At 38.2% G+C, this 252500-nt stretch overlaps 25 protein-coding genes, 2 long non-coding RNA genes and 1 pseudogene across 41 annotated transcripts in view; 14 read left to right on the forward strand and 14 right to left on the reverse strand.

Annotated features, from left to right (window-relative positions):
- Positions 1-23808, forward strand: part of camk2a (calcium/calmodulin-dependent protein kinase II alpha) — a 26630-nt gene extending 2822 nt beyond the window's left edge. The window contains exons 2-18 of the mRNA XM_037748373.1: positions 4130-4224; positions 6523-6582; positions 10464-10518; positions 10864-10929; positions 11013-11085; positions 11225-11327; positions 11480-11563; positions 11656-11750; positions 12508-12630; positions 12721-12804; positions 13001-13043; positions 13723-13757; positions 14816-14864; positions 15107-15182; positions 16960-17054; positions 17200-17428; positions 17792-23808. Coding sequence (XP_037604301.1) covers positions 4130-4224; positions 6523-6582; positions 10464-10518; positions 10864-10929; positions 11013-11085; positions 11225-11327; positions 11480-11563; positions 11656-11750; positions 12508-12630; positions 12721-12804; positions 13001-13043; positions 13723-13757; positions 14816-14864; positions 15107-15182; positions 16960-17054; positions 17200-17428; positions 17792-17795 — 1369 coding nt within the window. The 3' untranslated portion in view covers positions 17796-23808. The remainder of the gene's footprint in view (positions 1-4129; positions 4225-6522; positions 6583-10463; positions 10519-10863; positions 10930-11012; positions 11086-11224; positions 11328-11479; positions 11564-11655; positions 11751-12507; positions 12631-12720; positions 12805-13000; positions 13044-13722; positions 13758-14815; positions 14865-15106; positions 15183-16959; positions 17055-17199; positions 17429-17791) is intronic.
- A 798-nt stretch (positions 23809-24606) lies between these two features.
- On the forward strand, positions 24607-29082 carry rps14 (ribosomal protein S14). Of its 2 annotated transcripts, none has more exons than XM_037749434.1 (5): positions 24607-24732; positions 26451-26602; positions 27114-27275; positions 28350-28426; positions 28974-29082. In XM_037749434.1, the coding sequence occupies exons 2-5, from the start codon at positions 26454-26456 to the stop codon at positions 29039-29041; spliced, it is 456 nt and encodes a 151-aa protein (XP_037605362.1). In that variant the 5' UTR covers positions 24607-24732; positions 26451-26453; the 3' UTR covers positions 29042-29082. The 2 variants fall into 2 exon arrangements, with proteins under 2 accessions (XP_037605362.1, XP_037605360.1); XM_037749432.1 differs by having other exon boundaries at positions 24669-24806.
- A 21040-nt stretch (positions 29083-50122) lies between these two features.
- On the reverse strand, positions 50123-54582 carry c17h17orf49 (chromosome 17 C17orf49 homolog). The gene is made up of 7 exons (XM_037749662.1): positions 54279-54582; positions 53448-53542; positions 53159-53260; positions 52452-52681; positions 51584-51688; positions 50723-51409; positions 50123-50537 (listed from the first exon to the last, which is right to left on the reverse strand). Exons 1-6 carry the CDS (start codon positions 54297-54299, stop codon positions 51345-51347), a joined length of 618 nt encoding a protein of 205 aa, XP_037605590.1. The 5' UTR covers positions 54300-54582; the 3' UTR covers positions 50123-50537; positions 50723-51344.
- A 616-nt stretch (positions 54583-55198) lies between these two features.
- On the forward strand, positions 55199-59202 carry rnasekb (ribonuclease, RNase K b). The gene is made up of 3 exons (XM_037749219.1): positions 55199-55407; positions 58070-58152; positions 58475-59202. Exons 1-3 carry the CDS (start codon positions 55330-55332, stop codon positions 58617-58619), a joined length of 306 nt encoding a protein of 101 aa, XP_037605147.1. The 5' UTR covers positions 55199-55329; the 3' UTR covers positions 58620-59202.
- Positions 59203-60326: 1124 nt separating this feature from the next.
- LOC119476042 lies at positions 60327-67323 on the reverse strand. The gene is made up of 9 exons (XM_037749218.1): positions 67261-67323; positions 65193-65499; positions 64337-64396; positions 63837-63865; positions 63100-63141; positions 62566-62988; positions 61014-61247; positions 60503-60798; positions 60327-60462 (listed from the first exon to the last, which is right to left on the reverse strand). Exons 2-8 carry the CDS (start codon positions 65497-65499, stop codon positions 60538-60540), a joined length of 1356 nt encoding a protein of 451 aa, XP_037605146.1. The 5' UTR covers positions 67261-67323; the 3' UTR covers positions 60327-60462; positions 60503-60537.
- A 2139-nt stretch (positions 67324-69462) lies between these two features.
- LOC119476334 (titin-like) lies at positions 69463-107443 on the forward strand. 11 transcript variants are annotated; one of them, XM_037749753.1, is made up of 25 exons: positions 69468-69747; positions 70716-71013; positions 71253-71300; positions 71623-71685; positions 72171-72233; positions 73228-73290; positions 74260-74322; positions 79658-79720; positions 80330-80392; positions 80474-80526; positions 81693-81776; positions 83306-83389; positions 84919-85002; positions 90135-90218; positions 93652-93949; positions 94184-94246; positions 94352-94380; positions 94847-94930; positions 95922-96005; positions 99226-99309; positions 100277-100360; positions 103836-103919; positions 105436-105519; positions 106714-107007; positions 107172-107443. In XM_037749753.1, the coding sequence occupies exons 2-24, from the start codon at positions 70716-70718 to the stop codon at positions 106963-106965; spliced, it is 2259 nt and encodes a 752-aa protein (XP_037605681.1). In that variant the 5' UTR covers positions 69468-69747; the 3' UTR covers positions 106966-107007; positions 107172-107443. The 11 variants fall into 11 exon arrangements, 9 of the variants coding, with proteins under 9 accessions (XP_037605690.1, XP_037605686.1, XP_037605689.1 ...); XR_005203996.1 differs by lacking the exons at positions 94184-94246; positions 94352-94380; positions 94847-94930; ... (2 more) ...; positions 106714-107007; positions 107172-107443 and adding exons at positions 97935-97990; positions 98220-98282; positions 98388-98416; ... (1 more) ...; positions 102838-102899; positions 103004-103032 and having other exon boundaries at positions 93652-93896; positions 105436-105472; XM_037749754.1 differs by lacking the exons at positions 94184-94246; positions 94352-94380; positions 94847-94930; positions 95922-96005 and adding exons at positions 97935-97990; positions 98220-98282; positions 98388-98416 and having other exon boundaries at positions 69469-69747; positions 93652-93896.
- Positions 70853-76145, reverse strand: LOC119476335. Of its 2 annotated transcripts, none has more exons than XR_005203998.1 (3): positions 75901-76145; positions 75103-75604; positions 70853-70985 (listed from the first exon to the last, which is right to left on the reverse strand). It is a non-coding gene; the product is annotated as an uncharacterized LOC119476335 (long non-coding RNA). The 2 variants fall into 2 exon arrangements; XR_005203999.1 differs by lacking the exon at positions 70853-70985 and adding an exon at positions 73317-73348 and having other exon boundaries at positions 75317-75604; positions 75901-76129.
- A 2074-nt stretch (positions 107444-109517) lies between the features above and the next one.
- Positions 109518-136813, reverse strand: nup98 (nucleoporin 98 and 96 precursor). The gene is given in 36 exon segments (XM_037749752.1): positions 109518-111492; positions 112424-112535; positions 113480-113634; positions 114476-114717; positions 114809-115030; positions 115341-115387; positions 115389-115496; positions 115634-115774; positions 116762-116919; positions 117034-117318; positions 117787-118049; positions 118352-118533; positions 118625-118884; positions 119482-119614; positions 119706-119942; positions 122999-123160; positions 124244-124421; positions 124519-124657; positions 124824-124937; positions 125367-125466; positions 125766-125949; positions 126290-126406; positions 126573-126760; positions 126995-127128; positions 127380-127520; positions 127692-127784; positions 127959-128094; positions 128422-128559; positions 128983-129152; positions 129341-129524; positions 130487-130594; positions 130717-130865; positions 131340-131525; positions 131759-131854; positions 132062-132171; positions 136640-136813. Coding segments are annotated over 35 exon segments (5541 nt in total). The 5' UTR covers positions 132141-132171; positions 136640-136813; the 3' UTR covers positions 109518-111292.
- Positions 136814-140880: 4067 nt separating this feature from the next.
- On the reverse strand, positions 140881-141932 carry LOC119476026 (odorant receptor 131-2-like). Its single transcript, XM_037749202.1, has one exon. It carries the CDS (start codon positions 141930-141932, stop codon positions 140961-140963), a length of 972 nt encoding a protein of 323 aa, XP_037605130.1. The 3' UTR covers positions 140881-140960.
- Positions 141933-144744: 2812 nt separating this feature from the next.
- On the reverse strand, positions 144745-145837 carry LOC119475960 (odorant receptor 131-2-like). The gene has a single exon (XM_037749112.1). It carries the CDS (start codon positions 145835-145837, stop codon positions 144866-144868), a length of 972 nt encoding a protein of 323 aa, XP_037605040.1. The 3' UTR covers positions 144745-144865.
- A 2798-nt stretch (positions 145838-148635) lies between these two features.
- On the reverse strand, positions 148636-149743 carry LOC119475961 (odorant receptor 131-2-like). The gene has a single exon (XM_037749113.1). The coding sequence runs from the start codon at positions 149741-149743 to the stop codon at positions 148772-148774; it is 972 nt and encodes a 323-aa protein (XP_037605041.1). The 3' UTR covers positions 148636-148771.
- A 2813-nt stretch (positions 149744-152556) lies between these two features.
- LOC119475958 (odorant receptor 131-2-like) lies at positions 152557-153649 on the reverse strand. The gene has a single exon (XM_037749109.1). The coding sequence runs from the start codon at positions 153647-153649 to the stop codon at positions 152678-152680; it is 972 nt and encodes a 323-aa protein (XP_037605037.1). The 3' UTR covers positions 152557-152677.
- Positions 153650-156456: 2807 nt separating this feature from the next.
- On the reverse strand, positions 156457-157305 carry LOC119476034 (annotated as a pseudogene).
- A 3172-nt stretch (positions 157306-160477) lies between these two features.
- On the reverse strand, positions 160478-161463 carry LOC119475984 (odorant receptor 131-2-like). The gene has a single exon (XM_037749144.1). It carries the CDS (start codon positions 161461-161463, stop codon positions 160492-160494), a length of 972 nt encoding a protein of 323 aa, XP_037605072.1. The 3' UTR covers positions 160478-160491.
- Positions 161464-166008: 4545 nt separating this feature from the next.
- LOC119475972 (odorant receptor 131-2-like) lies at positions 166009-167113 on the reverse strand. Its single transcript, XM_037749130.1, has one exon. It carries the CDS (start codon positions 166978-166980, stop codon positions 166009-166011), a length of 972 nt encoding a protein of 323 aa, XP_037605058.1. The 5' UTR covers positions 166981-167113.
- A 3517-nt stretch (positions 167114-170630) lies between these two features.
- LOC119475973 (odorant receptor 131-2-like) lies at positions 170631-171602 on the reverse strand. Its single transcript, XM_037749131.1, has one exon. The coding sequence runs from the start codon at positions 171600-171602 to the stop codon at positions 170631-170633; it is 972 nt and encodes a 323-aa protein (XP_037605059.1).
- Positions 171603-181967: 10365 nt separating this feature from the next.
- LOC119475974 (odorant receptor 131-2-like) lies at positions 181968-182858 on the forward strand. Its single transcript, XM_037749132.1, has one exon. The coding sequence runs from the start codon at positions 181968-181970 to the stop codon at positions 182856-182858; it is 891 nt and encodes a 296-aa protein (XP_037605060.1).
- A 2577-nt stretch (positions 182859-185435) lies between these two features.
- LOC119475975 (odorant receptor 131-2-like) lies at positions 185436-186545 on the forward strand. Its single transcript, XM_037749133.1, has one exon. It carries the CDS (start codon positions 185436-185438, stop codon positions 186543-186545), a length of 1110 nt encoding a protein of 369 aa, XP_037605061.1.
- Positions 186546-188674: 2129 nt separating this feature from the next.
- Positions 188675-189637, forward strand: LOC119475976 (odorant receptor 131-2-like). Its single transcript, XM_037749135.1, has one exon. It carries the CDS (start codon positions 188675-188677, stop codon positions 189635-189637), a length of 963 nt encoding a protein of 320 aa, XP_037605063.1.
- A 7016-nt stretch (positions 189638-196653) lies between these two features.
- Positions 196654-197640, forward strand: LOC119475977 (odorant receptor 131-2-like). Its single transcript, XM_037749136.1, has one exon. It carries the CDS (start codon positions 196654-196656, stop codon positions 197638-197640), a length of 987 nt encoding a protein of 328 aa, XP_037605064.1.
- A 1525-nt stretch (positions 197641-199165) lies between these two features.
- Positions 199166-201329, forward strand: LOC119475978 (odorant receptor 131-2-like). The gene is made up of 2 exons (XM_037749137.1): positions 199166-199204; positions 200340-201329. Exons 1-2 carry the CDS (start codon positions 199166-199168, stop codon positions 201300-201302), a joined length of 1002 nt encoding a protein of 333 aa, XP_037605065.1. The 3' UTR covers positions 201303-201329.
- Positions 201330-207651: 6322 nt separating this feature from the next.
- Positions 207652-208733, forward strand: LOC119475206 (odorant receptor 131-2-like). The gene has a single exon (XM_037747682.1). The coding sequence runs from the start codon at positions 207702-207704 to the stop codon at positions 208671-208673; it is 972 nt and encodes a 323-aa protein (XP_037603610.1). The 5' UTR covers positions 207652-207701; the 3' UTR covers positions 208674-208733.
- A 6775-nt stretch (positions 208734-215508) lies between these two features.
- On the forward strand, positions 215509-216580 carry LOC119475979 (odorant receptor 131-2-like). Its single transcript, XM_037749138.1, has one exon. The coding sequence runs from the start codon at positions 215603-215605 to the stop codon at positions 216578-216580; it is 978 nt and encodes a 325-aa protein (XP_037605066.1). The 5' UTR covers positions 215509-215602.
- Positions 216581-220123: 3543 nt separating this feature from the next.
- On the forward strand, positions 220124-221133 carry LOC119475980 (odorant receptor 131-2-like). The gene has a single exon (XM_037749139.1). The coding sequence runs from the start codon at positions 220174-220176 to the stop codon at positions 221131-221133; it is 960 nt and encodes a 319-aa protein (XP_037605067.1). The 5' UTR covers positions 220124-220173.
- An 11962-nt stretch (positions 221134-233095) lies between these two features.
- Positions 233096-241009, forward strand: LOC119475218 (microtubule-associated protein 11-like). Of its 2 annotated transcripts, none has more exons than XM_037747706.1 (13): positions 233096-233406; positions 234122-234456; positions 234563-234658; positions 234948-235077; positions 235593-235679; positions 235814-235934; positions 237393-237540; positions 238072-238154; positions 238310-238461; positions 238672-238808; positions 238912-238990; positions 239601-239715; positions 240426-241009. In XM_037747706.1, the coding sequence occupies exons 1-13, from the start codon at positions 233187-233189 to the stop codon at positions 240580-240582; spliced, it is 1860 nt and encodes a 619-aa protein (XP_037603634.1). In that variant the 5' UTR covers positions 233096-233186; the 3' UTR covers positions 240583-241009. The 2 variants fall into 2 exon arrangements, with proteins under 2 accessions (XP_037603634.1, XP_037603633.1); XM_037747705.1 differs by having other exon boundaries at positions 233117-233406; positions 234119-234456.
- A 2024-nt stretch (positions 241010-243033) lies between these two features.
- LOC119476063 (late histone H2A.L3) lies at positions 243034-243785 on the reverse strand. The gene has a single exon (XM_037749247.1). The coding sequence runs from the start codon at positions 243729-243731 to the stop codon at positions 243348-243350; it is 384 nt and encodes a 127-aa protein (XP_037605175.1). The 5' UTR covers positions 243732-243785; the 3' UTR covers positions 243034-243347.
- A 986-nt stretch (positions 243786-244771) lies between these two features.
- zgc:152891 (uncharacterized protein LOC767741 homolog) overlaps positions 244772-252500 on the reverse strand; it is a 7840-nt gene continuing 111 nt past the window's right edge. The window contains exons 1-15 of one of the 2 annotated variants that reach the window (XM_037747620.1): positions 252490-252500; positions 251156-251336; positions 250787-251039; positions 249957-250038; positions 249514-249603; positions 249306-249421; positions 249027-249199; positions 248805-248948; positions 247786-247989; positions 247610-247696; positions 247324-247493; positions 246148-246266; positions 245972-246072; positions 245441-245611; positions 244772-245295 (exon numbers count right to left, since the gene is read on the reverse strand). The exon at positions 252490-252500 is cut by the window's right edge and continues 111 nt beyond it. In XM_037747620.1, coding sequence (XP_037603548.1) covers positions 245116-245295; positions 245441-245611; positions 245972-246072; positions 246148-246266; positions 247324-247493; positions 247610-247696; positions 247786-247989; positions 248805-248948; positions 249027-249199; positions 249306-249421; positions 249514-249603; positions 249957-250038; positions 250787-251039; positions 251156-251323 — 2058 coding nt within the window. In that variant the 5' untranslated portion in view covers positions 251324-251336; positions 252490-252500 and the 3' untranslated portion in view covers positions 244772-245115. Of the gene's footprint in view, positions 245296-245440; positions 245612-245971; positions 246073-246147; positions 246267-247323; positions 247494-247609; positions 247697-247785; positions 247990-248804; positions 248949-249026; positions 249200-249305; positions 249422-249513; positions 249604-249956; positions 250039-250786; positions 251040-251155; positions 251997-252489 lie in introns of those variants that run through there. The other variant, XM_037747619.1, reaches the window with a different exon arrangement.
- LOC119475166 lies at positions 249520-250241 on the forward strand. The gene is made up of 2 exons (XR_005203728.1): positions 249520-249904; positions 250031-250241. It is a non-coding gene; the product is annotated as an uncharacterized LOC119475166 (long non-coding RNA).

Below are 252500 nucleotides of genomic sequence, written 5' to 3' on the forward strand. Positions count from 1 at the left end.
AGTAATAGTATTAATATTAGTAGTGTTAGCAGTAGTATTAATATTAGTAGTATTAGCAGTGGCATTAATATTAGTAGTGTTAGCAGTAGTATTAATATTAGTAGTATTAGCAGTAGTATTAATATTAGTAGTGTTAGCAGTAGTATTAATATTAGTAGTGTTAGTAATAGTATTAATATTAGTAGTGTTGGCAGTATTAATATTAGTAGTATTAGCAGAAGTATTAATAGTAGTGTTAGCAGTAGTATTAATATTAATAGTGTTAGCAGTAGTATTAATATTAGTAGTATTAGCAGTAGTATTAATATTAGTAGTGTTGGCAGTAGTATTAATATTAGTAGTGTTAGTAATAGTATTAATATTAGTAGTGTTAGCAGCAGCATTAATATTAGTAGTGTTAGCAGTAGTATTAATATTAGTAATGTTAGCAGTAGTATTAATATTAGTAGTATTAGCAGTAGTATTAACATCAGTAGTGTTAGCAGCAGCATTAATATTAGTAGTGTTAGCAGTAGTATTAATATTAGTAATGTTAGTAATAGTATTAATATTAGTAGTGTTAGCAGTAGTATTAATATTAGTAATTTTAGTAATAGTATTAATATTAGTAGTGTTAGCAGCAGCATTAATATTAGTAGTGTTAGCAGTAGTATTAATATTAGTAGTGTTAGTAATAGTATTAATATTAGTAGTGTTGGCAGTATTAGTATTAATATTAGTAGTATTAGCAGTAGTATTAACATCAGTAGTGTTAGCAGCAGCATTAATATTAGTAGTGTTAGCAGTAGCATTAATATTAGTAGTATTAGCAGTAATATTAATATTAGTAGTGTTAGCAGTAGTATTAATATTAGTAGTGTTAGTAATAGTATTAATATTAGTAGTGTTGGCAGTATTAGTATTAATATTAGTAGTATTAGCAGAAGTATTAATAGTAGTATTAGCAGAAGTATTAATAGTAGTGTTAGCAGTAGTATTAATATTAATAGTGTTAGCAGTAGTATTAATATTAGTAGTATTAGCAGTAGTATTAATATTAGTATTAGCAGAAGTATTATTAGTAGTGTTAGCAGTAGTATTAATATTAATAGTGTTAGCAGTAGTATTAATATTAGTAGTATTAGCAGTAGTATTAATATTAGTAGTATTAGCAGTAGTATTAATATTAGTAGTATTAGCAGAAGTATTATTAGTAGTGTTAGCAGTAGTATTAATATTAATAGTGTTAGCAGTAGTATTAATATTAGTAGTATTAGCAGTAGTATTAATATTAGTAGTATTAGCAGTAGTATTAACATCAGTAGTGTTAGCAGCAGCATTGATATTAGTAGTGTTAGCAGTAGTATTAATATTAGTAATGTTAGTAATAGTATTAATATTAGTAGTGTTAGCAGTAGCATTAATATTAGTAGTGTTGGCAGTAGTATTAATATTAGTAGTGTTGGCAGTAGTATTAATATTAGTAATGTTAGTAATAGTATTAATATTAGTAGTATTAGCAGTAGTATTAATATTAGTAATGTTGGCAGTAGTATTAATATTAGTAATTTTAGTAATAGTATTAATATTAGTAGTGTTGGCAGTAGCATTAATATTAGTAGTGTTGGCAGTAGTATTAATATTAGTAATTTTAGTAATAGTATTAATATTAGTAGTATTAGCAGTAGTATTAATATTAGTAATGTTGGCAGTAGTATTAATATTAGTAATTTTAGTAATAGTATTAATATTAGTAGTGTTGGCAGTAGCATTAATATTAGTAGTGTTGGCAGTAGTATTAATATTAGTAATTTTAGTAATAGTATTAATATTAGTAGTGTTAGCAGTAGTATTAATATTAGTAGTATTAGCAGTGGCATTAATATTAGTAGTGTTAGCAGTAGTATTAATATTAGTAGTATTAGTAATAGTATTAATATTAGTAGTGTTAGCAGTAGTATTAATATTAGTAGTGTTAGCAGTAGTATTAATATTAGTAGTATTAGCAGTGGCATTAATATTAGTAGTGTTAGCAGTAGTATTAATATTAGTAGTGTTAGTAATAGTATTAATATTAGTAGTGTTGGCAGTATTAATATTAGTAGTATTAGCAGAAGTATTAATAGTAGTGTTAGCAGTAGTATTAATATTAATAGTGTTAGCAGTAGTATTAATATTAGTAGTATTAGCAGTAGTATTAATATTAGTAGTGTTAGCAGTAGTATTAATATTAGTAATGTTAGCAGTAGTATTAATATTAGTAGTATTAGCAGTAGTATTAACATCAGTAGTGTTAGCAGCAGCATTAATATTAGTAGTGTTAGCAGTAGTATTAATATTAGTAATGTTAGTAATAGTATTAATATTAGTAATTTTAGTAATAGTATTAATATTAGTAGTGTTAGCAGCAGCATTAATATTAGTAGTGTTAGCAGTAGTATTAATATTAGTAGTGTTAGTAATAGTATTAATATTAGTAGTGTTAGCAGTAGTATTAATATTAGTAGTGTTAGCAGTAGTATTAATATTAGTAATTTTAGTAATAGTATTAATATTAGTAGTGTTAGCAATAGTATTAATATTAGTAGTATTAGCAGTAGTATTAATATTAGTAATGTTAGCAGTAGTATTAATATTAGTAGTGTTAGTAATAGTATTAATATTAGTAGTGTTAGCAGTAGTATTAATATTAGTAGTGTTAGCAGTAGTATTAATATTAGTAATTTTAGTAATAGTATTAATATTAGTAGTGTTAGCAATAGTATTAATATTAGTAGTATTAGCAGTAGTATTAATATTAGTAATTTTAGTAATAGTATTAATATTAGTAATTTTAGTAATAGTATTAATATTAGTAATTTTAGTAATAGTATTAATATTAGTAGTATTAGCAGTAGTATTAATATTAGTAGTGTTGGCAGTAGTATTAATATTAGTAGTGTTAGCAGCAGCATTAATATTAGTAATTTTAGTAATAGTATTAATATTAGTAGTGTTAGCAGTAGTATTAATATTAGTAGTATTAGCAGTAGTATTAATATTAGTAGTGTTGGCAGTAGTATTAATATTAGTAGTGTTAGCAGCAGCATTAATATTAGTAATTTTAGTAATAGTATTAATATTAGTAGTGTTAGCAGCAGCATTAATATTAGTAGTGTTAGCAGTAGTATTAATATTAGTAGTGTTAGTAATAGTATTAATATTAGTAGTGTTAGCAGTAGTATTAATATTAGTAGTGTTAGCAGTAGTATTAATATTAGTAATTTTAGTAATAGTATTAATATTAGTAGTGTTAGCAATAGTATTAATATTAGTAGTATTAGCAGTAGTATTAATATTAGTAATTTTAGTAATAGTATTAATATTAGTAATTTTAGTAATAGTATTAATATTAGTAATTTTAGTAATAGTATTAATATTAGTAGTATTAGCAGTAGTATTAATATTAGTAGTGTTGGCAGTAGTATTAATATTAGTAGTGTTAGCAGCAGCATTAATATTAGTAATTTTAGTAATAGTATTAATATTAGTAGTGTTAGCAGTAGTATTAATATTAGTAGTATTAGCAGTAGTATTAATATTAGTAGTGTTGGCAGTAGTATTAACATCAGTAGTGTTAGCAGTAGTATTAATATTAGTAATGTTAGTAATAGTATTAATATTAGCAGTGTTAGCAGATATATATATATATATATATATATATATGTCTGTATATATATATATATAGTATATATATATAGTATATACAGTATATATATATAGCATATATATATATATATATAGTATATACAGTATATATATATATATAGTATATATATATATACATATAGTATATACAGACATATATATATATATATGTCTGTATATATTATATGTATATATATATATACTATATATTATATATATATATAGTATATACAGTATATATTATATATAATATATACAGTATATACTATATATATATATATATATAATATATATTATATATATATAGTATATATATATATATATATATATATATATATATTATATATAATATATACAGTATATATGTATATATATCTTGGAACGTGCAAAAACTTGTTAAATGAGACAATGTTATTATTTTGTAATTGTTAAAAGCTGATTGGTTCCTCCTGTTTGTTTCCAGGGGAGCGTTTTCAGTGGTGCGGCGCTGTGTGAAGGTGCTGTCGGGCCAGGAGTATGCCGCCAAGATCATCAACACCAAGAAACTGTCTGCCAGAGGTGAGGAGGAGGAGCCACGGCTCAGATCAATACATCACTGGATGTAAATGTGACCTGTAATTATTACCCAGAATGCCCTGGGAGGCGTCTCTCTGGTCCGAACTTCTGTCTCTGAATCCTTTAAAACACTCACTATTCTGGTTCTGAGATTTTCTTCGGTTGCTTAGCAACACCTTGTAAATTTGACAGTGTGTGTGTGTGTGACATCACTGCAGCAAACCAACTCTTCTCAGTAATAATAATATTTATAGTAATAATAAACCAACTCATCAGTTTGTACATAGATATATACACACGTATATATAGTATGTATATACTGTTTATACGTGGTTAAACCCGTCTGGTCTCAGAGGTTAAACTGGTCTCAGAGGTTAAACTGGTCTGGTCTTAGTAGTTAAACTGGTCTGGTGTCAGAGGTTAAACTGGTCTGGTCTCAGAGGTTAAACTGGTCTCAGAGGTTAAACTGGTCTGGTCTTAGTAGTTAAACTGGTCTGGTGTCAGAGGTTAAACTGGTCTGGTCTCAGAGGTTAAACTGGTCTCAGAGGTTAAACTGGTCTGGTCTTAGTAGTTAAACTGGTCTGGTGTCAGAGGTTAAACTGGTCTGGTGTCAGAGGTTAAACTGGTCTGGTCTCAGAGGTTAAACTGGTCTGGTCTCAGAGGTTAAACTGGTCTGGTCTCAGAGGTTAAACCGGTCTGGTCTCAGAGGTTAAACTGGTCTGGTCTTAGTAGTTAAACTGGTCTGGTGTCAGAGGTTAAACTGGTCTGGTGTCAGAGGTTAAACTGGTCTGGTCTCAGAGGTTAAACTGGTCTGGTCTCAGAGGTTAAACTGGTCTGGTCTCAGAGGTTAAACCGGTCTGGTCTCAGAGGTTAAACTGGTCTGGTCTTAGTAGTTAAACTGGTCTGGTGTCAGAGGTTAAACTGGTCTGGTCTCAGAGGTTAAACTGGTCTGGTCTCAGAGGTTAAACTGGTCTGGTCTCAGAGGTTAAACTGGTCTGGTCTCAGAGGTTAAACTGGTCTGGTCTCAGAGGTTAAACTGGTCTGGTGTCAGAGGTTAAACTGGTCTGGTCTCAGAGGTTAAACTGGTCTGGTCTCAGAGGTTAAACTGGTCTGGTCTCAGAGAGAGAGAGATTTCCTGTATTGTGGTGTATCTGAGGAGCCAGCAGGACCTGGGGCTTGTTAGCGATAGCGCTCAGAGCTACATCGGGTTGTTATAGCGCTGCTACTGAGAAGCTCCACATTAATATTCAGGGCAACACTTCATGACAAAAGGCATCGATATAACAACCATCTGCCACCGTTCATGATGAGCAATAATTCATAAGTTAGAGGAGTCAGAGTGTTCACTGAATAATAACATCAGATGACCTCTGATTTATACTGTTAGCACTAAAAATACACAACAATAACTTCATATCCAACACACAGCACCCAAATATCTCATGGAATGTTTAAATGAATGTCACACAATTCATCAATCAATACCTGTGATCAACGTTAGCATCAATACCTGTGATCAATACCTGTGATCAATACTTGTGATCAACGTTAGCATCAATACCTGTGATCAATACCTGTGATCAATACTTGTGATCAACGTTAGCATCAATACCTGTGATCAATACCTGTGATCAACGTTATCATAAATACCTGTGATCAACGTTATCATAAATACCTGTGATCAACGTCAACATAAATACCTGTCATCAATACCTGTGATCAATACTTCTGATTAACGTTAGCATCAATACCTGTGATCAATACCTGTGATCAACATTAGCATCAATACCTGTTATCAGCTTTAACATAAATACCTGTGATCAATACCTATGATCAACGTTAGCATTAATACCTGTGATCAATACCTATGATCAACGTTAGCATCAATAGCTGTGATCAATACCTGTGATCAATACTTGTGATCAACGTTAGCATCAATAGCTGTGATCAATACCTGTGATCAATACTTGTGATCAACGTTAGCATCAATAGCTGTGATCAATACCTGTGATCAATACTTGTGATCAACGTTAGCATCAATAGCTGTGATCAATACCTGTGATCAATACTTGTGATCAACGTTAGCATCAATAGCTGTGATCAATACCTGTGATCAATACTTGTGATCAACGTTAGCATCAATAGCTGTGATCAATACCTGTGATCAATACTTGTGATCAATGTTAGCATCAATACCTGTGATCAATACCTGTGATCAATACCTGTGATCAACGTTAACATAAATACCTGTGATCAACGTTAGCGTCATGTGATCAGTGATCAATGTGTTTGTGTTTTCAGATCATCAGAAGTTGGACCGCGAAGCTCGAATCTGTCGTTTATTGAAGCACCCAAATATTGGTGAGTACTACTACAGGTTCTACAGGTACTACAGGTACTACAGGTACTACAGGTACTACAGGTACTACAGGTTCTACGTGCTGCATACTACATGTACTGCATACTACATGTACTGCATACTACATGTACTGTATACTACATGTACTGCATACTACATGTACTGCATACTACATGTACTGTATACTACATGTACTGTATACTACATGTACTGCATACTACATGTACTGCATACTACATGTACTGTATACTACATGTACTGTATACTACATGTACTGCATACTACATGTACTGCATACTACATGTACTGCATACTACATGTACTACATACTATATGAACTGCAGGTACTACTGATTGTATTGCAACTGATACTAATGTATTACTTCTATCAGTGATACAGTGAGTACTACTGTTACTGCTAAGATTACTACTACTACTGCTCATTCTACCTCTTCTACTTGTACAACTACCATCAGTACTATTCGTTGTACTTCTACTTCTACTACCACTGCTGCTGCCTCTGCTACTACAACTGCTTCTGATAATACTACTAAAACAGTGTACAATACTATGACCACTACTCTTTCTACTGTTACTACATGTACTGTTACTGTGTTGTGTACTTCTACCAATGTCAGTACTCCTCTCTGTTGTCGGGCTCTTGATGATGATGGTGATGAATTATGTAGGTGTTGGCGTTACTAACGGCAACCAGAGTGTAATTACTAATTGATGAGGAGATGTAATCACCGTGGAGACGAGGTTTTCCTCCTTTAACACTCAACAGCTCTGATCACACAGCTTTTACTGCAGTAAAAGTACAAATACCACACAGTAATCAGACTCAATAATACACATTTAGTGTTTGGATAGCAGGTTTCACTTCATAGGGGTCAAAGGTCAACACCTACTCTGTAGAAATACTCATTTCTGAGTAAAAGTAAGTACAGTACCTCAAATGTGTACTTAAATACAATAGTTGAGTAAATGTATTTAGTTACTTTCAACTGCTGCTCAGATTGTTGATGAGGTCACGGTGTTAGCTGGAGGCTAACGCTAGCAGTGGGCTAACATAAGCTGGAGGCTAACCAAAGGAAAGACTGGAGGCTAACGCTAGCAGTGGGCTAACATAAGCTGGAGGCTAACCAAAGGAAAGACTGGAGGCTAACGCTAGCAATGGGCTAACATTAGCTGGAGGCTAACCAAAGGAAAGACTGGAGGCTAACGCTAGCAGTGGGCTAACATAAGCTGGAGGCTAACCAAAGGAAAGACTGGAGGCTAACGCTAGCAGTGGGCTAACATAAGCTGGAGGCTAAACAAAGAAAAGATTGGAGGCTAACACTAGCAGTGAGCTAACATTATCTGGAGGCTAACTAAAGGAAAGACTGGAGGCTAACGCTAGCAATGGGCTAACATTAGCTGGAGGCTAACCAAAGGAAAGACTGGAGGCTAACATTAGCTGGAGGCTAACATTAGCTGGAGGCTAACCAAAAGAAAGACTGGAGGCTAACGCTAGCAATGGGCTAACATTAGCTGGAGGCTAACCAAAGGAAAGACTGGAGGCTAACACTAGCAGTGGGCTAACATTAGCTGGAGGCTAACCAAAGGAAAGACTGGAGGCTAACATTAGCTGGAGGCTAACCAAAGAAAACACTGGAGGCTAACGCTAGCAGTGGGCTAAAGCTCCACATCTAAAATGTCCTCTTACTGTGTTGTTGGCTGCCAGAATCCAGCGTTAGCTAACGTGTTCAGAGTTATTCTGCCTCCACTTAACGCTCCGCCCACTAAACACGTCACCATGGTTACTAACAGAGAAGAGGGCTATAAATAGTAGTTTAATCTACAGCAATGCATCATGGTCTATCAGATCATCATATGTTTGTATGTTCGTTGCTGTGACGATGCGTTTTCCAGCTGATCCAAGAGGCTTTTTAAAGAGTTTATTTAGCTTCAGTACTGGAGTCATGTTAGGATGGGATCTCCGTGTTAACACCCGGACTAGAAACACCACGCCAACTGATCAATCAACCAGAAGGGAGCACTTCCTGTTTAATTCACAGTTAGTTTGTTCTTCAGCTTTAAAATCCTTCAGACAACAAAGTGAAACTAACTGACCAGAATCAGTCAGATGTTTAAATATGACCTCACGTGGACCGAACCGGCCAATCAGGAGGCTGCAGCTGAACCCAGCGTCCAATCAGAGCTCTGTGTGGGCAGGTGATGCTCCACAGATACCGAGGACTGTTACGTAACCGTGTGTGTGTGCGTGTGTGTGCGTGTGTGTGTGTGCGCGTGTGTGTGTGCATGTGTGTGTGTGCGTGTGTGTAGGAGGAGAGAGGGGTTTGATGCCTTCACCTAAGGACACTGTTGCCTAGCAACACACACACACACACACACACACACACACACACTTACACACACACACACACACCTGTGTGAAAGCACTCAGAAAGGAAATAATCAGGTTTTTCTCTCGAAACACTCCTACACAGTACAGCCGTGGGATTTGATTTGTGTGCGTCTGTGTGTGTGTGTGTGTGTGTGTGTGCGTGTGCGTGCATGTGTGTGGGCAGTAGTTATATATCCTATTATACAATAAAAGCAGAGTTTCCACATTCAGAACAGAAACAAACAAACAGTCAGACGTCTACAATCATCAAGTATTCAGACATCTTACTGCAGTAGAAGTATAAATACTCAACGTGTCCTCAGTACGGCCGTCAATCAATTACTATATATAATGACCATTAATCACAAATTAATCACACATTTTATATCTGTTCAAAATTTACCTTAAACTGCTAGCTTAGCCTAGCTTAGCATAAAGACTGGGGAGCAGCAGGGGGAAACTGCTAGCCTAGCTTAGCACAATGACTGGGGAGCAGCAGGGGGTAACTGCTAGCCTAGCTTAGCACAATGACTGGGGAGCAGCAGGGGGTAACTGCTAGCCTAGCTTAGCACAATGACTGGGGAGCAGCAGGGGGTAACTGCTAGCCTAGCTTAGCACAAAGACTGGGGAGCAGCAGGGGGTAACTGCTAGCCTAGCTTAGCACAATGACTGGGGAGCAGCAGGGGGTAACTGCTAGCCTAGCTTAGCACAATGACTGGGGAGCAGCAGGGGGTAACTGCTAGCCTAGCTTAGCTTAGCACAAAGACTGGGGAGCAGCGGTTGGGAACTGCTAGCCTAGCTTAGCTTAGCACAAAGACTGGGGAGCAGCAGGGGGAAACTGCTAGCCTAGCTTAGCTTAGCACAAAGACTGGGGAGCAGCAGGGGGAACTGCTAGCCTAGCTTAGCACAAAGACTGGGGAGCAGCGGTTGGGAACTGATAGCCTAGCTTAGCTTAGCACAAAGACTGGGGAGCAGCGGTTGGGAACTGCTAGCCTAGCTTAGCTTAGCACAAAGACTGGGGAGCAGCAGGGGGTAACTGCTAGCCTAGCTTAGCTTAGCACAAAGACTGGGGAGCAGCAGGGGGTAACTGCTAGCCTAGCTTAGCTTAGCATAAAGACTGGAAACAGGGGGAACAGCTAGCCTAGCTTAGCTTAGCATAGAGACTGGAAACAGGGGGAACAGCTAGCCTAGCTTAGCTTAGCACAAAGACTGGAAACAGGGGGAAACAGCTAGCCTAGCTTAGCTTAGCATAAAGACTGGAAACAGGGGGAAACTGCTAGCCTAGCTTAGCTTAGCACAATGACTGGGGAGCAGCAGGGGGAAACTGCTAGCCTAGCCTAGCTTAGCATAAAGACTGGGGAGCAGCAGGGGGAAACCGCTAGCCTAGCCTCTAGCATCTTTACATGTTGTATGTTGTTGCCTAACCGGCTAGTTATCAGTCCAACCAGAGTCACATACAGGTTCAATGAACTATTCTTTCTTCCTTTCTTTCAGTTCGGCTACATGACAGCATCTCAGAGGAGCTGCATCATTACCTCATCTTTGACCTGTGAGTGCTGCTCTATTCTTTTCCAATATACTATATATATATATATTAGGGCTCTCAATTGATTGAAATATTTAATTGTGATTAATCGCACATTTTTTATCTGTTCAAAATGAACCTTAAAGGGAGATTAGTCAAGTATTTAATACTCTTATCAACATGGGAGTGGACAAATATGCTGCTTTATGCAAATGTATGAATACCTTAATTATTATAAATCAATTAACAAAACAAAACAATGACAGATATTGTCCAGAAATCTGTTATCACGTCACATTATGTTCCATTGTTGACGGAGTCATATTAATTGAACTCGTTAATGTTTCCATGATGTGTTTTCTCTCTCAGGGTAACAGGTGGAGAGTTATTTGAAGATATTGTAGCCAGAGAATATTACAGCGAAGCTGACGCCAGGTAGGAAATACTCATCGATACATGTGACCCTGACTGAAACGAGATGTGCACGTGACCTCTGACCTCTGTCTCCCTGTGAACAGTCACTGTATCCAGCAGATTCTGGAGGCGGTGCTACACTGTCACCAGATGGGCGTGGTCCACCGAGACCTGAAGGTACCTGTCTGTCTGTAATGGATTTAAAAAGAACTGTGTTATTCTATAATTGTATTATATACTAGAGTTAGCATGTTAGCATCTGTCATGTAAACAAGTGGGCGGAGTTAGCATGTTAGCATCTCCTCTGTGTCTCCAGCCAGAGAACCTGCTGCTGGCCTCGAAGTCTAAAGGAGCGGCGGTGAAACTGGCCGATTTCGGCCTTGCCATCGAGGTGGAGGGAGACCAGCAGGCCTGGTTTGGTAAGACCTCACAGATACTAATACTGAAATACTATTGCAGTATTAGTACTACTAGTACTACTTTGATTTTTATAAAGAGTTTCAGGCCACAACAATGCTGAAAATAATATAATAACAAATCTGTGTGTGTGTGTGTGTGTGTGTGTTTACAGGCTTCGCGGGGACCCCAGGTTATCTGTCCCCGGAGGTTTTGAGGAAGGACCCGTACGGCAAAGCAGTCGACCTCTGGGCCTGTGGTCAGATTATATTCTGCTCTACTGTCTCCTTGTTTCCTTTCCTTGCTTCCTTGTTTCCTCTCCTCTCAGGTGTGTCTGTTTCTCCCTTTCAGGTGTGATTCTTTACATCTTATTGGTCGGTTATCCTCCGTTCTGGGATGAAGATCAACATCGTCTCTACCAGCAGATCAAAGCTGGAGCGTACGATGTAGGTCACATGATTCTTCACTTCAGTCACATGACTCTGCATGTCATCATGTGACTGTGACCTACTCGCTGTCTAGAGGACCTAAAGACCCTTTTAATGTCGTCATCATGATGACGTCACAGCGTTAGCTGGAGGCTAACACAAACACAACTTTGTTCACCTCATTTTCTGTGTGTGGAATTATTGAGCTAAGCTAGCTAAGTAGCCGGCCGTCCGACCAGCGGGCCGGTGGCCGACGGCAGCGCTGTAAAGATAAATTGAGGGCGTATAAATCTCTGGATGTCTATAGTTAACTATCCTTCAGTAAAGTCAGTCAGAAAGAGAGTCGGACAATATCGGAGAAGCGTTTCAGAGACGGAGAGAAAGGGTTGCTAATAGTTTAGCCTTCTGCTAACAGCAGCTAACGGCTCACGTTAGCTGCTGTTAGCAGAAGGCTAACTATTAGCAACATTTACTCTCCGTCTCTGAAACGTTTCTCTGATATTGTAGCTCTAGAGCCTCCAATCACAGTTAGTCATCTCTCATGTCTGTGAGATCTGGATTCAGACAACAACACAGCAAGAGGACATTTAGATGTGTAGCTTTAGCCCACTGCTAGCGTTAGCCTCCAGTCTTTTCTTTGGTTAGCCTCCAGCTAGCTAACACTCTGGCCTTTATTGATCCTCTACGTAGAACTGCATAGAGAGGGAGGACACAGCCACTGCCTCACTGTTTCCTTGCTTCCTTCCCTTCCTTCCTTCCCTCTTCCTCCTCCTAGTTTCCGTCTCCTGAATGGGACACGGTGACTCCTGAAGCCAAAGATCTCATTAACAAGATGTTGACCATCAATCCGTCTAAAAGGATCACAGCAGCCGAGGCGCTCAAACACCCCTGGATCTCTGTGAGCCTCTCCTGTTTATATATACTCTTATATTTATATACTATATACAGTATATATATAACTCATGATGATGTGTGATCTTCCTCCCAGCATCGCTCCACGGTGGCGTCCTGTATGCACAGACAGGAGACGGTCGAGTGTCTGAAGAAGTTCAACGCCAGGAGGAAACTCAAGGTAAGCCGAGGTCAGAGGTCACATGTCAGAGGTCAAAGGTCAGAGGCTTCAGTTTCTGATTTTCAATTTAAATTCCATTTTGTTCTTTAAACAGTTTTTGATCAAAACAAACTCAGATATTTGTCTTTTAATGTGAAAGTCATTAAATTCCTTCCTTCCTTCCTTCCTTTGTCCTTGTCTCCTCCTTTCCTTCCAGGGAGCCATCCTCACCACCATGTTGGCCACCAGGAATTTCTCCGGTAAGATCATCAGCTGCTTCCGTCTCTGACCCGTCAGTGTCGCAGCAGCAGAGGGTTAAACTCACAGAGACAGTAGCCAATCAGCTGCCGGCTTACTCACAATTATCAGGTTAACACTGTGTGTGTGTGTGTGTGTGTGTGTGTGTGTGTGTGTGTGTGTGTGTGGCAGCTGTCAGACCTATAGATAGCAGGGAAACCACCGTCAGACATGTTTCCAGCCGGATCAGAACATTAAAACTCTTACAACATGTCGACTTAGTTTCATTAACTTTACTAAGTTTAATATCAGTATTTGATTTACTTCTTTAATCTTTAATCTTTAATATGATATATGATATATTATTATTATTATTGTTATTATCTGAGAGGTGTAGTCAGAGTGTGAACAGACAGGAATGTGTTTATCTGTCCTGAGCTCTCTGACTGACCCTCAGCTGTCTCTCTCTCTCTCTGAGGCTGAACCAGCTCCGCATTCTTCTTCTTCTTCAACACTTTACTTTACTTTATCTACATTCACAGTTTTAACTTTTATTTTATTTTGAAGTATTTCCCGTCAGTTTGCTGAAGGGCACGTAGGCAGCGGTTGTCGGCACGATGCTGTCTCTCCTCTTCTCTGCGTTCATTCCTTTTTTTCTGACTCTGCTGCTTCTTTTCCTCTTCGTTTTCATCCCTCGTTCAGGAGGAAAGAGTGGTAAGAAGGCCGACGGGGTCAAGGTAACTACTATAATTCTTCTTATTAAAAAATATTATTATTATTATTATCATTATTATTATATCACTATTATTATTATTATTATTATTATTATTATCATCATTATAATAATAATAATTATTATTAATAATAATATTATTTTTATTGTTTTTGTTATTATAATTATAATCATTATTATAATTATAATAATTATGATTATAATCATTATTATTGTTTTTATTATTGTTATTGTTATCATCATCATTATTGTTGTTGCTGTTGTTGTCGTCGTTGTCGTTGCTGGCGTCGTTGCTGCGGGGTGTCGCTGTCGTTGTCATTGCTGTCGCTGTTGTCGCCGTCTTCGTTGCTGTCGCTGTCGTCGTTGCTGTCGCTGTCGTCGTTGCTGTCGTTGTTGTTGTTGCTGTCGTCGTTGTTGTCCGTGTCATTGTTGCTGTCGCTGTCGTCGTTGCTGTCACTGTTGTTGTTGCTGTCGTTGTTGTTGTTGCTGTCGTCGTTGTTGTCCGCGTCATCGCTATCGTCGTTGTTGTCGCTGTCGTCGCTGTTGTTGTCATTGTCGTTGTAATTGTTGTCGTCATTGTTGTTGTCGTTGCTGTCGCTGTTGTTGTTGTTGCTGTCGTTGTTGTCGTTGTTGTTGTTGCTTTCGTCGTTGTTGTCGTCGTTGTTGTTGTCGTTGTTGTTGTCGTTGCTGTCATTGTCATCGTTGTTGCTCTCGTTGTCCCTGTTGTCGTTGTTGCTGTTTTCGTTGTTGTTGTCGCTGTCATCGTTGTCGCTGTTGTCATCGTCGTTGTTGTCATTGTTGCTGTCGCTGTCAACGTTGTCGCTGTCGTCGTTGTTGTCGTCGTTGTTGTCGCTGTCGTCGTTGTTGTCGCTGTTGCTGTCGCTGTCGCTGTCGTCGTTGCTGTCGTTGCTGTCGTCTTTGTCGTCGCTGTTGTCGTTATTGTCGTTGTTGTTGCTGTCGTCGTCGTTGTTGTTGTTGTTGCTGTCGTCGTTGCTGTCGATGCTGTCGATGTTGACGTCGTTGCCGTTGTCGTTGCTGTTACTGTTGTTGTTGTCATTATAGGAATCATCTGAGAGCACAAACACCACCATCGAGGATGAAGATACCAGAGGTACACACACACACACACGCCGTTTACAGCTCAAATCACTGATGATTGACAGGAAATATAAAGACGCTTCAGCTGACGACTATACTAACCTGTCTGTCCGTCTACCTGTCTCTCTGTCTGTCTCTCTGTCTGTCTCTCTCTGTCTGTCTCTCTGTCCGTCTACCTGTCTGTCTGTCTGTCTCTCTGTCTGTCTCTCTCTGTCTGTCTCTCTGTCCGTCTACCTGTCTGTCTGTCTGTCTCAGTGAGGAAACAAGACATCATTAAGGTGACGGAGCAGCTCATCGAGGCGATCAGCAACGGAGACTTTGAGAGCTACACGTATGTAACAAGGCTCTTATTGTGAAAGTCCCCCAGTGTGTTAAAGTAGACGGAACATAACGGGACTTTTATTGTGAAAAAACTGTACTGACTTAAACCTGTCTGTCCTCTCAGTAAACCTGTCTGTCCTCTCAGTAAACCTGTCTGTCCTCTCAGTAAACCTGTCTTTCCTCTCAATGAACCTGTCTGTCTGTCCCCTCAGTAAACCTGTCTCTCCTCTCAGTAAACCTGTCTGTCTGTCCCCTCAGTAAACCTGTCTGTCCTCTCAGTAAACCTGTCTCTCCTCTCAGTGAACCTGTCTGTCCTCTCAGTAAACCTGTCTGTCCCCTCAGTAAACCTGTTTGTCCTCTCAGTAAACCTGTCTCTCCTCTCAGTGAACCTGTCTGTCCTCTCAGTAAACCTGTCTGTCCCCTCAGTAAACCTGTTTGTCCTCTCAGTAAACATGTCTGTCCTCTCAATGAACCTGTCTGTCCTCTCAGTAAACCTGTCTGTCCTCTCAGTAAACCTGTCTCTCCTCTCAGTGAACCTGTCTGTCCTCTCAGTGAACCTGTCTGTCCTCTCAGTGAACCTGTATGTCTGTCTATCCCCTCAGTAAACCTGTCTGTCCTCTCAGTAAACCTGTCTGTCCTCTCAATAAACCTGTCTGTCCCCTCAGTAAACCTGTCTGTCCTCTCAGTGAACCTGTCTCTCCTCTCACTAAACCTGTCTCTTCTCTCAGTGAACCTGTCTGTCCTCTCAGTGAACCTGTCTCTCCTCTCAGTGAACCTGTCTCTCCTCTCAGTGAACCTGTCTCTCCTCTCAGTAAACCTGTCTGTCCTCTCAGTAAACCTGTCTCTCCTCTCAGTAAACCTGTCTGTCCTCTCAGTAAACCTGTCTGTCCTCTCAGACCTGTCTGTCCTCTCAGTAAACCTGTCTGTCCTCTCAGTGAACCTGTCTCTCCTCTCAGTAAACCTGTCTGTCCTCTCAGTAAACCTGTCTCTCCTCTCAGTAAACCTGTCTGTCCTCTCAGTAAACCTGTCTGTACTCTCAGTAAACCTGTCTGTCCTCTCAGTAAACCTGTCTGTCCTCTCAGTGAACCTGTATGTCTGTCTGTCCCCTCAGTAAACCTGTCTCTCCTCTCAGTAAACCTGTGTGTCCTCTCAGTAAACCTGTCTCTCCTCTCAGTAAACCTGTCTGTCCTCTCAGTAAACCTGTCTCTCCTCTCAGTAAACCTGTCTGTCCTCTCAGTAAACCTGTCTCTCCTCTCAGTAAACCTGTGTGTCCTCTCAGTAAACCTGTGTGTCCTCTCAGTAAACCTGTGTGTCCTCTCAGTAAACCTGTCTCTCCTCTCAGTAAACCTGTCTGTCCTCTCAATAAACCTGTATGTCCTCTCAGTAAACCTGTCTCTCCTCTCAGTAAACCTGTGTCCTCTCAGTAAACCTGTCTCTCCTCTCAGTAAACCTGTCTGTCCTCTCAGTGAACCTGTCTCTCCTCTCAGTAAACCTGTCTGTCCTCTCAATAAACCTGTCTGTCCTCTCAGTAAACCTGTCTGTCCTCTCAGTAAACCTGTCTCTCCTCTCAGTAAACCTCTGTCCTCTCAGTAAACCTGTCTGTCCTCTCAGTGAACCTGTCTGTCCTCTCAGTGAACCTGTCTGTCCTCTCAGTAAATCTGTCTGTCCTCTCAGTAAATCTGTCTGTCCTCTCAGTAAACCTGTCTGTCTGTCCTCTCACTAAACCTGTCTGTCCTCTCAGTGAGCCTGTCTGTCCTCTCAGTGAGCCTGTCCCTCTGTGTCCTCAGTAAGATGTGTGACCCGGCAGTGACGGCGTTCGAGCCCGAGGCGTTGGGGAATCTGGTCGAAGGACTCGACTTCCACCGCTTTTATTTTGAAAACTGTGAGCTGAACCAAACTTCCTGCATGGTTGACTGTCTCGTTGTGATTTATGACTCATTAACTGATGTCCACGTAGAGACGAGAACAGGATCGTCCTCCTGTCTCCAGTCCCGCTCACCTGTCCAGGTGTCTCTGTGTGTCCTCAGTGTGGTCTAAGAACAGTAAACCGGTCCACACCACCATCCTGAACCCTCACATCCACCTGGTGGGAGACGAGGCCGCCTGCATCGCCTACATCAGAGTGACTCAGTACATCGACGCCAACGGGACGCCTCGCACCGCCCAATCAGAGGAGACCAGGGTGTGGCACCGCCGCGACGGGAAGTGGCAGATCGTCCACTTCCACCGCTCAGGCTCCGCCTCCACGCTCAACAAGTAAGAACAGATCAGAGGTCAGCTGATATTAACCTGTCCCTACGGAAGACAAGGGAAGCCTCTGGACGAGGACATCACAGGTTGTCCTCGTCAACATTTAGTGCAAGTTTGGAGCGTTATTTTATATATATATATGTATATATATATACATACATAGTTTTATATTTATATTTATACATATTTATTTATATATATACAGTATAAATATTTTCTACAAATTTTTAAAATATTAAAATATTATAAATATTTTTTTTTTCTTCTTCTTCTCCTTCTTCTTCTTCTTCTTCTTCTTCTTCTTCTTCTTCTTCTTCTTCTTCTTCTTCTCCTTCTTCTTCTTCTTCTTCTTCTCTGTCGTCCATCCAGCTAACTTCCAAAGCGGGCGGGTCTTTGACGGGTCCCCCGTTGCCTTGACGACTGATTGATTGACAGCAGGTCAGGCGTGTGACACCAGACAGGAAGTTTGAGAGGAGACGAGGGGGCGGGGCCAGAGAGCAGTGAACTGTACGATCGACCAATCAGCTTCCTCTTCTCGGCTCCTTTGGACTTCAGCCACGCCCCCTCGTGTGATCAGCCAATCAGCTGCTCAGATTGTAATAACGTGTGAAAACCTCTTATCTCCTCCGTCGGGATGATTGACAGGACCGACTTCACATCTGGCTCCCTAAAATACCTTTCATTAGTCTTTAATTAGTTCTTGATTAGTCTTGAATTAGCCTTTCATTAGTCTTTAATTAGTTCTTAATTAGTTCTTAATTGGTCTTTAATTAGTCTTTAATTAGCCTTCATTAGCCCATAATTAGTTTAATCCCTATAGTTAATTTCCCTCTGAAAACATCTCATTTTAAAAGCTCTTAATTAACAAATAAAGTAGATTTTTAAGAGGAACATTTTCCCATTAATAAATGCATCGTTAATTAATATGTGACACTTATTAATACACAGTATTCAGATATTTAACAGCTTTAACAGTTTAAAGATACATTAATGGACTGAAATGTATTAATGGGGTTTTAATAGGTCTTCTGCATCAATTAAGGGATTTTTAAGGGGTCAAATTTACCTTAATTATTATAAAATAATGTTACATGTTAATTAATTAATGGGGACTCTTTTATTAAATCGAGATGTAAGTTTAGTTGAATTTGAGGATAATTGATACGACGGCGTATCGGGCCATTGTAGGTCAAATAAAACATAATTATAGGATATTATTATATATAATAATATTCAGAGGGAGTACTGGATACTCTCTGAATATTATTATATATAATAATATTTGTTGTCTTTTGTCTCGTAAATCTTTAGTTTTTTGCAACTTTAAATTCAGAGAACATCCAATTTTTTTTTCTCGTAACATTGTTAGGTATTTTTTCTCCTTAATTTTTAGTTTTTTTCTCGTTAATTTACCACTTTAATTTCAGAGAATATCCTATTTTTTCCTAGTAATATTATATTAATGGCCCCTGTAATTTTGTTTTTTTTACCTACAATGGCCCTATAATATAAAATATATAATAATAATAATCTGTTGAAAATTCATGATGGATGCGTGAATTATTATATTATACTAAGAGGTTTTTTAATGCCAATAACTTAATATATTAGGATCCATTAATTCATTCATTAATATCCCATTAAAACACTAATAATGAAGTTATGACATTGAACCTGCAGCGTCTCTGAAACATCATGAAACAGATCAAATGTAATATTTAATATTTCTTAATATTCTAACGAGCAGTTCAGTGAAATGAGGTTTGGACGTTCATCTCTCTGCTTCCATCGGGCTCGGAGAGCGCCGCCACCTTCCACCGCTCTCCGACCTGCAATCTTCCATGAACAGCCACGCCTCCATCCCCCCGACAGGTGTCCTAACGAGGAGGGCCTTAACGAGGTACCTTAACGAACTGCAGAAGAAACTTTACAACATGTTTGTGAGAGGAGGAAGGAAGTAGGAAAGGAAGGAAGGAGACATGAGGAGGACAGACGAAGCTCCCTGATTCTGTTTTAGCTCCTAAATCCAAAATAAAGTTCAACCTAACTGAAGTTTAAAAAAAAGGATTTAAAGAATGTAAATACATTATTAATTACATTAAATTAAATAAAACAGAATCAGAGAGTCGTTTCTGGACCTCCGTTAGTCACATTGTTGGTCCGTTTGGGGATGCAGAATGGCGCCGACTCTTGATTGTTTTCAGAAGTAAAAAAAAATGCACAGAGTAAAATCAGTGATGCTTAGACGGCCAATCAGAATCACCGACACAATCACCTGTCATCTGTCACCGGGACCGACCTTCAAAACGCTCATCAGTACGGAGGCCCAGAAGGGACACAATAACTGACACAAGTTTACATGAATATAAAAAATTTTAATAATGTGAATTAAATATTTTATAAAACATACTTTTTTTTAAGGTTGTAATTGATTTTAGAGAAACAAACAGAAGTTGTTCATCCTTCAGATTTGGACATTAAACGGTGAACAAAAACATACATTTTAACGGTTATTAACAATAACTATATGCTAAAAAAACAAAAGACATGTATGTCTTCATATACGTTATGCTGTTTACATTTGAACAGAAACATGATTTAATTCATGTATTTCATTCCTGTTGGTGTTTCTTTTTTGCAAATAGTATTTTAAATTTACCACTTTAATCTGACAGAATATCCAAATCTTTTTCTTGTTAATTTACCAATTTAAATATCCGATGTTTTTTTGTAATTCTTTGGGGGGGTTTTCTCGTTAATTTAGTTAACTCGTTAATAAGTATTTTATTGATTTTTTTTTACATGAACATTGTCACATTTTGATCAACAAATCAAATAACTCCTATATGCAAAATAATAATATAAAAATAAAGTATTTACAAAATCATAATAAAAGGGACATAAATCAAACACATATTCCGACATTGATCTGCACCGTGATCTAGTCTCATTTACAAGCAGCAGATTAATGTTGAGACACTTCCTGTTGGTGTTTTTTTGTCTCCTCTGAGCCTCCGTACTTCAGGACACTCTGGCGGTGGTGTCGGTGTGTCGGCGGCGTGGTCGCTGTGTGAAACCTCATATCTCTGTTTGCTTTCCTTTTTTAATGATATATAATAACTGGTGAAGCCGCCCGTGTTCTGCGGTTCAGTCGGTGAATTCTGTTCCAGGAGATTTGAGGTTTTGTGGGAAACTAAATCGTGTGATTTGTTGTTGAGTTCTGTACGGAGAGCTCGTGTTTCTTCCTCCTCAGTGCTTCAGTGTTTCTGTACAGACGATGTGATTTTCTGCATGCAGGACTTGACTTTGTGTTTTGTGTTTTCTGCTTTCTGCCTTTTTGTTCGCCGGCTCTCCGGTGACACGACTCTGACTTGTTAGCTTTGTTAGCATTCCTCACCGGGAGCAATGGTGTCTGCTAGCCGCGAGCTAACAAACCGCCGGCTCTTTGATATTCTGCGACTTTTGACCCGTTGGTGTTCGTCTCAGAAGCTTCAAGCTGCTTTTTACCGTCGGGAGAATGTAGAACTTTGTACAATCACATTATTACTTTCATATTATTATTATAGATATATATGGTATTTGTATATTTAAAAGCTTTTTAATGTTGGAATCAGACGTGCCGTTGCTCGCCGTGTGTAGAGAACGCATCGTGTTTTATGAGCTTCATTCTTTTCTCAGTATGATGTGTATTATAGCGAGTGACTCCTGGTCCTCTAATAGCAACCGCTGAACGTGTTCGCCACAGCGCCGCTATCCTTTAATTTACTCCACATCTTGGTGCCATTTGGCGTCCCCGCTCTAATAACTGTTGGATTGGATGGATTATGAATTATTAATTCTATTGAGCTCAGAATCCGTCCGATCACTCGTCACCAGACTCTGTTCAGATTTTCAGTGATTTTAAAATCAGGATTTCAGGAAATCAGCTCCGACTAAACACAAATAATCATTTCAAATATTAATAGTATTCAGTTTTTTTGTTTTTTCTCATTAATTTACTAATTTATTCTCAAAGAATATCCAAGTTTTTTTCTAATTAATTTAATTATTTTTTCTCGTTAATTTACTACTTTATAATCAGAGAATATCCGAGACTTTGGCACGTATGTTATTTATTTTTTTCTTGTTGATTTATCATTTTGTTTTCAGAGAATATCCAATTTTTTTCTCGTAAATTTGTTATTTTTTTGTTTTTTTCCCGTTAATTCACCCCCAATTTTTTTTGTCACAATTTTACCGGAAATATTCGTATTTCTTTGCACAAATCAGCTCCGACATAAACACAAATAATGCATCTGAAATATTTATATTATTAATCAAATTAAAATATTCAGTCTTTCAGCTTGTTTAACGCTGTGATGTTTGAAACACACATTAAAATAAAGGTTATAATATTATAATATATATATATAATATTGAGTTTCAGCCTCATCATAAACAGTGTGAACACAGTCGGGACTCCAAATGGCGCCTGCAGAGTGAATGGCTGTTTTCTAGTGTGTGTTTTCTAAAGCAACAAACTCCACTTTGACCTTTTAAGACACTTGAAAGTTTGATTTATCCGTGCTGAGAGGAGATATCTGCGATGTCATTTTTTAAGAGTGTTTTTGGTGTTTTTGCTTGAAACTGAAACTGAAGAATCTTAAAGCAGATTTCACTTCGTTATTCTAATGGACAGATGTTGTTCCTGTTTTTACCAGATGTTCAGTGGCTGCTGTGTATTTTATCTTCATGACCTTAAAGCAGCGACGTCCAACCTGCAGACGACTCGTTCGTCTGCTGTTTGATCCACGGTTGGACGTCTACCTGCAGCCTCACCTGAGAGCTCGTTAGTCACCTGACGGGAAACAGCAGCGGGACGGAAACTGTTAGCATTGTTAGCATGGTTAGCATTCATTAGCCCCCCCCCCCTCTGGCCACAAGATATCAGGTTCTCAACAAGCTAACGTGCTAATTTGTGGCTAACAGCATGCACTGGTTACAGTTAGGAATGCTAAACGCCAACAGTGCTATCGAACTGACTCAGCGTCTTCACGACTGATACCTTAAACCTTAAAGTTGTTTGTTTTAAACTATTATTATTATTATTATAATTATTATAATTAATATTATTATTATTATAATTATTATAATTATTATTATTATTATTATTATTTATTTATTTAGTTTGTTTTTATGCACATAAATAATTGTCTGGCTGTTTCAGGAGCGTTTACGCCAAAAACATTTCAAAGTAAATTCCATAAATTTTAACTGAAGTCTGGTTTGTTGACAGAAACAACTAATCCCCCGACTGTATATATATATATCCTTTAAATGCTATTTTAAATCTATTCAATGTCACATATTTAATTTAGGTGGAAAATATAAATTAATTTTCTTTAGTTTTTGCATCAAAGTTTTGGAATATTAATAAATATATCGATCAGCCTTAGAAAGGGGGAAATATGTGTGTAAATATAAACTCTTAATGTCATTAAACCCCCAAATCTCTCAGAAATATGACATGAAAAAAAACAATATTTCATTATTGTATTTATTAATTTAAGTGTTCAGTTATATTTAGTGTCTCTGCTCTCAGGTTTATTATTTTTTGGTTGAGAATAAAAAAAAATATATATATATATTATTTTATTTTGAGATGAATTAAAATGTTAAGATATTTAGTCTAAAATAAATAATCTGCCTTAAAACTGTTGTAATAATAAGTGAGTAATAATAGAATGTAAACAGACAGGAACTCAGGTACCAACCAGACTCTGTACACTTTTTGGGGTATTTAAAGAAACGGCAACATTTCAGATCAGATTTATTCTTTAAAGTCTTCAGTTGTGTTTCTTTATTGAACCTGTAATTAGATTAAAGGTCGGTGTCAGTCTGAAGCTCACTGGGTTTATTGATCGGTTGGTTTTTTTCCTTCCAGAAACAGAAATGAAAATAAAAACACTTAATTAATTAATAAAATAAAGAAACATTCATGTTTTCATTTCTGTCTGAGGGAATAAAACGCAGCAGTCGGTCTGACAGGGTCCTGCTGTTTCCGGCTGTTTCCAGCTGTTTCCGGCTGTTTCCCGTCCACCATGTTCACGCTCTGCACAATCAATAATCAGTGATCAATAATCGGCTTTTTCTACTATGATGGATATTGTACTGTACTGTATTAACTGACTCCAGCGCTGCATGCTCGGTGTGAGAGAGAGAGAGTGATTTTAATCTTTTTTTCTTTTGTAGTTTTTTGGAGTATTTCTTCTTCTTCTGCATCGTGTTCAAAGTGTTTCTGTAAATAAACAGGTGGTCAAACGCTGCCCTCTGATTGGTCTGTTCTCACCGTCGTCAAACTCCGTAAACTTCATTTTATTATCACACAAATAAAACGTTCAATACTGCGCTTGAGGATTAATATCACTGATGCATTTTAAGTATATAACTATATTCACAGTGCACAATTTTATCCAAATAGATTATTTTCTACACACATTCTACTATAAATATGTATATATACATATATATGTGTGTACTGTATATATACATATATATTATAATTGTATAATTATGTAATATATTTAATTTTATATTATAATTATATAATATAAAATAAAATATATTACATATAAAATAAAATATATTTTATCTTATATTTAATTGAATGTGTTTTATATAATAATATTATTAATAATAAGTATTATTATTAATGTTATTAATAATATAATATTAATGTTAATATAATAAATTATTATTATTTATAATAATAATAATAATCTATAATATTAACACGTGAATAAGAAATAAAATAATTTTAATAAATAAATAATTTTGTTTTCTCTATATTCAGAGTGCGCAATTTTATCCAAATTGATTATTTTCTACACATATTCTACCATGTATATATATATATATACATATATATACACATCTATATATACATATATATGTATATATCTATATACATATATATGTGTGTACTGTATATATACATATATATTATAATATAATTATGTAATATATTTTATTTTATATTATAATTACATAGTATAAAATAAAATCTAATATAAAAAAAGATATATTAAATATGAAATAAAATATATTTGATCTTATATTTAATTAAATGTGTTTTATACAATAATAATAATAATAATAATATTATTATTTTATAAATAATAATAAGTTGTAGTTCCGGTAGAGACCACGTGGCGGCAGCAGCGGCAGCAGCAGCAGCTGGACCGGATGTATAAAGTGACGCGTCATCTTGTGCCCCGGAAGCGGAAGTTCTGTCCTTTTCTTGTTTCTGCTTCGTTTAGAGACACACAGAGGTGAGTTCTGCTCTCATTAAATCCACTTCAATCTGCCTCTCAGCTGAACATCCGAGCATCTAACGTGTCTGGAGGTAATCTATGATGACGCCGGGTCGTGTTCGCGGTGGAATTGTTTCTCTGAGTGAAGGTTAAATGTTGTTTTTAGAGGTTTTTAGTGTCCGTGTTTCTGAGTGAAGACGAGCTGCTGCAACAGGGCGCCATCTTCTCTCCTTATAGCAGAGAAACAGCGTTTATTCTGTTTGTTATTAAAGTCTAACGAGTCACAGCGACGTGGTTTATACCCTAGCAAGTAAACCAGGTGAAAACAGCTCAGGTGAGACTCGCTTTACTCTGGTTGGTAGAAGCTAACATGCTAACGTTAGCATCTCGCCACCATGTGACCTGATGATCCCGGTGGTTCCATTACCGGACACAGCTCCAGCTCATCTAAAGATGCTTTAAAGAGTTAAAGTTCAAACACAGGACAGGTAGAAGGCAGTCTGATGGAAGTGCAGGTGAAGCTAACTAACTTTGGTCTGCAGTGACAACACCTGCAGCTTCTCCATCCACAAGCTTTTATTTTGAAGTAATTGCTTTAAAGATGTTCAGTTTGAGTTTTATCTTTCTTTTATTGGGATCTCCATCAGCTGTGGCTGAAACCCAGCTGTTCCTCCTGGAGTCCACTTAAATCACTTTGAACTGTTGGGTTACATTTCAGTTCACAGTCACATTACAATCCTTACTAACAATAACTACAACATCAAAACTACACATACACAATACAACACAGGACCTATAGGTTCAGGTTAATACTATTCAGAGTAGAGAGGTAAATATGATTCATTAGTGGTTGGACCATAGCATATTATGTCAAAATACAACAACAAATACATCTTATGTTACCATAAATATTATCGAGACTTTGTAGTTATCCAACATTTGAGTTGTAAAGTTTCTCCGAGGGTGTTGTCCTTTAATGCATCTAATATAAAGTCCTCTGTCTGCGGTGATTAAATGATTATTTTGGGATAAAATCAAGCTGTAGTTTTACTTTTCTTCTGCTCTGGATGGATGTTCAGTCGTCTGCAGGTCGGCGTGTTTTTAAATGTTGATTTCACCCTGAGATCATAAACAGTTCAGTTCAGTTTATTTATCCTCAAGGGGGCAATTCATTTGTAGCATTCCCAGTCCATCCATTCACACAACAGACAACCAATAATAGGTTAAGTCAAAGGAAACATATTAAAGGCATGGGGCAGTTGGAGGGACAAATTACAATAAGAACCATATAAATACACAGGATTATGGTAATTAAATCCCCCAAAATAAGAAACAATAAATAAGAACAACATATCTTAAAGTTCCTCTAATAACAGTCATATAAAATGGGTATGGTCTGTTCAGCAGCGTAACAGCAGAAGGATAAAGGACCTGGAGTAAGGATTTGTTCTCCTTAAAGGTACATTATATTATTATAACGTCGGTCTGGACGCATCACAGAATTTAGCCGAAACGATGTGATCTGGTTGGCTGATCATTTTTTGCTTTCTCAGCCACCTGTTTCTCCCAAATTGTGCACAAGTCCTTCTGCTGAACTCCACTAATGTTGGAGCACACATTGACTATACTATTTAGACTATTCTTGGCCTTCACATAAATGAGCTGCTGCTGGATGAGATGTAATGTAACATGTTTGACTGTGATGTCTAACTCTTCCTCCTCTTCCTCCTCCTCAGACGATGGCTCCTCGTAAAGGGAAGGAGAAGAAGGAGGAGCAGGTGATCAGTCTGGGTCCTCAGGTGGCTGAAGGAGAAAACGTGTTTGGAACTTGTCACATCTTCGCCTCCTTCAACGACACCTTCGTCCACGTCACCGACCTCTCCGGGAAGTAAGTCTTCTTCTTTTGTTTATAACTCAGCGCAACATGACACGCATTCAGCGTGACCTCATCATCATCATCATCATCATCATCATATATCTCTGATGTCATCACAGAAAACCTTCACAAACAGAATCCTCATGTTTAGTCCAGTGATGGTTGTCTGTATGTCCACGGTCCGCTGCAGGTGGACCAGCTGCATGAACTTAGATTAAAACTAGTCCTGGTTTCAGACTGTCCGGTTAGACTGGTCTAATTAATCATCTGGTCTGTTGCATAAATATTAAGAGACTTATTGAGGTAGGAAAGTTAACCACCGCTGCTCCGTAGAAGGACCCGCTAGCTATTAAACTACTAAACTAACCAGCCGTCAGCGACCATCTCTGGAGCGGCGGGCTGCGACCACGCTTCAACTATCGCCATTTTCACTTGTACTAGTCAAACTACCAGAAAATGTCTGTTCTACTTTTCCATTTCTATGGTTTATCCATTACGTCTAGCTAACTCTTTGTGTTTCCAGGGAGACGATCTGCCGTGTGACTGGTGGGATGAAGGTGAAGGCCGACAGAGACGAGTCGTCTCCGTACGCCGCCATGTTGGCCGCTCAGGATGTCGCTCAGCGCTGCAAAGAGCTCGGGATCACGGCGCTGCACATCAAGCTGAGGGCCACCGGAGGAAACAGGTACCTCACTGTCTGTCTGTCTGTCTGCATGATTACCTGTCTGTCTCTACACCTGTCTGGTTCCTCAAAGAGTCAAACGAGGATTTTTTTAAAAATATCATTTTGTAGTTGAGCCTCGTGAAGTTTTGCTGCTTTTATAATGTCATGATAATAACTGAGAGCTTTTGACTAAACAACCAATTAATGAGCAGAATAATCAACATAATAATTATTCTGATTAGTTAATTAATAAACTAACATCATGTGGAGACGTAGACACTAAAACCAACATCTGGTTCATTAGATTTATGATTCCTGATTTAAATCTATAGTTTTAAATGAAAATTAAACATTTCTGTTTACCATCATATATACAGATAGATAAATAGATAGATAGACAGATAGAAATAATAAAAAATAGGGCTGTAAGAAAATATTAAAAACATTGAACATGGGGATATTGTGTTTTGTGACACTGTATTGATTTTTAATTAATAGTTAACATGCAAAGATGAACTCAGTCAATACTTGATTACATTTACGAAGTGATGCGTCCTCATGGAGCGGTTATGATGTCAGACTGATTAATAATCAGCTTTTATGATTACATAAAAAAATTAAACTACTTTTACTCAGATTTTCTAAATCCGATGTTTTTATAATGACAGTTTTCATAAAATGAGATTTAAAAAATCAATATATTGAATGGTAAGCTCTGTATCATGACACGCATCGTATCGCCAGATCCTTGCCAATAAACAGCCCTAATATTAATAATTAAAACAATGATTATAAAAAATATTTAAATTATGATAATGACTGGTACTAATAATTAAAAATATAATAACTAGTACTAATGATTAAAACAATATTTGAATATATTCAAATATTTAAAAAAAAATATTAAAACTATAATGAATAGTACTAATATTATCAATAATAATAATGATTAGAGTACAAATAATTAAAACAACAATTATGAAAAATATAAAAGTTATAATTACTAGTACTCATTATTAAAACAATAATTAAAAAAAGATCAAGTGTAGTTATTGATCAGTATTATTAACCGTTGTGTTGTTGAACCTGTTCCAGGACAAAGACTCCAGGTCCTGGAGCTCAGTCGGCTCTCAGAGCGCTGGCTCGATCCGGCATGAAGATCGGACGCATCGGTGAGTGTCTGTTACTAAACTGTTAACGTGAATGATGTAACCGGGTTGGTCTCGTTTCTATGGTAACGTCGTTCATAGATTTCTCCTGTGTTGATGTTTAACACTTTAAAGACCAACCTAACATCTATAGGATATATATACATACACACGTTATAATGCAAATTACCTCAAAATATGTTTATTAATAATTGTACAGCAGCAACATAAACGCATGTGTGTTTAATTAAAGTGTATTTCCATCGTCTTCTACTCCACTACATCTCACTTATCATCGCTATTTAACAACGCAGTTCCAGAAAACACACAAGAATAACAAGTATATGTTGCTGCTGTACAATTATGAATAAACATATTTTGAGGTAATTTGCATTAAACCTTGTATAAATATTCTTCTTTAGTTTTTCATAAGTAAATAAGTTACATTTCAGAACCTTTTAGAAGCTGATGATTAGAAACAAAATCCTTTAAAGTCACTACCAGTGTAAAGCTAAACGTGTTGATGTCTGACTTCCTGTTTCTTCTTCTTCTTCTCCGTGTGTCTGCTCAGAGGACGTCACTCCGATCCCCTCCGACTCCACCAGGAGAAAGGGCGGACGTCGCGGTCGCCGTTTGTAAACACGCACCAAGATTTTCTGACAATAAAAAGATTCAAGTCAGTTAGTCTTCACCGAGTCTCTGTTCACATGTTATCAATATTCATCAATAACATGGTTAATCACTATTTGCTAATATTATTAAACTAGATTATTTGCACTAATAATAAACTAAATTATTATATTTATAGTAATAAACTAGTTTATTTGCACTGATAATTAACTAGATTATATTAATAATATTAAATTAGATTATTTGCATTAATAACATTAAACTATATTATTTACATTAATAGAATTAAACCTGAACTAAGGACAGGAAGTGTTATATACTACAGGTAGAGTGACGCTCCAGGTGTTCAGATTATTGTGTCCAACCCCTGTAGGTGTAGATGAGGCTGTCAGCCAGCAGGAGGCAGCAGCAGTCTGAGTCTCTGATCAACATACCTGGAAGCTCAGAGAGACGGGGACACATTTAAAGTGAACACAGAGATGAAGCTATGACATGCTATACTATGACTTTTTTTTGCATTACTAATAAACTACATTAATATTATTACACTAACATAAACTAGATTATTTGCACTAATAATAAACTAGATAATTTGCATCACTAATATTAAACTAAATTATTTGCATTACTAATATTAAACTGCCAAAATAAAAAATTACTTGATAAATAAATACATGCAATTTCATGATTAATAAATGAATTTAAAAATAAAACAATAAATTATTTTTCAAAAAAAAGTTAATAAATTAAAGGGCAAATTAAATAGGAGAATAGATGGATAGGAGAATTAATACAAATGTAAAGAAGCCAATTAAAACGTCAATTTATATCACATTTTATCAATTAATTAATGCCTACATTTATTTTTTATATTATTTTTGGTACATTAAATGGCATATTTATTTATCATTTATTTTAGGGCTGTCAAAGCTAACTTCATAACGCTTTAACGCAAATTTGTTTTAATGCAACTAATTTCATTTGACATGCTATACTATGACTTTTTTTCACTAAATTTTCGAAATACTATACTATGACTTTTTTAACAATTTTCCGACATGCTATACTATGAGTTTTTAAAAAAATAAAATTCGACATACTATATTATGACGTTTTTTCACAAAATCTTTCGAGATACTATAGTATGACATTTTTTCACGAAATTCTTCGACATACTATACTATGATTTTTTTTTTACTAAATTTTCCAACATACTATACTTTGACTTTTTTTCATAAAAATGTCGTCAAACTTTACTATGACTTTTTTCGAAATACTATACTATGACTTTTTTTTAACAATTTATCAACATACTATACAATTACTTTTTTAATGAAATTTTTCGACATAATATACTATGACGTTTTTTCATGAAAACTTTCGACATACTATGCTAAGACTTTTTTTAATACAAATCTTCGACATACTGTACTATGACTTTTTTCCAAGAAAATTGTCGACATATTTTACAATTACTTTTTTTAATGAAAATTATCGACATTATTTTACTATGACTTTTTTTAATACAAATCTTCGACATACTGTACTATGACTTTTTTTAATGAAAATTATCGACATTATTTTACTATGATTTTTTTTAATGAAAATTATCGACATTATTTTACTATGACTTTTTTTCATAAAAATTATCGACATATTTTACTATGACTTTTTTTCATGAAAATTATCGACATTATTTTACTATGACTTTTTTTCATGAAAATTATCGACATACTGTACTATGATTTTTTTTCATGAAAATTATCGACATACTATACTATGACTTTTTTTCATAAAAATTGTCGACATATTTTACTATGACTTTTTTTAATGAAAATTATCGACATATTTTACTATGACTTTTTTCCATGAAAATTGTCGACCTATTTTACTATGACTTTTTTTAATGAAAATTATCGACATATTTTACTATGACTTTTTTCCATGAAAATTGTCGACATATTTTACAATTACTTTTTTTAATGAAAATTATCGACATACTATACTATGACTTTTTTTCATAAAAATTATAGACATACTATACTATGACTTTTTTTCATAAAAATTATAGACATACTATACTATGACTTTTTTTCATAAAAATTGTCAACATATTTTACTATGACTTTTTTTAATGAAAATTATCGACATATTTTACTATGACTTTTTTTAATGAAAATTATCGACATATTTTACTATGACTTTTTTTCATAAAAATTGTCGACATATTTTACTATGACTTTTTTTAATGAAAATTATTGACATATTTTACAATGACTTTTTTTAAATGAAAATTATCGACATTATTTTACTATGACGTTTTTTTATGAAATTTTTCGACATACTATAATATGACGTTTTTTTTCATTGATTTATCAACATACTATACTATGACTTTTTTTCCGCATGAAATTTTTCGACATACTATACTATGACGTTTTTTTATGAAATGTTTCGACATACTACTATGACGTTTTTTTTCATTGATTTATCAACATACTATACTATGACTTTTTTTCCGCATGAAATTTTTCGACATACTATACTATGACGTTTTTTTATGAAATATTTCGACATACTATACTATGACGTTTTTTTTTCATTGATTTATCAACATACTATACTATGACTTTTTTTCCGCATGAAATTTTTCGACATACTATACTATGACGTTTTTTTAATGAAAATTATCGACATTATTTTACTATGACTTTTTTTCATAAAAATTATCGACATACTATACTATGACTTTTTTTCATAAAAATTGTCGACATATTTTACTATGACTTTTTTTAATGAAAATTATCGACATTATTTTACTATGACTTTTTTCCATGAAAATTGTCGACATACTGTACTATGATTTTTTTTAATGAAAATTATCGACATTATTTTACTATGACTTTTTTTCATAAAAATTATCGACATATTTTACTATGATTTTTTTTCATGAAAATTATCGACATACTATACTATGACTTTTTTCCATGAAAATTATCGACATACTATGACTTTTTTCCAAAAAAATTGTCGACATATTTTACAATTACTTTTTTTAATGAAAATTATCGACATTATTTTACTATGACTTTTTTTAATACAAATCTTCGACATACTGTACTATGACTTTTTTTAATGAAAATTATCGACATTATTTTACTATGACTTTTTTTCATAAAAATTATCGACATACTATACTATGACTTTTTTTCATAAAAATTGTCGACATATTTTACTATGACTTTTTTTAATGAAAATTATCGACATATATTACTATGATTTTTTTTCATGAAAATTATCGACATACTATACTATGACTTTTTTTAATACAAATCTTCGACATACTGTACTATGACTTTTTTCATGAAAATTATCGACATACTATACTATGACTTTTTTCCATGAAAATTATCGACATACTATACTATGACTTTTTTCCATGAAAATTATCGACATACTGTACTATGACTTTTTTCATGAAAATTATCGACATACTGTACTATGACTTTTTTCCATGAAAATTATCGACATACTGTACTATGATTTTTTTTCATGAAAATTATCGACATACTATACTATGACTTTTTTTCATAAAAATTGTCGACATATTTTACTATGACTTTTTTTAATGAAAATTATCGACATATTTTACTATGACTTTTTTCCATGAAAATTATCGACATATTTTACTATGACTTTTTTCCATGAAAATTGTCGACCTATTTTACTATGACTTTTTTTAATGAAAATTATCGACATATTTTGCTATGATTTTTTTTCATGAAAATTATCGACATACTATACTATGACTTTTTTCCATGAAAATTGTCGACATATTTTACAATTACTTTTTTTCATAAAAATTGTCAACATATTTTACTATGACTTTTTTTAATGAAAATTATCGACATATTTTACTATGACTTTTTTTAATGAAAATTATCGACATATTTTACTATGACTTTTTTCCATGAAAATTGTCGACATATTTTACTATGACTTTTTTTAATGAAAATTATCGACATTATTTTACTATGACTTTTTTTAATACAAATCTTCGACATACTGTACTATGACTTTTTTTAATGAAAATTATCGACATTATTTTACTATGACTTTTTTTAATACAAATCTTCGACATACTGTACTATGACTTTTTTTCATAAAAATTGTCGACATATTTTACTATGACTTTTTTAAATGAAAATTATCGACATATTACACTATGACTTTTTTTAATGAAAATTATTGACATATTTTACAATGACTTTTTTTAAATGAAAATTATCGACATTATTTTACTATGACGTTTTTTTATGAAATTTTTCGACATACTATACTATGACGTTTTTTTCATTGATTTATCAACATACTATACTATGACTTTTTTTCCGCATGAAATTTTTCGACATACTATACTATGACTTTTTTTCCGCATGAAATTTTTCGACATACTATACTATGACTTTTTTTTTCATTGATTTATCAACATACTATACTATGACTTTTTTTCCGCATGAAATTTTTCGACATACTATACTATGACGTTTTTTTTATTGATTTATCAACATACTATACTATGACTTTTTTTCCGCATGAAATTTATCAACATACTATACTATGACGTTTTTTTATGAAATTTATCAACATACTATACTATGACGTTTTTTTATGAAATTTTTCGACATACTATACTATGACGTTTTTTTTCATTGATTTATCAACATACTATACTATGACGTTTTTTTATGAAATTTTTCGACATACTATACTATGACGTTTTTTCCGCATGAAATTTTTCGACATACTATACTGTGACGTTTTTTTATGAAATTTTTCGACATAATATACTATGACGTTTTTTTATAAAAATTTCGACATTTTAAACTGACATTTTTTCCATGAAAAATTTCGTCATACTATACTATGACGTTTTTTCATGAAAACTTTCGACATACTATGCTAAGACTTTTTTTAATACAAATCTTCGACATACTGTACTATGACTTTTTTCCAAGAAAATTGTCGACATATTTTACAATTACTTTTTTTAATGAAAATTATCGACATTATTTTACTATGACTTTTTTCATGAAAATTATCGACATACTATACTATGACTTTTTTTCATAAAAATTGTCGACATATTTTACTATGACTTTTTTTAATGAAAATTATCGACATATTTTACTATGACTTTTTTCAATGAAAATTGTCGACATATTTTACTATGACTTTTTTTAATGAAAATTATCGACATATTTTACTATGATTTTTTTTCATGAAAATTATCGACATACTATACTATGACTTTTTTCCATGAAAATTGTCGACATATTTTACAATTACTTTTTTTAATGAAAATTATCGACATACTATACTATGACTTTTTTTCATAAAAATTATCGACATACTATACTATGACTTTTTTCCAAGAAAATTGTCGACATATTTTACAATTACTTTTTTTAATGAAAATTATCGACATTATTTTACTATGACTTTTTTTAATACAAATCTTCGACATTATTTTACTATGACTTTTTTTCATAAAAATTGTCGACATATTTTACTATGACTTTTTTAAATGAAAATTATCGACATACTATACTATGACTTTTTTTTATGAAATTTTTCGACATACTATACTATGACGTTTTTTTATGAAATTTTTCGACATACTATACTATGACGTTTTTTTTCATTGATTTATCAACATACTATATTATGACTTTTTTTCCGCATGAAATTTTTCGACATACTATACTATGACGTTTTTTTATGAACTTTTTCGACATACTATACTATGACGATTTTTTTCATTGATTTATCAACATACTATACTATGACTTTTTTTCTACATGAAATTTTTCGACATACTATACTATGACGTTTTTTTATGAAATTTTTCGACATAATATACTATGACGTTTTTTTATAAAAATTTCGACATATTAAACTGACATTTTTTCCATGAAAAATTTCGTCATACTGTACTATGACTTTTTTCCAAGAAAATTGTCGACATATTTTACAATTACTTTTTTTAATGAAAATTATCGACATATTTTACTATGACTTTTTTTCATAAAAATTATCGACATATTTTACTATGACCTTTTTTCCATGAAAATTATCGACATACTATACTATGACTTTTTTTCATAAAAATTGTCGACATATTTTACTATGACTTTTTTTAATGAAAATTATCGACATATTTTACTATGACTTTTTTCCATGAAAATTGTCGACATATTTTACTATGACTTTTTTTAATGAAAATTATCGACATATTTTACTATGATTTTTTTTCATGAAAATTATCGACATACTATACTATGACTTTTCTCCATGAAAATTGTCAACATATTTTACAATTACTTTTTTTAATGAAAATTATCGACATATTTTACTATGACTTTTTTCCATGAAAATTGTCGATATATTTTACTATGACTTTTTTTAATGAAAATTATCGACATTATTTTACTATGACTTTTTTTAATACAAATCTTCGACATACTGTACTATGACTTTTTTTAATGAAAATTATCGACATTATTTTACTATGACTTTTTTTCATAAAAATTGTCGACATATTTTACTATGACTTTTTTAAATGAAAATTATCGACATTATTTTACTATGACGTTTTTTTATGAAATTTTTCGACATACTATACTATGACGTTTTTTTTCATTGATTTATCAACATACTATACTATGACATTTTTTCCACATGAAATTTTTCGACATACTATACTATGACGTTTTTTTATGAAATTTTTCGACATAATATACTATGACGTTTTTTTATAAAAATTTCGACATATTAAACTGACATTTTTTCCATGAAAAATTTCGTCATACTGTACTATGACTTTTTTCCAAGAAAATTGTCGACATATTTTACAATTACTTTTTTTAATGAAAATTATCGACATTATTTTACTATGACTTTTTTTAATACAAATCTTCGACATACTGTACTATGACTTTTTTTAATGAAAATTATCGACATTATTTTACTATGATTTTTTTTAATGAAAATTATCGACATTATTTTACTATGACTTTTTTTCATAAAAATTATCGACATATTTTACTATGACTTTTTTTCATGAAAATTATCGACATTATTTTACTATGACTTTTTTTCATGAAAATTATCGACATACTGTACTATGATTTTTTTTCATGAAAATTATCGACATACTATACTATGACTTTTTTTCATAAAAATTGTCGACATATTTTACTATGACTTTTTTTAATGAAAATTATCGACATATTTTACTATGACTTTTTTCCATGAAAATTGTCGACATATTTTACTATGACTTTTTTTAATGAAAATTATCGACATATTTTACTATGACTTTTTTCCATGAAAATTGTCGACATATTTTACAATTACTTTTTTTAATGAAAATTATCGACATACTATACTATGACTTTTTTTCATAAAAATTATCGACATACTATACTATGACTTTTTTTCATAAAAATTATCGACATACTATACTATGACTTTTTTCATAAAAATTGTCAACATATTTTACTATGACTTTTTTTAATGAAAATTATCGACATATTTTACTATGAATTTTTTTAATGAAAATTATCGACATATTTTACTATGACTTTTTTTCATAAAAATTGTCGACATATTTTACTATGACTTTTTTTAATGAAAATTATTGACATATTTTACAATGACTTTTTTTAAATGAAAATTATCGACATTATTTTACTATGACGTTTTTTTATGAAATTTTTCGACATACTATAATATGACGTTTTTTTTCATTGATTTATCAACATACTATACTATGACTTTTTTTCCGCATGAAATTTTTCGACATACTATACTATGACGTTTTTTTAATGAAAATTATCGACATTATTTTACTATGACTTTTTTTCATAAAAATTATCGACATACTATACTATGACTTTTTTTCATAAAAATTGTCGACATATTTTACTATGACTTTTTTTAATGAAAATTATCGACATTATTTTACTATGACTTTTTTCCATGAAAATTGTCGACATACTGTACTATGATTTTTTTTAATGAAAATTATCGACATTATTTTACTATGACTTTTTTTCATAAAAATTATCGACATATTTTACTATGATTTTTTTTCATGAAAATTATCGACATACTATACTATGACTTTTTTCCATGAAAATTATCGACATACTATGACTTTTTTCCAAAAAAATTGTCGACATATTTTACAATTACTTTTTTTAATGAAAATTATCGACATTATTTTACTATGACTTTTTTTAATACAAATCTTCGAAATACTGTACTATGACTTTTTTTAATGAAAATTATCGACATTATTTTACTATGACTTTTTTTCATAAAAATTATCGACATACTATACTATGACTTTTTTTCATAAAAATTGTCGACATATTTTACTATGACTTTTTTTAATGAAAATTATCGACATATATTACTATGATTTTTTTTCATGAAAATTATCGACATACTATACTATGACTTTTTTTAATACAAATCTTCGACATACTGTACTATGACTTTTTTCATGAAAATTATCGACATACTATACTATGACTTTTTTCCATGAAAATTATCGACATACTATACTATGACTTTTTTCCATGAAAATTATCGACATACTGTACTATGACTTTTTTCCATGAAAATTATCGACATACTATACTATGACTTTTTTCCATGAAAATTATCGACATACTGTACTATGACTTTTTTCCATGAAAATTATCGACATACTGTACTATGACTTTTTTCATGAAAATTATCGACATACTGTACTATGACTTTTTTCCATGAAAATTATCGACATACTGTACTATGACTTTTTTCATGAAAATTATCGACATACTGTACTATGACTTTTTTCATGAAAATTATCGACATACTGTACTATGACTTTTTTCCATGAAAATTATCGACATACTGTACTATGATTTTTTTTCATGAAAATTATCGACATACTATACTATGACTTTTTTTCATAAAAATTGTCGACATATTTTACTATGACTTTTTTTAATGAAAATTATCGACATATTTTACTATGACTTTTTTCCATGAAAATTATCGACATATTTTACTATGACTTTTTTCCATGAAAATTGTCGACCTATTTTACTATGACTTTTTTTAATGAAAATTATCGACATATTTTGCTATGATTTTTTTTCATGAAAATTATCGACATACTATACTATGACTTTTTTCCATGAAAATTGTCGACATATTTTACAATTACTTTTTTTAATGAAAATTATCGACATATTTTACTATGACTTTTTTTAATGAAAATTATCGACATACTATACTATGACTTTTTTTCATAAAAATTGTCAACATATTTTACTATGACTTTTTTTAATGAAAATTATCGACATATTTTACTATGACTTTTTTTAATGAAAATTATCGACATATTTTACTATGACTTTTTTCCATGAAAATTGTCGACATATTTTACTATGACTTTTTTTAATGAAAATTATCGACATTATTTTACTATGAATTTTTTTAATACAAATCTTCGACATACTGTACTATGACTTTTTTTAATGAAAATTATCGACATTATTTTACTATGACTTTTTTTAATACAAATCTTCGACATACTGTACTATGACTTTTTTTCATAAAAATTGTCGACATATTTTACTATGACTTTTTTAAATGAAAATTATCGACATATTACACTATGACTTTTTTTAATGAAAATTATTGACATATTTTACAATGACTTTTTTTAAATGAAAATTATCGACATTATTTTACTATGACGTTTTTTTATGAAATTTTTCGACATACTATACTATGACGTTTTTTTCATTGATTTATCAACATACTATACTATGACTTTTTTTCCGCATGAAATTTTTCGACATACTATACTATGACTTTTTTTCCGCATGAAATTTTTCGACATACTATACTATGACTTTTTTTTTCATTGATTTATCAACATACTATACTATGACTTTTTTTCCGCATGAAATTTTTCGACATACTATACTATGACGTTTTTTTTATTGATTTATCAACATACTATACTATGACTTTTTTTCCGCATGAAATTTATCAACATACTATACTATGACGTTTTTTTATGAAATTTTTCGACATACTATACTATGACGTTTTTTTATGAAATTTTTCGACATACTATACTATGACGTTTGTTTTCATTGATTTATCAACATACTATACTATGACGTTTTTTTATGAAATTTTTCGACATACTATACTATGACGTTTTTTTCCGCATGAAATTTTTCGACATACTATACTATGACGTTTTTTTATGAACTTTTTCGACAGACTATACTATGACGTTTTTTTTCATTGATTTATCAACATACTATACTATGACGTTTTTTTATGAAATTTTTCGACATACTATACTGTGACTTTTTTTTATGAAATTTTTCGACATACTATACTGTGACGTTTTTTTATGAAATTTTTCGACATAATATACTATGACGTTTTTTTATAAAAATTTCGACATTTTAAACTGACATTTTTTCCATGAAAAATTTCGTCATACTATACTATGACGTTTTTTCATGAAAAATTGTCGACATATTTTACTATGACTTTTTTTAATGAAAATTATCGACATATTTTACTATGACTTTTTTCCATGAAAATTGTCGACATATTTTACTATGACTTTTTTTAATGAAAATTATCGACATATTTTACTATGATTTTTTTTCATGAAAATTATCGACATACTATACTATGACTTTTTTCCATGAAAATTGTCGACATATTTTACAATTACTTTTTTTAATGAAAATTATCGACATACTATACTATGACTTTTTTTCATAAAAATTATCGACATACTATACTATGACTTTTTTCCAAGAAAATTGTCGACATATTTTACAATTACTTTTTTTAATGAAAATTATCGACATTATTTTACTATGACTTTTTTTAATACAAATCTTCGACATTATTTTACTATGACTTTTTTTCATAAAAATTGTCGACATATTTTACTATGACTTTTTTTAATGAAAATTATCGACATTATTTTACTATGACTTTTTTTAATACAAATCTTCGACATTATTTTACTATGACTTTTTTTCATAAAAATTGTCGACATATTTTACTATGACTTTTTTAAATGAAAATTATCGACATACTATACTATGACTTTTTTTTATGAAATTTTTCGACATACTATACTATGACGTTTTTTTATGAAATTTTTCGACATACTATACTATGACGTTTTTTTTCATTGATTTATCAACATACTATATTATGACTTTTTTTCCGCATGAAATTTTTCGACATACTATACTATGACGTTTTTTTATGAACTTTTTCGACATACTATACTATGACGATTTTTTTCATTGATTTATCAACATACTATACTATGACTTTTTTTCTACATGAAATTTTTCGACATACTATACTATGACGTTTTTTTATGAAATTTTTCGACATAATATACTATGACGTTTTTTTATAAAAATTTCGACATATTAAACTGACATTTTTTCCATGAAAAATTTCGTCATACTGTACTATGACTTTTTTCCAAGAAAATTGTCGACATATTTTACAATTACTTTTTTTAATGAAAATTATCGACATATTTTACTATGACTTTTTTTCATAAAAATTATCGACATATTTTACTATGACCTTTTTTCCATGAAAATTATCGACATACTATACTATGACTTTTTTTCATAAAAATTGTCGACATATTTTACTATGACTTTTTTTAATGAAAATTATCGACATATTTTACTATGACTTTTTTCCATGAAAATTGTCGACATATTTTACTATGACTTTTTTTAATGAAAATTATCGACATATTTTACTATGATTTTTTTTCATGAAAATTATCGACATACTATACTATGACTTTTCTCCATGAAAATTGTCAACATATTTTACAATTACTTTTTTTAATGAAAATTATCGACATATTTTACTATGACTTTTTTCCATGAAAATTGTCGACATATTTTACTATGACTTTTTTTAATGAAAATTATCGACATTATTTTACTATGACTTTTTTTAATACAAATCTTCGACATACTGTACTATGACTTTTTTTAATGAAAATTATCGACATTATTTTACTATGACTTTTTTTAATAAAAATTGTCGACATATTTTACTATGAATTTTTTAAATGAAAATTATCGACATTATTTTACTATGACGTTTTTTTATGAAATTTTTCGACATACTATACTATGACGTTTTTTTTCATTGATTTATCAACATACTATACTATGACATTTTTTCCACATGAAATTTTTCGACATACTATACTATGACGTTTTTTTATGAAATTTTTCGACATAATATACTATGACGTTTTTTTATAAAAATTTCGACATATTAAACTGACATTTTTTCCATGAAAAATTTCGTCATACTGTACTATGACTTTTTTTCCAAGAAAATTGTCGACATATTTTACAATTACTTTTTTTAATGAAAATTATCGACATTATTTTACTATGACTTTTTTTAATACAAATCTTCGACATACTGTACTATGACTTTTTTTAATGAAAATTATCGACATTATTTTACTATGACTTTTTTCCATGAAAATTGTCGACATACTGTACTATGATTTTTTTTAATGAAAATTATCGACATTATTTTACTATGACTTTTTTTCATAAAAATTATCGACATACTATACTATGACTTTTTTTCATAAAAATTGTCGACATATTTTACTATGACTTTTTTTAATGAAAATTATCGACATTATTTTACTATGACTTTTTTTCATAAAAATTGTCGACATATTTTACTATGATTTTTTTTCATGAAAATTATCGACATACTATACTATGACTTTTTTCCATGAAAATTGTCGACATATTTTACAATTACTTTTTTTAATGAAAATTATCGACATATTTTACTATGACTTTTTTTCATGAAAATTATCGACATACTATATTATGACTTTTTTTCATAAAAATTGTCAACATATTTTACTATGACTTTTTTTAATGAAAATTATCGACATATTTTACTATGACTTTTTTTAATGAAAATTATCGACATATTTTACTATGACTTTTTTCCATGAAAATTGTCGACATATTTTACTATGACTTTTTTTAATGAAAATTATCGACATTATTTTACTATGACTTTTTTTAATACAAATCTTCGACATACTGTACTATGACTTTTTTTAATGAAAATTATCGACATTATTTTACTATGACTTTTTTTAATACAAATCTTCGACATACTGTACTATGACTTTTTTTCATAAAAATTGTCGACATATTTTACTATGACTTTTTTTAATGAAAATTATTGACATATTTTACAATGACTTTTTTTAAATGAAAATTATCGACATTATTTTACTATGACGTTTTTTTATGAAATTTTTCGACATACTATACTATGACGTTTTTTTATGAAATTTTTCGACATACTATACTATGACGTTTTTTTCATTGATTTATCAACATACTATACTATGACTTTTTTTCCGCATGAAATTTTTCGACATACTATACTATGACTTTTTTTCCGCATGAAATTTTTCGACATACTATACTATGACTTTTTTTTTCATTGATTTATCAACATACTATACTATGACTTTTTTTCCGCATGAAATTTTTCGACATACTATACTATGACGTTTTTTTTATTGATTTATCAACATACTATACTATGACTTTTTTTCCGCATGAAATTTATCAACATACTATACTATGACGTTTTTTTATGAAATTTTTCGACATACTATACTATGACGTTTTTTTATGAAATTTTTCGACATACTATACTATGACGTTTGTTTTCATTGATTTATCAACATACTATACTATGACGTTTTTTTATGAAATTTTTCGACATACTATACTATGACGTTTTTTCCGCATGAAATTTTTCGACATACTGTACTATGACGTTTTTTTTATGAACTTTTTCGACATACTATACTATGACGTTTTTTTATGAAATTTTTCGACATACTATACTATGACGTTTTTTTTATGAAATTTTTCGACAGACTATACTATGACGTTTTTTTTCATTGATTTATCAACATACTATACTATGACGTTTTTTTATGAAATTTTTCGACATACTATACTGTGACTTTTTTTTATGAAATTTTTCGACATACTATACTGTGACGTTTTTTTATGAAATTTTTCGACATAATATACTATGACGTTTTTTTATAAAAATTTCGACATTTTAAACTGACATTTTTTCCATGAAAAATTTCGTCATACTATACTATGACGTTTTTTCATGAAAACTTTCGACATACTATGCTAAGACTTTTTTTAATACAAATCTTCGACATACTGTACTATGACTTTTTTCCAAGAAAATTGTCGACATATTTTACAATTACTTTTTTTAATGAAAATTATCGACATTATTTTACTATGACTTTTTTCATGAAAATTATCGACATACTATACTATGACTTTTTTTCATAAAAATTGTCGACATATTTTACTATGACTTTTTTTAATGAAAATTATCGACATATTTTACTATGACTTTTTTCCATGAAAATTGTCGACATATTTTACTATGACTTTTTTTAATGAAAATTATCGACATATTTTACTATGATTTTTTTTCATGAAAATTATCGACATACTATACTATGACTTTTTTCCATGAAAATTGTCGACATATTTTACAATTACTTTTTTTAATGAAAATTATCGACATACTATACTATGACTTTTTTTCATAAAAATTATCGACATACTATACTATGACTTTTTTCCAAGAAAATTGTCGACATATTTTACAATTACTTTTTTTTAATGAAAATTATCGACATTATTTTACTATGACTTTTTTTAATACAAATCTTCGACATTATTTTACTATGACTTTTTTTCATAAAAATTGTCGACATATTTTACTATGACTTTTTTTAATGAAAATTATCGACATTATTTTACTATGACTTTTTTTAATACAAATCTTCGACATTATTTTACTATGACTTTTTTTCATAAAAATTGTCGACATATTTTACTATGACTTTTTTAAATGAAAATTATCGACATACTATACTATGACTTTTTTTAATGAAAATTATCGACATATTTTACAATGACTTTTTTTTATGAAATTTTTCGACATACTATACTATGACGTTTTTTTATGAAATTTTTCGACATACTATACTATGACGATTTTTTTCATTGATTTATCAACATACTATACTATGACTTTTTTTCCACATGAAATTTTTCGACATACTATACTATGACGTTTTTTTATGAACTTTTTCGACATACTATACTATGACGATTTTTTTCATTGATTTATCAACATACTATACTATGACTTTTTTTCCACATGAAATTTTTCGACATACTATACTATGACGTTTTTTTATGAAATTTTTCGACATAATATACTATGACGTTTTTTTATAAAAATTTCGACATATTAAACTGACATTTTTTCCATGAAAAATTTCGTCATACTGTACTATGACTTTTTTCCAAGAAAATTGTCGACATATTTTACAATTACTTTTTTTAATGAAAATTATCGACATATTTTACTATGACTTTTTTTCATAAAAATTATCGACATATTTTACTATGACCTTTTTTCCATGAAAATTATCGACATACTATACTATGACTTTTTTTCATAAAAATTGTCGACATATTTTACTATGACTTTTTTTAATGAAAATTATCGACATATTTTAATATGACTTTTTTACATTAAAATTGTCGACATATTTTACTATGACTTTTTTTAATGAAAATTATCGACATATTTTACTATGATTTTTTTTCATGAAAATTATCGACATACTATACTATGACTTTTCTCCATGAAAATTGTCAACATATTTTACAATTACTTTTTTTAATGAAAATTATCGACATATTTTACTATGACTTTTTTCCATGAAAATTGTCGACATATTTTACTATGACTTTTTTTAATGAAAATTATCGACATTATTTTACTATGACTTTTTTTAATACAAATCTTCGACATACTGTACTATGACTTTTTTTAATGAAAATTATCGACATTATTTTACTATGACTTTTTTTCATAAAAATTGTCGACATATTTTACTATGACTTTTTTTAATGAAAATTATCGACATTATTTTACTATGACGTTTTTTTATGAAATTTTTCGACATACTATACTATGACGTTTTTTTTTCATTGATTTATCAACATACTATACTATGACATTTTTTCCACATGAAATTTTTCGACATACTATACTATGACGTTTTTTTATGAAATTTTTCGACATAATATACTATGACGTTTTTTTATAAAAATTTCGACATATTAAACTGACATTTTTTCCATGAAAAATTTCGTCATACTGTACTATGACTTTTTTCCAAGAAAATTGTCGACATATTTTACAATTACTTTTTTTAATGAAAATTATCGACATTATTTTACTATGACTTTTTTTAATACAAATCTTCGACATACTGTACTATGACTTTTTTTAATGAAAATTATCGACATTATTTTACTATGACTTTTTTCCATGAAAATTGTCGACATACTGTACTATGATTTTTTTTTAATGAAAATTATCGACATTATTTTACTATGACTTTTTTTCATAAAAATTATCGACATACTATACTATGACTTTTTTTCATAAAAATTGTCGACATATTTTACTATGACTTTTTTTTAATGAAAATTATCGACATTATTTTACTATGACTTTTTTTCATAAAAATTGTCGACATATTTTACTATGATTTTTTTTCATGAAAATTATCGACATACTATACTATGACTTTTTTCCATGAAAATTATCGACATACTGTACTATGACTTTTTTCCAAAAAAATTGTCGACATATTTTACAATTATTTTTTTTAATGAAAATTATCGACATTATTTTACTATGACTTTTTTTCATAAAAATTATCGACATACTATACTATGACTTTTTTTCATAAAAATTGTCGACATATTTTACTATGACTTTTTTTAATGAAAATTATCGACATATTTTACTATGATTTTTTTTCATGAAAATTATCGACATACTATACTATGACTTTTTTTAATACAAATCTTCGACATACTGTACTATGACTTTTTTCATGAAAATTATCGACATACTGTACTATGACTTTTTTCCATGAAAATTATCGACATACTGTACTATGACTTTTTTCCATGAAAATTATCGACATACTGTACTATGATTTTTTTTCATGAAAATTATCGACATACTATACTATGACTTTTTTTCATAAAAATTATCAACATACTATACTATGACTTTTTTCCATGAAAATTGTCGACCTATTTTACTATGACTTTTTTTAATGAAAATTATCGACATATTTTACTATGATTTTTTTTCATGAAAATTATCGACATACTATACTATGACTTTTTTCCATGAAAATTGTCGACATATTTTACAATTACTTTTTTTAATGAAAATTATCGACATACTATACTATGACTTTTTTTCATAAAAATTATCGACATACTATACTATGACTTTTTTTCATAAAAATTGTCAACATATTTTACTATGACTTTTTTTAATGAAAATTATCGACATATTTTACTATGACTTTTTTTAATGAAAATTATCGACATATTTTACTATGACTTTTTTCCATGAAAATTGTCGACATATTTTACTATGACTTTTTTTAATACAAATCTTCGACATTATTTTACTATGACTTTTTTTAATACAAATCTTCGACATACTGTACTATGACTTTTTTTAATGAAAATTATCGACATTATTTTACTATGACTTTTTTTAATACAAATCTTCGACATACTGTACTATGACTTTTTTTCATAAAAATTGTCGACATATTTTACTATGACTTTTTTAAATGAAAATTATCGACATATTATACTATGACTTTTTTTAATGAAAATTATTGACATATTTTACAATGACTTTTTTAAATGAAAATTATCGACATTATTTTACTATGACGTTTTTTTTATGAAATTTTTCGACATACTATACTATGACGTTTTTTTTCATTGATTTATCAACATACTATACTATGACTTTTTTTCCGCATGAAATTTTTCGACATACTATACTATGAAGTTTTTTTATCAAATTTTTCGACATACTATACTATGACGTTTTTTTATGAAATTTTTCGACATACTATACTATGACGTTTTTTTTTCATTGATTTATCAACATACTATACTATGACTTTTTTTCCGCATGAAATTTTTCGACATACTATACTATGACTTTTTTTCCGCATGAAATTTTTCGACATACTATACTATGACTTTTTTTTTCATTGATTTATCAACATACTATACTATGACTTTTTTTCCGCATGAAATTTTTCGACATACTATACTATGACGTTTTTTTTCATTGATTTGTCAACATACTATACTATGAATTTTTTTCCGCATGAAATTTTTCGACATACTATACTATGACGTTTTTTTTATTGATTTATCAACATACTATACTATGACTTTTTTTCCGCATGAAATTTTTCGACATACTATACTATGACGTTTTTTTTATTGATTTATCAACATACTATACTATGACTTTTTTTCCGCATGAAATTTATCAACATACTATACTATGACGTTTGTTTTCATTGATTTATCAACATACTATACTATGACGTTTTTTTATGAAATTTTTCGACATACTATACTATGACGTTTTTTTTCATTGATTTATCAACATACTATACTATGACTTTTTTTCCGCATGAAATTTTTCGACAGACTATACTATGACGTTTTTTTTCATTGATTTATCAACATACTATACTATGACGTTTTTTTATGAAATTTTTCAACATAATATACTATGACGTTTTTTTATAAAAATTTCGACATATTAAACTGACATTTTTTCCATGAAAAATTTCGTCATACTATACTATGACGTTTTTTTCATGAAAACCTTCGACATACTATACTATGACTTTTTTTTATAAAAATTTCGACATACTGTACTATGACTTTTTTCCATGAAAATTGTCGACATATTTTACAATTACTTTTTTTAATGAAAATTATCGACATTATTTTACTATGACTTTTTTTCATGAAAATTGTCGACATATTTTACTATGATTTTTTTTCATGAAAATTATCGACATACTATACTATGACTTTTTTTCCGCATGAAATTTTTCGACATACTATACTATGACTTTTTTTTTCATTGATTTATCAACATACTATACTATGACTTTTTTTCCGCATGAAATTTTTCGACATACTATACTATGACGTTTTTTTTCATTGATTTGTCAACATACTATACTATGAATTTTTTTCCGCATGAAATTTTTCGACATACTATACTATGACGTTTTTTTTATTGATTTATCAACATACTATACTATGACTTTTTTTCCGCATGAAATTTTTCGACATACTATACTATGACGTTTTTTTTATTGATTTATCAACATACTATACTATGACTTTTTTTCCGCATGAAATTTATCAACATACTATACTATGACGTTTGTTTTCATTGATTTATCAACATACTATACTATGACGTTTTTTTATGAAATTTTTCGACATACTATACTATGACGTTTTTTTTCATTGATTTATCAACATACTATACTATGACTTTTTTTCCGCATGAAATTTTTCGACAGACTATACTATGACGTTTTTTTTCATTGATTTATCAACATACTATACTATGACGTTTTTTTTATGAAATTTTTCAACATAATATACTATGACGTTTTTTTATAAAAATTTCGACATATTAAACTGACATTTTTTCCATGAAAAATTTCGTCATACTATACTATGACGTTTTTTCATGAAAACCTTCGACATACTATACTATGACTTTTTTTTATAAAAATTTCGACATACTGTACTATGACTTTTTTCCATGAAAATTGTCGACATATTTTACAATTACTTTTTTTAATGAAAATTATCGACATTATTTTACTATGACTTTTTTTCATGAAAATTGTCGACATATTTTACTATGATTTTTTTTCATGAAAATTATCGACATACTATACTATGACTTTTTTTAATACAAATCTTCGACATGCTATACTAAGACTTTTTTCGACATTCTATACTATGACGTTTTTTTCAAAAAGACAATTCGACATACAATACTATGACTTTTTTTCATGAAAACTTCGACATACTATATTATGACTTTTTTTTATAAAAATTTTGACATACTATACTATGACTTTTTTCGACATACTATACTATGAGTTTTTTATAAAACTTTTGACATGCTATACTGTGACTTTTTTTCATGAAAACTTCGACATACTATACTATGACTTTTTTTTATAAAAATGTTGACATACGTTGTTGTTTTTGTTTTGATGACGTTTTTTCATGAAAACTTTCGACATACTATACTAAGACTTTTTTCGACATTCTATACTATGACGTTTTTTCAAAAAGAAAATTCGACATACAATACTATGACTTTTTTTCATGAAAACTTCGACATACTATACTATGACGTTTTTTTATAAAAATTTCGACATACTATACTATGACGTTTTTTCATGAAAACCTTCGATATTCTATACTATGACTTTTTTTTATAAAAATTTCGACATATTAAACTATGACTTTTTTCATGAAAAACTTCGACATACTATACTATGACGTTTTTCCACAAAATCTTTCGAGATACTATAGTATGACTTTTTTTAATGACTTCTTTCGACATACTATACTATGACTTTTTTTTCATGAAAACTTTCGTCATACTATACTATGACTTTTTTCATGAAAAACTTCGACATACTATACTATGACTTTTTTCGACATTCTATACTATGACGTTTTTTTCATGAAAACCTTCGACATACTATACTATGACTTTTTTTTATAAAAATTTAGTTATATGACTTTTTTTTCAAAAAGAAAATTCGACATACTATACTATAACTTTTTTTTATAAAAATTTCGACATACTATACTATGACTTTTTTTACTAAACATTAAATGAAACAATCAAAAAAAACAAGAAAAGACAAACTATTCAGAGTTTTTAATTGACATAATCAAAACGGTGTTTTTACATCTCTCAGCCACTGATTGATAAAATGTTCAAGTGAAAAAGCAGGTTTTCTACCTCGCTACCATCATGATCGCCAACCGTCAGGAACACTGACGAAGATAAAGGAGAAGTCTGGTTTTCTACATATGTCTTCTCTTCTGGTCAGCAAATGATGATTAATCCAAATATTCACAGAATTGTTTCAGACATCTTTTGGACACACATATCAGATATTTACCAGCGTAACATCCGGGTCACAGCGCTGAGCTTCCAATGTTTCAACAAAAAAATAAAATAAATAAATACCTGGTGATGTTTGTTGTTGTTTTGAAGATATTCCCAGAATCCTCAAAGACTCTTTAAACATCTGGATGAGAAACTTTTTCATTTCCTGCACAATAAAAAAACAAAACAGATTTTAACCCGTTTGTTTCTTGAATCCAAACAGACAGAAATATTTTACATTTTCATACAAATCAAGGTGTTAATATTTAGCTTCTGTTACACACAGTACGTCAATATTGTCTTTTTGTTTTATACATTTTATATTTATAATAATTAATTAAAGGTACTTACGTCATCCAGACGGTTCGAAGAGTCTTTGAGGATTCAGGAAATATCTTCAGAACATCACCTCGGATTTCTTTAAGAAATCAGAAGATCAACGCCGAGAAACGTGAAGCTGGTAACAATTATTATTATTATTATGATGATAATGATGAGGCATTCAATTATTAAATCAAGGAAGAGGAGGAGGATGAAGAAGAGGAGGATGAAGAAGAAGAAGAGGAGGAGGAGGAAGATTAAAGTATAAACTGCAGGCTGATCAGTACTGAGAGCTCAGAGGAACTAATCAGAGTGATCAATCAGCTCATCGTCTCTCCAGGTTCATCTTCATCACTGATGTGTAGCTCCACGCTCTTCTTCATGATGATGATGATGATGATGATGAAGATGAAGAGCAAAGGATGAACAAACTGACTGACATGTTTCTGTTTCCTGTTTTCTGATCTGAGACTAAAACTGACTGAAACACAGAAAACAACAAACTAAAACTAAAACTGTTCACATCTGGATCATTTCTGGTTTTAACTTTGACCTTAAACTTAAGAATAAACACACGGATGTTAATTTAAATGTGGACAGACGACCGTCAGGTAACAGGAGCAGAATAATAAAGTGTTTGAGAGGTCAAAGGTCAGCGGGACAGGAGGGGGAGGTCACTGGAGTTCATGATGAGGCTGGAGTCCAGATTCAGGCTCTCTGAGGAGACAAACATTTACATTCATATACTGTTCACAATGTACTTAATACTAGTATTTAGTACTATTACTAATAATAATAATAATATGCTGCTTTATGTAAATGTATGTATATATTTATTATTATTATGGCGTTAGCGTTGCCGGTCCTCCGGTGTTACACGGTGACGCTCACCTTGGTCAAAGTTGAGCTTCTTGTTGGAGGAACCGTCTCCGAGTCCTTCGATGTCCACCAGATCGCTGTTCACGTCAGAGTCATTCAGAGCGCTGAGAGTCACGTCTGAGGAGGAGGAAGAGGAGGAGGAGGAGGAGGAAGAGGAGGAAGAAGAGGAGGAAGAGCAGGAGGAGGAGGAAGAGGAGGAAGAGAAGGAGGAGAAGCAAGATGTTTATTGTCAACATCCATTTAAGAAAAAACAATAAAGAAGATGAATATTAGAGTTTGTTTTATTTATTTAGTAGATTAGTAGGAGGAGGACGAGGAGGAGGAAGATGAGGACGAGGAGGACGAGAAGGAAGAGCAGCGTCTGTATTTTCTGATCGATTCTAATAAAACGCTGCAAAAATAAAAAATAAAATAATTTGATTCAGATTATTTTCCAGATGTTTATTCATGACATCACTGCGTCTCCGGGACGGACGGACAGTGAGTGGATTCACCATCCGTTTCTGTCCTCACGCAGCGGCGCCGCTGCGTGAGGACAGAGATGAACGGTGAGTGGACGGCGCCGCTGCGTGAGGACAGATGTGGACGTTGAGTGGACGGCGCCGCTGCGTGAGGACAGATACATACAGTGAGTGGACGGCGCCTCTGCGTGAGGACAGAGATGGACGTTGAGTGGACGGCGCCGCTGCGTGAGGATAGAGACTAAAACAACGCAGACTAAAACAAAGACTAAACGTATCGCTCTGCGTGGCACCGTCCAATCAGACGGAGCGCCAAACGTGTCGTTAGGAACCGATGAGCAGAACCCTCCTCGCCACGCCTACATCTGATCAACTGATGTCACTTCCTGTCGATGAAGTCACTTCCTGTCGTTTCTCACCTGCCGTCTTCTGCTTCTTGATGGGAGGGGCCAGAGAGGGGCTGTTCTGCATGCCCGTCGCCACGACGACCTGTGTTGTGGGCACGGCGATCATGGCGGGGGCGGCGGGCGCGGGAGCCGGCGCCATGGCAACGGCAGTCTTCTTCACGGTCTTCTTCGGGGACTCGGAGGAGATGGGGACTCTGCTGTCCTCGTACAGCTTCCTCTTCACCGTGCTCTTGATCTGAGCGCTGCAGGAGAAGAAGAAGAAGAAGAAACACGTCAACACATCTGTTCACATCTGTTAGAATAATGTGACCGCTAGCTGTAGCTGGAGGAGGAGGAGGAAGAGGAGGAGGAGAAATAAGAGGAGGGGGAGGAAGAGGAGGAGGAGGAGAAATAAGAGGAGGAAGAGGAGGAGGAGAAATAAGAGGAGGGGGAGGAAGAGGAGAAGGAGGAGGAGAAATAAGAGGAGGAGGAGAAGGAGGAGGAGGAGGAGAAATAAGAGGAGGAAAAGGAGGAAGAGGAGGAGGAGCTGAGTTAACGTTATCTGTCTGGTAATAAGTGAGAGAAGTGGGTCTGTATGTTCACTCCGTGTTCTGAGAGGTTAAATTACTGTTTTTATGAATGGAGTCTGGTGGCTGTGAATAAAAACACCTTTGAGTTTTCAGTTTGAAATAGCCTTCATTTTAAATGTTTACATGTTTAATTGAAGGTTACAGACTTACACGGTGCGCTCTTTGATCACCGTGCTGATGTTGTTGAGGTCGTCTCCAAAGCGACGCACCGCCAGACGCAGCATCTCGATCTCAGTCTCCGTCCATTTGGCTCTGAGGACGAAGACACAGTTCAACACACACAGAAGACGTCTGTCTCTGTCAGCATTAACAGATCAGCTGACAGAGAAGAAGAAGAGGGTGACTTTATCAACGACTGAGTTAATTGACAGGTCGGCTGACTGATTGTTTCTCCACTGAACACTGAAGAGAGTCAGATGAAGATGTGTCCTCTGCTCACCCTGCTGGGCTGGAGTCTGACACCGGGTGAAGCTGCATCGTCAACTCTCCCAACTTAGTGAAGGCAGCGCCTGCTGCTGAGAAGATCTCCCCCACCTGGAGATACACAAAATATACTTTACTGCAGTACTAGTACCACACTGTGAATATACTACACTACACGTTAACGTCCTGCTGCTGAGAAGATCTCCACCACCTGGAGATACACAAAATATACTTTACTGCAGTACTAGTACCACACTGTGAATATACTACACTACACATACAAGTACTGCATTCTTAACCTTACTGAAATAAAAGTATTAATACCACACTGTGAAAATAGTCCACTACAAGTAAAAGTACTGCAATCAAAACCTTACTGAAGTAAAGTATGGGAGTATTATCAGATAAATGTAAAGTACTTAAAGTAAAAGTATAGCTGTGTCAGTACACTGTCACCTGTTAAGGAACTAAAGCTTCAGGTTTCTTCTATTAAAGTCAGTTCAGAACCTCATCCACCAAACAGCACATTTAACATCCAACACAGACAGACAGTCTCTGGGTCACACCAGCTGTCTGGCACAACAAGTCAGCAGTGAACTCTAGATTTCTATTTCAACATGAAATGTTTGATACGCCGAATGTATCAGTAGACTGTATTAATCTAGGATTTGTATTAAGTTGAAGCACTTTGTTGAGATAAACATGTGTAGGTGAGCAAAGCTGTAGAATCAACAGGTTTCTGGGTGGAGTCTGGTGTGACCTGCTCTCTGGATTAGTTCAGGTTAATGCACGCAGTTTAATGCACGTGGTTTAATGCAATACTGTTATTAAACAGGTAAGAACTCACCTTAGCAGAGGCTGACGTCATGGTGCTGCAGGACTTCTTTAAAGTTGTTCTTTAATCAAAACAATGAGAGGATGCTCAGCTAGCTTCAGTTAGCTCCAGTTATCTTCAGTAATGTGATCTATCTGAGTCCTCTAGAGGAGTCAGATCACCAGAGAACGGAGCTCTGGAGGAAACACATCGATCAGAACCAGTTATTAGTAGTTTATAGAAACATATTGAGGAGAAAATGTGAATAATAATCAACAAAGGCAGAAAGGAGGAAAGAGGAAATGTTGCGCGTCTTTGGAAGTTGAACTTCATTGGTCAGTCTGACCGGAAGAGGCGGGGCTTGTTGATAGGGGACATTCTCATTGGTCGCTTTAGTCAGTCTGACCGGAAGAGGCGGGGCTTGTTGATAGGGGACATTCTCATTGGTCGCTTTAGTCAGTCTGACCGGAAGAGGCGGGGCTTGTTGATAGGGGACATTCTCATTGGTCGCTTTAGTCAGTCTGACCGGAAGAGGCGGGGCTTGTTGCTAGGGGACATTCTCATTGGTCGCTTTTAGTCAGTCTGACCGGAAGAGGCGGGGCTTGTTGCTAGGGGACATTCTCATTGGTCGCTTTTAGTCAGTCTGACAGGAAACAAAGAGTAAGAGGTAAAAGAGATGTCATTTAAGTGAGAGAATGTAATTACAATTATTATTATTATTGTTGTTATTATTAATTATTCATTTTTATTTTATTGTTTTTTTTGTTTTTTATTTATTTTATTTTATTGTTCCTGCCAATCTCCTGCTCCACACTCCAGTAGTCCAGTAGGTGGCGGTAATGCACCTCTAAGCTGGTTTGCCAACCGCCAATAAACACCAAAGAAGAAGAAGAAGAGGCGGGGCGTGTCGCTAGCGGACCATTCTGATTGGTCGCTGAGCTTCGGGTCCCGACCGTTGCCGAGTCTCCCCGAGTGAAACCGAGTGAGGTCTCTGGATCAGCTGACTGTGGATGGATCTCTTCTCTGTTTAGTCAATCAAAGATACATACAATCAGCTTCTGATCGATCAATAACCGACACCGACATGCCGTCGCTTCTGTTCTGCGGGCCGAAGATGGCAGCGTGCGGGATAGTGATCAGTATCTGGGGGGTCATCATGCTGGTAAGGAACAGAAACATAGAGATATAGTGATGTTCAGCTGGGAGGGGGGTGACTACTTCCTGGAGCTGCTCTGGTTAGCATGCTGTTAAGATGCTGTTTTTATTAATAAATCAACCTCAGATCCTTTTTTAGTTTTATTATTTGATGTATTAAAGCTCGTGAGACCCTAAAATTAATCAAACATGTGTCGCAACATAGTCATTTAATGTATATTACTCTCCAGTATATAGACGGCGCCCACGTAGGCCAAGCTAGATGGTATTAATGTGATCTAATGATCAATACAACACTAATAATCAATACAGTACTAATAATCAATACAACACCAGTGTGATCAACACTGGGACCCGTGTTATTAACGCTATGGAGGTGGCTAAAGTCTGGGTTTACACTCTAATGGATGGAGACACCTCTGAGGATCAGACATCAGTCTGAAACATTATTATTATTATATAATAATAATATATAATAAAATAATATTAACAATTTATAATAAAATAATATTAATTTATAATAATATATATAATAACATATTATTATTATTAATGTATAATAAATATAATAAAATGATATTATCAATTTATAATAATATATATAATAAAATAATAATATTAATTTATAATAATATATAATAAAAATAATATTATTAGACTATGTCATTTATTAACAGACATATTTCTGTATTTGTTTATATTTGTTAGATCACCATTTAAATGCTGATTATTTGATCAGCTGATGAAATGAACATTAAAGTATATTAACTTGTCTTCTGGTTTAAAACACATATTTTTTCCACCACGTTGAGACGTTTCATCAAAGAGTTCTAATTCAGGAAGTTGAGTGGCAGAAAATCCTGATTTAACTGAATCATGTGACTCTTTATTTAACCGTCATGTGATGTTCCAGAACAGGAAGTCAGTTTTTTCCACTGTGTGCTCAGAACAAACCATAAAACATACACGGTCAGATTGTAACATATAAGTGATGAAGGAGATTTTATTTACATTTATAAGAATATATAAATAAATATGAATAAATGACACACATTACTCTCTCTCTGTGTATACAGTATAAGAATATGTGCATAACGTATATATTATTTATTCTATTCTAATCGAAAACCAAATTTGCATTATCGCAATTATAAATTGAATATCTCATTTAATTGAATATCTGTTTTGAATTGTTGGTAGAACGAAACAGAATATTTGCAGACGTCACGTCGGACAGTTTTAACTACGTTCTGATATTTAATAAACTAAAATAATAGACTAAACGGTTTATTTCTTTCTTGCACTAACAGAAGTTTACATTTAATCCTTTTAAAGATATTTTATGATATTAATTTATAGATTAATCAGATATAGCATGAAAAGAAGAACATCATTTCACATATTTAAGAGATCATAAAACATATTTTATGTAAATGTTTATACAGATTTAATATATTAAAGTCTTTTTGTCTGAGTGGATATTTGTGATGTTGGGGTTCTCAGTGGTTACCAGTCGAGATCGGACAAGTTATTGATTATCTTTCCTGTTTTTCTTCACTGTTTCAGTTCTGATGTTGTTTTTTGACACTTTATTGTTGAGAACTATCCTATAAAACACTTTAAACGTTACTTTATTATTGAGAACTATCCTATAAAACACTTTAAACTTTACTTTATTGTTGAGAACTATCCTATAAAACACTTTAAACTTTACTTTATTATTGAGAACTATCCTATAAAACACTTTAAACTTTACTTTATTGTTGAGAACTATCCTATAAAACACTTTAAACGTTACTTTATTATTGAGAACTATCCTATAAAACACTTTAAACGTTATTTTATTATTGAGAACTATCCTATAAAACATTTTAAACGTTACTTTATTATTGAGAACTATCCTATAAAACACTTTAAACTTTACTTTATTGTTGAGAACTATCCTATAAAACACTTTAAACGTTACTTTATTATTGAGAACTATCCTATAAAACACTTTAAACTTTACTTTATTGTTGAGAACTATCCTATAAAACACTTTAAACTTTACTTTATTGTTGAGAACTATCCTATAAAACACTTTAAACTTTACTTTATTATTGAGAACTATCCTATAAAACACTTTAAACTTTACTTTATTGTTGAGAACTATCCTATAAAACACTTTAAACTTTACTTTATTGTTGAGAACTATCCCATAAAACACTTTAAACGTTACTTTATTATTGAGAACTATCCTATAAAACACTTTAAACTTTACTTTATTGTTGAGAACTATCCTATAAAACACTTTAAACTTTACTTTATTGTTGAGAACTATCCCATAAAACACTTTAAACTTTACTTTATTGTTGAGAACTATCCTATAAAACACTTTAAACGTTACTTTATTATTGAGAACTATCCTATAAAACACTTTAAACTTTACTTTATTGAGACAAATAATATCAAACAAAAGCAGCCGAACAAGAGCTTTGTCTGAATAAAACACTAAATATTAACAGTAATACTAAAACTAGAGAAACTAGAGAAACTGTTTGATCAGAGAATAAGTCGGCAGGATTATGAATCTGACCCGACGTTAACTCGGCCCCTGCCGTGGCCCCCGAGCCTCATGTTGAGCCCCTCTGTTCTGACCTGCTGTCGTCTTCGTCTTCTTCTTCTTCCAGGCGATGCTGGGGATCTTCTTCAGCGCCAAGTCAGCCGTGCTGATCGAGGACGTCCCGTTCACCGAGGAGGACATCCGTAACGAGTGAGTCGCTATGAACTCTGGATCTTTGAGTTCTACAAGCTGCAAAACAAACACCAGAATGAGCAGAATATAGTAGAACAGAGAATATCATAGAACACAGAATATTTGTAATAATTAGAAAGCCAAATTTTCTGACATTTTATAGACAAAAATACATTAAAAAAAATAACAATCTGCAGATTAATCTTAGAATATTTGTTAGTTCCGTCCCTTAATCGCCTCGTACCTTCAGGAGATATGAGTATTATTGTTGTTATTATATTATCTGATTTTTAAAAACTAATAAATCTGAATATTAAAACCCGTCTGTTCTCTCCTGCAGTAAAAATCCTCCTCAGAACATCTACAGTCTGTACAACCAGGTCGGCATCAACTGCTTCATCGCCGCCGCCATCTACGTGGCGGTGGGCGCCGTCTCGCTCTGCCAGGTCCGACTCAACAAGCGGCAGGAGTACATGGTCACATAAGCGGCTGCAGCCACGACCTCTGACCTCTGACCCCCCCGACCCGACAACCCGAGGACCCCGACATCGGCGCGAAAGTTTACGTTACACACAACTTCCTTTAGAACCGACCAATCAGCAAGCTGACGTCACCGGAGGGTCGTTTAAATGATTAATGAAGTGAGGGGCGGCGGTCAGACGTCACCGGGATTATTTATTGTAAAGTTACAACCGTTGTTGTTGTTTGTTGTTGTTGTTGTTGTTGTTGTTGATGATGTTGTTGTTGTATGAAGCGTTACATCATTCCTTTTAACGGGCGTCAAAACTCCTGCAGGTCACATTTATTTTATTAGATTTACATTAACGAGGAAGCAGTTATAAATGAATTCATCTCCAGCGAGTGCTGGTTTACAGAGTAGAGAGAATTTTAATGTTATTAATAGAAGCGGTGTCAGAAGGTTCAGATCTTCCTCTAAATGTTAAAGGAAACGTGTGTTCAGGCTGTTTGTCATTGATGCGACTGGATCAACTCAGACGTCTTGTTATGCTCCTTTGCAATAAAGTGTGTGTGTAAAAAAAATAAACCTAAAAGATTATTGTCTTATTAGAAACGTCTCGTCTCTTCATTTGCATGAGGTTTGGTCTGACATACATTTAAAGGTCCCGTATCGTGCTCATTCTCAGGTTCATACTTGTATTTTGTGTTTCTACTAGAACATGTTTACATGCTGCAATGTTAAAAATACACTTTAGTTTCCTCATCCTGTCTGTCTGAATATACCTGTATTCACTCTCTGAATGAAACGCTCCGTTTTAGTGCATTGCAACGGAATTGCGTTGCTAGGCAAACATGGGTCCATGTTTACTTCCTGTCAGCTGATGATATTCACATACACTGCAACAGGAAATAAACTGGGACACATTTAAAATGTTTGTTTAAAACGTGTTATGATCTAAATATTGTAGATTTGTGACATCACAAATGGACAGAAATCCTAACGACTTGTTTCAGACGCACAATTTCTGAATACGGGCTGTGTGTATTTCTCCGTATATTGAACGTTTCAATAGTTTAACAGTATTTATAAAGCACTTAAACCTGCTTTATACTATAACAGACATGACAATCACACTTTATACGATATGGGACCTTTAAGTGAAATATTAAGAGAATGATTTAAGGAAAAATTGGATGTTTTGTAGGGCTGCACGATGTTGGATATTGGATATAAATGATCATTTTTACGTTGTTCTCATTTTCATTGAAAAACATTGAAATGATTATGGTGTGATTTTTGTGAAGATCTGAACCAAACAAAGATGATTTCTTAACTCTGTACATTGTGATTTGTATTAATTTTAAATTCTATTTTGACACATTTCATGACTTTAGCGGTACTGTGATCCTCCTGTAGTGGACAGGAAGTGAAACCTGGATTTTTGGACAGTAAACTAACAATAAAGGCTAAAACTAACCTTTACTTTTATTCTCTATTATTTTCTAGATTTAATCCATTTAGTTGTTTGGTTTATAAAATGTCAGAAAATGGTGAAAAAATGTGGATCAGTGTTTCCTAAAGTCCAAGACGACGTCCTCTAATGTCTCAAAGATATTCAGTTTACTGTCAGAGAGGAAAGAAACCAGAAAATATTGGTGTATATTGTTTAATTGTCAAATTCAAAGATGTCAAAAATGTTTGTTCATGTGAAAATCTACATCTTCAGTTATTTATTTAGAACCATAGAAACCATCTCTATTACAGAGTTAAGCCACCAGAGAGCGCTGACAGGTTGATTCAGACACTGTGGAAGTAATTCAAATATTCAAATATGCTCAAAATACCTTCCAATATATTTATAAAAATATAAATAACAAAACAATGACCCCAGCAGAAGCCCCATTTTCGACTGTGTGCACATCTTCAGGTATTCCTGCATAATTCTACATCTTTAAAGCAGCTGTAATCTTTTTGATTTGATTTCCCTGTATTTCTGCATCTGCTGAGAGCGGTATTTTATCGAGGAGTCTGTCTTTAAAACCACCGTCCAGCTTGAAGCCAAACGCCTTCGCCAGAAGTCGAGAAGCCGCGACAAACGTGTGCACGCGTTGGTTGACCTCTGCTTCCAGCTGAGTCTCCTTCTTATTGGCCTTCATGATTCCCATAATCTCAATTCTGACGTTCTGGATGCCGACACTCTGAACCTGCATGAAGACAGATTGAAGTTAACAGTCAGTTTAGGACAAACCTTTAATAAAAGTGTTTTTTAACACCTAACAGCTGACAAAGGAAGCAGTACTGAGGCTGTTTTATTCTGGCCAAAATGAAGTCCAGATGTGCCTCTCTCCACAGACTGAACTACAAACATGGCTGACTTGTGGCTTGGAGAAAAGTCAAGCGGGGAGATCGCTGCAGGTACCGTGTCAATTTTGGTGAATCCAGTTGAGTTCAGCGTTGTAGTTCCGCAGTACAGATTGGTCCTCAGGTTGGAAACCTTAATGACATCTCCAACCGATAATCCTTCACATTGCTGGGTGGCTCCTTCATCCCACATGCAGATCCAGATGGAATCGGTGTCATCTTTTAGTTTGAAATCTTGCCTCTCTATCTTCTGCCGTTTGTGTTCCACCTTTATTTTTTTAACAGGATTAATCTGAACAAACCAAACGATTAAAACAAGAATTAGAAAAAAAGCCCAGAAATGACTTATTTTTCACAGACTTATTGGACATCAATGCAATGTTTGCCATGTTATGATTTGAGCATGTTGTTTATGCTAAATGCAGTACCTGTGAGGGTTTCTGGATCAATATCTCTCATTGTTTTGTGTTGTTAATTGATTTACAATTATAAATATCTACATACATTTGCATAAAGCAGCATATTTGTCCACTCCCATGTTGATAAGAGGATTAAATACTTGACAAATCTCCCTTTAAAGGGACTGTTTGTAAGAATCAGAAATGTCTTGTTAACAGCTTCACCTGTGTCCGTTAAGTCAACTAAAGTCAGCGTCCTGTTGCTGGCGCTTGTGCTCGCTCTACATAGACATGAAGGAGCATCGCTCAACACAGTGAGGAGACACACGTCAGCTAAAAGCACAATATCACTCTATATTTCAGCTGCTTGGCAGTAATGTTAGCTGACCAGACCAAGGTCTCTCCATGAATCAATGCTGATCCTAGTGTTGGCTTTTCCTGCCTCAGCCTCCCGACCGCGGCCGGAGGGAACGGGGGAGACGCCGGAGTTTTGGTGGGAGACGATAACGTTTTTCTCTGCGGAGCCCCGTCACTTCACAAGACACGGGAAACCTCTGTTGGTCTGGAGGAGCTGCAGCAGTTATTTCTGCACAAACGTCCACTGAACATTCACTAGATATTCTCAGAGCTAAACTAACTCTTCTGCAGTGTGGAGTGAGCAGCATGCACGTGAGAGGTGGAGAGAGAGAGAGAGAAGGAGCGCGGTGTGTGAGTGAAGGCAGTCAGAGGAGCAGAGGAGCAGAGTACAGCAGAGACTCCGGTCCTGGAGACCAAAGCTACGGTCTCCCCCGCGTCCTCCGACCGCGGCCAACACTGTTTAACAGCTTCACTAGATACAACCAAGAGGTTTTGGTGCTTCACTGGAGTTTGTGTTGGAGTCTGAGTCTGAACAGCGGAGACACACGAGAGACCATGAGACACACGAGAGACCATGAGACACACGAGAGACCATGAGACACACGAGAGACCATGAGACACACGAGAGACCATGAGACACACGAGAGACCATGAGACACACGAGAGACCATGAGACACACGAGAGACCATGAGACACCGACCAGCAATGATTTATACGTGGAAGAAGTTACAAACAGTCCCTTTAAGGTACATTTTGTACAGATAAAAAAATGTGTGATTAATCGTGATTAACAATAAATAATTAAAAACAACATAGTATAGAGAAAGTAAGTGAATTCTCCAGTTTAAACTCACCTCTGTTACGGTTCCTTCGACACTCACTACTGTCTTGTCAGCAGATGGTTTGACGTTTTCAACGGAGTAAATGGGACTCTCGGGATAAATTAGTTTCCGAGCTTCCATCTGGAGCTCCTCTGAGACGTCAACAGATTTCGTCTCTGACACGTTGCTCCTTGTGGTAACCTTAAAAACGTTGTCATCCTTTATTAGATTTCTGAGGAGGTAGGAGCTGTCCTCCTTGATTTCTTTATCACGATCTTTTCCATAAACCATCAGTTTAATGGTGCCTGTCTCATCAGCGACTGCCACATAAAAGAAAAACCTTTTCACTTTCTCTTTGGTTTGATATGTGCGCAGCCCGGATTTCTGAACAACTTTCACAGAAATACCTTCAGTCTCAAGAACTCCGCTGGTTTTCACATCACAGATGGATTTTTTCTGCGTACAAAGGAGAAAAAAAATCTCCATGAAAGAAACATGTAAACTAAACAACCGTAAATGTCAGAAGTTGTGAGCCGTGAAAAAAAAATTGAAAGAAAAGGTACTTACCCAAGGACGGTTTCTCGACTGGAAAACATCCGTGTTAGGTTCCTAACAATATAGGAAGGACAACGGAGTATTACGGCAACATTGAGGGAAATTTTTTTTCGAGAATAAAGTCAGAACTTTACAAGAAAAAAGTCGTAATATTACGAGAATGAAGTCCTAACTTTACGATAAAAAAAGTCGTAATATTACGAGAATAAAGTCTTAACTTTACGAGAAAGAAAAGTCGTAATATTATGAGAATAAAGTCTTAACTTTACAAGAAAGAAAAGTCGTAACATTACGAGAATAAAGTCGTAACTTTACAAGAAAAAAAAATTGTTATATTACGAGAATAAAGTCCTAACTTTACGAGAAAGAAAAGTCGTAATATTAAGAGAATAGTCATAACTTTACGAGAAAAAAAGTCGGAATATTACGAGAATAAAGTAATAACTTTACAAGGAAAAAAGTTGTAATATTACGAGAATAAAGTCATAAATTTACGAGAAAAAAAGTCGTTACATTACGAGAATAAAGTCGTAACTTTACAAGAAAAAAGTCGTAACATTACCAGAATAAAGTCGTAACTTTACAAGAAAAAAAAGTCGTAATATTACGAGAATAAAGTCCTAACTTTACGAGAAAGAAAAGTCGTAATATTACGAGAATAAAGTCACAACTTTACGAGAAAAGAAGTAATTTCCTTCTCCTCTTCCCTGTGTTTTATATTATATTATAGTTTATTTCAAAACTCTTACCTTGTCAGGTGTGCAGCTCTCCTGTTGATCTTTAAAAGGAGAAACAAACGTCAGTCGGTGTATAGTTAATCCAGTCAAACTCCAATCCTATTTCATCAATCAGCAGACTTTTAGCTAAAAAACACGTCCTGTTTAAATAACGAGCCGCGTACAGGTAGCGCTAGTTCAAATACATAAAAAAACTGCATCTTATTTTATTCAAATTAATGAATTTATTTATTCAATTAATTTAGTTCAGTTAGTTTGGTAAAATGTATTCCTAACAGTTTATCTGAAAGGGTTGCATCTGTAAATGTGGGACGGGGTGGACATGAGGAAGTGAAAACGTCTGGTAACTAATGTTAAATAATCTGTTGGTTTGTTTCCAAGTCTGACTGTTTGTGTTCACAGGTCTCTGATATTAACTTGGGGAGTATAATTTATCACTGATAGACATGTTGGATACAACTATGAAAACTAGAACCTGAGTTCCTTCATTGATAATAATAACAACAAATTACCCAGGACTTTAAACGGAGGTTTCAACACTTCATCCTTTTCCTCACGTTTCCTCTTCTTCCCTGAAAAAGAAATTTGAAAATGTAAATTTAAACACAAATTGTTCAGTTCTACGTCATCGTTCTCCAAAACAACAGAAAACAACACAAACAGATTTCTTCTATGACCGCTCAGCCAACATCATCATTCTGCAGTTGTATCTGTCACTTCTCAGATGGAGTCCATCTTTTTCAGAAATTCTTCTTCTTTCTTCTTCTTAGGCCTTTAAAGGGACTCTATGTAAGAATCAGAAATTGGTTGTTAACAGCAACACCTGTGGCCGGAGACGCCGGAGTTTTGGTCGGAGACGATAACGTTTCTCTCTGCGGATCCCCGTCACTTCACAAGACACGGGAAACCTCTGTTGGTCTGGAGGAGCTGCAGCAGTTATTTCTGCACAAACGTCCACTGTACATTCACTAGATATTCTCAGAGCTACTAACTCTTCTGCAGTGTGGATTGTGCGTGCAAGAACGTCTCCCCCGCGTCCTCCGACCGCGGCCAACACTGTTCAACAGACGGGCTTCACTAGATACAACCAAGAGGTTTTGGTGCTTCACTGTAGTTTGTTAACCGGCCGTCGGCTGTCGTCTTTGCGGTGTGTTTAATTGCAACTTTTTGGCAAAAACAAACGAGATGTGAGGCGACACAACAGACGGCCTTCATCGTCTGTAGTTCTCTGATATTGGGTTGGCGTGTCTGGACCCTTAAGTATTTCAGTCGATCAAACATCTACATCACCTGTAATCTAAAGAAACATCAAAAACTTGTTAGTCGAAAATACAATTCAAAACTGTCATCGTCATCGTATGAACTCACCCTGGGTCTCTTTCTCCTGTTCATCCTTCAGTTTGGCCACAAAGGGGCGCAGCAGGTTCTGGATTTTCTCGTCGTTCCTTGGTATGTCCTGCATCAAATCATTGATTGCAGAGATGGACTCTTTTAGTCCGTAATACTGAATGATTATTCCAGGCATCTTTTCCTTTACACTGCCAGACTTCTGACATTCGGGGATTGTTTCCAATAATTCCAGCATCTTTCTGTACTGTGAACGACCCAGCTCTTCCAGGATGGAGGTCAGAGCTCTTTTCCAATCCTTCTCTGAAATACCTGACATCTCTGACATCTCTGACACAGAGAGACGAGTGGACAGCAAAAACAGATAATAGTGAGTCATCAGAATCAGAATAAGGTTTATTGACAAGTAGGTTGTTCACATACAAGGAATATGCCTTGGTGTTTGGTGCGTACAGGGTCTGAAATTAGCACCCGCCAAATGCGGGTAAATTGTTGGCAGTGGCGGATAAAATCATCAGGCCATCCGCCACTTTGGCGGGCATGGAAAACACCAGTGATGGGAATAGAGAACCGGTTCCTAGTTCCTCGGCATCTCATGTCTCCGTGACTAGCGATTCCTCTTCGATACTTTCTGACAGTTACGCTGCACAATGAGGCATAAGCACGCCGTATTATGTTTCAATTTGTTTGGGACCGGAGACAGAAAAAAAACACTCAACAGCATGGCGCCGCTATACGACGGAGTATTAGGGCCACATTGAGGGGGAAAAAACTGAGATTTTGAGAATAAAGTCATAATATTACGAGAAAAACTTTGTAATTTAATGAGAATAAGGTCATAACTTTACAAGAAAAAAAAGTCGTAATATTACAAGAATAAAGTCATAACTTTACGAGAATAAAGTCGTAATATTACAAGAATAAAGTTGTAATATTACGAGAATAAAGTCATAACTTTACGAGAATAAAGTCGTAATATTACAAGAATAAAGTTGTAATATTACGAGAATAAAGTCATAACTTTACGAGAATAATGTTGTAATATTACGAGAATAAAGTCATAACTTTACAAGTAAAAAAGTCGTAATATTACGAGAATAAAGTCATAACTTTATGAGAATAAAGTCGTAATATTAAAAGAATAAAGTCATAACTTTACAAGTAAAAAAGTCGTAATATTACGAGAATAAAGTCATAACTTTATGAGAATAAAGTCGTAATATTAAAAGAATAAAGTCATAACTTTACAAGAAAAAAAAGTCGTAATATTACGAGAATAAAGTTGTAACTTTCAGAGAATAAAAGTAATGTCCGCCTCCTCTAAAGAGTCAGTTCCTCCATCAGGTCTGTGTGATTCTTTTTTCAGAATTAACTTAGTTTCTTGCTCAATCTCTTCCAGGTCCTGATTCTGATGATAATGTGGTGCTGATGAGCCAAAAGATGAAGTATTTGGATATTAGTGAAACTAAAGCAGAACTGCACAGGATGCTCCACGTTCCTCATTTTCACACTATTTACCTTAAGTGTACTGTGTACAGTACCCTCCCACCCCTGAAACATAGGGCTTCCCCAGAAGCCAATAATAATAATAATAATAATAATTCTAACACTGTAATTTACCATGCATATGTTTTTTATGTAAAATATATAAATCACTGAATGACATCAGATCTAAATTGTTATCCTTCATTTAGCGCAGAGATTTCAAAAGTGTCAGGTAAAGATAAGACTCTATCACAGCAGCAGGAAGTGAAACAAGTTCATTTCAGACTCTGTGTGCATACAATAAACAAATACATTAAGAGGAAATAAAGATACAGGCACAGTACTGCAAGAGTCAAGAACATAAACATAAAAATAATAAAACGATGCTATAAAAACACTATAACAAATATGTACAGAACAACTGTGTACGAGAGCTGCGCAGTTTAAAACAGGAACACAAACAGAATACAGCTAATCTCTCAGACTCACCTTTGAACCACGAGCTTAGTGTTTGTATGCAACGTGATTACAGATCTTATCTCACAGTTGAATCACTATTTTCAAAAGAAAGCAATAAGGTCTTAAAAGTCAACATAATACTCACTTTGTGCTTTTCTTTACAGCTCAACTCTTTCTTTGCTCTGAGTAATTTGGCGGCAAGATTTTGTCAACAATATTGACCTCAAATTTTTGAAACCTACCTGCCACACTTTTATCTAGAATAAATGCTAACATATATTTGGAGTCATATATCAAAGTCATATATTTTTTGTCTTTAATTATTGTCTTTGTCTTTATTTTTGGTCTAATACTTTTACTGTTAATCCTCAAAACATCCAGTTTTAAACTCAGACTCCCCTCCAGTGAACAATGGTTTAACCCGCTCTTTCCCGCCCATAAGGAGAGACAGTACTTTCCCTTCTATTGTTTTGTGCTGTCAGTAGTGTTAGTGAGTGAGCTAATGCAGCTCTCCACCCAAACAGTCAGCAGTTTAGCCTCCGTCAGTAATGGAGGAAGCATTCGTAAAAATACTACAAGTACAAGTCCTACATTTAAAACTTTACCTACGTAGTAGTATTGTAAGTATTGTAAGTATTGTACGGAAGCCCTGAGAGGCAAGTAAGAAAAACAATTATGGTGATCCATTTTCTAAGTCTGATCTAAATTGTTTTCTCTCCTGTGTTTATGACTTAAGAAAAGGAGGAATAAAAAGTTTGCCAGGATAATCTTTCTGAGTTGTTTATTTTTCATCTGATGGAAAACATGTTTTGGCAGGTGAATTTTTTGTTGTTGTGTGTTAATAAACAGATTACCTCTGTTGTTCAAATGAGCTTTTTCCAGCTTCGTCTTCTGACTAAGGTAAAGCCCTTCTTCAATCGGCACGATCTTGAGAAGGCAATTCACGCTGTTATTAGCTCGAGACTTGATTATTGTAATGCACTGTATGTGGTCTCCAGTCCTCCCCGTACTTTACTCGCTCCATTGGCTTCCAGTTTGCTTTAGAATCCATTTTAAGCTCTTGATGTTTGTTTTTAAATCCATTAACGGCCTCGCCCCACCGCATTTGTCAGAGATTTTAACTCTCCGCGAGCATAACGGGGCTTTGCGATCATCGGGTCAACTTTTTTTAGTCGTCCCGAGGTCGAGGTATGAGCTGTGGGGTGATCGTGCTTTTGCTGTCGCTGCTCCTAAACTATGGAACAAGTTACCCCCTGATATACGCACTGTCACCGACCTAGTACTCTTTAAATCTAAGCTCAAGACTTTCTTATTTAGATTGGCTTTTAATACCTATTAGTGCTGTGAAATGTTTCCTGTGCTTTTGATGTATCTTTTTATGATTTTATGATATGTTGTGTTTTTATTCCTGTTATTTCTTGATGTTAATGTGAAGCACTTTGGGTACCTTTTGGTAATTGTAAAGGGCTATACAAATAAATGTTGATTGATGGATTGATATCAATATCATGTTGTTTTCTGTCCTGATTTTGTTGTCTTTTAATCAGTTGGTCAGATTTTTTGTTGTGTTGGGTGAAAAAAAGCAGCACAGTTACTAATGTTTATTAATGTTCTCAAAATGTGCTGATTTATGTCAATTTTGTTGTATTATCATATATGTAACTGCAACCTATGGAAGCAAAAATAAATTAGAGAGGTTTGTTGTAATGAGATAATCTCATAGTTCTGAATATTAATGTGTTCATCACTTTAATTTTGCAGCTGGTAAATGTGTATTTTTGTACTTTAAATGCTGCTGGGTAGCTTGTGAATTTCACCAAAGTTGTATTTGAATCCATAATGCTTCATGCTTAATGTGTTGATTATATTTTGGAGTAGAAGTATAACGTAGCAGAAAATGGAAATACTGACCAACTCAAAATTGCAAACTTGAATAAATGTAAATAAATAAATGTATTTTTTTTTCCACCACTGGAAAACAGACTACTACGGACTCTTAGAAGAGATTATTCGTCTGACAGAAACACAACTGAATATAAAGAAAATCTTTCATTTTAAAATTAAACACATTCTTAGAAAAGATGATTAAAGTTGCAGAGAGTGGTGAAATTAAATTCATAGTGCAGTTCAGTACAGTAATAAAATCTAAAATTAACTTCTAAACTTCTAAATGCAGGACTTTTACTTGTAACTGAGTATTTTTATGGTATTGCTGCATTTACTCAAGTAAAATATCTGAATACTTCTTCCACCTCTAAACTACTAACTGACGTAACACAACTGAAAGCACAAGGAAATATACCACTATACATTCCCACCAAATGAAACTGAAAGTATGAGTTATGTTGTGGGTTTGTGGGCTAAACCATTGTTCACTGGAGGGAAGCTGTGTGTTTACAACTGGATGTTGAAGCTTAACAGTCAAAAGTTGGAAGATTGATGATGAGAAATTCACATATTTTAGCATTTATGCTGGATAAAGTGGGGAGGCGAGCAGGCTGTAAAACCTGATTAAAGTTGGTATCTGCCACACAAACAAGATCAGACATGGTGTTTTCCCGCCACTTGCACCTCCTCTCACATCCTCTTTTAAATTTCAAAGACGGTTCACGTGGCTGAAGAGAAGGACAAAGTGAGTATTAATTACAGACTTTACTGCTAATTTCTTCTGAAAAATGAATCTACTGTGAGATAAGATCTTTAATGACATTAATTACAGATCAAACTCTGTTGTGTTTTGAACAAAGAAAATGCTGACGAGTGCAGTTTGTGTTTCCTGTTTCAATGTTGACTGATGTGACTCGATAGTAGCTGTTTATTTGTCCTGTGAAGAGGCTGAGAATATTATGGCTGATGATGTTATGGCTCACTGTTTTTGTGCTTAACTGTACTGCTTTGTCTACATTAATCAACCTACAGTACAGGAACTATAAACTAAACAAACCATAAAACAAATTAAGCAAACTATAAAACAAACTATAAACTAAACAAACCATAAAACAAGCTATAAACTAAGCAAACCATAAAACAAACTGTAATAGAAACAGAGAGAGGGATGGTGGAAATGAAGTGCTGCAGAGCAAAGAATGGCCTCCAGAAAATGTTTAAACAATTATATTATAATTATAATAAGAATTTCTTTCTAAACACAAATGTGGTGTTTTAAAAGGGAAACTGTGATTCCTAATCAACAGACTGTTCATGAAAAGACAAAAGTTAAATAAAATTTTTTGTATCTGATATCTGAATATCTTGCAAACCTACTCAAAATTCAACCTGTGCTCTATTACTGCCATCTAGTGGGCACTTTGGCGAACACAACACATTAAATGAAGAGCCTGTCAATAATATTGGAGAATTGTTTTCTATATTTATATTAGATATATTATATTAGATATGGTGTATTGAGAAAATGAAATCAGTAATGATGTTGAGTGGTTATCAGAACTATATTTATATCCACAGAAGTTCTTTTTGAGGCGTAAATATTAATAAATGATATATTTTACCTGGTCAGTGTGATGTTTGAGTGTTTCCTCTGTTTCGGCTTTAATTTGCAAACGTTTTTTGTTCGTCCTCTCGTCTCTCGGTGTGTATCAGATGGCGTTGAGGACGTTAGAGGCGAAGTGGAAAGCAGCCCTGGTCTCCATCCTGGAGGAGCTCACCGAGCAAGAATTCAAAAAGTTGCTGTTCAAACTGAACACAATCCCTCAAGGTGTGAAGTTTGGCAAGACCAGACAAGATATCCCTCATATAATCGTCCAGTACTATGGGACAGAGAAGTCCATCTCTGTCATAGATAAAGAAATGAAGCTGATACCGAGGAACGACGCTGCAGTCCAGCAGCTGCTGCTCCCCTTTGTGGAGAAACTGAAGGCACAGCAGCAGAAAATCAAAGGTGAGTACGATTCATACGATTGAAGCTGTGAATGGATTTAGATTATTTCCCCCCGTTGTTTGATTCTTTAACATGAAATCACAGTGAATGTAACTGGGATGTTTGACACTTTATGTCAGAGAAAAAACGTTTACAAAGTGATCAAAACAAATCTGAAACAGTCAAATACATAACTGATAGTCGGCCACACAGCAGCCAACTCCGTGGTTTTCTTTCACTTTTTAAAATGTGTTTTTCAGAAGAAAAGAGCAAAGTTACAACTGACAAGAAGCCCAAACCTGCGGCTGGTAGGTCAACACACACACACACACACACACACACACACACACACATAGTGAAGATCCTGGTATCATAGTAAACTAGTAAACCTGATGAATCCATTGGTACCAACCATGTCATACTAGCTGGTCATGAAGGAGGTTAAATAACGCTCCAAACCGAGGAAAAACTGTCATGTCCATTTTCAAAGGGGTCCCTTGACCTCTGACCTCCAGATCAGTGAATGTAAATGGGTTCTATGGGTACCCACGAGTCTCCCCTTTACAGACATGCCCATTTTATGATAATCACATGCAGTTTGCTTGACCTTTATTAAAATGTCCTTTTCAGAGAAGAGGAGCAAAGTTGCGGCTGAATCAGGACTAGTGGCTAAGAAGCCAAAACCTGCAGCTGGTAGGTCACCACACACACACTCACACTGTCGTCAACGCCGATACGTCCTGTCGTCAACGCCGATACGTCCTGTCGTCAACGCCTATGCATCCTGTCGTCATCGCCTATGCATCCTGTCGTCAACGCTTACGTCCTGTCGTCATCGCCTACATCTCGCCAAAATCTAGTGTAAGATTGGAGCGTTATTTAACCTCCTTCACAGCAAGCTAGTATGACATGGTTGGTACCAATGGCTTCTTTAGGTTTTTTAGCTGATACCAGTATCTTTACTCCAGCTTTAAAACTGAGCCGCTACAATCTAAAAATCACATATTGCTTTTATTTGTCAAAGAGATTAGTGGCGTTCAAACAAATTTGCGTTATCGCGTTAACTTTGACAGCCCTAATAAATATCATAAATATACAATATCTAGAACACATTTAAATTGAATCCTAGAATCGTTTTCAATTCGTGTGTTTCACCTTTTTTAAAATGTCCTTTTCAGAGAAGAAGAGCAAAGTTGCAGCTGGATCTGGACCAGTGGCCAAGAAGCCCAAACCTGCAGCTGGTAGGTCAACACACACACACTCATACTGTCGTCAACACCTATACACACTGTCGTCAACGCCTATACGTACTGTCGTCAACGCCTATACGTCCTGTAGTCAACGCCTATACATCCTGTAGTAAACGCCTATACACACTGTCATCAACGCCTATACGTCCTGCTTCAACGCCTATACGTCCTGTCGTCAACGCCGATACGTACTGACGTCAACGCCGATACGTACTGTCGTCAACGCCGATACGTCCTGTAGTCAACGCCAATACACCCTGTCGTCAACGTCGATACGTCCTGTCGTCAACGCCTATACGTCCTGTAGTCAACGCCTATACACCCTGTCGTCAACGTCGATACGTCCTGTCGTCAACGCCTATACGTCCTGTAGTCAACGCCTATACACCCTGTCGTCAACGTCGATATGTCCTGTCGTCAACGCCTATACGTCCTGTAGTCAACGCCTATACATCCTGTCGTAAACGCTGATACGTCCTGTCGTCAAAGCCGATACGTCCTGACGTCAACATCGATACGTCCTGTCGTCAATGCCGATACGTCCTGTTGTCCACACCGATACGTCCTGTCGTCAACGCCTATGCATCCTGTCGTCATCGCCTATGTGCTGTTGTCAACACCTATGACCTGTCGTCATCGCCTACATCTTGCCAAAATCTAGTGTAAGATTGGAGCATTATTTAACCTCCTTCACAGCAAGCTAGTATGACATGGTTGGTACCAATGGCTTCTTTAGGTTTTTTAGCTTCATATGATACCAGTATCTTCACTCCAGCTTTAAAACTGAGCCGCTACAATCTAAAAATCACATATTGCGTTTATGCGTCAAAGAGATTAGTGGCGTTCAAACAAATTTGCGTTATCGCGTTAACTTTGACAGCCCTAATAAATATCATAAATATACAATATCTAGAACACATTTAAATTGAATCCTAGAATCGTTTTCAATTTGTGTGTTTCACCTTTTTTAAAATGTCCTTTTCAGAGAAGAAGAGCAAAGTTGCAGCTGGATCTGGACCAGTGGCCAAGAAGCCCAAACCTGCAGCTGGTAGGTCAACACACACACTCATACTGTCGTCAACACCTATACGTCCTGTAGTCAACGCCTATATGTCCTGTAGTCAACGCCTATACACACTGTCGTCAACGCCTATACACCCTGTCATCAACGCCTATACGTCCTGCTTCAACGCCTATACGTCCTGTAGTCAACGCCAATACATACTGATGTCAACGCCGATACGTACTGTCGTAAACACCGATACGTCCTGTTGTCAACGCCTGTACGTCCTGTCGTCATCACCTACATCCTGTCGCTACCGCCTATTCGTCCTGAAGTCAACACCTATACATCCTGTCGTCAACGCATATAGGTCCTGTCGTCAACGCATATAGGTCCTGTCGTCAACACCTATACATCCTGTCCTCAACGCCTATACACCCTGTCGTCAACGTCGATACGTCCTGTCGTCAACGCCTGTACATCCTGTCGTAAACGCTGATATGTCCTGTCGTCAAAGCCGATACGTCCTGACGTCAACGTCGATACGTCCTGTCGTCAACGCCTATACGTCCTGTCGTCAACGCCTATGCATCCTGTCGTCATCGCCTATGTGCTGTCGTCAACACCTACGTCCTGTCGTCAACGCCTACGTCCTGTCGTCATCGCCTACATCTTGCCAAAATCTAGTGTAAGATTGGAGCGTTATTTAACCTCCTTCACAGCAAGCTAGTATGACATGGTTGGTACCAATGGCTTCTTTAGGTTTTTTAGCTTCATATGATACCAGTATCTTCACTCTAGCTTTAAAACTGAGCCGCTACAATCTAAAAATCACATATTGCGTTTATGCGTCAAAGAGATTAGTGGCGTTCAAACAAATTTGCGTTATCGCGTTAACTTCTTTGACAGTCCTAATAAATATCATAAATATACGATATCTAGAACACATTTAAATTGAATCCTAGAATCGTTTTCAATTTGTGTGTTTCACCTTTTTTAAAATGTCCTTTTCAGAGAAGAAGAGCAAAGTTGCAGCTGGATCTGGACCAGTGGCCAAGAAGCCCAAACCTGCAGCTGGTAGGTCAACACACACTCATACTGTCGTCAACACCTATACACACTGTCGTCAACGCCTATACACCCTGTCATCAACGCCTATACGTCCTGCTTCAATGCCTATATGTCCTGTAGTCAACGCCTATACACCCTGTCATCAATGCCTATACGTCCTGCTTCAACGCCTATACGTCCTGCAGTCAACGCCAATACGTACTGACGTCAACGCCGATACGTCCTGTTGTCAACGCCTGTACGTCCTGTCGTCATCACCTACATCCTGTCGCTACCGCCTATTCGTCCTGTCGTCAACACCTATACATCCTGTCCTCAACGCATATACGTCCTGTCGTCATCACCCTCGTCCTGTCGTCATCACCTACATCCTGTCGCCAATACCTATATGTTCTGTCGCCAACGCCTATATGTCTTGTCGCCAACGTCTATACGTCCCGTCGCCAACACTTATATATATACACATACAGACACACACACATACATATATAGAAAATATGTATATGTAGAGAAGCTACAACAGAACAGACAGTATGTTACTATATGATAAATTAAAACATAATAAATGTATAGTATCAATAACACATTTAAATTTAATCCGTGGATCATTTTCAATTTGTGTGTTTAACTTTTTTAGTATGTAATTTTCAGCAAAGTTGCAGCTGACTTAGGAGCTGTGGCCAAGAAGCCCAAACCTGCAGCTGGTAGGTCAACACACACACACTCATACTGTCGTCAACACCTATACGTCCTGTAGTCAACGTAGAGACATTAGTGAAGTTTTACCTTAAAAACATCGACAGTGTTGTTTGTTTCTTCTCTTAAAGATCAACTGAAGAGCTGCCGACCTGACGAGGTGAGAAAGAAAACGGTTAATAACGAACACTCCACCTAGCTGCTGCTGTCAACAGATACATTCAAGCTCATATTTATTTGATCAGATATATAAAATATGTGTTATTTTTATACTATTTTGTCCTACTCGTCCTGTCGTCAACACCTATGCGTCCTGTTGCCAAGACCTATACAGTACATCCTGTCGTCAAGTCCTATAAGTCCTGTCACCAATGCCATTACAGTACAATCTGCCGTCAACACCTATACGTCCTGTTGTCAATGCCTATACGTCCTGTCGTCAACACCTATACGTCCTGTCGCCAACGCCTGCATCCTGTCACCAACGCATACGTCCTGTCGTCAACACCTATGTCCTCTCATCAACTTCTATGCACGCTGTCGTCAACATTGTTACATCCTGTCGTCAACACCTACATCCTGTCATCAACACCTATACGTCCTGTTGCCAATGCCCACGTCCTGTCATCAACTTCTATACAAGCTGTCGTCAACATTGTTACATCCTGTCGCCAACGCCTATACGTCCTGTCGCCAACGCCTACATCCTGTCATCAACACCTATACGTCCTGTCGACAACGCCCACGTCCTGTCGTCAACGCCCACGTCCTGTCGTCAGCACCCATATGTCCTGTCGTCAACACCTACATCCTGTCATCAACACCTATACGTCCTGTCGACAACGCCCACTTCCTGTCGTCAACGCCCATACGTCCTGTCGTCAACACCCATACGTCCTGTCGTCAACACCTACGTCCTGTCATCATATAAAACCATGGCTATAAACAAACATCATAAAACTGTTAGACACTGTCTCGTCTCTGCTCAGTTTATAAACTGTTAAATATAGTGTGGTTTGTAAACAGAAATAAATTGTCCTTTAATGCAGACACTCAACTATTTGACTACTTTATCAGAGTGGTTATTGTACTGGACCTTTCTTCTTGTCTCAAACCTTCATTATGAATGTAGATCTGTGTTTATCCAGGTTCAGAGTGCTGCTGTCCAGACTGGGAGGATTACAATAATCAGGATCAAAAGCACCAATAAGACCTACACTCACCTGTTGGTAGAGTTCAACGACCGTCTGCAGACTGTTTTTGTGACAACTCGACATCTGGCAAACGCATTTGGCTACGTAGCGAATGATGATTTCATTGAGAGATTCTCTTATGAAATACCGCTCACAGCCGAAGCAAAAGTACAAGGAAATAAAATTATAGAGATCAAAAACAGGTAAAAATGTTCTACAGATATTTGTAGATCAGGGTGATGTTGGTTTGTGTTTTCTTTGTCAGGTGGGCTACTCCCAGTGCTCCACCAGTGGGTGGTCCAGTTCCAGGTCATGGTACAACTGTCTGTCCTATCCTTTTTCAACTTGTTCTTAATAAAAGAGCCACTTGTGGCAGTCAACCCACTCCGACTGTTGAGGCCTTCTTAATCGAAGCTTGTGCTTCAACTGAGTTGGTAATTACAGGAGAGTTGCAGATATATTTCCACCAAGCTGTTCAGTTCAGTTTGTTACACATTAGAATGTTATTTTTGTGTTTCCATTAGCAAAAGTTGAGGGTGGTACCGATAGAACCTCTCCATTCTTGGTCCTGCCTCGGTCGAGGTTCCAAGCGGGCAGAAGGTGTAGTTAAAACACTTCAGAGGTATGATCACATTATCCCGTTGGAGGTGTAACAGGTGGTGTTTTTAATACAATCGCTCTAGGAGAGGGGATTACCAGACCGTTACATGGAAAACGCCGGTTACGGTTCAGTGACACGACAGAAGTTGCGCCCATAATTCACGCAAGGCATCATGGGGGCTACAGATAAGATGGATATGGACCTCTGATGCACTAGTCTACAAGAAATTAAAGGTGTGCATCAACCTTTACAGTCAGTATTTTGTAGCTAGAAAAATAAATCCTGAGATCCAAAAATACCATGAAAAAACTGTTTGTTGCTAATACTTCTGTGAACGTACAAATGCCTCAAAATTGCAAACTTGAATAAATGTAAATAAATAATAAATGTACTTTGTTTCTTTCCACCACTGATAAAGACCACAGACTACTACGGACTCTTAAACACATTAAAAAAGTTGATTAAAGCTCCAGACAGTGGTGAAATTAAATTCATAGTGCAGTTCAGTACAGTAAAATAATCTAAAATTAACTTCTAAAATTCTAAATGCAGGACTTTTACTTGTAACTGAGTATTTTTATGGTATTGCTGCATTTACTCAAGTAAAATATCTGAATACTTCTTCCACCTCTAAACTACTGACTGACTTAACACAACTGAAAGCACAAGGAAATATACCACTATCACTTCCCACCAAATGAAACTGAAAGTATGAGTTATGTTGTGGGTTTGTGGGCTAAACCATTGTTCACTGGAGGGAAGCTGTGTGTTTACAACTGGATGTTGAAGCTTAACAGTCAAAAGTTGGGAAAAAATAAAGATTGATGATGAAAAATTCACATATTTTAGCATTTATGCTGGATAAAGTGGGGAGGCGAGCAGGCTGTAAAACCTGATTAAAGTTGGTATCTGCCACACAAACAAGATCAGACTTTGTGCCCTCCTGCACACTGGCACCTCCTCTCACATCCTCTTTTAAATTTCAAAGACGGTTCACGTGGCTGAAGAGAAGGACAAAGTGAGTATTAATTACAGACTTTACTGCTAATTTCTTCTGAAAAATGAATCTACTGTGAGATAAGATCTTTAATGACATTAATTACAGATCAAACTCTGTTGTGTTTTGAACAAAGAAAATGCTGACGAGTGCAGTTTGTGTTTCCTGTTTCAATGTTGACTGATGTGACTCGATAGTAGCTGTTTATTTGTCCTGTGAAGAGGCTGAGAATATTATGGCTGATGATGTTATGGCTCACTGTTTTTGTGCTTAACTGTACTGCTTTGTCTACATTAATCAACCTACAGTACAGGAACTATAAACTAAATAAACCATAAAACAAACTACAAATTAAGCAATCCATAAAACAAACTGTAATAGAAACAGAGAGAGGGATGGTGGAAATGAAGTGCCGCAGAGCAAAGAATGGCCTCCAGAAAATGTTTAAACAATTATATTATAATTATAATAAGAATTTCTTTCTAAACACAAATGTGGTGTTTTAAACAGGGACTGTGATTCCTAATCAACAGACTGTTCATGAAAAGACAAAAATTAAATTAAATTTTTTGTATCTGATATCTGAATATCTTGCAAACCTACTCAAAATTCAACCTGTGCTCTATTACTGCCATCTAGTGGGCACTTTGGCGAACACAACACATTAAATGAAGAGCCTGTCGATAATATTGGAGAATTGTTTTCTATATTTATATTAGATATATTATATTAGATATGGTGTATTGAGAAAATGAAATCAGTAATGATGTTGAGTGGTTATCAGAACTATATTTATATCCACAGAAGTTCTTTTTGAGGCGTAAATATTAATAAATGATATATTTTACCTGGTCAGTGTGATGTTTGAGTGTTTCCTCAGTTTCTGCTTTTAATTTGCAAACGTTTTTTGTTCGTCCTCTCGTCTCTCGGTGTGTAACAGATGGCGTTGATGATGTTAGAGATAAAGTGGAAAGCAGCCCTGGTCTCCATCCTGGAGGAGCTCACCGAGCCCCAGTTCAGTAAGTTGCTGTTCAAACTGGACACAATCCCTCAAGGTGTGAAGTTTGGCAAGACCAGAGAAGATATCCCTCATATAATCGTCCAGTACTATGGGACAGAGGAGTCCATCTCCGTCATAGATAAAGAAATGAAGCTGATACCGAGGAACGACGCTGCAGTCCAGCAGCTGCTGCTCCCCTTTGTGGAGAAACTGAAGGCACAGCAGAAAATCAAAGGTGAGTTCATACGATTGAAGCTGTGAATGGATTTAGATTATTTCCCCCCGTTGTTTGATTCTTTAACATGAAATCCCAGTGAATGTAACTGGGATGTTTGACACTTTATGTCAGAGTAAAAAGGTTTACAAAGTGATCAAAACAAATATGAAACACACAAATACATAACTGATAGTCGGCCACACAGCAGCCAACTCCGTGGTTTTCTTTCACTTTTTAAAATGTGTTTTTCAGAGAAAAAGAGCAAAGTTAAAACTGACAAGAAGCCCAAACCTGCAGCTGGTAGGTCTACAAACACACACACACACACACACACACACACACATAGTGAAGATCCTGGTATTATAGTAAACTAGTAAACCTGATGAATCCATCGGTACCAACCATGTCATACTAGCTGGTCATGAAGGAGGTTAAATAACGCTCCAAACTGACTCTAAATGTTGGCGAGGAAAAACTGTCATATCCATTTTCAAAGGGGTCCCTTGACCTCTGACCTCTAGATCAGTGAATGTAAATGGGTTCTATGGGTACCCACGAGTCTCCCCTTTACAGACATATCCACTTTATGATCATCACATGCGGTTTGCTTGACCTTTTTTTAAAATGTCCTTTTCAGAGAAGAAGAGCAAAGTTGCAGCTGGATCTGGACCAGTGGCCAAGAAGCCCAAATCTGCAGCTGGTAGGTCAACACACACACACTCACACTGTCATCAACACCTACATGTCCTGTCGTCAACGCATATACGTCCTGCTGTCAACGCCTATACACACTGTCGTCAACGCCGATACATACTGACGTCAACGCCAATACGTACTGTCGTAAACACCGATACGTCCTGTTGTCAACGCCTGTACGGCCTGTCGTCATCACCTACATCCTGTCTCTATCGCCTATTCGTCCTGAAGTCAACACCTATACATCCTGTCGTCAACGCATATACGTCCTGTCGTCAACGCATATACGTCCTGTCGTCGTCACCTACATCCTGTCGCAAACGCCTATACGTCCTGTCGTCATCACCTATATGTTCTGTCGCCAACGCCTAAATGTCTTGTCGCCAACGTCTATACGTCCTGTCGCCAACGCTTATATGTATACACATATACACACACACACATACATATATAGAAAACATGTATATGTAGAGCAGCTACAACAGAACAGACAGTATGTTAATATATGATAAATTAAAACATAATAAATGTATAGTATCAATAACACATTTAAATTGAATCCATGAATCATTTTCAATTTCTGTGTTTAACCTTTTTAAAATGTCTTTTTCAGGGACGACGAGCAAATTTGCAGCTGACTCAGGAGCTGTGGCCAAGAAGCCCAAACCTGCAGCTGGTAGGTCAACACACACTGAGAATACTCTGACTGTGGTAGTGTAGAGACATTATTGAAGTTTTACCTTAAAAACATCGACAGTGTTGTTTGTTTCTTCTCTTAAAGATCAACTGAAGAGCTGCCGACCTGACGAGGTGAGAAACAAAACGGTTAATAACGAACACTCCACCTAGCTGCTGCTGACAACAGATACATTCAAGCTCATATTTATTTTATCATATATATAAAATATGTGTTATCTTTATACTATTTTGTCCTACTCGTCCTGTCGTCAACACCAATGCGTCCTTTCACCAACGCCTATATGCCCTGTCGTCAACGCCTATGCGTCCTTTCGCCAACGCCTATATGCCCTGTCGTCAACGCCTATGCGTCCTTTCGCCAATGCCTTTAAGTCCTCTCACCAACGCCTATACAGTACATCCTGTCGTCAACGCCTATGCGTCCTGTTGCCAATGCCTATACATCCTGTCGCCAACGCCTATAAGTCCTGTCACCAACGCCTTTACAGTACAATCTGTCGTCAACACCTATATGTCCTGATGTCAATGCCTATACGTCCTGTCGTCAACACGGATACGTCCTGTCGTCAACACCTATACGTCCTGTCATCTAGTCTTTATACTGTCGTCAACGCCTATGTCCTGTCGCAAACGCCTACATCCTGTCGCCAACGCCTATAAGTCCTGTCACCAACGCCTTTACAGTACAATCTGTCGTCAACACCTATACATCCTGTCGCCAACGCCTATACGTCCTGTCGTCAACACCTATACGTCCTGTCGTCATGTCTTTATACTGTCGTCAACACCTATGTCCTGTCGCCAACGCCTATACAACCTGTCGTCAACACCTATATGTCGCCAACGTTTGTTCGCCGTTACTTTGCAGTTTTGGATTAATAATACAAAACATAATCAATGAATCATGAGTTTACATCAACAGTATTTCACAACAATGACCGGCTTGCTGTACATAATCCCTTACTTATGGGCCATTTTCCATAATGAATACTTTTATCTTCGGTACTTTGAGTATATTTTGATGCTAATACATTTGTACTATTACTTTTAAATGCATATTTACTTGTAACATAGTTAAAAAGATTTCAGTATTTCTTCCACCACTTCCACCTCAAAATGTTCATGTTAGAGTCTTTATCTGCATGTGCGTATATCTGTATATAAATACGTAAATAGTTCAAAATATGTACTCTGTAAGTGTCTTTAAAACATTAACTCTCAATAAAATTACTTGGAGGAATTCTTCTAATAGTGTTTTTATCTTGTGGTTTGTTCAGATGCTTCCTTTCGGAGCTGTGAAGCCTCAACAGACAGTGACGCAGGAATCATCCATGCAACCAACTGGATCCATGGAAACTAAGGTAGCTGCAGTGACGTCTCTATGTTTGTTTACTTATCATCTAGTCATAACTGAGAATAGTAAAGGGACCTATCAGACTCCCCTAAGGTATCCCGTTTTCCACAACAGGATTTCTGTTAATCCTTTCAAAGTAAAAATCCTCTGTTGACATATTTTGTTGTGAAGGTCATCATCAATTAATGTTAACGAAATTAACAATTCAATAAAAACTCAAAAATGATCTCAATTAGAATTAAATAATCTTAATTGTTAAAAGATATAACAAAAACAGTCAAAAATTAAAGAATATTTTACTTCACTTACCATCTTTTTCAGGAGTTTTCAATAATATCTCATGGTCTCCACGTGTTTTTCCATCAGATTCATCAGGAGAATCCTGTTTGAAAATTACTTTCACTCAATTTAGATCCGTTTATTGAGTACACCTCGCTAAAACCAATGCAGTCTAAGACGGACTGTTTTCCTCCCGGAAGTCTGAACTGAAGCTTGCGTTTTGTCAACTTGTAAACATTTGATCCGGTTAGTTTTGGTTTCACATTGCAATGATGCTAGCGCAAAGAACTCGTCATGACATACCTACGTCCTGTCATCAACGCCTATTCATCCTATTGTCAATGTTGATACATCCTGTCGACAACGGCCACATCCCCCCATTAACACCTATACGTCCTGTCGACAACGCCCACGTCCTGTCATCAACACCTGTACGTCCTGTCGTCAATACCTATACGTCCTGTCGTCAATACCTACATCCTGTCATCAACTTTTATACAACCTGTCGTCTACGTTGATACATCCTGTCTACAACGCCCACGTCCTGTCATCAACTTCTATTCAACCTGTCGTCTACGTTGATACATCCTGTCGACAACGCCCACGTCCTGTCGTCAATACCTATACGTCCTGTCGTCAATACCTATACGTCCTGTCGTCAATACCTACATCCTGTCATCAACTTTTATACAACCTGTCGTCTACGTTGATACATCCTGTCGACAACGCCCACGTCATGTCGTCAACGCCCATACGTACTGTTGTCGATGCCTATATGTCCTGTCGTCACGTCTTTATACTGCCTTCAACACCTATATGTCGCCAACGTTTGTCGCCGTTACTTTGCACTTTCGGATTATAATACAAAACATAATCAATGAATCATGAGTTTACATCAACAGTATTTCACAACAGTGACCGGCTTGCTGTACATAATCCCTTACTTATGGGCCATTTTCCATAATAAATACTTTTATCTTTGGTACTTTGAGTATATTTTGATGCTAATACTTTTGTACTATTACTTTTGAATGCATATTTACTTGTAACATAGTTAAAAAGATTTCAGTATTTCTTCCACCACTCACACCTCAAAATGTTCATGTTAGAGTTTTTATCTGCATGTGCGTATATCTGTATATAAATACGTAAATAGTTCAAAATATGTACTCTGTAAGTGTCTTTAAAACATTAACTCTCAATAAAATTACTTGGAGGAATTCTTCTAATAGTGTTTTTATCTTGTGGTTTGTTCAGATGCTTCCTTTCGGAGCTGTGAAGCCTCAACAGACAGTGACGCAGGAATCATCCATGCAACCAACTGGATCCATGGAAACTAAGGTAGCTGCAGTGACGTCTCTATGTTTGTTTACTTATCATCTAGTCATAACTGAGAATAGTAAAGGGACCTATCAGACTCCCCTAAGGTATCCCGTTTTCCACAACAGGATTTCTGTTAATCCTTTCAAAGTAAAAATCCTCTGTTGACATATTTTGTTGTCAAGGTCATCATCAATTAATGTTAACGAAATTAACAATTCAATAAAAACTCAAAAATGATCTCAATTAGAATTAAATAATCTTAATTGTTAAAAGATATAACAAAAACAGTCAAAAATTAAAGAATATTTTACTTCACTTACCATCTTTTTCAGGAGTTTTCAATAATATCTCATGGTCTCCACGTGTTTTTCCATCAGATTCATCAGGAGAATCCTGTTTGAAAATTACTTTCACTCAATTTAGATCCGTTTATTGAGTACACCTCGCTAAAACCAATGCAGTCTAAGACGGACTGTTTTCCTCCCGGAAGTCTGAACTGAAGCTTGCGTTTTGTCAACTTGTAAACATTTGATCCGGTTAGTTTTGGTTTCACATTGCAATGATGCTAGCGCAAAGAACTCGTCATGACATACCTACGTCCTGTCATCAACGCCTATTCATCCTATTGTCAATGTTGATACATCCTGTCGACAACGGCCACATCCCCCCATTAACACCTATACGTCCTGTCGACAACGCCCACGTCCTGTCATCAACACCTGTACGTCCTGTCGTCAATACCTATACGTCCTGTCGTCAATACCTACATCCTGTCATCAACTTTTATACAACCTGTCGTCTACGTTGATACATCCTGTCTACAACGCCCACGTCCTGTCATCAACTTCTATTCAACCTGTCGTCTACGTTGATACATCCTGTCGACAACGCCCACGTCCTGTCGTCAATACCTATACGTCCTGTCGTCAATACCTATACGTCCTGTCGTCAATACCTACATCCTGTCATCAACTTTTATACAACCTGTCGTCTACGTTGATACATCCTGTCGACAACGCCCACGTCATGTCGTCAACGCCCATACGTACTGTTGTCGATGCCTATATGTCCTGTCGTCACGTCTTTATACTGCCTTCAACACCTATATGTCGCCAACGTTTGTCGCCGTTACTTTGCACTTTCGGATTATAATACAAAACATAATCAATGAATCATGAGTTTACATCAACAGTATTTCACAACAATGACCGGCTTGCTGTACATAATCCCTTACTTATGGGCCATTTTCCATAATAAATACTTTTATCTTTGGTACTTTGAGTATATTTTGATGCTAATACTTTTGTACTATTACTTTTGAATGCATATTTACTTGTAACATAGTTAAAAAGATTTCAGTATTTCTTCCACCACTCACACCTCAAAATGTTCATGTTAGAGTTTTTATCTGCATGTGCGTATATCTGTATATAAATACGTAAATAGTTCAAAATATGTACTCTGTAAGTGTCTTTAAAACATTAACTCTCAATAAAATTACTTGGAGGAATTCTTCTAATAGTGTTTTTATCTTGTGGTTTGTTCAGATGCTTCCTTTCGGAGCTGTGAAGCCTCAACAGACAGTGACGCAGGAATCATCCATGCAACCAACTGGATCCATGGAAACTAAGGTAGCTGCAGTGACGTCTCTATGTTTGTTTACTTATCATCTAGTCATAACTGAGAATAGTAAAGGGACCTATCAGACTCCCCTAAGGTATCCCGTTTTCCACAACAGGATTTCTGTTAATCCTTTCAAAGTAAAAATCCTCTGTTGACATATTTTGTTGTCAAGGTCATCATCAATTAATGTTAACGAAATTAACAATTCAATAAAAACTCAAAAATGATCTCAATTAGAATTAAATAATCTTAATTGTTAAAAGATATAACAAAAACAGTCAAATATTAAAGAATATTTTACTTCACTTACCATCTTTTTCAGGAGTTTTCAATAATATCTCATGGTCTCCACGTGTTTTTCCATCAGATTCATCAGGAGAATCCTGTTTGAAAATTACTTTCACTCAATTTAGATCCGTTTATTGAGTACACCTCGCTAAAACCAACGCAGTCTAAGACGGACTGTTTTCCTCCCGGAAGTCTGAACCGAAGCTTGCGTTTTGTCAACTTGTAAACATTTGATCCGGTTAGTTTTGGTTTCACATTGCAATGATGCTAGCGCAAAGAACTCGTCATGACATACCTACGTCCTATCGTTAACACCTATACGTCCTATTGTCAATGTTGATACATCCTGTCGACAACGCCCACGTCCCCCCATCAACACCTATACGTCCTGTCGACAACGCACACGTCCTGTCATCAACACCTGTACGTCCTGTCGACAACGCCCACGTCCTGTCATCAACACCTGTACGTCCTGTCGACAACGCCCACGTCCTGTCATCAACTTCTACACAACCTGTTGTCTACATTGATAAATCCTGTTGACAACGCCCACGTCCTGTCGTCAATACCTTTACGTCCTGTCGTCAACGCCTACATCCTGTCATCAACTTTTATACAACCTGTCGTCTACGTTGATATATCCTGTCGACAACGCCCATGTCCTGTCGTCAACGCCCATACGTACTGTCGTCAACACCTACGCCTTGTCATCATATAAAACTATGGCTATAAACAAACATAATAAAACTGTTCGACACTGTCTCGTCTCTGCTCAGTTTATAAGCTGTTAAATATTGTGTGGTTCGTAAACAGAAATAAATCGTCCTTTAAAGCAGACACTCAACTATTTGACTACTTTATCAGAGTGGTTATTGTACTGGACCTTTCTTCTTGTCTCAAACCTTCATTATGAATGTGGATCTGTGTTTATCCAGGTTCAGAGTGCTGCTGTCCAGACTGGGAGGATTACAATAATCAGGATCAAAAGCACCAATAAAACCTACACTCACCTGGTGGTAGAGTTCAACGACCGTCTGCAGACTGTTTTTGTGACAACTCGACATCTGGCAAACGCATTTGGCTACGTAGTGAATGATGATTTCATTGAGAGATTCTCTTATGAAATACCGCTCACAGCAGAAGCAAAAGTACAAGGAAATAAAATTATAGAGATCAAAAACCGGTAAAAATGTTCTACAGATATTTGTAGATCAGGGTGGTGTTGGTTTGTGTTTTCTTTGTCAGGTGGGATACTCCCAGTGCTCCACCAGTGGGTGGTTCACTTCCCAATATGGTACGACAGTCTGTCCTATCCTTTTTCAACTTGTTCTTAATAAAAGAGCCACTTGTGGCAGTCAACCCACTCCGACTGTTGAGGCCTTCTTAATCGAAGCTTGTGCTTCAACTGAGTTGGTAATTACAGGAGAGTTGCAGATATATTTCCACCAAGCTGTTCAGTTCAGTTTGTTACACATTAGAACGTTATTTTTGTGTTTCCGTTAGCAAAAGTTGAGGGTGGTCCCGATAGAACCGCTCCATTCTTGGTACCGCCTCGGTCGAGGTTCCAAGCGGGCAGAAGGTGTAGTTAAAACACTTCAGAGGTATGATCACATTATCCCGTTGGAGGTATAACAGGTGGTGTTTTTAATACAATCACTCTAGGAGAGGGGATTACCAGACCGTTACATGGAAAACGCCGGTTACGGTTCAGTGACACGACGGAAGTTGCGCCCATAATTTACGCAAGGCATCATGGGGGCTACAGATAAGATGGATATGGACCTCTGATGCACTCGTCTACAAGAAATTAAAGGTGTGCATCAACCTTTACAGTCAGTATTTTGTAGCTAGAAAAATAAATCCTGAGATCCAAAAATACCATGAAAAAACTGTTTGTTGCTAATACTTCTGTGAACGTACAAATGCCTCAAAATTGCAAACTTGAATAAATGTAAATAAATAATAAATGTACTTTGTTTCTTTCCACCACTGATAAAGACCACAGACTACTACGGACTCTTAGAAGAAATTTTTCATCTGACAGAAACACAACTGAATATAAAGAAAATCTTTAATTTTTAAATTAAACACATTCTTAGAAAAGATGATTAAGGGCGGCTGGTTAGCTCAGTCGGTAGAGCGAGCGCCCATGTAAATGCCAAGGCTCAGTCCTAGCAGCGGTGGACCCGGGTTCGAATCTGGCCTGTGGTCCTTTCCGCATGTCATTTCTCTCTCTCCCCCTTTCCAACACTCTATCCACTGTCCTATCAATAAAATGCTTAAAAATCACCCCAAAAAATAACTTTAAAAAAATCAAAAAAAAAAAAAAAAAGAAAAGATGATTAAAGCTCCAGACAGTGGTGAAATTAAATTCATAGTGCAGTTCAGTAAAGTAATAAAATCTAAAATTAACTTCTAAATTTCTAAATGCAGGACTTTTACTTGTAACTGAGTATTTTTATGGTATTGCTGCATTTACTCAAGTAAAATATCTGAATACTTCCTCCACCTCTAAACTACTGACTGACTTAACACAACTGACAGCTCAAGGAAATAGACCACTTTCACTTCCCACCACAAGAATCTTAAAGTATGAGTTATGTTGTCGGTTTGTGGGCTAAACCATTGTTCACTGGAGGGAAGCTGTGTGTTTACAACTGGATGTTAAAACCTGATTAAAGTTGGTACCTGCCACACTAACACGATCAGACTTTGTGCCTTCCTGCACACTGGCACCTCCTCTCACATCCTCTTTTAAATTTCAAAGACGGATTACGTGGTTGAAGAGAAGGACAAAGTGAGTATTAATTACAGACTTTACTGCTAATTTCTTCTGAAAAATGAATCTACTGTTAGATAAGATCCTTAATGACATTAATTACAAAACACACTGTTGTGTTTTGAACAAAGAAAATGCTGATCAGTGCGTGAAGCTATCAGCAGAATGTTCTGAGAGTTAACATGTTCTGACAGGGCCACTGTCACACAAGTGTGAACAGGTCTGTTCAGATCTGTTATTACCACCTACTCGACCCCTGGGATCCGCGGGGTCACTGAGCTCCTCATTAATAAACAGGCAGACAGATGTTAATAGCATGTACCTGAATCACGAATATGTAGGATATTACTACTGACATGCATGTAGTATTACGTCACAACGTCTGGGTATTAGCCGTGTGTTTACCACGTGTTTATTTGCATATAGATTGGGGAAGTGAGATCGGATCACAAGTGGCCTCTGGAGACACATGTAGAGTAGCTACTCTAATACCAGGTGTGAACAAACGTCCTGAAAACTGTCCACTTGTGATCCGATCACCGTTTCCTGTTTCAATGTTGACTGATGTGACTCGATAGTAGCTGTTTATTTGTCCTGTGAAGAGGCTGAGAATATTATGGCTGATGATGTTATGGCTCACTGTTTTAGTGCTTAACTGTACTGCTTTGTCTACATTAATCAACCTACAGTACAGGAACTTGTAACCCCCCTTTGTGATGAGAAATAATGTCATTTTTTCATGTGTTTAAAAGTGGAAGACTCTGAATAAACCTATACATAATGTATATACATATAGAAGGTATGAATAATTTATTTTTTATTATATTAGATATGGTGAATTGAGAAAATGAAATCAGTAATGATGTTGAGTGGTTATCAGAACTATATTTATATCCACAGAAGTTCTCTTTGAGGCGTAAATATTAATAAATGATATATTTTACCTGGTCAGTGTGATGTTTGAGTGTTTCCTCAGTTTCTGCTTTTAATTTGCAAACGTTTTTTGTTCGTCCTCTCGGTGTGTAACAGATGGCGTTGATGATGTTAGAGGCGAAGTGGACAGCAGCCCTGGTCTCAATCCTGGAGGAGCTCACCGAGCCCCAGTTCAGTAAGTTGCTGTTCAAACTGGACACAATCCCTCAAGGTTTGAAGTCTGGCAAGGCCAGAGAAGATATCCCTCATATAATCGTCCAGTACTATGGGACAGAGAAGTCCATAACTGTCATAGATAAAGAAATGAAGCTGATACCAAGGAACGACGCTGCAGTCCAGCAGCTGCTGCTCCCCTTTGTGGAGAAACTGAAGAAAAAACAGCAGAAAATCAAAAGTGAGTTCATACGATTGAAGCTGTGAATGGATTTAGATTATTTCCCCCCGTTGTTTGATTCTTTAACATGAAATCACAGTGAATGTAACTGGGATGTTTGACACTTTATGTCAAAGTAAAAAGGTTTACAAAGTGATCAAAACAAATATGAAACACAAATACATAACTGATGGTCGGCCACACAGAAGCCAACTCCGTGGTTTTCTTTCACTTTTTAAAATGTGTTTTTCAGAAAAAAAGAGCAAAGTTACAACTGACTCAGGCCCAGTGGCCAAGAAGCCCAAACCTGCAGCTGGTAGGTCAACACACACTGAGAATACTCTGACTGTGGTCGTGTAGAGACATTATTGAAGTTTTACCTTAAAAACATCGACAGTGTTGTTTGTTTCTTCTCTTAAAGATCAACTGAAGAGCTGCCGACCTGACGAGGTGAGAAAGAAAACGGTTAATAACGAACACTCCACCTAGCTGCTGCTGACAACAGATACATTCAAGCTCATATTTATTTTATCATATATATAAAATATGTATTATTTTTTACACTATTTCATCCTACTCGTCCTGTCATCATGGCCTATGTACTGTCGCCGTTACTTTGAGTTTTTATCTGCATGTGCGTCCATCTGTATATAAATACATTGATAGTTCAAAATATGTATTCTGTAAGTGTCTTTAAAACATTACCTCTCAATAAAATTACTTGGAGGAATTCTTCTAATAGTGTTTTTATCTTGTGGTTTGTTCAGATGCTTCCTTTCGGAGCTGTGAAGCCTCAACAGACAGTGACGCAGGAATCATCCATGCAACCAACTGGATCCATGGAAACTAAGGTAGCTGCAGTGACGTCTCTGTGTTTGTTTATTTATCATCTAGTCATAGCTGAGAATAGTAAAGGTCCCTCAGACTCCCCTGAGGGGTCCCGTTTTCCACAATAGGATTTCTGTTAATCCTTTCAAAGTAAAAACCCTCTGTTGACGAACTGTGTTGTCAAGGTCATCATCAATTAATGTTAAAGAAATTAACAATTCAATAAAAAGAAAAAAATGATCTCAGTTAGAATTAAATAATCTTAATTGTTAAAAGATATAACAAAAACAGTCAAATATTAAAGAATATTTTACTTCACTTACCATCTTCTTAAGGAGTTTTCAATAATATCTCCTGGTCTCCACGTGTTTTTCCATCAGATTCATCAGGAGAATCCTGTTTGAAAATTCCTTTCACTCCGTTCAGATCAGTTTATTGAGTACACCTTGTTAAAACCAACGCAGTCTAAGACGGACCGTTTCACACCCGGAAGTCTGAACCGAAGCTCGCGTTTTATTAACTTGTAAACATTTGATCCGGTTAGTTTTGGTTTCACATTGCAATGATGCTAGCACAAAGAACTCGTCATGACATACCTATGTCCTGTCATCAACACCTATACTTCCTATTGTCAATGTTGATACATCCTGTCGACAACGCCCACGTCCCCCCATCAACACCTATACGTCCTGTCGCCAACGCCTACATCCTGTCATCAATGCCTATACGTCTTGTTGTCAACGTTGATACATCCTGTCATCAAATGAAACCATTGCTTTAAACAGACATAACAAAACTGTTAGACACTGTCTCGTCTCTGCTCAGTTTATAAGCTGTTAAATATTGTGTGGTTCGCAAACAGAAATAAATCTTCCTTTAATGCAGACACTCAACTATTTGACTAATTTATCAGAGTGGTTATTATACTGAACTTTCGGCTTGTCCCAAACCTTCACTATGAATGTGGATCTGTGTTTATTCAGGTTCAGAGTGCCTTTACAGTCAGTATTTTGTAGCTGGAAAAATAAATCATGAGATCCAAAAATACCATGAAAAAACTGTTTGTTGCTAATACTTCTGTGCAAGTAACGTACAAATACCTCAAATTTGCAAACTTGAATAAATGTAAATAAATAATAAATGTACTTTGTTTCTTTCTACCACTGATAAAGACCACAGACTACTACGGAGTCTTAGGAGAGATTATTCGTCTGACAGAAACACAACTGAATATAAAGAAAATCTTTCATTTTAAAATTAAACACATTCTTAAAAAAGATGATTAAAGCTCCAGACAGTGTTGAAATTCACTTCATAGTGCAGTTCAGTACAGTAATAAAATCAAAAATTAAATTCTAAACTTCTAAATGCAGGACTTTTACTTGTAACTGAGTATTTTTATGGTATTGCTGCATTTACTCAAGTAAAATATCTGAATACTTCTTCCACCTCTAAACTACTGACTGACTTAACACAACTGACAGCACAAGGAAATATATCACTATCACTTCCCACCAAATGAAACTGAAAGTATGAGTTATGTTGTGGGTTTGTGGGCTAAACCATTGTTCACTGGAGGGAAGCTGTGTGTTTAGAACTGGATGTTGAAGCTAAACAGTCAAAAGTTGGGAAAAAATAAAGATTGATGATGAGAAATTCACATATTTTAGCATTTATTCTGGATAAAGTGCGGAGGCGAGCAGGCTGAAAAACCTGATTAAAGTTGGTATCTACCACACGAACAAGATCAGACTTTGTGTCCTCCTGCACACTGGCACCTCCTCTCACATCTTCTTTTAAATTTCAAAGACGGATTACGTGGTTGAAGAGAAGGACAAAGTGAGTATTAATTACAGACTTTACTGCTAATTTCTTCTGAAAAATGAATCTACTGTGAGATAAGATCTTTAATGACATTAATTACAGATCAAACTCTGTTGTGTTTTGAACAAAGAAAATGCTGACGAGTGTGTGAAGCTATCAGCAGAATGTTCTGAGAGTTAACATGTTCTGACAGGGCCACTGTCACACAGGTCTAACAGGTCTGTTCACACCTGTTATTAACTACATCCTCAGTGATCAGATCACAAGTGGACAGCTCTAAGTACAGGTGTGAACGCACTCAAGACACATTGAGGACCCATTGAGATCCGATCACTCAGACCACATTAAGAGGTGGTCTGAGTGATCGGATTTGGTAAAGGTTAATCTTTTTCTCATAAGTCCATAAAACTTTGTCCCACAACCTTTGAGTCTCGTCTCTGTACATTTTGGTAAATTCCAATCTGGCCTTCTTATTCTTATTGCTAATGAGTGGTTTGCGTCTTCTGGTGTAGCCTCTGTACCTTTGTTCCTGAAGTCTTCTGCGAACGGTGGATTGTGATACCTTCACTCCTGCCTTCTGGAGGTCGTTGGTGATGTCACTGACAGTTGTTTTAGGGTTTTTCTTTACGGCTGTCACAATGTTTCTGACATCAACTGCTGATGTTTTCCTTGGTCTACCAATTCGACATCTGTTGCTCATTACACCAGTGGTTTCTTTCTTCCTCAGGACATTCCAAATGATTGTACTGGCTATGGCCAATTTTGTGCAATGGCTCTGATTGTTTTTCCATCTTCTCTCAGCTTTAAAATTGCTTGCTTTTCTCCCATAAACAGCTCTCTGGTCTTCATGTTGGTTACACCTTTTTAACTATAAATGCAGTCTGCACAGGCTAAACCCAAACCTGAAACTGAGAGTAGACATTCAGCGCTGTTTATTGTTTGAATAATCAATGTAATAGGACACACCTAGGCAACAAAAAACACCTGTCAGTCACATGTTCCAATAATTTTGCTCACTTGAAAAATGGGTGGGCTCAAACAAAAGGCGCCATCTCCTAACTTGTGTAACAGATCCAGATATAAATACCTGGAAATAGAAGCTGAAATACTGATCTTTTGTCTCAAATTCATCTTTTGATGTCAAACCCAAATGTTTTCCGTGTACAGCAAGAACAAAGGAATTGGCCTCGCTGTTCCAATAGTTTTGGAGGGATTGATACATATATACACATACATGCATACATATGTTCGTTTGTTGTTTGCCTGTTTTGTTTCGATTTTGATGGGAAATAAATAATAATGTTCTCATTCGATGAGAAATAATGGCATTTTTTCATTTGTTTAAAAGGGGAGGACTCTGAATAAACCTATACATACTGTATATACATATAGAAGGCATGAATCATTTATTTTTTATTATATTAGATATGGTGAATTGAGAAAATGAAATCAGTAATGATGTAGAGTGTTTATCAGAACTATATTTATATCCACAGAAGTTCTTTTTGAGGCGTAAATATTAATAAATTATATATTTTACCTGGTCAGTGTGATGTTTGAGTGTTTCCTCTGTTTCTGCTTTTAATTTGCAAACGTTTTTTGTTCGTCCTCTCGTCTCTCGGTGTGTAACAGATGGCGTTGAGGATGTTAGAGGCGAAGTGGACAGCAGCCCTGGTCTCCATCCTGGAGGAGCTCACCGAGCCCCAGTTCAGTAAGTTGCTGTTCAAACTGGACTCAATCCCTCAAGGTTTGAAGTCTGGTAGGACCAGACAAGATATCCCTCATATAATCGTCCAGTACTATGGGACAGAGGAGTCCATCTCTGTCATAGATAAAGAAATGAAGCAGATACCGAGGAACGACGCTGCAGTCCAGCAGCTGTTGCTCCCCTTTGTGGAGAACCTGAAGAAAAAACAGCAGAAAATCAAAGGTGAGTTCATACGATTGAAGCTGTGAATGGATTTAGATTATTTCCCCCCGTTGTTTGATTCTTTAACATGAAATCACAGTGAATGTAACTGGGATGTTTGACACTTTATGTCAAAGTAAAAAGGTTTACAAAGTGATCAAAACAAATATGAAACACACAAATACATAACTGATAGTCGGCCACACAGCAGCCAACTCCGTGGTTTTCTTTCACTTTTTAAAATGTGTTTTTCAGAAAAAAAGAGCAAAGTTACAACTGAGTCAGGCCCAGTGGCCAAGAAGACCAAACCTGCAGCTGGTAGGTCAACACACACTGAGAATACTCTGACTGTGGTCGTGTAGAGACATGATTGAAGTTTTACCTTAAAAACATCGAGAGTGTTGTTTGTTTCTTCTCTTAAAGATCAACTGAAGAGCTGCCGACCTGACGAGGTGAGAAAGAAAATGGTTAATAACGAACACTCCACCTAGCTGCTGCTGACAACAGATACATTCAAGCTCATATTTATTTTATCATATATATAAAATATGTATTAGTTTGTATACTATTTTATCCTACTCGTCCTGTCGTCAACGCCTACGTGCTTTCGCCGATACTTTGCAGATTTGGATTAATAATACAAAACATAATCAACGAATCATGAGCTAATACTTTTGTACTTTTACTTTTGAATGCACATTTACTTGTAACATTGTTAAAAAGATTTCAGTATTTCTTCCACCACTAAAGCCTCAAAATATTCATGTTAGAGTCTTTATCTGCATGTGCGTACATCTGTATATAAATATGTAAATAGATCAAAATATGTACTCTGTAAGTGTCTTTAAAACATTACCTCTCAATAAAATTACTTGGAGGAATTCTTCTAATACTATTTTTATCTTGTGGTTTGTTCAGATGCTTCCTTTCGGAGCTGTGAAGCCTCAACAGACAGTGACACAGGAATCATCCATGCAACCAACTGGATCCATGGAAACCAAGGTAGCTGCAGTGAAGTCTCTGTGTTTGTTTATTTATCATCTAGTCATAACTGAGAATAGTAAAGGGACCTATCAGACTCCCCTGAGGTGTCCCGTTTTCTACAACAAGATTTCTGTTAATCCTTTCAAAGTGAAAACCCTCTGTTGACGAACTTTGTTGTCAAGGTCATCATCAATTAATGTTAAAGAAATTAACAATTCAATAAAAACAAAAAAAAAATTATCTCAGTTAGAATAAAATAATCTCAATTGTTAAAGGATAAAATAAAAAACATCAAATAATAAAGAATATTTTACTTCACTTACCATCTTTTTCAGGAGTTGTCAATAATATCTCCTGGTCTCCACATGTTTCTCCATCAGATTCATCAGGAAAATCCTGTTTGAAAATTCCTTTCACTCCGTTTGGATCAGTTTATTGAGTACACCTTGTTAAAACCAACGCAGTCTAAGACGGACCGTTTCACACCCGGAAGTCTGAACCGAAGCTCGTGTTTTTTTCAACCTGTAAACATTTGATCCGGTTAGTTTTGGTTTCACATTGCAATGATGCTAGCGCAAAGAACTCGTCATGACATACCTACGTCCTGTCGTCAACGCCTATACGTCCTATTGTCAATGTTGATACATCCTGTCGACAACGCCCACGTCCCCCCATCAACACCTATACACATGTCGTCAACGTTGATACGTAGTCGTATATACGTCGTGTAGTAGTCTCCTACGTCATGTCATAGTCGCCTATACGTCCTGTCATAGTCGCCTATACTTCCTGTCGGAGTTGCCTATACGTCCTGTAATAGTCGCCTACGTCATGTAGTCATCGCCTACGTCCTGTAGTCATCGCCTACGTCCTGAAGTCATCGCCTACGTCCTGTCGTACGTAAATAGCTCAAAATATGTACTCTGTAAGTGTCTTTAAAACATTACCTCTCAATAAAATTACTTGGAGGAATTCTTCTAATAGTGTTTTTTTCTTGTGGTTTGTTCAGATGCTTCCTGTCGGAGCTGTGAAGCCTCAACAGACAGTGACGCAGGAATCATCCATGCAACCAACTGGATCCATGGAAACCAAGGTAACTGCAGTGACTTCTCTGTGTTTGTTTATTTATCATCTAGTCATAACTGAGAATAGTAAAGGACTCATCACACTCCCCTGAGGTGTTTCGTTTTCTACAACAGGATTTCTGTTAATCCTTTCAAAGTAAAAACCCTCTGTTGACGAACTGTGTTGTCAAGGTCATCAGCAATTAATGTTAAAGAAATTAACAATTTGATAAAAACTAAAAAATGATCTCAATTAGAATAAAATAATTGTAATTGTTAAAAGATATAACGGAAACAGGCAAATATTAAAGAATATTTTACTTCATTTACCATGTTTTTCAGGAGTTTTCAATAATATCTCCTGGTCTCCATGTGTTTTTCCATCAGATTCATCAGGAGAATCCTGTTTGAAAATTCCTTTCACTCCGTTTAGATCAGTTTATTGAGTAAACCTCGCTAAAACCAACGCAGTCTAAGACGGGCCGTTTCACACCTGGAAGTCTGAACCGAAGCCTGCGTTTTTGTCAACTTGTAAAAATTTGATCCGGTTAGTTTTGGTTTCACATTGCAATGATGCTAGCGCAAAAAACTCTTCATGACATACCTACGTCCTGTTGTCAACGTTGATACAAACCATAAACAAAGTATAAACTAAGCAAACCATTAAGCAAACTATAAACTAAGCAAACCACAAAAAAAAATCTATAAATGAAACAAACCATAAAACAAACTATAAACTAAGCAAACCATAAAACAAAACTAAGCAAACCACAAAACAAACTATAAACTAAGCAAGCCATAAAAAAACTATAAACTAAGCAAACCACAAAACAAACTATAAACTAAGCACACCATAAAACAAACTATAAACTAAGCAAACCATGAAACAAACTATAAACTAAGCAAACCATAAAACAAAACTAAGAAAACCACAAAACAAACTATGAAGTAAGCAAACCATAGAACAAACTATAAACTAACCAAACTACAAAACACTGCTAAGCAAACCATAAAACAAACTATAAACTAAACAAACCATAAAACAAACTATAAATTAAGCAAACCATAAAACAAACTATAAACTAAACAAACCATAAAACAAGCTATAAACTAAGCAAACCATAAAACAAACTGTAATAGAAACAGAGAGAGGGATGGTGGAAATGAAGTGCCGCAGAGCAAAGACGAGAGCAAAGAATGGCCTCCAGAAAATGTTTAAACAATTATATTATAATTATAATAAGAATTTCTTTCTAAACACAAATGTGGTGTTTTAAAACAGGGACTGTGATTCCTAATCAACAGACTGTTCATGAAAAGACAAAAGTTAAATTAAATTTTTTTGTATCTGATATCTGAATATCTTGCAAACCTACTCAAAATTCAACCTGTGCTCTATTACTGCCATCTAGTGGGCACTTTGGCGAACACAACACATTAAATGAAGAGCCTGTCGATAATATTGGAGAATTGTTTTCTATATTTATATTAGATATATTATATTAGATATGGTGTATTGAGAAAATGAAATCAGTAATGATGTTGAGTGGTTATCAGAACTATATTTATATCCACAGAAGTTCTTTTTGAGGCGTAAATATTAATAAATGATATATTTTACCTGGTCAGTGTGATGTTGAGTGTTTCCTCTGTTTCTGCTTTTAATTTGCAAACGTTTTTTGTTCGTCCTCTCGTCTCTCGGTGTGTAACAGATGACGTTGATGATGTTAGAGGCGGAGTGGAAAGCAGCCCTGGTCTCCATCCTGAAGGAGCTCACTGAGCAACAATTCAGTAAGTTGCTGTTCAAACTGGACACAATCCCTCAAGCTGTGAAGTTTGACAAGACCAGACAAGATATCCCTCATATAATCGTCCAGTACTATGGGACAGAGGAGGTCCATCTCTGTCATAGATAAAGAAATGAAGCTGCTACCGAGGAACGACGCTGCAGTCCAGCAGCTGCTGCTCCCCTTTGTGGAGAAACTGAAGAAAAAACAGCAAAAAAAAAAAGTGAGTTCATACGATTAAAGCTGTGAATGGATTTAGTTTATTTCCCCCCGTTGTTTGATTCTTTAACATGAAATCACAGTGAATGTAACTGGGATGTTTGACACTTTATGTCAAAGTAAAAAGGTTTACAAAGTGATCAAAACAAATATGAAACACACAAATACATAACTGATGGTCGGCCACACAGAAGCCAACTCCGTGGTTTTCTTTCACTTTTAAAATGTGTTTTTCAGAAAAAAAGAGCAAAGTTACAACTGAGTCAGGCCCAGTGGCCAAGAAGGCCAAACCTGCAGCTGGTATGTCAACACACACTGAGAATACTCTGACTGTGGTCGTGTAGAGACATTATTGAAGTTTTACCTTTAAAACATCGACAGTGTTGTTTGTTTCTTCTCTTAAAGATCAACTGAAGAGCTGCCGACCTGACGAGGTGAGAAAGAAAACAGTTAATAACGAACACTCAACCTAGCTGCTGCTGACAACAGATACATTCAAGCTCATATTTATTTTATCAATTATATAAAATATGTATTATTGTTATACTATTTTATCCTATACGTCCTGTCGTCAACGCCTACGTGCTGTCGCCGTTACTTTGTAGATTCGGATTAATAATACAAAACATAATCAATGAATCATGAGCTAATACTTTTGTACTTTAACTTTTGAATGTACATTTACTTGTTCATCCATCCATCTTCAACCGCTTATCCGGGGTCGGGTAGCGGGGGCAACAGCTCCAGCAGGGGACCCCAAACTTCACTTTCCCGGGCAACATTACCCATTCCCAGGCCAGTGTGGAGATATAATCTCTCCACCTAGTCCAGGGGGCATCCTCACTAGATGCCCGAACCACCTCAACTGGCTCCTTTCGACGCAAAGAAGCAGTGGCTCTACTCCGAGTCCCTCACGGATGACTGTGCTTCTCACCCCATCTCTAAGGGAGACGCCGCCAGCCACCCTCCTGAGGAAACCCATTTCGGCTGCTTGTACCCGCGATCTAGTTCTTTCGGTTATGACATTTACTTGTAACATTGTTAAAAAGATTTCAGTATTTCTTCCACCACTAAAGCCTCAAAATATTCATGTTAGAGTCTTTATCTGCATGTGCGTATATCTGTATATAAATACGTAAATAGTTCAAAATATGTACTCTGTAAGTGTCTTTAAAACATTACCTCTCAATAAAATTACTTGGAGGAATTCTTCTAATATTGTTTTATCTTGTGGTTTGTTCAGATGCTTCCTTTCGGAGCTGTGAAGCCTCAACAGACAATGACACAGGAATCATTCATGCAACCAACTGGATCCATGGAAACCAAGGTAGCTGCAGTGAAGTCTCTGTGTTTGTTTATTTATCATCTAGTCATAACTGAGAATAGTAATGGACTCATCACACTCCCCTGAGGTGTCCCGTTTTCTACAACAAAATTTCTTTTAATCCTTTCAAAGTAAAAACCCTCTGTCGACGAACTGTGTTGTCAAGGTCATCATCAATTAATGTTAAAGAAATTAATAATTCAATAAAAACTAAAAAAATGATCTCGATTAGAATAAAATAATTGTAATTGTTAAAAGATATAATAAAAACAGTCAAATATTAAAGAATATTTACTTCACTTACCATCTTTTTCAGGAGTTGCCAATAATATCTCCTGGTCTCCACATGTTTTTCCATCAGATTCATCAGGAGAATCCTGTTTGAAAATTCCTTTCACTCCGTTTGGATCAGTTTATTGAGTACACCTTGTTAAAACCAACGCAGTCTAAGACGGACCGTTTCACACCCGGAAGTCTGAACCGAAGCTCGTGTTTTTTTCAACCTGTAAACATTTGATCCGGTTAGTTTTGGTTTCACATTGCAATGATGCTAGCGCAAAGAACTCGTCATGACATACCTACGTCCTGTCGTCAACACCTATACGTCCTATTGTCAATGTTGATACATCCTGTCCGACAACGCCCACGTCCCCACATCAACATCTATACAACATGTCGTCAACGTTGATACGTAGTCGTATATACGTCGTGTAGTAGTCTCCTATGTCATGTCATATTCGCCTATATATCCTGTCATAGTCGCCTATACGTCCTGTCATAGTCGCCTACGTCATTTAGTCATCGCCTACGTCCTGTAGTCATCGCCTACGTCCTGAAGTCGTCGCCTACGTCTTGTCGTACGTAAATAGCTCAAAATATGTACTCTGTAAGTGTCTTTAAAACATTACCTCTCTATAAAATTACTTGGAGGAATTCTTCTTATAGTGTTTTTTTCTTGTGGTTTGTTCAGATGCTTCCTTTCGGAGCTGTGAAGCCTCAACAGACAGTGACGCAGGAATCATCCATGCAACCAACTGGATCCATGGAAACCAAGGTAGCTGCAGTGACTTCTCTGTGTTTATTTATTTATCATCTAGTCATAACTGAGAATAGTAAAGGACTCATCACACTCCCCTGAGGTGTTTCGTTTTCTACAACAAGATTTCGGTTAATCCTTTCAAGTAAAACCCTCTGTTGACGAACTGTGTTGTCAAGGTTATCATCAATTAATGTTAAAGAAATTAACAATTTGATAAAAACAAAAAATGATCTCAATTACAATAAAATAATTGTAATTGTTAAAAGATATAACGGAAACAGGCAAATATTAAAGAATATTTTACTTCATTTACCATGTTTTTTCAGGAGTTTTCAATAATATCTCATGGTCTCCATGTGTTTTTCCATCAGATTCATCAGAGAATCCTGTTTGAAAATTCATTTCACTCCGTTTAAATCAGTTATTGAGTAAACCTCGCTAAAAACCAACGCAGTCTAAGACGGGCCGTTTCACACCTGGAAGTCTGAACCGAAGCCTGCGGTTTTTGTCAACTTGTAAAAATTTGATCCGGTTAGTTTTGGTTTCACATTGCAATGATGCTAGCGCAAAAAACTCTTCATGACATACCTACTTCCTGTTGTCAACGTTGATACAAACCATAAAACAAAGTATAAACTAAGCAAACCATTAGCAAACTATAAACTAAGCAAACCACAAAACACAACTAAGCAAACCACAAAAAAAAAAATCTATAAATGAAACAAACCATAAAACAAACTATAAAACTAAGCAAACCATAAAACAAAACTAAGCAAACCACAAAACAACTATAAACTAAGCAAGCCATAAAAAAACTATAACTAAGCAAACCACAAAACAAACTATAAACTAAGCACACCATAAAACAAACTATAAACTAAGCAAACCATGAAACAAACTATAAACTAAGCAAACCATAAAACAAAACTAAGAAAACCACAAAACAAACTATAAAGTAAGCAAACCATAGAACAAATTATAAACTAACCAAAACATGAAAAAACTATGAAGTAAGCAAACCATAAAGCAAACCATAAACTAAGCAAACAATAAAACAAAACTAAGCACACCTCAAAACAAACTATAAACTAAGCAAACCGTAGAACAAACTATAAACTAAGCAAACCATAGAACAAATTAGAAACTAAGCAAACCATAAAACAAACTATAAACTAAGCAAACCATAGAACAAACTATAAACTAAGCAAACTACAAAATACTGCTAAGCAAACCATAAAACAAACTATAAACTAAACAAACCATAAAACAAACTATAAACTAAGCAAACCATAAAACAAACTATAAATTAAGCAAACTATAAAACAAACTATAAACTAAACAAACCATAAAACAAGCTATAAACTAAGCAAACCATAAAACAAACTGTAATAGAAACAGAGAGAGGGATGGTGGAAATGAAGTGCCGCAGAGCAAAGACGAGAGCAAGAATGGCCTCCAGAAAATGTTTAAACAATTATATTATAATTATAATAAGAATTTCTTTCTAACACAAATGTGGTGTTTTAAACAGGGACTGTGATTCCTAATCAACAGACTGTTCATGAAAAGACAAAAGTTAAATTAAATTTTTTTTATCTGATATCTGAATATCTTGCAAACCTACTCAAAATTCAACCTGTGCTCTATTACTGCCATCTAGTGGGCACTTTGGCGAACACAACACATTAAATGAAGAGCCTGTCGATAATATTGGAGAATTGTTTTCTATATTTATATTAGATATATTATATTAGATATGGTGTATTGAGAAAATGAAATCAGTAATGATGTTGAGTGGTTATCAGAACTATATTTATATCCACAGAAGTTCTTTTTGAGGCGTAAATATTAATAAATGATATATTTTACCTGGTCAGTGTGATGTTTGAGTGTTTCCTCTGTTTCTGCTTTTAATTTGCAAACGTTTTTTGTTCGTCCTCTCATCTCTCGGTGTGTAACAGATGACGTTGATGATGTTAGAGGCGGAGTGGAAAGCAGCCCTGGTCTCCATCCTGAAGGAGCTCACCGAGCAACAATTCAGTAAGTTGCTGTTCAAACTGGACACAATCCCTCAAGCTGTGAAGTTTGACAAGACCAGACAAGATATCCCTCATATAATCGTCCAGTACTATGGGACAGAGGAGTCCATCTCTGTCATAGATAAAGAAATGAAGCTGCTACCGAGGAACGACGCTGCAGTCCAGCAGCTGCTGCTCCCCTTTGTGGAGAAACTGAAGAAAAAACAGCAAAAAAAAAAAAGTGAGTTCATACGATTAAAGCTGTGAATGGATTTAGTTTATTTCCCCCGTTGTTTGATTCTTTAACATGAAATCACAGTGAATGTAACTGGGATGTTTGACACTTTATGTCAAAGTAAAAAGGTTTACAAAGTGATCAAAACAAATATGAAACACACAAATACATAACTGATGGTCGGCCACACAGAAGCCAACTCCGTGGTTTTCTTTCACTTTTTAAAATGTGTTTTTCAGAAAAAAAGAGCAAAGTTATAACTGACTCAGGAGCTTTGGCCAAGAAGCCCAACCTGCAGCTGGTATGTAAACACACACTGAGAATACTCTGACTGTGGTCGTGTAGAGACATTATTGAAGTTTTACCTTAAAACATCGACAGTGTTGTTTGTTTCTTCTCTTAAAGATACACTGAAGAGCTGCCGACCTGACGAGGTGAGAAAGAAAATGGTTAATAACGAACACTCAACCTAGCTGCTGCTGACAACAGATACATTCAAGCTCATATTTATTTTATCAATTATATAAAATATGTATTATTTTTATACTATTTTATCCTATACGTCCTGTCGTCAACGCCTACGTGCTGTCGCCGTTACTTTGTAGATTCGGATTAATAATACAAAACATAATCAATGAATCATGAGCTAATACTTTTGTACTTTAACTTTTGAATGTACATTACTTGTCCATCCATCCATCTTCAACCGCTTATCCGGGGTCGGGTAGCAGGGGCAACAGCTCCAGCAGGGGACCCCAAACTTCCCTTTCCCGGGCCACATTAACCATTCCCAGGCCAGTGTGTAATCTCTCCACCTAGTCCAGGGGGCATCCTCACTAGATGCCCGAACCACCTCAACTGGCTCCTTTCGACGCAAAGAAGCAGTGGCTCTACTCCGAGTCCCTCACGGATGACTGTGCTTCTCACCCCATCTCTAAGGGAGACGCCGCCAGCCACCCTCCTGAGGAAACCCATTTCGGCTGCTTGTACCCGCGATCTAGTTCTTTCGGTTATGACATTTACTTGTAACATTGTTAAAATGATTTCAGTATTTCTTCCACCACTAAAGCCTCAAAATATTCATGTTAGAGTCTTTATCTGCATGTGCGTATATCTGTATATAAATACGTAAATAGTTCAAAATATGTACTCTGTAAGTGTCTTTAAAACATTACCTCTCAATAAAATTACTTGGAGGAATTCTTCTAATATTGTTTTTATCTTGTGGTTTGTTCAGATGCTTCCTTTCGGAGCTGTGAAGCCTCAACAGACAATGACACAGGAATCATTCATGCAACCAACTGGATCCATGGAAACCAAGGTAGCTGCAGTGAAGTCTCTGTGTTTGTTTATTTATCATCTAGTCATAACTGAGAATAGTAAAGGACTCATCACACTCCCCTGAGGTGTCCCGTTTTCTACAACAAAATTTCTTTTAATCCTTTCAAAGTAAAACCCTCTGTCGAACGAACTGTGTTGTCAAGGTCATCATCAATTAATGTTAAAGAAATTAATAATTCAATAAAAACTAAAAAAAATGATCTCGATTAGAATAAAATAATTGTAATTGTTAAAAAGATATAATAAAAACAGTCAAATATTAAAGAATATTTTACTTCACTTACCATCTTCTTCAGGAGTTTTCAGTAATATCTCATGGTCTCCACGTGTTTTTCCATCAGATTCATCAGGAAAATCCTGTTTGAAAATTCCTTTGACTCCGTTTTAGATCAGTTTATTGAGTACACCTCGCTAAAACAAACGCAGTGTAAGACGGGCCGTTTCACACCCGGAAAGTCTGAACCGAAGTTCGCGTTTTGTCAACTTGTAAACATTATGATCCTATTGTCAATGTTGATACCATCCTGTCGACAATGCCCACGTCCCCCCATCAACACCTATTCGTCCTGTTGCCAACGCCTACATCCTGTCATCAACACCTATACGTCCTGTTGTCAATGTTGATACATCCTGTTGACAACGCCCACGTTCCCCCATCAACACATATACGTCCTGTTGCCAACGCCTACATCCTGTCATCAACAGCTTTACATCCTGTTGTCAAAATTGATACATCCTGTCGACAATGCCCACGTCCTGTCATCAACACCTATACGTCCTGTCGCAAACGCCTACTTCCTGTCATCAACACCTATACAACCTGTCGTCAACGTTGATACGTCCCATCGCCAATGCCTATACGTCAATGTCGTCAATGCCTGTACGTCCTGTCATCAACGCTATACGTCTTGTCAATGCCTACGTCCTGCTGTCATGGCCTACGTCCTGTTGCCAACGCCTATACGTCCTGTCGTAGTCGCCTACGTCATGTAGTTGTCGCCTACATCCTGTAGTCGTTGCCTATGTCCTGTCGTAGTCGCCTATACATCCTGTCGTTGTTGCCTATACGTCCTGTCGTAGTCGCCTATGTCCTGTAGTTGTTGCCTATGTCCTGTCGTAGTCGCCTATGTCCTGTAGTTGTCGCCTACGTCCTGTAGTCGTTTCCTAAGTCCTGTCGTCAACGCATATAGACCTTGTCATGGCCTACGTCCTGTCGTAGTCGCCTAAACGTCCTGTCGTAGTCGTCTATACGTCCTGCCGTCAAAGCCTCCATCACAGACCTTGTAACATTGTTAAAAAGATTTCAGTATTTCTTCCACCACTCTCACCTCAAAATATTCATGTTAGAGTCTTTATCTGCATGTGCGTATATCTGTATATAAATACGAAAATAGCTCAAATATTTACTCTGTAAGTGTCTTTAAAACATTATCTCTCAATAAAATTACTTGGAGGAATTCTTCTGATTTTGTTTTTTTATCTTGTGGTTTGTTCAGATGGTTCCTGTCGGAGCTGTGAAGCCTCAACAGACAGTGACGCAGGAATCATTCATGCAAGCAACTGGATCCATGGAAACTAAGGTAGATGCAGTGACATCTCTGTGTTTGTTTATTTATCATCAAGTCATAGCTGAGAATAGTAAAGGACTCATCACACTCCCCTGAGGTGTCCCGTTTTCTACAACAGGATTTCTGTTAATCCTTTCAAAGTAAAAAACCCTCTGTTGACGAATTGTGTTGTCAAGGTCATCATCAATTAATGTTAAAGAAATTAACAATTCAATAAAAACAAAAAAAATTATCTCAGTTAGAATAAAATAATTGTAATTGTTAAAAGGATATAACAAAAACAGTCAAATATTAAAGAATATTTTACTTCACTTACCATCTTTTTCAGGAGTTGTCTATAATATCTCCTGGTCTCCACATGTTTTTCCATCAGATTCATCAGGAGATCCTGTTTGAAAATTCCTTTCACTCCGTTCAGATCAGTTTATTGAGTTCAACTTGTAAACTAACGCAGTCTAAGACGGGCCGTTTCACACCGGAAGTCTGAACAGAAGCTTGCGTTTGTCAACTTGTAAACATTTGATCCAGTTAGTTTGGTTTCACATTGCAATGATGCTAGCGCAAAGAACTCGTCATGACAGACCTACGTCCTGTCGTCAACGGCCTATACTCCTATTGTCAATGTTGATACATCCCTGTCGACAACGGCCCACGTCCCCACATCACACCTATACGTCCTGTCGCCAACGCCAAACATCCTGTCATGAACACTTATCCGTCCTGTCGCCAACGCCTACATCCTTTCGCCAACGTCTATACAACCTGTCGTCAACGTTGATACATCCTGTCGCCAATGCCCATACGTCCTGTTGTCAACACCTACGTCCTGTCGCCAACGCCTGCATCCTGTCATCAACACCTATACGTCCTGTTGCCAACGCTCACGTCCTGTCATCAACACCTATACAACCTGTAGTCAACGTCGATACATCCTGTCGCCAACACCCATATGTCCTGTCGTCAACAGCTACGTCCTGTCATCATATAAAACCATGGCTATAAACAAACATAATAAAACTGTTAGACACTGTCTCGTCTCTGCTCAGTTTATAAGCTGTTAAATATAGTGTGGTTTGCAAACAGAAATAAATTGTCCTTTAATGCAGACACTCAACTATTTGACTACTTTATCAGAGTGGTTATTGTACTGAACCTTTCCTTCTTGTCCCAAACCTTCATTATGAATGTGGATCTGTGTTTATCCAGGTTCAGAGTGCTGCTGTCCAGACTGGGAGGATTACAATAATCAGGATCAAAAGATCCAATAAATTCTACACTCACCTGGTGGTAGAGTTCAACGACCGGCTGCAGACTGTTTTTGTGACAACTCGACTTCTGGCAAACGCATTTGGCTACATAGCGAATGATGATTTTATGGAGAGATTCTCTTATGAAATACCGCTCACAGCAGAAGCAAAAATACAAGGAAATAAAATTATAGAGATCAAAAACAGGTAAAAATGTTCTACAGATATTTGTAGATCAGGGTGATGTTGGTTTGTGTTTTCTGTGTCAGGTGGGATACTCCCAGTGCTCCACCAGTGGGTGGTTCACTTCCAGGTCATGGTAAGACAGTCTGTCCTCTCCTTTTTCTTTTTCTACTTGTTCTTAATATACTGTAAGAGCAGTCAACCCACTCCAACTGTTGAGGCCTTTTAATCGAAGCTTGTGCTTCAACTGAGTTGGTAATTACAGAAGAGTTGCAGATATATTTCCACCAAGCTGTCCAGTTCAGTTTGTTACACATTAGAACGTTACTTTTGTGTTTGCATTAGCAAAATGTTGGGACCCGCCATCAAGATGGTGGCAAGTGACCACATGAACTCAAACTTGTTTGTAGGCCATGCAAACATCTTGAGACAAGTAGCCAGCCATCTTAGATTGATATTGTGTTTTAAACCTTTATTATCTTGTAAATAAATGTTTGTGGATTATACATGCTGGTCTGTTTAATGTTGTACAAGAGTGAATAATGTCAACCGCTGCTGTGTCAAGAACTCCAAAATCCTTCAACCTCTACTATCTATTGATATCGTGATTTTTGGTTCTAGTTATTAATTTAATTATTAATCAATGTCCATTGTTTAGTATACTTAATGAGACTTATCTATGAGACTACATAAATGTGCTATCATTTTCTCTTTGTTTCAGAGTGGTGCCCCGAGGATGATTTAATATACATTAAATCATATTATTCAATATATTAATAATTATTTGATAATTATTTACTTTTGATAGCCATTTTAATGTCTTTTTTGATCTTATATACCAATATAATTTGTTGCCTGTTATTATTAATATATATTGATAATCTATTAATATCAATTTTATTGATAATTATCTTTAATATTTTCTTATAACTAGACCAGCTCTTATCTGCATCCCCAACATTATGGTGCCCCGTGTGAGGCATAGTATTGTTGGTAAATTGTTCATAATTTTGCAATATTAATTTCAGCAACATTTTTGGTTAAACCGAAAATTTTGATTCCACTTCTAAACAAACCAAAAGTGTTTACATTCTACACCACTAGTCTTCCACAAGAGTAGACGTCTAGCTAATTCAAGTTAACCTACGCTGTAGAACTTGAAATAATTTTGGTTCAGCGTTTTGAATACCAAGTATTCAATGCAATCTAGTCAAGTTGTCATAATTTGCTGTTAATCTAAGTGTTCCTTTAGTGACAAAGCGTGCCACCGGCCCTGTGTAACAGAGAGCTTGTACCTGGCTGTGTAACTGCCAAGCATTCCAGCCTGAGTTAAATATAGCCTGAGATAGAGCCACAGTGTGCTACCAGCCTTGTGATATAAGTTTGCACCTAGCTGTTACTTCCACGTGTTCCAGTTTGAGTCACCTTTAAGAGACATCATCACAACTGTTACTGGCCCTGCATCTCAGTTAGTGCATGCTGTAAGTGTGTAAGCAAACACTGTTAATGTTTTGTTTGATGCCCACTAGAGTCACTAGTTGGTGCTGTAGCTACCGCTCGTCCACAGGAAGCTACCCCCCATAGTGTAGGCCAGTGTATTGTTGTAAGGCTAGTGTACCTCCCAAGTTACACTACAAGGTTTCTGCCAACGCAACACCATAGCCAACAACATTGTTTTTGTTTTGTACTAGACATCCTGTTTAGTTTCACCCTCCATTCCAGTGACAACAATGGAGAACCCCTGTGTAGAGCTTTTTATTTCTTCCCTAGCACAGAGCCTAAACCCTGGCTGCGCTGTATTCATAAGCAGGTGCAGGAAGGAAATACAATCGCTCCTCACAGACAGGTGTGATGCGCAGACCGCATCCAAAGACCCATTGTTGAAATGCTTGCTACTGATTTTCCACAGGCAAACAAGCCTCGCCATTCAGAGTAAAGCATCCCTGGAAAAGGAGGTAGATAACCTAAGAACGCAAAATGCTTGTCTCCTCCGTAACGTTCAGACAGCTAATAAGAAAGCCATGCGTTACTTAGAAGACCTGCATTCAGCAGTTAGATCTTTGTCAACACAAAGAGAAATTGTTAGGGCTTAGATTAGAACATCTCGCCCCACCAGTCTGTCAGTCATTGTGATTCTGGTAACTCCGATTCACTCTCCTCACTTGATGAGAGGTTAGCTCCCTCTCCATTCAGAAGTGAAGGATTTCCAACCGACTCAAAGTCCTTAAAAATGAAGTCAGCTGCTCAACCTCCACTGAAGAAAGAGTGAACAGCTACCTGACTTCCTTTTTTTCTGAAAAAGAAGGTGGAGTTAAAACACTTCAGAGGTATGATCACATTATCCCGTTGGAGGTGTAACAGGTGGTGTTTTTAATACAATCGCTCTAGGAGAGAGGATTAGCGGACCGTTACCATGATAAACGCCGGTTCCGGTTCAGTGACACGACGGAAGTTGCGCCCATAATTCACGCAAGGCATCATGGGGGCTACGGATAGGATGGATATGGACCTCTGATGCACTCGTCAGTATTTTGTAGCTGAAAAGAAAAATCCTGAGATGCAAAAATACCATGAAAAAACTTTATTTCTACTTGACTTTATTAAAAAATATTATCAACAAAATCATCAGGAAACATGCACACACACTCACGCACAAAGCAGAATCCATCCATGTAAACAACACTCACACACACAGTTACTGTTTCACAGGAGAAACAACAGACATCATATAGAGCGTTCTGTTGTTGAGAAACAGCTAAACTGATTTTACTTTGAAAAACAAATTCTTGGCAAGCCGACAGTTAATCTACAACAAAAAGAAAAAAAAAGACCAATCAATCAATAAGTGAAGAGTTTCTTTCCAAAACACTTTGCATCCAATTTATTAATAATTAAAGGTGGAGAATAAAAATGACCTGATATTCCCTGTTTGAGTTTCCAAAAATATACAATATTTATATAATTACACGCAGTGAAATCTCTGGTTGGCAGCTCGTTTTTGGAAGGAAACTCTTCACGTTACAAAATCTGGCAACCAAACTGTAATGAAGTGCTAATAAAAAAAATAAAATAAACACTTGTTTGTTTGTTTCGTGCACACACACACACACACACACACAATCACACACTTCTGATTTACATTCAAACCAAACGGAAAAACAAGAAATCTACAAAAATAGACCATTCGGCATTTTACACTTTGCATGTTGAGCTTTCCTCTGAGTCGTCTCCAAAACAAATGTGCACATCGAACCCGCTTGTACGACATCACCGCTCGCCTTTAATATTAAGATAATCGTCTTTATTCACATATCGACAGATGAACAGATGCTACTGTCACACTATACGCTAAGCTAACGGCTGTTTTTATTTACTTATATAATAAAACCAAATCTTTGAATGAAAATATAACATGTTTTTTTTTTGTCAGCTAATCAATAACGCGGCAATTTTCTTTGGGGGTCAGAGGTCAAACGAGGGAACATTTACACGCTCACATGCACAGTGTAGTGCAGTTACAAAAAACGCTATTCAAACATGGGGAGAAAGAAACTCTGTTAAAGAGGGAAATAAGTCTGTTTATTGGGGGAGAATTTCAAAATAATAAACAATAACAGAACTTGGAAATCACTGAAAAGTGGTCATTTTAACATTTGCAAGTTCTACTACAAATGATGTAGTACTTCTTAATTTTGGTGACTATTTGGTCTTTTTCCTGCATCCCATTTATTTCAGCATGGTATGAAAATCTACTAGAGACCAGTTCTACCAAAGAGTGATGTTTTCTTTGTTTAAATTAAATAATTTTTTGAGGTATAATGATCCAGAGGAAAAGTCAGAACACATAAAAACATGATGAAAAAAATATTTCTGCTTGTGACCCCGTGGAATCGTTTTATGACCGTTTTTAGGAGGGGCTGGACCCCATGTTGGGAACCACTGGTCTAAAAGAAGGTAACATAGTTTGCTGAATGTTTCGCTGTGATGTTGAAGTATGAGATTTGTAATTAAATGGGATAAAACGTGCAGAACCTCTGATGGTCTGATGGTTTAAATTAGGAGTAATTTCGTGTCACTTGCTGTTGTTTATCTTTTAAAATTCTCCCCTGAAGCGACAAACAGATGATGAGGAATGACGTATCGGAGCTTCGCGTCCGTTTTCTCCAACAGACGGCGTCCAAACGGAAGAGAATAAACTCCAACCTCCGCGGAAACAAACGACCGTAACTCGCCTCGGCTCCTTTTGTTTTTTTTTTGGAAAACTTTCTGCATCACAATTTCATGATGTTCCGAGCAGCAACACCTCTTTATACTTTAATCTGATGTCAACAACATCGTCTTCCTGTTCGCTGCTCTCATTGGCTGACGATGAGCTGTCGCAGGTACGACTGCGTGAGGCCTCGCAGCTCCTCCAGCGTGTAGTCCTCCGGCATCGGCAGGCGGGTGATGTGCGGCGCCAGCTGGCTGAGCAGGATGCCGAGGGAGTCGGAGGCGGCGTCGCCCTGCTGCAGGCTCAGCACCACCCGCAGGATGTTGGCCACACGCTTCGCCATTTCTGCATGGAGGGAGGAGGAGGAGGAGGTGGGGGTGGAGGGGCTTTGGTAAGAGGAGGTTTTGTGTCGTGGAAAGCGGCGGCAGGTTTTCATTCTCACCAAACAACAACAGCTGACTTCACCCACCGACCTGAGCGTCGGGTTTAGGAGACTTTTCGTTCACTGTGATCTGCAAACCAACTGCTACTCGTCCTGCTGTTGTCGCGAGGCAGGAAGACTCAATCCAAACTCGTCTCCTGGGAGATCCCTCGCTGTCGGGAAGAGTTACCGATTCTGTCTCCAGAATCTAAAAATCACCTCAAGACCATCTGAGAGCAACTACTCACCTCAAATAATCTCCCTCTTTCTCACTAATAAACTCTGTTTCTTACCAACGGATGTGTCATCAAGTTATACTTGGCACTCAGATATATCCATCAGAATCACCATTGATCCCGGGGGAGCACGCGCGAGTCAGAGGGTGCAAGCAAAACCCCGTGGCGCAATGAAAGTTAGATGGACTACTGGTATCGGTGCATCCCTAGTTTCTACTCACTGCTGCTTTAAGACAGCTTGGCCTGAGTTTTATAACCACCTTACATTAAACCATTGAGATCATGAGAACGTCGCAACGCTAGAAAACTCTCCTGATGTTATTCCAACATTGTAAATCTGTCTCCGACGGTGACATCACTTGTTGTTTAGTGGTTAAAGGTGGGCGTTAGAGAAGAAGGGGTGTGATGTTTGAGGGTTTAAATGTCCCTAAAGTCCAACTGACTGCAGCTTCAACTCAGTTTCTCTGTCTGTCCACCTGAAATCTGATCCTCACCTTCATCTAACACTCAGCCAATCAGAGGGCAGGTGAATCCAGCTGCTGCTGTTGTTTCCAGCCGGAGGGTAAAAGCTGCAGACTCGCGTCGCTGCGCTGCGCCGGTTAAACCGGCGTGCTCTTACCTGATTGGGCGAGGCGGTCTCTGGCGGCGCTGCAGGGCAGGAGCTCGATTCTGCTGCACAGAGACGTCACGTCGGTGTAGAGACGCTCCAACTCGTAACCGGCGTTCTCCATCTGACACAACACAAACACTTTATACTTCTACTCCACTATAACTCAGAGGGAAATATTGTACTTTTTACTGACCTACATTTATTTAACACCTCTAGTAACTTAACAGTTTAATAAAATAAGATGCATCATTAAACATCCATCATAACATCATATTAACCAACAATAATGATCAAACAATATAATAAAACCCTGAAGTGAATCATTCTGCATGAGGAGTACTTTTACTTTGGGACTTTAAGTACATCCTGATGCTAATATTTCTGTGCTTTAAGTGAATGCAGCACTTGTATTGCTGCAGTACACTGAGCAGTGTGGCTGCCAGTGTTTGTGTTTTGGCATCTGAATTTTCTGTTGATTCATATTTATTAACGCATGATTTAAATAACAAAGTCAATTCTTTTTAGATCACATTTGATTGGTGTTAAAGATAAGCATTGGAAGGTATCATTTAAAAAATAAATAAATTAAAAACAAAACAATTGAAAAAAAAAAACCACGTAATAAAAATAAATACAATTATTACTCATAATGATATTAATAACAATTACTACTACTAATAATAATAATAAAAAATATGACTTACTAATATTAGTATTATTTACAAAGTAGTTTTTGTGATCAAATTTCATTTGCGTTGGAAAGTATTGACAAAAAAAACATAATTCAAAACAAAAAAATAATTGCAAAAAATAAACCATCAAAATAAATTAATAAAATAAAAACATTACAATTTTACTCAATGATAATAATAATTATTGTTATTAATATTGATTAATAATAATAAATATGACTTACAAATAATATTCGCATTTATTAATAACAAATTGTTTTTTGTGATGACATTTTATTGGTTTTAAAGATATCATTGGAAATTATTAATTAAAAAAATCAAATCAAAACAAAACATTAATTAAAAATATAAACTGAACGGGAGCGTCTGTTACCTGCTGGATGTCCTGCAGCGTCTTTATGACCCGGATGTAGTCCAGGTAAACCCTCCCTGCCGCGTCCCAGTCCTGGATGGTGGCGCTGTGTTCAGGGACCGCCAGCCCCTCCAGGAACTCCAGCAGGTAGTCGTGGTTGTCGTTGATGATGCAGTCTACGGGAGGACGGGAGGGAACGAGCTTAACGGAAGAACTCACGGGAACTAAACCTTTACCGGGACTCACCTGAAACCACTCTTATTATATCTTATATTATATTATTGGAACGCCAATAAAGTCAGACAGGAAATGAGATGTTTTGAACAATTAAAATAAATAATAAATAAAATAGCTAGGTCTGTCCTTCACCAAAAATTACATTATCTTTATTATTTGATGTGCCATTTGAATAATTCTGTTTTATCTGTTTTTATTGGAGGATTACAGTTTAATTTAGATTTATTAATTGGAATTATTTAAATTTAATTGCTGCAAAAGTACCAAGATAAAAACACTTAGCACTTAAAAACGTAAAAAAAAAACAAAAAACTACTAATAACTATTTATTAATAATAATAATAATAATAATAATAATCTATGGTAATAAATCCAAATGAATCAGATTAAAAAAACACGCAGTCTGTTTTGTCTTCACTTTGGATCACTAGAAGTGTTTTCTGAGGAACCTTGATTATATATATTATTAATTATTAAATATTATTATATATTTGCTGCTTCCGTTATAAACTATAATTCTTACAGTCCTTAATGCACATTTTTAGATTATAATTTACAGTTTTTAATCGACATTTTTAGACTATAATTTAGTCTTTAATGCACATTTTTAGATTATAATCTAAATTCTTTGATGCACATTTTTAGATTATAATTTTCATCTGGTATTTATTTTATATTCTGTGTAAGTACGTTGAGAGAACTGCATAAATGTATAAATGTATGTATGTATGTATCTACTTGGTGGAATAAACCTCCTAGAGTCCCTCAGAGTGTACCGACCTGAGGCCAGGTGCTGGATGAGCAGCCGGTGACACTGGCTCCAGTACCCGGCCCGGTACAGGTGCAGGGCCTCCTGGTGGCGGTCGGCGTCGCGGCGGGCTCGGGTGGCCTTGGCGTCGTGGATCCACTGCTCCGGGATCAGCAGCCTCTCGGTCAGGAAGCGCTCCCTCTGGACCGACTGGTCCGTCTCCTGCAGGGGGCAGTGGAGGGTCAGCATCTCCCTCACCGCTCGCTCCCGCTGACTGAAGACACAGAATATATATCACCGTTAACCTCTTTAATCTGCAGGGAGGACGAGTTGTGAAGCTGAAGCCTGGAGATATTTTAACATACGTGTGGTCGGGGATGTGCAGCAGGATGAAGACGGCCATGTGCCAGAGGCCGGCGCTCTCCAGCTGAGCGGCGTAGCTGGCGTGGAGGAGTCCCTGCCGCGAGGCGCTCAGGTGGCTGTAGTGCAGCGCCTGCAGGACGCCCCACAGGTGCCAGCTCAGACGGTAGTCCAGACGCTCCCAGGTGACCGTCAGAGGGTCCAGCAGCTGCTGCAGGCTGTAGTGTCTGAACACACAAGAGACAACTGAAGCATTAGAGCATCATCAGAACCTCATCAGGGCTCGTCAGCCTGTTAGAACAGGTCTAGTTCTTTTTATCATCTCTATTCAGCGTGTTTTAAACCAATACTTCTTCACCGTGTCAGATAAAGATCAGGTTACTCTAATATTATTAGTGTTATACTGTTATGGCTGGGACGATCCACCTATTGATTCAATACTATCACCATACCGGGATGCTGATTCCATATGTATTGCGATTTAAAAAAAAATGAGTGGAAATGAATAACTGACTACACGACGTACGGCTGGTTTACCTGTCACTGTAGAGTTTGAGCAGGTGGAAGCAGAGGTCGTGCAGCGGACTGTTTAGACTCCTCCTCCTCCTCCTCCATATCCTCCACGTCCCGCTGCTCCGCCTCCAGGTACGGAGGCAGGGGGGCGCAGGCGTACTTCCCCCCCTCACATGAGCCCTGCAGGACGGAAACCACCACCACCACGAGTCTTTCTGAGTCACGTGACAACAACAACAACAACAACAACAACGAGGCCTGTGACAGCCGGTGACAGAAGACCTTCTGAGTAGACATGTCAAGAGGCAGCAGCTCACCTGAAAGGCGGCTTCGTATCTGGCGAGGGCGTCGGCCACGGAGGCGGTCGGAGGCAACATGAACCAGAGGTGGACGGCGACGCAGCGTTTCCAGTCCAGCTGAGAGCACACGTTCACCGAGGAGTCGGACAACTGCCACACCTGCAGAACGGAGAGGAAAACACCACACAGCATCAAGCTACCGACTCTCAGCTGAAGTCCAGCGGGGAAGCATTACAGACCTCCTCCAGCGGGTTCTGGCTTTTCTACGATATTTCATATCTATCTGAGTCATTTCCTGACGACGGTGATTAGCCCAATAACTGGATTTCGTGCTCAAAGTTAAAAAAAAGGTTGTTGGTAAAATGTAGGAATGCACCGATACCAGTATCGGGGATCGGGTCCGATACTGTGCTCATGTACTCGTACTCGCCAAACGGCTCCGATACAACGGCACCGATACCACTTTATGGCAGCGTGACGTTAACCTCTCGTCACCATCTTTCGGGTCCTCATGCTCCAGATGGGGAGCGCTGTAAAGCTGCGGCCGAGAGCCACCTTCACCCCGAGCCTTTCCAAGCCGACCTAGAGCCGGTCGCAGCGCACCGCCTCGTATGCGGGACTCCCCAGCCTGCCGTGTGTCGCTCACACCCTCCAGCTGGCTGTTAACGAGGGTCTTTAGGCACAGAGAAGTACTCATATCGGTACTCGGTATCAGAGAGTACCCAAATGGAAGTACTTGTACTCGGTCTGAAAACAGTGGTATCAGTGCATCACTTGTAAAACTGTGAATACGACGTACGACTGTAGGAGAAGCTTTTGTGTCTGAGCAGTAAACTGATAAATCTGTTTGTCTTTCTACGTACAGTAGTTAGCTGGCCCAACTTGTTGCATTAGCTAACTGAGGGTTTTCATTTTATTTATATATTTGATCTGGTTGCCATGGTGATGAATTACGTCTGACTAGTAACCACGCCCCCTTTCTCTGTTTGAGAAAGAACGTCAACCAAAAAACAGGAAGTAAGGCTGGCTGGAGGGGCTTTACAGCACTCAGACAAAAGTTATGTCTCTGGGTCGTTGTTGTTCATTTGACATCAACGTCTCGGTGAAGCCGGTCGGCGTCAGCAGTAGTACAATAAGAAATCTTACAGGTTTCCCGGCGAGCAGCGTGAAGATGCGCAGCCGTTCCTCGGGCAGGTAGCTGTCGGTCTGCATGCGGTTCCAGTCGACGAGCTGAAGGGCCAGCAGGTCCCGGCAGTACTGAGAGCCCATGGCCTGAGACAGCAGCAGGGACAGACGGTGGTCTCCTGCGGGACAAACGGACTCATGTTAAGTTTTCTATTTAAAATAAAATCAAATGTGATTCCAGTCGTGATTCAGTCGAACTCCTCCAGAACTCTGCTACCACCACACCTCCTCACCTTCCTTCTGCGCCAGTCGACACGCCTCGCTGGTGCGGTTGCCCGTCAGGTAGCTGAAGATGGCCTCCATGTGGCGACCCTTCCCCGCCAGCGCCACCTCCTCCTCCACCCTGCAGGCGGCTCCGCGGGACAGCCAGGCCGAGAAGGTCCGCCTCCTCTCCAGCTGCTGCTCGTACTCGCTGGGCGACGACGCCTCGACGTCTTCTGGCTCCTGATCGACGGGGCCCAGCCGGCCCCACAGGGCCTCGCACAGGGTCCAGACCTCGGCCCAGTAACCCAGGACGGCTGGAGAGGGGGGGGGGGGAAAGAGAGAGAGAGAGAGAGAGAGAGAGAGAGAGAGAGAGAGAGAGAGAGAGAGAGAGAGAGAGAGAGATGAAGAAACGGCAGAATCACGTCTCTTATAGGGACAGGAATTCAAAGTCTGGTCTTGGTGTGTCGGGTGGAGGGCTGCAACAACTAATTAATTAATTAAAGGTCCCATATCGTGCTCATCTTCAGGTTCATACTTGTATTTTGTGTTTCTACTAGAACATGTTTACATGCTGTAATGTTAAAAAAACTCTTTATTTTCCTCATACTGTCAGCTTGACTATATCTGTATTTACCCTCTGACTGAAACGCTCCGTTTTAGTGCATTTTCGACGGAATTGTGTTGCTAGGCAACAGCTTGGGTCCATGTGTACTTCCTGTCAGCTGATGTTGCCATTTCACTGAACCCGACGTAGAGTAACGTTATTTAAATCATGGACTTACGGTCTGCGTCTCCCTGCCTGTCGTTCAGTTCGGTGATCCACTCAGCGTACTCGTGCAGCGCCGCCACGCCGGGCTGCGGTCGCACCAGAGGGCAGGCGGAGGCGTCCGTGGTGTCGACGGTGCTGTGCTTCAGACAGATGTCCAGAGGGCGCTGCAGCACCGCCTGGCTCTCCTCATCCTCCTCCTCTTCGCTGGTCTTCAGCGCCGGCGGCTCCAGACCCACCAGCTGCTCCAACACCACCTTATAGGGGCTCTCGGTCAGCCTGAGGACAAAACACGCCGTCACTTCCTGTTACAGCACCGCTCTGAGTCTCTGATGTTAACGGATAACTCTGAGCTTAAGAGACGCAGGTTGCTGACCTCTGGGCTAAATGTATGAGGAGCTTTGTGATTAGAATCTTTGATTGTATAGATATTAATGGTGATGACACGGTAATAAAGGAAAGCGCGGTAAACGAGACGGGGTTAAAAAAACTAGAATGAACGAAAAGATATGATGCGAGATGAAAGAGATAAAACAGAAACACAGAAATAAAGATGCTTTCTTGGCTCCGGTGAGTCTTACGGTTTGCTCCTGGCGGGTTTTGGCAGGAAGCTGAAGTCAGTTTTGGTCAGTTCGCGGTGGTCGAGTCGTTTGGCCGGCGGCGAGCTCAGCCGGTGGCCGCAGTGTGCCAGCGTCCAGCCGGGACCCCAACCGACCCGGAAGGAGCGCCCCGCAAACAGCCCGGCGTCCATCAACAAACTCCCCTGAAAAACAACAACATGAAGGATCACTGAGTGTCACCACGGGAGCGGGGGGGGTCAGGGGTCAGAATACAAAAACACAAAACCAACCGACCTTCCCCTGAGTGACCGACTCCTTGAGAGGTACGGGCCCGCCCAGCCGCCGGACGCCAACCGTCCTGACCGAAGGCTCTGGAGTCCGGGGGGGCAGCAGGAAGGACGAGGGGCCCGGCCCCGCCCAGTGTGAGGAGCGGGGGGGTTCGACAGCTCCCGGAGACCCCCGGGACAGAGGAGGAAGAAGAAGAGGAGGACGAGAAGAGTCTGACAGCTGAGAGAAGAGGCCGGAGGTAAAACGAGCCTGAAGGAGACCGCCCACTGCAGAGAGAGAGAGAGAGAGAGATTAGATTTAGAATAATCATTCAGTCTCACGTCAGGATTTTATATATATATATATATATATAAATATATATATATATACCCCTACGTGGGTCGCGATCACACAACGCAGTTGGGGCGCACTGAGGACAGTCCGCCCCGGTGGACAGTCGCACCGGGAGCAAGGGGCCCCATCCCTCCCCGGCGGGGAGAGATGGTGCAGAGAGCCCTTTGTTCACGGTGCAGCGAGGTCCGGACGGGGAGCGCTGTAAAGCTGCCGCCGCGAGCCACCTTCGCCCCGAGCCTTTATGAGCCGACCTAGAGCCGGTGGCGGCGCACCGGGACTCCCCAGCCTGCCGTGTGTCGCTCACACCCTCCAGCTGGCTGTTAACGAGGGTCTTTTGGCACAGAGAAGTACTCGTATCGGTACTCGGTATCGGAGAGTACCCAGATGGAAGTACTTGTACTCGGTCTGTATCGGTGCATCCCTAACCCTGAAGCAAGTCACCTCTCCCCAGACCGCCCCTAAAGCAGCTTTCAGCCAAACGCCTCTGAATAAATAAATCAAAGAGGAAGTGGGAGGTTTGTGTTTCGTACCGGAGGGTCGGCTCTGAGCTCCCGGTAGGACGAGGCGAGGCGACGAGACGTCAGTGGAGACCTTCATCGCTCCCTGATCCTGAAACATGTCGCTCTCCTCCTCATCCTCAGCGAACAGAGACGCCTTCATGATCTGCCGACAAAAAACACGACAAGAGTCAACGGGCGTTTTTTTAAAATTCAACTTCCTGTTTGTGGACGAGGACCGCAGCTGCTCTTCGTACCTGGAGGGTGTGCGGGTTGATCCCCAGCGAGGACGCCATGTGGCCTGACGCAGAGACGCCGTCGTGCTCCGCGGAGATCAGCTTCCCGCCCGCCGTCGCGTCCATCTCCCCCGACGACAGCAGGTCGCCGTCTTCCTCTGCTCCCAGCATGCTCTCTGTCGGGAAGCTCTGGGTGATGTCGGCCATGTCGCTGTCCAACTCCGCAACGCCGCCCGGAAGATCCACGACGGCGGTGGACTGAAGACACACGGTAAGAGTCATAAAGTCAGAGACGTCTGAGGTTTCATGATTATGGAAGTTATGGACGACACATTGAATACATTTGTTGATTGTTGATAAACATCCTTTGATCTCTGGTCAGTGAATCCTGATAATAAAACTCAACTCTATTATTAAAATAACAGATTATACTTTAAATAGATTTACTAAAAATACAAATTGAAACATTAAAACTGCGAGCAGCGATGACCGGGCCTTCGCAGCTTTATGTGTGCCGGGGTTACTGGCGGGACGCCGGTCGATGCAGCCCTACATTTCAGTGACCATCGAACACTGAACGCACAACTTAGACGTTATTTCCTGCGTGGATTGAGTGGCACAGGAAATGACGTATCGCACATTTTTCATCACTTCCTGTCTCCACTATGTGGCGTTTAACATGCATTATGTTGCTCATCATCAAGTGTAGATTAAACAAAATAAATTTCATGTGAATCGGATGTCTGTCACATAACGCTGACTTCCTGTTGCCAGTAGGTGGCGCTGTGACTATGAGCCAATATTGCCGTGTAGATGTCCTCAGGCCTGGACTACTATGAAGTAGGTCAAGTTTTGGGGCAGATTTGACCAAGTACAGTCGAGTTACAACAGTTTTGTTGTTTAATGGCGAATCATTCAATCAATTCTCCGCCACGCCGCGTCAACGCCGTTTCATTAAAAACCTCAAGATGTGAAGAACTTTTCACCACAAAGGTCTTTAGATTGTACCGACCAAATCTGAAGTTGATCGGGTTAAATCTGTAGGAGGAGTTCGTTAAAGTAAAGAGCCTGGAAATAGCCGAAAATACAAACACAAATATAAAAAAAAAGAAATCACACTAAATTAAAAATGTCCGGTTTCCTGTTGGGTTTAGAGCATGGCCCCAAGAGACTTATTTTTAAGTCTATATGTGATATATGTGCTTAACAAATTTTGTACATCTAGGTGAAACGCCGTTGAAATTTTGTAGAAATTAAGAAAGAAAGATTAAATGTCATCTTCATTTTACTTTATTAGTTTTTTCGCTCATTATATGAAAATTAGTACAATTTATTTCACACATCTTGAAGCAGGTTAATGTCTAAAATGTGAACCCGCTTAACCTGATGTTAAATGATACAAACTTTAAGTAGAGTTGCTGACTCATTATATACTAATATACATTCTCTGTATGAATTCCTGAAGAACAAAAACCTTCAACAACAATGAAACTAGAAAACCTGATGAATCCATCAGTACCGACCTCTAGACCTCTCACAGCCTCATGAAACTTTACAGCCACAAACTAGAGACCTAGAGCATTCAGAGGATGGATGGATCAAGCTAGAGACCTAGAGCATTCAGAGAATGGATGGATCAGACTAGAGACCTAGAGCATTCAGAGGATGGATGGATCAAACTAGAGACCTAGAGCATTCAGAGGATGGATGGATCAAACTAGAGACCTAGAGCATTCAGAGGATGGATGGATCAAACTAGAGACCTAGAGCATTCAGAGGATGGATGGATCAAGCTAGAGACCTAGAGCATTCAGAGAATGGATGGATCAGACTAGAGACCTAGAGCATTCAGAGGATGGATGGATCAAACTAGAGACCTAGAGCATTCAGAGGATGGATGGATTAAACTAGAGACCTAGAGCATTCAGAGGATGGATGGATCAAGCTAGAGACTTAGAGCATTCAGAGAATGGATGGATCAGACTAGAGACCTAGAGCATTCAGAGGATGGATGGATCAAACTAGAGACCTAGAGCATTCAGAGGATGGATGGATCAAACTAGAGACCTAGAGCATTCAGAGGATGGATGGATCAAACTAGAGACCTAGAGCATTCAGAGGATGGATGGATCAAGCTAGAGACCTAGAGCATTCAGAGAATGGATGGATCAGACTAGAGACCTAGAGCATTCAGAGGATGGATGGATCAAACTAGAGACCTAGAGCATTCAGAGGATGGATGGATCAAACTAGAGACCTAGAGCATTCAGAGGATGGATGGATCAGACTAGAGACCTAGAGCATTCAGAGGATGGATGGATCAAACTAGAGACCTAGAGCATTCAGAGGATGGATGGATCAAACTAGAGACCTAGAGCATTCAGAGGATGGATGGCTTTCCTAGCTAGATTGATCAGTAAGGGGGTTTCTGCTCGCCATCCAATCGCTGAAAAATCGCAGAAATCTCCAAATGTCAAAACGTTTTTGATCCCAAATCGCAGCATGTCTTCTTCTCTGGTGTTCCTCAAGGTCTTGGTGTCTTAATGTGGTATTCTGGAGGATTATTGATCAGTTTATCAATTCTCCAGTGGTAAAATATGGTTAAATATAGCACCAAATCTGTAACAAATGGTTTCAACCCCAAAAAATTGCTGCAACAACTTATGAGACATAATAGAGCATGGAGATGATTATCATATACTTCTATCATCATGTTCTAAACCCTTATACACTATTTTAATTGATTAATTCATATTTCTTATTAATAACTAGAAGAAGTTGACACACAGTGCTGAGCTGCATCTCAGATTAATCTTCAGGTTCTCAGTTTTCAGATGATGTTCACCACTTCTATGTGACATCTACTGTTGACCTGCTATCTCCCCCTAAAGACCCCCCTAAAGAAACCCTAAACGGCTCTGTTGTGGCTCTCAGAGGGTTAAAGTATATTTATGTCACAATGTAAGGACACTTCTTTGTGACGGGTTAAAACTGAAGCAGCAGACGAATCGGATCGTCAGACAAAAAGGCTGATAAATATCTGACTAAAGCTGATAAATGAACCCAACAGATCAAAGTTGTTATTAACTGTTGGTTCAGCTGAGATGAAGAGCGTGAAAACTGGTTTTAGTGCAGAAACATCAGCACCAACACGCGGTGATAAACTCAAATCAGCACTATAATAAAGAGCCAACAGTTATGTTTTCAAAAAGGACCTGCTGGACAGATTGAAATGCTCCTTTAATCATCTCTTTGTGTCAGTGGGGAAGATGATGGTGATGATGATGAGTGTTGCTAGGCGCAGGCTGCTCTACCTGAGCCTGTGGCGCCACCTGCTGCTGGGACGGGGGAAGCTGCTGCTGCAGCCTGGAGGGAGGAAGTGACATCATCGTCTTCAGCTTCTTAGGGTCGGCTTTGGGCGGGACGTCCTCCTCCTCGTCGGAGTCCTGGAGGCCATATTTGGAGAAATGGGCCACCTGAGAGACAGAGGGAGAGGGAGAGCTACATGAGAAACACTTTTACCATAACTTTTGAACTCTTTATTTTAACCGGATGAAGGATTTTTAGTCGTCGGACGTCTGGATCTGAAGTTATCAGAGAAACAAGCCGAGGGAACATACACCGACATTCACACAGATACCGATACACCTGCAATAAGGAGACATTTATAGAGACAAAACAACTCTCACGTATGGAGGACGGAACCTGCCAAAATCAAAAAATAAATGAATAAATAAATAAATAAATGACTCAATAAATAACCAAATATGTCATTAGATGTAGCAAAAATAATAATAAAATTAATTAATTGATAAAATTCATATTTCTGTTTTATTTTGTTTCGTTATTTATTTATCTTCGTAGTAATTCCTTTATTTAGTTACTCTATAAATAAGGGATTTTTATTTATTTATGTATAGCTAGCATTTAGTCATACACCGTAATAAAGAAATGTAAAAAGAAATGTAGGTAGGTATAAAGAAAATAATACAGAAATAAATAAGTTTGGGGAAATAAATATGTTGTGAAATGCGCAGGGGAAATCATGCATAAATGACAATTTTTTTTTTTTAATTTTAGAAATACATTTGAAATAAATAAAAATAATTCCTAAAATAAATAAATACATGAATAATAAATGCAAAAAATAAATAAATAAATACATTTGAAAAATAATAAAAATAAATAAAGATAATTGCTAAAATAAATTCATACATGAATAATAAATTTGAAAAATAAATAAAATACATAAATAAATAAAAGGTTAATAAAAATTAATAGTAAATAAATAAGGAAATTAATACAAAGATATTCAAATAATAATAAATAAGGAAGCAAATAAAAATCAATTTCTGTCACATTTGATCAATTAATTAACGGCTATTTTTTATATTATTTTTGCTACATTTACCGACATATTTCTTTATTTATCGAGTCATTTATTTATTTATTTTTGATTTTGGCAGGTTCTGTCCTCCATACTCGCGGTCCTTCAGTGTTCCCCTGTCAGTTATTATCTGATGTAAATCAGTGTGTGAGCAGCAGCAGCAGCGACTGACCTCGAACACCCAGGATCCGGTCTCGGTTCTGTACTCCAGGAAACGGGCTCCCTGTTTGCGAGAGGCTTTCTCCAGCCGACCCTCGTAGTTCATCTCAGTCAGGCGCTCGGGGCTCCTGATCTGAGTGCAGGACGTCTTGTCGTTCGGCCAGACGCCGTCCAGAGTCACCTCCGCTCGCCTGCGAACGCGCAGAGAAGGAACAGAAAACAGGATCAGGACAGGAAGTGGATTAATGACATACAGTATAATAACCAGGCTGAGATCCCGTCTCTCACCTGTTTAGCCCCTCCCCCTCCGGTGGCTTGTTTTTGTCGTCCGGGTACACGATGACCTCTTTGCGTCTGAAGTGGACGATCTCGTCGAGGTTCAGTCCCGTCACGTTTACCTCGCCGGGGAAGAAGATGGAGCCGTAGCCTGTGAGGGCCAATAAGAGCAGAGCGGTGAGACGGCGAGGCGTTACAAACTCAGATTAACTGAGAATCACAATCAGCAGACGAGACGCTGAACGTCCTTTTAAAAGAGCGTAAATATATATTAAAGCTTTGCCGTCCGGTAGAAATGCAGCTCCTGCGGGCGTTACCTTTCCTGCCAACGGTGAAATTGTCCACCACACACTCCCCGTTGTCGTCCACCATCTCAGCCAGATCCTCCATGGAGGGGATGGTGTAATAACCAACACGGTTCAGAACAACGCCTGAAAAACAGGAAACAGGATGTGATGCATTTATTACTTTTTTCCCTGAAAGATAAATATGATTTTGGTTTTGCTGCCTGTTTCGTCCTCTAAATGTTCCAGTGAAGGAAACAGACTTTTCCACTACAGGAACTTAAAAACCCAGAAGTTAAAGGTGTTGCCATCGTCTCTGGTTTTTGTTTCCTGAGTTCCTGATCATATGAAACTAGAGAACCTGATGAATTCATCGGTATCAACCATGTCAGACTAGCTTGTCGTGAAGGAGGTTAAAGAACGCTCCAAACTTACGCTAAATTTTGTCGAGGAAAAACTGTCATGTTCAAAGGGGTCCCTTGACCTCTGACCTCCAGATCAGTGAATGTAAATGGGTTCTATGACACAGGGTCAACAGGTTTAATGTTAAAGGGTCCACAGGGGTTGAACACAGACCTGCTGGGTGAGGAGACTGCTGGGACTCCTGCTGCTCCTCCTCTCGGTCCTCCTGCAGAGACTCGTCCCCCAGAGACGCCGACACGTCCTCGCTGCTCAGCTGTGGAAAAACAACAACGATTCAACATTAAAGTTATAGACTGTGAACACTCATTCTGAGATTCTGTTGAATCGTTCAGTCTTGTTACTCCGATCTCAGTCAGGATTCAGTCGGACCTTCTGGACTCATGTTTTCTATCTGACGTGTGAAAACTTGACGTCTACGTTATCTTAAGATGACGATACAAACTCGTCTGTGTTTCATCAACAAAACATTTAAATATCTCGATGCTGCCTCTGTCGATCAAACAAAGATACACGTTGAACAAAGAGATCCAGATCAGATCTGTGGCTGCTGACCTCCAGTCCGCCGTTCCTGGCCGGTTTGTGCATGTTGAGGTCGCTGATGGTGTCCTGCAGGCTGGTCTGGATGCGGCCCTGCGGGATGGGCTTGGCGATGGGATTGACGTAGAACTGGGTGACCTCCAGGTCGTCGTCTGGCCGGCTGCTGGGACCCGGCACCTCCTCCTCCTCCTCCATATGACTGCAGACAGGAAGACAGAGGAGACGAATATTAACATTCATTTAAAACCTCATCTACGCTATCGTTAACAAAAACACTTGAATGAATCCATTATTGTACCAAAGAATAGAAGTGTCAAATATACACAAGGAAGTTATTTTCAAAATAAAAGCGGGCTAGTTGGGGATGACAGGTTTCCTACACATTTTCCATTTCAAAACTCCAGACTTTTCCAGATTTTTCAGACCATATTTGACATCTGCTGTGAAAAGACGACGGCGCTTTTCGCTCCTGCGTATGGCTTACAATTGCCGCCAGGTTTCACCAGTGTGTGTGTGTGTGTGTGTGTGTGTGTTAAGACCTGTGTCCGTTCTGTGGGTACTCTGGAGGTGAAGCGAGGTCGTCGGTCTCCTTGCTGACTGGACTGCTGTATTGACTGCTGTTCAGGTTCTTCAGCACCAGTTTCTTGATGCTCTTCCTGTAAATCAAACAAACTCTGACGGTCACTCTGCAGCCGTTTGTACTGTGACATCACTCTGATGTCACACATGAATGTACTCTGACAGAAAAGGGTTTAAACAGTGGAGCGCCTGCTGCTGGTGAACACAATCGATGATTCACCAGATGATTATCAGACGGGGTACCTGGGTATGAAGGCTCCGTTGGTGAGCGAGGGCTCGTCGTCGTCCAGGCCGTCGAAGAGCTGCGACTTGGAGGCCCCCGACGACGTCAGCGCTTTGGGGCGGACTCTGGTCGCAGGGCGAGGGGTCAGCTTGTAGTGGGTGGGCGTGGTCAGAGCCTTCTGGGCAGTCGGATTGGTCGGCTTGAGGCGCTGTCGGAACACAAACGAGTTGTGATTGGATACTCGAAAAGGTTTCAGCCACTAAATCAGCAGAACTACGCTTCGGTTTGATCAGCTTTATTATTGATTAAGAGAGCATCTTGATTAAATGAAGGTCAAGTAAAACAAAGTGAAACACAGATCAGCCTGCAATCCACACACAATGTCAAGAAAGTAAAAATGTCGGCTCCTGAAGTCAAATTAGCAGCTGCACGTCTCACTCACCTCCTCTTTCTTCTTGGGGTCCGACAGCGGGTTTCTGAACAGCGGCGAGTCTCCGTACGGCGAGTACGCCAGAACGCTGAGCTGCTGCTGCAGCATGGCCTGCTGGGCGGCCGCCCCGTTCGGATCTGTGAGAGCTGGAGGAGAAAAAAAAAAAAAAAAAAGAGAATAGATTTCACATAAAGAGTTGAGACAATAATGTTCCAATGTTTTGTATTCAGCAATTTCCCAATTTGGGAAATCCATCTATTAAAAAGGGCTGTCAATCGATTAATCACACATTTTTTATCTGTTCAAAATGAACCTTAAAGGGAGAGTAGTGGCGTTAAAACGAAACTTTGACAGCCCTAATATGAAACTGTCACACATTGTGATTCCAGCTGCTCACCGACGGGCTGTGGCGCTCCGAAGCCCATGGTGCCGGCTCCGCTGTTGAATGGGGACGCTCCAAACGATGACATCGTTCCCAGTGTGGTGCCCAGTTTGCCCTGGTTATTCCCAAACAGAGACGCCTGTCCTGCACCGACTGCTGAACACACATCGGACACACACACACAACTCTTCATTGGTACATGTGTGAGGATCATCGCTCTCAGGGGGAGGAAACACGGGAATAATATATGTGTAGCTATCAAGTATTCTTATTTCTACGTCTTTTGAATTTCACATCCTGGTTCCAGCCCTGTGGTCGCTCCAGTACCTGCTCCGAAGGTGGTTCCCAGAGCAGTCCCCAGTCCTCCAGTGGCCGGCTTGTTCCCAAACAGACTCCCTGCAGCAGGGTTTGCACCGAAACCTGCACCGAGTGAAAAACACAAACAATACTCAATAATGAAACTTATTAATGATTTTAGTGACATACATTTTGTGACTATTTCATGAACTGCTGTGCGACTGAGCTGCTATTTTCCTTTGCTGTGCTATAAATCGATCCGTCACCCGTCTCCACCCTGAACACTGGCAGACTCACCGAAGGTGGAGGTGTTGGTTCCGGTCCCCAGCGTGAGGGCGGGCTTGTTGCCGAACAGCCCGGTGCCGGTGCCAAAGGATGGGGCGCTGGTGGTGGTGGTGCCGAACCCGGCGGTCTTATTACCGAATAAACTCTGCTGCAGTAGACAACACACACACAGTAGCATTAAAATGACACTCGCACTCAGGTGTACAATAGTTACAGGTTTAAAAATGTTATCAGAGCTTTCAGAGTCTAGTCTGCAGGACGTAAACTATTCATTGACGCAGGTTGCTGATCCAACTTCTCCAAGGTGGTCTCTAGCTCTCCCGTCAGCTCCGTTCTCTTTATCCATCCATGGTCAGCTCCATCGGGGCCGTTTCAATGCAGAGAACATAGATGTCAGTATCTGGGTGCTCTACAGTCGTAGCGTCGGCCCATTAAACTGACTGAATGAAACTCCTAAAACTGGTCCGGTGTGTACCTGTGTGCCGACGTTTCCAAATCCAGTGTTGGGTTGGCCGAACAGCCCGGTGCTCGCCCCAAAGCCGGTGGCGGCGCTCGTCTGAGCCGTGCCGAACAGCCCGCCCGTCTGAGGCGCCGCCGTGTTCCCAAACAAACCCTGAATCACAGGAGAGGACTGGTGTGAAATCAACATTTGCAAATGCATGTATTTATTTACTATTGTAAATCAATTAACAACACAAAACAATGACAGATATTGATCCAGAAACCCTCACAGGTACTGCATTTAGCATAAAACAATATGCTCCAATCATAACATGGCCCATAGAACCCATTTACATTCACATATCTGGAGGTCAGAGGTCAAGGGACCCCTTTAAAAATGAACATGACAGTTTTTCCTCGCCAAAAATTTAGCGCACGTATGGAGCGTTATTTAACCTCCTTCACGACAAGCTAGTCTGACATGGTTGGTACCGATGGATTCATCAGGTTTACTAGTTTACTATGATCTTCACTCTAGATTTAAAACTGCAAGTTGCGTTAAAGAAATTAGTGGCGTAGAGAAACAAAGACTCACTATGCTGGCGGTGTTGGCCTGTCCCATCGTGTTGGTGTTGCCGAAGGAGAAGCCAGTGCTCTGTGTGGTGGTGGCCTGACCACCGAACGGCTTGAAGAGGCTGCTGGCCTGTTGCGTGGCCTGCGGACCGAACAGACCGCCTGCGGTCGCACCGAAACTGCCAGCAGCTGCTGGAGATAGGACAAGAAAACACAGCATGTTACTTCACTAACTCTGATTCATATTTTGGGTTGATATTCCCGAAGAGGTCGAGAGTCACCCTCGAATGTTTAAGTCGACTCTGGATCAGAAAAACGTCAACTCTGTGGTGAGATGATGAACTTCTGATCCAGCTTCTGTCGTCGTTGTCACCACTTACGTGCTGCTCCGAAGGTGCTCTTGTTCTGTCCAAAGGAGAAGTTGCTGTTGGGGGCGGCGGAGCCGAACAGGCCGGTGGCGGCGCTGGACGTCGCCGCGGCTGTACCAAACAGGCCGCCCGTCGCAGCAGCCATCGGGTTGGTCGGTCCCTTCCTGCCCGCCTGGTAGTCCTCCAGCCTCAACTCCTGCAGGGAGACACATGGGAGGGATGGACACAATGAGAGAAAGCAACAAGAAAAATCACATCATTATCCAAAAAAAACCTGAACTCAATTTTAAATCAGGTTTCGACGGACGGCTAGACGTCTAACTACACCGACTCATCTGTGCTGTTGTCTTTGGAAAAAACTAAACATTTTCCACAAACTTCGGCTCCACAAAGTTAATTTCTCTTTAATTCATGTCCACTAAATCCTCATGTTGACATGCAGACTATGGACCAGAAAGTCTCTTGCTTGTTGAGCGTTGTTTCTCGGCTGAAATTCCACATTTATAATTTCATACTTTTGTGTATCCGATTCTTAAGAAATGATGTAAGTTTGTAGATTCATCAGTAATAGGGATGTACATAATTAACCGTTTAACCGTTAACCGACATTAAGCTGCTAAGTTAACGCTCCCGGACGGTGAACTGGAGACTCCCGTCAACGAATATCTGTTGTGCTCCTGCAGCTGGTACATTGCTGCATGAGAGGCACAAATCTTGTTGGTTAACGGTTAATAATCGGTTAACGAGGGTCGGTTATCGGTTAAGACAATTTTTCAGAATTAGCATCCCCATCCCTTTCTCACCTTTAAAACGAACACCATGAAAATCGGTTCAGAATTAAGCAAGTTAGGTGGTTTTGTAGAGAAGTCTGAATCTCTCAGTACACATTCTATTTATTTCCTAGCAGATCTTGACATCTCCAATATGGTGACCGTGCAGACACATAGCGGCGCCTCTCATATCTCCAGAAAACAAGCAACAAAGCAACGCTAACATCACTCATCAGGTATCAGTCAAGTCGAGGAACTCTCTTTCCAAAGTTTGGTATTTCCCAAAAACGTTCTAGTCCCCGACGGGGCTGACGGCGATGGATGGATAGATGAATCCCTAAAAGAAGCAGCTGACACGTTGGTTTGTGTGTCGGCAAATCAAACTCACCTCCAGGGATTTGTTCTCGTACTCCTTCATGGCCGTGATGCACTGGTGCTTGGTGTTGATGCTGGTGGTCACGCCTGCTTTCACCATTGTGTCATTTCCTGTCGGAGGCTGAAGGAGAGAGAAAAGCGTTTTGGTCTCAGTTTCACAATTATCAGCCTTTTTTCTGTTTGATAATATAAAGTTAAAAACAACTACATCCTCACCGTTTTTACTATACTGTAAATACTCACATTGAATTTTACGGTCGTTCCTGGCTGCTGCTGTGGGGCGGTGAACCCCGAGCCTCCAAACAGGGAGGCAACACCGCCTCCGCCGAAAGGGTTGGAGGCGGTGTTGGTCGACCCGAACAGCCCGCCACTGCTGGTGCTCGTCCCAAAGCCTGGAGGACACGATGGGAGGGAGACTTCTTCAGAGCGTTCAGACGTTTCATAAGATAAACAAATCAAAACGACAGTGGGACTGAGCAGTGTGGAAACAGAACTGGAGCACTGGGTTAGTGGTATTTCACATTTGTTGTTAGTAGAAACACATTTCAAGCATGAAAAGGCTGCATCTTTTACGCTAGGTCATGATTCTTAAATAAGTATCACTCGGCTTTATATTGTTGGTACTATTTTTGTCTTTTTGCTTTCTGATCATCTGTTTGTGGCTATTGCGATGAACCAAACTGTTTTTTTTTTAGTTCAGAAAAAAATGTGTGAAGTCAAACTTATCATCTCTAATAACAGCTGTTACTGAGGTCCCTACTGGATGAATTCAGAAGCAGGTTGTTGTTACTGATCTAATCTGACGGAATAAGAAGAAGACCCATAAAAAGGGTGTGAAAATAGTGACGTCTGGGGGGTTTTCTCACTTCCAAACGAGGTGGGTTTCTGGGCACCGAAAGCATTGTTCGGCTGGGAGAAGAGTCCGCCGCTGGCGCCTGTTCCGGTGTTGCCAAACAGGCCGGTCGAAGTGCCAGTCGCTGCACCAAAACCGAAGCCAGTGCTGGTGGAGGAAGGTGCCGGCTGGTTGAAGGTGCTGGACCCGAACAGACCACCTGCAGTAAAGAGATTTATTTATACATCTATAACAGCTACCTTCTTTTCTACATTGATATGTATGATTTGTGTGCGTGGATATAATTAGCCAGTAGTTTAACTAACTTAAAACTAACTAAAGAACGATAAATGATGATTCAGACAGCTTGCAGGCAGAAACAATACAAACATCTGATTGTTTTGTGTTTTGTTTTTTTACGTAAAAGAGCGAATGAGACGAGAGCTGACAAACCTGGTTTAGTCTGTGTGGGACCAAACAGTCCTCCGGTGTTTGGGGCAGCCCCGAACCCAGACGTCCCGAAGCCTCCCGCTGTCCCGAAACCGGTGTCTGAGGAGAGGACGACAAGACACGGACTGATGCTTTAAATCACCGGCTGCAACTTCAGTCACCAGGAACACTGAAACGCTCTCTCTCTAAAATCTTTGAATAATCGTGATCTCAATAATGATCCAAATAATCGTGATTATCATTTTGACCATAATCGTGCAGCTCTACCTGGTTGTATATAAATAAATAAATAAATAAAACACTCACTTTGCTGTCCAAAGGTCGATGCGGTGCCAAACCCTCCCGTCCCTCCACCGAAGGGAGTACCAAATGACTTGTTGAACATCTTGCCCTGCTAGCAGGACCGCATAGGTCTTCTGTATGGAGACAAACACAAACTCCACTTCATCAACTGTTTATGACTGCGTTCCTACAGCAACTGTGAGAAAATATTAAAGGGGAACATGTGACAGTTTACATAAAGCAAAACTGCCACTTTAGATGGTACTTTAAATCAGATTATAAACACTCAGACACAGATTATAAAGTCAGAATTTAAAAGGTTCAGATTAAATTCCCCAATCAAAAATTTGGGGGGAGGTTGTTCAGACATTTAACATTCTTAACCACAAATTAAAACAGTTCCATGATAAAAACAAAAAAAAGAATATTTGATGCTTGGAAGCAACAAATAGTATGTTTAAAAAAACAGAGATGATTTTAGTTACAGTTAGTTTGGGGAAACAAAAACTTGCGTTGCTGGAAGTGAAGAGAAGAGACACTCAAACATTATTGGATTAAACATTAAAAAAGGAAAGTATTCTCAGAGCAGAGCTGTTCATGCATATCTGACTGGACCTGCTTTAGTGTGAAAGGTGCAGCTGTGTTATAGCTACCAGTGTTGGAAGAAGTATTCAGATCCTTTACTGCAGTAAAAGTACTAAAACCAAACTGTGAAAATAGTCCACTACAAGTTAAAGTCCTGCATTCAAAACCTTACCTAAGTAAAAGAATGCAAGTATTATCAGCAAAATGTACTTAAAGTATGAAAAGTAAAAGTATAAATGTGTCAGTAAAATGTTCCCCGTCAGTGTTTTCCTTTTATATCTGATGTTTCTGGTTTAATATTACTGCTGTAGATGTTTAAGGTTGTAAAGGAACACTTCATCCTTCTGTTTCACCTTTTTATATTAGCTGGTACATACTTTTACTTCATTGAGATTAAAGCTGTAATTTAATGAGAAAAAACTCAGATAGTCTCTGAGATTAAACTCGTGAATTTACGAGAAAAAAAAACATATTTTCTGAGATTAAAGTACCATATTTACTTCTGAAATGTAGTGGAGTATAAAGTACTATATTTACCTCTACTAGTAGAGTATAAAGTACTATAGTTACCTCTACTAGTGGAGTATAAAGTACTATAGTTACCTTTACTAGTGGAGTATAAAGTACTATAGTTACCTCTACTAGTGGAGTATAAAGTACTATAGTTACCTCTACTAGTGGAGTATAAAGTACTATAGTTACCTCTACTAGTAGAGTATAAAGTACTATAGTTACCTCTACTAGTGGAGTATAAAGTACTATAGTTACCTCTACTAGTGGAGTATAAAGTACTATAGTTACCTCTACTAGTGGAGTATAAAGTACTATAGTTACCTCTACTAGTAGAGTATAAAGTACTATAGTTACCTCTACTAGTGGAGTATAAAGTACTATAGTTACCTCTACTAGTAGAGTATAAAGTACTATAGTTACCTCTACTAGTGGAGTATAAAGTACTATAGTTACCTCTACTAGTAGAGTATAAAGTACTATAGTTACCTCTACTAGTAGAGTATAAAGTACTATAGTTACCTCTACTAGTGGAGTATAAAGTACTATAGTTACCTCTACTAGTGGAGTATAAAGTACTATAGTTACCTCTACTAGTGGAGTATAAAGTACTATAGTTACCTCTACTAGTGGAGTATAAAGTACTATAGTTACCTCTACTAGTGGAGTATAAAGTACTATAGTTACCTCTACTAGTGGAGTATAAAGTACTATAGTTACCTCTACTAGTGGAGTATAAAGTACTATAGTTACCTCTACTAGTGGAGTATAAAGTACTATAGTTACCTCTACTAGTAGAGTATAAAGTACTATAGTTACCTCTACTAGTGGAGTATAAAGTACTATAGTTACCTCTACTAGTGGAGTATAAAGTACTATAGTTACCTCTACTAGTGGAGTATAAAGTACTATAGTTACCTCTACTAGTGGAGTATAAAGTACTATAGTTACCTCTACTAGTGGAGTATAAAGTACTATAGTTACCTCTACTAGTGGAGTATAAAGTACTATAGTTACCTCTACTAGTAGAGTATAAAGTACTATAGTTACCTCTACTAGTGGAGTATAAAGTACTATAGTTACCTCTACTAGTGGAGTATAAAGTACTATAGTTACCTCTACTAGTGGAGTATAAAGTACTATAGTTACCTCTACTAGTGGAGTATAAAGTACTATAGTTACCTCTACTAGTGGAGTATAAAGTACTATAGTTACCTCTACTAGTGGAGTATAAAGTACTATAGTTACCTCTACTAGTGGAGTATAAAGTACTATAGTTACCTCTACTAGTGGAGTATAAAGTACTATAGTTACCTTTACTAGTGGAGTATAAAGTACTATAGTTACCTCTACTAGTGGAGTATAAAGTACTATAGTTACCTCTACTAGTGGAGTATAAAGTACTATAGTTACCTTTACTAGTGGAGTATAAAGTACTATATTTACCTCTGAGATGTAGTGGAGTAGAAGTAGAAAGTAGCAGAACATGTAAAGTACAAGTACTTCGTTACATTCCACCACTGATGGCTACTGAATAAAGTGTAAACTGAACCACATCACTGTTTCTGATGCAGCCAGCATCCTGCAGCTGAACTCTGGAGGAACACAGTATCACCACCAGCAGACCCTCTCTTCTGGGTTACCGGACTTCCAGCTCCACGTGCAGCAAACCGGGGCTGTGCCGTTAGTTAACACCGTTACCGTGAATCCAAACTACATCATAACATTAACCCCGGCTGGTTGGGTTAGTTTAAGCTGAACAGAGCTCGTCCCTAAACGAGTCAGAGCCAGTAAACACCAGTTATAACCCGCCTATCAACAGCTAGCAGAGTCAGCTAACATTCAAGGCCTATAGGAGGAGGATGGGACAGGGTCTTGGAGATGTGTTAACGCATGCGCAGTGGAACTCAAGCTGTTGGTTCAATTTCTAACAAATCAGGGAAAGAGGTGTCATTGATCCACAGATTCTATCCAGTGAAACATTTCTTACAGAAGTTAAAAAGTGACATATAGATGTAAATTGTTCATCCTGAAACTTGTGTTCATTTATTTTGCTCCTGTAAATTTACATGTGAATTGTGGAAAGATGTCAATTTATACTTTTTTTTATACAGATTTTGCACTGTACTATAGAAATATTATATATGGTTGCTACGATTACAGTGACAAAGACAGTAATGCATTTTTTCTTATTAATTTAATTTTAATTCTCGCAAAGTTCCACATTCACAAGTGTAAATTTAATAATAATAATAATAATGATATATTTTATTTATAAAGAGCTTTTCTAAAAACTCAAAGACACTTTACATGGATAAAAAGATCATAAAACAAGAACATCATAAAAAAGATATAAAACACAATATAAAAAAAAAAAAAAAAGCCTAATTTCTTTGTATTTATGAAAGAAATGGAATTATATCCATCAACAATTTCTTCCTCACAAAACAAAAAAGCAATAAAAACAATGAATGAATGCAATATCTTGCGTGGTCTTTTTTTATTTATTTATTTATTTTTTATTTTATGTTGGTTTTGTTTCATTTCTGTTGTCCTTTTTATGTTTGGCACAGCTTTTTGTTTATGTTTATGCTTCTTCTGTATGTAAATGTTTTTAATGTTTTCTGCTGTTACTATGGATACTGCCGAAACTACTGGTCATTTATTTTGTCATTGTATGTATTCTGCAGCTTTATGGCTTCCTATACATGATTGGCTTTTCCCAAAAGTTTCTCATCTGGGTAACTTCTCTCAAAAGGACATTGTTTATGGCGTTTATGGTCTTGTCATGGACAATAACAAAGATGACTTTCTGGTGAATAACATTCTCATTCTTGGAACATTTTATTTGCAAAAATCCAAGTATATGAAAGTGAAACCTGGTTTAATGTGTTTCATTCTGAATTTCTTTCTTACATAAAAGCCCTTAAAGTCATGAAAAACAAAAACGCATTGAAACTTCTTAGTATAATAGAAGAATATGAATTACAGGTACAGCCCTTAATTTAATTTATTAGTAGTTACATGTATAATTTTACATATTTTATTTGTTCTTGTTCTGTATGCACCTTGTCCTTTTACTTGAATGCAATGATCTATGAGCCATGTTGTTTGTAAAATTGAATTTGTTAAATAAATGAGTGCAGACCAGATTCTACTGCGCATGTGCAATACCCCCGGATATATGACGCGGTGATGACGCGTGTCCCAGCCTCCCTTATATAGGCCTTGCTAACAACATGCTAGAGCTAGCATAGCGAGCTAACAACATGCTAGCTCTGTGAATGAGCCGCACAGATAAAGATATCAACACGACAACTCTCCCCTGTTCACTGGCAGCTTTTAAATCAATACAAACTCACAACACCTCCAGACAGTCAGCCAGCAGCGCACAGTTAGCTGCTAACTAGCCTAGTTAGCTCTGATGCTAGCTGTTAGCATCGCTGCTCCTTAGCAAAACAAAAGCAACACAGACAAAGAACAATAGTTACTTTAACAGACATTCACCTTTAACAACTGTGTTCTAGGTGTTGGTTCTTCCTCCCTCAGTAGTAATGAAGACGCTGCGGAGTCTGAAGGATGAGAGAATCTTCAGCTGAACATCAACATCAAGCTAGCAGCATAGCTTCATCAACGAGGAGGGAAAACTAACGACCCGCCGACGTCATGACGCACTTTCATACGTCTGACGTCATGACGGCGCGTTGCGAGCAAAACCTTTTTTTTCAAAAGTTCAAGATTCCAGATGTTTATTGTCTCGCCGGTTGTTCAGGTATAAACGTGTTGAATACTCTTTGCTGGGAAGCTCCATTAAAATAATAAGTTATATTACAATTACATTTACATTACAATTATAAAAGGAAATACTTTGTACAAGATAGATAGATAGATAGATAGATAGATAGATAGATAGATAGATGGATAGATAGATAGATAGATAGATAGATAGATGGAGAGATAGATGGATAGATAGATAGATAGATAGATAGATAGATAGATGGATAGATAGATAGATAGATAGATAGATAGATGGATAGATAGATAGATAGATAGATAGATAGATAGATAGATAGATGGATAGATAGATAGATAGATAGATAGATAGATAGATAGATGGAGAGATAGATGGATAGATAGATAGATAGATGGAGAGATAGATAGATAGATAGATAGATAGATAGATAGATAGATAGATGGATAGATGGATAGATAGATAGATAGATGGATAGATAGATAGATAGATGGATAGATGGATAGATAGATAGATAGATAGATAGATAGATAGATGGAGAGATAGATGGATAGATAGATAGATAGATGGAGAGATAGATAGATGGATGGATGGATGGATGGATAGATAGATAGATAGATGGATAGATGGATAGATGGATAGATGGATAGATGGATAGATAGATAGATGGATAGATGGATAGATAGATAGATAGATGGAGAGATAGATAGATGGATGGATGGATGGATGGATGGATGGATGGATGGATGGATGGATGGATAGATAGATAGATAGATAGATAGATAGATAGATGGATAGATAGATAGATAGATGGAGAGATAGATAGATGGATGGATGGATGGATGGATGGATGGATGGATAGATAGATAGATAGATAGATAGATAGATAGATAGATAGATAGATAGATAGATAGTGATTTTATTAATCCCAAGGGAAATTCAAGTTCCCAGCATCACAGTTCCATAGTGCAAAAACATGTTAAAAAAGTTAGTAGTGCAAAGTACAAAGAACAAAAAAAATATACCAGATATAAAAATACAAGATGAAGAAGAAAAACTGTTAAAACTGAATATAGTGCAGAGTAACAGCTGTGATACACCACTATTAAAAATAGTGAATATAAAGTGAAAAAGTGAATATAGTGCAGAAGAGACTGTTAAAAGTGAGTATAGTGCATTATTATCTGTCCTGCAGACCGTCCTCCTTTGTCCCCCCCTCCCTAGAGAGGTGTTGTACAGTTTGATGACTCGGGGGACAAAGGATTTCCTGATTCTGTCTGTGGAGCACTTGGGGAGCAGCAGCCTGCCGCTGAACGAGCTCCTCTGTTTGGTGATGACGGCGTGCAGAGGATGGCTGGCGTTGTCCAGGGGCATATTAAGAACATATACAGTATAAGATATATTTTTGTGTGAGAAGGTGTCGTATGAATTATCTATTTAAAAGTCTGATGGTCTGGGGGAAAAACCTGTTCCTCCGTCTGCTGGTGTGAGTCCTCCTGGGGGGGGTACTGTATGTTCTACCAGAGGGCAGGAGGGACAACAGGCTGTTGTGGGGGGCGAGGGGGATGTTGACCCTGATGACCCTCAGGGACTTCCTGAGGCACCGCTGGGTGTACAGCTCCTGCAGGTCGGTGATGTGTTGGGACGAGCGCACCACCCTTCCCAGGGCCTTACGGTCCACGTTGGTGCAGCTGCCGTACCAGGTGGTGAAGCAGCCTGTCAGGAGGCTCTCTATGGTGCCCCGGTAGAAGTCCCTGAGGATTTGTAGTTTCAGTCTGAAAGTCTTGAGTCGCCTCAGAGCGTCCAGTCTCTGCTGGGCTTTCCTGACTACAGCGGTGGTGTGGGTGGCCCATGTCAAGTCTTTATGGATGTTGACACCCAGGTATTTAAAGGTGTCCACCCTCTCCACTGCTGTGCCGTTGACGGTGACTCCTGTAATCCACGATGACCTCCTTGGTCTTTGAGATGTTCAGGGAGAGGTGGTTGTTCTGACACCGCTGTTCCAATGTGGTCACCTCCTCCCTGTAAGCCGTCTCGTTGCCATGGGAGATCAACCCCACAACTGCTGTGTCGTCCGCAAACTTCATGATGGTGTTTGAAGCTCTTGTTGCCACACAGTGGTGGGTGTAGAGGGAGTACAGGAGGGGGCTGAGAACACAGCCCTGTGGTGCTCCTGTGCTTAGAGTCAGTGAAGTAGAGGTATGGTTGCCCATTCTAACCACCTGGGGGCGTTCCGTCAGAAAGTCCAGGATCCAGTCACACAGTGGTGTGTTCAGGCCCAGATCCTTGAGCTTACTGACGAGCCTGGAGGGCACTATGGTGTTGAACGCTGACCTGTAATCCACGAACAGCATCCTCACATAGGTGTCCCTTCCTTCCAGGTGGGAGAGGGCGGTGTGTAGGATCCAATAGTACGTTCAATACAATATATCCGCATGTTCAGATTTTTCATTACAATTCTGCAAAACTATTTTAAATAAAAAATATATATTAAGACTACATCTTCTGCAAAAAACTAAAAGGCTAGTAAAAAGGTGAGTTTGTACTCCATTTTAATGTTTTTATTTAAATTACTATTATTTATTTATTTATATTAACCCCTGGTAGGTTTTGTGTTTTATGTTACTTTTTTTTAAATTTAATTTTATGTTTGTAGTTATCCCCTAATTTCCTCTATATGTATCGTTTACCTATGTATCGGGTTAATTGATCTTTGTATTGTTCACAAATTTAAAATAAAGTCTATTTAAAAAAATAAATTATATATATACAAATACTTCTTCTTCTATCTTTCCTATCCAATTGTGCCTTGTATGTTAACAGGCTTTATTGAGTTTAGGTTACTATGCCTTAATGTTCCTCCTTTGTTATTGGAAAAATAAATAAATAAATAAAATAATACTTTTCCCCAGATTCTAACTACTCACTTGTAATAATAATAATAATAATAATAATAATAATGATAATAATAATAATTTTTAAAAATTGAGTATTTCCATTTTCTGCTACTTTCTACTTCTACTCCACTACATCTCAGAGGTAAATATTGTACTTTTTACTTCACTATATTTGTCCGACAGCTTTATTTACTTTTCAGATTACAGTTTTAGTCGCAGCTCCATCAGTTTAGCAACTAGTCTGGTGAAGATTATGGTGTTGAAACTAATTGGGTTAAAAATCTGGCTACAAGTCCATCAATTCTACTGTCTTTTTTATTAAACATTACAGCTGCATTCATTGATTTTTCTTGTCCACTTGGGGGCAGCAAACCAATCTGAAAAAAAAAATACAATGAGCTGCTCTCATGGCTTCACCAAATAAATCCAATTAATCACATGAAAAAAACGTTTCAGCCCTGTATTCACTCATGACTATAGTTGTGTTCTAACTATAGTATTATTTGTTTAGGCTGAATCAAATTACAATTTAAAAAGATTAAGTAGACCAAGTTTATTAATAGAACAAACCTTTGTAGTGTTTATAACATCCATTTACTAGCACATCTCACTGGCAGTTATACAGTGTATGAAAATACAGAGGCAAAAAGTGAGTACTGATTATTATTATTAGCAGAATGTCAAACCAGCTGATAATCCATTTTGTGCAACTCAAGACTAAATGGAGAGAAAACATGTCTATGCATATTATCTAATATTGTACTACTATACCACAGCCACATTTTAGGATAATATTTAAAACAGTGAAATGACAACTTGAGCAGCTTTTCTTGGTTGTCAGAATGATAATTTTGACATGCCTCTATAGGTGGATTTAAGACATACTGACAAAACTACAGTTGAACATGCCAAATAGTCTGCATCTGAATAAAAAAAGGATGTTTTCTTTACGAGTTTTGAATTTGTTCTTGGCAATGCTGCATATGCTGAGTTATGAAAGTCAGTCAGATGACAGCATGAGTTTAAAAAACATATAGAGTTCATTCCATGTCTGCTAAGGGGAGACTTCAGTCTTGGCTGTGATGATATATATATATATATATATATATATATATATATATATATATATACACACACTACATTTACAAGAAAATACAAAGCTCAACTCATTTCATGAAGTCTAGGGTGAGACCTTGGCCTTGGCCGGGGCGACTGAGAGTTTCAGTCGACAACATAGATGGTACACGAGGACAGGTCTGATGTTCTGATCTCTTATGCCATAAATGAGAGAAGTCAGACATCTGGGGAAGATGAAAATAAGCACATAAAAAACAGTGTGGATGCGCACAAACACTATCCTCGTCACAATGTTTGACATGGCTACAAGGAAAGAGTGGTGTATAGTTGACAAGAGACTGAGGCCCAGCTGCACCAGATGCAGCAGCAGAGTATTACGAGCCTTCTGGGCTGAAGCTTTGTTTGTGGAGGCTGACCTGGCTGCTATCATCACACCTATATAGGAAGAAATGACTGCTAAACCAGCTGATACAAACAGGAAATAAGTGTAGGCTTTATCATAAAGACCAGAAATTGGGCCAAAAAGTATGTTTACTTTGGCACAATACTTTTCCATCTGCAGGCTCTCCAGGTTGTCAAATGGAAAATCTAACAGTAAAATAACTTGTGTGAGGACATATAGTGAACTAAAGGACCAAACCACAGTGATAGCCACTGCTGTGTTTCTCATGGTGATGATGGTAGCTTGCCTCAGTGGGTAGCACACAGCCACATATCTCTCCAGAGACATCACCACCAGTGTGAGAGGGGAGATTACTATTGTGAGACTGGCTAACATGACGAGAACGCCACATACAGGATATGTCAGTTTTACTCTACAAGCAGCCAGGAGGTACAGTAACTGACTCACTGCCATCTGTACAGTATCTGCAAAAAGGAGGTTAAACAGAAGAATGTAACGGGAGGTCTCACGAAACACCAATTTACTCCTCAAGGTGAATAACATGGTCCCATTAATGAAGAGAAACACACAGCATGGTACTGTAGTCAGAGCGGAAAATAACACTCTTTCCAGTAAGCCTTGATACTGCTGTCCAGCAGTGATGTTGGTCTGAGATTGAGTTGTGTATGACATTTCAGAGAAGCATTTCAGACATGAGAAATTTATCCTGTTGATGTCATTGTAATAATATTAATAACAAGTGTATTTAGTATAGGACCTTTCATAGAATACAATTCACAAAGTGCTTTACAAGAACAAAAATGAATTAAAAACAGTAAAACCATCAAACAATAAACAAATTGTAATAAATAAATCTTTTCCTGTTTGTATTGTGAGAACAATGAAAATCCAACATCCTTTAAGCACAGATGCCCGTTGAGTCACATCATCCAGGTCTGTGCTTGTTTCCATGTAAGCAGAACTGGTCTGCAGGTGTTACCTGCCCTCAGACTGTATATCAGCTTTGCCCTGCCCTAAACCATGTTCACGTGACCCCATCACATGTCAGCATGGTTAACAGAGTAGTAATAGGTAATGTAATCTCTGCCCTATTATTTCCCAATACCCCTGTCCATGTGATCGTGTCTTACATAGTTTAAACTTAGTACACAAGTAAGTAAACTTAATTCTATAGTGCCTCTCAACAGCTGATTAGACTGTTGTCAGGCCATGAAATAGGCGTTATCATTAAAACACCTTTCAACTTATCATCTCATACCCCCACCCCCCAACTGTTATTGTGAAAATGGTGCGGTCGAAACTGGATCCGGAAAGCGGCGAGGTCCGCGCATGGGTCTGCGCAGTGCACGGAGGAAATGCGCCAGAAGAGTTGCAACGGGGATCCTTCCACACCGGGCAAGCGGGCGTCATTCACCCGCCGAGTTGAATCTTCCGGGCAGACTTAGTGGCCGACCGACCCCTACCGTGGAGAAACACCGGAGCCTGATCCGTGTCCTAACAGCTGATCAATGAGAGATGACGTGACCTCCAGAGGGTTGGACTCCTACACGGATTCAGATGTCCCAAATCATAAATATAAATAAGAAATAATGGAACTTCCTGCTGTATATGATAAAGTATGATGATAGTGAAGATGAAAATGAAGACAAATATGAATTATTGATTAACTAGATTCACATGATTTGAGTCAAGTGATTGACCTATTTTGTTATTTCAGAGTTCTTTTTGCAATCGGTTCATTTTATAAGTAGTTTAATTTAAAATCAATACACGGGCTGGATAAGACCTGCGACCCTTAAAGCAACCGTGTTTATTTCCATTGAATAAGAGTGCATTTATACATTAATTATTATTGTTGCATTGATAAACCTTACAGTAAGGGTATCAATAAATAAATAAATAAAACGACACGGTCGTAAGCCTTCTCCAAGTCTACAAAACACATGTAGACTGGATGAGCAAACTCCCATGACCCATCCATGAGCCCCGCAAGGGTAAAGAGCTGGTCCACTGTTCCCCGGCCAGGACGGAATCCACATTACTCCTCCTGGATCTGAGGTTCGACAATCGGTTGGAGCCTCCTTTCCAGCATCCTAGAATGAACTTTCTCAGGGAGGCTGAGCAGTGTGATACCCAGATAATCTGAGCACACCCTCCAACCGCCTTTTTAAAAATGGGAACCACCACCCCGGTCTGTCATTCCACAGGTACTGACCCCGAACTCTACACGACACTGAAGAGGCAAGTTAACCAAGAAGAACAATGTCCTCAACCTTAAGCATCTCAGGGTGAATCTCATCTACCCCTGGTGCCTTACAGCTGAGGAGCTTTTTGACTACCTCAGCGACCTCCTCCAAGGATATGGACAAGCCTTCCCCCGAGTCTTCAAGCTCGGTCTCTACGTCCTCTACGGAGGACGTGTTGGTCGGGTTCAGGAGTTCTTCAAAATGGTCAAACACCAAGTACACTTAAGAACCACCCTATGCTTGAACATGGTGTTCGTTATGGCCAATCCATGACTACCACAGAAGTTCAACAACAAAGATCAGACAGGCCATTCCTCCCAATCACCCCACTCCAGGTTTCTCCATCTTTGCCCATGTGACCGTTGAAGTTCCCAAGCAGAACTATACTTTCTTTTCTGATTGTTAGGAGCTTGTCTTGTCTGAGTCTGTGTTTCAGTCTTGTGCTGTTTTATTCTGTAATATTATGTTATATTATTATGTGTGTGTGTGTTTTTGTCTTGTCCTGTTTATTCTCACAATGTCACATTTTCAGTGTGTTTGTGAACCCCAGGAAGAATAGCTGCTGCAATGCTGTAGCTAATGGGGATGTTAATAAACTAAATAAAGAAAATGACCCTGCCAATCACAACATGCAGAAATTTAAAAAAAGACATACACAAACTGCTCTTTCTGTGATCAATATTTACAATCAGTTTTGTTCTCACACCAAGAAACTCTGTCATTGATTTGAGCATATTTTTTATGCTAAATGCAGTACCTGTGAGGGTTTATGGACAATATTTATAATTGTTTTCTGTTGTTAATTGATTTCAAATACTAAAAATATACATACATTTGCATAAAGCAGCATATTTGTCCAATCCCATGTTGATAAGAGTATTAAATACGTGACAAATCTCCCTTTAAGGTACATCTTGAAAGGATAGAAAATGTACGATTAAATATTTTAATGGATTGACAGCTCTGGAGGAATTTGCCCTGGAATGATGAAAGATGCAAATACACCATACATTTTAGGATACTATTTAAAACAGTGAAATGATAACAACTTGAGCAGCTTTCATTGGTTGTCAGAATGATAATTTTGACATGCCTCTTTAGGTGGATTTTAAGAAATACTGACAAAACTACAGTTGAACATCGTTATGCTAAGTATTCTTTAGCAAAATTAGTTTTGAATTTGTTTCTTGTGAATGCAGCATATGCTGAGTTATGAAGGCCAGTCAGATGACAGCATGAGTTTAACAAACATCAAACATATAGAGTTCATTCCATGTATGCTAAGGTGAGACATATGATAATATATATACACACACTACATTTACAGGAAAATACAAAGCTCAACTCATTTCATGAAATCTAGGGTGAGACCTTGGCCTTGGCCGGGGCGACTGAGAGTTTCAGTCGACAACATAGATGGTACACGAGGACAGGTCTGATGTTCTGATCTCTTATGCCATAAATGAGAGAACTCAGACATCTGGGGAAGATGAAAATAAGCACATAAAAAACAATCTGGATGCGCACAAACACGATCCTCGTAACAATTTTTGACATGGCTACAAGGAAAGAGTGGTGTATAGTTGACAAGAGACTGAGGCCCAGCTGCACCAGATGCAGCAGCAGAGTATTACGAGCCTTCTGGGCTGAAGCTTTGTTTGTGGAGGCTGACCTGGCTGCTATCATCACACCTATATAGGAAGAAATGACTGCTAAACCAGCTGATACAAACAGAAAATAAGTGTAGGCTTTATCATAAAGACCAGAAATTGGGCCAAGAAGTATGTTTAGTTTGGCACAATACTTTTCCATCTGCAGGCTCTCCAGGTTGTCATATGGAAAATCTAACAGTAAAATAACTTGTGTGAGGACATGTAGTGAACTGAAGGACCAAACCACAATGATAGCCACTGCTGTGTTTCTGATGGTGATGATGGTAGCGTGCCTCAGTGGGTAGCACACAGCCACATATCTCTCCAGAGACATCACCACCAGTGTGAGAGGGGAGATTACTATTGTGAGATAGGCCAACATGACGAGAACGCCACATACAGGATATGTCAGTTTTACTCTATAAGCAGCCAGGAGGTACAGTAACTGACTCAGTGCCATCTGTACAGTGTCTGCAAAAAGGAGGTTAAACAGAAGAATGTAACGGGAGGTCTCACGAAACACCAATTTATTCCTCAAGGTGAATAACATGGTCCAATTAATGAAGAGAAACACACAGCATGGTACTGTAGTCACAGCGGAAAATAACACTCTTTCCAGTAAGCCTTGATACTGCTGTCCAGCAGTGATGTTGGTCTGAGATTGAGTTGTGTGTGACATTTCAGAGAAGCATTTAAGACATGAGAAATTTATCCTGTTGATGTCATTGTAATAATATTAATAACAAGTGTATTTAGTATAGGACCTTTCATAGAACACAATTCACAAAGTGCTTTACAAGAACAAAAATGAATTAAAAACAGTAAAACCATCAAACAATAAACAAATTGTAATAAATAAATCTTTTCCTGTTTGTATTGTGAGAACAATGAAAATCCAACATCCTTTAAGCACAGATGCCCGTTGAGTCACATCATCCAGGTCTGTGTTTGTTTCCATGCAAGCAGAACTGGTCTGCAGGTGTTACCTGCCCTCAAACTGTATATCAGCTTTGCCCTGCCCTAAACCATGTTCACGTGACCCCATCACATGTCAGCATGGTTAACAGAGTAGTAATAGGTAATGTAATCTCTGCCCTATTATTTCCCAATACCCCTGTCCATGTGATCGTTTCTTACATAGTTTAAACTTAGTACACAAGTAAGTAAACTTTATTTCTATCGTGCCCCTCAACAGCTGATTAGACTGTTGTCAGGCCATGAAATAGGCGTTATCATTAAAACACCTTTCAACTTATCATCTCATACCCCCACCCCCCCAACTGTTATTGTGAAAATGGTGCGGTCGAAACTGGATCCGGAAAGAGGCGAGGTCCGCACATGGGTCCGCGCAGTGCACGTAGGAAATGCGCCAGGAGATTTGCAACGGGGATCCTTCCACACCGGGCAAGCGGGCGTCATTCACCCGCCGAGTTGAATCTTCCGGGCAGACTGAGTGGCCGACCGACCCCTACCGTGGAGAAACACCGGAGCCTGATCCGTGTCCTAACAGCTGATCAATGAGAGATGACGTGACCTCCAGAGGGTTGGACTCCTACACGGATTCAGATGTCCCAAATCATAAATATAAATAAGAAATAATGGAACTTCCTGCTGTATATGATAAAGTATGATGATAGTGAAGATGAAAATGAAGACAAATATGAATTATTGATTAACTAGATTCACATGATTTGAGTCAAGTGATTGACCTATTTTGTTATTTCAGAGTTCTTTTTGCAATCGGTTCATTTTATAAGTAGTTTAATTTAAAATCAATACACGGGCTGGATAAGACCTGTGACCCTTAAAGCAACCGTGTTTATTTCCATTGAATAAGAGTGCATTTATACATTAATTATTATTGTTGCATTGATAAACCTTACAGTGAGGGTATCAATAAATAAATAAATAAAACGACACGGTCGTAAGCCTTCTCCAAGTCTACAAAACACATGTAGACTGGATGAGCAAACTCCCATGACCCATCCATGAGCCCCGCAAGGGTAAAGAGCTGGTCCACTGTTCCCCGGCCAGGACGGAATCCACATTACTCCTCCTGGATCTGAGGTTCGACAATCGGTTGGAGCCTCCTTTCCAGCATCCTAGAATGAACTTTCTCGGGGAGGCTGAGCAGTGTGATACCCAGATAATCTGAGCACACCCTCCAACCGCCTTTTTAAAAATGGGAACCACCACCCCGGTCTGTCATTCCACAGGTACTGACCCCGAACTCTACACGACACTGAAGAGGCAAGTTAACCAAGAAGAACAATGTCCTCAACCTTAAGCATCTCAGGGTGAATCTCATCTACCCCTGGTGCCTTACAGCTGAGGAGCTTTTTGACTACCTCAGCGACCTCCTCCAAGGATATGGACAAGCCTTCCCCCGAGTCTTCAAGCTCGGTCTCTACGTCCTCTACGGAGGACGTGTTGGTCGGGTTCAGGAGTTCTTCAAAATGGTCAAACACCAAGTACACTTAAGAACCACCCTATGCTTGAACATGGTGTTCGTTATGGCCAATCCATGACTACCACAGAAGTTCAACAACAAAGATCAGACAGGCCATTCCTCCCAATCACCCCACTCCAGGTTTCTCCATCTTTGCCCATGTGACCGTTGAAGTTCCCAAGCAGAACTATACTTTCTTTCTGATTGTTAGGAGCTTGTCTTGTCTGAGTCTGTGTTTCAGTCTTGTGCTGTTTTATTCTGTAATATTATGTTATATTATTATGTGTGTGTGTGTTTTTGTCTTGTCCTGTTTATTCTCACAATGTCACATTTTCAGTGTGTTTGTGAACCCCAGGAAGAATAGCTGCTGCAATGCTGTAGCTAATGGGGATGTTAATAAACTAAATAAAGAAAATGACCCTGCCAATCACAACATGCAGAAATTTAAAAAAAGACATACACAAACTGCTCTTTCTGTGATCAATATTTACAATCAGTTTTGTTCTCACACCAAGAAACTCTGTCATTGATTTGAGCATATTTTTTATGCTAAATGCAGTACCTGTGAGGGTTTATGGACAATATTTATAATTGTTTTCTGTTGTTAATTGATTTCAAATACTAAAAATATACATACATTTGCATAAAGCAGCATATTTGTCCAATCCCATGTTGATAAGAGTATTAAATACGTGACAAATCTCCCTTTAAGGTACATCTTGAAAGGATAGAAAATGTACGATTAAATATTTTAATGGATTGACAGCTCTGGAGGAATTTGCCCTGGAATGATGAAAGATGCAAATACACCATACATTTTAGGATACTATTTAAAACAGTGAAATGATAACAACTTGAGCAGCTTTCATTGGTTGTCAGAATGATAATTTTGACATGCCTCTTTAGGTGGATTTTAAGAAATACTGACAAAACTACAGTTGAACATCGTTATGCTAAGTATTCTTTAGCAAAATTAGTTTTGAATTTGTTTCTTGTGAATGCAGCATATGCTGAGTTATGAAGGCCAGTCAGATGACAGCATGAGTTTAACAAACATCAAACATATAGAGTTCATTCCATGTATGCTAAGGTGAGACATATGATAATATATATACACACACTACATTTACAGGAAAATACAAAGCTCAACTCATTTCATGAAATCTAGGGTGAGACCTTGGCCTTGGCCGGGGCGACTGAGAGTTTCAGTCGACAACATAGATGGTACACGAGGACAGGTCTGATGTTCTGATCTCTTATGCCATAAATGAGAGAACTCAGACATCTGGGGAAGATGAAAATAAGCACATAAAAAACAATCTGGATGCGCACAAACACGATCCTCGTAACAATTTTTGACATGGCTACAAGGAAAGAGTGGTGTATAGTTGACAAGAGACTGAGGCCCAGCTGCACCAGATGCAGCAGCAGAGTATTACGAGCCTTCTGGGCTGAAGCTTTGTTTGTGGAGGCTGACCTGGCTGCTATCATCACACCTATATAGGAAGAAATGACTGCTAAACCAGCTGATACAAACAGAAAATAAGTGTAGGCTTTATCATAAAGACCAGAAATTGGGCCAAGAAGTATGTTTAGTTTGGCACAATACTTTTCCATCTGCAGGCTCTCCAGGTTGTCATATGGAAAATCTAACAGTAAAATAACTTGTGTGAGGACATGTAGTGAACTGAAGGACCAAACCACAATGATAGCCACTGCTGTGTTTCTGATGGTGATGATGGTAGCGTGCCTCAGTGGGTAGCACACAGCCACATATCTCTCCAGAGACATCACCACCAGTGTGAGAGGGGAGATTACTATTGTGAGATAGGCCAACATGACGAGAACGCCACATACAGGATATGTCAGTTTTACTCTATAAGCAGCCAGGAGGTACAGTAACTGACTCAGTGCCATCTGTACAGTGTCTGCAAAAAGGAGGTTAAACAGAAGAATGTAACGGGAGGTCTCACGAAACACCAATTTATTCCTCAAGGTGAATAACATGGTCCAATTAATGAAGAGAAACACACAGCATGGTACTGTAGTCACAGCGGAAAATAACACTCTTTCCAGTAAGCCTTGATACTGCTGTCCAGCAGTGATGTTGGTCTGAGATTGAGTTGTGTGTGACATTTCAGAGAAGCATTTAAGACATGAGAAATTTATCCTGTTGATGTCATTGTAATAATATTAATAACAAGTGTATTTAGTATAGGACCTTTCATAGAACACAATTCACAAAGTGCTTTACAAGAACAAAAATGAATTAAAAACAGTAAAACCATCAAACAATAAACAAATTGTAATAAATAAATCTTTTCCTGTTTGTATTGTGAGAACAATGAAAATCCAACATCCTTTAAGCACAGATGCCCGTTGAGTCACATCATCCAGGTCTGTGTTTGTTTCCATGCAAGCAGAACTGGTCTGCAGGTGTTACCTGCCCTCAAACTGTATATCAGCTTTGCCCTGCCCTAAACCATGTTCACGTGACCCCATCACATGTCAGCATGGTTAACAGAGTAGTAATAGGTAATGTAATCTCTGCCCTATTATTTCCCAATACCCCTGTCCATGTGATCGTTTCTTACATAGTTTAAACTTAGTACACAAGTAAGTAAACTTTATTTCTATCGTGCCCCTCAACAGCTGATTAGACTGTTGTCAGGCCATGAAATAGGCGTTATCATTAAAACACCTTTCAACTTATCATCTCATACCCCCACCCCCCAACTGTTATTGTGAAAATGGTGCGGTCGAAACTGGATCCGGAAAGAGGCGAGGTCCGCACATGGGTCCGCGCAGTGCACGTAGGAAATGCGCCAGGAGATTTGCAACGGGGATCCTTCCACACCGGGCAAGCGGGCGTCATTCACCCGCCGAGTTGAATCTTCCGGGCAGACTGAGTGGCCGACCGACCCCTACCGTGGAGAAACACCGGAGCCTGATCCGTGTCCTAACAGCTGATCAATGAGAGATGACGTGACCTCCAGAGGGTTGGACTCCTACACGGATTCAGATGTCCCAAATCATAAATATAAATAAGAAATAATGGAACTTCCTGCTGTATATGATAAAGTATGATGATAGTGAAGATGAAAATGAAGACAAATATGAATTATTGATTAACTAGATTCACATGATTTGAGTCAAGTGATTGACCTATTTTGTTATTTCAGAGTTCTTTTTGCAATCGGTTCATTTTATAAGTAGTTTAATTTAAAATCAATACACGGGCTGGATAAGACCTGTGACCCTTAAAGCAACCGTGTTTATTTCCATTGAATAAGAGTGCATTTATACATTAATTATTATTGTTGCATTGATAAACCTTACAGTGAGGGTATCAATAAATAAATAAATAAAACGACACGGTCGTAAGCCTTCTCCAAGTCTACAAAACACATGTAGACTGGATGAGCAAACTCCCATGACCCATCCATGAGCCCCGCAAGGGTAAAGAGCTGGTCCACTGTTCCCCGGCCAGGACGGAATCCACATTACTCCTCCTGGATCTGAGGTTCGACAATCGGTTGGAGCCTCCTTTCCAGCATCCTAGAATGAACTTTCTCGGGGAGGCTGAGCAGTGTGATACCCAGATAATCTGAGCACACCCTCCAACCGCCTTTTTAAAAATGGGAACCACCACCCCGGTCTGTCATTCCACAGGTACTGACCCCGAACTCTACACGACACTGAAGAGGCAAGTTAACCAAGAAGAACAATGTCCTCAACCTTAAGCATCTCAGGGTGAATCTCATCTACCCCTGGTGCCTTACAGCTGAGGAGCTTTTTGACTACCTCAGCGACCTCCTCCAAGGATATGGACAAGCCTTCCCCCGAGTCTTCAAGCTCGGTCTCTACGTCCTCTACGGAGGACGTGTTGGTCGGGTTCAGGAGTTCTTCAAAATGGTCAAACACCAAGTACACTTAAGAACCACCCTATGCTTGAACATGGTGTTCGTTATGGCCAATCCATGACTACCACAGAAGTTCAACAACAAAGATCAGACAGGCCATTCCTCCCAATCACCCCACTCCAGGTTTCTCCATCTTTGCCCATGTGACCGTTGAAGTTCCCAAGCAGAACTATACTTTCTTTTCTGATTGTTAGGAGCTTGTCTTGTCTGAGTCTGTGTTTCAGTCTTGTGCTGTTTTATTCTGTAATGTTATGTTATATTATTCTGTGTTTGTGTGTTTTTGTCTTGTCCTGTTTATTCTCACACTGTCACATTTTCAGTGTGTTTGTGAACCCCAGGAAGAATAGCTGCTGCAATGCTGTAGCTAATGGGGATGTTAATAAACTAAATAAATAAAATGATCCTGCCAATCACAACATGCAGAAATTTAAAAAAAGACATACACAAACTGCTCTTTCTGTGATCAATATTTACAATCAGTTTTGTTCTCACACCAAGAAACTCTGTCATTGATTTGAGCATATTTTTTATGCTAAATGCAGTACCTGTGAGGGTTTATGGACAATATTTATAATTGTTTTCTGTTCTTAATTGATTTCAAATACTAAATATATACATACATTTGCATAAAGCAGCATATTTATCCAATCCCATGTTGATAAGAGTATTAAATACGTGACAAATCTCCCTTTAAGGTACATCTTGAAAGGATAGAAAATGTACGATTAAATATTTTAATGGATTGACAGCTCTGGAGGAATTTGCCCTGGAATGATGAAAGATGCAAATACACCATACATTTTAGGATACTATTTAAAACAGTGAAATGATAACAACTTGAGCAGCTTTCATTGGTTGTCAGAATGATAATTTTGACATGCCTCTTTAGGTGGATTTTAAGAAATACTGACAAAACTACAGTTGAACATCGTTATGCTAAGTATTCTTTAGCAAAATTAGTTTTGAATTTGTTTCTTGTGAATGCAGCATATGCTGAGTTATGAAGGCCAGTCAGATGACAGCATGAGTTTAACAAACATCAAACATATAGAGTTCATTCCATGTATGCTAAGGTGAGACATATGATAATATATATACACACACTACATTTACAGGAAAATACAAAGCTCAACTCATTTCATGAAATCTAGGGTGAGACCTTGGCCTTGGCCGGGGCGACTGAGAGTTTCAGTCGACAACATAGATGGTACACGAGGACAGGTCTGATGTTCTGATCTCTTATGCCATAAATGAGAGAACTCAGACATCTGGGGAAGATGAAAATAAGCACATAAAAAACAATCTGGATGCGCACAAACACGATCCTCGTAACAATTTTTGACATGGCTACAAGGAAAGAGTGGTGTATAGTTGACAAGAGACTGAGGCCCAGCTGCACCAGATGCAGCAGCAGAGTATTACGAGCCTTCTGGGCTGAAGCTTTGTTTGTGGAGGCTGACCTGGCTGCTATCATCACACCTATATAGGAAGAAATGACTGCTAAACCAGCTGATACAAACAGAAAATAAGTGTAGGCTTTATCATAAAGACCAGAAATTGGGCCAAGAAGTATGTTTAGTTTGGCACAATACTTTTCCATCTGCAGGCTCTCCAGGTTGTCATATGGAAAATCTAACAGTAAAATAACTTGTGTGAGGACATGTAGTGAACTGAAGGACCAAACCACAATGATAGCCACTGCTGTGTTTCTGATGGTGATGATGGTAGCGTGCCTCAGTGGGTAGCACACAGCCACATATCTCTCCAGAGACATCACCACCAGTGTGAGAGGGGAGATTACTATTGTGAGATAGGCCAACATGACGAGAACGCCACATACAGGATATGTCAGTTTTACTCTATAAGCAGCCAGGAGGTACAGTAACTGACTCAGTGCCATCTGTACAGTGTCTGCAAAAAGGAGGTTAAACAGAAGAATGTAACGGGAGGTCTCACGAAACACCAATTTATTCCTCAAGGTGAATAACATGGTCCAATTAATGAAGAGAAACACACAGCATGGTACTGTAGTCACAGCGGAAAATAACACTCTTTCCAGTAAGCCTTGATACTGCTGTCCAGCAGTGATGTTGGTCTGAGATTGAGTTGTGTGTGACATTTCAGAGAAGCATTTAAGACATGAGAAATTTATCCTGTTGATGTCATTGTAATAATATTAATAACAAGTGTATTTAGTATAGGACCTTTCATAGAACACAATTCACAAAGTGCTTTACAAGAACAAAAATGAATTAAAAACAGTAAAACCATCAAACAATAAACAAATTGTAATAAATAAATCTTTTCCTGTTTGTATTGTGAGAACAATGAAAATCCAACATCCTTTAAGCACAGATGCCCGTTGAGTCACATCATCCAGGTCTGTGTTTGTTTCCATGCAAGCAGAACTGGTCTGCAGGTGTTACCTGCCCTCAAACTGTATATCAGCTTTGCCCTGCCCTAAACCATGTTCACGTGACCCCATCACATGTCAGCATGGTTAACAGAGTAGTAATAGGTAATGTAATCTCTGCCCTATTATTTCCCAATACCCCTGTCCATGTGATCGTTTCTTACATAGTTTAAACTTAGTACACAAGTAAGTAAACTTTATTTCTATCGTGCCCCTCAACAGCTGATTAGACTGTTGTCAGGCCATGAAATAGGCGTTATCATTAAAACACCTTTCAACTTATCATCTCATACCCCCACCCCCCAACTGTTATTGTGAAAATGGTGCGGTCGAAACTGGATCCGGAAAGAGGCGAGGTCCGCACATGGGTCCGCGCAGTGCACGTAGGAAATGCGCCAGGAGATTTGCAACGGGGATCCTTCCACACCGGGCAAGCGGGCGTCATTCACCCGCCGAGTTGAATCTTCCGGGCAGACTGAGTGGCCGACCGACCCCTACCGTGGAGAAACACCGGAGCCTGATCCGTGTCCTAACAGCTGATCAATGAGAGATGACGTGACCTCCAGAGGGTTGGACTCCTACACGGATTCAGATGTCCCAAATCATAAATATAAATAAGAAATAATGGAACTTCCTGCTGTATATGATAAAGTATGATGATAGTGAAGATGAAAATGAAGACAAATATGAATTATTGATTAACTAGATTCACATGATTTGAGTCAAGTGATTGACCTATTTTGTTATTTCAGAGTTCTTTTTGCAATCGGTTCATTTTATAAGTAGTTTAATTTAAAATCAATACACGGGCTGGATAAGACCTGTGACCCTTAAAGCAACCGTGTTTATTTCCATTGAATAAGAGTGCATTTATACATTAATTATTATTGTTGCATTGATAAACCTTACAGTGAGGGTATCAATAAATAAATAAATAAAACGACACGGTCGTAAGCCTTCTCCAAGTCTACAAAACACATGTAGACTGGATGAGCAAACTCCCATGACCCATCCATGAGCCCCGCAAGGGTAAAGAGCTGGTCCACTGTTCCCCGGCCAGGACGGAATCCACATTACTCCTCCTGGATCTGAGGTTCGACAATCGGTTGGAGCCTCCTTTCCAGCATCCTAGAATGAACTTTCTCGGGGAGGCTGAGCAGTGTGATACCCAGATAATCTGAGCACACCCTCCAACCGCCTTTTTAAAAATGGGAACCACCACCCCGGTCTGTCATTCCACAGGTACTGACCCCGAACTCTACACGACACTGAAGAGGCAAGTTAACCAAGAAGAACAATGTCCTCAACCTTAAGCATCTCAGGGTGAATCTCATCTACCCCTGGTGCCTTACAGCTGAGGAGCTTTTTGACTACCTCAGCGACCTCCTCCAAGGATATGGACAAGCCTTCCCCCGAGTCTTCAAGCTCGGTCTCTACGTCCTCTACGGAGGACGTGTTGGTCGGGTTCAGGAGTTCTTCAAAATGGTCAAACACCAAGTACACTTAAGAACCACCCTATGCTTGAACATGGTGTTCGTTATGGCCAATCCATGACTACCACAGAAGTTCAACAACAAAGATCAGACAGGCCATTCCTCCCAATCACCCCACTCCAGGTTTCTCCATCTTTGCCCATGTGACCGTTGAAGTTCCCAAGCAGAACTATACTTTCTTTTCTGATTGTTAGGAGCTTGTCTTGTCTGAGTCTGTGTTTCAGTCTTGTGCTGTTTTATTCTGTAATGTTATGTTATATTATTCTGTGTTTGTGTGTTTTTGTCTTGTCCTGTTTATTCTCACACTGTCACATTTTCAGTGTGTTTGTGAACCCCAGGAAGAATAGCTGCTGCAATGCTGTAGCTAATGGGGATGTTAATAAACTAAATAAATAAAATGATCCTGCCAATCACAACATGCAGAAATTTAAAAAAAGACATACACAAACTGCTCTTTCTGTGATCAATATTTACAATCAGTTTTGTTCTCACACCAAGAAACTCTGTCATTGATTTGAGCATATTTTTTATGCTAAATGCAGTACCTGTGAGGGTTTATGGACAATATTTATAATTGTTTTCTGTTCTTAATTGATTTCAAATACTAAATATATACATACATTTGCATAAAGCAGCATATTTATCCAATCCCATGTTGATAAGAGTATTAAATACGTGACAAATCTCCCTTTAAGGTACATCTTGAAAGGATAGAAAATGTACGATTAAATATTTTAATGGATTGACAGCTCTGGAGGAATTTGCCCTGGAATGATGAGAAGTTGCAAATACACCATACATTTTAGGATACAATTTAAAACAGTGAAATGATAACAACTTGAGCAGCTTTCGTTGGTTGACAGAATGATAATGTTGACATACCTCTTTAGGTGGATTTTAAGAAATACTGACAAAACTACAGTTGAACATCGTTATGCTAAGTATTCATTAGAAAAATTAGTTTTGAATTTGTTTCTTGTGAATGCAGCATATGCTGAGTTATGAAGGCCAGTCAGATGACAGCATGAGTTTAACAAACATCAAACATATAGAGTTCATTCCATGTATGCTAAGGTGAGACATATGATGATATATATATACACACACTACATTTACAGGAAAATACAAAGCTCAACTCATTTCATGAAGTCTAGGGTGAGACCTTGGCCTTGGCCGGGGCGACTGAGAGTTTCAGTCGACAACATAGATGGTACACGAGGACAGATCTGATGTTCTGATCTCTTATGCCATAAATGAGAGAACTCAGACATCTGGGGAAGATGAAAATAAGCACGTAAAAAACAATCTGGATGCGCACAAACACTATCCTCGTCACAATGTTTGACATGGCAACAAGGAAAGAGTGGTGTATAGTTGACAAGAGACTGAGGCCCAGCTGCACCAGATGCAGCAGCAGAGTATTACGAGCCTTCTGGGCTGAAGCTTTGTTTGTGGAGGCTGACCTGGCTGCTATCATCACACCTATATAGGAAGAAATGACTGCTAAACCAGCTGATACAAACAGAAAATAAGTGTAGGCTTTATCATAAAGACCAGAAATTGGGCCAAGAAGTATGTTTAGTTTGGTACAATACTTTTCCATCTGCAGGCTCTCCAGGTTGTCAAATGGAAAATCTAACTAAAGGACCAAACCACAATGATAGCCACTGCTGTGTTTCTGATGGTGATGATGGTAGCGTGCCTCAGTGGGTAGCACACAGCCACATATCTCTCCAGAGACATCACCACCAGTGTGAGAGGGGAGATTATGTTTGTGAGACTGGTTAACATGATGATAACGCCACATACAGGATATGTCAGTTTTACTCTATAAACAGCCAGGAGGTACAGTAACTGACTCAGTGCCATCTGTACAGTATCTGCAAAAAGGAGGTTAAACAGAAGAATGTAACGGGAGGTCTCACGAAACACCAATTTACTCCTCAAGGTGAATAACATGACCCCATTAATGAAGAGAAACACACAGCATGGTACTGTAGTCAGAGCGGAAAATAACACTCTTTCCAGTAAGCCTTGATACTGCTGTCCAGCAGTGATGTTGGTCTGAGATTGAGTTGCGTGTGACATTTCAGAGAAGCATTTAAGACATGAAAAATTTATCCTGTTGATGTCATTGTAATAATATTAATAACGAGTGTATTTAGTATAGGACCTTTCATAGAACACAATTCACAAAGTGCTTTACAAGAACAAAAATGAATTAAAAACAGTAAAACCATCAAACAATAAACAAATTGTAATAAATAAATCTTTTCCTGTTTGTATTGTGAGAACAATGAAAATCCAACATCCTTTAAGCACAGATGCCCGTTGAGTCACATCATCCAGGTCTGTGCTTGTTTCCATGTAAGCAGAACTGGTCTGCAGGTGTTACCTGCCCTCAGACTGTATATCAGCTTTGCCCTGCCCTAAACCATGTTCACGTGACCCCATCACATGTCAGCATGGTTAACAGAGTAGTAATAGGTAATGTAATCTCTGCCCTATTATTTCCCAATACCCCTGTCCATGTGATCGTGTCTTACATAGTTTAAACTTAGTACACAAGTAAGTAAACTTAATTCTATAGTGCCTCTCAACAGCTGATTAGACTGTTGTCAGGCCATGAAATAGGCGTTATCATTAAAACACCTTTCAACTTATCATCTCATACCCCCACCCCCCAACTGTTATTGTGAAAATGGTGCGGTCGAAACTGGATCCGGAAAGCGGCGAGGTCCGCGCATGGGTCCGCGCAGTGCACGGAGGAAATGCGCCAGAAGAGTTGCAACGGGGATCCTTCCACACCGGGCAAGCGGGCGTCATTCACCCGCCGAGTTGAATCTTCCGGGCAGACTTAGTGGCCGACCGACCCCTACCGTGGAGAAACACCGGAGCCTGATCCGTGTCCTAACAGCTGATCAATGAGAGATGACGTGACCTCCAGAGGGTTGGACTCCTACACGGATTCAGATGTCCCAAATCATAAATATAAATAAGAAATAATGGAACTTCCTGCTGTATATGATAAAGTATGATGATAGTGAAGATGAAAATGAAGACATATGAATTATTGATTAACTAGATTCACATGATTTGAGTCAAGTGATTGACCTATTTTGTTATTTCAGAGTTCTTTTTGCAATCGGTTCATTTTATAAGTAGTTTAATTTAAAATCAATACACGGGCTGGATAAGACCTGTGACCCTTAAAGCAACCGTGTTTATTTCCATTGAATAAGAGTGCATTTATACATTAATTATTATTGTTGCATTGATAAACCTTACAGTGAGGGTATCAATAAATAAATAAATAAAACGACACGGTCGTAAGCCTTCTCCAAGTCTACAAAACACATGTAGACTGGATGAGCAAACTCCCATGACCCATCCATGAGCCCCGCAAGGGTAAAGAGCTGGTCCACTGTTCCCCGGCCAGGACGGAATCCACATTACTCCTCCTGGATCTGAGGTTCGACAATCGGTTGGAGCCTCCTTTCCAGCATCCTAAAATGAACTTTCTCGGGGAGGCTGAGCAGTGTGATACCCAGATAATCTGAGCACACCCTCCAACCGCCTTTTTAAAAATGGGAACCACCACCCCGGTCTGTCATTCCACAGGTACTGACCCCGAACTCCACACGACACTGAAGAGGCAAGTCAACCAAGACAGTTCAACAATGTCCTCAACCTTAAGCATCTCAGGGCGAATCTCATCTACCCCTGGTGCCTTACCGCTGAGGAGCTTTTTGACTAACTCAGCGACCTCTTCCAAGGATATGGACAAGCCTTCCCCCGAGTCTTCAATCTCGGTCTCTACGTCCTCTACGGAGGACGTGTTGGTCGGGTTCAGGAGTTCTTCAAAATGCTCGACCACAAAGTCAGTCATCATTGACTTTGTGGTCAAACACTAAGTACACTTAAGAACCACCCTATGCTTGAACATGGTGTTCGTTATGGCCAATCCATGACTACCACAGAAGTTCAACAACAAAGATCAGACAGGCCATTCCTCCCAATCACCCCACTCCAGGTTTCTCCATCTTTGCCCATGTGACCGTTGATGTTCCCAAGCAGACCTATACTTTCTTTTCTAATTGTTAGGAGCTTGTCTTGTCTGAGTCTGTGTTTCAGTCTTGTGCTGTTTTATTCTGTAATGTTATGTTATATTATTCTGTGTGTGTGTTTTTGTCTTGTCCTGTTTATTCTCACAATGTCACATTTTCAGTGTGTTTGTGAACCCCAGGAAGAATAGCTGCTGCAATGCTGTAGCTAATGGGGATCTTAATAAACTAAATAAATAAAATGACCCTGCCAATCACAACATGCAGAAATTTAAAAAAAGACATACACAAACTGCTCTTTCTGTGATCAATATTTACAATCAGTTTTGTTCTCACACCAAGAAACTCTGTCATTGATTTGAGCATATTTTTTATGCTAAATGCAGTACCTGTGAGGGTTTATGGACAATATTTATAATTGTTTTCTGTTGTTAATTGATTTCAAATACTAAAAATATACATACATTTGCATAAAGCAGCATATTTGTCCAATCCCATGTTGATAAGAGTATTAAATACGTGACAAATCTCCCTTTAAGGTATATCTTGAAAGGATAGAAAATGTACGATTAAATATTTTAATGGATTGACAGCTCTGGAGGAATTTGCCCTGGAATGATGAAAGTTGCAAATACACCATACATTTTAGGATACTATTTAAAACAGTGAAATGATAACAACTTGAGCAGTTTTCGTTGGTTGACAGAATGATAATTTTGACATGCCTCTTTAGGTGGATTTTAAGAAATACGGACAAAACTACAGTTGAACATCGTTATGCTAAGTATTCTTTAGCAAAATTAGTTTTGAATTTGTTTCTTGTGAATGCTGCATATGCTGAGTTATGAAGGCCAGTCAGATGACAGCATGAGTTTAACAAACATCAAACATATAGAGTTCATTCCATGTATGCTAAGGTGAGTCATATGATAATATATATACACACACTACATTTACAAGAAAATACAAAGCTCAACTCATTTCATGAAGTCTAGGGTGAGACCTTGGCCTTGGCCGGGGCGACTGAGAGTTTCAGTCGACAACATAGATGGTACACGAGGACAGATCTGATGTTCTGATCTCTTATGCCATAAATGAGAGAACTCAGACATCTGGGGAAGATGAAAATAAGCACATAAAAAACAATGTGAATGCGCACAAACACTATCCTCGTCACAATGTTTGACATGGCTACAAGGAAAGAGAGGTATAGAGTTGACAAGAGACTGAGGCCCAGCTGCACCAGATGCAGCAGCAGAGTATTACGAGCCTTCTGGGCTGAAGCTTTGTTTGTGGAGGCTGACCTGGCTGCTATCATCACACCTATATAGGAAGAAATGACTGCTAAACCAGCTGATACAAACAGAAAATAAGTGTAGGCTTTATCATAAAGACCAGAAATTGGGCCAAGAAGTATGTTTAGTTTGCCACAATACTTTTCCATCTGCAGGCTCTCCAGGTTATCAAATGGAAAATCTAACAGTAAAATAACTTGTGTGAGGACATGTAGTGAACTGAAGGACCAAACCACAGTGATAGCCACTGCTGTGTTTCTCATGGTGATGATGGTAGCGTGCCTCAGTGGGTAGCACACAGCCACATATCTCTCCAGAGACATCAGCACCAGTGTGAGAGGGGAGATTACTATTGTGAGATTGGCCAACATGACGAGAACGCCACATACAGGATATGTCAGTTTTACTCTACAAGCAGCCAGTAGGTACAGTAACTGACTCAATGCCATCTGTACAGTGTCTGCAAAAAGGAGGTTAAACAGAAGAATGTAACGGGAGGTCTCACGAAACACCAATTTATTCCTCAAGGTGAATAACATGACCCCATTAATGAAGAGAAACACACAGCATGGTACTGTAGTCACAGTGGAAAATAACACTCCTTCCAGTAAGCCTTGATACTGCTGTCCAGCAGTGATGTTGGTCTGAGATTGAGTTGCGTGTGACATTTCAGAGAAGCATTTAAGACATGAGAAATTTATCCTGTTGATGTCATTGTAATAATATTAATAACAAGTGTATTTAGTATAGGACCTTTCATAGAACACAATTCACAAAGTGCTTTACAAGAACAAAAATTAATTAAAAACAGTAAAACCATCAAACAATAAACAAATTGTAATAAATAAATCTTTTCCTGTTTGTATTGTGAGAACAATGAAAATCCAACATCCTTTAAGCACAGATGCCCGTTGAGTCACATCATCCAGGTCTGTGCTTGTTTCCATGTAAGCAGAACTGGTCTGCAGGTGTTACCTGCCCTCAAACTGTATATCAGCTTTGCCCTGCCCTAAACCATGTTCACGTGACCCCATCACATGTCAGCATGGTTAACAGAGTAGTAATAAGTAATGTAATCTCTGCCCTATTATTTCCCAATACCCCTGTCCATGTGATCGTGTCTTACATAGTTTAAACTTAATACACAAGTAAGTAAACTTTATTTCTATCGTGCCCCTCAACAGCTGATTAGATTGTTGTCAGGCCATTAAATAGGCGTTATCAGTGGCTATAAGCCCCATAGATGTGGGCCAATAGATGCCTACTACACTAGGTCGACCATATTTTCAAACCCCCAAAACGGGGACACTTAAGTGTACCGCACGTTCACGCACGCGCACATCCACGCGCTAATATGCACACACTATAGGCGTTTTCATCAGGATGGCTAACTTGGCGCACCTGTGGCGCATTTGAAAACGGAGTGGGATCAGAAAGAAGGTATTATTATAGGTGGATGCGTTAGAAGCTGTGACAATCATGACTTATGACATTCACTACTTTCACCCCCTTTAATCACAGGACTATCTCCGTCATGACGCACTGACAGTTTGGGAGTCCTTTAGAGAGTTTCCCTCAGAGGAAATGTATTATTGTCTGGGCCTACGTACATTATTTTTCAACTTGTTTTGTCTCTGGCTAAATTGAAAATTGTGGAGCTCAGAGGACAGTTTGTCCAGGAGACACCGGCTGTCCACTGGTGGAGACACCGGTGAAAGACAGAATGGACAATCCCTGAGGGAGTTATAAGCGTAGTGAAATGCCTCTTGATTCGCAGAGGGAACTGTGTAGAATAATTAATCAAAACGACACGTTTGATGTGCACATAAGTACGGAGGGTTCTGTGGTTCAAAACTACACTATAAGTAACCAGCGGATATCTGTTGTGTCCATGCGTAATGTTGGCTTGACCGCGCGCAAAACCACTTTCTACAGAGACTGCAGTGGTGCGCTGTGCTGGCTCTCTATATACTTATCTCATGCACACACATTAATTAATGAGTCGGACATGATAAACATCTATGTCAGTATAATATTATTATTTTAATTGTGGTGAAAACCGGGACAATCTGTTAGTGACTGTTGAAAACCGGGACATTTGAGTGTTTTACAGATATGTGTCAGGACTCGGGACACGTCAGCTTGAAACCGGGACTGTCCCGGAAAAACCGGGACGTCTGGTAACTGTATACTACACCCACTAGTAGGTTTTATCATCTATTCACATGATAGATCACCGAAAGAAGGTATAAAAGAACACAACGGCGACCTCTAGCGACCGTAAAAGACAAAGCTCCTATCTGCGTCCCCAACACACCTCAGCTGTCCCCTTTCGACGTGAAGGAGTAGCGTCTCTACTCCGATCTCTAAGGCTGAGCCCAGCCACCCTACAAAGGATGCTCATTTCGGCCGCCTGTGTCCGCCATCTCATTCTTTCGGTTACTACCAAAAGCTCATGAACATAAGTGAGGGTTGGAACGTAGATGGACCGGGAAATCGAGAGCTTTGCCTTATAGCTCAGCTCCCTCTTCACCACAACGGTCCGGTACAGCGCCCGCATAACTGCAGACGCTGCACCGAACCGCCTGACCCGCTCCATTTTACCCTCACTCGTGAACAAGACCCGGAGATACTTGAACTCCCTCAGACTTGGAGGTACTGATTCTCATCCCGACTGCTTCACACTCGGCTGCAAACCGCCCCAGTGCGTGCTGAAGGTCACGGTTTGATGAAGCCAACAGACAGGCCCGCCGTCAGGCGGGGGCAAAGGGTACAGCTGTCCCCGGGCCCAAGGTCAGGGGGGGGGCCCATGCAAAGGTTTATGGTTGACCCTTAAATGGGATCAAGAACAACACTTTACTTTTTGAGTTATATCACTGACAGTACATGTTAAATGTATTTTCATGATAAATAAATGTATTGGTATCATTAAAACACCTTTCAACTTATCATTTCATACCCCCACCCCCCCACTGTTATTGTGAAAATGCAGTCGAAACAGGATCTGGAAAGCGGCGAGGTCCGCGCATGGGTCCGCACATGGGTCCGCGCAGCGCACGGAGGAAATGCGCTAGGAGAGTTGCAACGGTGATCCTTCCACACCGGGCGTCATTCACCCGCCGAGTTGAATCTTCCGGGCAGAGTGAGTGGCCGACCGACCCCTACCGTGGAGAAACACCGGAGCCTGATCCGTGTCCTAACAGCTGATCAATGAGTGATGACGCGACCTCCAGAGGGTTGGACTCATACACGGATTCAGATGTCCCAAACCATAAATATAAATAAGAAATAATGGAACTTCCTGCTGTATATGATAAAGTATGATGATAGTGAAGATGAAAATGACGACAGTAGTTTAATTTAAAATCAATACACGGGCTGGATAAGACCTGTGACCCTTAAAGTAACCGTGTTTATTTCCATTGAATAAGAGTGCATTTATACATTAACCATCATTGTTGCATTGATAAACCTTACAGTGAGGGTATCAATAAATAAATAAATAAAACGACACGGTCGTAAGCCTTCTCCAAGTCCACAAAACACATGTAGACTGGATGAGCAAACTCCCATAACCCATCCATGAGCCCCGCAAGGGTAAAGAGCTGGTCCACTGTTCCCCGGCCAGGACGGAATCCACATTACTCCTCCTGGATCTGAGGTTCGACAATCGGTTGGAGCCTCCTTTCCAGCATCCTAGAATGAACTTTCTCGGGGAGGCTGAGCAGTGTGATACCCAGATAATCTGAGCACACCCTCCAACCGCCTTTTTAAAAATGGGAACCACCACCCCGGTCTGTCATTCCACAGGTACTGACCCCGAACTCCACACGACACTGAAGAGGCAAGTCAACCAAGACAGTTCAACAATGTCCTCAACCTTAAGCATCTCAGGGCGAATCTCATCTACCCCTGGTGCCTTACCGCTGAGGAGCTTTTTGACTACCTCAGCGACCTCCTCCAAGGATATGGACAAGCCTTCCCCCGAGTCTTCAAGCTCGGTCTCTACGTCCTCTACGGAGGACGTGTTGGTCGGGTTCAGGAGTTCTTCAAAATGGTCAAACACCAAGTACACTTAAGAACCACCCTATGCTTGAACATGGTGTTCGTTATGGCCAATCCATGACTACCACAGAAGTTCAACAACAAAGATCAGACAGGCCATTCCTCCCAATCACCCCACTCCAGGTTTCTCCATCTTTGCCCATGTGACCGTTGAAGTTCCCAAGCAGAACTATACTTTCTTTTCTGATTGTTAGGAGCTTGTCTTGTCTGAGTCTGTGTTTCAGTCTTGTGCTGTTTTATTCTGTAATGTTATGTTATATTATTATGTGTGTGTGTGTTTTTGTCTTGTCCTGTTTATTCTCACACTGTCACATTTTCAGTGTGTTTGTGAACCCCAGGAAGAATAGCTGCTGCAATGCTGTAGCTAATGGGGATCTTAATAAACTAAATAAATAAAATGACCCTGCCAATCACAACATGCAGAAATTTAAAAAAAGACATACACAAACTGCTCTTTCTGTGATCAATATTTACAATCAGTTTTGTTCTCACACCAAGAAACTGTCATTGATTTGAGCATATTTTTTATGCTAAATGCAGTACCTGTGAGGGTTTATGGACAATATTTATAATTGTTTTCTGTTGTTAATTGATTTCAAATACTAAAAATATACATACATTTGCATAAAGCAGCATATTTGTCCAATCCCATGTTGATAAGAGTATTAAATACGTGACAAATCTCCCTTTAAGGTACATCTTGAACGGATAGAAAATGTACGATTAAATATTTTAATGGATTGACAGCTCTGGAGGAATTTGCCCTGGAATGATGAGAAGTTGCAAATACACCATACATTTTAGGATACAATTTAAAACAGTGAAATGATAACAACTTGAGCAGCTTTCGTTGGTTGACAGAATGATAATTTTGACATGCCTCTTTAGGTGGATTTTAAGAAATACTGACAAAACTACAGTTGAACATCGTTATGCTAAGTATTCATTAGCAAAATTAATTTTGAATTTGTTTCTTGTGAATGCTGCATATGCTGAGTTATGAAGGCCAGTCAGATGACAGCATGAGTTTAACAAACATCAAACATATAGAGTTCATTCCATGTATGCTAAGGTGAGACATATGATGATATATATATACACAAACTACATTTACAAGAAAATACAAAGCTCAACTCATTTCATGAAGTCTAGGGTGAGACCTTGGCCTTGGCCGGGGCGACTGAGAGTTTCAGTCGACAACATAGATGGTACACGAGGACAGATCTGATGTTCTGATCTCTTATGCCATAAATGAGAGAACTTAGACATCTGGGGAAAATGAAAATAAGCACATAAAAAACAATCTGGATGCGCACAAACACGATCCTCGTAACAATTTTTGACATGGCTACAAGGAAAGAGTGGTGTATAGTTGACAAGAGACTGAGGCCCAGCTGCACCAGATGCAGCAGCAGAGTATTACGAGCCTTCTGGGCTGAAGCTTTGTTTGTGGAGGCTGACCTGGCTGCTATCATCACACCTATATAGGAAGAAATGACTGCTAAACCAGCTGATACAAACAGAAAATAAGTGTAGGCTTTATCATAAAGACCAGAAATTGGGCCAAGAAGTATGTTTTGTTTGACACAATACTTTTCCATCTGCAGGCTCTCCAGGTTATCAAATGGAAAATCTAACAGTAAAATAACTTGTGTGAGGACATGTAGTGAACTGAAGGACCAAACCACAGTGATAGCCACTGCTGTGTTTCTCATGGTGATGATGGTAGCGTGCCTCAGTGGGTAGCACACAGCCACATATCTCTCCAGAGACATCAGCACCAGTGTGAGAGGGGAGATTACTATTGTGAGACTGGCTAACATGACGAGAACGCCACATACAGGATATGTCAGTTTTACTCTACAAGCAGCCAGGAGGTACAGTAACTGACTCAGTGCCATCTGTACAGTGTCTGCAAAAAGGAGGTTAAACAGAAGAATGTAACGGGAGGTCTCACGAAACACCAATTTACTCCTCAAGGTGAATAACATGGTCCCATTAATGAAAAGAAACACACAGCATGGTACTGTAGTCAGAGTGGAAAATAAGACTCTTTCCAGTAAGCCTTGATACTGCTGTCCAGCAGTGATGTTGGTCTGAGATTGAGTTGCGTGTGACATTTCAGAGAAGCATTTAAGACATGAGAAATTTATCCTGTTGATGTCATTGTAATAATATTAATAACAAGTGTATTTAGTATAGGACCTTTCATAGAACACAATTCACAAAGTGCTTTACAAGAACAAAAATGAATTAAAAACAGTAAAACCATCAAACAATAAAAATCCAACATCCTTTAAGCACAGATGCCCGTTGAGTCACATCATCCAGGTCTGTGCTTGTTTCCATGTAAGCAGAACTGGTCTGCAGGTGTTACCTGCCCTCAAACTGTGTATATCAGCTTTGCCCTGCCCTAAACCATGTTCACGTGACCCCATCACATGTCAGCATGGTTAACAGAGTAGTAATAGGTAATGTAATCTCTGCCCTATTATTTCCCAATACCCTGGGGCATGTGATCGTGTTTTACACAGTTTAAACGTAGTACACAAGTAAGTAAACTTTATAAACCAAAGTTACAAGGTGCTTCACACCAATACAATACAACAAGAATTTTAGCGAATTACCAAACATAAAGACTGAAAAGGTGGGTTTTTAAAAGCTTTTTCAAATATGGCATCAATAAGCTGAACTAAAACAGTACAAGCTTAATCCGCCTTTATCTTTAGCCTCAACCTTGAGACACTTCCAACATTTGATCGTCAGCTCCCAGCGGTCTTCAGCTAAAAGATCTGAAATGTATGTGGAGCCCGACCACCGTTTTCATACTGTATAATCACGTGAAACTAAGAATCGTGTTATATCTACATAAAGGACGGGTCCTCATCACGGAGTAATGAGTAATGAAGTTGCACCGTTGGTCGAAGTGAATGATAACGTTATCTCTATCTCTAAGGCTGAGCCCGGCCACCCCACAAAGAAAACTAAGACAAGAGACAACCCTGGCGGAGGCCAACACCCCCTGGAAACATGTTTAACTTTGTGCCGAGTATACGGACACAGCTCTCACTTTGGTTATACAAGGACCGAATAGCTCGTAACAACGACCCCGGAACTTTGCCAGAACTTCTTTGAGGTCAACCCAAAGTCCTTCTCGATGGTCTCCCCAGAATTCCTCCCACACCTGGGTTTTTGCTTTGACGGCCGCCGCAGCTGCAGCCCTTCTGGTCAACCGGTATCCATCAGCTGTTTCCGGGGACCCCGGGCCTTCTTCGGCTTGACGGCCCCCTTCACTGCTGGTGTCCACCGGTGGGTTCTTAGGTTGCCGCCCCGACAGGCGCCGATGACCTTCTGACCACAACTCCTAGCAGCCTCTTCCACAATGGAGGCTCTGAGCATGGCCCACTCGGATTCCATGTCCCCAGCCTCCACCGGGATGCACGAGAAGCTCTTCCGGAGGAACCTATGCTCGAACATGGTGTTCGTCATGGCCAATCCATGACTAGCACAGAAGTCCAACAACAAAGCACCACTTGGGTTCAGATCAGGAAGGCCGTTCCTTCCAATTACACCCCTCCACCCCCCACCCCTCTGGTTCTCTGGGGAGAACTCCTTCACAGCGGTGCTCAGCCGGGGGCTTGTGAGCATCCCCACACCCGCCCGGCGCCTCTCACCCTAGGCAACTCCGAAAAAGGCGAAAGTCCAGCCCCTCTCCATGAGTGTGGTTCCAGAACCAGAGCTATGCATGGAGGTAAGCCCAACTATATCTAGCTGGTATCACTCCACCTCCCACACCAGCTCCGGTTCCTTCCCCGCCAGAGAGGTGACATTTCACGTACCCAGAGCCAGTCTGCAATGCCAAGGATCAGCACGCCTAGATCCCCACCTTTAACTGCCGCCCAGCTCACACTGCACCCGACCCCGATGCCTATCCCTGCGGGTGGTGGGCCCAAAGGGTGGACATTAGAATCAGTTTGTAAATTATATATAGGCTATTGAAAGAAAGTCTGGATGTTTCCTCATAAATATCTAATCGTGAATAAGGTTAAAGAAGTGTCCTTAGATATTATTCATAAATATTACCCTACCAATCACAACATGCAGAAATTTAAAAAAGACATATACAAACTGCTCTTTCTGTGATGAATATTCAGAATCAGTTTTGTTCTCACACCAAGAAACTCTTTAAAGTCTTTAAGGATATGATCAATGACAAAAACGGATTTGTCACTGATCATATCTTTAATTTTTTACATTATTATGGGAAAATGCGGTATTTGGTTTTGTTTGGAAAAAAAGAAGACATATTTTCTTATAATAGCTTTGATATGTTGGCAAAAATCTTTTATTCATAAATATAAATTTAACGATAAAAAGCCATATTTTGTTGAGCAACACGTGAAACTGCTCTCTAATTTGACTAACAAAAATGCTATCAATATACTTAACATCTGTCTTTTATAATATAATGTGATATATGTGATATACCCCTGGCTCTTTTGTTATTGTTTTATTTCTTTACTGAATCTGTGTTATGTTATTTTATCTGTCTCTCTGTGTGTCTCTGTGCGTAGTCTGTCTGCTCCTCTCTCTCTCTCTGTTAAGACACAACTGACACTTATGTGGAATAAGTACGTAATTTAAAACCAATGATCACAAACAGCAGTGACACTCGACTATTTCTAATAAATATGGTGGATGGATTTAGAAATGTGGAATCGGAGGAATTAAAACTCCAGGAGAACAGCGGGGAGAGAGGGGAGGGAAGTCAAAGGCGTTCATGGGATGCATGTTTTATCATCTTATCAGAATCAGATCATTTATATCACATATAATATATCATTTATATTGTTTATGGTAGATTATCAGTGCGAGCACCTGGACGAGCTGACACACGGCACGGTGGAGGGGGTGAGAACGAGGTGCTGTAATTTATCAATACAATGTTCACGTCCTTTTTGTAAAATAAAACAAATGTTCGTCGTAACTTATTTTTTGGGAACAAATATAATTAATGAAACATTATTTAAAAGTTTTCTGCATCTGCTCTTCTGATTTATAGAATATGATTTTACAGGGCAATACATTTTCAGAAGAATTAAATGTTCAGATGAAGGCTGTGATAAATAATAATCATTTAACTAGTAATAATAATGGTCCAAAATTATGTAAAACGCGTAGCTTTAATTCAAAAACCTTAAAATTTTCTTAGGGGACAACCTCCAAACCCAATATCTTCCAGTATCTTTTATTCACTGTATAAATTCAGAATGTGTGTCTGTATAATATATAGGAGCATTCTGACTGGGTCACTACTCATAAAACCTGATGAACAGCTCAAACACCTCAGCTCTGTATGTATACCCGCTTGTCTGCTGTTGATTCAAGCCTGTAGACATACTATAATATATTATAGTGATACTACAAATAACACAGGAAAGCACTTTAAGTATTAACACTATGTATAAACACTACACCTTAACCCTACAATGTTCCAGTGTGAATATTATTGGAGTATTATTGGCCTACTATAGAAGATGCATAGCCCAAGTATAATAATATAGCAATAAAATTACAACTAATTATGACTGACACAGTTTAACATGCTTAAAGAAATAATGAATGAAGTCGACAGAGATTGCTGAAACCAGCCGATACACACATCAATATGTGAATAACGGGAGTACCGGCACTTATCCACTTCAAGCACTGTACGTATATGTACACTACATTTACAAGAAAATACAAAGCTCAACTCATTTCATGAAGTCTAGGGTGAGACCTCGGCCTTGGCCGGGGCGACTGAGAGTTTCAGTCGACAACATAGATGGTACACGAGGACAGGTCTGATGTTCTGATCTCTTATGCCATAAATGAGAGAACTCAGACATCTGGGGAAGATGAAAATAAGCACATAAAAAGCATTCTGGGTGCGCACAAATACTATCCTCGTAACAATTCTCGAAAGAGCTATGAGGATGGGGTTGTAAATGGTTGAAGAGAGACTGAGGCCCAGCTGCACCATATGCAGCAACAGAGTGTTACGAGCCCTCTGGGCTGAAGCTTTGTCTGTGGAGGCTGACCTGGCTGCTATCATCACACCTATATAGGAGGAAGTGATTGCCACACCAGCTGATACAAACAGAAAACAGGTGTACGCTTTGTCATAATGATCAGACATTGGCCCAAGAAACATGGCTATGTCGGAGCAAAAGTCATTCATCTGCAGGCTCTCCATGTCCTCAAATGGAAAATCTAACAGTAAAATAACTCGTGTGAGGATATTTAGTGAACTGAAGGCCCAAACCACAATGATAGCCACTGCTGTGTTTCTGATGGTGATGATGGTAGCGTGCCTCAGTGGGTAGCACACAGCCACATATCTCTCCAGAGACATCAGCACCAGTGTGAGAGGGGAGATTTCATTCGTGAGATCAGCAAGCATGGTGAGAACACCACATACAGGATATGTTAGTGTTATTCTAGATGCAGATATTAGATACAGTAACTGACTCAGTGCCAGCAGCACAGTATCTGCAAAAAGGAGGTTAAACAGAAGAATGTAACGGGAGGTCTCACGAAACACTAATTTACTCCTCAAGGTGAATAACATGATTCCATTAATGAAGAGAAACACACAGCATGGTACTGTAGTCACAGTGGAAAATAACACTCTTTCCAGTAACCCCTGATACTGCTTTCCAGCAGTGATGTTGGTCAGAGATTGATTTGCGTACAACATTTTGAGAAGCAATTAAGACATTAACCTATTGAACACAAAATGAATTTCTTCCAGTTTGTATTTAAGACATTAACCTATTGAACACAAAATTAATTTCTTCCAGTTTGTATTTAAGACATTAACCTATTGAACACAAAATGAATTTCTTCCAGTTTGTATTTAAGACTTTAACCTATTGAACACAAAATTAATTTCTTCCAGTTTGTATTTAAGACATTAACCTATTGAACACAAAATTAATTTCTTCCAGTTTGTATTTAAGACATTAACCTATTTAACACAAAATGAATTTCTTCCAGTTTGTATTGCCACAACAACGAAGCTCCAAAGTCAGCAGACATGCCCGTTGAGTTCACATGAGAAATAATCCACATACATTTTCCCTCTCTAGACAGTTAGCAGCAGCAGCCTGTGCTTGTTTCCTTGTGAGCAGAGCTGGTCTGCAACGTTTGCCTACCCTCACATACTGTATATGAACTCTGTCGTCACACCAAGTTCACGTGACACCATCACATGTCCGCATGGTTAACAGTTTAGGAATAGGTAATTTCTCTTCCATTATTTTCCAATACCCTAGTCCAGGGGTCAGCAACCTTTACTATCAAAAGAGCCAATTTAGGCAAAAAAACAACAACATTTGATCATTGTGATGAAGGTAATACAGTTTATAGTCTAAGTATATAGTATATAAGTCTAATGCAGTGAGGGCCAAAGAGCAAATGTACTACGGAGTATTAGGGCCACATTGAGGGAAAAAACATCTGAGATTTACAGAATAAAGTCATAAGTTTACGAGAAAAAAAGTCGTAATATTACAAGAATAAAGTCATAACTTTACGAGAAAAAAGTCGTAATATTACAAGAATAAAGTCATAACTTTACGAGAAAAAACTTTGAAATTACTTTAGTCTCGTAATATTATGACTTTATTCTTGAAATCTCAGATTTTTTTTTTTTCCTCAATGTGGCCCTAATACTCCGTCGTACCGTCGTACCGTAGACCTACAACAATGATAAATAAAAATGAAAATGTAAACAAAAAACAGTTATTCGTTTCCATTTTTATAAATCCACAGGGAGCCACTGGAGAGGAGCTAAAGAGACGCACACATGTGGCTCCAGAGCTGCAGGTTGCTGACCCCTGCCCCGGGTCATGTGGTGTATGTCCATAGTGGACATGACAATAGGAGAGTATCTATCTCGAACTTAGTGGAATACTGATGTAGTATTATTTTCATTTGTTGTTTTTGCTTGTATTAAGCATGGCTGTCATTTTTAATATCACTTTACAGAAAGATTTCCACTGCCAATTCCGAAAGGGTGCTTTCACATCAGGGACCCAGGTTCACGGGTCCGAGTACACTTGACCCTAGGGATGTTAATAATTAACCGTAATCGGGCACGGTTCGTCAATCCGTACTCAAGTCCACTTGAAAAGGTGGACCGGAGTACGGTTCATGTGTACTCGGTGGAAGTGGGAGCAGAATGGGGCGGAACAGAATACATATATGTTTGGGTGCTTTGGAAGTTTAAATATAGTTATGGTGGGACTAACTAAAGTTTTATTTGTATGTTGAGTTCCATTGCATGAGAGATGCTTTTAAGTTTGCCTTTTGTGACCTGTTGCCTTTTGGGAATGTGTTTTTTCAGTGTTCGTATAGTGTAATACAATAGAATAGAAGTGTTGCACTTGCACAACTGTCTGTTCGAAATAAATTAATAAAAATATCCTAATGTATTTTTTCCAATGTGCCGAGCTCGCACCAAACTGTGACTCCTAAATTGGGGTATAAACTGAACCATGACTTTTGTGTACCGTTACACCCTTAATGAAAGCAGTAGTATTTGCCTGAATGCCTGTTACATTAATGATTGGGTATGTAAATGTGCTATTTACTCCCACTACGACCAAGCACATCACAGCTTTAACGGCTCAGGCAAGTTCACACAGTTTTGTATTGTAAAAACACATGTTCGAGCTGTTTCCTTTGCTGAAAGGTAACTTTCAAGCCTCCAACAAGTCTGTCAAGCTCACATTACTGAGCATAGAGTGATAGCTCTTTAGGGACCTAGTCAGAGCAAAACTCACCAGCAAAAACATCTGTTGGTTGTTGTGGCTTTTAGCAAATCCCACAACATTGGCAACAACTGTTTGCTGCATCAAGTATGCTCTGTAGTATTATGCTGAAAACCATAGTAATCGGGAATATAAGTCAAGGGGAAGGGACAGGTCCATACGGCCACAACAAATTGCCGGAAGGCGGACGTCCACACAGAACCCACGTGTACACCCACTGATGATGAAATGTACGTCATACGGACCCTAGTGGACCCTTGTGTACTCGCAAAGTATAATATAGGCTGGCTAGCTCAAGCTGATCTTGTGGGGTCAAAACTAGAACACGGCTGGTACTGTGAAACAAACACCCTGGAGAGGGGTGGGTATCATCACCATTCCTTCTCCAAAGTCCTGGCTCCTGAACCCCAGTGTTGCGTCCCCAGAAGACGCCACTGTGTTCTACAAGTGAGGATAAAACTCATGTCAGTCACTACCACAGATCATGACCATAAGTAAGAGTTGGAACTTAAAACTAAAACTAAATCCTGAGCTTTGCCATTCTGACTCGACTTCTTCTTCACCCTGATGGTCCGGTACAACGCCTGCATTATACCGCCTCTCAATGTCATGCTCCATTTTACTAAGATAGTTGAACTCCAACTCTCAAACCGAGTGGCACAATCCACCGTATTCCAGAGCACCATGGCCTCAGACATAGAGGTGCCACTTCTCATTCTCATTGCTCTGTTTAGCAAGGAGCTATGTAGCTATGAAGGAGCTATCTAATGTTAGCTAGCATAAGATGCTATGAAGTACCCCATTTACAACTAATTACATATACTTTATATTGATGTGTTAAGTGTACCTAACTGTGCACCATGTTGTAAAACAGAGAGAATGCACAAGCAGAGATGTTCCTCTTTGTTGCAGCCCAATTTCAGATTGAGAAGACATGTTCATTTTTTTTAAATCTTGTAAAGCGCAGCTTGAAATGGGTAAGCACAGTTTTGAACCAACAAGTTTTTTTCTATTTACTTTGGACTTTACTTATTCTAACTTCTTAAACTTTGCCATACTTTGTCTCCACAGAGGTACACGTCAAAAACCTCTGCATGAAGATTCCTGATAAACTCCCGCAGGAATCATTAATTATGTCAATATTTACTGAAAACATTAATGAGTAAGGGTTTGAATATTTAATGTGTACAAATGAGTTACCAGGAGACTAAATCAGATGGGAGGGATTTCTCTCTGTGACTGAAAAACAGCGTTGCCACAACAATAGTTACACTCAAGATTACTTACTCAAGAAGACAATTAAGGAAACGTCCCAAAATACAACAAACTGACTCTAATGACTCTAAACTTTAAAAAAGTTGTTGGCAGAAGTAAAATGAACTATTGACACCTTCCTTTTTGGAGGGAGAAATATGTTTATTTTGCATTTCAAGATATTATTAAAAGGATTTTTCGATTGATTAAAGTACAGTTTTCTCTGAGCCAGTGTCCGTTGGCCATTAGAGGATCTGCAGTACAAGAAATTTCAGGGGTCATTTCAACACTCAGTTGTTAGCTGTGGATGTTTTCTGTGAGCACATTGCAGTTAATAGGGCAGGGGTCAATGTTTAGGTAGTAATCGTAGTAGTAATAGTAATTGTTTTTCTAAGGATTATTATTTTTCTGCTGCGAGATCGCATTTTTGAGGCACTTAGGATGCACGAAAACTCACGAAAAGTGAAATACGCATCAGAACTGGCGCGAAATTCAAAGTTCTGTAGTGATTGGGTGATTTTGTGTGTTTTTCATGTATTTTATGCATACTTTTACGAACTCCTCCTAGAGAGTTTATCGGATTCGCGTCAAATTTGGGTAGTATAACCCTCAAACTAATGTGACGCTAAATTATGAAAGAATTTTTGATCGCTCAAACAATGATGTCATACGTCATGTGAGTAGACGCCATTTTATCACTTTACAGGTATGGAACTTTGCGAAACTCCTCCTAGAGGATTCAAGAGATACATTTCAAAGTCGGGCAGCGGAATCTCAACACCTTCATGATGCTAAATTACGAAGCTTTTGTGGTTTCGGCGAATTTTGATGTTTCGACATGACACAGGAGGCTGTTGTAACTTGACTTTACATAGTCCGATCTGCCCTAAATTTCACAAGCTGGATAATAGTCCAGGCCGGAAGACATATACGTGCCATCATGAGTGATAGTCATAGCGCCACCTACAGGAAACAGGAAGTTGTTGTATATTGACTATACATTGTCCAATCAGCCCCAAACGTTACATGTTTTATAAGAGTCTTGGCCTGAAGACATATACGTGCCATTATTGAGTTATGGTGATAACGCCACCTACTGGCAACAAGAAATGGTTGTATATTGCCACCCACCCTCATAGAAGTGCCTTTAAAGGATGCCCCACATGTTCTCAACAGGTCACTTACAGCGCCATGCGCTCCATGCAGAAAATTCCCTCTAACTGTTGCGCGCAGTGTCCGACTTTCATGGGAATGCACGACAGCGGGTTCCCCGACGTGTGCAAGGGGGCGAGGGCCCGTTCATCGCTGCTTGCAGCTTTATTTTTATTTTCTAATTTTTCATAAAAGTGTGCATTTATCAATGTTCATTTTGAACCTAATAAGTATGAAAATTAAGTATAAAAAGACTCAAAAAGGTCTCATCAATCTTATCTTAATATAGAAACCCAAGATCTGTGGTGCAAATTTAGAGTTCATTGAAGAAACAAAATAAAGTGAGCCACTAAGCTTACAGTATGTGCAAATGTGCTCCCAAGTTGAACATTTTAGGAGTGCATTAACTTTAGGGCACAATGAAAATTGATGAAATAATGTGTTTTTCTATAATAAAGGGATACAAGGACACATTTACAATGACTTAATTTATTTGAATATAATAAAGTACACTAGGTTAATTACTTCTGTTTAAAACTGTATTTATCTAATAATTATGTAATTATTTATACTACTATTTTAAACTGGATAAACAACAAATTCAACAGAGATTTTGGTATCTGTTCCAGCCCCACTTTAGGCTCGGAGAAGAGTTTTTACATAAAAGTCTTGTCAAGGGCAGCTTGAAATGTGAAGCAATATTTAAATTGATTTACAACTACATGCAACTTCATACCTGAGTATGAGTTCAGACATTTAAGGTTCAAGTTAACATTTTAGGACAGACATTGAAGATAAAAGTTTGCTCCATACACGTACTCTTGACTTGTTCAACTTTGCCATACCATCTCCATTAACATTACTGATAAACACACACAGGAGGCATTAGTTAGATTAATATTTAATGAAGACATGATGATGTTAGTGAGGGTTTGAATATTTAATGTGTCTAAATTAGTTATCAGGGGATTGGGTCAGTTGTGGGGATTTCTCTCTGTGATACTTCAGAGAATTTCACCAAACTAAAAACATTATTTTCATAACAACAACACAACTCATTATTTGGAAAAGCTAGGAGAAGTTTAACTTTTACTGACTTGCATCCACTGCTGTTTTCTTTTTTGTTTTGGGCATTAGTTGTTAAAGCAGAATACTTTAAAACCTAATGTAAAAATCTAATAGACAATCTACATGTATATAATATACATTTTTTAAGACTGGGAAACCACACATGGCCATCAGATGTCAAATCCAAATTTTGGCAAAGGGAAGGAACTGAAATGGAAGGCTGACATACGTGTCAATCAAGCAAATATGCCCTGACACAATTCTTTTTAATGTTTTCTAATAATAACTCATAAAGCATCTCCCCAAAAAAAACAAATTAAGGTGTCAAACACTAACACTCAAGTAACTCAGGGTCGTTTTCACCAGTGAGGGTTAAATGGAATGTAAGATGGACAGGTGGTTTGGTGCAACATCCATAGTGATGCAGGCGTTGTACCGGACCATTGTGGTGAAGGGAGCTGAGCCGGAAGGTAAAGCTCTCGATTTACCAGTATATCTATTTTCCGACCCTCACCTATGGACATGAGCTTTGGGTAGTGACCGAATGAGATTTATCAATTGAAGAGGAGCAGATGGTGGAAGTGAGTTCTACTGGGCGGTAGTCTTTCAGGACACTCTGCAACTTCTACAGGTGCACCATCAAGAGTATCCTGACCGGCTGCATCACCTCTGCCATCCATGGAGGACATCTACACCCAGCGGTGTAGGAAAAAGGCCAACAGGATTATTACAGAACCCAACCACCCCTGCCACAAACTGTTCTGCCTGCTGCCGTCTGGGAGACGGTACCGCAGCATCCGGTCCCGCACATCCAGGCTCAGGGACAGTTTCAGTCAGCAGGCCATAAGACTTGTGCGATTTCCACTGTCATATATACAGTATACAAATATATACATATACACCATTGCCAATGACTGCTTTGCTGGAACTGACTTCTGACAAATAAAGAACCTTGAACTTTGACCCTTGACAAGGATAGAGCCCTGGGACATTACAACTGGGAATGGGTTACACCGTATCCTTGATCCTTACACACTGATTTCTGTTTTTGAGGTAGCATAAAGCATAAAGCAGCAGAAGAAAAAAAAATGCTTTGCCTATTTTGTAAGAAGAATGTTGTGATTAATAACTCAAGGTTGTGTCAATGTCAAAATCTTTTCTTAAGTCGAGAAATACCGCAAAGTCCGTTCCCCCCTTATCAACTTTAGCTTTGATATTTTCAATAAGGAAAGAATTGGTTGTTGCAGTAGACTTATTTGCTCTGAAATCAAATTAAATGGAGTGCTGAGAGGTCACCTGGGTCCAGACCTGGCTTTTTGAGAATAGAAGGGACTGCGGCCATTTTGAGAGAGGAGTTAGTAATGTCCACCGTGATGGGGCACAGGGTAGGAATGCATGCCTTGACCAGGGCTTTGGGCACGGGATCCAGAGAGCAGGCGGAGGCCTTGGCTTTGTTGACCAGTTTAGCAACATAAAGAGCATCCACAGGGGAGAAGGAGGAAAGGCAGCACTGAGGCGGGCATGCAGCGGAGATAGCATCACCCTGTGGCTGGCCAGGCGTCAGAAGCTGCTGGTGGATGGAGTCCACTCTGGCCCGGAAGAAGTCCTGGAACTTGGAGCAGAGGTTGGGTGGACCTGTGGGGTGGGGGATATTGAGGGGGCGGAGGAACCAGTTGATGGTGGAGAACAGCTTTCAGGGTGATGTTGTTGGGTGCCAATGAGTAGTATTGGGTTTTTGTCCGGGAAAGAGCTTCTTTGTAGGTCTGCACATGATCTTCGAAGGCCTTGAGGTGAACAATTAGGCCGGATCTTTCATAGAGCCTCTCCAGCTGGCGACCAGTGGCCTTCATGGTACAGAGTTTGGTGGTGAACCAGGGGGCAGGACTGGAGAATGAGAAAGTTTGGGTTTTGAGAGGGGCGAGACCAGGCCATCCACCATAGTGTCGAAGGGATCTGAGGTCATATGAGTGACTGTCATGTTAATCAGGGCTGGGGCACTAACTAACCTAATGTTCCTGAACGTGATGGTATGTTTAGTGCCCCGCCTGGGCAGGGGGACAGGAAAGGTTAAGTAGATGGCATGATGATCGGATACAATGATGTCCAGATGCTGCAGATGGGAGGGTGATGTGCCAGTCGAACACACCAGATCCAGTGTGTGACCTTTGGCATGGGTGGGACCATGAACATGCTGTGTGATGTTAAAACAGTCCAGCAGTGACAGGAATTTGGTAGCGAATGTGCAGCTGCTGGAGTCCATGTGGATGTTGAAGTCACCAAGCAGGAGTGTAGATGGAGACATGGAGCAGACAGATGTGAGGAGCTCAGATAGCTCAGACATGAAGGTAGTGGACATTTTTGTGGAGCAGTAAATGAGGACCACCTGGAGCTGTGGGGAGCCAGCTGGAGGGAATGCCCCACACTCAAATGAGGTGACATTGCATATTGGGAGTTCCTTGACCAGAATGTCAGCTCGATGTATTACAGCCAGCCCACCACCACGACCCAAACAAGGCTTCTGTATATACACAAAGCCCGAGGGTGTGGCTTGGTTTAGTGCGAGGGTCAGCACATGCGTCTCTTTAGCTCCTCTCCAGTGGCTCCCTGTGGATTTTTAAAAAAAATTGTGGAAATGAATAACTGTTTTTTTGTTTACGTTTTCATTTTTATTTATCATTGTTGTAGGTCTATGGTATGACAGTACGATGGAGTATTAGGGCCACATTGAGGAAAAAAAATAAAATCTGAGATTTCGAGAATAAAGTCAAAGGTTTACGAGAAAGAAAAGTCGTTATAAAAGTTATTTTCTTTTTTATCGTAAAGTTCGGACTTTTTTCTCGTAATATTCTGAGTTTATTCTCGTAATATTATTACTTCATTCACGTAATATTACAACTTTTTTTCTCGTAAAGTTATGACTTTATTCTCGTAATATTACGACTTCTTTTCTCGTAAAGTTATGACTTTATTCTCGTAATATTACGACTTTTTTTCTCGTAATATTATGACTTTATTTTCGTAACATTACGACTTTATTCTCGCTGAGGCAGATGTGGGTGGAACGACACGGTCAACATAGACAAGTGGCCTCAGATTGCCAACGCACACGTCTGGTTTGTTGTGATGATATTGTTGCTGTGCGACAGAGCAGCTGTCCGACAGTACAGATGGAATAGCATGGTCCGAGTAAACTCACTGCAACCCACGCAGGGGTCTGATGTTATGACATTGAGGCAGTCTATGATGATGTGATGGTTGAGGTTCAGGAGCTCCAGTGTGGAGTATTTTATGAACAGCATTGTAGCAACAGAGAAGCGCCTAGAAAACCGCGAGCCGGAGAAGAGGCACCCAGCCTCGGACTACAGCAGTGGTACAGCAGTGAAGCCAGAGCAGGATGATGAGTCGAGGAGAGACCATGAGGATAGTCCTGGTATTGAGGTAGAAAATAAACCACTCAGGGTGTACAGAGTTGGAGAATTCACAGTTTATTGTGTACGACGGTGGATCGCTAGCTAGCTATGGTAAATGGACATGCATTTATATAGAGCCTTAGTTTTTCATTCACACACACTGATGGCACAGCCTTCGGGAGAAATTTGGGGTTAAGTATTTTGCTTGGCCATCAGAGTGGGTGAGTAAACAGAGCCGCAGCAGTGCAACTATCAATCTGACATCACAGGACTGGAAAATTATAGGATTAGGCGTAGAAGGTCTGCACCTATTCCTACTTGAAGAAAAGCACAGATTGCAGCAACAAAAGCAGTAAAAAACATAAACTGAGTCGGATTGAGAAGCAGCGACATACACGCCAGCATAGTCTCACATCCGGGTCCAAAGAAACACCCATCCATATAAAATAACAGTATAATAATGAACTTCATTTTACAGTATGCTAAAAACTAATGTAGTTAGTTTTACAGTAATTTTTACTGTGGTATGAAATAGGCCTATAACAACTACTGGATAATCGTTGCCAGTAACTTTAAACATATTATTATACCCCCGCGACAACGTAGTCAGGGGTATATAGCGCGCCGCATGTCCTTCCGTTAGTCCGTTCACATGTCACACTTTCGTTTCCGGAGCAGAACTCGAAAACTATTTAACTTAGGAACTTTAAAGCTGGTAAGATGGTTGACAGTGTGGTTTAGTTGTGCCTTTTGGGGTTTAGATGTCCAGGGTGCCCAACATTTTTAAAAATTTGGGCCAAAAACTGAGATTTTTCTTTTTTACTTACAGTTGCAGCTTGAGCATTTGACTACTCCCCTTCAGTAGGGTCAAGCAGTGAGCCATGTTCACTTTTACCTTGTACATAAGGACAGTACTTACTGTATTTATGTTAAAATCAAAGTCTGGATAATAATAAATTATTTGAAAGCCAAAAATAGAGACAGGCAATGGAAGCATTGAATGCAGCGGGGGGAAAAAAGTAGACAGTGGTAGAAAGATTACATCACTCATTTCTAAACTGATGATCATGCTTACGTAATGAACGTCCTGTGAAGTTGGCTTGAGAACAAAGCATATATACCGTCCATGCAGGAAAAACAGCACCAGATCTGCTCTGCTCTTGTGTAAATGAACGTTACCTCCAACCTCCTGACCTGACTGCTCAACATTGATGGATAATTTGAGATTCAGCACTGGTTTTTGTGGTGAGGGATAATTTTTAGCTTCTTTGGCATGATGATGTGTACTTTGTATGTTATGTAGTTTACATGTTTTTTTTCAGACATCATTCTGTAATGTTGTCTTTGCTGCAGCCTAAGGCCAATATCACTGTGAATTTGCGGTATCAAGCTCCCCATGAGACAATGCTATTTGGCATGTTATCCGTTGGGTCAATCTGCTCTTTCTTCTGCATTAACTGTGTTTTGTTGTTCACTCTGAAGAGTAAGCAGGTGTTTTATGAGACATCCCGATATATCCTGCTGTTCAACCTGCTCTTTGCAGACACTGCTCACCTGGTATCAAACCTTCTGCTTTACTTACTGTCTTTGCTGATAAAAATTCCATATTATGCATGTGGTGTCCTAGTTCTGTTCTCAGTTTTCACACAGTCAATCTCCCCTCTCACCCTGGCTGTGATGTCACTTGAGAGATATGTGGCTGTATGCCATCCACTGAGACATGCTACCATCTTCACCATGAGAAGCACAGGAATGGCCATTGTTGTGGTGTGGGCCTTCAGTTTTATCCACATCCTCATTCGAGTTTTTATGCTGGTGTATGTGTTCACAAAAATCTCCCTAAATCTGCATGCAAATGACTTGTGCTCTAAAGAAAACATTTTTTTCTCACCAATCTTTCATGATTTTGAAAAAGCATATGCCAGCACTCTCTTTCTGTCAGTGGGTGTAGTAATCGTCAGCTCCTACATTGGTGTAGCGCTTGTAGCCAGGTCTGCCTCAACAGACAAAGTGTCAACTAGAAAGGCTCTTCAAACGCTTCTATTTCACCTCATTCAGCTAAGCCTCATTCTCATCGCCTCCTTGTTCTCCACCATCATTATAGCCATAGCCAGAACTGTGAGGAGATCCGCCCTTATGCGGATTTACAATGTATGCTTTGTGTTCTTGAATATCCTTCCAAGGTGTTTGACTACACTCATCTATGGACTCAGGGATCATACCATCAGACCCGTTCTCATGCAAAATCTGTGCTGTTGGTGGAGATGCTCAGTGTTCCTCAACAAGAGCCAGTGACAATTTGAAGTGAATGCTTTTCAATACACAATCCAGTTTTCTATGTGACATGTACAAAGCAATTTGAATTTGAAATTTGAAAAGAAAAGATTTTTGAACATGGTACACTATTCTCAAGGATGTTACTACATATTCAAAATCACAATGATAATAATACAAATCTGTGTTTGTGAACCAATTAAAGAAGTGATGATCTGAAGAAAATCTTTAAATTAATTGCATTCATTACATGTCTTAATTATTCATATAATAAATTTGTAATAACATGTATGTGTTGTTCTTGCATGTCACAATACTTTACTCATTTCTGTTTGTCTGTGAACTGTCCTCAGATAGTTATGATTATGACAAGCAAACAGTGAAACTAAACTGTATAGACGAAAAGGGACATATCGCTTAAACATGACATTTGGTAAGAAGTATGTACAAATATCAATAAAATATTCTTCGATTTTTAATCGAGTAAGATATAAACAATGCATGCAATTAGTCTGAGTTTTTTTAAATGAAGTTTCCTACATACAAGAGCACTGTGTGCCAACTATATATATTCACACACACATATGAAATACAATTAAATACCATCGTAACAGTTTGGTATCCATGTTTACAATAATGCACCATTCATGATAATGGTTAGACTGGCCTCGTCACAGCATATTAATTCAGAGTTATCATATTATTACCTCCACGGCCGCAGCCTGCATCATCAGCCCCCCCTGGTGGAGGCCAAGTTGCATTCCCCCTGTGCCTGCAACACGGCAGCACAAGAGCTCCGTCCAGCAACTCAAGGGGCCCCACCACAGTCCAATCAAGCTGGTGATTCTCAGCCAGCTCACTCATTTCCAACTGGTCTATCCTCCCCACCTCCCATCATCCCTAGGCCAGCGGACATACGTCCTTCAGTTAATGTCCCCATGCCAAAGGGAGTTGAAAAACTAGAGGCAAATCCTCTAACAGAAAGGCAGGATGGTGTACAATAACTGCAACCACCTGGCCTGTGTTTGTTCTAACTGCCGCCTCCTTAACGCCTGCTGACATCACTGCAGCACACATATTATGATAGCCCAGTGTGTCCTAGTTTGTAAATGTCATGATTGTGCATTACGGTGTTGAGATTCTACATGAATTATTACAAAAAAAGACCGTGCGGTCCAAAAAAAGCAAAAAACGGTGTAGGGTCTAATGTCAGAGAATATGCAATATGTTGCTGTGGAAATAAAGCTTTGATTGAATCAAAAACGCATTTGGTATTGTGTGGAAAATGCATTTTTAAAATGTTTTTTAACTTACGATTAATCGAGTGATTGATCGTTAATGTTGCAATGATTGATTAAGGATTTAACAATCACAAGGTGTTTACAGGGGTTACTGTTTATTTATTTATTACTGTTCATTTATTTATTGGTTGCTTAATATTTATTCTGTATTAGTCTATCTTCCTATTTTTTCTGTAAAGAATAATGTAAATTTGTGGATATTTGATTTTGGGTATAAGAATAATGTATGCATGGTCGGACGCTGTGTATTGTATACATGTATATATGTCTATATATACGTTTATATATATGTATACGTGGTATGTAATGTGTGCATGTAGTGCAATGTGCGGTGTATATATGTATATATATATATATATATATATATATATGTGTATGTATGTATATATTGAGGGTTGTATTGCATGTGCTTATTGTATATTATAAATTGTATATTATAAATAATAATTCGCACATATAAGAAAAGATAACAAATAGTCAATATGAGATATATATGTAAGTAATGAATTGGTATTATGATTAAGTTATATTATAAATAAATTTATATTTTGATAAGGATAATTATATCAGTAATTAATTTATATTTCTGTATGACACAGATTAAAGGTAATAATTATATTTAGAATAATTATAAATAATAAATATAGTTAGACAACTTTAGGTAAATTGAATTAAAGTATACGGTATGTATGGCTCAATAAGGAAGCTGGTTAATAATTAATAATTGACTTATGGAGAAGGGGTGGGATTAAATAAGTTTATACTTCTTCTCACTCCTTTTCGAATATGTAAATTAAGGCATCAAGTGTTGACTATTTATTTTTCTTATGCTTTTCATTGTATGTAAATATTACTTGTTTCTGACTGTCCACTTGTTGGTATGATCGTTCTTTTTCTTTATTTTTTATTTTATTTTTTTGTATTCTACATGTTCGAAATAAATTTTGAAATGAAAAAAATTAAATGAAGGAAAGTACTTAAGATTTGCAACCCTATAACCCATTACACCTTTTTTAACAAAGCTGGTATGTGATTGTGTCAAGGGAAATGATGTAACGACAGAGCTCATAAACAATTGGTGAGGTAAGGCAAACCCTGCAGACCAGCATCTACCCTGATAAAAGTACGTGGATGATTTGGAGCTTTGCATGTGAAGTCAGTGGCATTTTCTACTGAAAAGATGACAGGTCTTCATTGTTGTAGGAATACAAACTGAAAGAGCGTCCATTTGTTTTTTTTCCTGTTGGATTACATCAAGAGGTTTAACATTTGTATGTCTCTTCAATGTTTCTCTAAGATGTCAAATGCAATTCAATCTCAGACCAACATAACTGTTGGGCTGGGGTTACTGGAAACAGTGTTATTTGCCACTCTGACTACAGTACCATGCTGTGTGTTTATCTTCATTAATGGGGTCATGTTATTCACCTTGAGGAGTAAATTAGTGTTTCGTGAGACCTCCCGTTACATTCTTCTGTTTAACCTCCTTTTTGCAGACACTGTACAGCTGGCACTGAGTCAGTTACTGTACCTCCTGGCTGCTTGTAGAGTAAAACTGACATATCCTGTATGTGGTGTTCTCAGCATGTTCTCCAATCTCACATTTGAAATCTCCCCTCTCACACTGGTGGTGATGTCTCCGGAGAGATATGTGGCTGTGTGCTACCCACTGAGGCACGCTACCATCATCACCACCAGAAACACAGCAGTGGCTATCATTGTGGTTTGGGCCTTCAGTTCACTAAATGTCCTCACACAAGTTCTTTTACTGTTAGATTTTCCATTTGATGACCTGGAGAGCCTGCAGATGAAATATTTTTGTGCCAGAAAAAACATGCTGCTTGGCCTAATGTCTGATGATTATGACAAAGCGTACACTTATTTTCTGTTTGTATCAGCTGGCATGGCAGTCACTTCCTCCTATATTGGTGTGATGATAGCAGCCAGGTCAGCCTCCACAAACAAATCTTCAGCCAACAAGGCTCGTAATACACTGCTGCTGCATCTGGTGCAGCTGGGCCTCAGTCTCTCTTCAACTATATACAACCCCTTGCTTATAGCACTCTCAAAGGTCCTAGACAGGATAGTCTTGGTGCGCATTCAGATTGTTATTTATGTGTGTATTGTCATCTTTCCCAGATGTCTGAGTGCTCTTATCTATGGCATCAGAGACCAGACCATCAGACCTATCCTCATATTCCATCTATGCTGTCGACTGAAACTCTCAAGTCATCCCAGCCAAGGCTGGGCTCTCACTCTAGAATACACAGAAGGCATATCTGTGAAGTCTATCTTAAAACAATGCCTGTCCATGTTTACATTGAAACAGTTTTTGGTCACTGGAATTGTTTCTCGTGTCCAAAGTGATTGTGAAGCTATCCCTCCCTACTCCTATTCCAATGTTTGAGATGGGAGACAAAATCCACAGTCTTTGTTCTGTCAAAAATGCATTCTAAAGTTTAGCTGAAGCTAATGTGAGGCATCAGTAGTCTGGGTTATTCAAACGAAGTGGGTATCTTCAATGTCAGGGACTTGTTTGAACAAAATTCCCTTTTTTATGTTACAATCCCTCCACTGCAGCTCTGCAAGAAAACACTGTGTGGGGAAACAAATACCCACTTGACTTAGTTAACTCAGACTGTTGAAGCCTGATAACAACTTTGGTTGAACTTTGGAATGATTTTTTACACAGATTGAGGACTGCTGATTTTGTCTTCCATCTCTTCCATTGGAATCACATTAGGATAGGATTTCTTCAGGGCCTGTACGGATAAAAGGAATAATTACAGCAAAGACTATTTCAGTGTACATATGGGCATATGAGTATTGTTTAAGACAGACTTGAAAAAATGCGAATGTATTCTTTTGATTAATAAAAAAAAGTATTTCTTCTCTTTTGAATATAGCATATGGAGTGAACGGAATTTATCTTTAAAGTGTTTAAAATGGGATCAGCAGCAATTCATGATATTTATGGCCTACTGTATATAAATACTTCTGTTAAGTAAAATAAACATGATGTGGATATTGCATATGTGATATGTGTTTTATGCAACAAAAATACTTAATTAATCTTTTTCTGTAATATCTCTTATTTGATCATTTATTATGACTATGTCAAACAATACAAATTAACAGCTTGTGTAGTATTTCACTTGAGTAACTAGCACTCCAACTTGAGATCACATTACAATGTTAATTACAAACAACAATAATATCTTACACCAACCATCAATCTCAATATACATAAACGTGGCATACACCTACAAGTTGTAGAATACACTATTATAATGAACATTAATTGATAGCATAGTATTTGGAGACACTGAGCACTTTCCTTATCCGAAGTGAGGGTCAAAGGACAGAGGGTGTTGTAAGATGTACAGATTGTAAAGCCCCTTGAGGCCAATTTGTGATTTGTAATATTAGGCTATATCGACATTACTGGACTTGACACTCTTAAGATGTTATGTTTCATTAACATATGAAGAACTGGAATACACCTCATGGACTTTGTGTGGTTGAGGTTAGTAGAAACTGCACGTGCAATAGACCAGAACCCCCCCCCCCCCCCCCCCCCCCCCCCCTTCCGGCCATGCAGCGCTCAGTCACTGTAACTTCCTCAATCCTCAGTCCAAAAGTTATTGAAAAAAGATTGATGTAATAACTTCTAAAATTCGAAACATGTTTTTATCTAACAAAATATTCTGCTACAATCCATATTGGTTGGTGTTTAGCCTTTCAAAAACAACATTATTACTGTGGATAAAAGCTGTTCACTTTCCCGCACGCACCTGTATTAACGGGGTGGTGTAGCAGCAAACAGCAGCAAGAACACAAAGAAAGTAAGCAGAAGTCAGGACAATGTAAGTCTGAAATATTTGTTATGTTCCATTCTCTTAGTTGTTTCTGTGTCTTTCTTATAAAACTAGGATATACTGTATGTGATTGGAGATTGTTTTTATGAGCGTTGTCTGCATGTCATCTAATATTCAATATTCAATGTGTTTAATATGTTTAGGCCACTACATCTTAATGTTTTATAGGCTACGGAATGCTCTCAGAGAATATGTAATATGGTGCTGTGGAAATAAAGCTTTGATTGAGTCAAAAAACGTATTTAGTATTGTTTGGAATATGCAAAATTTGTCTGTTTTTAGACTTATGATTAATTGATTGATTGATCATTAATGTTACCAATGATCGCTTAAGGAAAGTGCTTTCAATTTGCAATCCTTTCACCCATTAAAACTTGTTTTAACAAAGCTGGTATGTGATTGGGTCAAGGGAAATGATGCAAAAACAGAGCTCATAAGCAATTGGTGAGGTAAGGCAAACCCTGCAGACCAGCATCTACCCTGATAAAAGTATGTGGATGATTTGGAGCGTTGCATGTGAACTCAGTGGCATTTTCTACTGAAAAGATGACGTCTTCATTGTTGTAGGAATACAAACTGAAAGAGCGTCCATTTGTTTTTTCTGTTTGATTACACAAAAAGGTTTAACATTTCTATGTCTCGTCAATGTTTCTCTAAGATGTCAGATGCAATTCAATCTCAGACCAACATAACTGTTGGGCTGGGGTTACTGGAAATAGTGTTATTTTCCACTCTGACTACAGTACCATGCTGTGTGTTTATCTTCATTAATGGGGTCATGTTATTCACCTTGAGGAGTAAATTGGTGTTTCGTGAGACTTCCCGTTACATTCTTCTGTTTAACCTCCTTTTTGCAGACACTGTACAGATGGCACTGAGTCAGTTACTGTACCTCATAGCTGCATGTGGAGTAAAGCTGACATATCCTGTATGTGGTGTTCTCATCATGTTATCCAGTCTCACAACTGCAATCTCCCCTCTCACACTGGTGCTGATGTCTATGGAGAGATGTGTGGCTGTGTGCTACCCACTGAGGCACGCTACCATCATCACCATCAGAAACACAGTAGTGGCTATCATTGTGGTTTGGGTCTTCAGTTCACTAAATATCCTCACACGAGTTATTTTATTGTTAGATTTTCCATTTGATGACCTGGAGACCCTGCAGATGAAATATTTTTGTGCCCATGAAAACATGCTTCTTGGCCCAATGTCTGATGATTATGACAAAGCGTACACCTGTTTTCTGTTTGTATCAGCCACTGTGGCAATCACTTCTTCCTTTATTGGTGTGATGATAGCAGCCAGGACAGCCTCCACAAACAAATCTTCAGCAAACAAGGCTCGTAATACACTGCTGCTGCATCTGGTGCAGCTGGGCCTCAGTCTCTCTTCAACTATATACAACCCCTTGCTTATAGCACTCTCAAAGGTCCTAAACAGGATAGTCTTGGTGCGCATTCAGATTGTTATTTATGTGTGTATTGTTATCTTTCCCAGATGTCTGAGTGCTCTTATCTATGGCATCAGAGACCAGACCATCAGACCCATCCTCATATGCCATCTATGCTGTCGACTGAAACACTCAGTCATCCCAGCCAAGGCTGGGCTCTCACTCTAGAATACACAGAATGAATATTTGTGAAGTCTATCTTAAAACAATGCATGTCCATATTTACATCAAAACTCTTTTTGGTCACTGGAATTGTTTCTCGTGTCCAAAGTGATTGTGAAGCTATCCCTCCCTACTCCTATTCCAATGTTTGAGATGGGAGACAAAATCCACAGTCTTTGTTCTGTCAAAAATGCATTCTAAAGTTTAGCTGAAGCTAATATGAGGCATCAGTGGTCTGGGTTATTGAAATGACATGGGTATCTTCCATGTCAGAGTCTTGTTTGAACAAAATTCCCTCTTTGAGCTACTATCCCTCCACTGCAGTTGTGCAAGAAAACACTGTGTGGGGAAACAAATACCCACTTGACTTAGTTAACTCAGACTGCTGAAGCCTGATAACAACTTTGGTTGAACTTTGAAATGATTTTTTTGCACATATTGATGACTGCTGATTTGGTTCTCCATCTCTTCCATTGGAATCACATTAGGAAGGGATTTCTTCAGGGCATGTACGGATAAAAGGAATAATTAAAATAAAAACTATTTCAATGTACATATGGGCATATGAGTATTGTTTTAGGACAAACTTTAAAAACTGTGAATGTATCCTTCTCATTAATAAAAAAAAAATATTTATTTTTCATTTGAATATGGAGTGAACACAATTTATCTTTAAAAGGTCAAGTGGGATTAGCAGCAATTTATGATGATATTTATGGCCTACTGTATATAAATACTTCTGTTAAGTAAAATAAACATGATATGGATATTGCCTATGTGATATGTGTTTTATGCAACAAAAATAATTATTGATCTTTTTCTGTAATATCTCTTATTTGATCATTTACTATGACTCTATTCACCTACATTTCTGCATGTACAAATTCAAAATATAAAATATGTTTATAAATACAGAGAAATTAGGAAACTAAAAGAGTGTTAACTGCCCTTATATCAAACAATATAAATTAACAGCATGTGTAGTATTTCACTGGAGTAACTAGCACTCCAACTTGAGATCACATTACAATGTTAATTACAAACAACAATAATATCTTGCACCAACCATCAATCTCAATAAACATAAACGTGGCATACACCTACAAGTTGTAGAATACACTATTATATGAACATGAATTGATAGCATAGTATTTGGAGACACTGAGAACTTTCCTTATCCGAAGTGAGGATCAAAGGTCAGAGGGTGTCGTAAGATGTACAGATTGTAAAGCCCCTTGAGGCCAATTTGTGATTTATAATATTAGGCTAATAATTATCAAAATAATTATTAAAAATATTGAATAATATGATTTAATGTATATTAAATCAACCTCGGGGCACCACTCTTTGAAACAAAGAGAAAATGATAGCACATTAATGCAGTCTCATGAATAAGTCTCATGAAGTATACTAAACTATAAATTTGGAACTTTGATTAATAATTAAATTAATAACTATAACCATAAATCACTGTATCAATAGATAGTAAAGGTTGAAGGATTTTGGAGTTCTTGACACAGCAGCGGTTGGCATTATTTACTCTTGTACAATATTAAACAGACCAGGATGTACAGTATAATCCACAAACATTTATTTACAAGATAATAAAGGTTTAAAACACAATATTAATCTAACTTAATAACTAAACTAAACACAGTGTGTGTGTGTGTGTGTGAGAGAGAAAGAGAGAGTGAGGGAGAGAGAGAGAGAGAAAGAGAGGGGGGGGGGGAGACAAGATGACTACTTGTCTCAAGATGTCTGCATGGCCTACAGACAATATGGCTGACTCTGTAAAACTACAAATATGGCTGTATCAAAGATGGCCGCCAGTCACTACATGGCCTCTTTGTTCTTTGGAACACATTTGCTCAGGAAGAACAAAGGGGGTGTGATGTGGGGGTTAAGATTCTCTGAATGTGTATTTTTGTGTTTAAAACCAATTCAGTTTATGTATGTGATCTTAATATGTGTCAGATAATGCAGTGGGTTAGAAAAGATGGTTAGTCTACATGTAAGACGTTTTGTCTATGTATAGCATAACTAAACACATCAGATGTGGCAAAGCCAGCTACCCAAATATCCTTACTGGTTACTCTAGCCTATGACTCATTCAGACATACGTGTGAAAATGGATTCAATAAAATCAAAGGGCTCTCCATTGTTCTCTCTCTTTCTCTTTTGGCCCCGGAGCAAGCTACCAAGCTGCAGAAACAAAGGATTGGACAAGTTTACCTCCAAACTGCACAACTGGATCTCAACACAGCAAAGACTATGACACTGGAACCACATCCTTCTCCAGCTTGGCTCCTCCAACTTCAACAGATGAAACTGCCACTTTTTCTTCCATGAACTGGGTAACGTACTGGACTTATCTTAGCACAGTATTAGCACAGCAACAGCATATGGCTAAGCAAGACTGTTAACTTTGAATTCGGTGAATGTACCTATATTTATTTGGTTTAATGCTAGTTTTATTGCTGTGATATTATTTGTAGTCAGGATATTTGGGTAGCTGGCTTCGCCACATCTGATGTGTTTAGTTATGCTCCACATAGACAAAAGGTCTTGCATGCAGACTAACCATCTTTTCTAACCCACCGCATTATCCGATACATATTAAGATCACTTACATAAACTGTGAATTGGTTTTAAACACAAACATACATATTCAGAGAATCTCAAACTACCACATCAAACACTGTTTGTTCTGACTGAGCACATGTGCTCAGACAAGACAAAGAGGATGTGGTGAGGTCCTGGTGGCCAACTTTGATTTAGCCATCTTTGTAGATTTACAGTGCCCGCCATATTGTCTTTAGGCCACACTCAGCTGCCATCTTGAGACAAATAGCCATCTTGTCTTCATCTCTCCTCTCTCTCTCACACACACATTATGGTGCCCTATGTGAGGCATATTATTAATTTTCAGCATAATTTTGGTTAAAACCAAAAAAAATCTTATTCCACTTCTTAACAAACCAAAACTGTTGACATTCTACACCACTAGTCTTCCACAGGAGTAGACATCCAGCTGTACTAATAACAAGTACATTGTGTTGCGAATTTCAATTTGAGAGATTGTGATTATTATTAACACTTTAAACCCTCATAGTGTTACTTTAAGAAATTGCTATTGCTGCTAATTCAAGTTAACCTTCTCTGTAGAACTTGAAAAATTTTTGGTTCAGCATTTGAATACCAGGTATTCAATGCAATCTAGCCACAATCTGTCACAATTTCCTTTTAATTTGAGTTTTCCATTAATTAAGATACACCACAGCGTGTCACCGGCCCTGTGTAACATAAAGAGCTTGTATCTGGCTGTTACTGCCATGCATTCCAGCCTGTGTGTGTTAAATAGAACCTGAGATAGAGCCACAGTGTGCTACAAGCCCTGTGTTATAAGATTTGTATCTTTTTGTTACGGCCTTGCATTTCAGTTAGTGCATATTAAAAGTTTGTAAGCAAACTTATTTTGTAAACCTGCATTTACTTTAACTGGCCCTAATATGTTATGCCCACTAGAGCCACTAGTTGGTGCCATAGTCACCCGTCTTCCACAGGAAGCTACTTCCTATAGTATAGGCCAGCACATTATTTGTTAGGCTAGTGTTCCACCCAAGCACCACAACAAGGTGTCCGCTAACGCAACACCATAAACAACAACATTGTTTCTGTAATAGACAACCTGTAGAATTTCACCCTCCATTCCTGGCACAACAGTGGAGAACCCCTGTGTAGAGCTTTTTATTTCCTCCTTAGTACAGAAACTAAACCCTGGCTGCCCTGAACTCATCAACATGCTGAGTTTCAGTGAGTGCAGGAAGGAATTAGAATCGCTACTCACTTACAGGTATGATGCGCAGACCGCATCCAAAGACCCATTGTTGAAATGCTTGCTACTGATCTTTCACAGGCAAACAAGCCTTGCCATTCAGAGTAAAGCAGCCCTGGAAAAGGAGGTAGATTCCTAGGTAGATTGCTTGTCTCCTCCATGAAGTTCAGAGAGCTAATAAGAAAATGATGTGTTACTTAGGAAACCTGCATTAGTCAGAGTCAGATCTTTGCTCACACAGAGAAATTGTTAGGGCTTAGACTAGAATGTCTGTCTCCATCACAGTCATCAGCCATTGTGATTCTGGCTACTCAGATTCACTCTTCTCACTTGATGAGAGGTTAACTCCCTCTCCACTCAGAAGTTAAGGATTTCTAACTGACTCAAAGTACTTGGGAATGAAGTCAGCTCCTCAACCTCCACTGAGAGAAACACTGAAGTGCTACCTGACTTTTAATCTTTCTGATACAGATAGTGAGGATACATGCAGTATATCTTCAAGAAGATATCCTGCCTTATGTTCTTAGCCACTGAGAAATGACACTTTCATCCATGCTCTTCCCTCTGAAGGTTCAGCTTGTTCAGCCTCCTTTCCACTCTGGCACGAGAGTGATGACAGCTGTGAAACCCCTGCCTCCCAGCCAAAGAGAACTGTAGCCATGATACACATGTCCATAGCAATGCTAGCCCAGTCTCGCCTTCATTAGAAAGGACACCACAGTGTTCCACCTTGAAGTTCTTGGGTTAATGGCTAAGGGCATTGAACATTTTGATCCAGACAACTGTGATCATCATGTTGACGACTATGTTAGAGAATTAGATCACAATCTAATCGACTTGCCATATGCAACCCAAAGAGAGAAAGTTAAACTTACGTGGAAAACCAGCTCTAAAGCTGTGCACAAGTTTAGAGTCACAACCTCTGAGTGTCAGAAATGACTATAGTGAGCTCCGTCAAGCACTAATAGAAGAATGCTCTTCTACTGCTGACGTGACCACAGAGATGTTTGCAGCCCTCCAAAATTAACATTCTTGTAGTGAGAATGCTAGAGATTACTACAAACGTTTAAGGTATACATACTTCCAAGGTAAGAATGCACCAGGCTTAGAAGAAAACGCCATCTTCGAGTCCTTGTTTATGCAAAACCTGCATCCATGTGTACACACCAACATTGTACTCAGGACGCGTCAAGGTAACCCCTCACTGTACGAAATAAGAAAGATGACAGATAGTTTGGGAAACTGTAGTCAGTTCCAAAAAGAAGGGGAAACCAACTGAGCCTGCGAGCTCAAACACTGAAGCATCATGCAGATCTCCTGATACCTAAAATGATCGCTCTCACAACAGGTTGAAGGGGGGTCACGAAAGGCTGCATAAGGACACTGAGCGTCAATGCCATGTCCACCAATTGCGTCAAGATAGCCATTCACACAACAGAAGTGTTAGAAAGCCATACTCAGAAATTCTAATTCAGAATTGGCGTGACCAGCCAAAAGACCGGTCTGACGATGATCGCAACATCTTTGACCACAGTTCAGAACATGGACATAATCTATCAAGCAGCGATAGCGCCACTGAGTGCCTCTCTGCCTCTGGCTACCTGAAGTGTTACAGCCCTGAGCCGTGAGTTAAACATAAGAGCTCCAGAGTGATCTTCCCACAGTACCAGCTAACACGTAGCTAACAGTGAGACAGATGCTTATTTACGGGGCCTTAATTTGCTTTATTGTTTTGCTGTTACATAGGCAAACTTGAGTTTGTTAGCAAAAGCAAAAATTCTAAATTCTGATTGGACTCAGACACCACTGCCCAGATTCACAAGTACACTTGGACCAACTCCTTGGTAGTATCTTGTTATGAGATCACTAGTGCAAAACACTAGCTTAGGACACCACATTATGACCTCACAGAAACAGTCATACACATGTCCTTATCATTGTTTAGGTGACACTCTTTCTCACTAACAAACTTTTCTAACCCGGCACATGTCCGACACACATTAAGATCACATACATAAACTGTGAATTGGTTTTAAACACAAACATACACACTAACTACTAAAACTACCACATCACACAACCCTTTGTACTAACTGAGCACATATGCTCCGAAAGACAAAGAGACCATTGTGTTTGATGTCCTGGTGGCCATCTTTGATTCAGCCATTTTGGTAGTTTCACATGGTCTGCCCTATTGTTTTGTAGTCTGTGCAACCTCAGTCACCATTTTGAGACAGAGGGCCATCTTATCCTTGTCTCTTACACAGACAAACAGACAGGCGCACGCATGCACGCACACACAGATGTTTAGTTTAGTTATTTAGTTGGATTAATATTGTGTTTTAAACCTTTATTGTCTTGTAAATATATATTTGTGGAATATACATACTGGTCTCTTTAATGTGGCATAAAAGTCAATAATGCACTCCGCTGCTATGAAAAGAACTACGAAATCCTTCAGTTGTTACTAGCTATTGATATGGTGATTTATGGTTATAGTTCTTAATTTAATTATTAATCAGAGTTCCAAATTGATAGTTTAGTATACTTTATGAGACTTATTTATGAGGCGACATGAATTTAATATCAATTTCTCTTTGTTTCAAAGAGTGGTGGCCTCAGGATGATTTAATATACATTAAATCATATTATTCAATATAATTAATAATTATTTTGATAATTATTTATTCCTTTTGATAGTCATTTCAATGTCTTTTGAGCTCATGTACCAACATAATTTGGTGCCCCGTTATTATTTAAATATATTGATAATCTATTAATATTAATTTTGGTGATATTAATAATTATGTTAAATATTGTCTAATAACTAGACTAGATTATTTGCATCACCAACAATTGTTAATGTTACCAATGATCAATTAAGGAAAGTGCTTTCAATTTGAAATCCTATCAACCATTAATACATGTTTTAACGATGCATGTATGGGATTGTGTCAAGGGAAATGATGTAATGACAGAGCTCATAAACAATTTGTGAGGTAAGGCAAACCCTGCAGACCAGCATCTACCCTGATAAAAGTACGTGGATGATTTGGAGCTTTGCATGAGAACTCAGTGGCATTTTCTACTGAAAAGATGACATGTCTTCATTGTTGTAGGAATACAAACTGAAAAAGGGTTCATTTGTTTTTTTCTGTTTGATTATATCAAGAGGTTAAACATTTTTATGTCTCTTCAATGTTTCTCTAAGATGTCAAATGCAATTCAATCTCAGACAAACATCACTGTTGGGCGGGGGGTACTGGAAAGAGTGTTATTTATCACTCTGACTACAGTACCATGCTGTGTGTTTATCTTCATTAATGGGGTCATGTTATTCACCTTGAGGAGTAAATTAGTGTTTTGTGAGACCTCCCGTTACACTCTTCTATTCAACCTCCTTTTTGCAGATACTGTTCAGCTGGCACTGAGCCAGTTACTGTACTTAATAGCTGCATGTAGAATAAGGCTGACATATCCTGTGTGTGGTGTTCTCAGCATGCTCTCTTATCTTACATTTGAGATCTCCCCTCTCACACTGGTGCTGATGTCTCTGGAGAGATATGTGGCTGTGTGCTTCCCACTGAGGCACGCTACCATCATCACCATCAGAAACACAGCAGTGGCTATCATTGTGGTTTGGGCCTTCAGTTCACTAAATATCCTCACACGAGTTCTTTTACTGTTAGATTTTCCATTTGAAGACATGGAGAGCCTGCAGATGAAATATTTTTGCGCCAAAGAAAACATGCTACTTGGCCCATTGTCTGATGATTATGAAAAAGCGTACACTTACTCTCTGTTTGTATCAGCTGGAGTGGCAGTCACTTCCACCTATATTGGTGTGATGATAGCAGCCAGGTCAGCCTCCACAGACAAAGCTTCAGCTCATAAGGCTCGTAACACTCTGTTGCTTCATCTGGTGCAGCTGGGCCTCAGTCTCTCTTCAACTATATACAACCCCTTGCTTATAGCACTCTCAAAGGTCCTAAACAGGATAGTCTTGGTGCGCATTCAGATTGTTATTTATGTGTGTATTGTTATCTTTCCCAGATGTCTGAGTGCTCTTATCTATGGCATCAGAGACCAGACCATCAGACCCATCCTCATATGCCATCTATGCTGTCGACTGAAAGTCTCAGTCATCCCAGCCAAGACTGGGCTCTCACTGTAGAATACACAGAATGAATATTTGTGAAGTCTATCTTAAAACAATGCATGTCCATATTTACATCAAAACTCTTTTTGGTCACAGGAATTGTTTTTCTTGTTCAAAATGGCTATGAAGACATCCCTCCCTACTCCTATTCCAATGTGTGAGATGGGAGACAAAATCTACAGTCTTTGTTCTGTCAAAAATGCATTCTAAAGTTTAGCTGAAGCTAATATGAGGCATCAGTAGTCTGGGTTATTGAAACAAAGTGGATACCTTCCATGTCAGGGACTTGTTTGAACAAAATTCCCTCTTTCAGTTACTATCCCTCCACTGCAGCTCTGTAAGAAAACAATGTGTGGGGAAACAAATACCCACTTGACTTAGTTAACTCAGACTGTTGAGGCCTGATAACAACTTTGGTTGAATTTTGGAATGATTTTTTTGCACAGATTGAGGACTGCTGATTTTGTCTTCCATCTCTTCCATTGGAATCACATTAGGAAGGGATTTCTTCAGGGCCTGTACGGATGAAAGCAATAACTACAGCAAAAACTATTTCAATGTACATATGGGCATATGAGTATTGTTTTAAGACGGACTTTAAAAAATTTGAATGTATTCTTTTGATTATTAAAAAAAAGTATTTCTTATTTATTTGAGTATGGCATATGGAATGAACGGAATTTATTTTTAAAATGTTCAAAATGGGATAAGCAGCAATTGATGATGATATTTATGGCCTACTGTATATGAATACTTCTGTTAAGTAAAGAAAAAATAATGTGGATATTGCCCATGTGCTATTTATTATGCAACAAAAATAATTAATCTTTTTCTGTAATATCTCTTATTTGATCATTTACTATGACTTTGTTCACTTACATTTCTGCATTAACAAACTCAAATTATAAAATATGTATATAAATAAAGACAAATTAGGAAACTACAAGAGTGTTAACTGCCCTCATTCAAACAAAACAAATGAAAAGCTTGTGTAGTATTTCACTTGATTAACTAGCACTCCAAATAAAGATCATTACAATTTAATTACAAACAACAATTATATCTTCCACCAACCATTAATCTCAATAAAAATGAAGGTGACATACACCTACAAGTTGTAGAATACACTATTATATGAACAATAATTGATAGCATAGTGTTTGGATGCACTGAGCACTTTGAGCACTTTCCTTATCCGAAGTGAGGGTCAAAGAACAGAGGGTGTCGTAAGATGTACAGATTGTAAAATCCCTTGAGGCAAATTTGTGATTAGTGATATTAGGCTATATTGACATTACTGGACTTGACACTCTTAAGATGTTATGTTTCATTAACATATGAAGAACTGGAATACACCTCATGGCCTTTGTGTGGTTTACGTTAGAAGAAACTGACGTGCAGTAGTTGATCTCATGTGCCTTGCAAACTGATAGATTTAGGAATTATTGAAGAGGCTCTCTAAGATGAACACCTGTTGTTTTGTTAATATGAATGTAACTTAAGTGGTAAGAGTTAATAATAGTTAGTGTTTCCCTAAAAAATGTCCATGGACATGCTCCCAATAACTACTCCAAGCTGGGTAGGTGCTGCTGCATCATGAGCCATTTTCTTATACAAACTCCTGAAAATGTCCAAACAATCAGGTACAGACGTTGTCCAGATTTGCCCCTACAACTATGTTGTACACAAAAGGAGATGGTGTGTGTCAGACGTGTTCTCACCTACAGGAAATACTTGGTTTGGTTTAGGCTAGGGGTGGCAATTGCAGCAAGAGACTTGAATACGGATGACGCCACATGGCATGGATTAGACCACAGTCACGTAGTCGGTTCGTAATTTGGTAATAAACAACTGAGTCTCTTGCTGTTCCTTGAATTTGTCGGACGATTTCAGTGTCGGTCCAGAAATCCAAGAATCTCGTTGTCTCTCCAGCTACGCATTTTCGTTGACATCTTTGCTTAAATTACTTTTCTTCTTTGCCCTCGGATGTTTATATTTTCAGGTTTCGCACCAGCCACATGATAGAACCGTCATCAACAAGCCCACTCGCTGGCCGTGAATTCTCCGGACAGTGATCGTCTCCATTCTCACATGGGCACAATCGGATATTACAAAGACTTTGTACTAGGGAGCTGGCAGGGTAAAGTATTTTGAATGTCCGGTTCAACTGATTCTGACATTTGCGTTCTCATATACAGTACAACTCCTTCGGGTATTGTCATTTGATCTTTTTCAATTCAATTGATTTTATATAGCATCAATTCATAACTTAAGTTATCTTGAGTCACTTTGAAAATAGAGCAGGTCTAAACCATACTGTATAATTTCAGGAGAAAAGATTTTCAGGATTGCAGTGCATTTATGAAAGGTTGGGTACGATGACGAGGATCAGGGGATTGAGGAGGTGGTGGTACAGACATTACATCACCTTTTTTTTTTTAACAATGCTGGCATGTGATTGTCTTCAGAAAAGTGATGTAACAACACAGCTCATAAACAATAGGTGAAGGAAGGTAAACCCTTCAGAGAAGCTTCTACCCTGATAAAAGTATGTAGATGATTTGGAATTTTGCATGTGAACTAATTGCCATTCTCTGCTCAAAAGATGACTCATCTTCATTGTTGTAGGAATACAAACTGAAAAAGGGTCCATGTTTCTGTCTAATTACATCAAGAGTTTATACATTTTATGTCTCTTCAATGTTTTCTCTAAGATGTCAAATTTAATTCAATCTCAGACCAACATCACTGTTGGGCGTGGGGTACTGGAAAGAGTATTATTTATCACTCTGACCACAGTACCATGCTGTGTGTTTATCTTCATTAATGGGGTCATGTTATTCACTTTGAGGAGTAAATTAGTGTTTCGTGAGACCTCCCGTTACATTCTTCTATTCAACCTCCTTTTTGCAGACACTATACAGCTGGCACTGAGCCAGTTACTGTACTTAATAGCTGCATGTAGAATACGGCTGACATATCCTGTTTGTGGTGTTTTCAACATGCTCTCTGATCTCACATTTGAAATCTCCCCTCTCACACTGGTGCTGATGTCTCTGGAGAGATATGTGGCTGTGTGCTACCCACTGAGGCACGCTACCATCATCACCATCAGAAACACAGCAGTGGCTATCATTGTGGTTTGGGCTTTCACTTCACTTAATGTCTTCACACGAGTTATTTTACTGTTAGATTTCCCATTTGACGACCTGGAGAGCCTGCAGATGAAATATTTTTGCGCCAAAGAAAACATGCTACTTGGCCCAATGTCTGATGATTATGACAAAGCGTACACTTACTCTCTGTTTGTATCAGCTGGAGTGGCAGTCACTTCCACCTATATTGGTGTGATGATAGCAGCCAGGTCAGCCTCCACAGACAAAGCTTCAGCCCAGAAAGCTCGTAATACACTGCTGCTTCATCTGGTGCAGCTGGGCCTCAGTCTCTCTTCAACTATATACAACCCCTTGCTTATAGCACTCTCAAAGGTCCTAAACAGGATAGTCTTGGTGCGCATTCAGATTGTTATTTATGTGTGTATTGTCATCTTTCCCAGATGTCTGAGTGCTCTTATCTATGGCATCAGAGACCAGACCATCAGACCCATCCTCATATTCCATCTATGCTGTCGACTGAAATTCTCAGTCATCCCAGCCAAGGCTGGGCTCTCACTCTAGAATACACAGAATGCATATTTGTGAAGTCTATCTTAAAACAATGTATGTCCATATTTACATCAAACTGTTTTTGGTCACAGGAATTGTTTTTCTTGTTCAAAATAGAAATGGTTCAAAAGACATCCCTCCCTGCTCCTATTCCAATGTGTGAGATGGGGGACAAAATCTACAGTCTTTGTTCTGTCAAAAATGCATTCTAAAGTTTAGCTGAAGCTAATATGAGGCATCAGTAGTCTGGGTTATTGAAACAAAGTGGGTACCTTCCATGTCAGGGATTTGTTTGAACAAAATTCCCTCTTTGAGTTACTATCCCTCCACTGCAGCTCTGCAAGAAAACACTGTGTGGGGAAAAAAATACACACTGGATTTAGTTAACTCAAACTGCTGAAGCCTGATAACAACTTTGGTTGAACTTTGGAATGATTCTTTTGCACAGATTGAGCACTTCTGATTTTGTCTTCCATCTCTTCTATTGGAATCACATTAGGAAGGGATGTACAGATGAAAGGAATAATTACAGCAAAAAAATATTTCAATGTAGATATAGGCATATGAGTATTGTTTCAAGACAGACTTTGAAAAAATGTGAATGTATCCTTTAATTATTAAAAAAAAATATTTATTTTTTATTTTAATGTGGAGTGAAAAGAATTTATCTTTAAAACATTCAAGTGGGATTTGCAGCACTTTATGATGATATTTATGACCTACTGTATATACATATATACTTCTGTTAAGTTAAATAAAAATAATGTGGATATTGCCTATGTGCTGTGTCTTACGCAAAAATATTAGAGTAAGAACAAAGTTCATGCTATAAGTCTGTGGTGACAGGAATCACATTTTTAATTTCTGGACAAACAGTGCCTCTTGTTATTTCAAGATTTACAGATTTCAATTCATCTTTTTCTGTAAAATCTCAAGTTTGATAATTTACTAGGACTCTGTACATTTACATTCCTGCATTTACAAATTCTAAATATAAAATATTTATATAGATACACAAAAATTAGGAATCTACAAGAATGTTATTTAACAGTGGAAAGCAATATGAAAGTGCATAAACAGATTTTAATTATAGAAAGTATCGTATCGGTATCGGTATCGGTATCGGTATCGATATTGGTATCGATATTGATATCAATATTGGCGATTCCTGCCCTGTATTACTTGATATCGGATCAAAAACAAAGTTTGTGGTATCACCCACACCTATTAAACAGCGCACCTGCAAAAAAAGAGTGCCAAAATGAATAAAATAAAACGCAAGGGAGGCACAGAGAAAGTACGCGCCAAAAAAAGACAGGCCCTTCAGGCCCAAGGCTGTAGCCCAGAATGTTTTATGAATAGCCCCAGACATTTCACACCCTTTTAGCGATTTGCTGCTCAGAGAAAACTCAGTCAGCGGCTTCTCAGCCAGCATCTCTCCTTCTCCTCTCTTGCTGTCGCCAGGTCATTTTGTCATAATTTAAGCCTTTGTGAAGCTCGACAAAATATTTATATAATTCTACAATTTCATTTAGCAGACGCTTTTGTCCAAAGCGACGTACATTTGACAGTTTGTACAACACAAGCAAGGATCTAGATAGGATAGAACAATGTGAGTAAGTTCCAACAACAGCTTTAAGTCCGATTGGAAACAGGGGTCGACAGGCAGTACACAGAAGCAATGCACCCTGTGCAATTTTTTTTTCTTTTTGTCATCACCATCATTAACAGTAAATGAATTACACATCTATCTGTCAAATTACCAAGAAGTAGACCCAATATGAAAAGTGCTGGATCTAAAGTAAAATTAATACCCAACACCTGTTTAATTTCCTTTTGAATGTTCTTCCAGAAAGCCAAGAGCTTTGGACAATCCCAAAAATATATGTGCTGAAATAAGAAATGCTTCATCCCTGGACACTTTCAAAAAACACCTCAAGCACCACCTGTTCATCAAGGTCTATGATATCAGCTGACTCTTCCTATATATCACTCTTTTAATTACTTAGCTACAGTTTTTCCTCTGTGTTATTTATTAGTATGATTTTGTGTGCCCTCTTTGTAAAGCGTCCTTGGGTTTCTTGAAATGCGCTATATAAGTCCAATTTATTATTATTATTATTATTATGATTATTATTATTATATGTGTGAAGTCCCCGAGCAATCCACAACCCCTCCAACATAGTTCAGATGTATTACTATATTTTGAAGTGATAGATGGAGTGCTAAAATGCAGCGTTTGCACCTTCCATTCAAATTCCTTCCATGTTGGACTGTTAGCTAGTTTATGTCCTGCTTTGAACATTTCCTCCCATTTTAATCTGTTATCATAAAATATGTTTCCAACTCCCATTTTTCTTTGACATCCGTATTGATAGCACAGGACTGTTTAACTTTGCTATTGCACATGTATTGATTTGATTAATGTATTCACTAAGCTCTATTGTTGTGATATCAGGATATTTGGGTAGCTGGCTTCGCCAAAGTAGATGTGCTAGTTATGCTTAACACCAACACAGTCTCACATGCACACTAACCATATTTTTTTACCCTGTGCCATTTATCCTACACAGATTTTGATCACATATACTCTGAATTGGCCTGAAACAAAGATATACAAACAGAGGGTTTGAAATTGTAGCAAATTGTAGCCATTTTTATTTCAATAAAATGACAAATCCTTAAAGTCTGATTCTTTTCCTTTTGTCCTCATCTCTCGTTAGACAATAGCAAGGTACATGGCTAACTCCTAGCAAAATATCTGTCCTATAATAAACAGAGGTGCCTAAAGCAATAAAAAAAATGTTTAAGAAGTTTATGTAAGTTAAAATAAAGCTACATAAATGATGAAAACTTCATCAATATTTACTTATATTGTGCTCCAGGGATTTTCTTTTTTATTGACACAAAAACGACTACAAAATGTGCAATAATCACAAATAAATAACAGCAATAACCCATAAAAACAAATTTGATCATATGTAGGCCTATAAACAAATTAATACATAAATAGACAGTAGCTTATATCAACACATAAAATTAAAAAAAAATGGTTTTGTTGAGACTGTCTATCAATCTTCTGCACTGCATTTCAGTACCTGTGACAGCACCCTTCATACACACACACCCTTTACACAGAACAAAGTATATCTCATAATAATTAAAGATGGAGTCTGTAATTCTGGAGAAAGATTGTTGATAGTTAAACTCAACACCCAAAAAAATACACCCCTCCCGTCAGTACTCTTTCAGAACATTAGCATGTGCCAGATTTCCACTGCCTTTCTATTTATATATCCATACATCCTTTTCCCTGTCCAGGCTGGAATAGTGTTGTGTTGTAGGGCTGTACCGAATAGTTTGAAAGTTCATTCATAACGTTGACATTACAATTCTAAATCAACAGTGAATGCCGCACAGCTTTTTTTTTTTGCATGTATCTTAATTCTGTTTGCAGATAAAGATTAGGCTACACTAATCAGTGTTTCCCTTATATTCATTCTGCAGCGGCGCACTGCGTTCATTGATATCCACTGCTCTTGTGTTTCAGTATTTGGGGTTTACAGGCATGGGTTAAGGTATGTGATAAACAACATGTTGAAATAGTATAAATTTACTTTCAGGTGTTAATATTGTTTTTACCCCAGATATTAATAGCTCCATTAATGAATACATACAATGACCATGTATTGTAATACATATGATTACATGTGTTGGGGGAGTGAAGTTAAAGGTCAATCAATGAAAAACAATGTTTAAATTAAATTAGAATTTTAAAGGAACATTCAAAAAATGTGATACATTTGGATATTGGTTCAGGTTGTAGGAGCTTCACACACAGCAGCGTACAAAGGTGATGAATCAGAGAATATGTTTTCAGAAATAAGGTATTTCGGTGCATTATCAAGGTCTATTTTATGCAAAATAGAATCATATTCATTGTAATCTTTAATCGTAATGACTTATTTATCAGTTACAATATTTAGTTCCTCCATCAACCGCTTCAAAGTATTTTTAAAAGAAATATGTTCTATTAACTCCTCTACTGTTTTTCAAATTATCAAAGTCCCTTGTCTGTGGTGTATGATCAGTGGTTGTCACAATCAAAACATTTCCTTTAAAGATATATGCTTTCAAGGCCATGATTACTGATATTTAAATTAAAGAAGTACGAACAACAAAATCCTAAATGATTCTACATTTATCCTAATTCTTCCAAATTGGAAAGATGCTGTTAGATAGATAGATAGATAGATAGATAGACTTTATTGTCATTGTCATTGAAAACAACGAAAAACAGTTTAGCAGCTCTTTGCAGTGAAAAACAAACATTAAAACATTCAGTCACAAAGTAGAACAATAAATAAGTAAATGCAAGTTGATTTCCTGAACTTGCTGATGACATTTATTCTCTATATGTCTGTGTGTTCTATAACAATAATTACAATATAGTAAAAAAAAGTGTGGCTTAGTTTTGCAACAGTATTTTATATTTTCTCTGATAATAATTCTACGTTCCTCCTAATTCTTCCAAATTGGAAAGATGCTGTTGTCATGTTCACAATGGTAAATACGATGACATGGACTAGGGCAGGACTTTTCAAAGTCCAGACCAAGGTCTGCATCCGGACCGAACGGAATGTCAATTCGGACCCAGACGATAATTCGTAATTAGGAATGGGTACCAAAAACCCGGAAATAAACGGGCAGCGGTGCTAAATTATTAAAGACTGTAGTATTGATAAGCTCCAACGTTATCGGTTCCCTTATCATTACTTTTTTACATTTTGTTGTAATTTATTATCACGCTGCAGCATCTCCACACAAACACACAGCGAAGTCAGCAAACACCAGATCAGAGAGGCTGCGGTGGGGACAGTAAAGTGAACCAGGTGAAGTAAAGATAACTACAATAACTATGCTTGTTACTGTAAGTGCAAAAAAACTTTCCGAGTAAAAAGCTGATAATTTATTAATACACCCGTTCAACAAGCATAAAGATGTAAACATGTAAAAGCGATATTTCAATCTGCTCTGTCCAAAGTCTGGAGGCTACGATACTTTGATACCCATCTCTACTCGTGATATGAATTCAATACCAGGGTCTGACATTATCACCCGCCAAGTGCGGGTAAATTGTTGGCAGTGGCGGGTGAAATCATCAGGATATCCGCCACTTTGGCAGACAGGGAAAATAATAGTGATGGGAATAGAGAACCGTAGTTGTCTGATTCCTTGGCATTTCATGCCTCCGTGACTATCATTTCCTATTATTGATGCTTAAAGACAATTACGCATGCACAATGAAGCATACGCATGCTGTATCATGTTTCAGTCTGTTTAGGATCGGAGAAACGGCGGAGAGGAAAAAAAAGCGCTCAAAACAATGACGCTGCTGAACATGAGGGGATGCACCTTATTTTTCCCTGATAATGCGACACTGTAAACCACAAATTTGTGTGGAAATCAGCAGGATGAGTGTTCGTAAGGTTAGCTGTTAGAAGCCAGTGGGCAGCACAGTGCTGCTGGATAAATAGCAGAGCTACTAACGTTAACGGAGTTTCCATTGAGTTACATTATAAGGCGTTCAAGCTCTTCTCAGTAAAAACTATTGGGTGAAGATAAATTACAACGTTGTCATGATGTGTTTAAATGTAATCTTGTGAAAGTAAGTTTTTGGCAAGAAACTTGAATAAATCCATTTGTTTGAAGGAGATGTTTTCACATCAATATAAAATATATATTGGAGACAGAATTATGACCTGTTTAACTTCCTAACAACTGACTAAGATTTTTTATAATCAAAGCAAATATTTAAATAATCATAATAATTTGAATAGTATGTTTTTATGCAAATAATCTCTGTAGATGACAATAAAAAATTACAGTACAGTACTGTGTGCAGTAGCCACCCTCCCCCAAAAAATAGGGATCCCCGGAAGCCACGGTGTAATTCGAAAACTGTAATTTTCCATGCATATAATGTTTTAATGTTTAAAGTTTTTTATGTGAAATATATCGGACACTGAATGACATCAGATCTAAAATGTTATAAGAAACATACACAAATACAGAAATAACTTTGAAAGGATTACATCACCCATGACTGATATTTACAGATCTAATTAACATGTTAATGTATGATGGTATCACATGAAGTGGGTGTGAGGAATGAGTTCTTCAAATGCAGGTGAGGACAATCAAACCCTGCAGACCACTTCTGCTCACATGGAATCAGGCATGGCCTGAAAATGTATGTGGTTAACTTTCTGTTTTGCATGTGAACTAAATAGACATCTCTGCAAAATCAATGGATTTTTTTTACTTTTCTAAGATTACAAACTGTGCAAGAATAATTGTGTTATAATAACCATCTCGATTTTAACGGGCTCCTATAAATGTGTCTCTATTATGTCGTATGCAACTTCATCTCAGACCAACATCACAGTTGGACAACAGAAATGGGGAATACTGGAAATTGTATTGTTTTCTACTCAAATTACAGTACCATGCTGTGTGTTTCTCTTCATTAATGGGGTCATGTTATTCACCTTGAGGAGTAAATTGGTCTTTCGTGAGACCTCCCGTTACATTCTTCTGTTTAACCTCCTTTTTGCAGACACTGTACAGATGGCACTGAGCCTGTTACTGTACCTACTGGCCACATGTAAAATAACATTAACATATCCTGTATGTGGTGTTCTTGCCATGCTTGCTGATCTCATAAATGTAATCTCCCCTCTCATACTAGTGCTGATGTCTCTGGAGAGATGTGTGGCTGTGTGCTACCCACTGAGGCACGCTACCATCATCACCATCAGAAACACAGCAGTGGCTATCATTGTGGTTTGGTCCTTCAGTTCACTACATATCCTCACACAAGTTATTTTACTGTTAGATTTTCCATTTCAGGACATGGAGAGCCTGCAGATGGAAAAGTTTTGTGCCCCAGAAAACATGCTGCTTGGCCAAATGTCTGATGATTATAAAAAAGCGTTTTCTTATTTTCTGTTTGTATCAGCTGGTGTGGCAGTCACTTCCTCCTATATTGGTGTGGTCATAGCAGCCAGGTCAGCCTCCACAGACAAAGCTTCAGCTCATAAGGCTCGTAACACTCTGCTGCTGCATCTGGTGCAGCTGGGCCTCAGTCTCTCTTCAACCATTTACAACCCCGTGGTTTTCGCCATCTCAAAAGTCACTGACAGATTAGCAATCGTGCGTATCCGGACAATTCTTTATGTGTGTATTATCCTTTTTCCCAGATGTCTGAGCGCTCTCATCTATGGCATCAGAGATCAGACCATCAGATCCAACCTGAAGTACCATCTATGTTGTAGACTGAAACTGTCGCTCATCCCAGCCAAGGCTGAGGTCTCACCCTAGAATACAGTGAATTATTCAACCATTATTCTCATTTAAGAGATGAATAGTGATTGGAAACAAAGCTCAATTTCTTGAAATGTTATACATAGAATATGATAAAAAGCATTACATTTCATAAAAATGCAAGTTAATTTCCTACTCTTGCTAATGACATTTATTTCTCTATATGTCTGTGTGTTCTATATCAATAATTACAATATATGAAAATAATTGTGGCTTAGTTTTGCAAGTTTTTTATATTTTTTCTGAATTATTTATACTCCGCACATACTACATTTGAGATTAATATGTTTTATATTGTCATCAACTGTAATACAACAAATGGGTTTAAATATGTGTAGAGATACATATACATTGAACACTTTTAACTTCAGACTCTGTGTAACCTGTTGCAAAATTTGCAAGAAATTAGAGTTAAGGTATGTGATAAACAAAATGTTCAAATAATATAAATTTACTTTCTATAAAAAGTTACTTTTAGGTGTTAATATTGTTTTTACACCAGATATTAATTGCTCCATTAATTAATACATAAAAATACCATGTAATGTAATAGATATGATAACATGTGTTGTGGGAGTGAAGTTAAAGGTCAATCAACGTAAAACAATGTCTAAATAAATTAGAATTTTAAAGGAACATTCAAAAAATGTGATACATTTGGATATTGGTTCAGGTTGTAGAAGCTTGACACACAGCAGTGCACAAAGGTGATGAATCAGAGAATATTTTTTCAGGTATAAGGTATTTAGGTGCATTAACTGGCTCAATTTTATGCTGAATAAAATCATATGCATTGTAATCTTTAATTCTAATGACTTATTTATGAGTTACAATATTTAGTTCCCCCATCAACTGCTTCAAAATATTTTTAAAAGAAATATGTTCTATTAACTCCTCTACTGTTTTTCAAATTATCAAAGTCCCTTGTCTGTGGTGTATGATCAGTGGTTGTCACAATCGAAACATTTCCTTTAAAGATATATGCTTTCAAGGCCATGGGGGGGAAGGGGGCGAGGAGGGGGGGGGTTCTACACACTTGACAGCCTGTGGGTAAAAGCTGTTTCGTAGTCTGTTTGTGTGTGTTGTGTTTAAATCCAGGTTGTTATGGGAACACCATTGTGTCAGATGTTGGATCTCCTCCCTGTAGGCTGTCTCGTTGTTGTTGGTTATCAGTCCTACTACAGCAGTGTCGTCTGCAAATTTGACCATGGTGTTGGTGGGGTGAATAGTTGAGCAGTCATATGTGAAGAGGGAGTAGAGAAAAGGACTGAGGACGCACCCCTGTGGTGTTCCAGTGCTCAGGTTCAGAGTGGCCGAGGTGTGGTCCCCCATGAAGATGAGTTGTCATGTTCACAAAGGTAAATACGATGACATGGACTAGGGAAGGACTTTTCAAAGTCCCGACCAAGGTCCAAATCTGGACCGAACGGAATGTTAATTCGGACCCAGACGATAATTCGTAATTAGGAATGGGTACCAAAAACCCGGAAATAAACGGGCACCAGTGCTAAATTATTAAAGACTGTAGTATTGATAATCTTCGACGTTATCGGTTCCCTTATCATTACTTTTTTACATTTTGGTGTAATTTATTATCATGCTGCAGCATCTCCTCTGCTCTGTGTCAGAGCTGAGTTCCTACAACTACACACAAACACACAGCGAAGTCAGCAAACAGCAGATCAGAGAAGCTGCGGTGGGAACAGTAAAGTGAATCCGGTAAAGTGAAGGTAACTACGATGCTAACTACTAATTATGCTTGTTACTGAAAAAAAAAAAAAAGCTGATAATTTATCAATACACCTGTTCAACAATCATAAACATGTAAACATGTAAAAGTGATATTTCAATCTGCTCTGTCCAAAGTCTGGAGGCTACAATACCTCGATATCCATCTCTACTAGTGTTATGAATACAATACCAGGGTCTGACATTAGCACCCGCCACCCGCCAAATGCGGGTAAAATGTTGGCAGTGGCGGGTGAAATCATCAGGACATCTGCCACTTTGGCAGACAGGGAAAATGCTAGTGATGGGAATAGAGAACAGTAGTTGTCTGATTCCTTGGCATCTCATGCCTCCGTGACTATTGATTCCTCTTATTGATGCTTAACGACAGTTACGCATGCAAAATGACGCAAACACACTCCGTATCATGTTTCAGTTTGTTTTGGACCGGATACACATCAGAGAGAGAAAAATAAGAGCTCAAAAGCATGACGCTATTAAACCTGAGGGGATGCACCTTATTTTTCCCTGATAATGCGACACTGTGAACAACAAATTTGTGTTGAAATCAGCAGGATGAGTGTTCATAACGTTAGCTGTTAGAAGCCAGTGGGCAGCACAGTCCTGCTGGATAAACGGTGGACCTACTAACATTAACGGAGATTCCTTTGAGTTACATTATGAGGCATTCAGGCTCTGCTCAGTAAAATTACTATTGGGTGAAGGTGAATTACAACGTTATCATGATGTGTTCAGATGTAATCTCGTAAAATTAAGTTTTTGGCGAGAAACTTGAATAAATCCAGTTGTTTGAAAGAGATGTTTTCACATCAATATAAAATATATATTAAAGAGGGAATTATGACCTGTTTAACTTCATAACAACTGACCAAGATTTTTTTTAATCAAAGCAAATATTTAAATAATCATAATAATTTGAATTGTGTGTTTTTATGCAAATAACCTCTGTAGATAACAACAACAAAGTACAGTACAGTACTGTGTACAGTAACCTCCTACCCTCCCTTCCCCTAAAATTAGGGATCCCGGAAGCCATGGTGTAATTCGAACACTGTCATTTTCCATGCATATAATGTTTTAATGTTAAATGTTTTTTATGTGAAATATATCAAACACTGAATGACATGAGATCTAAAATGTTATTCCTTCATTTAGTGCAGAGATTTCAGAAGTGGCAGATACAATTTCTGAGAGGCAGATGAAAAAAAATACTTGTCTGCAAAAGTGGCAGGAAGTGAAAGAAGTTGATTACAGACCCTGTTGTAGGGATTTGGCTGTAACAGGTTTTGGTTATTAGCAAATTAATTAATAAATAATAATATAATTATTAATATTAATAAAGATTATCAATAAACATTAATAATAAACGGGGCACCACCCTGGAATCAGGGACCAATGACCAAAACGTTAATATAGTCTCATTATATATGCTAAACTATCAATTTGGAACGTTGATTAATAATTAAATTAATAACTATAACCAAAAAAAGATAGTAAAGATTGAAGGATATCGGAGTTCTTGACATAGCAGAGGTTGGCATTATTCACTCTTGTACAACATTAAAGAGACCAGCATGTATATTCCACAAACGTTTATTTACAAGATAATAAAGGTTTTAAACACAATATTAATCTAGCTAAATAACTAAACTAAACAAACAAAACAAAGTGTGTGTGTGTGTGAGAGAGAGAGAGAGACAGAGAGAGAGAGAGAGAGAGAGAGAGAGAGAGAGAGAGAGGGGGAGAGACAAGATGGCTTCTTGTCTCAAGATGTCTGCCTACAGACAATAGGGGCGAGCACTGTAAAACTACAAAGATGGCGGAATCAAAGATGGCCGGCAACATGTCACCACATGACCTCTTTGTTCTTCGGAGCACATGTGCTCAGGAAAGACAAAGGGGGGGGGGGGGGTGATGTGGGGGTTAAGATTATCTGAAGCTGTATGTTTATGTTTAACTAATTCACAGTTTCTGTATGTGATCTTAATGTGTGTCAGATAATGCAGTGGGTTAGAAAAGATGGTTAGTTTGCATGCAAGACCTTGTCTATGTGAAGCATAAACTAAACACATCAGATGTGGCGAAGCCACCTACCCAAATATCAAATACAAATAAATCACCACAGTCAAACTCAATGAATAACATTAAACATATCAATACAGGTACATTCTAGAAATCAAAGTTGAACAGTCTTGCTCAGCCATGTGCGATTGCTATTGCTAAGGTAAGCCCAGTACGTTACCGATCCATGGAAGAAAAGGGTTTGTAATTCCATGTGTTGAAGTTGTGGTTCCAAGTCAAAGATGTTGTCTTTGCGGTGCTCCAATCAAGTTCTGCAGATTGGTTAACTTGGTGCTAACTTCCTTGCGGTTGTTGCATGAAGTTAGTAGGTACGAAGGCAGGCTCTCGCGTCTTCTGCCTAAGAAGATCCTTGTGTTCCAATGGCTGTTTCCTAACAGGTCATTGATCAGAGCAGAGCTGCTTTGCAGCTGGAGAGCAGCAGCTCACCTCAAGCAGGTCAGCTTGGGTGAGAAGGTGAAGGAAGAGCGGAAAGAGGAGGAACAAAGAGGTTCCTCTGGTTTTGTCCTGGGTGAATTTCACACCACTGTGTGAAATGTTACAGTAGCCAATGGCGACTGAGCTTGGTCCACAGCCAATGGCTGCATACCTCAAGGATCCTGAGAAGCACAGTTCACTGTCTCTGCCACCAGAAATGGCAGGTCCCTACACTGTACAATATGTTATGATGTTATTTTAGTATTTTGTTATTGCCAGTCGTTCTGCACCTCTGACCTTTGTTGGGACCCACCATCAAGATGGTGGCAAGAGACCACATGAGTCAGTCACATGATCCTTGACCGATGGACTCAGCTCAATAACCATTGGCAACTGTAGCATGATGACTCATTCACACATAATTGTGAAATTCAGCCAGGATTAAAGCAGAGAAATCCTTTTGTCCTTCCTCTTCTTCCACTTTTTTCTCCTTCTCAACCCCTGCTAAAGTAGGCAAGGGAGCTTCTGCTCTTCTCACCTAAGCTCTCCCTACAGACCAGAAGCTGCAGAAGTAGCTCTGCTCTGATCTATGGACTGTTAGAAAACAGACATAGAAACACAAGGAACTTCTAAGGCAAAAAAGAGCAAGACTGTTCAACTTTGATTTTTGGAATGCACCTGTATTGATATGTTTAATGTTATTCATTGAGTTTGATTGTTGTTGATATTATTTGTGGTTAAGATATTTTGGTAGCTGGCTTCGCCACATCTGATGTGTTTAGTTTATGCTTCACATAGACAAGGTCTTGCATGCAAACTAACCATCTTTTTCTAACCCACTGCATTATCTGGCACACATTAAGATCACATACATAGCCTGTGAATTAGTTTTAAACATAAACATACACATTCAGATAATCTCAACCCCCACATCATCCCCATTTGATAGTTATTATTTACTTTTGATAGCCATTTCAATGTATTTTGAGCTTATGTACAATATAATTTGGTGCCCTGTTATTATTAATAAACTGGAAAAAGAAAGTTCGGAAACTTGTGTTTGATCGATTATTTCTCTGTTTTTACAATGCTAATTGGCATTGTATTTTACATCGTTGGAAAGCCTGTTTATTTACCTTCGCAATGATGTCCAACTTGTAAGGATCATGCATTTGTGGGATGAGCAGCACAGCTGATTATGTGGGTAGCGCCCAAGAAAAATTTGCTAAAATGCTCCGTCAATGGTAAACAATGTATTCTCCTGTTGGTATTGACTCTTGTTTTGAGTTGTTTGGTGAATTGGATGATTGAACTCTCTTTCAGTAACAAGGAACAAACAAGACATATTGGCAATTTTACACTTTATTCATTTAATACAATATGTCAGGAGCCTCAGTAGCGGGTGGAAGATTCATACGCAGCCACAACAGCCTGGCATCTCCTCCTCATGCTGGCGAGCGTTGTCATCTTGGACGATGAAGTTAGGTCCCAGATTGTGGAGATATGGGATCACCACTGGCTGCAGAATCTCATCCCGATATCTCACTGCATTGAGATGGCCTTCAATGATGACAAGCCTTGTTTTGCCAGTGAGGGAGATGCCCCCCCGCCCCCCCCACACCATGACACTGCCCCCACCAAAAGCTGTTACTCCATCGGTGCAACAATCAGCATAGCATTCTCTGCGTCGTCTCCATACTTTGACCCTGCCATCCAACTTTGGCAGACAGAACTTGGACTCATCACTGAACATGACATTCCCTTACATGTTCAGGTTCCATTGTCTGTGTTGTGGACACCAGCGCAAACGGGCCTGACGGTGAAGGGCAGTCATTGCAGGCTTCCTGGTAGCCTTATGAGAATACACTGTTTACCATTGGCAGATTATTTTGGCAAATTTTTCTTGGGCGCTACCCACATAATCAGCTGTGCTGCTCATCCCACAAATGCATGATCCTTAAAGTTGGACATCATTGCAAAGGTGAATAAACAGGCATTCCAACGATGTAAAATACAATGGCAATTAGCATTGTAACAACAGAGAAATAATCCATCAAACACAAATTTCCGAACTTTCTTTTTCCAGTATATATATTGATAATTTAGTAATATAAATGTTATTAATATTGATAATTATCTTTAATATTTTCCAATAACTAGACCAGCTACTATCTCCGTCCCCAACACCATGAATAAAAATCAGATGCAGACCTTTGAGTAATAAGTTTGAGAACCCCTGGACTAGGGTATTGAGAAATAACTTTGAAAGGATTACATCACCCATTACTGATGTTTACAGATCTAATTAATATGTTTATGTGTGATGGTATCACGTGAAGTGGGTGTGAGGAATGAGTTCTTAAAATGCATGTGAGGTCAAGCAAACCCTGCAGACCAGTTCTGCTCACATGGAATCAAGCATGGCCTGAAAATGTATGTGGTTAACTTTCTGTTTTGCATATGAACTGAATAGACATCTCTGCAAAAACAATGGATCTTTTTGCTTTTCTAAGAGTACAAACTGTACAAGAATAATTGTGTTTCTGTGTTATAATAACATCAAATGTCAATGGGGTTTGAAGGTCTTAAATGCTATTTCAGATTATTCAAATTTATTATCTATCTGGATAGAAACATGTTCCATCTCGATTTCAGGGGGCTCCTATAAATGTGTCTCTATTATGTCGTATGCAACTTCATCTCAGACCAACATCACTGTTGGACAACAGAAACGGGGAATACTGGAAATTGTATTGTTTTCTGCTCCAATTACAGTACCATGCTGTGTGTTTCTCTTCATTAATGGGGTCATGTTATTCACCTTGAGGAGTAAATTGGTCTTTCGTGAGACCTCCCGTTACATTCTTCTGTTTAACCTCCTTTTTGCAGACACTGTACAGCTGGCACTGAGTCAGTTACTGTATTTAATAGCTGCATGTAGAGCAAAACTAACATATCCTGTATGTGGTGTTCTTGCCATGCTTGCTAAACTCACAAATGTAATATCCCCTCTCATACTGGTGCTGATGTCTCTGGAGAGATGTGTGGCTGTGTGCTACCCACTGAGGCACGCTACCATCATCACCATCAGAAACACAGCAGTGGGTATCATTGTGGTTTGGTCCTTCAGTTCACTACATGTCCTCACACTAGTTATTTTACTGTTAGATTTTCCATTTGAGGACATGGAGAGCCTTCAAATGGAAAAATTTTGTGCCCCAGACAACATGCTGCTTGGCCGAATGTCTGATGATTATGACAAAGCATTCGCTTATTTTCTGTTTGTATCAGCTGGTGTGGCAGTCACTTCCTCCTATATTGGTGTGATCATAGCAGCCAGGTCAGCCTCCACAGACAAAGCTTCAGCTCACAAGGCTCATAACACTCTGTTGCTGCATATGGTGCAGCTGGGCCTCAGTCTCTCTTCAACTATACACAACCACTTGCTTATCGCCATCTCAAAAGTCACTGAAGGACTAGCAATCTTGCGTATCCGGACAATTCTTTATGTGTGTATTATCCTTTTTCCCAGATGTCTGAGCGCTCTCATCTATGGCATCAGAGATCAGACCATCAGATCCAACCTGAAGTACCATCTATGTTGTAGACAACTGTCGATCATCCCAGCCAAGCTCAGGTCTCACCCTAGGCTACAGTGAATTATTCAACCATTATTCTCATTTAAAGGGACTATTTGTAACTTTGTAAGCGTATAAATGTAGCGGGTCGGCACACATGTGCGCTCACATATGCGCGTTCGCGTGTAGCCGCTGTACCCTCCTCCTCTGCCTGCTCGCCTTCACTCAGACAGCTCAGCTCGCTCCACCTCTAGACGTGAACGCGCGCTCACTCCACACTGCAGAAGAGTTAGTTTAGCTCTGAGAATATCTAGTGAATGCACAGGGGACGTTTGTGCAGAAATAAATGCTGCAGCTCCTCCAGACCAACAGAGGTTTTCCGTGTCTTGTGAAGTGACAGAGCTCTACAGAGATTTACGTAGTCTTCTCGTTACCTACGGGTGCCGGTGTCTCCTCTGCTCTCTCCGGCTGCAGGCGGAGAGAGCAGGGAGACACGCTGCAGAGCCCCGCTGCCTCAGCCTGCACTTAGGCAGGAAAAGCCAACACTAGGATCAGATCTAAATCATGTTCATGGAGAGACCTTCGTCTGGTCAGCTAACATTACTGCCAAGCAGCTGAAATATAGAGTGATATTGTGCTTTTAGCTGACTTGTGTCGCCTCACTGTTTTGAGCGATGCTCGTTCAGGTATATTTAGAGCGAGCAAGCGCGAGCCCGACGCTGACTTTCGTTGATTTCACGGCCACAGGTGTCGCTGTTAACAAGCATTTCTGAAAGTTACAAATAGTCCCTTTAAGAGATGAATATTGATTGGAAACAAAGCTCAATTTCTTGAAATTTCATAAAAATGCAAGTTGATTTCCTGAACTTGCTGATGACATTTATTCTCTATATGTCTGTGTTCTATAACAATAATTACAATATAGTAAAAAGAAGTGTGGCTTACTTTTGCAACAGTATTTTATATTTTTTGTGAATTATTTATACTCTGCACATACTACATTTGAGTTAAATATGTTTTATATTGTCGTCAACTGTAATATAACAAATGGGCTTAAATATGTGTAGAGATACATATACATTTAACACTTTTAACTTCAGACTCTGTGCAACACTGTTGCAAAAACTGTAAGAAATTGGAGTTAAGGTATGTGATAAACAAGATGTTCAAATATTATAAATTTACTATGGATAAAAAGTTACTTTCAGGTGTGAATATTGTTTTTACCCCAGATCTTAATAGCTCCATTAATGAACCATTACCATGTATTGTATTACATATGATTACATGTGTTGGGGGAGTGAAGTTAAAGGTCAATCAATGAAAAACAATGTCTAAATAAATTAGAATTTTAAAGGAACATTCAAAAAATTTGATACATTTGGATATTGGTTCAGGTTGTATGAGCTTCACACACAGCAGTGCACAAAGGTGATAAATCAGAGAATATGTTTTCAGGAATAAGGTATTTAGGTGCATTAACTGCCTCAATTTTATGTAAAATAACATCATAAACATTGTAATCTTTAATTGTAATGACTTATTTATCAGTTACAATATTTAGTTCCCCCATCAACTGCTTCAAAATATTTTTAAAAGAAATATATTCTATTAACTACTCTACCGTTCTTCAAATTATCAAAATCCCTTGTCTGTGGACTATGATCAGTGGTTGTCACAATCTAAACATTTCCTTTAAAGATATATGCTTTCAAGGCCATGATTACTGATATTTAAATAAAAGAAGAACGAACAACAAAATCCTAAATAATTCTACGTTCCTCCTAATTCTTCCAAATTGGAAAGATGCTGTTGTCATGTTCACAAAGGTAAATACGATGACATGGACTAGGGCAGGACTTTCCAAAGTCCAGACCAAGGTCTGCATCCGGACCGAACGGAATGTCAATTCGGACCCAGACGATAATTCGTAATTAGGAATGGGTACCAAAAACCCGGAAATAAACGGGCAGCGGTGCTAAATTATTAAAGACTGTAGTATTGATAAGCTCCAACATTATCGGTTCCCTTATCATTACTTTTTTACATTTTGTTGTAATTTATTATCACGCTGCAACATCTCCACACAAACACACAGCGAAGTCAGCAAACACCAGATCAGAGAGGCTGCGGTGGGGACAGTAAAGTGAACCAGGTGAAGTAAAGATAACTACGATAACTATGCTTGTTACTGTAAGTGCAAAAAAACTTTGCGAGTAAAAAGCTGATAATTTATTAATACACCCGTTCAACAAGCATAAAGATGTAAACATGTAAAAGCGATATTTCAATCTGCTCTGTCCAAAGTCTGGAGGCTACGATACTTTGATACCCATCTCTACTCGTGATATGAATTCAATACCAGGGTCTGACATTATCACCCGCCAAGTGCGGGTAAATTGTTGGCAGTGGCGGGTGAAATCATCAGGATATCCGCCACTTTGGCAGACAGGGAAAATAATAGTGATGGGAATAGAGAACCGTAGTTGTCTGATTCCTTGGCATTTCATGCCTCCGTGACTATCATTTCCTATTATTGATGCTTAACGACAATTACGCATGCACAATGAAGCATACGCATGCTGTATCATATTTCAGTTTGTTTAGGATTGGAGAAACGGCGGAGAGGAAAAAAAAGCGCTCAAAACAATGACGCTGCTGAACATGAGGGGATGCACCTTATTTTTCCCTGATAATGCGACACTGTAAACCACAAATTCGTGTGGAAATCAGCAGGATGAGTGTTTGTAAGGTTAGCTGTTAGAAGCCAGTGGGCAGCACAGTGCTGCTGGATAAATAGCAGAGCTACTAACGTTAACGGAGTTTCCATTGAGTTACATTATAAGGCGTTCAAGCTCTTCTCAGTAAAAACTATTGGGTGAAGATAAATTACAACGTTGTCATGATGTGTTTAAATGTAATCTTGTGAAAGTAAGTTTTTGGCAAGAAACTTGAATAAATCCATTTGTTTGAAGGAGATGTTTTCACATCAATATAAAATATATATTGGAGACAGAATTATGACCTGTTTAACTTCCTAACAACTGACTAAGATTTTTTATAATCAAAGCAAATATTTAAATAATCATAATAATTTGAATAGTATGTTTTTATGCAAATAATCTCTGTAGATGACAATAAAAAATTACAGTACAGTACTGTGTGCAGTAGCCACCCTCCCCCAAAAAATAGGGATCCCCGGAAGCCACGGTGTAATTCGAAAACTGTAATTTTCCATGCATATAATGTTTTAATGTTTAAAGTTTTTTATGTGAAATATATCGGACACTGAATGACATCAGATCTAAAATGTTATAAGAAACATACACAAATACAGAAATAACTTTGAAAGGATTACATCACCCATGACTGATATTTACAGATCTAATTAACATGTTAATGTATGATGGTATCACGTGAAGTGGGTGTGAGGAATGAGTTCTTCAAATGCAGGTGAGGACAATCAAACCCTGCAGACCACTTCTGCTCACATGGAATCAGGCATGGCCTGAAAATGTATGTGGTTAACTTTCTGTTTTGCATGTGAACTAAATAGACATCTCTGCAAAATCAATGGATTTTTTTTACTTTTCTAAGATTACAAACTGTGCAAGAATAATTGTGTTATAATAACCATCTCGATTTTAACGGGCTCCTATAAATGTGTCTCTATTATGTCGTATGCAACTTCATCTCAGACCAACATCACAGTTGGACAACAGAAATGGGGAATACTGGACATTGTATTGTTTTCTACTCAAATTACAGTACCATGCTGTGTGTTTCTCTTCATTAATGGGGTCATGTTATTCACCTTGAGGAGTAAATTGGTCTTTCGTGAGACCTCCCGTTACATTCTTCTGTTTAACCTCCTTTTTGCAGACACTGTACAGATGGCACTGAGCCTGTTACTGTACCTACTGGCCACATGTAAAATAACATTAACATATCCTGTATGTGGTGTTCTTGCCATGCTTGCTGATCTCATAAATGTAATCTCCCCTCTCATACTAGTGCTGATGTCTCTGGAGAGATATGTGGCTGTGTGCTACCCACTGAGGCACGCTACCATCATCACCATCAGAAACACAGCAGTGGCTATCATTGTGGTTTGGGCCTTCAGTTCACTAAATATCCTCACAAAAGTTATTTTACTGTTAGATTTTCCATTTGAGGACATGGAGAGCCTGCAGATGGAAACATTTTGTACCACAGAAAACATGCTGCTTGGCCGAATGTCTGATGATTATGAGAAAGCATTTGCTTATTTTGTATTTGTATCAGCTGGTGTGGCAGTCACTTCCTCCTATATTGGTGTGATCATAGCAGCCAGGTCAGCCTCCACAGACAAAGCTTCAGCTCATAAGGCTCGTAACACTCTGTTGCTGCATCTGGTGCAGCTGGGCCCCAGTCTCTCTTCAACCATTTACAACCCTGTGGTTATCGCCATCTCAAAAGTCACTGACAGATTAGCAGTCTTGCGTATCCGGAGTTTTCTTTATGTGTGTATTATCCTTTTTCCCAGATGTCTGAGCGCTCTCATCTATGGCATCAGAGATCAGACCATCAGATCCAACCTGAAGCACCATCTATGTTGTAGACTGAAACTGTTGATCATCCCAGCCAACTTTTAACTTCACCACAGAGTCCCAACACTGCTAAAAAAACATAAGAAATTAGAGTTAAGGTATTTGATGAACAACATATTCCAATACTGTAAATTCACTTTCTATAAAAAGTTACCTTAAGGTGTTAATATTGTTTTTACCCCAGATATTAATAGCTCCATTAATGAATACATACAATTACCATGTATTGTAATACATATGAATACACGTGTTGGGTGAGTGAAGTTAAAGGTTAATCAATGAAAAACAATGTTTAAACTAAATTAGAATTTTAAAGGAACATTCAAACAATGTGATACATATGGATATTGGTTCAATGTTGTAGGAGCTTGACACACAGCAGTCCACAAAGGTGATGAATCAGAGAGTATGTTTTTAGGAATAAGGTGCATTATCTGGCTCAATTTTATACAAAATGAAATCATATTCATTGAATTTTTTTAACTGTAATGACTTTGTTTTATGTTACAATATTAAGTTCCTCCATTGACAGCTTTAAAATATTTTTAAAAGAAATATTGTATTAACTGCTCTACTGTTCTTCAATCATCAAAATCCCTTGCAATGCACAAAACCTTTGCTCCAGAGAACAGAGGCCAACAGTCAGTGTGATTGTATTTAATGTTAAAGGTTAAATGTCATTAAAATTTATATCTGCAAACTTCTATCAATCTATGAACTTTACAGTGTCAGATGCAAGTATTTACACGGCCAAAGTTTTGAGTTCAGTCAAACTTATATTCTAATGTGTGACGCTCTGAAACGGCAGTTAGTTATCAATACACAAATGGTGGCTGAGCATTCCAATGACAGTCCAGTATTAGTGTTACCAATAGGCTGTGCCGTCATAAATCTATGCCCTCAGACCGGCAAAGGCCATTCTCTAATACCCCTTTCATACTGAGGACACTTCCAGGGTTGTACCAGGGTTGGTTGTGTATATGAATGGGTTAACCCGCGTTGATCAACTCACCTTTGCGACCCAGGTCGAGAAGTGGGTCGGATCAGGGTTGGACCAGGGTCGATTTTGATGTGAATTGCACGTACCAGGGTCGCTAACAAACAGGACGGGACAAACCTATTCGGTTGCAAATGAGGGCGCACAGTCCGTGACGTAACTGTCACAGGTCGCCGTGGCTCATAACCAAACTGTGGGACGGCAGCAGGAATGTTTTCAGACACACCGGAGGTGAACGACGGACAAGAACATTATGGATATGTAGCGTGACATCGAGGTGCGGGAGCTCTAGTCCTGTCCGTCCGTGTTGAGGAAGAAAAAAGAGGTATAATACCTCACGGTACCGCCATGTGTACACACATCTGTTTTTAAAGCATGTTTACACATCTTCTATTTGTAACGTTACCTTTATAACTTTTATCTTTCAAAATAAACCTGCAAAAAGATCCATCTGTTGCCTGTTCTCTCTGTTATAAAGTAAAAAACCCAGCCCTGGTTCATTATATTATCAAGCAATTAGCAAACTAAATGAAATATAAACTAATTGTATTATGTTTGGACAAGCTCTTACATTATCCAACAGTTGCAACATGCCCAGCTGAACAACTTTAGTAGGTCTACTATATGAAGTAAATCTTTGCTGGGATGGTGGAGTGAGTGAAATATACATTTCAGTCTTCAGAAGAGTCTAATCCGTTTGCAAATGTAGCCTGTATTATCATATTAGATAACACAATGTAGTCTTATATATGATAAATGGGTACTGTAGATAGACAGAAGAAAAAAGGTTCATGTTGATGAATAGATACTGTAAATCTGTATGTTGTCTGTATGTTTTTGCATACATTACAGCTCCATACATATAACCAAACATTTTATAAAGCTAAAAATGCTGTGTGTACTATATTTACACTGTATCCCAAAAACATGCATCATTCCGTGACATTTTATGTTTTTGCACAAATTGATGATGCCACTATCATCTCCTCTCTCTATAATCCTCCAGAATTGTAACCCCCCTGCCCATTTCTAACACCTGAGCTTATTGGTATGCATTGCTCCTGTATTGTCCTGACCAGGGTTCAACCCGGGTTGACTGGCCTGGTTTGAATTGACAAAAGGAGGGTTGGACCAGGGTAGGTTAACCCTGGTCATTGGTGTGAAAAGGGTATAACTCTGACTTGACATACCTTTAAACCAATTTTGAATCCTACCCTCACCCAAACAAAGGGTAGATACTAGGCAGCCTGACCAGACATTATATCTACATTGTATTTGTTAAAGCTAACCTGCAGTTCATTGGTTGGCCCCACCGGCTTATGCCGTTGTCCAACACTACTTAAAATAAGTGCATTCAAACTCAAAAGGAACAAGGGCGAGGTGTCATCAAAAATTGAAAGTGCAACCCTCCCAAATAAACAGCTAAAAGCATGTTAGAGAACTACATCACAATTTTATTTTCTTATTAACGTCTCGCAAATATGCGTACCAACATCCCCAGCTGAATGAAAAGCTATAGATTTGGGTTAACAGGGCGGCGACCAAAAGAGTTCACTTGGAGAGTGGACACAACTCTATTATAAATTCAATCCAGGAAAGAGTTGTTACATAAATGTATTTGATAGTGTGCAGAAGAGATAAAGTTGAAGAGATATGCGAGAAGTGAGGAGGCGATTAAACGGTCTAATCGCAGACAACACTTAGCCTAACGTGATTCAATCAAATATGTAGAGATGTCTGGATAAGCAATATCCGGCCACTGTGTTGTACGGGAGAAGACTGAAGGGACATGGCGGCGATCAACCTTAATTTATTAAGGTATTGAGAACGCTCAGATTCAGGCACAAAATAATTATAGACGTGTATAAATCAAGAGTTAATAACAAGAGATGAATGCATACGAACTTGTCAAAATTACAATCCAAACATGCGTCAAAATGCATTGACGTCTATGAGAACTTCGATTTTCGGTCTCCCAAAATGGGGTGCGGCCTTGACTTTTTGCACATATGTGCCGGTCTCATGGTCTGAGGGGCGGGACTTAGCGAAGGGTCAATTACTGTATGTGCCTGCTACAATTAACATCTTGCACATTAACAAACGTCAAACAGATGTTTCTCTGCAATATGCATGCAACACTAGCACTCACAGGAAGAGATTGTGAAGAATTCCAGAAAATAATTGCTGATATCGTATGTATAGTAATCATTCAGGCCTGCACACATTGAATATCAACTACTTTCACATCAATTAATCAGAATTTGTAACATACAATGACAGAAAAACACCTATCGACAACAGAAACAAACTGTTCACGCTGTTATAGAGCTGTGTTAATATTTCTAAAGATAATCGAGATGTCATTTTCCAGAGGGAGTTAATGTGACTTTATCTGTTCTCTGGATTACAGAATATTGTGAACTCGAAACCTCACTGATATGAAATAAAATTATATTTGGCTGTTGTTAGCTTGATAGCTTACAGCTATCAGGCTAATAGTTTGACCTACCTACTCTGTGCTCTCTTCACTCTTCTCACGTCTTGATAAATTAAATTCTGCTGCTGTTTGTTTATTGGGCTGTTTCTGGCCAATGCTTCGGTATTTTTTGTATCACCAGACCTGCTCAAAAAGAGAGTTGCGACACACTTTGACGGTCACACACCAATTTTCTGTAAATATTAACGCATAATGTGCAATGATTATTATGTTGATTACACTTATATTCAGTAAATATGATAGCATTTTTTTCTGGGCAGTGGTGGAGAGTATAACATAGAATACATTTACATAAACATGCACAAGTGAATATCAATGAATGCCAGCAACTGTTTGATTTTAGTCAAGAAATATGATTGGTCAATAGTGCAAAATATACGAGGCAAACTATTTTTTTCCTTGAATGGGCAGCCTGCAAAGAAACTCATTCAACCAGTTAAAGGGAAAGAAAGATGGCAGAAAGCAAGACAGGGAAGGAAAAAAGCCATTCCATTCTTCCACTATTTGCTTTTACAGCAAGTACCTTTTCCCCTTGTAGATAGATGGCTTGCTAGTTTATCAAAGTCTCTGAAAAAAACAGAAAAATATGTGAAGTAATTAGCTAACTGCAGTTATACTTTCTTTTTAATGTGATCATCCACATGTATCCTGCTGATCTTATCACCTTTCATTGATGCACTGCCTAACAAGCGATGTGTGCGATGACTGAATTAACCAAGGAACAACCATGCTAAACACAAGCTAGCCATGTTGTCTAGTTGAGCTAGCTAAAGTTAACAATAAATCTGATAACCGAAGATAAACTATGTATGCCAACAAACACCAATAAATGCAACTAATTTGAGGTAACTAGGTCAACTAACATCTGTCATGTTAAGCTAGCTTAACTAACTGCAATTAGAACCTAACTAGCTATTATCTTGAGATGTAGATTAACTAAAGCTGGCTACATAAAATACCACTACTGACAAGATTCATGAGGTCAGCTAATGCGTTTGAATTTCAAAAATTGCAGTAATTTCATCAACTTACCAGTGAGCGTGTTTGGCAAACACTGAAAATGAATGGGGTTCGATGCTGGTTCCACTGGTTGCATCACGACATGCGTTGCTGCCGCCTTTTCCGATTACAACACAAGTCTGTAGAGGTGTTGCACCTTACCTTTTCTGTTGGTCTGCATATCGCCATTAGGAGAACAGTGGCAGCCATCATTGTGGTTAACGTCTTCTGTTCAAAGTCCTAACTCACGTTTTTTCGCAAATTACTTTTGCCACATTATCTTGTTGAGCTAGCTAACAATTTAACAATAAATCTGATAACCGAAGATAAACTATGTATGCCAACAAATGCCAATAACTGCAACTAATTTGAGGTAATCTGTCATGGTAGCTAGCGAGCTAGCTTAGCTAGCTGTGATTAGAATCTAACTAGCCATTATCTTACAATGAAGATTAACTAAAGCTGGCTACATAAAATACCACTACTCACTAGATTCATGAGAGTTCAGCCAACGTGTTAAAATGTAAAAGTCATTTCATCAATTTACCAGTGAGCATGCTTGGGAAACACTGAAAAAGCAATGGGGTTCCATGCTGGAACTATTCAGTGTTTGGAACCACTGGTTGCATCACGACATGTGTTGCTGCCGCCTTTTCCAATTACAACACAAGTCTTTGGAGGTGTTGCAACTTACCTTTTCCGTGGGTCTGGATATCGCTATTAGAAGAACAGTGGCGGCCTTCATTGTGGTTAACGCCTTCTGTTCAAAGTCCTAACTCGCATTTTCCTTATCTTGTTGAGCTAGTTAACAACTTAATAATACATCTTATAACCGAACATAAACTATGTATGCCAACAAACTTCAGTAACCACAACTACTTTGAGCTAAATAGGTCAACTAACATCTGTCATGGTAGCTAGCGAGCCAGCTTAACTAACTGCGATTAGTATCTAACTAGCTATTATCTTGAGATGTAGATTAACTAAAGCTGGCTACATAAAATGCCACTACTGACTAGATTCATGAGGTCAGCTAATGCGTTTGAATTTCAAAAATTGCAGTAATTTCATCAACTTACCAGTGAGCGTGCTGGGGAAACACTGAAAATGAATGGGGTTCGATGCTGGTTCCACTGGTTGCATCACGACATGCGTTGCTGCCACCTTTACAGATTACAACACAAGTCTGTAGAGGTGTTGCACCTTACCTTTTCTGTGGGTCTGGATATCGCCATTAGAAGAACAGTGGCGGCCATCATTGTGGTTAACGTCTTCCGTTGAAAGTCCCAACTAAGAAGCCGGTACTGGGCTACTTTTTAATGTTTGTTTTTTTAGCTCATCGACGACTTTGGTTATGTGCCTATCTTTATCTGCCTATCTTTGTATGCATTATTTTAATATGTGTGTTTCATTCCGTATGCTCTTATTTTTATTAAACTTAAACTTACCTTTTCTATGGGTCTGGATATCGCCATTAGAAGAACAGTGGCGGCCATCATTGTGTCTTATTTTCATTAAACTTAAACTTTACTATAATCATCATATACATACAACACATACAGGTGTTTTGGTTTATGTCTGTGGGGTTGGTGCAGAGTTTACCAATGTATTTTGGAGGGTGGTTGTTTTTGCGTTTTCTTGTTTTCTTTTTGTTTTTATTTCTGTTGTCTTTGTTTTGCACTTTATCATATTTCATTTTTTATTATTCGGTGTATTTTAAGGTAAAGCACATTGAGGTAACCTGTAATGAAAGGTGCTATTTAAATAAATGTGCCTTACCTTGCCTTGCAATGTGTTTGTGTCATTGCCCAAAAAGGTCACTTTCATGGAATTATTGACATTTTATATCAATAATGTAATCTGAAACTAAACTTATTTTCTTCTTTTAAATACATAAAACAGTAAATCAGGTTGTCTACTGACAAGAACACAGTCAGTAGACAATAATAAGCAACAGAGGGAAATGCACAACCAACCTGTAATGTAGTGTAGCTCACCTGAGAGCCTGTAGCTCCACCTGCCTCCAGTCACCGGTCACTGCAACTGCTGCTGGAGCCACGACGTCCCTGATGAGATGATTCACAAACATATCAGATACATGTCCTAAGGATAAGTGCAAATAAAATAGAGAAAAACAAACACTATAATGATGATGATAAATAAATCAGTATAAACAATAGAAATAGTAAAATTATAAAACACAATATAAAAGCCAGACTAAATAGGTCCTTAGTTTACGTTTAAATATATAAATATTTTCATAATATTGCAATACTCGATATTTTCTTCCACCCCTAGTAAACACTGAGTCAGTGGTAACAGACAGCAGAAATATGGATAATGTAACCTTAATATTACTATTTTTAATTTAGGAATTGCTTTTTAAAAATAATATTTTTTAATATCAGGAAACCCTTTCTGCAGTGGTGGCAGGTGACCTGAAATTTTTACCTGCCACAGCCAACATTAACCCTGTATTTGGCAGGTGCTAATTTCATTCATATAAACCAGCTATATATATATATAGCTTATATAACAATAAAACCACGGCTGATTATAACTGACAGTGTAACATGCTTAAAGAAATAATTAATAAACAGGAATAAGTTGCAAGAGATTGCTGATACAAACACCAACATGTAAATAAGAGTACTGGAACTTATTTTTTTCCACTTTAAGCACCGCTATTTTCTTCTTTTATATCTTGTTTCAAGGCCTTTTTAAATCTTTTGTAAGCACTTGCCTTATTAAAAGATGGTGTACAAATAAACGTGGCTAACGATAGACCTTTTTAAACTTGACTTGGTTTGTTAAAGGGACTATTTGTAACTTTCAGAATGTCTTGTTGACAGCTTCACCTGTGGCCGTTAAGTCAACTAAAGTCAGTGTCCTGTTGCTCGCGCTTGCTCGCTCTAAATAGGCATGAAGGAGCATCGCTCAACACAGTGAGGCGACACACGTCAGCTAAAAGCAAAATATCACTCTATATTTCAGCTGCTTGGCAGTAATGTTAGCTGACCAGACGAAGGTTCTCCATGAATCAATGCTGATCCTAGTGTTGGCTTTTCCTGCCTCAGCGCAGGCTGAAGCAGCGGGGCTCCACAGCGAGTAACGTTACCGTCTCCAACCGCGGCCGGAGAGAACAGGGGAGACACCGGCACCCGGTCAGTAACGAGACGATAACATTTCTCTCTGCGGAGCTCCGTCACTTCACAAGACACGAGAAACCTCTGTTGGTCTGGACAAATGTCAACGGAACATTCACTAGATATTCTCAGAGCTAAACTAACTCTTCTGCAGTGTGGAGTGAGCGCGCGTTCACGTCTAGAGGTGGAGAGAGAGAGAGAGAAGGAGCGCGCTGTCTGAGTGAAGGCAGGCAGAGAAGGAGAGGCTCCGGCCGCACGCAAGCGCGCATGTGTCCCGACCCGGTACATTTATACACTTAAAAAGTTTCAAACAGTCCCTTTAAAAGGGACTGTTTGTAACTTCTTCCACATATAAATCATTGCTGGTCGGTGTCTCATACGGGCTCGCGTGTGTCTACGCTGTTCAGACTCAGACTCCAACACAAACTACAGTGAAGCACCAAAACCTCTTGGTTGTATCTAGTGAAGCCCGCCTGTTAAACAGTGTTGACCACGGTCGGAGGGCGCGGGGGAGACCGTAGCTTTGGTCTCCAGGACCGGAGTCTCTGCTGTACTCTGCTCCTCTGCCTGCCTTCACTCACACACCGCGCTCCTTCTCTCTCTCTCTCCACACTGCAGAAGAGTTTGAGTCTCTGTACTTACACTTACTATTTTGAGTGCATAAGTGCGTTCACACTGTGAAGTACGGCAAAATGCAGTGCACTCAAAGTACCCGGATGTTGTACTCAAAACGGTCAAATCGTTGAGTGTGGAACGCTGGACACTTTTCACACTCAATTGTCGCCATCTTGGCTACGTAGCGGAAGGGGCGGGACCACGACCACTATTCAAACATACGTAGATAAAAGAATAGAACAATACAATACATAAACATACCGGTGCATTTTCAGCCAACAGGAGGACACATTGTAGGCGACGACGTTGGAAACGTAATTTCGACTCTGCTTTCATTGTTTTCTTCAACAAAGCAGGCAGATATTTTGAGGGTAACGGACGAGTAAAACCTGAAGGAGGCAGCAGCAACACAAAGGATGCCAGCTGCCATAAAACCCCGAAGAAGAAGAAGCTATTTTGGCGGGTAGCGAGCCGCGGCCAAATGTTGCGATCGTCATTTCCGGTAAGTGCGCCGCAGAGTATTCGATTTGGGACGACCCTACCCCACTGAAATACACACACTACTCAAGTAAGTACAGCGTGCACACAGTGCACTACACTGAAGTGTACTTCAGGAAGTACGTGGATTGGAGCACACTCTTAGTTTAGCTCTGAGAATATCTAGTGAATGTTCAGTGGACGTTTGTGCAGAAATAACTGCTGCAGCTCCTCCAGACCAACAGAGGTTTCCCGTGTCTTGTGAAGTGACGGGGCTCCGCAGAGAGAAACGTTATCGTCTCCCACCAAAACTCCGGCGTCTCCCCCGTTCCCTCCGGCCGCGGTCGGGAGGCTGAGGCAGGAAAAGCCAACACTAGGATCAGCATTGATTCATGGAGAGACCTTGGTCTGGTCAGCTAACATTACTGCCAAGCAGCTGAAATATAGAGTGATATTGTGCTTTTAGCTGACGTGTGTCTCCTCACTGTGTTGAGCGATGCTCCTTCATGTCTATGTAGAGCGAGCACAAGCGCCAGCAACAGGACGCTGACTTTAGTTGACTCAAAGTCAACAGGTGAAGCTGTTAACAAGACACTTCTGAAAGTTACAAATAGTCCCATTAAGTCTATCATTATTGAAGGATTTAAGTCCTACGCTAAGAGGACGGAGATCAACGGCTTCGACCCGCTGTTCAACGCCATCACAGGACTCAACGGCAGTGGCAAGTCCAACATCTTGGACTCGATATGTTTCCTGTTGGGCATTTCCAACCTCAGCCGTGTAAGTGTGTTTATCGGCTATAAGGTTATTAAGTTACCTAGTTAGTTGTCTTAAAGGTCCTATATAATGCTCATTTTCTGGTTCATACTTGGATTTTGTGTCTACTAGATAGATAGATAGATAGATAGTAACTTTATTAATCCCGAGGGAAATTCAAGTTTCCAGCATCACACTTCCATAGTGCAAAACATGTTAGTAAAAAGGCAGTAAAAAAGTTAGTAGTGCAAAGTACAAAGAATAAAAAAATATACCAGATATAAAAATACAAGATGAAGAAGATAACTGTTAGACTGAATATAGTGCAGAGTAACAGCTGTGATACACGACTATTAAAACATGTTTACATGCTGTAATGTTCAAAAAACACTTTATTTTCCTCATAATGTCTGTCTGAATATACCTGTATTCACCCTCTGTCTGAAACACTCCGTTTTAGCTCATTTCAACGGAATTGCAATGGAATTGCGTTGCGAGTCAACAGCTTGGGTCCATGTGTACTTCCTGTCTGCTGATGTCATTCACATATACACTGCAACAGGAAATAAACTGGGACACATTTATAATGTTTATGTTTAAAATTGTGTTAAGGATCTAAATATTGTATATTTGTGACATCACAAGTGGACAGAAATCCTGACAGCTTGTTTCAAATGTAGAGTTTCAAGTGTGTATTTCCCTGTGGATTGAGTGTTTCGATACTTTCACAGTATTTATATAGAACTTAAACCTGCTTTATAATAAAAAAAACATGAAAATCTCACTCTTTTATAATATGGGACCTTTAAATAGTCCTGTTTGTATAGAGCTTTTTACGGTAACGGTTGGTAGTTTTCTGTCGTTAACTAGCTAAACAGAGTACTTATTTATTTTGTATTTATTTATTTGCACAAAGCTGAACCATAGGTCTTATTAGTTAGTTGTACTTACATCTGAACTCTTCTTGTTGTTTCCTCCTTTTACAGAATACAAGTTGAGTTCATCTGATTAAGCTAGCAGCTAGCAGCTAGCAGCTAGCAGCTAGCAGCTAGCAGCTAGCAGCTAGCAGCTAGCAGCTAGCAGCTAGCAGCTAGCAGCTAGCAGCTAGCAGCTAGCAGCTAGCAGCTAGCAGCTAGCAGCTAGCAGCTAGCAGCTAGCAGCTAGCAGCTAGCAGCTAGCAGCTAGCAGCTAGCAGCTAGCAGCTAGCAGCTAGCAGCTAGCAGCTAGCAGCTAGCAGCTAGCAGCTAGCAGCTAGCAGCTAGCAGCTAGCAGCTAGCAGCTAGCAGCCCGACGATGACGCTGTTACCGGGCAGATCACGAGCTGAGAGGGACTTCGGGTTACCAGTTAACCAGCCGTATCCCCCTTTTCACTCTGCCTCTCTGCTCCCTCTTCTCTGTCTTTAAAAAAACAGTTATTTCTCTTAATTTCTCATTAAAAACATGTTGAAATGAAAATTAAACAACTTAATACATTTTTTTTAACAAATGTAGTTATTAATCTATGAATAAATGGACTCAAAGTAATTCATTATTTGACATTTTAATGGGCAGTAAAAAGAAGAATTATAAAATTAATTTACAAATTAAATATTAATCCATCGATAATAGTGAAAATGAAAAAGAGATTTACAAAATCACAGAAAAAAAACAGTCTATGTTCATCATTTAAAAAATACATTAATTAATTAATAAATATATAATGGAATTTAAAAAAATGTATTTGAAAATACAGTTTAAAAAGAGAAAGAAATAACTGGATACACAAATTTAATTAAATTATTTTTATAATTCTTGTTTTTATTGTCCATTAAAATGTAAAAAAATGAATTACTTTGTAATTTAGTCCATTTTATTCATAGATTAATAAATACATTTGTAAACAAATGTATTAATGCCTATTTTTATTATAATGCAATATTTTAAAATACATAATAAAAAAAATTATTATTATTATTATTATTATTATTATTTTTATTAATATTATTATTATTATTATTGTTGGGTCTCTAAACTATGATGTACGGTCTAAGACCTGCTCTATATATAAAGCGTCTCGAGATAACTTCTGTTATGATTTGACGCTATATAAAAATAAATTGAATTGAATTGAATTATTATTATTATTATTATTATCATTATTATAATAAACAAAATTAAAATAAATCAGATAATTAAAATAAATAATTTAAATAAATCAATCAATGCTCAAGCCTAAGATAACCCTCAATTTTTTTGTATTATTTTATTTATCATATTGTTTAGGCCTACGCTGTGTTTTGATTGTACCTAATTATTATTATTATTATTGTTTTATTTATTTTTATTTTTGTATTATTATTATTATTATTATTATTATTATTATTATTATTATTATTATTATATGTAACCTTTTAAGCAGTGATGTGGGACTGTTTTGTTAATATAGAAGGTATAAATGACTTGTCTCCACTACTGTAAAATGTCCACTATGAGGCGCAGTGGTCTAATGTTTCTGTGTAACTCAGACAATGTCGGTGCTTTTATAGTGAAAGTGACAACAGGAAGTGTGTGTTTCCTCCTCCTCAGCATCCTCCGGTCCTCCTCCTCCTCAGTCCTCCTCCAGCTGGTCGTCATGGTGCAGATGATGGAGTCTCAGTGTGAGTACTTCATGTATTTCCCGGCGGTTCCCATCACGGACCTGTCTGATCCGGCTCGGTACCGGACTCTGCCCCGGAGGAGTCACCTTTACCTGGGAGAGACGGTCCGGTTCCTGCTGGTGCTGCGCTGCAGAGACACCGGGACCGGGACCGGGACCGGGACCGGGACCACACCGACCACCGAACACGGGCCCGGTAAGAGGAGGAGGAGGGGATATTAAATATATTAAAGATGATATATCTCTATAATCCTGATAAAGGCAGACACTGTGTTTATATCAAGAGAGCTGCAGCATCACGTGATGCTATGGTTTATTATTTATATCTATAATATTCACATGATGCATGCTCTCACACAAAACCTTATTATGCTTATTATACATATATATACATATATATGTATATGTATATATATAAGTAACATTTCAGATTAACTGTATATATATGTATATACAGTATATATATACCATATATATATATACATATATATATAATTATATATAATCTATGAAGTGCAACACTGATTTGTATTTGTTTTTAAAAAATAAATACAAAATCAGAAATAAACATTAAATAATGAATATGTAAAATAATCAATAACAATCTGATAAAATGTCACATCCTGGAGAGCACTTTAAAATCCTTAAACAATATTTGTTTTTTTGGGCCAAACATTGGACCAAACCGGGGCTAAAACACTGTAAAATGCTGCACCAAACCTGGGCTAAACACTGTAGAACATTGGACCAAACCAGGGCTAAAAACCCAGAGAATACTGGACCGTACCAAGGACAGAACCCCACAAAATATTGGACCAAACCAGGGCTAAACACTGTAAAACATTGGACCAAACCAACACTGAAGATTCTCACAAGCATTATTAACTGAGTGCACGTGATTTTTCCAGCAGGAGGCGGTGATGGCGCTGCAGCCGGTTTTGGGACGGAGTCGGCCAGTAGCCGGGCGTGGAGGGAGCTGGCCGGCTCTCTGTGCGCCGTGGCCAGCGTGAGTCCAGGTGAAAGTAGCCGCCATCGAGGCAACCACCACCACCACGACTATCAGAGCAGCGGGGACGAGGCCAACGAGGACGGCGAGGAGGACTACATTGCGGCCGCGGAGGCGGCCATCGCAGCGCTCGGCAGCAGGGTGGACTCCCGGTGTCGGAGCTTCAGGGACTGCAAGCCGCTGCTCATCCACAACTCGTCTGGGACGGCGGCGAGGGAGTTCCGCAGGGCGCCTGTTCAGGTACAGCGGCGTTACTCATGTTTGACATCAGACATTGCAGCTTTTTCATTTATTCATAATGCTTCTGAGCTGTTGATGTTAATGATGTCTCCATGTTTGTCTCCAGTCTCCTCTGGACGAGCCGGTGGTTTTGACAGATGAAGTGATCTTCCCCCTCACCGTCTCTCTGGACAAACTCCCCGTCAGCACCCTGAAAGTCAAGGTCAGGAGGTCATTTTAGATATAGGGCTTTAACTGACCCGAGTCCGTCCTCACTCAGAGTTTGAGACGTTTGATAAAGTGTGAACGCTGTTTTCAAACTCATATGTGATCCAGAAAACTGGTCTTGGGTTCACCACAAAACGCTGATCTGGGGTTTGCATCTAGCAAAAGTTCAGCTTACATTGTGGAGATACCTGACAGTATTTAAAGGTGCAGTGTGAAGGATCTGGTGGTATCTAGCGGTGAGGTTGAAGCTTGCAACAGTATTTGTCTTCTGTGTTTGTGTTCAGGTGATGGTCACAGTGTGGAAGAAGGAGGCGGAGAAAGCTGAGGTGCAGGAACTCGGCTACCTGAGCGTCCTGCAGCAACGAGAGCCAACACACACCTTCAGACACGACCTGAACACCTTCAAGGCTCAGGGTACAACACTAACACACTAAATTAATAAATAAAATGTGACATAAATTGATATTACTGTTTTAATTTGCTCCTTTATTTATCTTTGAATTAATTCCCTTATTTATTTAGTCTTCTGTTAAATTTATTTTTGCATTTACCTTTTATTTATTTCTATTTCTTTATTTATTTGTATTTATTTTGTATTTATTTATTTTGCATTTTTGCATTTATTTTTATTTATTTTATGTTTATTTTTATTTTATTTTTACATTTTTTTATGCATTTCAGCATCATTATGCAAATGAGGGGGCTGTCACTCAAGAAGCTAATTAAAACATAAATATCTAGCTTTAAAACTGAACCTGCTGAAGCCTCTGAAAGACGGTAAAGTTGGTCGGGTTTCGCCTGGAAAAAAGCTGAATATTCTCTGCTTCCAGCTTCTTGTTTTCACTATTTTTTACATTTCATAGACTAAATGATGAGTTGATAATGAAACTGATCGTTGGTTAGTTAATGTGTGTTTTCACCGTCCTCAGTGAGCACCACGCTGACCGTCCTGCCACCTCCCACCGTCCGCTGTAAGCAGATGACCGTCTCTGGGAAGCACCTCGCCGTCCTCAAAGGTCAGAGATCAATCCTCATCAGAACAGATTTTATTTTAAAATAGAATGCAGATGATTATGTGATGAATTAACTACAGTGATAGTTTATAGTCCACAGATAATACTATACTGATGGTTGTTTGTCCTCCTCTCAGTGTTGAATGAGTCCTCTCAGGAGGAGGTGAGTGTTCGGGATGTTCGGATCTTACCGAACCTCAACGCCTCCTACCTCCCCATGATGCCAGACGGCTCCGTGCTGCTGGTGGACAACGTGTGGTACGTACAGACGCCCGAGGCTCGGTTCTGACTTGTTATATTATTTAATATATTTCACTATTACACGGCTTTGTTGAATACTCGATTCTGATTGGTCAATCACGGCGTTCTATGGTCTGTTATTTCTTTATAACAGACCGTTGTTACGTATAACAGACTGTCGCTACGTATAACAGACCGTTGCTATGTATAACAGACCGTTACTATGTATAACAGACCGTTGCTATGTAAAACAGACCGTCGCTATGTATAACAGACCGTTGCTATGTATAACAGACCGTTGCTATGTAAAACAGACCGTCACTATGTATAACAGACCGTTGCTACGTATAACAGACCGTTGCTATGTAAAACAGACCGTCGCTATGTATAACAGACCGTTGCTACGTATAACAGACCGTTGCTATGTATAACAGACCGTTGCAATATATAACAGACTTTCGCTACGTATAACAGACCGTTTCTACGTATAGCAGACCGTTGCTACGTATAACAGGCCGTTGCTACGTATAACAGACCGTTGCTATGTATAACAGACCGTTGCAATATATAACAGACCGTCGCTATGTATAACAGACCGTTGCTACGTATAACAGACTGTTGCTACGTATAACAGACTGTTGCTATGTGTAACAGACCGTTGCTATGTATAACAGACTGTTGATATGTATAACAGACCGTTGCTATGTATAACAGACCGTTGCTATATGTAACAGACCGTTGCTATGTATAACAGACCGTTGCCACGTATAACAGACCGTTGCTACGTGTAACAGACCATTGCTATGTATAACAGACCGTTGCTATGTATAACAGACCGTTACTATATGTAACAGACCGTTGCTATGTATAACAGACCGTTGCTATATGTAACAGACCGTTGCCATGTATAACAGACCGTTGCTACATATAACAGACCGTTGCTATGTATAACAGACCGTTGCTACGTGTAACAGACCGTTGCTATGTATAACAGACCGTTGCTATGTATAATAGACCGTTGCTATAGGTAACAGACCGTTGCTATGTATAACAGACCGTTGCTACGTATAACAGACCGTTGCTATGTATAACAGACCGTTGCTACGTGTAACAGACCGTTGCTATGTATAACAGACCGTTGCTACGTGTAACAGACCGTTGCTATGTATAACAGACCGTTGCTACGTGTAACAGACCGTTGCTATGTATAACAGACCGTTGCTATGTATAACAGACCGTTGCTATGGGCGCAGTTCTGAGGTTGCATTCTGGAAGACCGTTTTTGTGTCTAAATATTGATTTCTTGGATTAGTAGCCGTGTAATAAGCGGGATAATGTACAGCTAGCGGGTCATTGTTGTGAAATAAACCCCTTCACTGCTCCACGTACATGACGTTTTGTTGTGTAAAACTCACTTTCTGCATGAGTGTGACGGTATCTGATGGCCCTCAAACTGCTTCCTGTCGTGCTCTGCAGCCACCAGTCCGGTGAGGTCGGCATGGCGTCGTTCTGCCGGGTGGACAGCCTGGCCTGCCGCCTTCCCAGCATGCTCAGCGCTTTGGAGGAGCACGATTTCCTGTTCCAGCTGCACCTCAACGACATGCCGCAAGACGACTCCAACGAGGTTTGGATGTTGTTTGTTTGGTTGAATATCATCTCTGATGTTGTGTTTTTCTGTTATCTGTGACTCACTGTCGGGGCCTGTGTTGTCTATTGTTATATTATATTATATTATATTATATTATTATATATTCTCAGCCAGGCTGTCCTGGTTAAAATAACGTTAATTATGTTTTTAAAAAGACACTAAAAAGAACTCCGCTGCAATCTGGTTGCACTCCGAAAAAACATGATTTATTACTTCTCCAGTGTGATTTGAAAAGCATCATCAGCATTTCCTACTTCATTAATTAGTCTTCTTTGTGTCTCTGGGTGACAATAACGTTTCAATCGTGTCTGTATGTTGAGGACTCGAGTGTAATGTTAGCAGACTGTTGTTGCATTTATCAAAGAAAAGAGAGAACATAAATCTATTTATTACGAAGAAGGAAACTAAATAAAGTTTTGGTTGATATTTGGCTCCAGGTCTGTGTTTCATGACTCATTATTTCCTTTATTTCATCAGTTTGTTGTTGGTGTATTGTTTTATTTTCAGGGGCTGGAGGTTCCTCTGGTCGCTGTGCTGCAGTGGTCAACTCCCAAGATGCCTTTCACCAACTGTATCTACACCCACTACAGGTACGCACCAAGTAGGCGGTCGCCTGGGCGCCACCAGCGGCAGGCCATCGGAGTGTTAAAGGGTTAAAATGTGATCACTGTTCCTTGATATTCACAGCTTTCCATGTTCTGACACCTTCTCTCTCTCTCTCTCTCTCTCTCTCTCTCTGTCTCAGGTTGCCCAGTATCCGTCTGGACGAGCCTCGGTTCGTCATGACGGCCAGCTGTCCGAGCACCGTCAAGGTGAAGGAACACTTCAAGGTCAAATACGTTCTGCTCAACAACCTGCAGGACTTCCTGGCCGTACGGCTCGTCTGGACTCCGGACGGTCAGTGTGCTCTCGTACTGAGACGTTTTGTCCGGTCTTCACTTCTCAGTGTTAAAGCGTGATTTAAGCTTGTGACATCGGAGGGTGGCGAGGGTCCACACGGCCAAAGTTGGTTTTAGAGGTTTTTTGACCCGAGAGCCTCCACTGAATGTCATTAAACACATACCTGTGTGTGTGTGTGTGTGTGTGTGTGTGTGTGTGTGTGTTCAGGTCGAGGTCAGGTTGACGACGCGTCGCTGGCGGCCGTCGTCTGTCACACTCCTCTCAGTAACCTCGGCCACTGTCGGAAAGGCAGCACTCTGTCCTTCAGCGTGGCCTTCCAGATCCTCAAACCAGGACTCTACGAGGTACAAGCTGCAATAAAAACACATTTAATGCATGAAGTAAGACGGAGAAGAGTGTTTCATATACAGCTGAACACTGAACACGTCCTTCATCATCTCTCTGCAGCTCAGTCAACACATGAAGCTGAAGCTCCAGTTCACGGCCTCGGTGTCCAACCCTCCACCTGACGCCCGGCCGCTCTCACGTAAGAACAAGAAAACATCTCTAATGACACAATGACAAGAACACACATTGACATATGCACACTTTATCTTTACTTTATCTACTCAAACTGACTGGTTTTATCGTTCCCATCTGATTCTAAGTTGTTGATCCGGTCAGAGGATCAGTAAACGGATCACTAACAGACAAATATCCTGTTAGTCTGAACTTTGTTCAAACCCACTGAATTTTATATTAAATTATTTCCAAAGATACAAAATCTGTCACCTTGAATTTTGGGGAAATGTGTCAAAGAAATGTTGAACATTTCAACGGTTCGTATGATATCTTACGAAAGGTTATTTTCCTACGAATGTCCAGCATCAATTTCAGCTCCAGTCTTTTCAAAATAAACTTCAGTTTTTGTTTTTAGACCTACCTATCCACCCCGACCTCCTCCCTAAGCGGCGTTTTGTCGCTTTTTATACTTCCTGGTTCACAATTTTTTTTGGATTACATACAAATTGACTTCATAGGATATATATACAAATTACAGTTCATTACTTTTCGCAGGTATAAACTCTGAATATTTCACATCACATACCTTCAGATAGAAGATGTTGTATTTACTGCGTTCTCTCATCACCACTCAGGTAAAAACAGCCCGTCCAGCCCGGCGTTCCGAGACCTGCTGGACCGACACCAGGCCAGTCTGGGTCGATCCCAGTCCTTCTCCCACCAGCAGCCGTCTCGATCCCACATCATGAGGTACCGCCACCATCAAACACATGAGTCAAATACGACATCTAATTACTGTCACATTATAGGAAATGATTTTGTTGACATTCGTTTTTGTTTCTTTCATTGTACAGTCGGGGAAATGTTCAAATTACACATTTTATTTATTCATTTATTTTAGCTGATTTTTTAACAATAGGGGGCAGAAAGTACTGAGGGATACAATTAAATAAATAAAACAGTATTTATTTATTTTTGCATTTGTTTTTTATTTATTTAAATTGTATTTTCTAATTTATTTATTAATTATTAAATTTGATTTATTATTTGTTCATTAATTATTAAATTTGATTTACTTATTTATGTATTTATTTATTTTTATTTTCTAATTTATTTATTAATTATTAAATTTGATGTATTTATTTATGTATTTATTTTAGGGCTGTCAATCAATTCAAATAGTTAATCATGATTAATCTCAAATAAAATCGTCTCTTCAATCATTTACTATCTGTTCTAAATGTACCTTAAAGGGAGATTAGTCAAGTATTTAATACTCTTATCAACATGGGAGTGGAAAAATATGCTGCTTTATATATATATATTTATTATTGTAAATCAATTAACAACACAAAACAATGACAGATATTTTAGTAAGAAATTGTTTGCGTAAACGTTCTCATCACAAAACCTGATGTGATGTCGTCCCCCCCTCCCCCACCCCCCCCCCCCCCCGTCAGGACGGGCAGCGCCATGGAGCGGCGGGCCATCACTCCTCCCGTTGGCTCTCCGGTGGGCCGGCCACTCTACCTGCCGCCGCAGGACAAATCGCTGCTGTCGCTGGACAAGATCGCCAAGAGGGAGTGTAAAGTCCTGGTGGTGGATCCGGTCAGCTAGGGAGCAAGGAGGGAAGGATGCAAGGATGCAAGGATGCAAGAATGCAAGGAGATGAAAGGACAAGGTGGAGGAGGAAGAGGCAGCTTCTCTTCATCTCCCTGAAACAGAAGCTGAAACCATTTTAATTTAAACAGGAAGAAGAAGCAACGTGTCCTGATGAAGAACTGAGTTTACAGGCCACGCTTCTTTAAATGACATATTAATGTATTATCATGTTTCTGTATTATTTAACGGGTGAGATAGAAACACACAGTTCTTCTTTGATGAATTCACCTTTTGGGTCGTTCTATAATTGGAGGATCGTTTCACATAAACAAAAAAGTAAAAAAATAGGGCTGTCAATCGTTTAAAATAGTTAATCGCACACCTTAAAGGGAGATTAGTCAAGTATTTAATACTCTTATCCACATGGGAGTGGACAAATATGCTGCTTTACTATGATACCAGTATCAGACTTTTCTTCTGTCTTTCTTTAGGACTTTTTTTTTTGGACTTTGTTTCAGACTTTTTTTCTATATATTATTATATTATTTATCCTCCTTCATGACAAGCTAAAATGTATTTATTTATGTTTGCATTTATTTTTTTATTTATTTATGAATTACTCAATTTTATGTATTTATTTTAGGGCTGTCGATTGATTAAAATATTTAATCACAATTAGACGCAGACAGTTTTTCTCGCCAAAATTTAGCGCAAGTTTGGAGCGTTATTTATCCTCCTTTGTGACAAGCTAAAATGTATTTTTTTATTTATTTAAAAACTTATTTTCTAATTTATTTATTAAAATATTAGATTTTATGTATTTATTTATGTTTGCATTTATTTTTTTGTTAATTCAATTTTATGTATTTATTTTAGGGCTGTCAATCGATTAAAATATTTAATCGCAATTAGTTGCAGACAGTTTTTCCACACCAAAATTTAGCGCACAAGTTTGGAGTGTTATTTAACCTCCTTCGTGACAAGCTAAAGTGTATTTATTTATTTATTTATTTTATTAAAATGTATTTTCTAATTTATTTATTATATATTAGATTTTATGTATTTATTTATGTATTATAGGGTTGTCAATGGAAATATTTAATTGCGATAAAAACATATAAAATATTTTTTATTATATTTTTTGCAGACATTAATAAACTGAGATATTTATATAATTTAAAAGTGAAACATAATGTGCACATAATATGTGTCTGATCTTATAATATGCTTTCCCTTATATTTTGAAAAAATATCATTATTAATGGACATGAAATGTACAGTTAGAGAATGACTCTTTTATTTCAGTGTTATTATGCGTCTGATCACAGTCAGTATCAGGAGCCTGTAGAACATGTGGAGGCTTAACTGAACAAAATAAAATATACATTTACCTGTTGTCATTATATTGGAGAAATCAGTTTGCAGAGTTCAAGGTAAAGTTTGCATGTGTTTGTTATACGTTTACATCTGTCTCACTGTAGGAAACCCACCCTCATCCTTAACACAGGAACCCCACAGGGCCTCTTCCCCTCCATCTCTATAAATGAATACATGACGTCAGGAGAACAAAGGAGTCATTTTTAATCGATTTAATCACAATAAACGTGTCAAAATGATGCCGAAATAACTACATAATGATGCTGATTTGTAAAAAGTCTGAATTCATGTTTTGTCAGGTCTGTTACCATGACAACAAGCAAACAACTTTTAAATTACTTGTTTTCTGAATGGAGTCTGGATCGATCGCTATGCTAACATTGTAGCTGCTCCATCAACACTCAACATAAAGTCATTTAGGCATAAATACGGCAGAAACATTGATGTAAACGGATCAAGAAATATGCCGAAACATGTACATAATGATGTTTATTTATAAAAAGTCTGAATACATGCTTTGTCAGGTCTGTCTGCAAAATGAGAAGCAAACAACTTTTAAATTGCTTGTTTTCTGAATGGAGTTCGGATCGATCAGTACCAGGCTAGTTTAAGCTAATTTAGGCATAAAAACGGCAGAAACGTTGTAAACAGATCAAAATGATGCCGAAATAACAACATAATGTTTATTTGTAAAGTTTGAATTCATGCTTTGTCAAGTCTGTCTGCAAGACGATAAGCAAACAACTTTTAAAACGCTTGTTTTCTGGATGGAGTCTGGATGGATCAGGCTAGGCTAACATTGTGTCAACATGTTGTAATCTAGACAAACACGGCAGAAACGTTGTTATAGTCTGATCAAAGTGATGCCGAAATTACAACATAACCATGCTGATTTGTAAAAAGTTTGAATCCATCCTTAGACATGTCTGTCCGCAAGTTGACAGGCAAACAACTTTTAAAATGCTTGTTTTCTGTATTGAGTCTGGGTCGATCAATGCCACGCTAAGCTAACATTGTGTCAACATAATGTAATCTAGGCATGAAAATTATAGAAACATTGTTGTAAGCGGATCAATAAAGATGCCAAAATATGTAGATAATGATGTTTATTTGTAAAAAGTTTGAATTCATGCTTTGTCAGGTCTGTTACCAAGACGACAAGCAAACAACTTTTAAATTGCTTCTTTTCTGAATGGAGTCTGGATCGAGCTGCTCCACCAACACTCAACATAACGCTGTTATTTACACCAGACAGTGTAATAGTGGTGATTAAAGTTCGTGTTTCGACGTTAAAGCGAACAAAGTCAACAATCATATAAAGTAAATCAGGAGTTTGTCTCTAGTTGTGGGTGTGTGGCTCTTAAAAGAGCCGTTGTTGTTGTTGTTGTTGTTGTTCCGGGAGTCTACTTCTTGTTGGCCTTCTCGGCCTTCTTGGGCAGCAGGACCGCCTGGATGTTGGGCAGCACGCCGCCCTGAGCGATGGTCACTCCGCCCAGCAGCTTGTTGAGCTCCTCGTCGTTGCGGACGGCCAGCTGCAGGTGACGGGGGATGATACGGGTCTTCTTGTTGTCGCGGGCAGCGTTCCCGGCCAGCTCCAGGATCTCAGCGGTCAGATACTCCAGCACCGCCGCCAGGTACACCGGAGCTCCGGCACCGACACGCTGGGCGTAGTTACCCTTCCTCAAGTGTCTGTGGACACGGCCGACGGGGAACTGAAGCCCGGCCCGAGAGGAGCGGCTCTTCGCCTTGGCTCGAACCTTTCCCGCTCCTTTTCCGCGTCCAGACATCTTCTAGCTGCTTTCTAAGTTGAGTTACAGAGAAATATGCTGAGATGGCGCCGACACCGGCTTTATATATCCACCAGCTGCTCTCTGATTGGTCACAGCGAGCGTATCTACCATCGACCAATCAGAAGAGAGCTACATCATGTTCCTGTATTTACCACAACGCTTCTGCTTTATCCTGCTACTTCAAAATTATTATTATTAATACTTTCATTTTATTTGTTGTATAATTAATAATAAAATAATTAATTACGTTGTAATTTAGTCAATTAATTTGCAAAATGTTTAGTGTAAGATTTTGCAAAATGTGCATCACAGACTGTATATTATAATGTAAAATGTGCTTTAAAAAGACTCAATTATATTGTAAAAACATGCATTAAAGACAGTGAATTAGAATGTAAAAATGTGCTTTAAAAAGACTAAATTATAATGTAAAAATGTGCATTAAAGACTGTGAAATTCTAATGTAAAAATGTGTAATAAAGACAGTAAATTATAATGTAAAATGTGATTTAAAAAGACTAAATTATATTGTAAAAATGTGCATTAAAGACTGTCAATCATAATGTAAAATTTGCTTTAAAAAGACTAAATTATAATGTAAAAATGTGCATTAAAGACTGTAAATTATAATGTAAAATGTGTATTGAAGACAGTGAATTATAATGTGAAATGTGCTTTAAAAAGACTACATTATACTGTACAAATGTGCATTAAAGACAGTAAATTATAATGTAAAATGTGCATTAAAGACAGTGAATTATAATGTAAAAATGTGCATTGAAGACAGTAAATTATACATACATATAATTCATGTCTACATTTTTTTAAATATTATTTTTACTCCATTTAATGACATATTCATTTATTTATCAAGTCATGTATTTTTTTATTGATTCATTTATTATTTTGTCTGGTTCCGTCCTCCAAAGGTCAACATGAGCGAGAAGAAATAATCACAGCTTCTGTGTTGGAAATGTGATGAAAGTGTTTGTGCATACAATATCACATTTACTGCAAATTAAGCATGTTTTACATTATTTCCAAAACAAGTTTTTTGTTTTTTTTATAACAGTTTATTTCCGTAATGATTCACTCACACCTTCATTCAAATCTGCCACAGATTAACACTCAACAAGTCAAGTTGATAATTTAAATAAATAAAGCTTAGACTGAAATAAAAGCGCTGTTATCTCTCTTCAGGTTGATTTTTATAGAAATAACAAAAATCAATCAGAGGATCTCAAAGGATTTAAACTACCGTTGAAAAGTTAATAATCGGCTCATTTTTATAATCGTAAAAAAACAAACTGATCTGATGAAGTAAAAGATAAAAACAAGATGAATCTTGAAGCTGTTGTTGGATGATGCTGAAGAAGCAGATTTAAATGGCCACGCTGTTCTCGATGCGAGCGGGACAGAGGTACGGATACGGCAGCTCCAGCTGGCCGTTGCGCTCTGTGATGTCATCAGAAATGACCTTGAGCTCGGCCTGCACCTCCTCCAGCAGCCGGCGGTGGGCGCCATCTCTGAAGACCGCCTCCTTGTAGTGACACAGAGGAACCTGCAGGGGGAGACACACACATAGTAGTACTACTGTAGTAGTAGTAGTGGTAGTATCATCAGTGCTTTCTGAAGGGATATTCTTAAACATAAAATCTTCGGACTAAAAGCACACAGCAGACGGTACGGTGTGGGCGGAGCCTCACAAAGTTGACGGCGGGCTGCGACAGCACAGTCAGCGTCGTCAGGATACGACAGGTCGAGCTCACGTCCGGCAGGAAGGATAGGATGTCGTCCTCCGTCACCGAACCTTTGACCTGCGGCGGAGGACGAAACATGGAGGCCGGACTGTTGGGCATCCAGAGAGCGAAGTCCAGCTGGACGACACAAAGAGAGAGAGAGAGAGAGAGAGAGAGAGAGAGAGAGAGAGTTTAGAAAGTCAATAACAGATTTAATGTCTTAAAGTGGAACTCCAGGTGTTTCCAGATGTTGGTCTACTGCTAGGGATGCACCGATACCACTGTTATTCAGACCGAGTACAAGTACTTACATTTGGGTACTCTCCGATACTTTTTTATAACATTAATACAAAGAAAAAAAAGTAATAATAATAAATTAAATAAACAAATAAGTTAATAGAAAAAAAACAAAAAACTTTGTTTGACCTTTGTCTTTAAGTCTGATAATTTTATATCAGACGTCAGAAACCTCGCGTGAGCGTCCTGTGAGCGACCCACCTGGGAGAAGTTAACGGCAGCGTGTAGAGCCGAACAGGAGAAGATGATCATGGTGACGAACTTTGACACTTGTGCTTTGGTGTGGAGGGACGGAGGGAAACCTGGAGGACGACAGGAGACAGTTCACATCCTCTGTTTGTTCTCTACGACATCATCGACCTCTGAAATAGACAGACCTGATGATCTGTGGCTGAAGCCGTGTGTGTTGATGTCGCTGATCCAGTGTTGAAGCTCAGAGTCCTGCTGCACCTCATCGTCTCCGCCGTAGTACAGGTCGACCCAGCCGACCACGAACCTGCAACACATACACACACACACACACAATATAAACACACTTTATTATCTCCTGAAAGAAGAGAAATGTGGAAATATAGAGAGGAATAAAAAAAAGAATAAATATATGTGGAAATATAAAGACAAATACCAAAATATAAAAGAATAATGATAAGCATTTTCATTTATTTTCACATTTATTTGTTCATTTATTTCTGTATATATTTATTTATGTATATTTTTAAAAATATATATATATATTTTTGCAAATAAAATATTAAAATAACATGTATTTAATTTTATTTATTTATTTTTATATTATGTTATTTTTATCCTTTCACCTTTCCTATTCCTTAAAGGGTCAAGCAGTCAATCAACTGGCTTTGGGCGTCAATTCCTGCACACATATACTCTATTTTAAATTATTTAAAAAGAGTAATTCATATGCAAAAAATAAATAAATAAATATTTTTAAAAAATATAATTATTTTTTCCAAATTAAATACTACATTTTTTCTGTATGTATATATATATTTTTTTATTTAGTTATCCCTTTACTTTTTGTTATTATTTTCTCTGTTGATTTTGCTATTCCTTGAAGGGCCAAGCTGAGAGTAATTTATATGCAAAACATATATAAATATATATTTTTTTAAATACAATTTATTCTTCCCAAATAAAACAAAATTTTTTCTCTCTATATGTATATATTTTTTTTATTATTATTTTTTATTTATATTTATTTATTTGTTTTTATATAATGTTATTCATTTTATCCCTTTACTTTTGCATCCCAGACTCTCAGTGCGTCCTGGGTGTGTTAGTTTACCTGTGCAGTGCGTCCCAGACTCTCAGAGGGTCCTGGGTGTGTTTGTTTACCTGTGCAGTGCGTCCCAGACTCTCAGAGCGTCCTGGGTGTATTTGTTTACCTGTGCAGTGCGTCCCAGACTCTCAGTGCGTCCTGGGTGTGTTAGTTTACCTGTGCAGTGCGTCCCAGACTCTCAGTGCGTCCGGGGTGTGTTAGTTTACCTGTGCAGTGCGTTCCAGACTCTCAGGGCGTTCGGGGTGTGTTTGTTTACCTGTGCAGTGCGTCCCAGACTCTCAGGGCGTCCTGGGCGTAGTAGCTCTGTGGCAGTTTGTCCACGCCGCGCTGCACCAGGTCGTCGGGGACACACAGAGATCCATAATGAATCCTCTCTGACCCCCGGGACAGGAGGACGGGTAGCGCCTCCAGACCACAGCCTGACGCCTGGAGGGACGAGACCAAGACAACAACACATACAGTAACTGCACCACCCGGCCCCCCCCCCCACCCCCCCCTCCCCCCCCCCCTCTATAATACAGATGTTACAGCTGAGGATGAACCTTATCGAACACCCCGCCAGCAGCCAGCAGCGACGCTCGGGCCTGGATGTTGATCTGGAGGGACGTCCTGACGTGTGGCATCAGCAACTGTCCACAAAAACAACCAATCAGAGACTGTGTAAATGAAGCTGTTGTATTAATTCCATTATTAACGGAGGACAGGTGAGTTTGTGCACCTGGTGCAGTGGGTGCAGCTGTGGGAGCTGCCGCAGCGTCGCCACGCAGCACAGCTCTCCCAGCATGTGAGTCCTCAGGTAGTGGGAGGCCAACTGGTGACACTGGAACTCGGCACTACGAACCCAAATCTTAGCCAGCAGCCAATCACAGCCGGGGTCAGAGGGCAGGAAGACGGGGTTCTGAGGGCCCGGCGTCTGCTGCAACTGAAGAGGACAAAAAGTACTTTTACTCAAGTACTGTGCTTAAGTCCAAATTTAAGGTACTTGATGTACGCAAGTATTTCCATTATATATTAGTACTGTACTACATTTATCTGCTTTAGTTAACAGTTACTGTTAAAGATCACGGTTTGAGTTACAATAACACCAGAAGTGTTTTAACTTAAGTACAAAAGTTACGTGAGAAAAACTACTTAGTTAGGTTTAGGAAAAGATCGTGGTTTGGGTTAAAATAAAACCGGAAGTGGCGTAACTTAAGTACAAAAGTTACGTGACAAAAACTACTTAGTTAGCTTTTGGAAAAGATCGCAGTTTGGGTTAAAATAACTTCAGAAATGGCTTAAATTAGTACGAAAGTTACGTTACAAAAAGTATTTAGCTAGCTTTAGGAAAAGGTCGCGGTTTGGATTAAAATAACAACGTAAGTGGCGTCACTTAAGTACGGAAGTTACGTGACAAAAACTACTTAGCTAGCTTAAGGAAAAGGTTGCGTTTTGGGTAAAAATAACTTCGGAAGTGGCGTAACTTAAGTACGAAAGTTACGTGACAAAAACTACTTAGCTAGCTTTAGGAAAAGATCGCGGTTTGCGTTAAAATAAAATCGGAAGTGTTGTAACTTAAGTACAAAAGTTACGTGACAAAAACTAGCTTAAGAAAAAAATTGTGTTTTGGGTCAAAGTAACACCGGAAGTGCCGTAACTTAAGTAAAAAACTACTTACTGTAGTTAGGCTTAGGAACCGATCAAGCACGATTTGGTTTAAATAACTTCGGTAACTTAAGTACGGAAGTCGGAGCTCACCTGGATGGCGATGGGGACCAGCTGTCCCTGCCCGTTCAGGTGGAGGAGGCACAGCGGAGCGGACAGATACGTCTGCTTCCCGTTGATCACGTTGGCCGGGATGCCGTCCAACACTTCGTAGTCCAACAGGTAAATGGTTCCTCTCTGTCAACATCAAGAGAGAGCAGCTGCATTAAAGTGCACAGCTGGAAACAGCTGGAGTTCAGAGAGCGGCGTGCACACCTCTAGCTCCTGCTGGAGGGAGGAGCCTCCGGGCAGGAAGGGGAGGAGCATGTCGGAGGTGACGGACAGGTTTGGCGGGAGGAGGCGGGTCTGACGCAGCAGAAGAGGGTTGCAGCCGTTCAGACACTGGTAGCCGAAATACCAGTCGTCCGTCCAGTGAGCCTTCACGAACTCTGAGAGACAAACAAACCTCCCATTCATCACTTAACGTTGGCTAACACGAAGCGCTAACGTTCGCTAGCACTGTGAGATTCAGTTTGATGTTGTTTCATGTCTTACTGGCGGTGTTGCTCTGGTGTCCGCTCAGGGCGAAAAACGTCTCCAGCTCTGTGAAACTGGTCCAGGCCTCCAGGCGGTCGGCGAAGCCTTTCAGATAGTGGACGTTAGCTCCCGGACTGAGGACAAAGAGACAAACATGTCCTGAGTCTGTTTCTGTTTTTATGACCAGACTTCAGTCAGAAGCTACATCGCAGTGTGTTGACTTCACCTCTTGTGCGTGTAGCTGAGGTTCGGCCCGAGTTCAGACGGACTGTTCAGGTCGACACACTGAGGAGCGCCGTCCACGTACGTACGCCATCTGCAATGAGAAGAGAACGGATATCTCAAAACTACAGAGAGTCTGTTCTATATGGAAACTCTATGAACGGTCCTATCCTCAAAGACCAGGTCGTAGCAGATGGCATCATCTGTTTTTCACCACCTCTCAACCTGGCTAAGCCTGAGAAGAGAGCTTTGTTGCTATGGTAACAATCTGTTAGAAGGTCAGTTAGCGAACTCAACTGTTTATCCATTACTTTGAGCTAACCTTCCAGCATCACTGCTCCCATTAGGAGTCATATTCACTGCTGAGTGATAAAATGATCTCACTGCAGATTCAGGTGAGTTCCACACATCTTCAAAGATACCAAACGTGTCTGTTTCCTGTTTTACCTGATGAGCTTCTGTTGATGCTGCAGCTGTCTGAGTCGCTGCTGCTTCAGCTTCTCTTCTGTCTCGTCCTTCAGCAAACACACTGCAGAGCAACGATGGTTATTATGACATCATGATATTAGCATGACATCATGACCTGGGACCTGTTAGGAGTATTTCTGTTGCCTCCACACAGCTCTCAACATGGCGACAGCTGAGTCGGCGGTTCACAGCTAACAGCGCTAACAATACCCCTCTATATCTTTACCTAGTAAATGTTTGATGCCATATTAAAGATCCCATATTGTAAAAAAGTGAGATTTTCATGTATTTTTCATTATAAAGCAGGCTTAAGTCCTATATAAATACTGTGAAAGTATCGAAACACTCAATCCACAGAGAAATACACACAGCCCGTATTCAGAAACTCTGCATTTGAAACAAGCTGTCAGGATTTCTGTCCATTTGTGATGTCACAAATCTACAATATTTAGATCCTTTACACAATTTTAAACGTAAACATTCTAAATGTGTCCCAGTTTATTTCCTGTTGCAGTGGATGTGAATGTCATCAGCTGACAGGAAGTAAACATGGACCCAAGCTGTTGCCTAGCAACGCAATTCTGTTGCAATTCCGTCAAAATGCGCTAAAACGGAGCGTTTCAGACAGAGGGTGAATACAGGTATATTCAGGCAGACAGTATGAGGAAAATAAAGTGTTTTTTGAACATTACAGCATGTAAACATGTTCTAATAGAAACATAAAATACAAGTATGAACCTGAAAATGAGCACGATATGGGACCTTTAATACTCTGGATATCGTATGTAGAACTTTTAAATTTAACGTACACTTTCCGCTCCGCAGCTCCACGTCGCCGTCCGCTGGTCGCAGCCATCGGTCACACAGGAACACCTGGACTTCAGGTCCCGCCCCCGTCACACCTCGCCCTTCCTCCGCGGCCTGTCCGTCCGCCAGCCTGCGGACCTCCACCCGGCTGCAGTGCCAGTCCAGGCTGGGGAACCCGGTCCGAGCCTCCAGGCGAAGCTGGACCAGAACCAGATGACCCAGAGGAACGCTGGCCCGGACACGAACCGGACACGACTGTCAGGACCGGAGGAAGACATGTCCTTTTGTAAATATTATAACTTCATCTCAGTGCTGAAGAGAACAGCAGGTTCAGGTTTGTTGATGTTCTTGGAAGACATGATGAAACTCACCGACCCGGCCAGGAGGTGATGGTCGCCCTCGCTCACGCTGATGGGCGGAGTCTCCCCCTGAGAGCCAATCAGGTTGAGCCACAGGTGGCTGAAGGTTCCGCAGGTGGGACCAGGTGAGGTGTGGACGGTCACCTCAAACTCCTGACAGGAAGCCGTCACGTCGGACATGATGGTGACACAGCTGGTGAGGAGGAGAGGGAGACATGAACGGTCCAGTCTGCATCATGACCTGAGACCTGTTAGCTTCAGTCTGTGGACATATCTCATGACCTTGTGTTGTAAACCTGAATATGTATTCAGTGTTTGGTGAATTATCCTCTAGCTGTCTCTGATAAGAACTCATTTGTTTACCTCTCTGATATTTGACTTGGAAATGAGCGTTAGTTAGTATTAGCGTGGGCGTCGTGACACTCACTCACAGAGAGAAACTACACTGCACTCTTTCATCTTAAAAGTTACTTCCTTCTTTCATTGTTCACCTGATGAGGGAACTTCCTGTTCGGAGTTCAACAGTCAGAAACATCTGTTAAATATTCCCAAAAAATATATACAAAAAAGCTTTTAGTTTTATTTTACAGGTCTCTAACTAGTAGCCTAGGCTATGTATAGGATAAATATGAATATCCTTGAGAAAACAGCTGAATTTAAACCAAAGTAAGTATTCATTTTTATTTTGTTATTGGATATTATTATATTATATTATTATCTATTTTATTATCTATTTGTTTGCATGCATGTGGACAAATTTCATCATCAAATGTGCTTGTTCAGTCACTATTTTCCACATAATTAGTACTAAGTTATATATTTCTAGGAAATAATTTGGTCATTAGAGACCCATATATATTATGGGTCTCTAATGACCAAATTATTGGTCATTTTGGTGTTTTTAATGATAAAATTCAACATTTGAACATAAAATACACAAAGTGAGTTTTTAAAGGCTGATTCTGGTATTATTACAGTCAATATTCCTACAACTGGACTGTTGTTAGGTCTTAAAATAAATAAAAAATAAAGGGATTTCTCTGCCAAATTGACAGAAAATATATGCAACAAACACATTAATATGAATAAAAAAGAACTTAAAGCAAATTATGCACATGGAAATGTTCTGGAAAATGTGTATTTCTGTGATGTGAAATATTCCTATAACTGGTGTAAATTAAGGGTGAAAGTAATAATAACAGTTATAAAGTAGTACAGTGAGTATACACTGTGCAAGTGAAATGTTAATATTGATTAATATTAATATTGGATTGTTTTGTTTAATTGTATGAAGAGACAGAAGACAGAAAGCAGTGAGAACCAGACAGACAGACAGGTGAGCGTACCTGCAGAGTGA

Source organism: Sebastes umbrosus, chromosome 17, assembly GCF_015220745.1.
Source record: "Sebastes umbrosus isolate fSebUmb1 chromosome 17, fSebUmb1.pri, whole genome shotgun sequence".
NCBI classification, from domain to species: Eukaryota; Metazoa; Chordata; class Actinopteri; order Perciformes; family Sebastidae; genus Sebastes; species Sebastes umbrosus.

Excerpts from the sequence above, each read along its gene's own strand:
- LOC119475961 (XM_037749113.1), bottom strand. The coding sequence starts at position 149,743 with ATGTCACACACAACTCAATCTCAGACCAACATCACTGCTGGACAGCAG.
- LOC119475976 (XM_037749135.1), top strand. The coding sequence starts at position 188,675 with ATGTCAGATGCAATTCAATCTCAGACCAACATAACTGTTGGGCTGGGG.
- c17h17orf49 (XM_037749662.1), bottom strand. The coding sequence starts at position 54,299 with ATGACGTCAGCCTCTGCTAAG. Across the intron at positions 53,543-54,278 it reads TGACGTCAGCCTCTGCTAAG|GTGGGGGAGATCTTCTCAGC; the intron begins GTGAGTTCTTAC and ends GTGTATCTCCAG. Across the intron at positions 53,261-53,447 it reads TCAGACTCCAGCCCAGCAGG|AGCCAAATGGACGGAGACTG; the intron begins GTGAGCAGAGGA and ends CTTCGTCCTCAG.
- LOC119475958 (XM_037749109.1), bottom strand. The coding sequence starts at position 153,649 with ATGTCACACACAACTCAATCTCAGACCAACATCACTGCTGGACAGCAG.
- LOC119475984 (XM_037749144.1), bottom strand. The coding sequence starts at position 161,463 with ATGTCACACGCAACTCAATCTCAGACCAACATCACTGCTGGACAGCAG.
- LOC119476026 (XM_037749202.1), bottom strand. The coding sequence starts at position 141,932 with ATGTCATACACAACTCAATCTCAGACCAACATCACTGCTGGACAGCAG.
- LOC119475206 (XM_037747682.1), top strand. The coding sequence starts at position 207,702 with ATGTCGTATGCAACTTCATCTCAGACCAACATCACAGTTGGACAACAG.
- LOC119475972 (XM_037749130.1), bottom strand. The coding sequence starts at position 166,980 with ATGTCACACGCAACTCAATCTCAGACCAACATCACTGCTGGACAGCAG.
- rnasekb (XM_037749219.1), top strand. The coding sequence starts at position 55,330 with ATGCCGTCGCTTCTGTTCTGCGGGCCGAAGATGGCAGCGTGCGGGATA. Across the intron at positions 55,408-58,069 it reads TCTGGGGGGTCATCATGCTG|GCGATGCTGGGGATCTTCTT; the intron begins GTAAGGAACAGA and ends TTCTTCTTCCAG. Across the intron at positions 58,153-58,474 it reads GAGGAGGACATCCGTAACGA|TAAAAATCCTCCTCAGAACA; the intron begins GTGAGTCGCTAT and ends TCTCTCCTGCAG.
- LOC119476334 (XM_037749753.1), top strand. The coding sequence starts at position 70,716 with ATGGCGTTGAGGACGTTAGAGGCGAAGTGGAAAGCAGCCCTGGTCTCC. Across the intron at positions 71,301-71,622 it reads GAAGCCCAAACCTGCGGCTG|AGAAGAGGAGCAAAGTTGCG; the intron begins GTAGGTCAACAC and ends TGTCCTTTTCAG. Across the intron at positions 71,686-72,170 it reads GAAGCCAAAACCTGCAGCTG|AGAAGAAGAGCAAAGTTGCA; the intron begins GTAGGTCACCAC and ends TGTCCTTTTCAG.
- LOC119475978 (XM_037749137.1), top strand. The coding sequence starts at position 199,166 with ATGTCCATGGACATGCTCCCAATAACTACTCCAAGCTGG. Across the intron at positions 199,205-200,339 it reads CAATAACTACTCCAAGCTGG|ATGTCAAATTTAATTCAATC; the intron begins GTAGGTGCTGCT and ends GTTTTCTCTAAG.
- LOC119475218 (XM_037747705.1), top strand. The coding sequence starts at position 233,187 with ATGGTGCAGATGATGGAGTCTCAGTGTGAGTACTTCATGTATTTCCCG. Across the intron at positions 235,680-235,813 it reads GCACCTCGCCGTCCTCAAAG|TGTTGAATGAGTCCTCTCAG; the intron begins GTCAGAGATCAA and ends TCCTCCTCTCAG. Across the intron at positions 237,541-238,071 it reads CGCAAGACGACTCCAACGAG|GGGCTGGAGGTTCCTCTGGT; the intron begins GTTTGGATGTTG and ends TTTTATTTTCAG.
- LOC119475979 (XM_037749138.1), top strand. The coding sequence starts at position 215,603 with ATGTCGTATGCAACTTCATCTCAGACCAACATCACTGTTGGACAACAG.
- LOC119475977 (XM_037749136.1), top strand. The coding sequence starts at position 196,654 with ATGTCTCTTCAATGTTTCTCTAAGATGTCAAATGCAATTCAATCTCAG.
- LOC119475975 (XM_037749133.1), top strand. The coding sequence starts at position 185,436 with ATGTCAAATGCAATTCAATCTCAGACCAACATAACTGTTGGGCTGGGG.
- LOC119476063 (XM_037749247.1), bottom strand. The coding sequence starts at position 243,731 with ATGTCTGGACGCGGAAAAGGAGCGGGAAAGGTTCGAGCCAAGGCGAAG.
- LOC119475980 (XM_037749139.1), top strand. The coding sequence starts at position 220,174 with ATGTCGTATGCAACTTCATCTCAGACCAACATCACAGTTGGACAACAG.
- rps14 (XM_037749434.1), top strand. The coding sequence starts at position 26,454 with ATGGCTCCTCGTAAAGGGAAGGAGAAGAAGGAGGAGCAGGTGATCAGT. Across the intron at positions 26,603-27,113 it reads GTCACCGACCTCTCCGGGAA|GGAGACGATCTGCCGTGTGA; the intron begins GTAAGTCTTCTT and ends TTGTGTTTCCAG. Across the intron at positions 27,276-28,349 it reads AGGGCCACCGGAGGAAACAG|GACAAAGACTCCAGGTCCTG; the intron begins GTACCTCACTGT and ends AACCTGTTCCAG.
- LOC119475973 (XM_037749131.1), bottom strand. The coding sequence starts at position 171,602 with ATGTTGTACGCAAATCAATCTCTGACCAACATCACTGCTGGAAAGCAG.
- LOC119475974 (XM_037749132.1), top strand. The coding sequence starts at position 181,968 with ATGCTATTTGGCATGTTATCCGTTGGGTCAATCTGCTCTTTCTTCTGC.
- LOC119475960 (XM_037749112.1), bottom strand. The coding sequence starts at position 145,837 with ATGTCACACACAACTCAATCTCAGACCAACATCACTGCTGGACAGCAG.
- LOC119476042 (XM_037749218.1), bottom strand. The coding sequence starts at position 65,499 with ATGTCAGAGATGTCAGGTATTTCAGAGAAGGATTGGAAAAGAGCTCTG. Across the intron at positions 62,989-63,099 it reads AGTCGAGAAACCGTCCTTGG|AAAAAATCCATCTGTGATGT; the intron begins GTAAGTACCTTT and ends CTTTGTACGCAG. Across the intron at positions 60,799-61,013 it reads GATTCACCAAAATTGACACG|GTTCAGAGTGTCGGCATCCA; the intron begins GTACCTGCAGCG and ends GTCTTCATGCAG.